We start from the raw sequence: 288358 nt of genomic DNA, 5'->3' as shown, positions 1-288358 counted from the left end.
TGATCTAAAGGAAATTGAAAATGAAATGCCATTCTACAACTCTATTAGGGAGAGACTTTTTAATAAGATAGATCCAAATCATGAATTTATATGGCTGGAGGACTTCGAGAAACTAAAACGACTATTTCAAAAGTATACCTTTTCATTTGCCTCATTCCTTGAAAAGGCCTGGTCAATGAGGAGGAGGGCCATTTACGTGTAAAATGGCCTTGTTTATTTGTTTTCATTTTTGTTCAAATACTGTACAAATATGTATTCATGTATTTAATAATGCATTTTGGAATATGAACAGGAAGGACTGTAATGTCAGTTGTTTTCAATGTACTTTGTTAAATGTGTCATATAATCCCATATGGGGTGGGCCAAAGTGGCATGACATGAAAATAAATATTTCATTAATTAATTCATTCATTATTTAAAAGTGAAATAAAATGTGTGTTCCAATGCTTAATCATTTTCCATAACTGTCTTAGACTCTTGGTTGATGGGGGCTGATTTTGGAATCATGCATGCATTACCGCCACCTACTAGACTGAGTGTGTGTGTGGGGGGGGGGGCTACCATTTGTAGGCTTTGTGTACCATTTCGCCTCTAGTGGCTCCATAGAGTATATATATAATAGAGACTGAACTGGCGCGAAGCTCCGCCCCCCCAGCTATTCATGTCAGTGGAAGTTGCTCAGTGGCGTTTTGAAGCACCCGGAAGACTGCCGGAAGTACCGTCTGAGAACGTCTACTTCCGCATTTGACCACCAAATTTTGGTGGTCAAATGCGGAAGTGCAACCGAGCGCTCAATGTTAAAGCCCAGCTGCACGGGGTTTCCCGGTCATGAATCCACGGGTCCGCCTGTAGTCCCTCCTCCTATCACTAGGGAGGAGAGCTTCAACGTTGGAAAGCCTGCCTGCCCCCTTGAGTGGCTCCAATGAAGTTGGCCCATCTTCATACGTAACATAAACCATCTTTGGTAACAGGAAGTATTAACACGAAGCTGTTAACAGGAAGTGCGTGACAGGAGGAAGTGCGTGACAGCTTCCTGCTGGTTTTCATAGTAACTCCGACCTGCAGTCGCAACAAGGCTGCATTCTGTCGCACGTGCCAAGCTGTCATTCTCTTGTATTATTTATACTAAAATATCTAAAAACACATATTACCCACATAAAAACCCTAGGAAAGTGTTTCTTGTCTCCCAAACATTAAAATAAGATCTGGTTGCAAAAGGGGTGAAGTGGCCCTTTAATGATTTATGGCTTTGAACGCCTATATGATATGTTGTCTGAGTATATACTCTAATTACTTGCAAGAGGGGTTTTTCATACTTTCATACTGGCGTTAATGCCTGGTCCTTCGAAATTACTGATATTGGGTTAATTAGATATCTATAATTAATTTTAAAGTTATCAGATGGCTAGCCACACTAAGAACTATAAGTAAGCGGTAACTATAATGATACGATAATGATCCATGTACGTGAGTGATGTCTTGAAAGTGACACCCGGTAAATTTGGTATGGATTTTGATTGGCTGCGAGTGTTTCTACCAATTCCTCTGAAAGTGAATGCAACATATTATAATTACAATTACAACTACAACTACCGTTGTAGTTGGGGGCGGCGTGGACTCAGCCATCCTCTTGAGTTAAATGACATATTTGGTGATTGTTCTTGGTGCGGACGGACCCTTTAAAGTAAAGGTGTGTGTGCAAATGAGAGAATAGGAAGATAGAGTTGATGGGAAAGAGAGAAGAGGGGATTAACGCCGTGGTAAACTCAATTCGCTCCCACGTCCTTCTCCTTCTCTCCCCTGGATGACCCCCGCTCCCCTTCGTCTGCGTTGGGAGAAAGGAAACGGACGAAGGATTTACTGTTGGGTCCTGACTTGTACACATTCCTGGTGTTGTTTTTCTCCCCTTGGCCCCTTGGCCATACCAAAGGCCTCTAAAACAACAGGCTGTCAGGTTGTGACAGCTGGCTTCAAACAGCTCCTACAGCAGCCCTGCGCCCAGGTTCCCAGCCTCAGCGAGGGGCTGTGTGTGTGTGTGTGTGTGTGTGTGTGTGTGTGTGTGTGTGTGTGTGTGTGTGTGTGTGTAAAATTGTATGTGTGGTATGTGTGTATGTGCGTGAATAATTGTTTATGTTTTGTATGTGTTTATATGTGTATATCTGAGAATGTGTGTGTGTGTGTGTGTGTGTGTGTGTGTGTGTGTGTGTGTGTGTGTGTGTGCGTGTGTGCGTGTGTGTGTGTGTGTGTGTGTGTGTGTGTGTGTGTGTGTGCTGTGGTGGGTGGCTAAGTGTTTGTTTGGTCTGAACCTATGGATGTATAGCTGCTTGTCCCACTGTCTGCATGTGTCTATCACTTGGAGATAAGTACGACTTCAGTCGCTGAGACTAAACACTTAAACCCTTTTGGTGTGTGTGTGTGTGTGTGTGTGTGTGTGTGTGTGTGTGTGTGTGTGTGTGTGTGTGTGTGTGTGTGTGTGTGTGTGTGTGTGTGTGTGTGTGTGTGTGTGTGTGTGTGTGTGTGTTGTGTGTCACATTCACACACCCCTCCCTTTTCCCGATGAGCCCAGGTGGCAGGGTGGCTTTGAAGCACGGCGAGCCTCCTTATGATTCCCTGGCTGTCCAGGTGTGTGTGGGCTGGCCCCGTCTGTCTCAGCGAGAGAAGGCCCTTTTTGTCTGAGCCTCGTCAACCAGGCGAACACCATTGATCCCCACAATTCCCCCCTTGCAACCTTTACAGTGCTACCACACCTCCCAGTTACTCCCCAGATTCAGACGTGGGACCTGAAAGAAACCAAAGCTGTGTATAGAGGGGGTAAAGGGGGGCTGAAGAAGGTGGAGGGTGGTAGGTGAGCAGGAGGCGGCCCCTCTTAGCACTAATGGGATAATTGTTTGCACTTCACAGGTGCCCGCCTTCCAAATGAGGTCACAGCTCAAGTGTGGCTCTTCAGAGGTGGGAGAAGATTGGATTTTGTTTCAGCCAGGGAGCCTACACAGAAACGTCCTAAGTAGTAGGCACTTTTGGACTTGCACGTGACCTCGTCCGCTGGAACGCGACTGCAGCCAGTGGGCAGAACAAAAGTGGATATGTCACAACATTCGTCGCCACATTCAGGTGCCCTCTAAAGTCCTCTAAAGATCGAGAACCAAATTGTTACATCTTTCATTAAGTCTGGTTTGTGTTCACACCGTCTGCGCCTCCCTCCAAGTAATTATGACAGCACAATCGCTCTTTAGATTTACTGGTCAGATTTATTCGACTCCAGTCCCAAACCATCCAAACCATGAGAATTCATTGGCTGCACTGAAAGAAGAGAGGATTTGAGCAGGATTTCGCTGTATTTTGCTGCTAAGAGTCTTCTTAGCAGACTTAAAGGAGAATTCCATGCTAGAAGGCTTTCTTACCTTTATTTGTAGTTGTTACGTCCCCACCAAAGAGGTCCAGGTGTTATTTTGTGTACAAGCTCATTATTGGCTATTTCCCCTACCATAAGCCCTCAATGAATTGAATTGAATTGCATTGAATTGAATGGGGCATTGGTGTGCTAATTTGCTTATTTCCATCGCTCAATTTTTTTTTGTTATATCCTCTCTTCATAATGTAAATTGTATCCCAAGCGGTATATACTTTACTACTTATTTCGCTGGAAATAAGCGAATTAGCACAAAAACCCAACCCCCATTGAGGGCTTATATTAGGGGAATTTTTTGCACAAAATAACACCTGGACCTCTTTGGTGGGGACGTAACAACTACAAATAAAGGTAAGAAAGCCTTCTAGCATGGAATTCTCCTTTAAGATTCTTACAAACTCTTGCAAACATTTAGAAACAACGTGAAAAAACAGAAGACTTTCTTCAGAGGTGCTTACATAATAAACACACGGTACAGGGATCTGAGATCAAAGGTTTAACTAATGATAGCTACACACCATGAAACGCACAGAAAGTAATAATGCCACCAAAATTAAAGGCTAACATAAACATAAACCATATGGGTCAGGAGCACAATACAACACAATCACCATCACTGGCTGTTTATCCAGATGTAGGCTACTCTAGCTAGGAGGACAAAGCAAGCCTTTAGTGAATGTTCTCTGTGACATAAAAGATGAGTGAGATGTATACTAGGATATACTACAATCAGCCATTGCATTGGAAACAACAACCCCTGAATTAATTATTGTCCCACCTGAATGAATCTGCTGGTGACAATGTCTATTCACATTAATATGCAAGCAACAACATAGGAACGCTACTCTACAACTTCCAATTGCAACAGTGGACCTATATAGCCTACTGTAGGCACATATTTAAAGGAGAATTTCAGACTAGAAGGCTTTCTTACCTTTATTTGTAGTTGTTACATCCCAACCAAATAGGTCCAGGTGTTATTTTGTGCAAAAGTGCATTATTGGCTATTTCCCCTACCAAGCCCTCATTGAATTGAATTGAATGGAATGGAATTATATATATCCTCTCTTCATAATGTAAATAGAATCCCAAGCGGCACACTTTACTACTTATTTCGATGGAAATAAGCGAATTAGCACAAAAACCCAACCCCCACTGAGGGCTTATGGTAGGGGAATTAGCCAATAATGCACTTTTGCACAAAATAACACCTGGACCTCTTTGGTGGGGACATAACAACTACAAATAAAGGTAAGAAAGCCTTCTAGTCCGAAATTCTCCATTAAAACCCATTTACCGCTACCATTATTTAATCCCTCCGTCGCGTCCTGCCAGGGTTTTATCGCGCGTGACACTTACTTTGAAGAGCCAAATATCCGTAATCGCATTTTACTATGAAACCATTCCGTGTGTGTTGACGAAGCTGGTGCTTGTTCTCTCGGTCGGTGGTGGAAAAAGTGGACCGCGAGTATCACAGCGCCTGCTACAGGCCGTTGAAAACGCTTGACTGGGACAAAGTGACCCCTGCAATGTCGCTTCTGTGAGATAAAGCCGTCTGAAAACAGAGCAGGCAATGTAAGTGGATGCGCGCGCATCTTCAAAATGGCCGCGGCCATTGGATCAGAAGCATAACAAAGCTAACGGACGGTAGATTTCGATACGATCGTATTAAAACATGCATTAATGTTGTTAAAGCTGTTAAAACGGCTTTTCCGTTTGTGACAGGCTACAAGATTCTACGTGTCTATATTCCTATGTTCCTGGCGGGCCTCGTGTTAAGTGCACAGATCCTTGGGTGAGAGAAAAGGTAGAGAAACCAGTGGCAGACCTTTTGAAATCATACTTTGTTCATTCATTTATATTCTTTCTCAGAGGCCAAGCAGACACAAGAAACAGCGCACGCGCGTGCGCGCGCACACGCACACGCACACGCACACGCACACGCACACGCACACACAAAACGCCCTGTCAATAAGTACATTTTCATATAAGGCAAACTCCCTTTGCTTGACTTTAGAGAAGGCAGCGTGTTCCAAGTAACTGGAGCCCAGGTACTAGGACTGTTGAATAGGAGCCACAGGTAAAAGCAATAAGGAGAAGCATTAGCAAAGAAAAGCCAAAACAAAAAACAAAATGAAAAGTGATATTTTTTTATTGTCTTTGATCTTGCTGTCAGTTGGATTGTTGGGGATTTAGGCTGCACTCTGTGCTGCACTCACAGCAGTGAGGCCTCTGGCTAAACTTTAGCCCAGATGAGAAATGGAGAAGAGAAGATTTCAGGCGATTACATGGAGATAAGCATTCTGGGGAGGAATGGCTCCGAGGAGCTAAAGCCTGAGTTATACTTAGTTGCATGCAGGTGTCGCACTTCAAAAATAGCCGATCTACAACCTCAGAACAACTCACGCTGTGACGTGTTGTGAGCTTGTAGATCTACTATTTTCGGTGCGTGACATGACAATCGAACGCAACTAAGTATAAGTAGGCTATGGCTTTATACAGCCGAGGCTGCCAAGCCTACCTCAAGTGCTACACGCACGCACACGCACACACGCGTGCGCGCAGGCAAGCTATTAAACCAGCACACATACACAGGCCACACACATGCACAGAGTGTTCATTTAACTCTTGTTACTCTAGTGTACAAATGGGTCCATTTGTACACATCCATTCACTCATACAGACGGAATGACAAACATGCATAAATACACAATTACTGTACAACCGCAACCCATGCACACAAAACAGACATGCAAATGTGCACACATAGATATCAAATTAAAACTACCTATGTACTCCCATACATACATATGCACATGTACTGTATGAGATACAGTACCCATACCGGTTGTCCTATTGTCATGTCCCTTTATGGTGGAGCCATGCAGGTATTTTTCATTCCATATTTCCTGTGCTTTTGAATGCACAATGACCTCTCTGTCCTACAGCGAGTCTAAGCACCTTGATGTCTCTTTCTGGCTTTGCCACAGGTATTTACATTCACAGCATACAAGCCGTTTCGTTCTGAAGGTATAGCTAGTAAAGATACAAAAGGGGTTGGGCACGGGTGGACAACCAACACTCAATCCCATAGGCTTCATAAAAGGATGAGAAATTGTGAGAAAAGTTGTCCCGCACTCTTTCACCATTTTCTACATTGGCATCCAACTGGATTGCAACCTCTGAGTGAGGAAATAGAAATACTAGAGGGTCAGGTGCAATATAGTATCGCATGCCCAGACTGTTACCTCGTGCAATTTTCAAATGCTTCCGTCAAACAGTCTGCAGAACGGAAGCTCTTATCATGAGCAAGCGATAAAACGAAAGTGGAGCCTCCTCCACACTTCCGTTTCGTCTTTACAGTCTCGAAAATTTCTCTTAACTAGAGCGGTGCCCCACTCAGTAATTAGTGTCTTTTTTATGCCCATATATGGAGTTCTTTGTCAGGCATGTCCAAATATGGAGTCAATGCAGATGTCAGAAGTTGAACAACATTGTGATGTCTCATGTCAGAACAGGCCAGTATCCATATATGGAGCCTGGGCAGGGGCCCTGTCCAGAGCCCAGGCCTTTTGTGGCAGTTCTGGACAACCGTGGGTCTGACCGACTCAAGGCCGGGCACTGCACTCCCTGTGGTGGTGTGGAACGTGTGTGTGTCGAATTTGAAGTCAGTGGGGCGAACGGTTCTTTTTATTTAACCTTTATTTAACCAGTAAAAACACATTGAGACTGAGTCTCTTTTGCAAATGGGAACTGGCCAAGAGGCAGAAACAAAATTACACTTCAATGCTACATCATACATTACACAACAGCCAAATAATACATCCATGACATACCTCAAGAAACCTATACAAAGTATACAACAAATCTCCTACAATGGTACACTAACAGTAACCGGGTGCAAGAAATTGTGCACAGAGCAAATACACAAACTACTGTACTTACACTGTCACACAGAGACTTGGAGCATTTATAGATAATAAGATATAGATATAGATAGACTAGAGCGGTGCCCGTTGGGCACTGGCCTACTTGGAACGATGCAAGTTGGAAATGCATGCCCCATATAGTTATTACTTGCGCAAGCAGAGCGCGCAAGTAATAGTTTTCGTCCATGTCGCCGTTTGATGCGTATGCGTCGTGCCAGCGTATGACGTAATGACTACTTGTGCTTGATATGGCAGTGGTGTCAGATTACATACATGTATACATACATGTATACATAGGGGCATTACCTTTAATCCTCCCGACACTAAAACATATCGTCATTACGTCACCATCGAAAACCAATTACACCCTGGCATTGGGTCCTTTAATCCACATCTTTATTACGTCATCATTGAGAGCTAGTTATACCAGTTAATACCTGACATCATATGCTGCTACGATACATACGCATCTGACAGGTAGTACCCCCCCCCCCCCCCAGAGAGGACGTATAGGGCCTTAGTCCTACTCCCAGCCAACAATCCCCACTGACAGGTAGTCCCCCCCCCCCCCCCCCCCCCAGAGAGGACGTATAGGGCCTTAGTCCTACTCCTCCTCCCAGCCAACACTCCCCACTGACAGGTAGTACCCCTCCCCCCCCCAGAGAGGACGTATAGGGCCTTAGTACTACTCCTCCTCCCAGCCAACACTCCCCACTGACAGGTAGTACCCCCCCCAGAGAGGACGTATAGGGCCTTAGTCCTACTCCTCCTCCCAGCCAACACTCCCCACTGACAGGTAGTCAGACGCACAATTCAACATTTTGGTTTTAAGATGTTTAAGATATTAATTTTGTATTCATCCTTAGGACCCCAAATCACACCATGGAAAGCATGAGTGTCTATTTCAAACAAAGTGTTTTTTGACTAGATGTTGATATTCATTCATCAGCCACATAGAGGCATTTCCTTTATTCCACCCGACACTGATCGACATATACGTCACCATCGAAAGCCGTCTCTTACCATACTTAACAATACTACTTTTTTACCTCCAAAAACTAGGTACGTAGAAAATAGCTAAACCTAATAATTCAATATTTCAAACGTTCTTTCACAGAGAAGCTGAGATTTGACAGTTTGTAGCGGTCAACAGTAGTTGCGCGCTCTGCTTGCGCACTAGTAGGCCGTTTATGGCCTACTTGTGTGCAACAAGCAAGTAGGCACTCGACAGAGTGTCTGTGTCCCTTTTATGCCCATACTGTCTATGGAGTTCTTTGTCAGGCATGCCCAAATATGGAGTCTATGCAGATGCCAGCTAGCTCCATATATGGAGGGGTGATCAGATCCAGAGCCCGGGCAGAGGCTTTTGTGCTAGTTCTGGACAACCGGCTATCCGACGGACTCGACAACGGGCACTGCAATCCCTGTGGGGGTGTGTCGAATTTGAAGTCGAACGGTTCTCGAGTTACGTAGATTACAGACGTACATACACACGAACGTACACACAGAGACTTGGTGCATATATAGATAGATTTAAATCAAAATCATCTAAGCATATAGGTTGCTGCTTAGCAGCAATGGAAATAAAAAAATAAAATGAATATAAAATATGAACCGAAATGGCAGCTTCCTTGCTCGGATTTCAGGAGGTGTAGTTCCAGACTCTATACAGCATTCTGAGAACTGAGAACAGTTGTCTGGCTACGAGAGACTAGGTGCAATATGGATGGCAGTTTCCTGTTTGCCCTTCCGCTGCCAATTAGCCAGTAGGATGAATGGGTTGCTTTGAGTAAAATTGGTAAAATTAAATGAATTAAAGTACCAGGCTAGGCTGGCTGGGAACGATGATTTAAATTTTGGAGTTTGAACTCCATCTCCATACCAAAATAATAAATCATGTCGACCACATGAACAACAGCCTGGCGGTCTTATGAGAATTAGAGAATGTAAAGTAAAATTGTTATTTTGATCAACGTTTGCATGTTGTCTCTCCTATGGTACCAACATCAATACAGCATGGAATTGTGGAGTCTTGGGTCTGAGAGGCTACATCTCGTCAAATGGTGGTCTGTGGCTCAAATGGCTCAAATAAATAGTATGATGATGATGATAATGATGATATTTTGGGGTGAAATGGAATTCTCCAGTCTGATGCCTTCTTATTGTGACCCCTCCAGACGCTGTGCCGGTCAGGCCTGCACCGACGCTTCACCTGCACCAGCCTAATATGCGCAGCAACGAGACACCCCTTTCTTTCGACATAATGGCAGTGCGCAGGGAAGCTGACGCTTCTCGTGTGTGCGACGACAGGACCCAGATGTGGGACTGGGATTTCATTGCAGCAGTTACACTTTTAAAGGTATGATAATACATCCTTTTGCATCTTTTGTTCAAACAAATGTACATATTTGTACCCTTTCTGCTATAAAGATAGATACTAGTAATTCAACAACTGCTGATGAGATAAAATTAAATTGAGTTTAGTAATGGATTGCTATTAAGTGGTACAAGATGAAGAACTCCTCTTCTTGGTGATGTACGTCACAGTGTGTTTAGAACGTTCAAGTGCACTGTGGAAAAATAAAACGGTATGGCAACAGTCCTTCTAACCTGTCTCTTGCTTTAAGGACCCTTTTGAGTTCTGTGCCACAGAACAGATTAAAGTCACAATGGGAGACATCACAGAGTCATGGCCTGTAAATGTTAGCTTTAGCTTCTTTTACATCAACAGTTTACCCATCGCTAATTGGAACATGCCTCCCTTTTTGTGTCAAATGCAAGTGTGCGCGCACACACATACACCCTTGTGTACGAGCAAAAACACACACAATAGTACACACACACACACACACACACACACACACACACACACACACACACACACACACACACACACACACACACACACACACACACACACACACACACACACACACACACACACACACACACACACACACACACCAGAATTATGAGAACATCTGGAGGAGCTCATCCAATGCACAGACAAACGTTTCCTGGAGAGCACCAGAGGAACCATCAGAGAGGCTTCAAACAGCCCGCCACCACTAACACACACGCACGCACGCGCACACACACACACACACACACACACACACACACACACACACACACACACACACACACACACACACACACACACACACACACACACACACACACACACACACACACACACACACACACACACACACACACACACACACACACACACACACACACACACACCTACCTCTTGGCTACTGAGGCAAAGGCCAGATCAGATGAGGGAAGAAAGACTGTCTCTTTGCACTCTGCGGTATTGCAGCACTTAAGGTTAACTCTCCTAACACAAAGACCTGACCCCTCCTTCTCTCTTCTACACATCCTTAAGGTTAACTCTCCTAACACAAAGACCTGACCCCTCCTTCTCTCTTCTACACATCCTTTAATATACAGCCCTGCCAGGGACTTAAGGTTAACTCTCCTAACACAAAGACCTGACCCCTCCTTCTCTCTTCTACACATCCTTTAATATACAGCCCTGCCAGGGATCCTAGCCCACCAGGACACCGAGAGCCAAGGGGCACGGTGAGCTCCTTATGAATCAATTTCAGTATGTCAGGGTCAGGCTGTCTGGCCTTTGACAAGCCTCTACAACACTTTTAGAGCTGTGCAAAGGGGAAAGGGGAGGCCAAGTCTAGAGCCTAATTTATGCTTCATTGTATATGACCATATTTCTCGCCGAAAATAGCAGATTTTCATTTACTGAAAAACGCACCGCAATTAGCCTTAGATCTACAGACTGAATGATTCCATGAAAGACAGGGAATCATTCAAGGTAAGAGTGCACAGACAGAGAAAAAAGATATATTGAGAGACGAGACAATAGAATTAAAGTCCAGTAGACGAGGCAACAGAGAAGATAAATTTGTACTGTGAAACTACTGAGGCATCAGTGCAATAAATGACATAAATGACAGATTTCATCAAAGCTGATGCAGAGTACAACTTTGTATATAACTGTAAATAATAAGAAAAATCACACCCGTGTGAAGTGAGGGGCGCTCTTATCATCGTATATCATCATGACGTAAAATAGACACTATAGGGGCTCCATCTTGCGCCACCCTTATCCCTTATCCCTAAACTTATTTGCCATTTTTTACTATTTTGAAAATCATTTTAAAATAGTTCAACTAGCCGATCTACATCTACACGTTGTGAGCTTGTAGATTAGCTATTTGAACTATTTTAAAAGGTTTTTTTAAAATAGTAAAAAATGGCAAATAAGTTTATGGATAAGGATTAAGGGGTGGTGCCAGATAGAGCACATGTCTATTTGCTCAGACACTATGACGTAAAATTGTCATTTCATTGTCAAATGGGAATTAAATGTTTGTGTAGGACAAAGTTTGTGCACACACACCAAAAGCTGGATATAGGACGTGCTAGCGCCCCTCAATAAGAATATTCAGACATCAGAATCATATGCCCGAGGAAAGCATCCCTGCTTCCTCCAATTGGCCTCGATCATGTCCCTGATATTACAACAAAATTGTTACTGTACTAACGGTGAAAAGGGAATATTGGAACAGGTAGGCAACATACAGCATGGACATTCTGGCTAGGAAAAAATCCTTTCCATCCCCGTCTCTCTCCTTTCTCCTTCTGCTGTCAGACACTGCAGAAAAACACAGTTTATCATTATCACCTCCTCTCACCTGAGACCTCACCTCTTGCCCCCCCTCTTGCTCCACTTCCTGACCCCCACCACCACCTCCTTCACACTGCCCCCCCTGCCATTACCCATCCCTTCACACATTCACTCCTCCCTTACCTCCCCCACTGCACCCCGCTACCACCTAGCGAGCACATTTCCTTGCTCCCTCCCTGCCAACAAAGAAAGAAAAAGCTTTTACTCATTAGTGGACGACCCTTGCCCCTAGGCCACATTTTAAGAGGCTCTACTTGACACCATGACATGGCCGTCAGCAATCAAAACATGTGCGTTCAGTGCAGACAGACCTGTAAAGGGTGTGTGTGTGTGTGTGTGTGTGTGGGGGGGGGGGGGTAGTTTGATATTGATGCAGGGCTGGATGTATGTGTGACAGCAGCAGACTGACAGGAGACAGACAGGTTCACTAACTACTGCTCAACCTCCACGGTCATTCTTGTCCTTAGGCTGGGCCCTGGCGATGGTTGCCCAGGTTAGAGGTGCCGGAGGTGGACAGGGTCTCACTCCTTGTGTGGGGCATTGCAGGAGCTCAGGAGTTCTCCATTAGCTGCCCCACCGCTGTGTGTGTTTACCTACTGGGAAAGGGGAAGGGGTTTTGGGTGTAGTGTGTCAGAGTTGGCGTAATGGTGTTGATGCTTATCTAATTGTTCACAGAAGTTGGATGTGGTAAGCTTGTTTTAGGTTAGATGTGTTTGTGTTGCTGATTTCACAGAGGCAAAATGTGAACATACACACACTGCTTTTATCTGCCCAACCACCACACTCACACACACACACACACACACACACACACACACACACACACACACACACACACACACACACACACACACACACACACACACACACACACACACACACACACACACACACACACACACACACACACACACACACACACAGACCATCCTCTTGCTATCAAAGTTGTGTGAACAACGGTGGTGGAGTCAACCTGTATGTTTGAACAAACCCCAGGCTCTCTCCTGCTCAGGTCAGTGCTTTTAATGAGGAAGCTGACAGAAGACACCCTAAGGCAGGGCACTGCTACTGTAGTAATAGTCCTTCATTGCTGACAGATTCATACACACTCTTCGTTTGATGTGGCTCTCTCCCTCCACTTCAACTTTGACTTCTCTGGCTTTGGAACGTCGTCTTCCAAGGAAAGGAAACTTTTCAAAGGAGAGCAACCAGGCAATTAAGGTGCTCTCTAACTGTTTCACACAGCTCCGGGTGCTTCTGTTGACACCATAAGAGATATGAATGCCCCTAATGTAATACGCCATTGCTATTGTCAAATTGTTATATTTTGCAAACCAGTAGAAGTAAGCAGCAAACTTTAATCTAAGTGAAACACAATGTGAACAACTACCATGTTTCACAAAAGCTCTCAAGTTTTAGCCACAAGAGCAATTACATATGACATAGTAAAGCTGGAAGCGAACTACTGTCACATAACCCAGATTGGCTGGAGCTGAAAGTTTGAAGCCAAGGCTGGGGTTCAGGGTCTAGGTTTGGCCCAAGAGCAACTGAGGCTGGAGGTTGTCATTGGGAGTCTGAGAGGGTCTGGTCTGGGGCCTGTCCTCACCACTCCACCACCCAGCCCCTGTGTTTGGACAGGGTTTATTTTCAGCCTCTCCGTGGATGTTTAGCATGAAACCCTACCCTGCAATAACCACGCACTGAGCAACAGAGGGGACATGTGGCCACCAGACTCCCTCAGCAGACCTATTTCTCCTGCCTCCTCCCTCTTGCTCTCCTCTGCTGCTTAGCTCTCTATCCCCCTGCGAGGCCGCATTGCCCCTGCTGTTCCTCTGAAAATACTGTCCCATGGCATGAGCAAACATGTTGGGCCGTCTTTCCTGTGAACCTGTAGAATGGCAAGACCCCCCTCTTTGCAAAGCCCATAAGACACTGCAAACCACCTTTCGATGTAATTCAGAACTGGTGAGACAACAAACTTTGCAGTTGGCTTTCTGTGACCTTTTAAAGGTATTTTAATGGCCCTATATCTCAGCTATTCAAATAGTTGGAGAAGCAGAATAATTCATTGTGGAGCAGCTAGCACACCTAAACCTGCTTGAATAGGCCGCCCTCTAGTGGGTGAATATAGACGCACTAAATAGGTCTGATCACACAGATTAATAGGTTAAAGTCATTGAGGCCTTTTACAGTGGAAGCCATGGTAGAGGTACACTGAAATGTATCCATATCCATTCTGTCTTATATCAAATCATATCCAAATAATATCATATCATATATCATACCATATCATATCATATGATATAGGCTAATATAATATGATACGATAGTAGATATAGGGCCATTAAAAAGATTGTTGGCTTGTTGTATGTAAGTCAATGCTTGCGCCCTCTGTCGTTTGGAAACTAATAATTTATTCAAGGTTGCAAAAACATGCATTTTGCATTCCATCCAGGCAACAAAAATCTATGATGTCTACAACTATCCGAGTTAACCATAAGCCGATAGCTGCTATATAATATACACTAGTAAGGCTGCAGATTAGTGATCTCCAGGTGAAGGATATAAGACGAGAGGAGGTGGCCCTCATAAGACCACTTACACACACCCATCTTACTTTTATCATAGCCAGGGGACCTAACTACACAGCGCCCCACTCACAGGTGCTCTTCATCTCCCTTTCATCTTTTGACTGTATAAACAACATTGTATGGAAGGTGACTGCTTTCCAAACACAGCTACTCACACAAATCCAAGATGTCTGGGTTGTGGGGACTGAGCAGCCATTGTCAAAGCAGTGTGCTTTTATTGAGTGGGCCCCTTTTCCCTGTCCGCCCGTGCTAGTGTAGACCGAGGTATGTTATGTATGATGTAGTCATTAATTTGAAGGGGTAAAGGTCAAACAGAGCATCAACATTACATGTACCTTACACTCTGTCAAGTTAAGACACTTTTAGTCCTGTGGGCCTGACCTGAGCAACTGCGAAACAACCAGAGAGCAAGAAAAATATAATAATGAGCATGTATGTTCAATATGAAAGGAATCAGCATTAGACAGTAAATAAGTATTAGACAGGCAATCATAGAGGTCATATGTGGATGAATGGAGCTCCACTAACAGCAGATGCCAATTTCACGTAAATAGATAGATTTGCATATTTGCTAAACAGACTTGTGTGTTGACTTTCAAATCCTTATATTAAAACTGGCTAATGGGAGGAACCGGCCTGCCAACCGGCGGGCGGACCACATCATCACGTCCCTAATTTGACTCAGTAGTTCTCTGTGTTGTCTAACCTCAAACTGATAGCATCCAGGCTAAACAGTCAGTTCTATACGGACACAAAAGGGGGCATGCCCATATATGGTGACATCAGGGGTCTCTATAATATAGAGACCCCTGATGTCACCATATATGGGCATGCCCCCTATATGTCCATATATTATATGGACATAAAAGGGACTGACAGATACAGAGATCTCCATATATGGGCATATCGGTCGGCGGTGTGACATTAGGTGTGAGGGCCACCTATGGTAATGTGACATAGGTGTGAGGATGTTTGTGTGTGAGTGTAATAGTGTGCACAAGTTCATTCGTTAGATTCAAATGTCTAGTGAGTGTTAACATGATATGACACTACTCGATATGAGGTCATCAAGGCGGAGAAAGCTTCAGAGAGAGCAGATCCACGTGACTCTGGAGTAATGATGCTTCATGTTTGCTTTGGTCACTCTCCCATGAATGGTGGATGGTTGTTTCACACCGTGCATAACAGGCCTCAACATTCAGACCAGGAGATGACAACATTACTGTAATTTATATTCCCTGAAGGGTTGTAGCCTTGGTGCATTGCATAGTATACAGGCCCTACAATCAGGGTGTGATTACAAACTTTTTCCACACTTGCATTTTTCCAACGGCTCATAGAAAACCGTGGGTTAAGGACTCAACACTTGTAAAAAGCCAAGGGTTAATGACCTTGCTTTTGTTGTAACCTTGTTTCACATCAGTGATACAGGTAATCTTTTACACCCTTAGAGTTTAAAGACTGTTACTATGTAAGAAGTCTAAGAAAGAACCCATCTTTCACCTGACTTCCAAACCAAGGTCTCTGAATTCTGGAATGAGCAGACTCCCATAAATGTGTGAGGTCTTTGTAAAGCTCTTCCATTTGTCTCACATGCCATTGATAGTGGAATACAGTAAATATTTGAGAGTTATTGCCAGGATTGGATTAATTACATGCAGACTTGAATTTCTGCATTGCATCCTTTGTTCCAAAGAAGTCACACAACATTAACAAGCTGTCAAGCTGTGAACTGACATGGTTTGTCTCTGTGACTGTGCCCGTGACTTGTTGTTGGTTGCTCTACCACTTTGTGTATGCGTGTGTGTGTGTGTGTGTGTGTGTGTGTGTGTGTGTGTGTGTGTGTAGGAGTGCTATGTGTGTGTGTGTGTGTGTGTGTGTGTGTGTGTGTGTGTAGGAGTGCTATGTGTGTGTGTGTGTGTGTGTGTGTGTGTGTGTGTGTGTGTGTGTGTGTGTGTGTGTGTGTGTGTGTGTGTGTGTAGGAGTGCTGTGTGTGTGTGTGTGTGTGTGTGTGTGTGTGTGTGTGTGTGTGTGTGTGTGTGTGTGTGTGCTGTGTGTGTGTGTGTGTGTGTGTGTGTGTGTGTGTGTGTGTGTGTGTGTGTGTGTGTGTGTGTGTGTGTGTGTGTGTGTGTGTGTGTGTGTGTGTGTGTGTGTGTGTGTGTTGGAGCCCTGCAGTTGGAACACTGAAACTGCACACCATGAAGCCCTGTGAATTTTCATCTGTCGGATGCTTAGTATGCATGTGTATGTGTTTGAGAAAGAGAAAGAGAGAGAGAGAGAGAGAGAGAGAGAGAGAGAGAGAGAGAGAGAGAGAGAGAGAGAGAGAGAGAAGGGGGTGGGGGCGTAATGGAGCTTGACTAAACCAAGCGCTTGTACATAAATTGACATGTGCAATTAGGGAGATGTACACAGTCCCCCTGGTCTGTTTAAGATCCGGAATAGTTTCCTAACAGCTTCAAGATGCCCTGTTCTGGCTTTGGTTCCAAATCTAAATCGGGTTTGACCTTGTTGAATAATGGTGCTGGTGAAGTTCCCTCTGCTCTCTTTGGCCAAATTCCAACAACACTCCATTCGCAATGTGCAATGTCCTCTTACAACAAACACAGAACAAGAACTGTTCTCACTGGGATGCTTTTTGAATGGTGAATGAAATACGGAAATGAACTTGGATTCCAATTCAACAGATTTTACAATGGGGTCATAAACATGTTTGGTTTAGGTTTCCTGTTTATATGGTGTGTATAGAGTCGGGGCATTAAAATTGGAAGAGTTAAGGATGCAGCTAGCACGCTCAGCCTGGAACCTCTCACACAGAAATGCTTAGGGCAGCTATCCCAGATTTGTCTTTCCCATCATTCTGTCCCTAGCTCCTCTGTCTGTTTTTCCATCTCTTGTCCTTTCTTTTCACTACAATCAGATGTCCCAGGTGTGTGCTACACAAATCAACAACTCTCAATTGTTAATAGAGGCATTCACGACAAAACAAATGCTACAGTATCAGTATGGCATCTAAATGGTTAAAGACAGCTGCCAACATCTGTATACTGTAGCTGTGGCTGGCTCTTAATTGTGAGGCCCTGCGAGTGAGCGAGCAGCATGGTGGAAAGGGGGCTGGCAGGCCGCATATTTCAGCCAAGTGTTCACAGAGCAGCTTTCCGGCCAGCCATGTGGACTCAATGATGGCGTCCAGGGGCGTGCTGCGTTCCTATGAAATATTAAATCTGCTTGGCCCCCAAGTGCGGACAGACCACCTGCAAGCAAGCGTGGCGTGCGGCGAGCAAAGGGATCAGATGTCCTTCAGCAGCACACATGCAAAAACACACGTGTAGGCATGAAAAAAAAGGGGAAAAAAGAACATTCACCAATGTCCCCACACAGGACAGCCCTGCAGTCCTGTACAGGCGTAACTTAATGGACATGGTGTATGTCAGTTTACCACATTTTCATTCATTATTTTGTTTCATATTAGTTTGCTGGGTTACTGTTGCTAATCAAGGGCCAGAGCAGCTAAACGTTGATCCATTATTGGAAGGGTTTAGTGGTTTGTACAACTTTGTAGTCACCAATGTGCCTCACACAGTCACAACAAGCAATGAACCATCCCTCTCTCCTTGAGACGTGTGCAGTACTTAGTTCAGAGTTCAGACTAGTCATTGGTCCGACAAACGACAACCTACCTCAAACCCTAACCTAACCATAACTGCAAGTACGGGAGCAGCGTATTTCCGACATGCGGGACGCATGGCATGTCGGACTAATGCTCCGTCGGAATTACTTGGGATCCCCCTTTGGACAGGGAAACTGCACAAAAGAGAAGAAGAACAGGGGAGTAAGAGAGACCCTGAAGAAAAAAATGCTGTTTGGAACTTTGAATCTGGCCAAGAGGACGACGGCCACTGCTTGACGATGGCCTTTCTGTTCGTTCAGCCTTGTCGTGTGGTCTGTCCTTGGCCTACCCTCGTTTTCCCTTGAGGCACCCCTGCCTGCACAGATGTGCAACTGTGGAACAGCCGGTGAGGCAAGCAGCCTGCACATGTGCAAAATAAACTCAAGGGGGTGCCATGGTCATGAAATATTGGGAAGATACTGCCCACTGTGATAGTCTTTTTGTAATTACTGGTTCAAGCTCAATAGGCCTTCCTTGTTTTCCAAAATAATTCTGTAAATTATCTCATGGCATAATAAATACCTAATGATAAAGATAGCGTAGTGTTGCTATGCTTATTTTAAATGTTAGGGTTTTCCTTAGTCAAGATAAAGCTGTATGCTCTACCCTGAAAATATTGTTACATGGTTCCAGGTGTTTCATCCATATCACCCATGGATTATCATGCAGAAGTGGATGCAAAAATAAACTCGACAGCAGGACGGAATATATAAAAAAATAACAGCTTGCAAAGCGCAAGGTCGGATCAGCGATTTGAGTACAACGGATATGCTACAAAGCAATTGGGATAACAATTGAGTATGCATCCATCTAAATAACATAAATCATCTCTTTAAATGAATACTTGAGTTGATTAACACCCCTAAATTACTTTTTTAATTTACTCACCCATATGTTGTGCCTTGAATTCATGGAGAATTTTCATACATTCCTCCACGGTGAATGAAGAATCTAAAAATGGAGAATATTTGATCCAAGTCAAGATCAGTCAGCAAGCCAGACAATCGCAGAGTCACACAGTCCCTGGATGACAGAGCAGAACTTTTGCCCCAAATGATTTACATGGGCCTGTTATAGCGCCACCAGTAGGCCGACCTTTGCAAATATATAATTTGACAGGTTTTGTCGTGACGTATTTATTGAATACTTTTTAACAATTTGCAAATGTGGTACACGATTATGGTGCTAAAAGCATAACACAACAAGCCCATAAGGGATTGTTTCCATTGGCCCCAATCCCATATGTGATGATTGATTGATTGAAAATGTTATTTCACAGTATGCATGGGTACATTCCAAACGAAAGTGCAGGTCAATACAAAAACTATTTGAGGATAGAACCAGAAAAAAGCACAAAGACTTGTCTTGTTTACATATGGGTTTACTCACGACGAGGGCACAGGTCTCCACCAGGCCAGGTCAGGTTCTGGCCTCTTGGTGGCCAATGTGAAAAGGGTGCCATTTATTCTAATGGCAATTGGATGATTTATTGATTTGTGGCATTTTGTTCTAAAAATGTGTTTTGCAAAAATGCACCTGTTGGTGGCGCTATAACAGGCCAATGTGAAAAGTGTGGGATTTGTTCCTCAGCCTAGTTGCACGCTGCGTTGCCTGCATCTGGTCTCTCTCAAGCAGAAACGATGAACCCGAAGCAGCGGGACAAAAATCTGATATCTCCATAATGCCTTGAATTCATGGAGAATTTTCATACATTCCTCCACGGTGAATGAAGAATCTAAAAATGGAGAATATTTGATCCAAGTCAAGATCAGTCAGCGAGCCAGACAATCACAGTCCCTGGATGACAGGGCAGAACTTTTGCCCCAAATGATTTACATGGGCCTGTTATAGCGCCACCAGTAGGCCGACCTTTGCAAATCACATTTTGTTGGGGCGCTAGCCCCTCCTATATACAGGTTTAATGTTTGTTTTTAGTTCAATGTTTGTTTTAAAAACACCATTGACAATGAAGGGAAACTTTACGTCATATTGTCCCTCATTACGTCATATTGTCTCTTTATTGTTAATGGCATTTAATGTTTATGTTGGCACCGTTTGTTTTACATCACAACTACATCACCTAATCAACATGAGTTAGACTTTAATATATTAGCGCCCCTCACTTCACACGGGTGTGATTTTTCATATTCCATCATCGTTTTGTAATTATATTTACAATTTACAATGTCTACAAAATGTCATTATTACAGCATAATAGAATACAATGGAGGCCAGTAGGCTATTTTACACTACTACAGTCATTTATTATTTTTAAAATATTCTTTCTGATTTACTTTCCTACTACCAACAATAGCTTCAATCATCATCATGGTCATGGAGTGGTCAATCAGTCAAAAATGTAAGAGTCCTGAGAAGGAAGTAAAGATCATGTCATCATTATAATAAACATTGGACGACATGTCTCTTTCCCACTTCTTCGATTGATTGAATGAATAGGGTACTTTGTTAACAGTTTGCAAAATAGTACAGGGTATATGATTATACAATGATGCATGCCAGAAGGATAACACAAAAAGCCCTGGCTGAGGGCTTGTTTTGAGTGTGGTCCCGCATTAATTAAATTAAATTTATCATGACATATTAACCATGGTTCACAACTTCACATGAGGCTCGTCCTTCACAAGTGTCACAGTTAAGTCATGTTTCAGGGCTATATGACATAAGCAGGGCTGCCAACCCCCCTGGATCTTGCAGGAGATATCCTGGCAGACTCCTGATTGTTCCTGGATTTGGTATCAAACTCCCCAAATTCACCACAACTGGGGTAGGAGAAATCAGTGCATGGCATGCAATCATACAGATATGTTCATTTAAATAATGAATGTTCGTTCGTTCGTAAAGATGGGTCTTAGATTGCAACAAATCAATTTCTGTAGGCCTAAATTTTGTTTCGTTTTAAATGGATGAAATTGTACTCATCATTTTAGTAAAGCAAGCCTGATAGTATCAATCTCCCAAAATTCACATGACATTACATCTACTCTGTTAAAATGTTTATGGGGAGGACCCCCAGACCCCACGCAAAAAAAAGAAAACACAGTCCAATCTTGGCAAGTTGGCAGCCCTAAAGGCCTTTTCAGACAGGGAGCACTGAAATGGTAAATGGTGCATTTATATAGCGCCTTTATCCAAGGCCTTTATCCCATTCACACACATTCATACACCGATGGCAGCGGAAACCATGCAAGGCACCAACCAGCACATCAGGAGCAATTAGGGGTTCAGTGTCTTGCTCAAGGACACTTCGACACTAACTCTGGGGGAACCTGGGTTTGAACTGGCAACCTTGCGGTTACCATCCAGCCACTCTACCCCTGAACCACCGCAGCCCCTGAAAAGGCCTTACAATAACATACAAGAAGTCATCAACAGTAACAATAGCAGCAATTTCTTAGTACTACAGACGAAAAACTGTTTAAGTCCACACTATTTATCCATACTGTATAAATGATGGATAATAATGGTAATTATCAAGACACATTAGATTGGCTGACTTAAACTTGCCTAAGAAATTGACATTTTCACCAGTTTCTTAATTCTTACGTTAGGTAATATAAGCCGGTTGTTGGAACTTGTTGCATCGATCCGAGCTGAGTGGATTGTGGAATAGCAAGAGAGTGGCGATACTCTATGGTGGCGACACGCTTTGATCTCGCCGCAAAACGGAACTTCGCATCCCGCTAAGATGCAAGGATAGTCTAAGAAGGATGAGACGCGAAGACCGTACGGGCGACGCCATGTTGCTTTGGAAGGAAAGAAACATGCGCAGTTGAGACCAAGGAAGCTGAACCAAGGATAGTCTAAGAAGGATAAGACGCGAAGACCGTACGGGCGACGCCATGTTGCTTTGGAAGGAAAGAAACATGCGCAGTTGAGACCAAGGAAGCTGAACGCGGAAGTGTTGGCTGCATATAGCCCATTGCGCATGTTTCTTTCCTTCCAAAGCAACATGGCGTCGCCCGTACGGTCTTCGCGTCTTATCCTTCTTAGACTATCCTTGAGCTGAACGCGGAAGTGTTGGCTGCATATAGCCCATTGCGCATGTTTCTTTCCTTCCAAAGCAACATGGCGTCGCCCGTACGGTCTTCGCGTCTCATCCTTCTTAGACTATCCTTGCTAAGATGCAATGAGCACTTCCGCATTCCATTGTTACAATGTAAGTCTACAGGGAGTGGAAACCACCTCCCTTTGATTACTATGAAATGATTACTATATTTACCCAGGGTATCTGGGCTAAGCTCAAGAACTTGTTTCCAGCCAGGCCCTGCTCATAGAACATTTCATCGTAGTGGTTCAATGCCTTGTTCAAGGGCACTTCAGCGGTGGTAATTTTAACGTGTCGGACCGCTGATTCGAACTGGCGACCTTCCGGTATCAAGACCGCTCCGCAATCCGTTCGGCCACCGCTGCCACCTTTAGAATGGTATGCCCCAGCAGCATTGGGGAAGATGTCATGTTTATTGTTTACATCCGTGCGCCAGTTCTAATACAGTCACACTAGAGTACATACTACAGTCTCGTGTCTCCATATTTATACATACACAAACAAGTGTCGCCACTCTCCTACTAGATTACTCTGATCCCGAGTCTCCTCCCCTTTCTTTCTCCTGAAACAGGAAGCAGGAAGTTCTCCAATATTGTATTATTATGACATTACTGGGAATCACCCTGGGCATTGGCAAAGCAACAGGGTTTTTTACTCTTTTCACGGCTGTCCTTGCATCAATTCTATATTATCTGGAAAATTCCGATCCGGTCTCTTTCACCAGGTAACGTAACGTTAGAATTTATAAGCAACAATGAAGCATAGCCATTACATTAGCCCGACATGCGAACGTTTCTGGGATCGAATGACAAGTGGATATGCAGCTAAATCGTACTCGCCCAAAGCCAAACTGAAGTAACAAAGTTCACTTCACGCCAGATGAAGGCAAAGGGGTTCAGGAATCACAGTTCAAACCGGCGTTACACCGAAATCGGTAACCATTTGTGTAGTTTGAAATTTAGGCAGAGTAAAGGATCACATCCCACTAATAAGATGTTTGTTGTATTATTTATAAATTAGGGAAACGCCAGCCAGTCAGTCTAGTCTATCCTCTCACCTCTCTGGATTAATATAATTTGACAGGTTTTGTCGTGACGTATTTATTGAATACTTTATTAACAATGTGCAAATGTGGTACACGATTATGGTGCTAAAAGCATAACACAACAAGCCCATAAGGGATTGTTTCCATTGGCCCCAATTCCATGTGATGATTGATTGATTGAAAATGTTATTTCACAGTATGCATGGGTACATTCCAAACGAAAGTGCAGGTCAATACAAAAACTATTTGAAGATAGAACCAGAAAAAAGCACAAAGACTTGTCTTGTTTACATATGGGTTTACTCACGACGAGGGCACAGGTCTCCACCAGGCCAGGTCAGGTTCTGGCCTCCTGGTGGCCAATGTGAAAAGGGTGCCATTTCTTCTAATGGCAATTGGATGATTTATTGATTTGTGGCATTTTGTTCTAAAAATGTGTTTTGCAAAAATGCACCTGTTGGTGGCGCTATAACAGGCCAATGTGAAAAGTGTGGGATTTGTTCCTCAGCCTAGTTGCACGCTGCGTTGCCTGCATCTGGTCTCTCTCAAGCAGAAACGATGAACCCGAAGCAGCGGGACAAAAATCTGATATCTCCATAATCGAGTTGTAGTCCTGTTAGGTTGTGTTTACATTTGCGCTGTGGCACAGCCAGCTACAATACGTCGCCAGTCTCGCGTTGATCCCGCCTCTAGAGGTCGCATATCGTTCTGATCAGCATTTGATCGGAGTGCATCGTCTCTGCCCGAGAGAGACCAGATGGGAGCAGTAGGAGGAACTCACTGCTGCCGCCATCTGGTGGAGTCAGGTTATCAAAACAGGCCAATCCTGCAAACTTTGGAAGCCAATGTTAGCCAATTAGGATTGAATATGAAATATCGGACAGATCCGTCTTGAGCACATGACTATAGACTATAGAGATACTGTGTAATGATTTGCAGGATTTTTGGACAGAATCTGGAGGAGTAATATAAAAACATGTGTTTTACAAAAGTCGGCTGCCTATAAAAGGCAGATGTGAAAAATGCGGGTCAAAGTTTTGTCCTTGGCCTATAGGAGTGCATTTCTCGCAGATTGGTGCAGTTATAGGCAAAAATGTGAAAATCTGCCTCATGGTAGCGCTATAACAGGCCGTTCTGGAAAATTTGGGGCAGAGGTTCGTCATTGGCATCCAGGGACAGGGAGTGGAGTCGTCCACAGTTTTTGTATTGAGTTGTGCTTGAAATGTACCTATTCTGCATACTGTAAATAAATACTTCAATCACTTTTGTTTTTGTTTTGCTACAAGCAGCATCATGGCAGAGGACATGAAGTCTCTGGAAGAAAATTTCCGGCAACAGAATAAAAGCTGTTTCATCCTCGGGGCTTCAGGGGAGACAGGGAAGTTGTTGCTCCAGGAGCTTGTGGAACGAAACCTCTTCTCCAAAATAACTCTCATTGGGAGAAGGCAGCTCACCTTCGAGGACAAAGCTTATGCTGAGCTGGTCAGTGGGCAAGTCTGTCAGTTTGGTTCTACTTGGGACATGTGGATGATTTACGGCCCCTTATAAGTTACCTGTAAGGCCTTGTATTACAAGCAGGGGTGTGCTCCTAGTGGAGCGGTGCTGAGCTCCACTAGCCGCATTTTGCAACTCTAGATTTTTGAGTGGTGTAAACCACTCCTACAACTGGCTTTTGTGTGCAGAAAAAAATGAGCATGGTTGCTATGTTCAAAATAATTTCTGACGTAATTAAATCACACCCGGGTGAACTGGATGACCGTAGCAACCATGCTCATTTTTTCTGCACAAAAAAAGCCAGTTGTGAAATCACATCCGGGTGTGATTTCATTACGTCAGATCAGAGCTGATCAGGCTATATAATACCTTACCTTATATAATACCTCACATCGGACAAAAACTCCAGCTGAATCAACTTCATGGTCACAAATCATCACATCAGAAGACGACCCTACCAGAATCAGACCTAAAGGCCATTCAGTCTTTGAGACCCTTGAAACCATGCTATATAAAACCTTACACCACTCAGTTCACACGGGTGTGATTTTTTTATAATGGGATGAATCTAGAGTTGCAATACCCTCCATTGACTCCCTACTCATCCAATTTGCGTTTGCGATCTGCTTGTATTAAACAACGTTAAACTCACCAACATTACAGCTCTAGGCCAAGCTTGAATTATCCTCTTTCAATCTGCCGAGCTTTTGTTTCAGAAAAATCCACCATAGACATGTTATGAGCTACTTTCTGTCAAGAAATTCTAAGCATGTGATTGTTTTTCTTTTTTGGAAGCACTCGTTTTTATTAACGGGTCGCGCTGCTGCCTCCTGCATTATGTGCAAATTCGAAACAGGTGGTACGCAGGGCCGTTCAGTGACTTACGACGAGTGCTTCCAAACTCCAGCACTTAGAAAAAGAAAACCTGCACAGAATTTCTTGACAGAAAGTAGCTCATATATGTCTACGGTGGATTTTTATGAAACAAAAGCTCGGCAGATTGAAAGAGGATAATTCAAGCTTGGCCTAGAGCTGCAATGTTGCAAAGTATAACGTTGTTTAATGCAAGCAGATCGCAAACGCAATTTGGATGAGTAGGGAGTCAATGGAGGGTATTGCAACTCTAGATTCATCCCGCAAATTGCGGCTAGAGCTCCACTAGTTCTGACTGCCTTATATCTCCAGAATTGTGCTATGAAATGTAAATATCTGTATTTATGTGTGTGTGGAAACAACAACAGGATCTGTCGAGGTGACTCTGTAACTGTGACAACGTAGCCTTAGCTTACTACAAATGGAACCAAAGGACCCTTTTATAACAATAAACTCTGAGACTGTACAAATGGACTTATGGGTCCATTTGGTTGTATTTGTACACTCTCCGGTAGCACATTCTCTGTAGTGTTGACATTGGCTTGGCAGGTATTAAAGAACATGTCTCATATGTGTCAAAAGCGTGGGTGTCCAGATCGGCGGGTCCAACGGGGGTGTCCGTGGAGGGCGGTGCGGGGGTCTGCGGTAGTCTGCTTGGGGGTCTGTGGTTACAGTGACTCGACTGAGACTCAAATGTGTTACTGTTACCCATTAAATCACGCAAATCTACGCATTGTTTTGCTGCGCTGCACTGTTATGCTGAAATTAGATAGCCTAATGAATTCTGAGGCATCATGGGGGCGCCGCTCACGCGACCGTTTAGACGATGGCAGTAAAAGTGTCTGGTTGCGTAGAGACGAGGCAGCCAATCAGAACTACTCGTCATACTAGCATGTTGATTTGTCGTCTAGTTTTCATGGGTTTTCATTGACCAGCAGCTCTACAAGCCGCTGGTAAAAATCCACAGCACACCACTGATTACGAGTGACAAAGAATGTGTCATTTCATTTATATGACAGTATCATAGGCAGTGTGTTAATACTAATACTAGCTTTCTGCTTCTATGGGCCGACGGCGGCGTGGAACAAACTCCCACGACACCTTCGACAGGCAGCCTCTGTAGACATCTTTAAAACACAGCTCAAGACATACTTCTACACTCTTGCTTTTAGTTGAGCTTTTAGAATCCTTAGTTATTCATGTCCTTACTGTATTGCATTACTGCAATTATTTTAATGTTTTATGCCTTTCTTTTCTTTTTTTCTTCACTGCTCTGTAAAACACTTTACAAATGCTATTATTATTATTATTATTACATAGCATTCCGTTCTCTCATCTCCCAGGTCCAGGAGGTGGTTGATTTTGAAAAGCTAGATGATTATGCTGCTGCATTCCAGGGTCATGATGTTGGCTACTGTTGCCTGGGAACGACGAAGGCTAAAGCAGGGACGGTGAGTTGAAATAAATTACTCTCTCAAATTAAGTCATGGGCGAATACCCTACGGCTATTCAACTTAGGATGGCTCAGGGGCCACTCAGCAAAATTCTAAAAGTCCAAGGCCCGCAAGTTAAACATTTCAGTATTATTTTTTTTAATCTTGTTCAAAACAATGAAAATAACTAATTGTTTTATTGGTATGACCATGACGGGCCACAGATACACGGGCCGCGGTTTGAGTAGCACTGCCCTATATAGCCACCATCACTGCCAACCTCTACTTGGTCTTTGGGAGGAAACCTCCTAGTTCTGCTCCCTGCTGGTGCCCCGACCAAGCTGAACACAGCCGTAGTCATCACAGAGGAACTTTACCCATACACTACCCGGATGCCCACTACAAACCCCTTTGTAACTATTTTTTCATTTTGAATAAGCTACAATTTACAATTTAGGCATTTAGCAGACGCTCTTAATCCAGAGCGATTTACAATAAGCAAAAAACAAAAAGCATGGCAATACATCACATAAATAAAAAGTTAGTTATCATGAAACATGCGTAAGCTAAGAGCGTAACAATGGAATATCTATATAATGAAACTATACATATAAACTATACATACTATACTATACATATATACTATAGTGTACAAGTGCTATGACTACATAAAATGCAAGTCTGTATAAGTCTGTATAAAGTGTCCTCCGTAAGGAGGAAGCCCAACAAACCCTGGGTGAGGCCTTTAGGAGGGCCACTCAAGCCGCAAGCGGAGCCTGCAGCACCACCTTGCTGCTCAGGTGGAGTCTGCGGAACCATTGCGGCTTAGGAATCCACCACTCCTGACTGAAGTGTCTGGTGCTGGGACTCTGGTACAACGCACAGGTCCCGGGCCTGGTGAGAGCAGGAGTGGACCTGGTGAGACGTAGGAGGGGCCTGGACAGGAGTCAACCCACAGAGCCTAGTCCTTCCATGTGCCAGAAGCGTACCTCCCAGCCCTGCAGAGTAGTTCTGGAGTAGTTCCAACGGATTGTGTGGCCTTGGTCTTTGCCTAATGGGACTGATTGAGGGTAGCTACTGGGACGTACGTCGGGACTTGATCACCCCGGCTGGGTCACCTGAGTGAGGGGTATGATGTTCGAGAGACCCGAAACCCAGATGACCTTGGGATACATCACTGAGGATACGTCCCAGGTGCATCCATGCAATGTTTTTTGTTATTACATTTATGAAAGGTAATTTATGACTGGTGCATAATCACTCTCTTTAAAAAAAAAACTAATGTCAAAATTCAAAAAGTAATCCAACAACATAATATGCCATGATAAAGGTAAATACTTTTTTTCCTGTTTTCCCCTGTTTCAGGAGGGATTCATCCGCGTTGATCACGACTATGTTCTTAAGTCAGCAGAGCTCGCCAAGGCAGGAAGCTGTTCACAGTTTCACCTAGAGTCTACCAAGGGCGCTGACAAAAACAGTGGCTTCCTCTACCTCAAAGTGAAGGTATTTCAGCTCATGTCTCTTACAGCAGGGGTCCCCAACATTTTACCAACATTCTACTCAGATATTAGTACCCATTTTTAGTTTTACCCAACATTCTATTCAGTCATCTGAGTAGAATCTTCCCCTGTTCAACTCCAACACCACTTCCTGTTTACCGTCCGGGCTGCTAAAACATGATGGAGGGGGATCACAGCGTTGGCTCTGGGCCGTGGAATAAACCCATGCCATCTGGGACAAGGAATAGGAGATACAGTCGATTGAAAGAAACAGATAAAATGGGTCTGTATGCGCACGGGAGTTTTTTTTTGCGGAGCCTGGGAGTCGATGGTCGCTGAGGGGGCACTTGTTTTACAGGTTAGGGTTAGGTTTCTGGTTTAAGGACTTCAGTGTTTTGTACCATACAATTGTTTGTATGTATGTACAGTATACAGTACATGTAAGTAAAGAACAAAGAATGTTTGCTTTCGCCATCTTTGTTGAAGAAGAGTCTGGGCAATTAATGTTTATTACCTTCGCCTATTTTCACGTACTAGGGCGTGACGTCACTGAAGCTAAAAGAATGGTGTGAGTCTGTGTGACTATTACACACAGCTGTGAATATTTATGCACCATTGTAGACATGGAAATGATTATGAATTTCAATTACCAGCTGTTCTATTTGCCACATTGGCAAAGTACAATTACATTGTACTTTGTAATTGTACTTAGTAATTACAATTCTATGAGCGACACACAGACGGAAAATATCCTGGGTTGGGATAATTGCATAACATTTAGCACCCCAGCCCCAGATGGTGGGGGAGGTTGACGACGGATGCACAATGTGTTGCAATGGTTTAAAAAAATAATTGAATACCCTCTTTTTTTTCTCCCCAATTTAGTCGTTATTTCCACATTTCACTGCTGTTGTATCCCACTGACTCACCCAGAAGCCCGCAGGCCGGCTTCCTTCACCTGAACACAGGCCAATTGTGTTTGCATAGACACCTGACAAAGCCGAATGCACCACGATGGATTCGAACCCACAACCTCTGTGGTGGTGGACAGGGACTTTATCACTGTGCCTCCCAAGCGCCCTCATGTGTTGCAATGATACCCAAAACAGTGAGATATTGTAGCAGCAAGAGATACACTGACACCACGGCGCGTAAACAGCGCCTCAAACTGACTCCGCCCATAACCGGGGGAAGTTGTGATTTGCGCTCGTTCACTGCAATGCAATTTGCGGCATTTTCAAAACAATATTGAGCAGAGTAGCGATTATCAAACGTATTTGCAATGCCATACGTTGAAAGATCTGTTGCCCGTGGACAAGGCACGCTACCTCCGCAAGTTAGATAGCATCGGCATAGATGTTTGTCCGTATGTGATTAAGGATTGGACCAAGTTGCATTGGCAGCCATAGAAAATTCTTACCCCAGGCTAAAACCGGATGTGACGTTTTTGGGGCGTTCCTGTCTAGCGTGGTGTCAGTGTATTGGAGTGAGTGTGGCTGTTCTACAGATTCATAATGGTCAGGATGGAATATTAAAATGAAAATAAATAAAACTAGTTTCTGTGCTAACTGGCGTCGGCGTGGACCACCAGTGAATTATCCGTGGACTACCAACATGTCTGGGGACCCCTGTCTTACAGGATTGCCTTGAAGTCGTACAGATTATTTGTGTAACAAAAAGCTGCCCTCAGTCTTGTTTAGTTTTTTTTCATCACCACCTTGTAGCCACACTTTAAGTAAGTAATCTCATAGAATAGTTTGGCATCACTTCAAGGCTAAACTAATAAACAATTGGATTCTTTTCCAGGGACAAGTGGAGGCAGATATTGAGGCTCTGGGTTTTGACAGATATTCCATCTACAGGCCTGCGTGAGTCTTCTGTTTTCTTAATCTTATTGATTAATTATCAATTACTATGTTTCGTAACATTCCTTAAACATGTTTAAAAATTCAGCAAAATGAGACATTGAGCTAAAAATACATTTATAACCATACTCTTTATCCATGTAATGGTCATGATGTAATGGTCATAATGGTGACATACAGTTGTCACCAATAGAGGCCAAAACATTGAACAAAATGTGCATGTGTATTTAATATCAAAAGTCCCCAAACTAAAATATAATGTGTCTTACATAAGCAGGCACTAACAAATATGAACCAAAACATGACATGACATGCACCTGTCAATGATATTACACAGACCTTATTTTGTTTGTTGCTTGCTTACTTATAGGGTGTTGTTGGTAGAGAGACAGGAGAGTCGGCCTGCTGAGTGGATAGCAAGGAAGTTCTTGGGTGTCTTTTCTGCCATAAGTCCAACAGCCATGTCCATCCCCATCCAAGCCGTGGCAAAGGCCATAGTGTCCAACACTCTACTCCAGCCTCAGAACAAGACAGAGATCCTGGAGAACAAAGCCATCTACACTTTGGGCACGGGTGGAGGACAATGAGATGGAAAGGAGTGTAAAAACTCTAGAGAAGACAGATTTGTCATTCAGCACTTGTGTCCATCATTTCTCACTATGCCTACAGCTTTAATTTCCACCTTCCACTTTGTAATCTATGACCACTAAAAGGATACCATATGAGCGTTTTCAGTGCAATTGGACTGAATCTGGGAAAGGTTTGAGAACCACTAAATTAGAAACTTTTTCAGATTAGCCTGGCCCAGCCAGCGTGATTTCTGGTATAGAGGGGCGGGTAGCGCATGGAGCAAGCTTTGGATAATATTGGTTCACCAATCTGAGTGCCCACCTATGTCCCCCACCCTGGTAGGAAACAGTGGAGAAAATTGACGTCACCATTATTTCGAGCGATGCCCCTCTGCACCTGTACTTCACTCCCACTCCTAGACCAGGAAATGTGTCTCGTTCCACCAGGCTTTCATTTTTGAGACGAATGCTTACAAAAATAAAAGCCTGGGTACCCGGGCTAGGTTCACATTGAATACTTAAAATGTTTTATAGCAAAGCAAGGTGTCTCTCCAGCAGTAATCTCTCAACAGCAGAATCTGTAAACACCACTGCCCTAAAACATTTATAGTGTTGTAGCAGTATTGTTATGGCACTGTAGGATGGACAGGCTTCTCATTCTGTTTAGTATGAGTTGAGGGAAAGGGATGGCCTGGAGCCTTTCAAAATTATTATCCTATGTCCAGTTTTGAGGGTGCGTGTAAACACAAACATCCTAACACAAACATTGAATACCATTGAAAATGAATGGCCATTTGAGTGTTTGTGTAAACACAAACATTGCGACAAAAGTAAGTGTGGACGCAAATTGTGATTGGCTGGAATAAGATGATGTATGATAAGTGCGCCCAGTCTAGGTCTGAGAAAGAACAGTTCTGTGTGAAAGATGCACATTCCTGCCTTGTAATCAATGCCAAAAATACATTTTATATGCTATTTAATAGGGAGTAGAAAATATGAATGCCTGATAAATGAATTGACTGTGCAAGATTTACTAAGGGAATATTGTATGTTAACTTTTTTTGCTGATACAAAGGGATTGTATTATCATTAAATGTTCTTGACATGAACTTAGTGTTTTTCCAATCTTGGGTATCGTGCTTGCCAGAGAAGATCTGTCTGACTCTGTTCCTGTATTTTCTCCATTTATGTGTTCACTGCATGTGGCCACAATTAAGATATTTTAACAGATATAGAATATTTCAAGTGAGTGAAATACTCCATTAAAACTTACTGTAAACTAAAAAATAGAGACCTGTCTGAAGTGAGGTACCTTGTTGGTACCATAAAAATACAGACAGGCATAGGGACAGACATTGCTGGTTGTAGGAGTGGTTGCACCACTAAGAAAAAGGTATAAATGGTACAAATGCAGTCAAGGTCCCACAATTGACTTTGTGCATCTGACTGTTGTATGAGTGTGTAGACTCCCAGAAGATTTTAGTTAATGTTCAATTAAACATTTGCAAAACAAAATCTTAGATTAAAAAACGATCTGCTATTTTTGAATAGCCTAAGAAAGCTAAAATGACAGCTGCTTTCCCAGTTTTATGGGTTAAGACAACACAACCTTGACTGAATAATATCAGCAGGCATAGAGAAGCCGTCCAAAATGTCCCCATTTTTAGGACAATTAATGTGCTGCAGTGTTAGCATAGATGTTACTGTAGCTGCTCTCCCTTGAGACTTCATACTGTAACATGTCATGCTGTAAGGTCTTCCTGGCATGGTGCCCACATGCTTGACCCCTTTGAGCAGTAACAATGTTTTACGTGGATTAAAATGGTCTCGTACCAATTAGTCTTTAACCATGTGTCACTAGATATTTTTCTAGAGGCAAGTACCAGTGACTCAGTCTGAACTGAAGGGATTGTTGAAGCTGAACTAAGGTTTTGTTGAAGCTCAGCTGGGCCTCAAAAAGGGAAAACACACAAAACCTTAACAAGTCAAAAGAAGGATAAACCAGACAAAAATGAACTGCTTATACCAATTGGGTGCATTTAATAAGTTCACACAATCACAGGAATGAATGCAAAACGGGAGCGGATCTCACATGACCCATTTCACCCCCCATCCCATTACTTCCGGCCAACAGCAAACCGGAAGACAAGAGCCTAGTAGTCCTCATCCTCGTCCGCCCCAACACTGTCAGCGCCCACCTCTTCGTAATCCTTCTCTAGGGCAGCCATGTCCTCTCTAGCCTCAGAGAACTCCCCCTCCTCCATCCCCTCGCCGGCATACATCAGGTCAAACTTGTGGTTAAGGCGTGCCCAGGCCTCAGCGATGGCTGTGGTGTTGCTGAGCATGCAGACAGCCCTCTGGACCTTGGCCAGGCCCAGGTCTCCTCCAGGAACCAATGTGGGAGCCTGGTAGTTGATGCCCACCTTGAAGCCTGTGGGGCACCAGTCCACAAACTGGATGCTGCGTCTGGTCTTGATTGCAGCAATGGCAGAGTTGACATCCTTTGGCACCACATCTCCACGGTACAGAAGACAGCAGGCCATGTATTTACCAAGACGGGGATCACACTTCACCATCTGATTGGCCGGCTCGAAGCAGGAGTTAGTGATCTGGGCGACCGACAGCTGTTCATGATACGCCTTCTCTGCAGAGTTGACTGGGGCATAGGTGGTCAGTGGGAAGTGAATGCGAGGGTAAGGCACCAAGTTGGTCTGGAACTCTTTCAGGTCAACATTCAGGGCACCATCAAAGCGAAGGGAGGCAGTGATTGAAGACACAATTTGGCTGATGAGCCTGTTGAGGTTAGTGTAAGACGGCCTCTCAACGTCCAGGTTCCTTTGGCAGATGTCAAAGATGGCCTCGTTGTCCACCATGAAGGCACAGTCTGAGTGTTCCAGGGTGGTGTGCGTGGTCAGGATGGAGTTGTAGGGCTCCACTACAGCTGTGGACACCTGGGGAGCCGGGTAGACGGCAAACTCAAGTTTGGACTTCTTTCCATAATCAACAGACAGCCTCTCCATCAGCAGGGAAGCAAAGCCAGAGCCTGTGCCACCACCAAAGCTGTGGAAGATGAGAAACCCTTGGAGGCCAGTGCACTGGTCAGACTAAAAAAAAGAAAGTGGGGGGAGATACATATTCACAACAGAAAAAACAAACCAATACATGGATCAAAAATACTATTTTCACAACAATCCAAACCGTTTACAAATTAAGGCAAAGGCCCTCACCAGCTTGCGAATTCTCTCCATGACCAGGTCAATGACCTCCTTGCCGATGGTGTAGTGTCCACGGGCGTAGTTGTTGGCTGCATCCTCCTTTCCTGTGATCAACTGTTCAGGGTGGAACAGCTGGCGCTACATTCCTGTACGCACTTCACCTATGAATAGGTTTACAGGAGACACTGTTGACAGTTAGTACTTTGACTTCTGTTCCAAGTTGTGACTAAAGTAGCAAGGGATTTGTTTAACTGTACCAATGACAGTGGGTTCCAGGTCAACAAAGACAGCTCTGGGGACATGCTTTCCTGCTCCAGTCTCGCTGAAGAAGGTGCTGAGGGAGTCATTGGCCTCAATGGTCTTATCACTGGGCATCTGTCCATCAGGCTGGATGCCATGCTCCAGGCAGTACAGCTCCCAGCAAGAGTTGCCGATCTGGACTCCAGCTTGGCCAACGTGAACGGAAATACACTGCATAAGAGAGGGGTTGGGGGGGGGGGATTTTCAAATAGCACTGAAGTGGCTAATGCCTGTTTTGTAATAATAAAAGCCTACAAAGTAGCCAACTAATGTTTTCAAATATTGCAGTGGAGTAAATAATATTTGCCTCAGATTGAAGATACTCAATAAAGTAGAAGTACAGTACTTGAGTAAATGTACTAGGCCTGAGGCCTAGTTCACACGTACCAAACACCGATCAAGCAATGTTTGGTTGTTTTTTTTGTACATTAGTTGTTCCAAAGTTGAACTTGTCTCTGACATTAATATTGTAATTTGACCTCAAACTAATTGCAAAAACCCCAAACTCAGCTGATTTTGTATCTTCAATATATCCTGAATAACAGAAAAATGTTGCCTGGAATTGTCTGAGGGGAAAGTGTTGAAAATGGATTGTACAGTATGGCCATAGACATCCTATATAAGGCAAATATTTTCTAGATTTCCTTTGGCCATAGCCACTTGCACAAATGTGCTGACATTTGTGATGACGGCTATGGCCGTTTTTAGCCCAATGAGTGTTTTTATGCAAAACTAATGCTTGGAATGGATTCAGCATCATGAAACCCCTCTAGTTTTTTTTAACATGTCACTTTTGGCAAATTTTCTTCTGTTATTTAGGATATATTGAAGATACAAAATCAGCTGAGTTTGGGTTTTTTGCAATTAGTTTGAGGTTGATCCTGTATTTTCCATAGGTTTCCTGTACTATAGGAGTCTACTGGCCCAACACAATCTCCAATGCCAACCTGTGGGACCTCACTACACAAGACACAATAGAAACACAGATCAGGAGGAGGAAATGGACATGGATAGGACATACATGCACTAACATGGAACCCGCAAGGCAAGAGGAAGAGAGGAATGCCTAGAGCCACCTGGAGAAGAACCACAGAGGAGATGAATTCACAAGGGCTGTCATGGCAACAACTGGATCGGAGGGCACAAGACCGAAGAGGATGGAGGAGCCTCATCAAAGGCCTATGTTCCTCAGAGAATTGAAAGGCCTATTAAAGTAAGTAAGTAAGTAAAGTTGTAAGTTGTATTTCTTAAGTTTTAAAAGTTAAATATAAAAGAAAACTATAAAACATTTCAAAGTGAAAAGCATATGTGTCCACATTAATCTGGATTTTTTAAATTTATTACAGCTTAAATGGATTTTCTAATTGAAAGTAGCCTATGTAGGAGTAGTTAGGCCGGCGCCAAACTTTTTAGGTGAATATAGTATAGAAAGTGTATAATATCTTCAGTATGCTCGCTGCTACTGCAGCTGTAGTGTACAGTAGGCTACAGGATGCATAACTTGACGCATAATCTTGACAGCAATATGCAGCAGTACACAGACTGTACAGTGATATTGCAGTCAGCACAGCTGACTAATAATAAAAATATAATAATAATAATAAAAACGTCTGGGTTTCCGAGGCTAGTCTCTCACTGACTCGCTGACTCACTGACTCGCTGACGTTAACGAAGTCCACACCCACAACACCAGAGGGAGTGCAACAAACCATGTACAACCCAGATTCGGCACAAACAAGGGACTAAATTATTTTCGCTCCTATGGCACCAAAATGTGGAACGCCCTACCAACAGTCATTAAGACATGTGTCCCTTGACTCCTTCAAAACCGCTCTCAAAGGGCACCTACGGACGGCTGCAATTCGAAACGGGCCCCCGTAAAATCTGAATCCCCCCCACCGCCCCCCCTTTTTTCCCCTCACTGTATATATTTCTTTTCCCTTTTTACCTCCTTTATGATGAATTCATGATCTGTTCTGTTCTTTGACTATATAGAAGTGTCTATTTGTACGTCTCTAAATGTTTTGATGAATTGAACATGGTGGACCCTATTGTAAACAAGTGTAATGCTTAATTGGGTCGTCCACTCACAGTTAACAGTCTTTGTATTGAGTTTGTGCTTGAAATGTACTGTAATTCTGCAAACTGTTAATAAATACAAACAGCCATCAATGTGTATTGATGCCAGATACATTTAGCTAATATTGCTCAAACTGAAATGCTGGAAACCGTTAACAGCTTTCTATAGACACTAGCGACACTGCGTGGCCATTTACTGTCACACCGTCATCTTTTTGATCCGATGTATCGTTCCATCCATATGTCTATGGTTCCATCCATCCTTGAGCTTGGGGGCGTGTCGTTGGAGAAGGATGGCGTCACACGCACTCACAGGAGTCAGACCGCGAATACCAAACAGCAAACAGAGAAGGAAGGACAAGAGGAAAAGGAATCATTCTTGAGACATCTAGCTGAGCTCAACTAGTGAAGATAGTTCTGAGGAGAGATATGTAATTGGAATGCGAGCTGTGTCCAAGACAAACGGCTTGTTTAGCGACCGACAACTCTCGTGGTGATCATAAAGTGCAGGAACAAACAGCAGATTCGAAACTGGCCCCCGTAAAATCTGAATCAATCAATCAATCAAAGATGAAGAAAGTGTTGATGTACAAGCGGTATGACGGGATCCGAGGTAACTTGTTTTCGGATGAGTGACAGACCTGTCAGTCACCGGCAGGCGGCGCGTTACCATGTCTATGCCCCGGACGCCAGCCACTCGGTCTAGTTAGTAGGTGGCGGTAATGCACCATTTAGGCTTGCCAACCGGCATAAAAATAGAAGAAGAAGAAGAAGCAGAAGGGGGTTGGGGGCTCTATGGTTGGGGGCGGCGCGATTCGACTACGTAATACGACACGGCAACATGGTGGACTCAAGAGAAAAAGGACTGCAAGATTACAGAAAGAAACTGCTTGAACACAAAGAAGTTGATGGACGTCTTAAAGAATGTATGTCTTTTAGACCGTTACGTTTCCCATTGCCATCAGCCTATACCTTTTTGTTTTGCAACATTTTCGCAATTTCGAGCATACAGCGGTGTAATAAGTAGGCTATGCTAGGCTAGGCTAGGAAACTGCTGCGTCAGTTTACCCAAACAAAATATTAAATGTATAAAGATAAAGCCATTGAAACTTTGCTTAAGCATTAAAAGTTAGATATTTAATGAGTACGTGCGTTATTGTACCGTTTGTAATCCACAGTACGAGAGCAGCTGAGAGAACAGACCAAACAGTATGAAAAGTCCGAAAATGACCTGAAAGCGCTTCAGAGTGTCGGCCAGGTAAAGGGATGCTTTCAGACATCATTATTCAAAATAAATACTGTTTTATTAATAGTAACGATACTTCCTCCTAGTCCTGAAACATGACTAGACCATTGTCATGTGAATCTGGCTCTGGTCCATAGCTCGGACCAGACTCGCTAATGTGAACCATGGATGGCTATCACTAACAATGTATTTATGTTCTTTAGATAGTTGGCGAGGTCCTCAAACAGCTAACAGATGAGAAATGTAAGTCTAGTAGGCCTACCAATCAAATTAATTCTAATTGTAATTTATTCATGGTCTGTATTTTAGATTAGATATATACCAGGAGCGTAATTCACTGCCTTTAACCTATGATATTACTATGATTCCTTTCAGTCATTGTCAAGGCTACAAATGGCCCAAGATATGTGGTTGGTTGCAGAAGACAGGTATGCGGTGGTCACAATATAAAACAATATCTGATAATTTAGTGTCATTGTCCCATATTATAATTTTTTAAAGCACATTTCTCTGTCTAATCATACCATGGAATAATTTCCATATGCAAACAGCAGGCTAATGTGAACTGTGACCTAATTTTGTGTTGCAGCTGGACAAAGCCATGCTTAAACCAGCTACTAGAGTGGCCTTGGATATGACAACGTTGACTATCATGAGGTGAGCAGAACTGCTGAATGTGTCAGCCATCTCATTCCTAGGAGTAGGAATGGTTATGATATTTACAATTTACGCTGATGTATTTAGCTGACGTAAGTCATCTAACTAGTGATAGATAACTCATATTTTGTCAAAGATTACAAAAAAGAATTAACTTATAAGAGAATACAAATACAAATGAACACTAAATAATAACCACAAGCCGTATACAAGATTGCTATTATATGTAAGTGTTCACCTATAATGATTGGACATATAAGCTGCATAATTGCAAGTTTCAATGTCATAAAAATAATAGAATAGACAGATGCATCGGCCATGCTCTGCCAGTAAGCGTTTACTCGAGATTATTGAACAAGGATTGAGCCTAAACAATGGTTTGTTGCACGGTTGTTGTGAATGTTGTGCAGCAAAGTATAAATTAGGCTTTACGTGCGTCACATTCAATAGATAATGCAATATAATTGTTCTTTTCTTCTGCAGATACCTGCCTAGAGAAGTAGATCCACTGGTATACAACATGTCACATGAAGACCCAGGCAGTGTGTCTTACTCAGAGATTGGAGGCTTGTCTGAACAGATCAGGGAGCTCCGAGAGGTACATTTCAGTTTGGCACTTGATGCAGGGGACCTCCCTGCATCATGTTCCTCAATTTTGTACACCTCCTTTGCAGTTCTAATAACATATATGATTAGCTGTGATTACTGTTACAGTGTTAGAGGATAGATTGTTTAATTTGATAGCAAATTGCAAGATACTTGTAAACCTCACGTTATGAGTTGGTTATCACATCAGTATGCGTCTCTGTTGTTTCAGGTGATTGAGCTGCCGCTCACCAACCCTGAACTGTTCCTGAGAGTAGGCATCATCCCACCCAAAGGATGTCTGCTGTACGGACCACCAGGTGAGAGGCCTATATATGTCAATACAGCTGCTAAACAATAAGTTATGCAAAAAGGAGTAGGCATGAAAATGAAAACCAGCACATCATTTGTGATAAGCTGTGGCCAGCTCTCAGTTTACGACTGACCGGCCAGATAGCAAAACAGATTTCATGCTCCCAAAAGTTTATTCAGCAAACGATTTGACATTAAGTGTGTGTGCTCAGGAGGTATAGGCCAGTCAATCCAAATAACATTAAAATTGTAAATTAAATAATTTGTGGATCATGGGTTCACAGGTTGAAAGTTGGGGTACCATTAACAAACTATATAAGGCAAAATTGTCACATTTTAATTATGCTTTAAGTGGCATGTGACGTTTCAAACTAGGGGGTTTTCATGATTCTGATTCCATTGCAAGCATTAGTTTTGCACAAAAAAACCACTCCTTGGGCTAAAACCCATCCATAGCCGTCATCACAAATGTGATGAGGCTTGTGTGTGCTGTTGACTAACAGTTCTTTTAATTTATTTTATTTCTGATTTTTATTGTGTTTAGGAACTGGAAAGACTCTTTTGGCTAGAGCAGTAGCCAGCCAGCTTGACTGTAATTTCCTAAAAGTGAGCTGATATTAAGTCACAGAATATTGTTAGTCATCACAACAGATATTTCTCACTACCTCGCAGTCTCTTTCATGCATTCTCTTTCTCTGTGACATGCTCAGGTGGTATCCAGTTCCATTGTGGACAAATACATTGGAGAGAGTGCCAGGTTGATCAGGGAGATGTTTAACTATGCCAGGGACCACCAGCCTTGTATCATCTTCATGGATGAAATTGATGCCATTGGTAAGTTGTCAATAAATATCTGTGCTTAAAATCATTTTTTTGTTATAAGTTAACTAAAATAAAACAAATCAGTAGGGGTCACTAATTTAGCATAGTTCCATGACAATGTCAATTACAACATGGACATGCAGGTCAATTTTATATAAAACTAATTTCTTCAAACCATGTTATAACCTGTCAATGTTTTAAGGTTTAGTGTTTTCCAGTTCAAGAATGTCTCTTTTAACTGACAGTAAGCCTAATGCTGCTCTGGTTGCAGCCCTAAATTACAGACCAAAGGGCAGGCAGTCTTTGCCAAACATGCTTGTGTAAAGTGTAAACTCTACATAACATTACATAAAATCATACTTTATGCAATGTAAATACAAGTTCTCCAAATTGAAGGCTATCCCATTGTGATGCTGTAAGAGTAGTCTTCAAATCTTACAACCTATTTTAATTTGTAGGTGGCCGTCGTTTCTCTGAGGGAACATCAGCAGACAGAGAGATTCAGAGAACTCTGATGGAAGTGAGTGTCACAGGCTTATTAAATTACCTAATCACAGCATGCTCTCTGAAAGCCTTTACACGGTTACAGATTTTAAACGGTCAGATTCAGCTGGGGGATCAAACAGAATGAAAGGGGCCTCCACACTCAAACCTGTGGAAGAATCCTTTTTTAATTTGTTAGCTTTTTTTGGCCAGATCTTCACGCCTTGAAGAGAGTCTCTGAACAAAAGCGCACAAATGGAAAAGATTCTTGCACAGATCTGAGTCTGCAGATGACTTTTTCATTTGATTGTTTAACAAATGGGTTATACATGTTTTCTGCATCAATGGATTGTATCACACACATATGTTTACGGTTCCACTTAAAGCTTGGATAATGAATGTATTTTTCATCATCCCTTTCCTATGTATTCTGTATTGTGCACTATGTCTGCAGCTGCTGAATCAAATGGATGGTTTTGACACCCTGCACAGAGTAAAGATGATAATGGCTACTAATCGGCCTGATACACTGGACCCTGCCTTACTGCGACCTGGGAGACTCGATCGTAAAATCCGTATGTTTACCATTTCACAGAAGGAATATTTAGTTCACCTTGTGTGAAATAAAATGTGTTCGTCTTAATGCTGTGTTAAAGCTACAATCATCAGATAATTATTCCAATGAATACTACATTATTAAAACCAACCTAACTATCACATCTGCAGTGGTTGGAGCCGGAGGTAGTCTCCTTACTCATCAGTTGAGAATTTCGACCAAGGGATCATTTGGACACCTAGTGGTTGACAATGTCATTCAAGTTATTTGAATTGAAACACTACAAGACACTAGAATGTTTAACAATCTTTATTTTATTACCTCTCTGTCAGGAAAGACATAACACTGTATGGCAGTGTGTAGCCATATTGGATAGTTTGTTCTTCAAGTTTAAATTTCAGAATGTTTTGTTTGCAGATATTGAGCTGCCCAATGAGCAGGCTCGTCTAGACATTCTGAAGATTCACGCTGGACCAATCACCAAACATGGAGAAATAGGTCAGTCTTTGAATGTGGTGGTTATCCTATAATAACCTGCAGCACTTGTATACAATATGGGGCCTTTAGGTTTAGCCGTCTCCTCTCACCAATATCAACAAAGTAGCTGACACCTATTATTGGTGATGTTGGTGATTGATGGTCATGTTATTTAATTTACTTCAAATTTGTGTGCATGATCAGTGTCCTCTCTTATGGTTCTTTTGATGATCTATTGTATTTTGTCATTGTTAGATTATGAGGCAATTGTGAAGCTCTCTGATGGATTCAATGGTGCTGATCTCAGGAATGTCTGCACAGAAGCAGGTATCTAAATTTTATTTTTTTAATCCGGTTGTAATCATATTAATAATATTGTGATTTGGTTGTATCTAAATTTTATTTTTTAAATCCGGTTGTAATCATATTAATCATATTGTGATTTCTCATTGACTGTTAACTCTGCTTCTTCCCCAGGCATGTTTGCCATCCGTACAGATCATGAGTATGTTACCCAAGAAGATTTCATGAAGGCTGTCCGAAAGGTTGCAGATTCCAAAAAGCTGGAGTCGAAGTTGGATTATAAACCACTGTAATTCGCCTGTTGCCACAAGGACTACTGGGGAACATCTGAGGATTTATATTACACCCTGTACTTTGTATCACAACACTATCTAAAAGAAATGTAGACACATATACATATTCAACAACCTAAATATCATTCCATAATGAATATTATTGGGTGTAAGGCAGGGCTGGACTGGGACAAAAATTCGGCCCGGGCATTTTCGCGTGAATTTGGCCCAGACCGGCCCACCACAACCAGCGCGCAGATAGCAGAAACTCTACCACCCACTCCGTCGAGGCACACACACAAACAAGCCCTAATACCACCACTTTTACAGAACAACATAAATGATACAAACAGTAGTGGCCCTAAGCAACATAATATTATGGCCCCACCCCTGCACTGCACCGCTGGGGGGGTCAGGGGGGGCGCTACCTGGTGGCCTGCCGCCTATTGGCCTGCCTGCCTGTCAAAAAAAAATATATATATATATATATATATTTTTTTTTTTTATCATGGCGGCCCCCTACGGTCGCGGCCCACCGGGAAAATGCCCGGTATGCCCTGTGGCCAGTCCAGCCCTGGTGTAAGGGTTACATTCTTCTTCCAATGATTGGTGGGGGAGGTTTTTGGAATGTTGTGGGTGTATTTGAGTCTTACAGTAATTTGTGAATCATGTTGGGTTCACAATGTAAGGTGTTGGTAACAACTGATATTAAATGTACAGCTTTTCTTATTAAGTATGTACTTTTTTTTTGTTTGTTTTGAAAATAAATAATTTACATCACCAGATCTTTCTAGAATTTAATCAAGGTTGAGTTTATGAATTGGAAAACTGTCTTGAATTTATAACATTTTGAGATAAACCTTCCCTTTTTATAATTCAGCTGTGACATTGAACCTTTTGTACAATATTAGTTATGAAATAATTGAAAATTACATGTTTGGGGTCTTAATTTACAATATATCATACTATGTTAACTGTTAATGTTGCATCAACATTTAAGGGGCAACACATGCTCTAGTGACTAGAGCATGTGTCTATAGACTAGAATCTAGTCTATATGTTAAAGAATAACCCTTCCACATTATCAAAGTATGTCAATTAGGTAAGCTAGTTTATTTCTAATGATTCATTGTATTGTCTGATTCATTAAATGGCATTCCACGTGTTGGCATATGAGATACAAAAGAGTAATTATGTGCCAATAATTAAAAGGCTTAGAAACACTTCAAGCACTGAGGGACTTTCACAAATATTTTAATTGTGACAATGGGAGGTGGACTGCGGAGGAAGGTTGCTTTGAATTACCACACAACGTTCCAAGTAACTCCGCCATTAGATGGTGGTAGAGTCACAAGTTGTGAAGTTGCACACGTACAATGTCAAGCTGTCCTCAGCACCTGCTTTCTCAATGCCAAATACTCGCTGCGTGCAAGGCAAAAACAGTTGGGCATTTATAAGGTGTGAAGATAGATAAGACAACTAACTGTTGCGAAGCTATGACAGCCAGATTTATTTATAAAACCCTTTTTTTTTAATACTTTATATTTTAATTTGTTGTGAACACCACGAGATGTATTTATAAAAACTAGACTAGAGTCTAAGATAATAACCGGCCTCAAATAAAAGAATGAACCGAGATTGCAAACTGCAGTCAGATTCATTTAAATGAACTAGAAGGCATTGGATATTTGGTATGGTACGAATACAAAGACACTGACGTGACTTGACCTTGGAAAACGTTATGAATGACACTCCCCCTCCCACCCCTCTCTGCCAAATACTCACGGATAAACGTCACGAAAAGTCTAATGGCGTATTTAGGGGGGGGGGGGGGGGGTCTTGATTCTTCATTCAATGGAAGCCAAGAAGACTATAATTGTGTTGCCTTAGCGACTATAAATCAACAGCATCACCGAGTATCTTCCACCATTCCCAATGAAATGTTTCGGTCCCTGCTGCCGTCATTGGGATACGAGACACCTGTCCTATGATTGGCTCGCAATGATAATAGCCCTGCCATTGAAGAATTCTGGCTCGTGAGAATGGGGTGTGTCTCTGGCAGCCAGAGGTACACGCCTCTTATATAAATGCTCAGTACAACCGTTCCGCAGAAGCAGACGGACGAAATTATTAAACTCTTTCATAGAGCGTCAATACGCACGCTGCAGTTGTTTCACTGCCTGCGCCAGCACACTGTCCACTTTCGATTTACTAGTAGGCTACACGCCGTGTTCCGTCTCGGGGAAATATAAGGCAGGTTGTGAAGATTCCCTAATCACCAGAATTTATAGCAGGTGTGAATTCATGTCTGTATATTCCACAAGGATCTACTGGTGAGTATGACTGTACCTTTGCGATTTTTTACTTTTGTGTATTTACTTTTAATGTTTTTTTGTCCCTGGGTGTTGCTTTGGAATGAGAATGATTTGTTTCTCCTCATTAATGGATTGATGTGTGTATGTATATGTATATGTATGTTCATGCACCTCAACTATGGGAGTTATCCCCTAAATGTCTCTGCTGATAACCTCCCTTATAGTGGTCATTTTTTATTCTTATCGTTTATCCTTATGTTTTCTTCAACTTCTGTGTGGCGCAGCCTCTGCATTTGAAAAGGTCACACCACAAACAAAAGTCACAGACTTCCTATTTATTATCAGTATTCAACTTGGTTATCCGTTTTGTAGTGCGTATGATAGGCTATATAGTGTTACACTTAACTCTACGATTTTATTTGTTTAAACTAAAGTCGCAGTAGGCCTACACATCAAGTTCCATCTAACAGCAAAATGGATCAGCCTAGGTCTACATCCTGTGTCTACATCATTGGCACAATGGCATTTGGTGTTGCTTTCGCTTTATTTGCCACAAATAGACATGCAGGTGCATTCAGCAGGCAATTTTGTGCAGGCAGGGTAGAAAAATGCTGTCTATTGGTTGCTGTACTTTGGTTTTCTGTACCATAACTATAGATTAGCCTACTTGATATAGACTTATTGACGTAGTATTGTTTTCCTGTCTGCAGACTAAATGTTGGAATAAACTTGGCAAGCCTCCTGTGTAAAATTCTGCAGGCCTCTATACCAGGAAGCTTTCACTTGAACTCTTTACTGTAACACACAGAGGCTCTGCTTGTATAGGTTTCGTAGGTATGCTATGTGGAAAGCCCAACTCTAGAAGAACTAGAACCCATGATGGCAGTTATCCCTGGCTTCTCAAAGTATAATATAGTACAAATGTGTAAACGGGAAGTATTGTTATTGCATGATTATGATAGAAGATGGCACTGGTTGTCATCAGGAGAGGACATTCCATTATCATCTTAGTTACAAACATTGTGTAAACTGTGGACAAATCTTCACCACCATGCATACGCACCACCTTCTAGTGTTGTGTAACTCAGCCAGCAGGCAGCTCAGCATTGGCACGGAACGTCGGCAGCCTTGCCTCGTCATCACTCCAGCAGAGATTTATGATATAGTAACATTTGGAGGTGGTACAAGGGGAAACGATGTTAATAATGCAAGATGTAATATCCCATCATGTGCAATGGGTCAGATTGCTGCTGAGATCACTTTGGTCCCCTGTCAGCACCACTGGGACAGACAGCAGACAGGCCTCTGGTGCTTACATGCATAATATTCAGGGACACTCAGCCCGTAGACCGGTAGACTAGTTTTGAATTATGCTTAAAAATATATATAATTTTAAGTAGCAGTTGTCCTAAAGACGTCTGTGCTGAGTACACAGGATTTGTTCATTTTAAATGATCACCCCACCCTGTTCCAATTTGTGGCCTCTTTATACTGAATATATAAATGCTGTATTATAGGGTTGGGGTTAAGGAGAAACATGCTCAATATAACTGTTGGGCTATCTAATCTATTCCTTTTTTATATTTTTAATCAAAAGCACAATTTCAATGGGATTGGAACACTGCAGTGCATATCTCTATTCTCTACTTTAGTGCTTACTGGGTCAGTTGTGCTCAAGAGCTAAGTGGCTTTTACCACAGAAACAAAACCAATGAAACGACAAATCCGGTCAATTGGCTGCCAATGCCATGTCAGTGGCATTAAGCCACTGGGGGGGTTGAAGTCATCTTATAGTGTCCTCACGGGTACAAAAAATAACTGGCGTTAAATACATGTCACAGTGCCTATTCAAGATACTGATGTCTATCTAATATTGAGATGTTATTGATTTGGTTGTTCTGAAATGGGGTTCATTCATGGATTGTGATGTGCCAGATGTACCAGAAATGTCCATCACAGCTCTGGGACTGGTCAGGCACTAGGAAGCGGGCAAGATATGGTGTGCATGATCTTCCACTAGAGCAAAGGTTAAGAGTTTTAATGAAACACTAGCATGTAGACGGGTACACCCAATCACCCAACCTGTCAACACAATGATTTGAGCCTAGAAGAGTTGGATACATGGCAGAGCTTAAGTCCACAATCCATGGTGCTATGTAGAACTTGTCTTCCTACAAAGTTTCTGGCTATGATTCTGAGCATTGCTGAATGGATATAGTTCATAGACATACTGCAGACTGTTAATGTTTTAGGCCATGATGTTCCCCTTGCTGTGAACCATGATGTCATGATTGTCATGCATTTTAATGTTCACTTGATTACAGAACACTTGCATGTACTTTCAATATAGAAAGTGTTCCACTTTGACAAAGGAATACAATTGTTAAACCTTGTCTGACACTTTAAAACAGTAATGCATCTGACTGATATGTATGTACATTCACTCCCTCCTGAGTTGAGATGTTATGTGTGCACCCCTACTTCCTTCTCATTGTGCCCCTTTATGTTTTATTAGGCCGCTGTTCTGTTATTCTTAGCAGGATGTTTATACGATCCCTGAGCAGAAATATGACTGGCAAGGCCTTAGTGTTTATCTTTATTCCCTCCCTCCCCTCTTTCTTCTGCTCAGGTCCTCACTGTCACCGTTCTGTGTTCATCCCTCTAACCGCTTCTCCCCTGCTCTGTGTCTGCCTCCTCCGCACCCCGTCCCCTCTCCAGGATGAAATGAGCCCAAGAGCTGCTTTGGCTGACATTGTTTCCATGCTAAACCATGCATATCCTTCAAGCTTACTTTTTTACTTTTAGATGTCCGGCCTTTGTTTATGCCTAGCATCTGACTGGTGCAGCAAAGGGTTCAGGTGGTTCAGCCAGTAACATTTCATTTGTCACATTTAAAGCCTGGCCACCTACTCTGCTGTGATGATGTTATTGTTAACTTGACAAGTGACAAAAGGGGCTTTGTATAAATTTAGGGATGGAAAAATAGATCGATGAAGTGCAGTTGATGTCGCTCCAGGGTGTAACGATGACCCAGTGTGTTATTGATCGATGTTACGCAATGCTCTCCACCTCGGTATAAACTCTTGCTTCTCAGATTCATAATGGTAAGACTAATATAAACTTAAAGAGGATTATTTATTATCCAATCCCAAAAGATATGTACCACAGCATACCGCATAGTATTGTTTATTTGTTTGAAATGATTCCGGAACGTTCTGGTGTGGGGGGCAGTTGGACAAGACAGCCAGAGGGGTTTGCGGAGACATGGGTATCTTCATGTAGGAGTTGGTAAATATATGGGTCACAGATGGAGACAGATAGATGCATCTGTATTTTGCTCAGTGCTTCTAATGGCTAAAAGGTTTTGTCCTGATGGCAGACTGTTCACAAACTGAAAGTGTGTTGCAGATTTTGCCATTGAAGGGGATTTACCAAACACACAATATGGGGTTGCTGAGGTTTTCTACCTGACAATAGACAAAATAAATTGAACTTGTCCTACAACATTGTCTCCAAATGATAAAACCTTTTATTATTTTTGTATTAAACTACTGTACTTTAGAAAGATTACTTTGTAGTATTCATTTAAAAAAAGTTATATCGCCCCCAAGAAATGTGTCATTCTTAGATTTATTTAAAACATTTCTGTGAATGTGTGACCTAGCAGCTCATGTTTTCTGTTGGTGACCACCATCACCACAGGCCAGTGGCCACTGACCACCATGGCACCAGCCTTTAAATAGAGAGCGTGAGAAGGCCACTCCATTTTGTCTCAAGAAAACACCCCTGTCTGGTCTGAGGGCAGCTTTTTCTTAACATACCATACCATGTCTTGCTCTACTACTGTAGCTCTACACTGAGTACAGTAAACATGGATAAACAACCAGCCGTTGCTTTAATCTAAAATGGAAAGTTTAGCCAAGCTTTGATGGAACTGAGAACACTGGTTTCCACCTAGTCAAATAACCACTGCATGTATACAGCATGCTGACACAATGCCTGTCTCCTCATTGTTGGTGCAAGACAAGTGCACATGAACTTGTATGATAGAGATGGCTCATGCAAGCAAACCACATCATTTAGGTGTTGCAGTGTGCAAAAGATGCTGCTTGGTGTTGTGGTCATGACTCGCTAAGTAAAGATTGTGCCTCAATGCAGTGAATTAAAAACTAATACTTGAAAAGAAGTGATGCTGTTGATATTTTGGGTCTTTATTATTTCCTTGATGGGAGATAAAGCCAGTGAAGACTAGGAGCATATTTTTCCCCATTTTGAGATCAGAGTTTAATTTGTCATTACTACAATAACAGAATTCTATTGCATAAGAAAATGAGAAGTACACCCTTCATATTAATCGAGGAGGATGCATGTTTAAGCTGTGCTTTAAAATGTCAAACTCTTCTGTGTGGACCTGCTCTTAATGTCATGTTTACACAAGAGAAACCTTCTGTTGACTGAATCGGGGCTGTATTTACTTTCAAGGATTTATTTTAGTCTCGCATTTCCATGCAAGGAGTACTCAAACATCCAACCATTTCCATTATATACGTGGTGTTAATTTTTCATTGAAAATACCCATAGCGGTCTGAGTATGAAATGGACCCATAGATTATCTTTATACATCATGAATTTGGCCCTAGTTCACCGTGTGATCCACGGAACCCCAGGGGTCCTTGAGGGGGTTCTAGGAGGTCCCCAGCTACTTGATTGAGGAACCAAATTGACCCTTTACAGGTCTGTAACTTGCATTTACGTGGACCCTTATGAGTCCATTTGTACATCGCTCTTATTAAATGTAGCTGAGGATTTTACTGTGACTGGGATCCCACAGGTAAAAATGGTATCAAATCCCCAATTCAGTGGAGTAAATGCATATCAAAGACTGGGGGTCCTTGAAATGAAAAGGTTATGAATTGCTGTCTTGTTTGATGTGTAACCTCCAGTTCCTCTCCTTCTCTGACCCTCTGCAGTCCAGTGTTTATGCCCAGCCGAGACATGACTGAGGTGATGATCAACAGCACCCCCATCGATGACATGAGGCTCACGCCCAGCAAGGACAGGCTCACCTTCCAGGTAAGGCGGATGTGCATCCATGTGTTTCATCCAATGACTCACCACTTCCATTCTAATCCCCTACCCTATGTGGTCTTGTCTATCTATACTTTTTCTTATTATTAAGCTATTCATGTTTTGGATTCATATCAGTTTGGACTGGCAGAAACGAAAACTTCATTTCTATGAGTCTAAGACGTAATATTCCACTACTCTGCGTTTAGAATGCTGTTGAGAAACCTGTCTAATTGGAGTGGCAGAGGCTGGGATTAGAATGAGACTGTTTGTTCCAGCACTGCACTTAAACTGGTAACGTTAACCGTACAAAATCCTGGGTCAGGCTACTTTGTGTTAATGGAACACGAAGACCTAATTTATTTTTAGATTCTTAATATGCAAGCAAGGATATTTGCTATTTTACACATATGTGTAATTACTAGATTATCAACTGCTGACAGACATGACTAGTAGCTATTACTCAATTCAACTGGAACACCCAGGTGCTGTTAAATATAGCTACACATTTTTTGTTTAATTCCTGTACTGCAGCAATGTTATGACTCAAAATAAAGCATGTTAGATTTATCCTGAGTACACTAACAGCCAAGGGGGCTTGGGAAGTCACAGTTCCAGGGTTTAAACATGCAGAAATAATCTAGACTCACAGAATTGACTTGTCTTGTAACATTGAAATATTGGTAACCATTGCAGGCAAAGTGAGATGGTAGTTATCAAGTTACTTTGATTAGCTTTTCCCACAAGATGTAATGAGCCTATATTATTCAGTTTTCAATTTGTTGGGTAACAAAGCTCAGATAATTCATGTTATGATTATGATAGACAAACGCATTATACATGCATGTAGATGTAATTGATAAAACCTAAGCTCATTATCAAACTTATTAACTTTACAGTACAGTTGGAAATGTAATTGCCCTGGCCTGTTCACACTATGATATATTAGGCAACTCCCCTTGAGAGGATGTAGAGTTGTAGACTGACCTTTGGGAAGAGATGGGCTTCCTTTCCTCACAATCCCCAGTTGTAAGTCTGTCTAAGAGGATGGAAAATTAGGATGCTGGGGGTGGAGACAGAGTGCCAATGTGCCACTTCAACTTCCCACCTAGCTTCCTATCTTGGCTGTCTGCCCAAGGTCCCTGCCAGTCCTTGGAGAGCTTGTATACTGTATGAAGTGATGATACTAGCATCAGTCATTTCCTCAACTCTGGACGTTGATGTCTGATTCAGATATTGTACTTCCCACACGCACATGCTCACACCATCCCCACTGCCCACCCTCCCTGTGAGAACCCAAAATAGCAAGAACTCTGTCTTGCTGACAATATGTTGCTGTTTCCTGCCGTTGGGAGTGAATACAAGCTATGACGTGTTGGCTAGGGGTCCACTGCATGGCAAGGTCATTCACTGCCTGACTCCTCTTAGTGCTGCTGATGCAGAGTGAGTACGCAGGCAAGCAAATGCAGAGGGTGAATCTGGCCAATACACATGGATGCAAGCAGCTGCAGACAAATTTGTCTCATTGTCACATCTATTGGTTACCGTCTACAAACTTAAACAAACATTAAATTCCCATGGAGAATTTTACGTCTGTCTGAGCAAATGGGCATAGTGTCTAGATTATGTCATGATGTACAATGATAAGAGTGCCCCTCACTTCACACAGAGGTGCTTTTTATTTTTTTGTATACTCACACATCATTGACATACTGTATAGTACAATATGTTCATACATAAAGCTGTATTTGGCACATGTGAAAGCTACAAAAGTCTGCCTACATGCTTTCACACCCTGACAAATTGTCACATTCACATAGCCGTTTACAGCACATTTAGTCTTTCTCCCCATTCCCTCTCCTATGGTGTTCATAAAGACTTGAACACAGCTGGACCCCCTCTCTCTTACCCTCCCTCTCTCTCTCCAGCCGCATCTAATGCTTTCTTTCCACTGGGCTCTTTGCCCAGACAGCGACATCGCTTTCCCCATCCAATGTCTCCAAGTGAAATATGCAGGTCTAAAAATATTCTTCCACTTTATCCAAACAGCAAAAATGCTGTTCTTGGATCAGGAGTGGCATGCTTTTCCCCCTGGGCCATTTCTCCAGTTCCTGAGAACTGAGAGTCTCGAGTTTGGTGTCCAATCTCTCCAGAACAGGGAACACATGTAATCTCAGTTTAGATCCACATAGCTATGTCAGCTCTCATAAACAAGTGTCTGTCTGGCTGGGCTTGCCTCATATTACCTGAGTCTTTGTTTTATTATTTAAATCCACACTGATGGCGGGTGCTGATTTCACGTTGAGGGGGAAACCGGCCAAAGGACACGCACATCCCAAAAATACTTGGCTGGGATCAAAAACTATAACTGTATATAATAAAAGATCCGCACACCAGTATTGCTGCTCCCAATTTTTCTCTGACCTGCTTCCTTGGACTTTCACACAATGTTTAGACAGACATTCTGATCACCACACCTGTGCTGATTTCACAACACATCTACCACACATTCTTGTGCTGTAAGTTAAGTTGCTTGACAAATGATGCATTTATGTGCTTAATTTTCTTCATACATTTTCACTTGACTGTTAATTCAGTACTGCAATATACCGTATTCTCTAATATAATCTTCCATTTGAGTGTTGAATAATCAGATAAGAGTTGCTTTGGTGCAAGAATGCCCTTTTCAAAGTATTTAGTGTGATTTATACAGTTTTTCTTTTTTTTTAATAGATGAGATTCAATGATTTGTCCTAATCTTGTCCCCTTACAGATATTCCCTGACCCCACAGACTTTGAGCGCTGCTGTAAACTGAAAGACCGGCTGCCATCCATTGTGGTTGAGCCCACAGAGGGCGAAGTGGAAAGCGGTGAGCTTCGCTGGCCTCCTGAGGAGTTCCTGGTCAGTGAAGAAGAGGAGGAAGATGAGGAGGAGAATAATGGCAATATCCAAAATGGACAGCCAATACAGAATTCTCAGCATTAGAAGCTGAGGTATCCCTTCTCTGGCCATCCTCTGTTCATCGCCCACCCTATACACACTGGCTGTACTGCACCTCAGATTTCCTGGCAAGGCACAAATTACCCAGTGATTCCCTTCATCTTCCTTAACACAAATCACTCCCAGAAGATGAACAAAACACAGAGATATCCTGCAATCCATCTTTCTGGATCTCACACATCCAGTCAAACTTGAAGAGCAAATACGTACACTTGATAATTAAAACTTTCTACCATGACTACCACCCTGTGTCTCAACCCAGAATGGTTGTCTCATTGGACAGTGGCAGATCAGTGCTCCATGGACAGCTCTTGCACTGCAGGAGGCTACTACTGCACCTGTTCTTTACTCTGAAATGGCTGGCGTTATGACCCCAGAGACTTGATACTCAATATACATAACTGCTGTGGTACCCGTAAGGCGCTTTGTCTGTTTCAGTTATTATTGGACATTGTTAATTGTCTACAGAGATGAGCCCATGCATAATCAAAGTGTGTATGTTGTGTAAAGATTCAGTGGATTGTTAATTTGTGGTTCATTTTGTGCAAGGTTGACTAAATGATGCACATTTATTGTGGGAATGCATCAGATTTTCATATAAATAGGAGAACCTGGAAGCTCTTTCACTGAAATTGAGTAATGTGCCCCACATGAACAATATGTTACATAAAGGCTGATTTATGCACTGAGGCGCACACATGCTTTAGGTTTAGTCCTCACCTTTGCCCTGCCTTAGGACAAACAGAATTTAGATGGTGATAATTTTGTCAAATTGACTGCTCTCATGACTAAATATGATGCAAGTTCGCTATAGCATTCAAATGAGGAGCGGGGAGGTTTTTAAAGATGGCAAAAGAAGATCAAGACTGATGGCGAGTCATACATTGATATACAAACCCGTTGAAGGATATGTAAATATTTGTACCATAGTCAACCCCTGAGGCCTTGTAGTGCTTTGCTTCTCTGTATTATAGCTTTGGTCTATTTAATTGTGTTCATGCTAGAAGTGAAAGTTGACTCCTGCCTAGTCTTCCTGTTCTTCTGAACTCGGCCATAGTGTTTGACACCATGACATAATGTAATGCACAATACAGGAGCAAATTCACCAATGTTAATGCAATATCTTGATTGTATTAAATCTGGACATCGCATTGTAAACTAGTCTCAGACCTTCCCAGAAGGACCGTAACAACAATGGCAAGGGGAACTGGATGACCTGTCGGTTCCTTTTTTATTCTCAAAACATTGCCAGGTGATGTCAGTTCTTTTGGCACAGGGTCATTGATCTAGGTAGCATCATATTAGTCATTGCTGTGGATAGTTATTTCTTTACATCCACCACTTATTCCCCATGGAATCAATTTAGAGTGTTTTTGGAGTGATGTCCTAACTTGTGTACACAATAATTTGTACTTGAGATTCTGTTTGAGCATGTTGAATGGAATAGGGCTGTGTATGTACAGAACATCTCTTTCAGCCATCTACCACATACAGGTCCCACATCATTTATGTAAAGCTCAGGGAGATTAGCCGCCATCTTTACTTTTGTTTTTTCTAGACCACTCTCTGTGACTAATAACAGAGGCTGTAAATAAACATTGGAATTTGCTATTCAACTGTTGTGTGGAAGACTGAAATATTTGCTGACACAAGAAAGTAATGAAGGTCTAACCCTCTTGTACAGTATCTTTGCAATGTCAAGATGTCTACCGGTACTTTCTGTTCTGTTTCCATTTTGAAAACTCCCTTTGGCCCCCTCACTTCACCTGCAGTGAGTAGAGATGGGAGTGTTACTTCCTGAGAAGACCATACTGAATCTCTGAATCGAGTAGCACGTGTACATGCTTACAAAATGTATATAAAAGTGAGACACCACATACTTCCTGTCTAACCTCCCCCAAACCTTACCGACTCCTAGACACAAAATCTCAAACGGCACGCTGTTTTGCTGTTCTTTGGTTTCCATATTGTTATCCTGCAAGGGCGGGGACATAGATGGATGCCTTTGGCCTGTGTGTGTTTGCCAGTCTGCCTAGTGTAAAATCAAGAAAACAACCAGAATATTTCTCTGCAAAGACCAAGGCTACAAACCACAACTAGAATGATGGATAGGTCTGTCAGATACCAGAATTTTGATGGTATCTGCAATTATGCAGCAAAAACAATTGCTTATAAGTTTAATGATTTTAAATGGAAACAATATATAGTGTGCAGGGCCTCTGTCTAGGAACAGTATTTGGTGACTATGTACAGTATATGCTTTGGACAAAAGCCCAAATGTTTGATTGTGCTTCTTCTTTCCATCTCACTATCATGATTTGTCTGTCTTTATTTAGAGCAGCCAGAAAACAGCACAAGCGCTGTCTGGAATATGTCACATTTGAGACAAATTACCAAGTTAAGATTGAGATAAATGTATATTCGGTGCCCTACTTTGGACCAGGAACATGATGGTATTCCTTTTGGGAATTGATAAATTAATTACCATTATCCAACACGACTACAATATTCTTTCAGTCATATGTTCCAGTCAGACCACTCTTAGAATTAATTTAGAATATTGAGCATAGATTGGCGTCAGGGCTCTGTCCCTATTCATTCCCTGTAACATTAACATTTTAGTTGAGTTATAAGCCAAATAGAATTACAGGGAATGAATTAAGACCATGCAGCGGGATCTAGAAACAGAGCCTACAGGTGGATGCTGGGTAGGTGGTGGGATTTGCAAAAGCTTCATGAGCAGCAGGGAGACAGCAGCAGCAACGACGCACAGCAGGAGAGAAGCCAGGAATGAGCAGGTAGGCAGAGAAGTTTAAATAGCTGCTCTGATCAGTTGTGTGGGAGACTGAAATATTTGCTGACACAAGAAAGTAATGAAGGTCTAACCCTCTTGTACAGTATCTTTGCAATGTCAAGATGTCTACCGGTACTTTCTGTTCTGTTTCCATTTTGAAAACTCCCTTTGGCCCCCTCACTTCACCTGCAGTGACTAGAGATGGGAGTGTTACTTCCTGAGAAGAACATACTGAATCTCTGTGAATCGAGTAGCACGTGTACATGCTTACAAAATGTATATAGAAGTGAGACACCACATACTTCCTGTCTAACCTCCCCCAAACCTTACCGACTCCTAGACACAAAATCTCAAACGGCACGCTGTTTTGCTGTTCTTTGGTTTCCATATTGTTATCCTGCAAGGGCGGGGACATAGATGGATGCCTTTGGCCTGTGTGTGTTTGCCAGTCTGCCTAGTGTAAAATCAAGAAAACAACCAGAATATTTCTCTGCAAAGACCAAGGCTACAAACTACAACTAGAATGATGGATAGGTCTGTCAGATACCAGAATTTTGATGGTATCTGCAATTATGCAGCAAAAACAATTGCTTATAATTTTAATGATTTTAAATAGAAACGATATATAGTGTGCAGGGCCTCTGTCTAGGAACAGTATTTGGTGACTATGTACAGTATATGCTTTGGACAAAAGCCCAAATGTTTGATTGTGCTTCTTCTTTCCATCTCACTATCATGATTTGTCTGTCTTTATTTAGAGCAGCCAGAAAACAGCACAAGCGCTGTCTGGAATATGTCACATTTGAGACAAATTACCAAGTTAAGATTGAGATAAATGTATATTCGGTGCCCTACTTTGGACCAGGAACATGATGGTATTCCTTTTGGGAATTGATAAATTAATTACCATTATCCAATGTCATGTTCCAGTCAGACCACTCTTAGAATTAATTTAGAATATTGAGCATAGATTGGCGTCAGGGCTCTGTCCCTATTCATTCCCTGTAACATTAACATTTTAGTTGAGTTATAAGCCAAATAGAATTACAGGGAATGAATTAAGACCATGCAGCGGGATCTAGAAACAGAGCCTACAGGTGGATGCTGGGTAGGCGGTGGGATTTGCAAAAGCTTCATGAGCAGCAGGGAGACAGCAGCAGCAACGACGCACATCTGCACAGCAGGAGAGAAGCCAGGAATGAGCAGGTAGGCAGAGAAGTTTAAATAGCTGCTCTGATCAGTTAAAGAGTGCATGAGACTAGTCACTTGATCAGGTAGGCGCGCTCACGAGTTGTCTGCCTGAACTGTTCAGTCAGACAACTCTTAGAGTGAATTTAGAATATATATTTATTGAGCATAGATATATGAAGCATAGATTGGCGTCAGGGCTCTGTCCCTATTCATTCCCTGTAACATTAACATTTTAGTTAAATTATAAGCCAAGTAGAATTACAGGGAATGAATAAGACCCCCATGCAGGGGATCTAGAAACAGAGCCTGTATACAGGTGGATGCTGGGGAGGCGGTGGGATTTGCAAAAACTTCATGAGCAGGAGGTTAGCAGCGAGCGAGGCAGGGAGACAGCAGCAGCAGCTGCGCACGACTGCACAGTGGGAGAGAAGCCAGGAAAGAGCAGGCAGATAGGTTTAAATAGCCGCTCTGATCAGGTAAAGAGTGCATGTAACTAGTCACCTGATCAGGTAGGCATGTTCACGAGTTGCCTGCATGAACTATAGCTCTGCAGGCTTCGCATCATATAATATGGCCCATAGCTTACCCAGTCCAGGGTAGACTGTTGAGCATTGCTTTGTCCTTAGGTTGATTGTGGGTGTGATGGTCTCGAAAATTAAGACGAACTGAAGAGGTGAAATACTCACACACCACAAAAAAGATTATGGTTGACTCCTTAGACAGAGACTAAAACTTTTTATTTTCTTGCGTGCATCGTCAGTGCACTTACGGTTACCCAAGAACATTTGTGGAAGCTTTGTCCATACCACCTGAAGACAAAGTAAGTAGACTAGATAGGAAATACAGGTAGACAGCCTTAAGCTTTATTTATATTTTGTCATACAATGGTGTCGTTTGTTAATGAAACTGAAAATGTTTCAATTTTCATTGTCTGACATTGTTGTACAACAAATAGTAAAACCTTCACCACAATGATATAACAAAAAGGAAAAGTTTTTTTTTTAAGTACTAATAAAGAACAGTAATTTGCTGCAATGTATTAGTGACCCATTCGGGTCACATTTATTTGCTGCAGTGTGTACCTGGAACTGTCCATCAAAGTTGCCAGGAGGAGGGCTTTTAGAGGGCCAAGGGCCTCATAGATTGGCCAGGGGGTACACTCAAGGTCTTAAGGTCACTTCCTGGAAAGAGAACAATGAGCTGACATTCTATCTCACTTCCTTCTTCCTGGAAAAAAACTGAGCATAAAGAGTTATTAATACATGCTGGCCGATAATGGTGGAGGGCTGCGGGCCTGCAGAGATCGCTGGGTGCAGCGAGTCGGTAACTTTACCACCACTTGCTTTGCCTTGTTGTCACCCCTGGCTCTTTGTCAGAGGTCTAAATCTAAAGAATTATAGCTAGGCCTCAGAAGACGACACAGGTCCAAATGTTGCTTATTTTGAGCAGTTAAGCTAATTTTCTGCAAGAATTAAAATGATTATATCATCTATCAAGCCAGTTCAAAGGTTAATCACCTTGGTTTTCAGCTGTTTATAGTGCAATAGTCCAACATCTTGCTTCCCTCTTTGGCTGTCATGTATAAGTAAGTAAAGTAGGTCAAAGAGGCTTATTGTTATTGTCAGTGACAGTATCAGACGAGAAAGCATGTATGAGTGTCTGTTCTTATACTGTAAATAAGCTTATTAACCTCCATGCCAGGGAGCAGAGGTGACAGCCTTCATTTGGCAAGTGCCTTGGCGAGAGAACCTCTGTTACATCGAAGGACGGATTATGTCTCGCACACCACTGTTGGCATGCAACGCTGCATGCCTGTGAACGCGTACACCCCGTACTGTGTGTGTGTGTGTGTGTGTGTGTGTGTGTGTGTGTGTGTGTGTGTGTGTGTGTGCGTGCGTGTGTGTGTGCGTGCGTGCGTGCGTGCGTGCGTGCGTGCGTGCATGCGTGGTTCTGTATTAAAACTGTTGTCAGAGTCCTCTGAGTGAAGCCACTGATAGCTCTTCTAGCTCATTCTCGGAATTCTTTCCAATGGAAACAATCCCGTCACTGATCCCAGTGTGTCAGCAGAGTCAGACCTCGCCAGCCTCTGACTCCTCTTTGACTCCCAACTAGTCCACACCAACACCTTACAAAAACACACTCACACCCAGGCCAGCACCTTCACCCACATCACAATCTATCTGTCTCACTCAAATCTGGGATCTCAGTGGGGGAACAAAAGGCTTATCCTATGAAGTCTTTTTCTGACCTCTTTCCATATTTTGTTTCCATTCTCCATTTTCAGTCTATGTTTTCATGTTCTTTTATTCTCTATTCTTCCTCTCCCAGACTTTCATCCTACTCTGTTGTTTCAGCAAGGTTCCCATACTTAGATGGCAACAGAAACATACCCTGCATTCCCACAGCAGAGGTTATGTAATAGAAGTTAACATGTCATTATAAACAGGGCCTCTGTTGTAACAGCACTATATGGTTTGGAGTAGGACAACTCTGTGTGTGTGTGTGTGTGTGTGTGTGTGTGTGTGTGTGTGTGTGTGTGTGTGTGTGTGTGTGTGTGTGTGTGTGTGTGTGTGTGTGTGTGTGTGTGTGTGTGTGTGTGTGTGTGTGTGTGCGTGCGTGTGTGTGTGTGTGTGCATGTATGTGTTTGTGTGTGTGCATGCGTGCGTGCGTGCGTGTGGCTTGCCAGTGGGTGCATATGCCTTGAGATTTTGTATATAACCATGTGCGTGTGCGTAAGGGAAAGATTATTTTCCCATGGTTCCTCAAGTGTGAGAAGAAAGTAGAGCTCTCAGGACATGAGGCAAAACCCCTGCTAGATATTTATAACCTGTCTGGAGACTGGACACCAAGCATAGACACATATCTGGCACTGCCAACAAGGGATGATATGCAGAGGGGCATACAGTTTACAGTACAACACGAGTGGGAGGATGAAAAGGTGAAGGAAAAAAAAGCATTGCAGTACAGGGCCAAATTAAATTTTTGGTTGGCCAAGTAATATAAGACTCGTGAGAAAAGACCAGATGAAAACACTACAAAAGTAATCTTGGAATCCATTACGGTATGTCCATAGAATTGAACCAGTGTGATTTAACAAAAGATAAAAAGCTTGGTCTTTTCTGCCATCATGTGTCTTTTCCCTAAAAACATTTGAGATCTAAAAATCCCATAGCCTCAAACAACACATCTATTGAGGATAAGGGAGAATGACGCAGTGATTGCTATTCAAAACAAAGCCTCAGTGACTTCATAATTAATCAAAGTCAAGCATGGTCAATACTCTGCCAAACAGTTCTGCACTCATGTTCTTCAAGAGACAAATCTTGCAGGGAAGACATAATGCAAGTGCTAAACAGTGGACCCACAATCACAAGTTCACAACACACACTATTTGGACAGATGACTCTCAGTGCCATGGGATTCATACACTGTTTAATAGGGTGATGTAAGAGTATTGCCTTCTTGTCCCCAAGCTTTCAAAGCTTTGATCAATGGAAGTCTATTGGGGTCCACTAACTTACGTATGTACTTTTGTATGTTAATGTGCTAAGCCACAGACTGCTGCCCTTCCATAGGCCTTATATAAATAGAACATTTTTGCCCCACCACTCTAACCCTCACTGCCTAGAGACCAGGGTAGAAAAAGGACAAAACAGGAGTGCATGTGCAAGACAAGAGACAGACACAGAAAGAAAGAGATACAGACTGAAACAGAGAGAGATGGAGGCGAGTACATGGCTGAAGCATAATTACGTGCTGTAGATTTAGTTGGAATTCCAAAACAGAATAATATGGAGAGATGCATTGCAAGGAGGAATGGAAGGGTGAAAAGGAAGAAGACTTAAAGACTTAAATCATCCATGTCCCTTCTTTGAACCCCTACAAACTCCTTTCTCCTCCTCCCTCCCTGCTATACGGAAAAGCACAAGAGGTCGTAAGAGGCAAGAATGTTTAAAAACAACAAACCAGATGAGGGTTTCTTTTTTAACAAAAACTTGTTTAAATGCTATCAATACACTGATTTCAAAATAAACCCCAAACATGGTATTCAGTGCCTGAAAAAAAAAAGTTATTCTTCTTCCCCCCACAGACTAGCATAAATGGAATGGCATGTCTAATGTAAGAATTTTGACCTCTACCTTTATTAATTCCCTTTTAACCTTCTCTTGTGAAAATAAGATTTTGATGTTTTAAGTCCCCTAGCGTCCATTCTCCTATGCACCACACCACAATTGTAAATTATGAGAGCACTCACATGAATCATCATGAATGACCAGTCCATAACACATGACAGTGGACTTGATCAAATAAAGCTTGGATTTATTAAAGTGAGTGGGTGATCACATTGTTCCTCGTAAATGGTCTTAGACCTGTTGATGCAATAATGAAGGAGACTTGTATAGAAATGTGCTCCCCTGTTGGAGGTGAGTTGCCACTAAAAGGGAACCCAGAGACCTTGTTTCAAAGCAACGCTTTCATACTCCCTCTGAAGTGATGCGTTGACCCTCTGGAAGTTTATACTGATAAAGCTATACAGTACACTCAGCCTCTCAGATAGAGTGCATGCCATAGGGAGCAAGTCATGGAAAAGTCTTGAGTTTGACTAAGTGCACTCTCTTTTACTCTCTATCTGTACCTCATTCACCTCACAGTGCACACACATGCACACGGAACACACATGCAAGCACACGCACACGCACGCACGCACGCACGCACGCACGCACGCACGCACGCACGCACGCACGCACGCACGCACACACACACACACACACACACACACACACACACACACTCTGACTACTGATGTAATTCTTAATACTAGAATAGCCCAACTGTGGGTAAAAGAAACAAATGACACGTAGGATTTACATTGCTTTAAAAGGTTATGCTAAAGGAATAGAATTCTGACATATCAACACACTGTGGTGGTAACCTACAGTCAATGAACGTAAAAATGTTGTCACTGGTGTGGTGTATTATGAATCATATAGCATATTCATAACTACATGGTTAGTCATAATTGTACATATAACTTTAACTCTGTATTCATCCCTGATCTCACTCCAGTGTCTCACCAAAGTGACCGACTAGAACTGAAGGTCTAAAGCAGGGGTGTCAAACTGGGGCCGCATGCGGCCCAGGTAGAGGTCCAATGCTGCCCTCAAGATGATTTTCAAAAAGGAAACGACGCTGCTACTCCCCCTCCCCCACCTGCCCCACAATGGCCCTGCTGTAGACGGCTTTGTCTCTGTCCAGGTGTCGAATGTTGTCACCGATGGGCTCGTTAACAGTCTATCGTTAACAGTCTAACTACTAGTTGAGTTGTGGTGGATACTCTCCTCACACTCTGATGCAGCAGGACATGGAGAGGCTAATCATAGTTGTTACAGCTCAGTAGAGTTTCATTTCAGTTACCAAGTGTAGTGAGGAATATAGTCTACTTACACACGATGATACAATAATAATTGCATTTTGAACTAGTCTATTATCTAATGGTTTATTGTTTTTTTCCCAACTCATACCAAATGTCTTCTAGCCTACAACTGTAATATAAATAAAGTCAATTCATGTCAATAAACAGTCTAGAAAACAAAGCCGAGTGACAACTGTGTAAGTCAACGCACGTGAGCTGCAACTGGTCGCGTCCCTCATCAAGTCACCTTGCGCGCAATGTGGCCCTCGCCCAAAAATGAGTTTGACACCCCTGGTTTAAAGGCTATCTGCAGGTTATCTCTAAAAGTTGCTATAGGCAGCTGTGTAAAAACATTGTGAGGGTTTATCACTCAGGAAGACCACCTGGGGCCATCCTGGTTGATCAGAGCCATTCTTTAGAGTAGGAGGCTACAGTTTGTCTCTATGCACTGTATTATAATACAGTGCCTGTCACAGTTGGGGGTCTTTGACTTAGCTGTTTCCCCTGACACACACACACACACACACACACACACACACACACACACACACACACACACACACACACACACACACACACACACACACACACACACACACACACACACACACACACACACACACACACACACACACACACACAAAGGGACAAAGGTGACACCCACTGCATGTTATAGATGTATAAAGAGATGGGACACAGTTAGAATCAAGGGTTAGAAATAATTGAGGGAGAAACTGGTAACCAGGCTCTCTGTCTGGAAGGGGATCGAAGGCCTCACAATGCTGTAACTGTATGGAATGGATGCTTGTACCTGATGTAACTATATGGAAGATGCCTTGTTTGAATAAATGATGGACTTCGCCTGGAATCGCAACTCATTTCGTGCTACATTAGGAAAATAAGGAAATAATCCACGGACCCCTGTAAGAAAAGAGACATCACTGGTAAGGGCCTTAGAGTACACTACTGACAAATGATGTTTCACCTACTACCAGTGTTCTAAATTTTGACATTATGATGGTATAAACAGCACCCCCTGTTGACACAAGGGCGAAAGGACAGGTGAGAGTTAGAAGTTGAGAGGTCGAGTCGGAGTGGTGTGGCGACTATTTTCCTGTTGCAGTCAAAACAAAAGTAATGCATGTGCCATTGCAATTGTGTTAGGGTTAGCTTACACATTCCTTGCTTTAATTTGCGACGCTAGTGATTGTGAATAGTTCCCATATTCGTATGGGATTGTTGTGTTTATAACTGCTAATATAGTTAGCTACATGCTAACTAAGTGATGCTAACATGCTATCTACTTAAATTATGTCGCAACCGAGTTGTTGACACGATGTGGTCTGGCCGTTGCACCTCTCGGAACTGATTGTGAAGAAAACCCAAAGACGAATTAAGGTGGGTGATGTGTGTTGTATGTCGTTTGTCATTATGTCTGGCTGGCTGGAGGAGTCATGTTCAGATAGTACCCAAAATTAGCAAGACAGTTTAAAGTGACATTAGCTTCGCAAGCTAACGTTGATTGGATTATCTTGTTGATTTCTGATTTCTAACGCTATAAAAACGAATTTAAGGTAGGTAGGTAGTCGCCTCTACACCTTAAACGTTATTTTGTTCAGCGACATAGTATTTTTGTGGCAGTGGTCCAGAAATGTAGCGCATTGCACCTTCAAACTACACCGATGTAATCCTGTGGTCAGATTGTCAAACTCATAAAAGAGCACAGTATAATGTGTGTGATATGTATGTGACATATAGTCATACACAGGTGAGTGGTGACAAAGGAAAAGATAACATCACGTGTTGGGCCATCCCGACAGAATGAATATAGTTTGTACCAGAGGAATAACATACATATAGATAGAACTAGAAGTGTATATTTGTATGTCATTACATTTTCTGATGAATTGAAAATGGAGGACCCTTATGTGCTTTTCCTGGTTCTATCCTCAAGTAGGAGTTTTGGTAGTGACCTGTAGGCTAAAATTGTGTTTTGAAGGTGGTGGGTATCTGGGGAGGGGGAGTCCTTGACTCCTTTATAAACGCAGATCCAAAAGTTGACTCTTGCCTGCGAACTGACAGGCTATTGACTGACTCCATCAAACCTTCAGTGACACACTACACCTGATTGATTGAAAATGTTATTCAGTTTGTAGAATGGGTATAGTTCAATGAAAGTACAGGTCGATACAAAATCTGCTACGAGGATAAAACCAGAAAAACTTCCTCCATTTTCAATTCATCAGAACATTTAAAAACAGAAAAAACGGGGGAAAACATGTACAGTATGGAAAAAAGAGGGGGGGCGACGACCAATTACATGTCCTTGTCCATATAATTGGTTGGTTCATGCACTGCATCCCTACTATAGTGATCCTCTGCTCAGTCTTATTACATCAGTCACCCGAGGAAGAGTTGCAGTCTTTGTGTGACTGTGACTGAACCTCGTGCTCTCTGTTCATTAGCCACTTTATTAGATCTTTTCGCTGTCATCTTGATCCAAAATCATGGTAATATGGGCATTTTTATACATGTAGATGCAGATACATTAATGATGTTTCTCCATCCGGTTTTACTCGGGTTGTCCTTTAATTTGACACCCATCTCTGTATCTAGCCTGTTCTATCAATTTGTTGAGGAGTGCAAGTAAGGTAACTTACTAAGTAGCCTGGCTTGGCCATACTAAATATCACACTGTGTCCGCAGATTTTTCTGGCCACTATGAGGCTACTTACTAGTTACTAAGTGATATTTTTTTAGTTAAAGTTCAGTGACCTAGCATGAGGTCCTGAGTCCCTGTCTCTCCAGCTTTTTAGTAAACAGAAAATACATTTTCAGGATGGGATACCAATTTCATCTGATAATCATGGGGGAGAGCCTCCTTCTTATGAAAATAATAATACTGTATGTGCTGCTTGTCATCCGGTGATTTGAGTGCTACAACAAGCCTTTTTATACTGATACTTCTTAATGTCACTTATTCATGGGGATTACCCAGAGCTGATTAATAAACCTAGGCCCTCTGTGTTCTGCCACAAACACAAATCTCTCCAGTGGAAATAGCCATTAGCAAATTGAACAGGTCCAACATATTCCACTCTTATTCGCATTCGGTTGAGGTCAATTCAAACAGACACGCACAGTATAGGAGTACATTTGGCTGATGTATGACAGTTATTTATTTATGTGAGCTTAAAAATGAGGACTGATGGATTTGGAAACATCTAAAGTAATTATCCTGGTCATGTACAGTAGGACTCATGGCAGTATATTTAATCCTTTGTAAAGGAAATTACAGACAGTTTGCTGATTTTATTGTTTTCCCGTTGAAATAAAATCTTTAACATTAATACATAATTTATACTTTGACTGGTGCTGGAAGTTGTACGATCAATCGATCATTAGTTTAGACTACTTAATTACGGTACTATGTGTGCCCTGGAACAAGGCCTCTATGTCCTGAAGTTTGGACAGCTTGTAGTCAAATCGGCAATGGCAAAAACTCACTTAAGAGATTTAGGGCTCCATTTTCGTCACCGCTAAACCCCTTATCCTTAAACTTCCTTGCCTTTTTTTTTTACTATTTTGAAAAACATTTTTGAATAGTTCAACTAGCCAATCTACATTGACATGTTGTGAGCTTGTAGACTGGCCATTTTAACTATTCAAAAATGTTTTGCAAAATAGTAAAAAAAAAAGGCAAGGAAGTTTAAGGATAAGGGGTTTAGCGGTGACGAAAATGGAGCCCTTAGTTTTCAACTCCAGCCTAAGGAACCCAAGAGTGTCGATGTCCTCCAGTCCAACCCAAGAGTGTTGATGTCCTCTTCTGTGTATCCACTGATTTGATCTAGTAAAGTCACGTCCAGTTTCTTCCTTTTATACAACCAGTAACTACTGTCAGTTGTGGCTCTATTTTTCTATAATTTGTAACACTAGTCCATACCCAGCTGTCGCCTCACAGCTAGAAGGTCCTGGGTTCGATTCCCGCTGGGGATGCTGTGGGTGCATTCTCTCCTCTGTGTCATCAGTGGGTATGCATGTTCTCCCCGTGTCCTCTAGGGTAGGTACCCTCACAAAAACATGCAGTAATCCTGGTCTCTAAACTACCTCCCCCTGGCCAGCCGAGGCGCCTGATGGAGGGGAAAGGAACTGGTCGGAATAACGTGTTCCTTCCACGCGCTACGTCCGGCTGGGTGAAACTCCCCCTTGTCAGGTGAAAAGAAGCAGCTTGGACTCCTCATGCATAGAATGAAGCATGAGGTCAGTCTGCTGCCCTCCCAGGTTGGCAGAGGAAGTGTAGCGCCCAGGATTACATTAGATAATTGACAAATGAGAAATCCACACAGCCCACCCATCTGACCCATCTCCTTTAAGATTTTCGAGTGATGCATAAAATGTTGAGAACCGCTGGTGTAGAGTATACAACCACATGCCTACTGATATTGCTTGTGCAATTCCCCATCAGGGAATCGGACCCTTCTTTTCACCTGACTGCGAGGAAGAGACATTGTCACCGGGACAACAGAATCTCTCCCAGTTCCCCCCCACGAGTCGCTGCTGAACGGGCGCCCTGTCCACCCATAGGACTTATTAGTGCAGCGAGAAAGACGCATTCCATAATTGATGGCTTACTACCTGCAAACACAGCCATTTGTGTTGGAGTTCCTGGAAGGGGCTGAAGTACCACTCCTGGAAAGCAAACCCTTTCTGTGGTGGTGGGCGAGTGTTTTCCCTCTATACACACTAAAATTTATTTTGCATCTTACGCACGCACGCACGCACACACACAGACAGACGCACACATACCGCTTTAGCTGAATGTTTAGCCTAGCCCCGGGTCACCTATTTATTCAGGGATGTCTGCTCTTGGAACTTAAGGGAAGGAATGCAGGATGATTGCCAGAGAATTCAGCTTGGATTTAGGAGCAGCATGCTGTGCATTGCATGTAGACATTGTTTAGGGAAGTGCTTTTGTGATGATTACTATGGTGATTGAATAAATGTTTAATCAACTCGGATGGTGAGACTAAATCAAATTCACAAATGTTACTGGCCCAGTGTATGGAAAAACAAAAGTAGGCAACAACAGCAGTCTTAACTAAGTACAGTACAGTAGACAGACCTTCCTGCTCTCCTGGATGGAAGGAAGAAAAACATGTTGTGTTAACTACGTATTGTGTTCATAATTCCATTTACGTTTCACATTTAAGTCTCTAGGTGTGTTCACGCCCCTTTGCTACATGTGTGAGAGAGAGCTTGTTCAGTGGACACTGGACAGACACCCAGGGGGGGTGTGTGTGCACTGGGGCATAATTGTGACAATTGTGCTGAGCCAGCTTGTTGTTCACCTCTCATGCCTCACATTTTCCGTTGTTAAAACCCACAACCCTTACTCCCGTATTGCTTGCGTACATGACACGTGCATACACACACACACCAACAGATTTAAATGCACCCTCAGTCATGTTGCATGCATGATACAGTGAGTGAACCTGCTGCGTCATGGTGCTTGGGGGTGGTGGTTAGGAGTCTACAGACTTAAAAAGGGCGGAAATAAAGGTTTGTGCAATGACTGCAGTATTTGGAGGTGGAAAGGTGTTATTAACCATAGTTCACACAAGGGACAAAAACACCTGCTGGATGAGTACTGCTGCACTGGGTTTTAATCAGATTAAACCCTTGTCTTTGTAATTTATATACAATTGGTGGGACATGTTTACCTAAAAGGTTGATGTGCCTGCCCTAGACCCAGACTGGTGTGGGACATGTTTACCTAAAAGGACGATGTGCCTGCCCTAGACCCAGACTGGTGTGTCGAAGGATGATGTGCCTGCCCTAGACCCAGACTGGTGTGTCTTAAAGGATGATGTGCCTGCCCTAGACCCAGACTGGTGTGTCTTAAAGGATGATGTGCCTGCCCTAGACCCAGACTGGTGTGTCTTAAAGGGTGATGTGCCTGCCCTAGACCCAGACTGGTGTGGGACATGTTTACCTAAAAGGATGATGTGCCTGCCCTAGACCCAGACTGGTGTGGGACATGTTTACCTAAAAGGATGAGGTGCCTGCCCTAGACCCAGACTGGTGTGGGACATGTTTACCTAAAAGGATGATGTGCCTGCCCTAGACCCAGACTGGTGTGGGACATGTTTACCTATAAGGATGATGTGCCTGCCCTAGACCCAGACTGGTGTGTCTTAGTCATGTTTACCTAAAAGGATGATGTGCCTGCCCTAGACCCAGACTGGTGTGGGACATGTTTACCTATAAGGATGATGTGCCTGCCCTAGACCCAGACTGGTGTGGGACATGTTTACCTATAAGGATGATGTGCCTGCCCTAGACCCAGACTGGTGTGTCTTAGTCATGTTTACCTAAAAGGATGATGTGCCTGCCCTAGACCCAGACTGGTGTGGAACATGTTTACCTATAAGGATGATGTGCCTGCCCTAGACCCAGACTGGTGTGTCTTAAAGGATGCTGTGCCTGCCCTAGACCTAGACCCAGACTGGTGTGTCTAAGGATGATGTGCCTGCCCTAGACCCAGACTGGTGTGGGACATGTTTACCTAAAAGGATGATGTGCCTGCCCTAGACCCAGACTGGTGTGGGACATGTTTACCTAAAAGGCTGATGTGCCTGCCCTAGACCCAGACTGGTGTGGGACATGTTTACCTAAAAGGCTGATGTGCCTGCCCTAGACCCAGACCGTTGTGTCTTAAAGGATGATGTGCCTGCCCTAGACCCAGACTGGTGTGTCTTAAAGGCTGATGTGCCTGCCCTAGACCCAGACTGGTGTGTCTTAAAGGATGATGTGCCTGCCCTAGACCCAGACTGGTGTGTCTTAAAGGATGATGTGCCTGCCCTAGACCCAGACTGGTGTGTCTTAAAGGGTGATGTGCCTGCCCTAGACCCAGACTCGTGTGTCTTAGTCATTGACATTTACTGTACAATGTCACTTTGAAAAGACATAATATTCTTTGTATTTGTTCATGAATTGATTTAGCATGTTTCTTAGTTTTTTCAGCTTGTTGAAACATGCCAGACGTTTTGTATTGGCCAGGAAGGTGCTCTCCAGTGACTCTTTGAACAGATGAGGGTGGGCTATAGACGAATCCAGAAACGGGTCTCATGGTCGCAGCTTACGTATTTCCTGTAGGCGGAGCTGACGTAGCCGCGGGGTAAACCCGCACGTCTTCTACTACATTGAATGGTAGAGTGACTGATGTTAGTCTGCTCAAACATTACTCCTTTACCTGCTTTTTACTAACACTAACATTACAAAGATGCCCAGAACATCGGGATGAACCTGTGTAGTTTATGGCTGCTCCAACAGTAGTGGACATTAAAAAAAAAACAATGTCAAAATATCCACCGCGGTGGCTGAGACCAGAGCCATAGAGTAATGGTTGAGACAAAGCAGTGAAAGGTCCTGAAAGATACATAACGTCAGTCTTACCCAATACCCAATCTTTCTGTTTTATGAACACAAGGCTGCTGTACTTTATACATGCGTACTTTAAATGCTTATGCTTATATTTTGACATTCCGTTTTTTTTTTAATATGTTGCTACTACTGTTGGAGCAGCCATAAACTACACAGGTTCATCCCGATGTTCTGGGCATCTTTGTAGTGTTAGTAAAAAAACGAACCGGGGCAATTTGAATGCAGTCACGCAACGCAACGCGGGCAGTGGAGCCACCCTTCATTGATTTAAAAAGGGAACATTCCCTGACGGTGACGGAGACGCGACGCTGACGCGCCCGGTGGAGCCCCAGTGTAACATCAGTCACTCTGCCGTTCACTATAGTAGAAGAGGTGCGCCTGCCTGGTGAGGGGTTAAACCCTGCAGCTATGTCGAGTCCGCCTACAGGAAATACGTAAGCTGCGACCATGAGACCCGTTTCTGGATTTGTCTATAGCTCTAGCTCCCTAGATGTCTACACAAGTCCCTTCTCTGAATTATCTTAACTTGAATTTGACTTGTCTTGGTTAGCAATAAAAGCTGAATAGCTCATAAGTTGGAATTGGAACTGCTCATAAATTGATTTGAGTGTCGGTAGGTTTACAAACTTCCTCTTACACTAGATAATATTCAAATGTAACTTTGGACATGCTTGGCCAGTGATTTGACCAAAATATCAGCATAACTGCTATAGAATATAGAGAAAGCAACCTTCAAATTGATGAACTAGATATATAGTATATGAGGTAGATACCGTAGTACTAGTCAAACATGATGTTTTTTTATTTCGATAAAATTCTTGTGAGAATGTCACAACATGAGTCACAGAACGCTACACAATACGGGCTAGGCCTTTTGGAAATCCAAATTAAGCCACTTTCTCCTTGAACTGTTGATTCACTGACAGTGCAGTGTGCACCCACAATGTATTGCCAGCAGTCAGAAATGTTCCCCTATTTACATTTCGCACTAGGAATGTCTGCCTCGGATTTTCCACTGTTTGTGCGAAAGTGTTTCGGAAGTACAACAGAACAGCAGGCGTTGCTATTGATGAGACCTTTGATAATTCCATGTGTCATGTGTCAACATGGACATTACACTTCACAGTAAAGAGGGGACCACATTAAGAATGAATTCCACTTGTCATGGTCTTTCCAATTCTACATCAGCCCCTGCTGTATTGCCTTTTATATCATGCCTTTGTAGAACTCTTATACAGTACAGCACCGATGCACCATGTCCAACATTTAGCTTGTGTCCCATCAATGACTTGTCCCTGCTTTTCCTCCCACAGATATGGCTGTGTCGGTGCGGGGCCTGTACTTTGTGATGACCCTGTTTTTGGGGAGTTTCTTTGGCAGCATCTTCATGCTGGGTCCATTTCTGCCCCTCATGCTGCTTGCTCCAGCCTGGTACCGATGGATCACTGACCGCATTGTTGCTACCTGGCTGACACTTCCTGTGGTAGGTACAGTACAAGCTATATGCTACGTACGTACTAGTTAGGTAGCATACTTTCGTTTATACACATTGAATTGCACTTCTGGCCTCCATAGTTTGATCCTATCATAATGCGATGCTTCACGTTATCTCCTGCTAGTTTTATGTTTGTGCCTTGCTTGTTTAGTTGGCAGAGTCTTATTTTCATTGGAAGTACAATTTGCTTATGCAAATTCCCGTTGGGCACAGACATGCAAATCTTGTATACAATGACCAAATTAATTCATGACATTGATTATTTTGTCTCCCCTTTATCTCACTCTTTCTCTTCCCTGAATCTGAAACTGTCTGTTCTCCCACACAATGTTCTCCCCTTCTACGTTCTTGCTACCCCCCCTTATCTCACTCTTTCTCTTCCCTGAATCTGAAACTGTCTGTTCTCCCACACAATGTTCTCCCCTTCTACGTTCTTGCTACCCCCCCTTATCTCACTCTTTCTCTTCCCTGAATCTGAAACTGCACCCCTCCCCCCCCACACACACACACCTACTCCATATGTCCATTGTCCATTTCATTCCTCCCCATCCTACCTCTTTGCCCAGGCTTTGCTGGAGCTGGTGTTTGGCGTTAAAGTGGTTATCACAGGTGATGGCTTCATTCCAGGGGAGCGCAGTGTGATAATCATGAACCATCGTACGCGTCTAGACTGGATGTTCTTGTGGTGCTGTCTACTCAGGTACAGCTATCTGCGCATGGAGAAGATCTGCCTCAAGGCCGGACTCAAGGCTGTGCCTGGCTTTGGTGGGTGCACAGTATATTCTGGATGCATGTACATTCAAATGTATGCTTACCTGAAGGCAAAATAAAGCCTCTGAACATCTTATCGATAAAACACTTTTTTTGGACTGCAGTCACTGCATATGAGACTGATCCTTCAGTTTGAATCTGTTAGAATACAGCTTTGAAATGCAGGCATTAATGTTCTATTGATTTAGATTTTGTTTGTTTTATTGTTTTTGTTTACACAACAGTTTTTGTATCGAACTGCTTGAAATGTACTGTAATTATGTTAATTAATAAATACTTCAATCAATCAAACAAGAGATAATATTCATAATACATGCATAGGGTTGACACTAAGGTCTCAGAGGCATTTGCCCGTCGGGGAAAGTACAGGTCATGTCTACTTGCCCTCAGGTCATAGCCACTTGCCCCCCAAAAATATTGTTAATTACCGTTCATTTTAACTTTTATAATATATTAGTGGGTTTTTTTTATTATAAAAGAAAAAATGAATAAAAACAGCACTATAACATAAGTATAGCCTTACAAATGCAGATGCATGGTAGGGAAACCTTTTCATGGCAAGGACCCTGAAATCTACACTTATTAGCCCACAGACCCCCATTTGAAAAGACCCCCAGTTTGACATGCACCACAGAAATTATGGACAGCCGCACAGGTGCTCCCAAATATATTTTTAAGTCGCACGGATTAAATTTCAGTTGCATTTGCGACCAAAATGGTCGCAATTTTGAGCCCTGGCTTGAGAAAACTCATGGCTTTTGCAACCTGGTGATATTATGAGCTTATAGTCTAGCTGTTTTCACCGAGCACGTGCTGTAGCCACTTCACGCTCAGTGTGTGTGTAGTGTGGGGTAGGGGGGTGGGAAGAGGGACTTGGTAGAGAGATAGGGAGAGACGCAGAGCGCTCTGACCACGTTAAAGACAGTTATATCTCGTGTTGTGTTTATAGCAAACTGAAGACGGAGTGGCATCCCCACTCATAATGTGCACCTGCCTGGTCGGGCAACCTGGTAGCAAACTTGACCTGCCCTACCATTTTATTTAGGTGTTGGTGTCAACCAGCATATTTCACAAGAAAGTAGAGCACATGTTTCATCTACTGCAACATGTATTTCATTGTATTTGGAAAACCAGGCATGTTCTTAATTTTAAACATTTCTGTGTCACCTTTATGGGCCTCTCCCTTCATCCTGTATTTGGATGGAAACGGCAGCATAGGCAATGTTTCAAATGGCTAACATTGTGTGTGTGTGTGTGTGTGTGTGTGTGTGTGTGTGTGTGTGTGTGTGTGCACACATACACACACATCTACTGTAATATGTACTTTTCTCTTTTATGGCATAATTGTACTGTAGAGTCAGCTTTGCAGCTCAAAATAGAGCACCAGAGTTTAAAATATTCCCTGGCTGGAGTGAAACGCTATAATGGTGACTGACCACTAGGTTGGTAGACTGGAGATGAAAACAAACACCAATCCAAGACATCTCAACATTAAGAAAATCTATATTTTATTTTTTAAATTAAGAAGTGGCAGAGAATGACAGCATCCATGGGAAAAAGTGGTTGGGTTAGGCCCTATATACTTATGAGGTTATCATACTCGTGGTGATGTCCTTAAGCATTGACCCCGCCTCCCCCCCATGCCTGCAAAACCAAGGGGACCGCCCACCCAACTTCTAGACCAGTCAGTGAACGAGGTGATAGCCCCAGAGTGAAAGGACTTGTCTGACAGTAAAACAAAACCTTTAGAAAACTACACCACGGTGATAAGCTATTGCCGCAAACTGGAGTATGAACATTGTCATCTATGGCATGCCCAAAGTTGCCCTAAGACAGGTTGAAATTGGATAAAGTACAAGACAAAATGTCTGGTAAAGATGTGGTTAACTTAATTTTATCATACAGGTCATCCCAAACTGCAAACTGATACACTGCAAAATGCAAGCCCATACCACTTACATTTTTGTTCACGTCAGACTACGTCCACTTTCAGACATGCACTGTATTATGGAGGTTTTCCAGAGTTCAAACGGAGGGACTGTATTTATGAACGCAACATTATGGATCAGTAGGATCGGATATGCAACATATTTTTTGCAGGTAGGATCCTTGACTTAAACACAATCCCCGCCAGGATTAATTAAAGAATGATTACTATATGCCAGGATATCTTCCCGTTAAAACATTTTGAAGATCCAAACCCCCGCGACCGGAACCGGATGTTGACTGAATGGTGTGTGTGTTGTCGGATCGGTTGTTGTTTCACTAGCTGATGAAGTACAGGCTGTCGCCATTACTGCGACTGCTAGGCTCCATGAAATAAGCGTTGTTTTGACCAGAAATGCCACCTGGGATGGGGATTTGGAGTCTAAAGTGACTGAAAGCGTGCATGCGTGCGCATGTGAGTGCATGCGCAATCTAGGTGGCGCAGTCCAGTCTTATGGCTAACAACATATAGCCACCCGAAGCTAAAGTTCCACTAGCCTTTCCACTAGATCGGATCAAAACATTTCATACAACTGAATTAATGTAGCCTACGTATTTTGTCGCTTGCCGACAATTAACGTAGGCTACGTTTTATGGCAGGGAAAGTGTTTAAGTAATATGAATGCACCCGGTGATAGTCATTTAATTGAGTGAATTGAGAGGTGAATTTACATTCAAGTGGACGTGTTGATGACGCTTCTATTGTCGACGAGTGCATTCTGAAAGTGGCTTATGAAATAAGACCATGCTCCTTCACTACAGACAGCTGTGTATATATGTAAAGTCGTGTTGTGTTGCATGTATGTTCCAGGCTGGGCGATGCAGGTGGCTTGCTTTGTATTCATTCACCGTCGCTGGGAGGAGGACAAGAGTCACATGGAGAACATGTTGGATTACTTCTGTGACATCAGGGAGCCGCTACAGTTACTGCTCTTCCCAGAGGGCACTGACCTCACCGGTAAGGACACACCTATGATGTACAACTCCAACATTTGGGAAAGGTTTCAATCCACAAAAAAATATATATACTTTTTATATATAAAATTTACTCCCACGGTTCGCAAGATTAGCTCAGTACACACACAGACCTCACGGACCAAATCATCATTTGGTACGCGTCACTGACTGATTTATAAACTGCTTCGAGTCCGTGTTACTTCTGTGTTGTGTAGCATAACGGTGACGCCACTGTCGAATCCTTGGTATCTTTACCGTTCACGTGTGTTCAGCGAGCAGCAGCGTAAAACAACAAGCTGTAGCCTAGTATTTTGTCACGCTCGCACTAATGAAGTGTGACTCCCCCCGCCCCCTGAAATGTCGGTCCGCGAACGTTTTATGAACTGTCAGCCGGTCCGTGATAATAGAAAGGTTGGGAACCCCTGCATTAAATTATGCAATAAAGATACACTGTTGTTCTGTGAAAGTCAGGCCTTTGGTCTAGGGCTAGGGGATGCTCATCTTCACCTGCAAACACAACTTCAAAGTGATGAGGCATAGACGGTCCTTAAAATTATCTCACTCGTCATTTTATACAAGAATGTTTGGATGTTCCTATCTGAGCAAGAAGGATACGACATTTAAAGCTATCTGAGATCACAAATAATCTAATCTCTAGCCAATGTCTCTGTGTGGTCTGACACCAGACGTGGCCAAGCAGGTTTCCTGGCACTGTCTCTCCTGGCATCCACCCATTCGTTCTCATACACATGCATGCACATGCCTCCATCTGTAGGGTTTAGACCAGGATGCACTTGAGCCCCTCAAGGATTTCCATGACCCCTTACAAATTGGTATAAAGTAAAAGGAGGGTTACAGGTCAGAGCTTTGTCCACCTTGATGCAGCAGATCACAATTGATGGAGGACTGAACAAAATGCTTGTTGCATAATATGACTAGAATTATTATATAGTGTTCTTACAACATCAGGACCTGAAGAATATTTTGGTGCATCTGTTTTGTGTTTATATCCTGCAGATACTGTATTTCAGATGAAGAGCACATCACATGCTAGGTGTATTTCATAAGTATAAAACCTTTCTACTGTAAGTACATTAGGGGTGTGAGAAAATATCGATACACTTGAGTGTCGTGTGAGATATGTTTTGTGATACTGTATCGATTCTCATGGATTTTGTATTCCTTTTTATATAGGGAAATATGAATTGCTTGCCCAGATTTTTACATTGGATGTGTAACCATTTTCTTCCTGTTTATATTTCTTGCAGAAAATACCAGAGCAAAGAGCGATGAGTATGCTGCCAAGAACGGCCTTCCTCAATTTGAGTATGTGCTGCATCCTCGCACCACTGGATTCACATTCATTGTGAACAAACTACGGAAAGGTCAGAAACTTTGTTTTACACATTGATAATCCTTTTTCTGATGTGGTTTGACCTTATTGATCGAAATGTACTCCGTTTTTGTGGTTTTCCGAGTGTTTCCTTAGTTTTAAACTAGTCGTGTAGTCGGTAAAAAACATTGTTCAAACGTCATTAAATGTATCGTGCTCATCCCAATATGACAATAATAAATAATAATTTCTAATATTTTTGTATTGTTTCGCTGTCAAAGAAAACACCTTACATGCTTACACCATGATTCCTGTTGTATCAGCAATGCTTGTAGTTCACCGTGGTGGAAAATGACACGCTATGACGATGATCTTCGTTGTTTCAGTCATGGCTTTATTTGCGGGGGATGATACCTGTTATTCCTCACAGTCCCAGACCACCGCTTCATCCTGCTGCCAGCCATTACAACACCCGGTGGCTTCTCATGTTTCCCTATGAGCTAATTCTGGCATCCCTCCAGAGGTCTTTAATACCACCTCTGGCCCTGATTCCCCCACCCATTTGAGTGCTGAGCATGGCACTAACTCTCCCAGCAGGTGCTGTGAATCAGTGATGTCAGCGGACTTAGCTAGTTCTCTGTTCCCTGGCCCTTGCCGTTGCTGACTGACAGACAGTGCAGGTGGTCTTTGTCTCCATATGCCCTGCCCTTCCCTGCTCTATTTATAGCAGAGCGGAGTTGAGCTCTATAGAAGTGGTAGCTGGCAGGTGTCATCCTACCAGCTTGATCTCACACTCTGCTTCTATTATGCACAGCAATGCCGGGATGCCAGACGTTTATGTAAGGCAGGCCTGCGATGATGATGATGATGTGAGGCTCAGGGTGGTTTAGAAGGAATGGATGATTCATGCAACACTAAGTCCCCGGTTCAATCAGATGCATGTGTAATGGAGCTAAGAGCTGGGATTTTGAATAGTGTATGACACATTTCCAATGACCAGTTTGGTCCAATGACCAGTTTGGTTATGGAAAAGGGATAATGTTACTGTATGACTACCTGTAATCTTATACTGTATCTGCCATCATATTGCAGATTATACTGTACAGTAAATGCAAAACTGATGTGTCCAAGTTTGTGCATCAGTAGATGTTTAATTTACTAAATCAGGCCTGATTTTGTCAGCCTACTTCACTATTTAATCAGTCTCTAGTCCTGAATTCATCGTTGCTAATGAAATCTCTACTTCAATTCATTTCCCAGGAGACAACTTGGATGCCGTCCATGACATCACAGTGGCGTACCCCCAAAACATTCCCCAGACAGAACGTCACCTCATCTTGGGGCATTTTCCCCGTGAGATCCACTTCCATGTTCGCCGCTATCCTGCCGCCTCCCTGCCTGCCTCCTCCTTTGACATGCAGGAATGGTGCCAGGAGCGCTGGGCCGAGAAGGAAGTCCGACTCCGGGACTTCTACTCTGGGCAGCCCAGGGCCTTCGATAGGGAGGGCGCAGCCCGCGTGCCACCGTGCAAAACAGAGCTGCGCGTGGCTCTGATCAAAGCTGCCTCGCTGCTCTACTGGAGCAGCTTCATTGCGCTGTGCTTTGTCGGCCTGTGGCTGTGGTCCGCAGTCAGACTCTATCTCCTGGTGATGGTCATTGTGTACTATGGCCAACTGAAGCTTTTTGGAGGGCTGGAGATTATGGAGATGGCCTGCCACCAGTATTGGAAATCTGTGCATGCCAGTGTGGACAAGAACAATAAAGTGCTGGATGCGAAGGTGCAATGAAGAAAGGAAGAACAAGGGGACAGCCTGGAAGTGTCCATGTGCACCCAGCAGGGATGTCCATGTGCACCCAGCAGGGGGCTAAGCCCAGAGGACTGGAGGTTCCTCTTTGGGGGCCATATCATCCTCTGCCTTTAGGGAAGAAAGAGTGCATTATGCATCGGTGAGGTCATCTTACCGTACTGTGGTAGGGGGCTAAGAAGCTATGTTCTATTATCTGCATAAAAGCTGTGCAGAGTTACAGTGATTCATCCGTGGTTACGTTGTGTTAGGTCCCTCTATTGTGCACAGTCACTATACATCCCTTGCTGTTAGTAGTCAAGTAATGCTGTTTATCTGTTTATGCAGACAGTAGTTTTATCTGTGGTTGTTTGCCCAGAACTTAAGTGTCCACGAATGTCTCACAAAAACTACACTTTGTTTTTAGCTACAGTTTTTAGTTATGGTACACATTAGCTTGCTTATGTTTTTTAATTTGTTTTATGTTATTTCCTTTGTTTTGTATCATGTGTTTGAAGGGAGTGAACATGCAGCCATAGTGCAGAGCACATACCATAATATGATCACTTGAATATTTATATCCAATATTCTAATAGTGTATTTATTTAGCCAACCTTGGCTAGTCTAGCCAAATGAATCACTGTTGCCATTAGCAATTTTAGCAAAGTAAATGTCATCTTAGAAGAGTTCCTAGTCCAGAAGAAGACATTCATTTTTAACACCCTTTGGCAGTATAATTTACGTTTTGTCCTTTTTACATTAGTTATATGATGTTTTCATGTTATTTAGCTCTGCAACAGAAAAGCTGTTTTTATGCATGCTCGCTCAAGTTGCTTTTGCACATAAAAGCCAAAGGTGAGAGAACCAGGTGTGAAAAAAAACAAAAGATTTTAACCAAACGGAATGTAATATGACCAGAACAGGGCAGATGGACGATGGTCAAAGCCAATCAGGCCAGATGAGGACAAGCCTCATGATCAAAGATATGGCTGAGATCTAATGTCTCGGTATCCTTAGAAGCAGCTGAGCTTTTCTGCCCTTTTCAGGAACAGAGAGATGCCTTGTAGAGGCAGAAGGTGGGTGGTACTGGGGTGGAAGAATGTCCTGTTGGGACAACATAACCCTCTGTGTACAGGGTGGCACTGAGGACCAGACTTGGAGTGGAAAACTGGCCCTGAACTCAACCTAATCCAAAAAGCCCCGTAATGCCCACCTCTCTCTGTGTCCATCTCTGTCTAGGGAACTGGCATCGATGCGCCTGCTAAACTCAATTAGCAAATGACAGCTGAGAAAGCTACTCCAATTGTGCCAAAAAAGAGGATAGAAAAAGCATTGGATTGGAGCAGCGCACACACACTCTTTCAGACACCGTCCTTTCTTTGCCATTGCTCTAGTACCACCTCAAACCTGGCTATATTCAGTGAGTTATGAAAGATATGTCTCCTGGACAATCTGCAAATGTTTTTATGACACAGTGCAATGTCTAATTTAACTGACCCACCTCAATTGCTGCAGGTCAGGTAATGTTGTTTTGTAGAAGGAAAGAGTCTTAAAACTTATCTTCCCAGGCAGCCACATAATGAAAAGCTGACTGAGGTGTCTTTGTTTATGTGAACCTGAAGGCCCTATGGTTAAAGTGTAACGGGACTGGTTTAAGTCACTGTGATGAGCTGTTAACAAATCTCTCATCAGCATGTCAATAGTTTACCAAATATACCACTGTTCTCTCTTTCCTTAATAGAACCTTGAGCTCTTTATGGGTACATACATATATACATGCTCTTTTTGCCACTTTTGTTGCCAATCAGTTGCTGATGCTGGACTTCTTTGCAGTCCGTCCTCAGGTAAATACACCGCTCATTGTTATCAGTCTTTTAAAGAAGTAAATATATTGAAATAAATATGCCATCACAACTCATTCAATTGCCCCTGACATGTTCATCATTTGCACGGGTTTGAAATGTTTGTCGACTGCCATTCACTTGAATTGTAACTCTTTGTCAAACAGTCCAGTGAGTGAGGGAGAAATTATTGCAGGTTTTGCTGGGCTCTTAACTATTTCCCGGACTGCCCCTTAAGATAGTGGGTATATAGTATAGTAACACCAGTGAATGAGTCAACATGACCCTGAATACTCATGTTGCACAACATCAAGCCATTGTGTGCTCGCTCTCCATTTGGCTCACACATATACACCCTTTCCAGTACACAGCAGAGACAGAGGTCGGGAGATTTGAAGGTGAAGTCGGGTTGCCGTAGCAACAAATGTTGACTCTCCCGTTGCCTAGCAACGGGATGTGGAGTGATGTCAATGGAAAGCATGCTATTTTTCTATCTCCTTATTATTAATTATGTCATTCTTTTATGTCAATGTGAGTGGTGGAAAGAGACATTCATTTCTCTATGCTATAGTTTTTTTTTCCCTCGTTCTTTTTTTTTTTACGTCACAAATTAATCCAGACTGGATAGAGGGGGTGTGATGCAGGAAAGTAGAAGGGCAAGCTTGGATAAACTTGAGGTTGATAGCAGCACTTTAAAAATAGCTTCCCAGGGACTATGAATCATCGGCCAATTATGTTGCCAGATCTTTTTATGTCTTTTTTTTTAAGCATCCCCCAATTCTGACTAGAACGTGAAATTCACCAGGACAAATTTTGAGTGGGTGGAATGTTCATTCCATAATTCTGTACAACACGCATCATCGATACATCACTAACCTGGCGCTCTTTTTCAACCTGTGCTTCGTTTTGTGATCGGGTGAATAGATGGGATTCCTCAGGGAGTCATTGGCACTATGTCTTGTAATCCTACAGTATGCGATTAGAATACATTTGCAAGAACATTCATGCTCAACACCAAAAAAAGACAATGAAAGAGAAATTGAGACAGTTTTTCCTTCCTTTCTTGTTCAACTATGTTAGGTTGTCTGCTACACTGGTGTGGTGCATCTTCAAGAATGGTTTATTCCACACAATCCACAGTGGTGACTGGTGACACAGATTGCCAGACATACAGTACCAACAAAGAAATCCTTCCAGCATCAGCTATAAATACCCATATGACTGGCACAGAAATATTAGTTGGTGGATTAGGAATTTTCAGTGAGTCTAATAAGCCATGATCCATGTCGGAGGACACCATTTTCAGCACTATTTCTAGAATGAATATCCAATAGTATTTCAATAATATGAATGAGTCTTTTGTCCCTCATTGAGAGGAAAAGCAAGTATTGCAACTGTGACAGAAGAGAAAGATAGCTTTTGTAACATTTGCCATCTTATTGTAGCTGTGACTGAAGAGATGGCTTTTGTAACAACTGCCATCTCACTTGAGTTCAGTCTTTGCTGTAAATTATCCATCGTGATATGGCAAATGCTACAAAATCTTTCTCTTCTGTCACAGTTGCAATACTTTTCTTCCCAATGATGAACAAAAGAGTCATTCATGCGGACTATATTATTGAAATACTGTTGATATTCATTGCGGTCATTCTGTCTTGTCTACTGCTGAAAATAGGTCCTGACATGGATTTCCAGACTGCAGTGAAGCAGAAAAGAAATACCATCTCAAGAGGGTAACCATCAGACAAAGGACAAAGCATAATGCCTCCCATCCTTCACATTCTTGGGAAATCCTAATTAGACGTGATACTGCCACCTAGTGGCACCAGGTACACATTAGTCAGAACCCTTTCTAAAGAGGTGCTTTCTTTCGCATACGACAGCCTGCCAGTGCCAGTCATGTGTCTTGAAAATAATTTATAGTTTGATTCTGAAAGACTAATTAACGCTGCCCTCGACACGTCAGATCTAAGTAATTATCATCATTAGCAGCAGACTCCTCACAAATGACAGGGAAGTGTTTGTCTTTAATTACAAGACCATAGATGTTTCGTTTTACAGCAGCACACAATTTGGGAAGATTGTTTTAATTCATGTTTAGTGTTCTAAGAAATTAATGGTAAGTACCTTTTTTTTTAATCCCCACTCTTAAGATTGGACATCCCTGCTACATTATGATCATTGTGTGAAACCTAAACAAAGCACTGCAATCAATTTGCGAATTAATGAGTAAACAAACCTTACAAATCCTGTTCTACCTCAGATGGTAATGTAGACTGAACTACAGACTAATGAATGGTAAACTGACAATCTAAAAGGACAATATCAACCACTCCAAAAACAAACCACACCAACATTATAATCAGCAAGACTACACCTTTATTCTGAAATTGTCAGTCATTTTTTCTAAAGCCAATAAAGGAGAAAAATAAACCACCCTTTCACTTTTTTTTAATACTCAAACATGTCATATAAGATACCGGTAACCAAAGTCAATAAAATATTCCTACAGAGTAATACAATAACAATTATCAATAAAATACAAATAAATGAAAATAGTCACATCCATCAGCACGCTGACTTGGGCATTGGGATGTTATCAATATCCTGCAGAAACCTTCCATTTCTAGTGTTACTTTGTTTCAGTTCAACACATTATTTTGTAAAATATGTGTCATTCAACACAAAATCCCAAACAAACTTAAAATACCATCATTGTAGAATTGAATGTCAAAATGACAGCCCACCGAATTTATTTCCATTCCTGAAATGTTGACATTTTTGGATATTTTGAATTTGGTTTATTTAATTGCAGGAAAATATTAAGATGGAGAGTGGAGACTATGATTTATTAATCATAGGAGAGACAGATTGTCTTTAAGAATAATACCGTAACAGTTGATTGGCTTGAGGTTTTGAGGAACGGTCAGTTCAGGGCCTAAAGCCAATGTGCCATAAGCCAGCAAATGAGCACATCTCCACATCAGGCTGAGACATATCCCCCTTACACAGAAAGACACGATCCTGACAAGTCAGTGAAGATGTCACTCTGTACACTACACACAGTCAGGCATAGCATCCATACAGAAGGATGGGGAAACCATACAACAGAATGCAAATGTGGTATGTGGGAGAATAATAACCTCCAAAGCCTGTATTTAAACAGAAATTATGTTATATTAAAGCTATTCTGTGAACATTAAAAAAAGTCATTTCAATCAAATGCAGATGGGAACTGAAAAAGAAAAACACAGATTACCAAATACAACTTGAATTTAACCATCTGGTATCATGTGAAAGTGAAATTATCTTAAATAAACTTACATTCCTTTACACTATCACACAAGAAAAAACAAAAGTTGTAGGCTGGAGCATTAATAGAATTCAATGTTTGTTCACCAAAGGCAAATACTCACTGAGACAAAACAACACAAGCCCACCAAAAGCCATATGTATTTTGTGAGCCGTGTTGTGTAGTGGACTAGCTGCTTTGCCCATGTCTTTAATCTTGATGAAAACACCTTTTCCCATACTAATGCCTCCGCTCCTTTGTTTATCTAACAATGGTGATAGGATTTCTAATGTAATTGACAATGTCTGCTCAGTGCTTACTAACAGGCAAGCATCGAAGTGCATATGAAGAACTAGGTGCATGCCTTGTGCAGCAGTGTTGAAGATTCTGTGTGAGCGTGCAGGCCATTGAACAAGTTAAATTTGACTCCTTATCTATGTCCTCAGCTTTTCAGGGGGGTTCCCTGTGAGGAATAAATCAGGATGTATGTATACAGAGGCAAAGCCTACCCAGTAAGAATAGATCCAACCAATTGATCCTCCAATTGGCAGAGCCAAGACGTCAATGACCACCAGCTCTGCAGATGGTGGTGTGCAGCGTAGACGCGAGGGGATAAGGAAGAGGGAAAGAGGGCATGGGAGTGAGCATACTAAGGGCGGTCTCACGAGTTGTCTGAGGGCACGTGTTCTTCGAAGCCCTCACTCTCCCTGACCAATGCCCTCTCCAGGATGACACGTCCCTCCTTGTACCGCTGGCTGTCCTCGGTAGCAAATTCATAGATCCAGCCCAGTTTGCTGTTACAGTTCTTGCAGCTCACATCTCTCACCATGTGCCTGCCAGTAAGCATCACTCTATCCTGCACCTCACTGTACTGAAGATTCACCACCTAAGTAGTTAAAAAAAAGAAAAAAACATTTAGAGAAAGTGGATGTTGAATGATCCTAACTTCATTTCCAGTTGTATCTCAGTTTCATAAGAATATAATGCCTGGACAAGAACTACTGCCAAAAATGTCTAACCAAATTACAGTTAGTACAAGGTTACATGTTGTCAAGCCTACCAGTTACTTCTGGTTACACTTTCAGCAGAAGTTCTTGTTCAGCCTAGAAGACAACAATATTGTCTTGTATGTGTAGCAACTTTGTTGCTTGTTTTTTCCAGAGTTGCACGAAACATGTGACGAGTCGCAAGTTGGGTTTTTTGGGCTTGTTTTAAAAATATGGTGGCTTCTTTTGCAAATCTAAACAAGCCAACATTTCTTTGATGTATATTATACTATAATTCCCCATAGGTTTGTGAAGTACTGTGAATCACATTGAGTGACAATCATTCTGGTGTGTCTACTTATTAAGCCCTGGATCAAGTATGTGTGTAATGTTATAATAAATATCGAAAATATAAATGATTGTAATTACCTACATAGTAATAATAATATGCATCTAATTTTTATTTGGAATATATGCCCATATTATTTGGCTTGTCTTTTTTTGGAGGTGGGTTCACTGGGTTGGCTTATTACTCTCACGACAAGAGTAGGCAATACTGTTGAACACATTATTCAAGCAAAGATTGCTTGCTACACTACACTTATTACTAAATAAGTAATAAGTAAATATTAAAATAATGCTGTTATGAGAATAAAAATGCTATTGGCAATAGCTTGTGTTGATGATTGCCATACCTTATTGAAAAGAAAGGCTCTTCCTGTGGCTCCAGTGAAGCGTGTGGAGATGAGCTCCGACCGGTTTGTAAGAATAGTGTCACAGTTGGCACAGGAGAAAAGACGTGTTCCACCAATATGGTCCAGGAAGATGCGCCCCATTGTTCAATGGTTTCTTTGGCACTTTTACTGATGCAGGGAAAAGGAGGATAAATCACAGATTAACTTAATGACATTTTGTGAAATTGATATACATTCCAAAATAGTAACAACCAGTCCAATGTTCCACCGAATCTATATTCAGCAAGTTACCTCATACCTGCCAACCCTCCTGCATTTTGCAGGACTTATTATATTTGACCATTTCTCCTGCACCTTCACCATAGACAGTTATATATAAGTGGATTTCACCCTTGTTTCGTGGTCAACCAGGTCAAACCTCTCTCTCAGAGTGGGAATGTTACTCTTTTACTCTCGCTGACTCGCTTTATGTATATTACTTAACTTCAGTCCCACAGTGTACATATACAGTCATGTCATGTATCTAAATTGTAATTGAATTATAAAGAGATAGTCACTTTTAAGTAAATAGTGATTATTAAAGATGGCTCTTTTATTCCTTCAGTCGTCAAATAAATTTCTGTAGGCCTACTGTACTTTTAGCTTTTAAATGGATTGAGGTTGGCAGGTATGAGTTACTTTCTCTAGTCATGATCTTTCGACAAATAAAATGGCAGCTGAGGTTTTTAACAGTGCTCATGAATGTCAATAACAAGTCACAATGACAACTAATCTACTCCTCCCTTACCGATAGTTTACTGACCACCGTTTCTGCGTTTCCTTCGAATTTAGATATGTTTTGCCGAGTTCTGATGTTTATACAATTCGGCCAACGGGCCAGGGGGTCCAGTTAGCTTTTCAGCTAACAAGGCTAATAATGTTATAAAGATAGTGGCTAGGAGACAACAACACATAGAACTTACTGCGTACGTCCGTGAAACGGTTTCCTAGCTTTTAGAATTATTTTTTTGGCAATAAATCTTCTCAGCTGTAACGATGTCACCGATATTTTCACTTGATCATGTGTGTTTGTGCGGATCGTCGTCGTCGTCGTCGTCGTCGCTTTGTTGTTCTTGTTCAGCTGTTCCTTCTCTGTGCTCACAGTCAGCCAGTATCAACATCCGGTCATGAAGTATGACGTAGCTGCTGCTGCTGCATGCATGGGGTGTCCATACTTTTACTGTTTACATTTCGGTCTAATAAAGTATTCAATTAATCAAACTCTGCCGTAGCAGCCCCTCATTGGGATACAGTCGAGTAGGGTAAGTGACATTGTTTGGTTAATAGAATTTTATTTTTCAAAGGTGTATTAGCTCAAGCTGTATGTTCTGATAGTACTCTGATAGTATTAGTAATAGACTAGTGTCTCTCCAGCTCTTTAATAAACATAAAAATACATTTCAGGAGGGTTGCAAATTACAGCCAATCAGGAAAGAGTGCGCATTTATCAGCTTGAATTTGATAATGTTCCAGTCTGCTCATTTGTCTGCTCATTTCTTTGTGTAATTTCCAGATCATTTCTCCCAATTGTACTTGTTTAATTGGTAGGCTACCATGTGTGAGTTCTCTCCCCATATTGGATACAATATTGCTATCCTAAAATGTATTTTATGCCCACTAAAGGAGCCGGAGAGAGAGGCTGAGACAGTTTTAGTTTTAGGCCTATCTCTTTGTAAGGTCACATCAAACTTCGGCTGTTCCATCCGCTATAGGCTATAGCCTACCAGTAAGACACCCTGAGTCCCTAAAGGGCGAGGTTGCGTGCACGCATCCGCCTGGGTGACTGCAGACTGCTGGGCGAGCGTTGGCATGGGGGTCAGATCAACATATGGAATGAATTCTGTACTGGCCATATATGGAGCGTGTCTTGAGTGTACAGGGTTTGATGAGGTCAGATCAACATATGGAATGTCAGAACAGGTCAGCTCCATATATGGAGATCTAAGGGTGGCAGCGGGGGCAGTGTCTTCAGTGTACAGGGTTTGTTGAGGGCCAAGGTAGGGCTGGGCCTGAATTTTCTGGCTTGTTGAGAACTCTAGTTTTCGCCAGCTGCCAGGCGCAGCTGCATTAATAACTTTGGGGCGGGCCCCTCTAGAGTTTGAATGGACAGGTATCAGTCAATTTACAATTTTACAATTTTAGGCATTTAGCAGACGCTCTTAATCAAGAGCGACTTACATTAAGCAAGAACAAAAAGCATGGGAATACATCACATATGTAAAATGCATTTATCGCGAAGTCAAAAGGGAGACATCGAAAAGGACAGATGGGGATGGATCAACATATGGAATGTCAGAACAGATCAGCTCCATATATGGAGATCTAAGGGGTTTGAAGTTTGAGGTCAGATGTAGAGTTGCTGGCCAATATTGATGACATCAGGGATCTCCATCCCAGATGATGTCATGACGTGATGTCATGAGGCATGACCTAATGCACGTTTTCATGGTTGCAGATCGCAATAAGTTTATGGTTTCATGATTCCATCACCTTTGAATTATCACATTTCCGATTTGATGATCTGTGAAAGGGTCTCCACGGAATGTTTTAAAATCCTTAAACTGGAAATCTATTGTAGCATTAAGGGCAACAACTGTTCTGTTGGAACAGCCTGTAGTCTGATTTTAGAGTCTGTTGTAGTTCCAGAATAGAGTCATAACATGAAAACGATGCATGGTGGGACAATACTATCCTATGTGAACGCCTCACCATACTGGCCCCACCCCGGCCCCAACATAATTCCCTCACATACTCTATACCCCCAACTCCCCCACCTCCATACGCCCACTCCCACAACTCCCCAAAATCCAGATCACCCCCTTCTCCCATAACTGTTACCCCACAACTCCCCTGCCTCCATAACCCCCACTCCTGGAAAGCATTGCATTCTCTCTCTTCTGATTCCAAGGGTCAGATCAGGGTATCTATAAAACCAATCTCAGTCCAAGTTCATAAAACATTTAACAATCTAATCATCTCATCTCATCATTGCCAAAACTGATCCCTGGTCGTTCAGTGCACGTCATCATAACACAGCCAATGAGCTAGTTAAGCTTGTACGGTAATGTGCTGTGACGTTAAAACAGCCTGACACATCACCTACAATTTAATGGGTGTTTTTGTTTTGTTGATTTAACAGAAAACTCGTAAAAAGTTCTTTATCGCTGGATGTTATCGTTATCGTTAAATTCACCATCACAGGTTAATTTTGTAAGGTGTGTTTTATTATCGTGCCCTATATAGGCCTATGGGACTATTTGGAGTAGGCCTATTCTACCATGCCCTATGAAAATATATATTTTTTAGAAACCTGTAGGAAATGGATATAAAGTGAAATAAATGTTAAACAAAATGGCTGCCAAACTTTCCCCATCACCTTCATGTGATCTCTCTCTCTCTCTCTCTCTCTCTCTCTCTCTGTCTGTCTCTCAATTTCTTCTATGCATTCCACTTTTAAAATGAGTGTGTGAGAAGCTACATTTATGGGCTCAACATTATGATTATTATATCTGTTTGAGTTTTTACACCTAAATGAGCTTTTCATAGCAGTAATGCTCTAATCAGCTATGAACCACAAAATGTATGTACATCTGTGGAGAATCACTCTGGTTACTATCGCTGTGTCCACAAAGTCAGTCTCCTGTGCCTTGTCAATGCAATAGTTCCAGAAAATGTTTCTTGATGACATCACATATTTTCTTTGACAGTCTTGTTCGTGACCACAAATATTAGGCTACTATACAATATTAGAAACCCTGCTTGTTAGCTATGTTGATTGATTGATTGATTTTTGTTTTGTAGAATTACAGTACATTTCAAGTACAACTCAATACAAGACTGTGGCCGACACCATAAAGCACAATAGGGTCCACCAAATATACACTTCTATATAGCCAAAAACAGGAAATCATCATAAAAACATTTTTATACAGTGATGGGAAAAGGGGGTGGGTGGGGGATTCAGATTTTACGGGGCCAGTTTCGAATTGCAGCTGTCCGTAGGTGCCCTTTGAGAGCGGTTTTGAAAGAGTCAAGGGATTCGCAAGGGCGTCCCACATTTTGGTGGCATAGGAGCGAAATTAATTTAGTCCCTTGTTTTTGCCGAATCTGGGTTGCTCATGGTTTGTTGAACTCCCTCTGTTAGTTAGGTTTAAAAGATAGTGAACATTTTCTAGCTTTTAGCATTTTGACCAATGCATACACCTTTTGATGAATTGAAAATGGTGGGCCCTATTGTAAACAAGTGTAATGCTTTATGGTGTCGTCCACTCACAGTTAACACCTTGGAAGCCCAGGTCGGAGTTCTCCGTCAAGTTTTTGTATTGAGTTGTACTTTAAATGTACTGTAATTCTGCAAACTGTTAATAAATAAATCAATCAATCAATCAATCAAACCTACAAGGTAATTAATTGACATATTAAGCTACAGTAGTCAACATTCCAGTCAAAATTTGACTGGAATTTGACAGGCAAAATATTTCTTTATGAAAACAAAGTGATATAAATTGTATGGAGCATAATTGTATTCTGTCTCTTTAATCCATCAAATATTTGTCTTTTTTCTTTTTTTTCCAAAATAACAATGAATGATGACATTTACTGTATATAAAGTTGACATAAATTGACATTTAAGTATGTCATTATGATGACATACAGTAGGGCCATAAATATGGCTCCACCTCTCTTACACCTTCCATAGTGCATTATTGACATCTGTTGCAAGACTGCAGGGATAGGTGACGGTGACACAGCTACAGTACAGACAAACCAATTAAGCAGACAGAGGGACAGTTAGGGCGAGGTACAGCCCTTGTGATTTGGTTGATTGATAGGCTGATAACGTGATAAAAAAGGTAGGACAGAGAATAAAACTCTGTGTCAGGCAGTCATTCTGTCTCTCATGCGGTGGAAGAGTAGGGAGGTACAATCCTTTAGTGAGTACAATAGGTCCTCAGATAACACCCCTCATCATGACTACCTTGGGACTCATGATTCTTGTTTCTCTTGTGGCCAACTTTCTGGGATCCTGTGCACATCTTTCAGGTAAAGTACACAGTAAAATCTGCAGAGACTGAAGAGAGAGTCAAAAAATACTTTTTGATTGATTTTACTCCGTTAGTCCAATATTTTTGTATTCAACTGAATTGTTGACCAGCCGGAAATGTGCTTGCTGAAATACAATTACAACATCCAACTAACACTATCGCTACTCTATACAAAGCCATTGTTTGCTGTCACAAAGGGAAGTCCAATGCGCTTCAGCCAAGTTGTGAGTAGTAAGTAAGGCTTCTGTGCTCAACAGTAAAGGACAATATAATATGAATGAAGTGTCACCTGTTCAAGTCAAAATAGACTACCTAAATAAATTACTGAAGCACTCAAATAAGTCTGCATGTTTTTTTGTTTTTTTTAAGATATTTTTTGGGGGCTTTTTCTGCCTTTATTGATAGGACGAAAGTAGTCTGACAGGAAATGGGGAGAGAGATGGGGGAAAGACACGCGGCAAAGGCCGTCGGGATCGGGAGTCGAACCCACGGCACGCCGTCAGGCTCAGCTCAGCAGCCTAGGTGCCCAGAAGGTCGAGCTAACCGCCCAGGCCAAGTCTGCATGTTTTACGTATTTTATTTCAGGGGTGACTGACTCTCTGGAATGATGTACCATAGGGTTAATTTGTTGCCAATTTGAACAGAATGAGGACTTTTTACACAGTTAGCTAAATATAAATAAAACTCCTCTGTACAGAAGGGACTTTGGCTGAAAATACAGGCTAAGTGTAAATAGGGTCAGTTGAGTTCATTGAACTCAGATTAATGGTAAAATGTCAAGGGAAGAGTAAATCCAAAGTAAGACATTAATTGGTCAACCTGTCAATTTAGTACCTGTTTGTTGTTTTACCTGCAATAAGGTTAGAAATAAGTTTAGGGTTAGGCATTGTACTGGGGTTAAGTTTAGGTATAGGGTTTTAGGCATAGTTTTACTGAGGTTAATAATTTACTTAAGTTACTTTAGGAATACCAGGCAGCGCAGTTCCGCCGGATGTATGCCCGGGGTGACTTGGTAAATGGGCGATTCGTCTGGTATTCCCTGTTTTTACCCTAACCTGTTCAGAATAATTATGGGTGTACAATATGTCTTTGTAAAAGTTGTCCCATATGGCAGCAAACTGTTTCATTGGTTTCTATGTCTCATTTAGATGCAGTCCACAATGAAATACATTCAAATCAGCTACAAACAGAAGAATCAGAGAATGTGAGTGGTATAGTGGTATACTTATGCTGTATGATTAGTTTTTGTATATGTTATTGATCATGTGGGTGTTCATACAATCTATTTCATTGATCATCTGTACATTCACTGCATCATTTATTTCTGTTACAGAGGGGAAGTTACATGCCATTCCTTTGTTCGCAACCTGCCCTCTCATCTAAATCACCCTCTGGTAGACCTTTATACTACATTCTAATATTAATGAAGCCTTATTTCGCAAAAGAGAATAGCTGATCTACAAGCTCACAACGTGTTAAAATGCAATGTGTTGTGCGCTTGTACAGTATATTTATACATTTAGAACGTTTTTCTTTCTTTTGTTTTTCTTTCCTTTTGTTTCTTTTTTTTTACAATAGGCCTATTATGAAGAAATGTGTGAAACTTTGCCAGATTAAGGATGCCAGGTTGAAAGTGATAAAAAAAAGGCATTTATTATATACTTTAATGTAACTTAGGTTAACAAAGGGTGTCCAATGGTTGTGTGATGCATACTTCATTCATTATTGTTTCTTCTCCATCAGTTGATACCCTCAGACCTGCTGATATCTCAGTGATCTCTGCCATGGGCCTACCGCTCTCTTATAGGTACACTAACACTATGAAGAAGTGCACCATCTGCCAATATACCGTATTTCCATCACCACTCTGAAGTGACAACATTACTGTTCACTGATAAGTGGAACACATTCTGTAGCAGTTTGTCTTGCACTGTCTCACAGCTAACACAACATTTTGTGTCTCCACCCACAGGACTGAGGCATTCCGCATTGTCAGTAGATTAGCAGGTGAGTCTGGATGTCCGTTGTATCAGTCGAAATCTTTCCTATCATAGTACAATTAGTACATATTTAATCATACACACCACTTTACTACTAAAGGGTATCATACTGGACTTAATATTCTTCATGATGTTGGTTTTAAACATTATGTGATCCCCTTGTCCTGGACATCAATTTTAAATGTGTGTCTTTTACTGATATGCTGAAAGAGTTTTTTAGCATTTGGTTTTCATTGAGAGTTTCCTTGAAATTCAACTTTCTATTTTTCCTTTGGAACGCATGCTCTAATCGCAGTTACTTCATAGTTATTTTAAACAGGCCCATTAGTTAAAGGATTCTTGCTTTCAGTTTCATCCAAAGTAGCTACAGTTGTTCTTATCAACAGTTATTCATCAACTTTGAATTGAAGTGGCCAACAATACCTTTTTTCAGGTGGTTTGGGGGATTTACTGATTATCTAGTTGAAAGCTAGTGGTCTCCAGAGACCTTCTTTGATCTAATCAACATTGTAATTTAGGGCTGTTGTAAAGAGAAATGGCTTTTGTCTCAACTGAAGTTCAGTCCAAGTTCAGAATCAGATGTTGTAAAGAGGAATGACTTTTGTCTCAACTGAAGTTCAATCCAAGTTCAGAGTTTGCTAAACACATTCACCAACACTTGTTGGACAGAAAGTTTTGTGCAGGTGCCAGAGAAAAAGGACAAATGCATGCATGTCGGATTAAAACATTTTCAATTAAAAAAATAAAATAAAAACGTAATATTACGTCCTTGCACAGGAGGGTTGTGCTGCTAAAACTGATTAAAACGTTTTGGGGAATTGGCGATATTGGGAAATTTTGTTCTTAAGAAAATATTCATTGAATTGTTCCAAAGATGCATTGGTCATATGTATCAGTCAGTTATCACAGTGCTCTCGTATCACCAGATAGAAAGACAAGTGGCTTTTCTGTATCAACTGTAGAGATAGCCTACTGTAAGTGGAATAGAGAATGGATATTTGACCTATAACTAGATCCACATCTATCAATACGGTACTAATTCTGGCCATGCAGATACAGTAATGAATGTAGCCTACACATAGTGATAGATTGTGCATGCCCACTAGTGTGTATATTTGTATTGTCTATTATGTCAGTATCACTATGGGTTCAGAGAATCAGATAGATACATTCATCAGGTTAGATATGTGCACATACTGCACAGGTATACTAATCCACAGATCCAGGCTGTGTTCAAAACGTCAGTTTCCTAAGACAATGTGTTTCAAAAGTCAGTGATAAAGGTGATCTGAAAAGTATCTTACTAAAGCGAACTTTTATCTTTGACGATAAGAGAGGGGGTCATAAACATAGGGCTTTGACCTCCATAGCTTATTCTGTAATGGGTAGTTTATTGTAATATGCTATATATATTTTATTATCCCCTTGGGGAAGCGCATCCTAAATACAGAGGAGCAGGGAACGGCCCAAAGTATACCACTTGTAAGTGCTATACACCAGCTGTAATGCCAGTACCTTGGTCAAGGGCAATGGCAGGACTATGTAACGATGTTGTCTTTTGGTGTAGGAGGAAACCGCATAGAGTACCTGTGAACAAGCATTGAGAGAACATGCAAACTCCACAAAGAAAGGCCCCAAACCTTATTATGTTATTATCTTATGCTATGTTATAATATCTGATAATTGATAACAACTGACAATATCTGAATATGAAAACAAACCTCCTTTTAGCAACAACAGTGAAAGTGACAGTAAAGGGCCGTCCACACCAACAATAAACATAGCATAACAATACATATATTGTTTTAGAAAAAAATGTTCTTCCACTGTTCAAATAGGGAAAGCCTTTCGATATGTCTGTATGTATATTGTGTAATGTATTGTATACTTTTGATTGTATACTTTTATGAATCTGTGCTCCAAACCATGTGATCATGGTCGTGAGTTAAATAAATGATGATGATGATGAGAAATTGTTCCAACGCAAGTGGATGACAGAGTCCACGCCACAACTACAGTATAACTAACAGTTATAACAGTGGTAAACCATATAGTTATATTGAGCTTGGTGTGGACGGCGCTTAACATTGAGCGGCTCCCATCTTGTCATTGTGTTGCTAATAGTTTTTTGTTGGTAAACAGAATATAAGCAACTTTGATTGCCTTGAAATATTCATGATTGCTCTCTCCTTCCATTTCAAACAGAACTGATGTCCAGGTTTAATCCTGACGTTATCGCTCTGCCATCATTGCAGCATAGGTACACCAATACACAGAAACACATGCTGACATGAATATACTGTAGACATGTTTAAAGGCAGTGGTGTGTTGTATTGTGTTGCAGGAGTCTGTTGGAACAGGCTGAGGAACTGTCCGTTTCCCTCTTCCATCATCAGGTGCTTTTTCAGTTCTATCCCTATTTCCCATACTGTATATCCATTGTTTAGAAATCCCTCTCCATAGAAATCTATAGTGTAGGGAAAATAATTACTATTTTCTGGTAATAAGAGATGGTGATTGGTAGCTAATGTTTGCCATTTAAAATGACCGATCCTAGATCACCTTTAGTAAATGAGAAATATTTTACCAAATGTATTTTATTTGAGGATGAAAACTTGGTGGCATTCTGCTCTAAATACATTATGCAACACTGACAAAGGTGGATTGTTTTCTCTCAGGCCAAATAATAGTAATTTACATTTGTCCTTGCAGGCCACAGGCAGAGACTGGAATCTGGTCCTGCTGTTTGTCCCAGTTGACTCTCTGTGTGTTTGCTCATCACAGGTAAGACTTGTAAATCCTTGTTGTAAAATAACTCAGTTTCAGAGACAGTTTCTTACAAAACTGCATTCTAGCAGGATATGATGATAGATACTACAGTACATAATCATGTACTCTATTCATGTCTATAGGCTGCTTTAAAAGTTGAAGCTATTGTGCAGGAGGTGGAGGCAGCTCTGCAGATATTACAGAAGGTTTGTTGTGTGTGAAATCCTGTCATCATGGAGTCCAATTGTATTACATTAAGGGTTCATAATAGAATGTGAAAAATAATGTGAAAAAATCATATGTGCTGTACTGTGTTATGTGCTACACAATCAATGTTGTTTTGGTATTTTCAGCTACATAAAACACTTATACATACAGTGGTTTGGAGTGTCCACCCTCAACTGGACAAGTGAGTGCTTAACCTTTGTAATACCACTTCATTCTTGTATAATGGCTATTGTATATTGTGTATTTTGATCTTGAGTATGTTTATACACAATCTAGAATTTCCTATTAACTGTAAAATTATAATCTGTTAGACTTGATTATGTTTTATTCCTTATTTTTTGCAGTCAATGTCAGTGTGTGCCAGATAACAGCAAGCGCCAGCAACTGCAGAGAGCCACGCTAATAAAAGAGCTTCAGGTATATACATATTAAGTGTGAGTGTCATTGAAAGCATGTGTGCATGAGGCTTTGTCTGAATACTTTATGCGTAGCAGCTGCTTACCTAATAGTTTTTTCACTTGCTCTGTGTATAGGACTCTCTCGATCATCTCTTGGCAGACCAGAAGTGGCACAGCCGAAGTGAAGACTTCTCAGTACTGCTGCAGGCTACACCGCTCATAACTGAGCTCATCTCAGACTCTGTAAATACTGAATAGGGAATAGACAGAAGCCATCTGTTATCAACCAATGATCTAGACATCTCAAGTTCAATAACAAATGTTACCATGAAAGATCATTGATGTGGCCAGAAGGCTAAAAATAGCAACCTTGTGTATGTGTGTCTCCTTAGAAAGAGACTACAGTGTCCGACTCGAACGAACTAGCTATTCAGCTATGGACAAACATGGTAGGTACTTATTTACACAACGTTGCTTGTTGTTGTACTTCATATTTCTTATGCTGTGTGCTAGCTCTGGTCCATAGCCTTACTGCTGCAGTAAGGCTCTGCTACTTTCGCTTTTAAATCTCACATGGAACTCAGACCAGCCTCTCCTCTTTAGTGGAAATCTCAACAACGTTTGACCTACTCACCAATACAAAGACGGGTTGTGTCATTAGAAAGCCTACTTTCCTTAGTGGACGCACTCTGAGCCCCCCACCACACGTATAAACGGTACTTTTTGGCCAGAAAGGGATTTTTTGTTTTCACTGGAGGAAAAATATTCTCTATGAGGCAATTCTCTGGGCAATATCGGTAGAGGGCGCATTGGAGTAACTAAAAGTATTTATTTTCCGGAGGAAACAAAATCCCTTTTTGGCCAAAAAGTACCGTTTATACGTGTGGTGGGGGGCTCAGAGTGCTCCCACTAAGGAAAGTAGGCTTTCTAATGACACAACCCGCCTTTGTTTTGGTGAGTAGCAAAAACGTTCTTTTTATTTACGCTAAAGAGGAGAGGCTGGTCTGAGTTCCATGTGAGATTTAAAAGCGAAAGTAGCAGAGCCTTACTGCAGAGCAGAATCATAGAAGCAGTAAGGCTATGGACCAGAGCTAGCTGTGTGCTATGGAAAACTGTCCAAGGTTTTTTAAATGTCCACTCTGTCAGTCAAATGGACCCAGTGTCTTGGTTGTAAAGTGAGTCAGCAGGGGACACTTGCCTGTCAAAGAATAGATGTTTGAGCACCATGGTGATATTCTAGAGAAGGGAGATTAGATAAGAGATGTAAAGATTATCTTGATCCTGATTATATATTGTATGATCTTCCTCATCCTTGTTTCTTTGCTGCACAGTGTATAATGTCATAACAATTGAATTATCTAATCATTGTCTGGATGCCTGTGACCCTGATGAACTGTCCCAAACATAAACTTGTTAACCAATCACATTATTTACAGCTCCAGCCATTGGCAGGTGAATCTGGAATCAAGGACAACAATATCCTCACTATTCCATGTCTTACTGAGGTGAGGTGATATGTAACAACTGCCAGTCAAACATAAACACATTATTACTATGTTTATATCAACGTACTGGGAAATATAACACAAAATCTGTATGTGAAAGAAAAAAAAACATTCTATAAACCCTATGATAGAAAAGGCTTGGTCAACAATTCCAAAATATCAAGTGAGAGCATATGGCCATAATTTGCATATGTTTTTCCTCAATCTCATGTTAGGAGCAACATTATCTACGGACACAGAGGAATTCCCCCATTAACAGACAGGAGACTGAGTTCTCTCCTCTGATGGACCCTGTGAGTGTCATCACTTACTTTTACTATTTCATCAAGACTCTTTCTTACTCTTACTCTTTCATCAGGAGGGGAAAGTAAGACTAGACAAATTGTTATACTGACATGTATTCTTTCAGGTAATGGGTACAGAGCTTCCGTGCACTGATCGCAATCCATCCCCCACTGTTCCCACTTCTGGTAAGGACTAGTTTGCTGTTATTGCGCTCTTAACCCATCCTAGGAAGTGTGACTAATGTGACTTTCTTTCTTTCACAGTTCATGAGCTAAGGCCCGGGGATATAAAAGTGGTAGCAGCAGTAGGAGACTCTCTGACAGTAAGTTTGTCCCTTTAACTGTGTAACAAGATGTTGCTTTCGTCTGCTCTCTTCTAAAGACTTGTATATATGTATGCTGTATGCCTAAAGAAAATCATTTAGCTGACAGTGACATGGGGAATTGATCATTTACCGTATGTGTGTGCTACTGGTGTGTGGTGGTGCGCCGTGCGTGTGTAGTCTCAGTGCTGGCTCTAAGACAGACTAGGCAAACCTTACTTCTTAATTTCCTCTGTACAGGCAGGAAATGGTGTGGGTGCGAAGACTGACAACCTTCTGTTGGTGATGAATGAATACAGGGGATTGTCATGGAGGTACAGTCTTCTACAGTACAATCTAAGTCTAATTTACACTTTGTCACATGACTATGACACTCAAACAGAAAATGACAAAACTAGAAGAACGTTTATGTGTCTGTGTGTCCATGGATAACTTACCACTTACCACTTACCACTGGACCGATAATATAATTAATTAATTAATGGTCCAGTGGAAGTAAAAGCCAAAAAGCGATTTACACAATAAAATATTATGTTTGTGAATAATTTTGTGAATGAATAATCTCCACCATTCCGCCATCCGTCCAAATTTGGGCAAGTCTGACGTCATCAATATGACGTTGTCGACATATCAGAGATCAACAGGGAAACCATGCCACGCCGTGCCATTATTAGACCCTGTTTTGTTTTCTAACATGTGACTGTGTGTATGTGTGTCTTAGTTGGTAGCAGCACGGTTACTGTGGTTACTGCATGGGCGTGTATGGATGTCTATTAGTCGGTTCATCAAGTGACTCGGTTGTCTGACAAAGTATACAGTAATTAGACCTTACAGCAAAATCTCAGATTTGACTCTGAAGAGTTCATGGATGTTTATGTGTTTAATTGTAACCTGTTTTGTATAAATCTTTCAGCATTGGTGGTGATGAGATCCTTGCCAATGTGACCACTCTGCCAAGTACGTTTCTCTCCAATGCTATTGATTAAGAAATAGTGTGTGTGTGTGTGTGTGTGTGTGTGTGTGTGTGTGTGTGTGTGTGTGTGTGTGTGTGTGTGTGTGTGTGTGTGTGCGTGTGCGTGTGCGTGTGTGTATATATTGCGATCTCACCCATGTGGACTTTTCTTTTTGCGTTTTCGGGCCGGGTAGGGCGTAAAATAGATTAATAGGAGTTAGCACGGAAGGCTAATCTATAAAAGTGCGTTTACATATATAATGATTGAGAAAATCTAAAAGAAAGTTCAGTTATTGTTTAAAAGAAAATAATTAATATGATGGTAATTTAATTATTCTTTAATTTTTATGTACCATTATTTGTTATCATCTTTAGCACTTATCTTATCTGCCTTATCTTTCCTATTAGTGTACTGGACAGTAGTACTGTATGGTCATTGATAACATTCTGTGATAAAGTTATAATAGCCCAATAAAGTTTTAGCTGTGATCTTATCTGGCAATGTACTGTAGCCTACCTGCTATCAGGTTTAGATGTTGACCATTTGTAATACACATAATACTGAGAATTGCTTTATGATAATCAATATTCACAAGCTTTTTTTGTGTGATTGTGGCAAACAGACATCCTGAGGGAATTTAACCAGAATTTAACTGGCTTCTCAAAGGGAATCGGTGGTGAGGAGACTGCTAAGGCCTTCCTCAACCAAGCCGTACCAGGAGCAAAGAGTGGGTAAGTCATATTACCTCTGTTTTTCTATTTACCCTATTCCTCATCCTTTGACTCCAGTCACATCATGTCTGTTTGTGATGATTTCTAGCGTACACACATGACACATGTACAGATACATAGCACTCCTACACACACACACACACACACACACACACACACACACACACACACACACACACACACACACACACACACACACACACACACACACACACACACACACACACACAAATATTTTCGGTTCAGTCCGTCAGGGTACCAGTGTTGTGTGTCCTAACCCCTCTCTCTGAAAACACAAAAACTGACAAAGTAGTATTTGTTTTTCAGTGACATGGTCAGCCAGGTTCAAATCATAGTGAACAAGATGAAGAATGATTCTGTAAGTCTATACTAGTAGACAAACATGAAGCCAGAGTTTTATTTTAGTAGTAACACTAATGCAGATTACACTAATTGACCTATGAAATAACATAACCCAATAAATTAACCTATTTCCTCACAGCGCATTGATTTTGAGAACGACTGGAAAGTTATCACCATGTTCATCGGAGGAAATGACTTGTGTGACTTTTGCACAGACAGTGTAAGCATTCTTATTGGATTTTAGTTTTGTACGGTGGCAACTTCTAAATTGGGGTTCAGCAATTTTATGTTAAAGCCAGTAATATGAAAAAAGTAATTGCTGCTTATCACTATTTATGTGCCTGACAAACAGCATTATTCTTTCCACAGATTATTTTCTCCGCTAGGAATGTGGTTGAACGGATCCGTGCAGCTCTAGATATCCTCCATAAAGAGGTATACTCACATATTTACATGACCATCTTTCAGTCCCAAAAAAATAAGAATAATAACAACAACAGTGTAGGTCTCTGCCAGGGCGGGTTGCCTACCCAGGGCAAGGACCCACAAACGTTCGATTTTATCCAACTGGCCAAAATGTGAAGTTAAACCTTTGGGGAAGAGGTTCTTCCTCCTTACTAGGAGAGTACAGTAGTTTCACACTGATTGGTCCAGTAGTGAAGGAAATTAGCTGGTCACAGGCACACAGACAGACTCATAGACGGAGATGGATGAAATCATAATCTCTGGCCTGCTGTCGACAGGTCTGGCGGAAATAACAATACTGATTAACAGGACAATCCAACACATTGCATTCAGTTATAAATGTAATAATTTTTGCATGTTGGGCCAGAAACAGTGACCAACAACAATATTTTAAACAATTACGTTTTAAACAATATCTGAACTATTTTTTTTATAAATTCATAAAACTATGTGCTATACCAAACTTACAAGATTTCATATCCTAAAGCAGTACACAGACAGACAGCTTTCCAATTCTGTGCCTTTATTGGTTTTGTACCTAACCAGGTACCTCGTGCCATTGTGAATCTTGTTGAGATGTTACACATTGTCCCCTTGCGTGAAGTGCACAGTGATGAGAGCCTTGGCTGTCCCACCTGGTTTGTAAAGTAAGTGTTGCCTGTTAGACCTTATTATTGGCAGACATTAAAGGAGTAGTTTACCCCCCAAAAATATTATCTTCTATCAATTACACACCCCATCCTAAGTCAATAATTCGATAACCGGCTGTGCAGAGGCTGTGCTTCCGGTAGGAGACACAAAAGAGACTCTCTGTGTCTCCATAGGGAACCTGCTGGTCATCAAATTATTAGGTTTAGGAATGCGACAAAAACAAAAGAATACCCATGAATTCAAGTCTCCATGGGAGATTTTCTTTTCTTCGGATGAACTATCTATCATTAGACATTTAACTATTTTTTTCTCTTTTCAGATTCATTTGCCCCTGCATACTGAAGCCTAAAGAGGGATCTGTTGAACTCCAGAGGGTCAAAGATTACAACAGAGCTTATCAGGTACATAAAGAACAAAATAACTGTTATTATTTCAAACCTCGCATTGAGAACATTCTAACGAGTCACCTGATATCCTCAATGCCGTGAAATAGCAGATCTACAAGTTCACAATGCGCCGTGCTAAACATGGTGAGCTCGTAGATCTGCTATTTTCACTGTGTGACACCTGCGTGCAACTACGTTTAACTCAGGCTTTATTTTTAGTATGTTTGTTTATTTACGGTATTACAGATTGCACTGTCTAATCCTACATAATGTCTCTCTTCACAGCATGCCATGCAACAGTTAATTGACTCAGGGCGGTATGACACTCATGACAATTTCACTGTGGTCCTGCAGCCTTTCCTCAGACAGATCTTTATTCCAAAACTGGAGGTGAGATCAGCTGCTGAGATTAGAAGTTATAAATTTGATGATGTGTCAAGTGTACACTGTTACTTTCGCCTTTCGGTGAGCGATTGTAAGATGAAATGTGAACTACTGTAGACTGTGTTCTTCAGGCATTGGGTTTCAAATTTTGTTTATACTAATAACACAACTTAATGTCTTTCTTTGTTCCTCTGAAGGATGGCCGGCCTGATCGCTCCTACTTTTCTCCTGACTGTTTCCATCTCAGCCAGAAAGCTAACAGCATCATGGCCCGTGCTCTTTGGAACAACATGGTCAGATGTGTCATAGCATAGAAGATATTACAACTTCAGTGATATTCTGGCATGCATGATTCTATATTAATCTTTTATTGATATTGACACAAAATTACTCACTTTTACAATGTCCCAGTTAGAGCCGGTGGGCAACAAGACGGTTACCCATGATTTCACAACTGTCATCGATTTAACGTGTCCTTCAGAGGTACCTTAACAAATGGCTAACTACACCATAATTAAACAATATCAAACATACATTTCTTTCAGTATAACTATACAGTAAATTTATTTTGTATTCTCTTTAATAGACTAGCCCGTTCTTCAGAACTGCTCACAACAGCAATTACACCTTCCCAGGTCCACCTCCAACCTCTCCACCTTTTACGGTAGGCAGGCTGTTTTATACTCGTAAGATAAGTGGCTGCCAGTCGTGTTGTATAGTTAATTTTTTAATCTATTTATTTATTTAGTTTGTTATTTTCAACTGAAAAAGGTGTCTGCGTCTTCACTTTAGTAACCAGTGACTCTGAATTATAGATTCAGTAGAAATAGATATAGATAGTATTTGACTTATATTCTGTGGGTCTGGGTTGACTCTGTAACCCTCTAAACAAAATCATGTCCTTCTCTGTCATTGTTTAGAACTGGGGCAGTGATTTCTTCTGTGTTGACACAGCTCCATCTAATACTGTCCCAACGTCAGGTGTGCATTCAATGTATTATTTGGGTATTATTAGAAGCAAAATAAGTTGTCGATTGTTAGATCTATTTATGTACATCTCCTCACAGTACACAGGCTGAGACCAGGAGACATCAATGTGGTGGCTGCACTCGGAGACTCTATAACAGTGAGTGCAGTGCACAAGCAAGGATGTTAATGGTGTGTGTGTGTGTGTGTGTGTGTGTGTGTGTGTGTGTGTGTGTGTGTGTGTGTGTGTGTGTGTGTGTGTGTGTGTGTGTGTGTGTGTGTGTGTGTGTGTGTGTGTGTGTGTGTGTGTGTGTGTGTGTGTGTGTGTGTGTGTGTGTGTGTGTGTGCGGCCGTGCACGTATGTGTGCAGTTATATTATCTATGGCTATAAATGTGAAAAGTATTTATTTAAAGACGTTTAAGACGTTCAACTCTTGTTGTGACAAATCATGACAATAAACACAATGTTTTGGGCAGATCAAATAATTAGTAAGAAGAAAAAAAGGCAGGGTAAAACACTTTTTGTTTTGTTTTTCTTCTTACTAATTATTTGATCGGCCCAAAACATTGTGTTTATTGTCATGTTTTGTCACAACAAGAGTTGGCTAAATACTTTTTGAAACGTCTATGGGGAAAATTATTGGGGAATTATTTCCTCATACCCTTGTTAGACATGTTATACATATACATACCAGTATTACTTTTCCTTCTATAGGCTGGATTTGGAGCTAAGGCAAAGAATCTTTTACAGTTAAGAACTGAGTCCAGAGGAGTGTCGTGGAGGTGAGAGTCGGTCTCAAAAGTATGACCTAATGTTTCTTGTAAACTGATTGCATTACTACATGTGAAGACTATTCTTACTTGAATAGTAAGAATACTTGAAACGCGACCAGTCACTTCTCGCCCTCAGGCGTCTTACTGGTATATATTTTGTTGACTTATCGTACGCATTGCATTGTGATAACATTTTGTGTCTTTGTTTGTTTTAGCATCGGAGGGGATGACCAACTTGAAACTGTCACAACATTACCCAGTAAGCACTTACCTTGGAGAGAAACACATTGTGTAATACATATTCTTGCCACTAGGTGACAGAGTTGACAAATTGACCAAGTTGATCACATTAATATTTTTTGTCTCTACTGAAGTAAAGTGTCTTGTTTTTGTAATCAGATATCCTCAAGAAGTTCAATCCTAGCATCACAGGAATGTCAATTGGTGAAGACAAAACACAGAATGGCTTCAACATGGCTGTATCAGGTGCTAAAATAGCGTGAGTGCTGAACTGTATTTTGAAAGCGCCTTCATAACATAATATGTATTGTTTGTATTGACATGTATTTGTTCATTGGTTACTGTTTCCAGGACCACTGTGTATTTATGTAATACTAATATTTGAAACCATATTCTAATGTTTTATACAGAGGAATCCCAGGGCAGGTCAGAAAACTAATTGATGCCATGAAAACCCACTCTGTGAGTTGATTTTACTTGATGATTTTACTTTTACTTGTGATTTTTCCATTGGCATAAATTATATAATATACTAGTTCTGCAACAGAAAGTAGCTAAAAAATAAGGCATGACATCCCATGTTATACCATCTCTCCTCATTCTCTGTTTCTCTGACTCTCTCTCGCCCTTTTACCTCTCTGTCCTTCTTGTGTATACAGGCTGTCAATTTTGAGAAAGACTGGAAGTTGGTGACCCTCTTCATCGGTGGCAATGACCTGTGTCAGTATTGTAATGATAGGGTGAGTTTCCATGAGCAGCCATCACTGGCCTCCGAGTTTTTGTCAGAGGTGCATTGCATAACCTGTATACAGAATAACTGGCTTAAGCCATAAAACAGCCATAGACAATCTCATGTCATAGCAAGGTGGCTACAACTCCTTCAGTGCATTGTGATGTCCTGTTTTTCGAGATGTCTCATAGTATCATCATCATGGTCCATGTGGAATAAGCACTGAGGCAGAATAATCAAGCATTGTGACCAAGCCTGCCCTAATTGATTTATTGTGTCACAGTGAGATGTGGGCAGACAAAGTTTCCTTTGAATGAGCACATTCTGTCACTCTCGCCCTCAAACACAAACCAACCCTCCCCCCACCCTGTCTCTCTGCCTCCCTCTGTATGAGACAAACACAGCATCAGCCCTTGTTCTCACATCAACAGGGGAGAAGTCAACTCTCTTCACCCTCTCTTCTTGCTCTTATCTTTCCTCTGTCCTCCTCTCTCTATCTCCTCTATCTTCTTTATTATCTATCTATCTTCCTTGCTTGTTTCCTTCTCTGGGGGGGGGGGGGGGGGGGGAGTAATGGAGAACAAAACAGAGAAAGAAACACGCAAGGAAGATTTAGATTTATTTTAATGTATTTTTTTTAATATTAAGTAATTATTATTATTATTATTATTATTACATGTTGAATGCCATTGCTTTCTTCAGTCGATATTTTCTTTGTAGATTGCTTTGAAGAATTTCCAATAATGCATTTATATTAGACTGGCCATGTACATATGCTGAGCAATGAATGTATTGGTGAATAACGTATGAGTCAACGACACCAGGGTTTATTTTATGTGTTGTTATAACAATGATATAACGTCTTAATGTCTATTAATGTACTTTCATTCCTCTCTCAACAACACAGGCCACATTGTCACCTCAGAACTATACTCATCACTTGATGACAAGTTTGGATATGCTCTACAAAGAGGCAAGATAGTGTTATATCTATTTAATTTAATCAGTAAATGGTTGCATATAAGCAGGGTGAAATTACACTGAAATTACGGTATAATTTATTTAACTAGACTGACCTCTAAATACAATGCAAATTCTACACCTTGCTGTAACCTAAATGTGCCGTTGTTTCCTTATGGCCTTAGGTCCCCAGGGTGATGGTAAATGTGTTGGAGATCCTAGAAATAGAAGGCCTTCGCAAAATCAAGAGAGACACTCTCGGGTGCAGCCTCTTACAAAAGTATGCTCATCAGTTCATTCACTGCACATCCATTCATGCATAACTCAAAATCACAAATTCCACCGCTGATTTGGCCCTTGGGAACAATTAGTCTTATCTTTGATATTCAATTTTCTATATAGTTAAGCAAAATAACAAATTCTACTCCTGCCAAAAGACTGACAGCTCTGAGTCAACAATCTGTCAGTTTTGTGTAAAAAAATAATCAGAGGTGAAAGAGTATAATAAACTATGTAATATAGACATCAAACAGTATTGCATTTTTATTTTCTAGTCTTTCTGCTTTCTTTCCCCCCAGATTTGTCTGTACGTGCTACATAGCACCTGGAGAAGATTCCCCAGAACTAGCTGAGATCAAACGGATCAATCGGGAAATTCAGGTTGGTGCACAGGAATGTTAATTGTTTTCTTTCCTGAATAGGTATGTAATGTAGAAATTAAGTAAGTATTTACTGACATTTGTGGTGTTTTTCTCACAGACTGAGACGGAGAGGCTGGTGTTTGGAGACCGCTATGACGGTAAAGACGACTTTACTGTGGTTCTGCAGCCGTTCTTCCGAAACACCATCGTCCCTTTGAATGCTGTAAATCCCCCATGCAAACACACACACACACACGCACGCATGCACGCACGCATGTGCGCACACACATAAATACATACTGTACATGTACTACTGTACATGCATGCTTGACAAACCACTGCCCTCAGAGAGCAATATTCATACAAACACTGGTGTTAATGTTATGCTCTTTATGCTTCAGGACGGGAAACCCGATGTCACCTATTTCTCTGTGGATTGTTTCCACTTCAGTGAACGGGGGCACGCAGACATGGCCGTGTCTCTGTGGAATAACATGGTGAGTCTATTAAGGATCACAGTTAAAGGCCTATCTGTGCTTTGGTTGCAGTCAATTTGAAATAATAATTGTTTTGAAAGTTGAGCAAAAGGTTTTCTGTTTTGCTTGTAGTTGGAGCCAGTGGGCTACAAACAGACATACAACACTTTTTCAAATGAGAGAAATCGCATCAAGTGTCCCACTACGGTAAGAAATATTATATGACACATTTTTGGGCCTACTGAATTGCAGATCTATAATGCTGTTCGCTTATGTCTTTCAGGAACACCCTTACATCTTCACAGTTGCGAACAGTTTTCCCAGTATAACCACCACGCTAGCACCCATAAGCCCAGCACCCACAATTCCAACCACAGCAACACCTTGTGACCCCAGCTCCTCAGATCAATATGTACCATTGTGGGCTGCTGCTGTGCTGGCTGTTGCAGGTCTTCTGATTGGCTGGGCTGTCACCTGGCTCCTCCTTTCTTGCAGAGAAAAAAGAAACAAGAAGAAGATGGAAACTGAGGTCGAGTTGAAGGGCACAGGCTTGTAGAACACAGTTCAAGTCAGTGCTGTACTTACTGTGGACTCTGTGACATAATACTGTATGTGGGGGCATCACTTAATTTGAACTACGCATAAAGCAGCTTTGCTGATCATTCAAAATGTAATGTAGAAGTCTGGGGGATTATGAACGACTAATACTTTTGTTTTTGTGATCAAGTTTTTATTTTGTTTTTTGTTAAAAAAGGCTTCCCACACCCCCCACCCCTCATGAACAACTAATACTGTACTAGGCTGCTTTCTTACAACACATGTTCAAGGCAGTGATTGTCATGCATGATACAGTACCTTTGGGATTCACACCAAATGTTTACGCTTAGATGATGTCAGGCTGAGTTGTCTTAATTATTGGCCTTTTCCCTTAAACAAGGATTTTCCAGTACAGTGTTTAAATGAAAATGGCAGCAACAAACTGCCACTTAAATTTCAACTTTTAGATAATTGTTTGTAAATATAGTTTTTAGATTTTTTTGGGGGGGGAATTTACATAAAATGTGTCAGTGATTGTAGAAATGTTTACAGCTATCAACAACCTGTTTTGTAATATTTGGAATAAAATTACAATTAAAATATGAACCATTTGCTGTATTCAAGTGGGAGTGAGAAACATTCACACAAATCAGTCAAACACAAGAGAATCACCAATAATATGAAGATCACAGTTGGTATAATTCAATTAGGATTCACATGAAACTTTATGAACATAATGTGTTGATCCAAGGAGCCTATTATTGACTGCTGTATTACTGGCATATCAACGCCCTCTGGCGTCTGTTGAGAGAATTGAACTGACGAACATTTTGAAACAGCAGTTTGAAGATGGCGGAGAGTGAATTGAACGTGGACAGCATCATCTCTCGGCTTTTGGAGGGTGCGTAAAATAAATTATCCGGAATTTAAGCAACCAGAACCAGCATTTTAATTTAGTTGAATCTGTCCTGTAGTTTGGCATGTGCATGTAGTGGTTATTCCAGGAGACAAAATTGCGTTTAATTGGAGAGCGTAAGCCATTAGCTAATGTTACGTGGTGGCTAATGTTAATAGCTACATTTATAGCCCATTTCGTCCCATGAACCCGTGTGTCGCTCGACAAAAATAACGTGTTTTCAACACAAAAAGCTTACGCATTTAAGATGAGAATTATGTAATATATGTCAAGTGACAGTTTCTGGGAAGGCTAGCGTGCGACGAAGTATAAAATGACCTGTCGTGTTTATAAACAATCTGTCAGCAGCAGCAGGGAACGCCTGCCTACTTTCTCTGTTCAGTGTTCACTCTGACACTCACTGTACTGTGTCGTTATCGACAGCAAACACACACCTATGTGTCTGTCTTACTTGAGAGCAAACAATTGAAGTTTCACATTTCATCGTTATCGTAGGTTTTGCTGTGCAGGGATATTGTAGTGGTTGGGAGACAATTGCACTATGAACCAGAGCCATCCACACGTCTGGCATTGACATGGCATTGTTGTCTTTGGATCAAATTGTTGAATGTCAGTGTTAAATTACCCTTTGCCCACCCTGTCCTGGCACGATTTAATTTATTTAAAAAAATACGTAGCTGAGCTTACCGTACATATTATCTGTAGGTAGCTGTGTGTTGGCCATCGGGACAGTAACACTACACTAGAACACAATAACTACAGTAAATACAATTAAAACAATTGACATTTCCCAACGATGTGATCATCGTAGCAACCACGTCTGTTGTGTAATGGTAGTGGCCTATCAGCTAGTTTGCATTTTGTGAAAGTATAATACCTTATCTGACTGACACACTTGGCTTGTAGGTGGACATCATCTTGCTGTGAGGCTGTAGCAGTACAGACAGACACATACAGACTATTACATAGCCTACCTATACAGGTCCATAGTCCATACCATGAAATTGGACAGTTACCAAATATAGCAATCACTGGTACAAAGGGACATCGATACTCTTGTGTAGCCAAATCTCACTTCATTCTAGTTCTGTGCCAACACAGGGGCCGGGGCTGGTTAAGAGTTGACTGTTTGCCAGCTTTGGATTGAAAGTTGAATTTGCTCTTCCCTGGTGAAGCATCTGAGACATGTAGCTCCAAAGCACCTTCAGGCCACCTTGGCACAGCAGCTTCCACAATACATTTGAACTGTTGAAAGGACATAAACAGAATCATCTGTATTGTTTACAGGTTTACAGGTGTAAAACAGTGGGTGTGTTTTTGTGCAAGCTCCATCGTTTTGATTGTTTCCAGAAAAGAGAGCGAACCAGCACCAGCATGTCTCATCACAACTAGGCTCCCATTAAGCTCTTCCACTATCTTAAGTTTGAATGTTAGAGTCTAATTCTGCCTCATAAAAGTTCTGTAAAGTCCTGGGTTCGATTCCCGCTGGGGACGCTGTGGGCGCTGGGGGCGTGTTACCTCCTCCGTGTCATCAGTGCCCATACCTGAGGCGGGGTTTGCGAAAGGGCCCTTCAGTGTGGAGTTTGCATGTTGTCCCCGTGTCCCCTAGGGTAGGTACCCTCACAAAAACATGCAGTAATCCTGGTCTCTAAACCACCTCCCCCTGTCCAGCCGGGGCGCCTGATGGAGGGGAAAGGAACTGGTCGGAATAACGTGTTCCTTCCACGCGCTACGTCTGGCCAGGGAAATTCCCCCCTGTCAGGTGAAAAGAAGCAGCTTGGACTCCTCATGCATAGAAGGAAACATGAGGTCAGTCCGCTGCACCCCAGGTTGGCAAAAATGGGTTGCAAAATCGTGGGATAAAAATTATATAAAAAAAATGTTTTAAATATATTTAAAATGTATTTTTAAATTTCTAATTTCTGTGAAGCTGAAGACTAATTTGATTCAGGAATTACTTATGCAACTGCAAAGGCAAAATGGGAGGTGGGACATCCACTTCATTTTCTGTGTATTTTCAGAGCATCTGATGTACAGACTGTTATACAGAATCATTTGAATATCAGTGTCTCGAGAGATTAGCTCACACACAGTATCTCTCCTTTGTATATAAACAGTTGTTTTAAAGTGCCTCTCTCGAAGAGAGTCATATTGGATAACCATATGACTCTCTTCTTCGAGTCACTTATACAACTGAGGTTACTGAAGTAACCCGAAGTTACTGATGGTTGATAAAAAAAAATCTTTACTCTTTAGAATCTCCATAATCACATGAACACTAGCATCCCTAGATTTGGTAGTTGTCTTATTGTGGGCTTATGCCAGTAGTTGAGTAGTATAAGATATTTACAGTAAGAAGAATATTTTGATCATTTGAATTTATTTGAAAGATCTTCTATTTATTTGAGCAGTATTACCGCCAATTTGCCATACATTGTTTATAGCTGTAGTACTGTGGTGACATGACCAGCTCCTAAAAGAAATTGAAGCAGTAGTTATGATGGAATAATTTGTGGAAATAATTGACTGTCCACTCCAAAGTAGTAGCATGACAAATGTTTAAGGAGCATTATGGTAGTTTGTTTGCACTGTCAGGAGTCCTGTGCTAGCAGGTTGCCACATGACAAAAGTAAAATATAGCTGCAAGCAGCGATAAGGCAGGACCAAGAAAGAAGGCAATTAGTCTTATAAACATGGAAGACTGAACTTGAGAAAAAGAAGACCATGTTATTGTGCCATGGTCAGTTTTTATTGTGGGGGGCAGGGTTCTTGAAGACTCATACACTGAGTTGTCGGTACCCGGATTTGAACCCATGACCTTGTGTTCTAAAGTGAAGCTCTACCTACTGAGCTATCAGGACACAATCAGTTGTTCCATTGATGACAGTAAAATCATTCAGTGTTTTTGATGACAAAGCATGGCATTCATTACTACAGTGTGTGCGCTGTTCATGTTTTCACGTACAAGATTCTTTTCAACTGGGATTTCAGATAATGGTCCATAGATTGTGTGTAGAACGTTAAACGCAACTCTCTCAAAGATCCAGGCAGAAAATCAAGTATAAGCATTTTCAAACTGCTCAAAATGGCGGAATATCTGAGGGCGGAGCTTACTGGTCAAAGTGACAGATGTGTTCCCCATGAGTCAAGGAACATGTGGAAACAAGTGCCATGACTTTTGGCCAAACAAGGCATGAGTTATGCCTGTTCAAAGGTTTCATTTTCAAAAAATTGCTACAGTATAGTGCCCCCCCTATGGCCTATTGCAGTAAGACTTGTTTCAGTGCTATTTGGCAGTGCCCTCTATCATACTCTAAAATTTCATAAGCATATGACGCTGCATGTTTGTATTATGGGCAGAAGAATTTTCACAAAAAAAAGCAATTTTCATTGGCTCATAAAACCTTAATTTCTTAACTTAAAAAAATGTACTACGATTTCTTTGTCCGTATAGGTCCAAAGTTCATGTGTAGAAGCTTTCGTGCATTTTGATTAAAGATCCTGGGAGGAGATAGATTGTAACTGTTTTTCATATAAATCAAAATGGCGGGTGTTCTAAAGGTCAGAGGTCAAAAGTCAGAGCACGAACGTTGTTCGGCATCAGGAGACACATGTGTATCAAAGTTTCATTGGCAACGGTCAAACGGTTCATGAGCTATGCACGTTCAAAGTTTGCATTTTCAATTGAGTGCTATAGCGCCACCCTTTGGTCAATGGTCATGGGCTTCACATAGTCACCGTTTGGCATGGGCCTCTACCATGTTGACGAGTTTCGCGAAAACCGACTGCACGGTTCAGCCAGAACTGCAACTTTTGGCGGGAGAAGGAGAAGAAAAAAAAGGCAAAAACAATAAGGGACCAAAGTCCCTTCGGGAATAATTGGTCCCTTAACTAGAAACGCACTCTCGAGATTCCAACTTGCGCCTTGCATGTATGGCCTACTTGTGCGAAAATTAAACTAAAGGTTTAAGAAATTACAATTAGGAGCTCAATGGCCATGTACAGCACACTCACACACACACACACACACACACACACACACATTTCGTTTTAGCTTTATGTTCTTATAGTATTAATCACTGCTTTATTGTGTTCAGTAACAGGATTCTTCCTGTCTCTCCAGCTCTTTAGTAAACAGAAAAAAAATTTTCAGATGGAGGTACCAAACAGGAGAGAGAGAACTCACTCAATAAACAAGTGAAATTGGAAGTGATGATGACACAGAAGTGAGAAGACAAAAACAGGAACTGGAACACTCTAACATTGAAGCTGATTATTGGGTACTCTTTCCTGATTGGATTGGATGAATTTTGCAACCCAGTGAACCCACCTCAGCATTCTGTTTATTTAAGAGCTGGAGAGATGGGGAGACTCCTGTTTATTAAATATATGTTGTATAGAATGATTACTAGTTACTACTATCATAATATAACGATTACTACTATCATAATATAAAGCTTTATATTTCTAATAAAAGCTTGTGTTTTAAAAAGGAAAAAAAGGTCTTAATAACCAAACGATTATATAAACACTACCTTTAAGAACCTAAAGTGCCAGCCTACAGAAATACCAAACAATATAATGTTAACACTGAGCCACAAACTTGCCTCACTCAGTCAGTAATAATGATTCAGCCTCGCTGTTGACTGCAGAGCCCTGCTTAATGCAATTTCATGCTTTGTGACATACACAGCTCTCAGATATTTGGCAGAGCAGATAGTCAAGATTGCTGATAAGGAAATTGATTGTGTGAAATTGATGTTGTGAAGCGCAAGTAACACCACTTTAGTGAGGTTGGTTGAGCTTTATAGCTGCTTGTTTTGTCACAGCATCACTGCAACAACATTGCTCTCGTTTACTTGCCTCTACTCTCTAGGATTTAGAGAGTTGGATTAAATGACTAATGAATGAGACTTTGAGAGAAGGCGTGTGTGCGGACTGCGGAGCCTCCGTGTACATATGCTTGTTTGTGCGCGCGTGCATGCATGAGTGTGCTAAGTGCTAACTAAGCCAAGGGACACTAAGCCACACCAATTAATCCATCTTAAACTGTTGCTTGTGGTACCAAAACAGAAAGATGGAGAGGAATAGGCTGTAGGGGAACTGACTGCCTACCACAATCTAATTTGGCATAGCTGTCCTAAATGGGAATCTGTGGGTACTGTAGCTTCAGCTTGAGGGCAAAAAAACCAAAATGACTAGTTATTGTATAAGTCAGTCAGTCAGTCATGAGCTGGTTTGCCACTTTCTTCTTAACGTTGAATACAAATCTTCCTACGATGCTTGGTTTAGTGTTAGAAACTGTGGCCATCCACTTGTGTTATTGAAACGAACAGTTGGCCACCATTTCCATTTTTTACTATTATTATAATTGTACTATTTAGCATGATATTACTTCATTTATGTCACATTCAATGAATGATTGTATTTATGCCAGATGAATGGCTGTTCATTAAGGAGGCTGGCCTGAGTGTAATAATGGAAACATATTGGCTTGCGACGAAGTATTGGCTTTCCGAAAGGTAGACCTGGCTACCCTAAATGTAGGCTATAACCTCAGTTCATCACTCGGCTCTCCCTCACGAAACTGAAGATGGAACTCAGATTTGCTCATAGTGTATCAGCCAATAGCTACCCTAATAAAAAAAAAAACTATTTTCATGTTCTCCTCTTGAGAGCTCAAAACAACCACTTGAACCACCACTCGCTAGCTAACACCAACACGTGCAATTTTCTTCTGTTTAGCATCTTTATATAAATCTGTACTCTGAACCACATGTCTGATGCCTAAGTAGGCTTAGGATCAGAGCCAATAAAAAACCCACACCATTTCTGAAAAAGCAAGAAGCTCTCATAGAATAAGCAACAGCTCTGTTATGTCAGGGGTTGACACTAAGGTCTAGATGCACTTGCCCATCGGGCAAGTACAGGTCATGTTCTACTTGCCCAAAGGTCATGCCCACTTGCCCGAACCGTAGGTCGGCCATTATAAAATGATAGGTCAAATTTGAATTACTGTTCAATTTAACACCGGGTTCTCATAATTACATTTTATGCCAAATACAAATCAGTTCACAGTTTACATTATTCACATATTTTTAATTGTAGCAACAAACGGCACATTATAGGTAAACCGTGCTCTGGCCAGTTATAAGCCGACAGATATCTCGTGTTGTGTTTATACAGTAGACAGTTGCGTCCCCTCTCAAACGAGCACTTGCCCGGTCGGTGGTCTGAAAGCAAACTCCACCTGCCTGAAGGTTTTATTTACTTGCCAGGGACATGTGAACAACACTTAGTGTCGACGCCTGTCTGTTATGTAGAATTTCTTAGTTTTCCCGAGCTGAGGCTCAACTCTATAAAGCTTTAGAAGCACTACGCACACTATTTGTTATGTTAATGCCAAGATATTGGTGTTCATACTGCTGTTATGCGAAAAATAATAATTGTGTGATGTGATATTTTTTGCTGGCCTGATTTGAATGCGGTTGACGGGCATTGGTGGTGATGGCAGTGCTGCAGCAGTGATTAATGATGCCAATGTCCTTGTCTCCTCTCCAGTGCGAGGATGTCGTCCGGGAAAGATAGTCCAGATGACCGAGGCAGAGGTGCGGGGGCTCTGCATCAAGTCCAGGGAGATCTTCCTCAGCCAGCCCATCCTCCTGGAGCTGGAAGCTCCCCTCAAGATATGTGGTCAGTACTTGTCCATACTGTTCTCAGTGTTGATACAGACAAAGCAACTTTTTAACTGCCACCTTCAGACTTGCATCAAACAATCAGAACAATCTTGCAATCCTCTTTCTTCTTGACATTATAATGTTTTTCACTCCCTTTTTTCATCTGCTCTTTCTTTAGCTTTATTTACTTCAATGTAGAATTGTCATCTCTTGCATCCCTTTCTCTGTACATTATACGCTGTATGATGATAAAACAATTTCTACGCACAAATGTGCTTCCAAATTGAGTTGGCACGGAAGAGAAATGTAGGTGGATGATCGGCGAATAATTCTTTGAGTGTTAAGTTGTGCACAACTTCACAAGCACCTTTTCCAAATGTATGGGTAATATGAATTTCATTTCAGGAATTCGTTTTGATTAATGAATGCACTATAGAATCCTGACTGCTTTCAGAGCATCCCTCCACATTATCTATGATTACAATTTAGGCATTTAGCAGACGCTCTTAATCCAGAGCGATTTACATTAAGCAATAACAAAAAGCATGGCAATACATCATATACATAAAAAGTTGTTATCATGAAACATGCGTAAACTAAGAACATAACAGTGGAGTATCTATATAATGAAACTATATATAGATATATATAGATAGATATAGATATAGATATCTATAGATATATATATTATATATATATATATATATATATATAACTAATACTATACATACTATACTATACATATGTGCTATGACTACATAAAATGCAATTCTAGGGCTGTCTATGTAACATGTCTACGATTAGTTATTCCTGCTGGGTTACCAGCATGCATTCTTTCAACTTCACAGTGACGTAGGCTAATAATTAGGGATGCACATTATCGGCCCGATTTCAGGAATTATGACTGGGTGCGCACGCTTATCCGACACACCATAGGGCCGACATGCGGAAACAACGACCGGATTAAGGTTGGCGAACATGTGTTAAGGTTGGCGACCGGATTAAGGTTCATATACATGCGCTGCTCCGTGCTTGCTGTTATGGTTGGGTTAGGGTTTGAGGTAGGTTGTCGAGTCGTACCAATAGTTTGACGGAACTAAAGCCTGTACCCATTATGACACCATATTATCGGTCCGATAACATTATTAATAGCTCAGATAATATATTGTATATTCTTTATTTTATATATTTTCATATGCTTGCAGTTCTGCTAAATTATTATTTGTTTCATCTGCTGATTGTTTGTATCTGCTGACAAAGCACCCAGCGTGTCAGGTATGATATACTGTACTTAAGTCAAAGCTATGTTTTTTTTATGTATGTGTCTATATATTTTTATATATTATATTATATATATATATATATATATTATATATTTTCATTATCGGTTGTTAGTATCGGTATCGGTCTTGAAAAGCATGAAGTTATCGGTATCGGTTTCAAAAAATCTATCCTGCATCCCTACTAATAATACTTGTACAAAAAGTATGTCTTAATAGTCAAACGTAGTCCTTGTATCCACCCTCACGCGCCATAAACAAGTCTATAGCCCTCTTCATTATGACTCATTTCCATTGACATAAACTTCCATAAAACAAGTGTTCCCATGCATTCTCCAGCCCAGACATGATGCAGTGGGCAGACAGCACACTGACAGTGATTTATATGGCTCGGTCTAGGAAAGCTGTGCTCTGATGAAGGGTCTGGTGGGCGGAGAGCATACTTGCGTTTGGTAGAGAATTGGCCACAAAGACTAATCCTCGGACAACAGAGAAACAAGCTATTGGTTTGAAGTCTGGATTTTTTATTTAATATTGTAGTAGTAGTACGTATGTAAACTGGCCCAGATAACACTGCCGCTGCCTAGGCCATATTTGTCACTGTTACTCCTTTGTGACTCCTCTGTCCCTATTTACTGTACATAAAGAAAGGCGTGTGCCACCCTGTTACATCATGCATCAACATAGATGGCTGCATTATATATCTTCACTCTATCCTTCCTTACATTAGAAATGACCAGCATTACCAAGTGTATGTGATAGTCTCCAGTACATCTCAGCACACTCCCACATGTTTTATCTCTCTCCAGCACAGCTTTGAAGCTGTACACAACTCTCCCTCTCTGAATCCCGTTAATTTATTCGCCAGTCCTTCAGTATTCAACACTGGCATTGAAATGCACAGGCCTAGTCCTGCACATTGTTAGTTTGTGGTACTCCATTCTGGGCGGGAACCCCTTTTGTTGTTCTAAATCTAACCCTTCTGGACGGGAACCCCTCTTGGGGTTCTGTACTGTATGTACAGTATTCACAAATGTATTTTTTTTTATGCTGCTATATAAATATTTGAAGTTTTTCAGAAAACTTAGGTCAGGATTTAGACTGGTTTTTAGAATCGGGCTCAGTCCAAAATGCCTCCAGATATCAGATGGTAGTAGACTACTTGATGCAGGTTTGTCATATGTTGAAGCATGGTTGGCATTGTCATTTGATAGCATGTCATTACAGTGGTCAACTTAATATCCCTTTTGCTATCGAGTTGCACAAACGTTTAGTAATTAGAGGGGTGCAATGTTATCTGGACCGTTCACATGAACAAGATCAAATCAACTGCCTTTGAATGGCCCTGCAGGCTACTTTCTCCTTGAAGGCCCTTTACTTGGTTCAATACCATAAATTACCCTTCCAAAATATGGTTGTTTATATCACTATGGAATGTTCCTCTTTTTTTTTTTGTTCCAATGCTGTTGTTGTGCAACTTGTAACCCCATATTGATTGCCTTGTCTTTAAGCCACATCTGATGATAGATGATAGCCTTTCAGAGGCCTGATGCCAACTCTGTACACACAAACAATGTTTGTATTCAATTATTCACAAAGTCCACTAGCATGAGGTTCTGCTTTTATTCTCTTTCACATGCTAACCCTAATGTCGCCATAGCACAATTTGTGCCCAAGACAGAAAATATATTTATAGCCTAAAAAGCCAAGGCCAGCATTACCATTTGGAATGTAGAAATATTCGTAAACTCGTTGGACCTGGTGGTTTATTTGTGTTATATATAGTTTTTGTTTCAAATTTCAACTAAAATGTCACTCCATTTCTCAATCTCCTTTGGTTGAAATATGCTTTTTGTCAAACATTTTTCATGCCAGTTTTGAATATGCAATTGCTCATTTAAAAAAAAACATTATAAGCTGGCAGAATTTGTTATTTTGCCATGTAAAATCTAGTAACTTTGGCAATGGGCATTGTCCACGTTCTTAGCTTGCTCTTCTTTTGTTGTCATTCCGAATTTCTGACTGATTTGATTTATTTGATTTTACACAGCAGAACATATATAGACAAAGACAATAGACATACACACATAACATACTAGTTCTTTCCCTAGGAAAGTCAACCGATAGATGTTGTGCCGGTAAGGTAAGCAACCCTAGAGGGGCTTCAATCGGAACTTCCTTTTCCCTCAAACCGGAAGAATAACAATAAAAGCTCTCGTAGCCTGTGGCTTTTATTTAGAAAAATCGGTTTGAGGGAAAAGGAAGTTCCGGAAGATTGATGACTACAAAACAATACTACAACATGACGTAGCGATATCATCCGCTCCCGACCGGATCATAAACCCGAAAAGGAATGCTGCCCAGGCTAGAACTACCCCACTTGGGTATTTCAGTTATTTATTAAACTTCTTGTATAGGTAGATGGAGAGGATGTGGTCATTAGATGGAAATGGGTGGTTATTCGCCTATTCCATAAGGAGACTTTCTATTTGATGGGGAACTGCCCCCTGGTGGTGTTATATAGTGGGACATGTAATTTATTTGCTTGTCTAGTAGGGTATTTGGCTGGGTATTTGGCTGGAAGTACTGTTGGTCTGGGAGACCAACAGTACTGTACTTTACTAAAGCCTAGTGCCCTGGTCAATGATACAGAACAGTGTGGTATTTTCCTCAGTTAGTCAAAAGGATGTTGTTAAATGGGACATCTAACTATAAATGCACCACGTCTCTGTCTGTCTGTGTGTATGTAAATTTGACACACGCGTTCCACACCACCACAGGGAGTGCAGTGCCCGGCCTCCGGAGTCGGTGGGATACACAGTTGTCCAGAAACACCACAAAAGGCTCTGGTCAGGCTCTGCCAGTGGACCTAATGAGCCTAAGTCCCCTCACCTGTACAATTCCCAGCCTCTGCCTCAGCCAATTGATTGCCATGACAACCCTACACCTGTCATTTGATTACTTACAGTCCACTTTTCACATTCAGTTTGCACTCTTCAGGCACAGGCAGATACAGAGATCTCCATATACAGTATGGGCACAAAAGGGACACAGACAGATAGTTAAAACCGGTGCTATGACAACGGGTATTAATAGGTTCCCAAGTTGCATCATTCCTAAGTAGGCCGGTGGCCGACGGGCACAGGTCTAGTAAATTAAATTGTGCCATTATGACGAATGACTCGACAACGCACAGCATCCTTATTATTCTGCCTGCATGCATGACGGGGTATAATCGACCATGGTGTTTGAAACAATAACTTGACAATGAAATAATTTGTATGAAACTTGGTTGGAATGATCAGTAGATTGCCCCGAAGAAACTATTTTCTTGGGTGTAAAAGGTCAAGGTCAAATTGACATAATGGGCCATATCTCAGGAGCAGAGTGAAGTAGAACAAGAGATGGTGGGGTGGGCAGTCGGGGCAGAGTAGGCACCCCCAGGTGGGCAGTCGGGGCAGAGTAGGCACCCCCAGGTGGGCAGTCGGGGCAGAGTAGGCACCCCAGGTGCATTTTTACTCTCTGTCACTTTAAGACAAGTCTCTAAAATTTACAGCTAGTGTTTTTCTCTTGGGATTTCTACCTCCCTGTTCTATAATAAACATTAAATCTCTGCTGCTGCTATTCCCAGACACCGCAGAGACGGACTGTAAATTATTCACCCTCACCTTACAATTCATTGTGAGAGGACAAGGCTGGGTGCTACCCCCCCAGAGAGCCAATCCTGACACAGCCAACCTCAAAACAACCTAGGCCACGTCCATCTAGGAGCTTTCAGTGTAGGGGAGTATTGTGATTCGTGAAGCTCGCACTTAAATGAGAAATGTAGCCACTGACCACCCTATACTTGGTTTGGATTCAGACCAGCATTGGCTAGCCAGGAGAAGGGAGGACGTGTTGTTCCTCGTGCTCTTGGAAATGTTCAAGAAAGTGTAAGGGTGTTTTTGTTAACGTCGAGCTGTTTAGTTACTTCTTGCATAACATGATGGGTCCATTGATTCTCCTTCCTGCTAGTGAGGCATTCTTAACCAGTTTTCCCACTGCCAGCACTGACTTCAAATGCTAAACTAAGACCATTAGGCTTGGAGTGACTGGATGATGCTGATTGATTGTAGTTTATTTACGGGTATTCATTTATGTTTCTCCTTTTCGAGGGGCATCAGCCCTTCCAACGTCTGGCTTTTGTGTGTGATGTCATGTGGCAGCCAAGTCTATCACTGCGCAAAAAACATGGGATACGGTTGTATATATGACAGGAAACTCCAGATAAACTTAACAACAAACTCAGGTAAACGCCCATAATGGACCATCACCCCTGTGTGTGTGTGTGTGTGTGTGTGTGTGTGTGTGTGTGTGTGTGTGTGTGTGTGTGTGTGTGTGTGTGTGTGTGTGTGTGTGTGTGTGTGTGTGTGTGTGTGTGTGTGTGTGTGTGTGTGTGTGTGTGTGTGTGTGTGTGTGTGTGTGTGTGTGTGTGTGTGTGTGTGTGTGTGTGTGTGTGTGTGTGTGTGTGTGTGTGTGTGTGTGTGTGTGTGTGTGTGTGTGTGTGTGTGTGTGTGTGTGTGTGTGTGTGTGTGTGTGTGTGTGTGTGTGTGTGTGTGTGTGGTAGTGGTAAAGACAATATCTAAATGCAACTTTTACTTGTAACTTGCTTCCAGTCTGTATTCTCCTCAGGGCCAAAGTGTCAGACATTTAATCAGACCTATTGTTTGATTATGATTTGTATTTAGTGCCACCTTTACCTTATAATGTAGTATTGCTGTCAAAAAGGAATTGTATACACAACTCCCTTCCATCTATGACTAACTAACTATGATAAACGCCTAGTATTGTTGTCTGAAGGTATTTCTTTTAGAGTGGCTCTCTCCAACCCTCTCTGTCTGGAGCACTTAGCCAAAAATAGAGCAGCTCTTTTAGTTGGTGCAAGAGGATATAAAAGGAAGCAGGTCTTTGCTGGGTTGTGAAGAGAAGGCCCCCTGCAGTGTCCCTGTGCTTCGGTAACAGTGCATAGGGTTCAGATACTGACTTGGCTGATATTGAGGCTTGCAAGCCTTGCTGGTGGCCTAGGGGCCACTTGAACCACTGAAGGAAAGGTGTGTGAATGTGCGTGTGCATGCACCGTACGCATGCTTGCATACGTGTGTTAGCCTGTGTGGGTATGATTAACCTGGAATGTCATTGTCAAATAGTCTCTTCCTCATTTCCCATGGGCCCTGGCCCTGATCTGGTCGCAGCAGCAATGGCTCATTCTGCCTACATGCATGTCCTTGAGCTTGCAGAATTATACACAGGCATTTATCCCTACCATTCTGCATGCCCATGCATGGCCATGAGTGAGTGATGGGAAGTCAAGGAGTGGTTAAAACTGATTGACCAATAAAACATTGCATCTGACTGTATGCAAGGGCCTTTAGATGGGAGATGAGAAGTTGGCCAATTTAGAGTTGAGAGAGAGGGCAGTAGAGAGTAGACAGAGATGCACATCAATAATAACTATAATAGCAGTCCGCAGCCATCGTCCATGGAAACCCTTGATCCATAGCTAGAGGGGCCATAATCACGATCCATCAAAGCCATGGATTTTGAAGAAGAAAAGGAGGGGAGTGGATGTGAAGGTCATGTGGACAGACATAGACACTGCATCCACTGCAGAAATTCACGTCGAAGATTCTTTCTCATTGCTCCCCCCATCCAAAGAAACTGCGGGCATCAAAATTAGTTTGATAAAATAATATTTATTATTATGCCTCATCCCAGCCACTCAATGTATGGTAATTTTGGAGTATGTATGCAAGAGGTCATAGAGAAGTGTGTTGTTCATTGTAAAATGTTTCTTTTTTTTGTGTGCAAACTGGAGTAAATGTACTGTTTTCACCTAGGTGATATCCATGGCCAGTACACAGACCTGCTGAGGCTGTTTGAGTATGGTGGCTTCCCTCCAGAGGCCAACTACCTTTTCCTGGGGGACTACGTTGACAGAGGCAAACAGTCCCTGGAGACCATCTGCCTGCTGTTGGCCTACAAAATCAAATACCCAGAGAACTTCTTCCTGCTCAGGGGGAACCACGAGTGTGCCTCCATCAACCGCATCTATGGCTTCTATGATGAGTGTAAGTTGAGTTTGCATAAAATACTCAGTCAGTCAGACAAAACATAGATTTGATCTAATTTTGATGGTGTATTTGGTTTTGTATACTTTGCTAGGTAAGCGCAGGTTCAACATCAAATTATGGAAAACCTTCACAGACTGTTTCAACTGCCTCCCCATTGCTGCCATCATTGATGAGAAGATCTTCTGCTGCCATGGAGGTAAGTCAGCTACTGAACCAACCTTATGGTCTCTTAGTTCCCCACAAGCTGTTACTTACAGGTATATCCTAGCTTTCAGCCAGTCAGTAAAAAAAGTGTCGTGACGTGTTAAAAGAAAGAAAAACTATGCGTTTTCACCTGAGGATTTGACACATGCCAAATAATTGTGTTATTTTACAGTGTTTTAGTGTTTCACAAGACACTAAGGTTTACAACATACTGTGCCAACACAGCTTGGACTGAACATAAAGTCGGCTCTTAATTTCCTTTTTGCAGGTCTGTCACCTGATTTACAGTCCATGGAACAGATCCGCAGGATCATGAGGCCAACAGATGTTCCTGATACAGGTGTGTGTGCGCGTCTGTGCGTGTCTGTGCGTGTGTGTGTGCGTGATAATTTGAGAACAAGTTTTCTCTCTTTCATGTAACGTCTCCGTATTCCCCATCCTGCTTTTTGAGGGACGCTGATGTTGGAGGGGCCCCTCCAACGTCTGACTTTCGGAAATTACGCCATCGGCCAGTTTTGAGTGTTTGTGCAAACACAAACATTGAATGCTATTGACAATGAATGGCCAGCTTTGAGTGTTTGTGTAAACACAAACATTGCGTAAACAAAAACATTGAAGACAAGGGTGAGGACGCAAATTGTGATTGGCCGGAATGAGATGATGTATGATGATAAGAGCGCCCCTCACTTCACACATGTGTTTTTTTTTTAAATTTTTAACACTCGACCCCAAAACGCTTCGGAACCCGTCAGAAGATTTAACCCCGAAGGTTGCCATGCCTCGATGGAGCGGGCGGTATAGTTTCTGATATCTGCGCGCTGGTTGTGCTGGGCTGGTCTGGGCCAAATTCGCGTGAAGATGACCGGGCCGAATTTTTGTCCCAGTCCAGCCCTGTATCAATTCCAAGCAGCCGAAGCTCCACACTAACCTTCGTGCTGCCCAGGCTGGTAGACAGCGCCTAAGTTCTTCCCATCATGAGGATCAATGCGCGTGCCTCCCATAAGGATCCACTCATTGTCGTTTCTTTGCTGCTTGTTTTCTCAGAAAAATACTCAAGTTTTTGTCCAATCCGCACAACGTTCAGATTTTTTGATCGCATCGCGCCCGCCATATTACCGCTTGTGGTGAAATCTAAGACATGTCGGCTGCTGCTTGTACAACTTTTTGCTCCTCCTCTCGCTGTATTGGGCTGTGTGCTCTGGAAGTATTTGACACAAATTCACAGATATTGCCTGGCTGCCTGCGGTCATTTCACATGAACACCAGGGGGCGCTGAAAGTGTTAATAAGAAACTATTACACCAGCAGATCCTCCTTTTTGTAATATCTTTCACTGAAGTCCTTATCCCCCACATGCATGTTTTTGTTCTCCTTTCATGTTTGTTCATCTACCGCCTACATATCCTTGTGTCCGCGCTTCTCTCAGGCCTGCTGTGTGACCTGCTGTGGTCTGATCCAGACAAGGATGTGCAAGGCTGGGGGGAAAATGACCGCGGCGTGTCTTTCACCTTCGGGGCCGACGTGGTCAGCAAGTTCCTCAACCGCCACGACCTGGACCTGATCTGCCGAGCCCACCAGGTAGGTAGTGGCTGTAGGAAGAGATATCCTGTCGATAGATTGTTGAGACCCAGTCACAGAATGCATAGCTCAAATCCATCAGAAGATTTAATGAGAAATTGGATGGTACGGTACATTTGATTTAATAACTTGGTCTTGCAATGTTAAACGTGTATTGAAAGAATTGTCTGTGACTTCGTTAATTACACATGTCCTTGAAGTTGTGGTTCTTTTGCATGAGTAATGACTGCAGCTATTGAAAGGACACACACATTAACAACACACACATTAACAACAGTACACCATTAATCCCCACCTACCCATGCTACTTTCTGCCATCACTCAATTCTCCATATTCAGACCGCAGCCATCTTACCAGCAAGGTGATACCTAGGTGACACTTCCCATAGAGAGTCCATTCATCCAATCCTCTTTCAATCTGTAAAGTTTTTGTTTAATAAAAATCCACTGTAGACATTTTATGAGCTACTTCCTGTCAAGAAATTCCTTGCAGATGATTATTTTCTAAGTACCAGAGTATGGAAGCGCTCGTTATCAGTAAAGCAACCTCCAGCTGCCTCCTGCATTATGTGCACATTCAAAACAGGTGGTACGCATGGGCCATTGAGTGATGGTCAACGAACATTCCAAACTCCAGCACTTTTATCTTCAAGGAATTTCTTGACAGGAAGTAACAAGAAACAAACGCTTTACAGATTGAAAGAGGATAATTCAAGCTTTCCCTACAGCTGCAATGTTGGTGATTTTGATGTTGTTTAATATAATTAGAGAACTTTTCTGTTTGGATGAATGGGCTGTCTATGGGAAGTATCACCTAAGTATCACCTTGCTGGCAAGATGGCTGTGGTCTGAATATGGAGAATGCTCTGCTCAGACACAGCAGAGCCCTTGGAACTGTGAACTATGTTTGAAAATCATCCAGGAAAAAGCGCAGGGTCATGGACACACCAACAATTAAAATGTGTCATAATAACATCTGTTATACGATAACTACTTCCTTTAGATATCAGTCCGATAGGGGTTTTGTAGTGGATGTTTGATACTGATCCAGACTGTGGATGTTTTGGTAATGTTTGCTATCGTAGGCAGGTATGTTCTATGAAGATCTGTTTTAATCCTGATACTTTGTCAAGGTCTGTGTCTTAGTATTGACATTAGCAGATTGATTTATATAGTCGCATGTCCTCCACTAACAGGTCGTGGAGGATGGCTATGAGTTCTTTGCCAAACGCCAACTGGTCACGCTTTTCTCTGCTCCAAATTACTGTGGAGAGTTCGACAATGCCGGCGGCATGATGAGCGTTGATGAATCCCTCATGTGTTCTTTCCAGGTAAACACGCGCGCACACACACACACACACACAAGTTGCAAACCTTTGATATTCATTAGTAATTATACTGACACACACAGACACATCTCTTATCCCTTTTCTCTATTTCTTTTCAGATCCTGAAGCCCTCAGAGAAAAAGGCCAAGTACCAGTATGGGGGGGTCAATTCTGGTCGGCCTGTCACGCCACCCCGTACTGCCCAGGCCCCCAAGAAGAGGTGAACATTCAGCCTCACCTATCCCTCTCTTTCCCCCTACACTTTCCCAATCGTTCCACCACTGCAACCCCATTAAATCCCCTGTATAGGGAATATACAGGGCTTATCCATCGCCCCGATAATTCTCCTCTTTCCTTTCTTCCTCCAGACCCACTGACAGCTCTTTTCTTAATATGTATGTGTACATAAATTTGCTGTGACCAATCGATGTATTATTTCCTGCCTGTTTGTTGGTATTTTTGATATTATTAACAAATGTACTATTTGTGGTTTTACTTGCAATGCCATTTGAGCCCCATCTTCTCTGAGGTTCTATGTTGTGTAAGGAAACAAACCCTCTGTTCAGAATGGGGAAAGCGAATGCTCTAAGAGGAATTCCTTTTGGATCTCTTAATTGAAAAAAAGAAAAGAAAAAAAAAAAGATGTTGAACATTGTTTTGCCTTGATTTCTCCAGAAAAATCAGTGAAAAGCATCCAGATGAATATGATTGCAGCCTAGATGCTGTGTGATGCTCATCACAACCACTTTTATCAGTTACAGCATCATGCGTGTGTGTGCGTGTGTGCAGTGTGCACATATGAAGTTGCGTGTATGAATGCTTGTATGCGTGCTATGCACACTCACATTTGATATTCAACCATTTTGGAGGTTGGGGAATCCATGTTCATACATAGGAGAAACGATGAATGGACTGGAATGAACTACACAGGCTTAAACTAATGCTGCTAGCATTGTACACTCACTCACTGTACAAACACTCCCCCACTCTCTTATATAGTACATCCCTGTGCCTGGCTGCCACACCCACACAAGCACGTCACTTCTCTTATACAGTAGAGGCGGTTAACGCCACAGGTGTACTTACTGTTAACCTTAGGTAATACTCCCTGACATTAAATACTTTAAATTTGCTGTGTGCGGAAAGACACTAACACATCTTATAATTGATAACGTCTTAGTTGTGAGCCACTTTCATGCTTGGGTCTTTTCCCTAGGTTTGAGACATTCATTATTCATGGTAGATATTTGTGTGCCATGGAACCAGAGGAAATTGAATGCATTCTAATGATAATGCTTTGCTAGTCAGGACCTTGTATGTAGATGCTCTTAATGGTGGGGAATACCTAACGGCATGTTCTGCAAAATGTGTAGCTTACCTAACTCCTCAAGGGGTAAAATCGCAGAAATAGTATTCAGCGAACATCTGTCTTTAGCACTGCATGCACAGGATACAGTCAGCAATACTTACAGGTGCAGTGGGTGAATAGTCTGATATCTTGATAGTAATCATCAGTGGTGGAAAAAGTACTCAAATGTTTTACTTAAGTAAAAGTATCAATACTGCAATGTAGAAATACTCTGTTACAAGTAAAAGTCCGGAATTCAAAATGTACTTGAGTGAAAGTACAATAGTATTGACATCAAAATGTACCAAAAGTAGTAATTGTGCAGAATGTCCGATTTCAAGTTTTCAAATGTGACCCATTGTGAGCTTGTAGATCGGCTATTTTCAAATGGCTGAAATGTGTATAGGGCTGAAGTGGTAAAAGTATGCTTCGTAATAATCAAAATCTACAAATTAACTAGTAACTAAAGTTTTCAAATATTTTCTGCGGGAATATTCAAGTAAAGTACAAATACCTCAAAATTGTACTTAGTTACTTTCCACCACTGGTAATCATTGCTGTAGTTTGTGTTCAGTACAAAAGATCTCCCTGTCTCCCAAGCTCTTTAGAAAACAGAAAAAGCATATTCATTTTATTAAAGAGCTGGAGAGGCAGGGAGACCCATGTTACTGAACAAACACTATATAGCAATGCAAACTATCAGAATATAGATTATATAGCTTTAACTTAAACATTTTTGTTTTAACTAAGAAATATCACTTAGCCTACCTTTTAATTAAAATGGATTACTAACAAAGAGCAGTCATTAGTTATTTTCAAGGGACAGTCTTGATCAGCTCTCCTCAACATCACCCTGTATGTTCAGGCACAAAATAAGAACTAGCAAGTCAGGAGTGATTGATAAATCACATTGATTTTAAATTACTTTGTGATAGTGGCGCCACCTGGTGTAGAGAATCTTATTTTTCCAAATTCAGAGTACACTGCAAGGGTGAGTACAGGTATTTGATGTTACCAGGGTAAGATGCTGTATCACTAATATCAGGAGGTACTTTGTCTTAGCTCTCTTCTACTGTCCTACAATTTGCCTGGTTGGCAGTTAAACTTCAGTCTACTTCACACGTTTGCAGCAGAGTTTTTGTGAAACAGTTGCCTCATTTTCTTTTTGCTCTGTTGTATTTTTTTCAGTTTTTCGATGTACTATATTCACATTGTTTACTTTATATTCACTTAATTTATTTCCTAATCATAATAATAAGGAAACTAAAAACCTGAGGTGTTACCAAAAGCTGTTTTGCAATTTGTACAAGTTGGTTTCAAAGTCTATGAATTCAATAAAATGGATGACATTAACAGTTACTCCCTCCTTTTATTGCAGCTTTTTGTAGATTATGTTGTGTGTAATATTATTTATTTTGAAGTGAAATATATCTGTGCACCTAGTTATTCCCCACTTCATTCTACAAACATTTGTACACTTTTTTTTTATTTGGATGAAGCATTTAAGCCCCACAGAAGGGGTCTGACCTTTGATATGATCAATTTCAACTGTCAAAATTAAAATTAATCAATTCAAAATATATATTTATTGTGATGAGACAGCATTCCGTTATACAACAGCATTGAAAAAGAAATGCACTTCTCTGACATTGAAAAACAAACCTTTTTAGTTTTCATTCAGGCAAAAATGAAAATGGAACATATTGGCAATTGAAACAATTATTTTTCATGAATGCACTTTCAACAAAAAAACATCTGCTGCTGGGTCACTTGTGTGTTGCCCCGTGGGTAGCAGGTTTCTTCTTCCTCTGCATTTTCTTCCATGCCCACTCAAGGCCTTTTTGCAGTGGCCCATTATACAGCTGTTTTACCAGCACCACAAGGAAACCGGCGATGCCGGGCCAACCCAGAGTGAGGTGTCCCATCCAGATCAGGAAAATCCACATCACTATCTTCGCCAGCAGGAGGACAGAGAACGTCAGGCCGCTGTGCGAGCTGAGCCACTCTTTAAGCCGAATTATTCTCTGCCCATGGTCAGCCTAGGAATAGAGAGGTGTGTGTCAGTAGAGATGGATGGGTATAAAATTAGGTTATGCATGTAAGTAATTCTTGGAGAGCTGCCCCAGCTAAATGATTGATAGTTGGGAACCAAATGGACCCAAAGGTCTGTAACTCTCAGAGTGCATATGGAACCAAATGGACCATTTGGTTCCATTTGTACACTCAGGGTAAAATGAACACTGAGGCAGGGCCATCTAATAGAAGAGTTAGGATATTGAGTGGGCAGAAACCGAGCGCTCGAGCGCTGTTCATGGAGCCTGAACTGAGACAAGCTGGAGTTGGAAATACATTGTTTTCAACGAGGGCGGCGCAAATAAGAGCTATTTTAAGCATGTGTGCAACATGACAACTGTTTTAAAGTATTGTACAGTAACAATTAAAGTTGTACTGAAAACAATCTAAAATAAAGGGATTTAAGATCATTAAAGCTGGGCTGTTGCCTGAGTCCAATGCATTACTGCCTACTTCCGGTCCAGGACTTGTCCCAGTTGGTTGTCCCCATTCTCAATAGAAGTCTATGTAGGAGAGCCGCCATTGGACTGGCCCCATGAAGTGAACGCAGTTTGCGTAACTCTGTCTATATCTAAGGCTCTGCACTGAGGATATTAAAGTGTACATTGGTGTCCCTTAATGTAAACAAGTCTTAAGGTCCCCACACACGGAGCGTTTTTCGGATTTTTAGCGGCGTTTCTCCATCGGTTTTCCGAAAAACGCGTCCAGTGTCCTCAGCAGATTTTGCATTGACCTGTACTTTAGTTGAATTGTACCCATTCTATAAACTGTTAAAAACAATTTTCAATCAATCAACCAACCAACCCGAGATTACAATAAAATCACACCCGTGTGAAGTGAGTGGTGCAACTCCATGTGGGGATCCCCGGAAGTTCCAGACCCACAGGACCACGGCCAGGGTGCCGGCCCGGTTCCGGCAAGCCGCCCTACGTCCGAAACGGTAGAGAAATGAGAGTTACCATGTGAGGGTCTCCGGGGGGTCCCCGGAACATCCAGACCCCAGGAACGTGCCTAGGGGGCCAGGCCGAATCCGGCGAGCCGCCCCACGTCCGAAACGGTTGAGAAATGACAGTTACCGTGTGGGGGTCCCTCTACTGTACCCTCTACTGTACTGTCACTGTACTGTACTTGCACACCCGAAATCATCATATATACAGTTAATATGTGCGTGTGTTTGTGTGTGTTAGGTTGCGCACAGGTGGTGGAGCACCACTCAAAAAATATCAAATAGGGGTCCATGGCTCCTAACCTCTTCATGAACTTCAGGTGTGTTAGGGTTGGGGGGGCTCTGGGTCTGGTCTGCAACCTCTGCTGCACTGGTACTAACTGGTACTGGTCCGAGAACAGAGGCGACCGGTTTGGCACTGATCCTTATCCTTCCAGCTAGTCGTCTGTTTTCAACCTTTTGTTTCGGTTTCTTCTTGGCCTCCATCATCGTTTGTCACTAGAACAGAGCAGAGGTCATATTCCATTATGTGAATATGTTCTGAATAATCTAACATAGCATACATTGCAAAGCCGTTGAAAGAAAAATATTTGGCAATATTAAAGAAAGAAATATTGCTAGCCACCTCTTGGTGTCGTGTCACAAATTTGACTATAATAACTTCAATAATCAATAGAAAGGTTGAAATTAAAATAAACTCCCTGTTGGGGAAAAAGTAGCTATTAAAGTGACGATTGACTTAAAGTAGCTAAGTTAAAGTGATAACTTACGTTATATTTCCCGTCGTGCAAACGTCGAAGTGAAGGTGCCAAATACGCAGTCAAAATATGCAATTAAAGTAGGTTTTTCCAAAACTTTAACGGGTTTTACTTAATAATTAGTTTTCACAACACCCTATGGATTCTTATTTTGGTGGTGTATTGATTCAGGTGGTTTCTTATGAATGCGTTATTAATGGTGTGCACTGTGCTACTGTACTGTGTTGTGTGCGTACGGTAAAATAACGTTTACATGAAGTTTTGAAGCTTCGACCAGTGTTGACTTGCACTGCAGGCTTAATGTACCCTCCTGAACGAATGGGGGCGATATGGTTTCGTTACTGACTAGTTATGGGCAGCACCTCTGGGACAGCACAACTACTACAGATCTGTATTATGTAATAAATGATGTTACAAGCAGCCGCAGGTAGCGGTAACTGCTTAGAGATCTGTGATATACAACTGCGCACTGATTTTAGCGCAGGTCTGAACGCAGCCGTAACGTGACGTCACACGCCCGGTCCCTCTGGCCCGGCCGGAAATAGCGGATCTACAAGCTCACGACGCCCCGCGATGCGACGCGCTGTGATCTTGTAGATCTGCCATTTTGTGCGCGCGACACCGTCGGTAGTGGAAGCTCTTTCCAGCTGTCAGAATGGTACACAACTGTGGTCGAACATCCCATGCAGTGAAAATATTACACTAAATTAAGAGGACTTTATATTACTCGATATTAATACACTGGCTGTTTAATTTAACAAACGGCCTTTTACGGGACTATTCTTAAAGCTAGCCACGCTATGCTACAAATAGCTTAGCAATAGCATGAATCAGTGTCGAGTGGAAAATCAATATAACCTGCAGATTTTGCTGAGCTGTTGTTGACAGGTCTAAGTTCGTCCTTCAGCCAGACCAAGTATGCAGGTATAATTTTATTTGAGTAACATTATTTCACGTGTTTTCTGTTTTGTATGTGTGGGTAATTGTTGGGAATGTGAGGGGTTTAGACTTATCTTGTTTTTTCAAACTTCCGCATATTCGATAAGGATACTCGCATAGTGAATGCTCAGTCACTTGTCACAAGTTGGCAGGTGTTTTTTCTTCTAAATGAAAATAGGGTGTATTCTATTGATAATGGCAATTAAAGTAACTGTAAATGCACCTGACGAAATTACTGGCTATGCACTTTGCCATAATTTGTGTAGCTAATCAGGTAATGTTTATGCTACAATGTATTTGTTGTATATTCTGTTAACAAAGGGGGTTTATTCATTTAATCGTGCATATAGAGGGTATGCGCGTGACATCATCATCAAACCAGGAAGTTATGCAGGAAGGCCTACTGAGTGGCCAAAAACTACTTTCTGGCCTTGACAGCCCATACATCCACACAGAAAAGTCATATCTGATTGCATTAAACAATGTTAAACTCACTTTGCATGTTGCTTTGCCACTCGATTTGCCACTCGATGGGCCATTCACTTTAAGCATGTGCATACCCTCTATTGCATATGGGGATATCCTAGCCGCAATTTGCAACTCTAGATTTTTTTAATAATGGGATGAATCTAGAGTTGCAATACCCTCCATTGACTCCCCACTCATCCAATTTGCGTTTGCGATCTGCTTGTCTTAAACAACGTTAAACTCACCAACATTGCATCTGTAGTCCAAGCTTGAATTATCCTCTTTCAATCTGCCGAGCTTGTTTTTCATAAAAATCCACCGTAGACATGTTATGAGCTACTTTCTGTCAAGACATCCTCTGCAGGTGATTCTTTTTCTAAGTGTTGCAGTTTAGAAGCACTCGTTTTTATTAACGGGTCGCGCTGCTGCCTCCTGCATTATGTGCAAATTCGAAACGGGTGGTAGGCAGGGCCGTTCAGTGACTTACGACGAGTGCTTCCAAACTCCAGAATCACCTGCACAGAATTTCTTGACAGAAAGTAGCTCATAACATGTATACGGGGGATTTTTATGAAAAACAAGCTCGGCAGATTGAAAGAGGATAATTCAAGCTTGGACTACAGCTGCAATGTTGGTGAGTTTAACGTCGTTTAAGACAAGCAGATCGCAAACGCAAATTGGATGAGTGGGGAGTCAATGGAGGGTATTGCAACTCTAGATTCATCCCATTATAAAAATCTAGAGTTGCAAATTGCGGCTAGGGATATCCCTACTTTTGTTTATTTTGGCCAGCTCCGTAGTCAATTTTGCATCCATGAAACTTGTCCATATCTTGTGCTTACAGTTTTCAACCAACTTTCTCTCTCTTTCTCTACAACCTACATTTTGTTTAATATCCCTAGGCCAAGCAAAGATCCAGCTGCCAAGTTCCAGTGGAACTGTGTCTGTCCAAAAGCCCCTTTCTGTTCCCATGACAGTGCATTGTGGAAAACCTCATGTGCCAACTGAAGAATGGCAAGGTTGAGGCGCAAATCTTGCATCACATTAATTGGTTTGGTGCTGCTCACATTCATAGTAACAGTGGTCTTAAAGTCCTTTGCACTGCAGGATTCACCTTTTGGCAACTCTGACAGTCTTGAACCCTTCCCAGAAATCAGAGGAGTTGTAAAGAATGAGATTCAAGTTAAGAGAGAAAACAAGGCCGTTCATCGGACCAAAATCACAGACACTGCTCACTCAGAGAATACGGGTGCAGAGCTGGAAGCTACACTTAGAAGGTTCTCTCCTCCCAACTACAACCTCCATGTCTTCTACTATACCTGGTATGGTAACCCACAGTTTGATGGCAAATACATTCACTGGGATCACCCACAGCTGCCTCACTGGGACTCCAAAGTGGCCCAGGGATATCCACAAGGGAGACACAGCCCACCTGATGATATTGGGGCCAACTTCTATCCAGCCTTGGGGGCTTATAGCTCCAAAGACCCCTCCGTTATAGAGGCTCACATGCAGCAGCTGCGAACAGCAGCAATTGGTAAGGCAGCAAGATAATGTGTGTGGTGTACCTTGGCTTCCTCCAGTCAATACCTCATTGATTGATTGATTGAATACTTGTATTAGCCAGAAATGTAAACAGCATGAGGTACAGTCAAATATTATGGCTAAAAGATTAACTAGGATAACAACATACTTCATAGTTATGTTATTGTACTTTACTTTGTACCAAAATGAGTTTCCATGCTGATGGAAAGTTTTTGATACATGCGGTACACGCTGAAATCAAGTATGGTTCCCTGATGAGTAGTCACTGACCATCTCCTTTGAATGTTTTTTATTATACCGCTTACATTTTAGAACGGGCATCCTCACTGTCTGCATGTGCTAATGCTCAATGGCCGTTTGCAAGTTGGGATCAATTGGTCAACGTACTGAGGAGAACCATGCAGGACAGAGTGTGATGGACAAAGGTTTCCTTATTTATAAGTAGTTTTTAAGTCTGTCATTTCTCAACCAGAGCCGCAGGGAGGTATTTACAGTAGGAGGTGCTGAACGTTTAGGAGGGGGCAAAATGCGCGTGCACACACCTCGTGCACGCACATTTGTGCATTTTCACACGGAAAAGTGGCTTTTACTTTCCTATATATACTATAATAACCATCTGCCTCCCGTGCCGCAGTGAACTAACGCTACGCTTGATTTTTGTCACGGACATACAAAATAAATGGTCAATAATTATACCAGAAACCCAAATAGCTAGCCCTAAATGTATACAAATGGCCTCATAATGTGCCATAGTGACTATGCCTGTGTGCTACACATTTTAAAGGGGGGCTAATTCAAGAAGGGCCCAACAGTCTCATTGTGGGCATGACATCTATTTAGCCCTTGCCTTTTCATCTTATTATAGACCACTAATTCAAATGTGTAGGCTATAATTATGAAAAAAAATCTAACAATAATAAAAACATTATTTATGATTAACATACTGATGATTGCACCTGACTTGATAAGGCAAAATGGTTGAAATTCTTCCATGTACACAAATACATATGGCTGAGATTCAGTTCTTTATTTCTTGTTCTCAGTTCTCTGTTTGCTGGAAAGTTCTAGTCAAATGATTTGTGGTTTGTCCGCAAACGTCTTTCCAAGTTCTCTTTCTTCACCATCACTGTTCAGTTCTTGCTGATGAGACAAATAATTACAGTAGAATAATGATGAGAGAGCTCTATCCAGTTCCATGTATGGTACACAAATACATATGGCTGAGATTTCAGTTCTTTATTTCTTGTTCTCAGTTCTCTGTTTGCTGGAAAGTTCTAGTCAAATGATTTGTGGTTTGCCACCAAGTTCCCTTTATTCACTATCACTGCATATAGTTGTACAATATGTCTTTTGTGTCATGCCGTCTGTTCCCAAACTCATTTAACTGATGTCTTGTCTCATTAGTAGTAGCTAATAATAAACAGGTCAATCCTGTGTTAATTCACTCTATCCCACTCATTTGTTAGTTTCAAGAGTAGTAGTGGTTTCCGTTAAGGTGAACAAGTATTCAATGTTGATGAGAAAGTCTTAGAACATGCGCACCGGTAGGTGGTGTGATGTAAGGAATTATGCCAGTGGAACAATGAAAGGGCAACAATGAAAGGCAGCTATTAGCAAACATTACTTCTAGCTGTCTGTCTTGTCTTGCATCCTCACCTGACATTAATGAGCATGTCATCCCGACACTTCACCAGTCACCAAAATAATTCAAACTAATTATTTAAATATGTTGATATATTGTAGACATTATAACCAACATAAAAAAATGTCACAGACATGGACAAGTCTTGCCAGTCTTGTACGGACATGTTGATGACCCCTGGAACAAACAGACACATGCAATTAACCAGAATTAGGCGCCGATACTGTGATACATACAGCATACTTATTAGGCATAGTAACAAATTTGTTTTGAACATATACATAAAATGATTTTTTTCTAAGATTATTCATCTTCCCCTCCTGTCCGATGGTGGGAGGGGGGGGGGGGCTGTGCCTGGGGGGAGGAGGTGCTCCAGCCCCTCCAGCACCCCTACTTCCCTCAGCCATGTTCTCAACCGTTATTTTTTTATTTCTTATGTTTAATGATAATTAAATTGAGACTGCCAACTACTCTTTTAGGTGTTCTTGCCGTTTCCTGGTACCCTCCTGGTAGGAAGGACGACAATGGTGAGCCTACAGATGATATTGTGCCGTTGTTGCTGGATGTGGCACTTAAATACTATATAAAGGTGTGTGGGTCATGTTTGTTGGCTGTCGGCTTCGACGTACATCTGATGAAATCTGGAAACATGAACATAAATTAATACGTATAAACATACCATACCATGAAACAAACATTCATAATAATGGGCAAGATTCTTGTCACTGTTGATAATTTGTTTAAGTACAGGTGGCTTTTCACATCGAACCATACCAAGGGAGAGATGAGGCCACAATGTTGGCTAACATCAAGTACATCATTGATAAGTGAGTAATAGTGTGTTGTCACATTAAAATCAAGTACCATTTGGTTCCAAACAGTCAGATTTATTTATTCTGATATAAAGCAGTGATGATGATGTTATCTCCATAAGCCTATCTGTTCCCATGACTCATCCTGTTTCAAATTATTTTATGATCTTTATTTGTATCTCTTCCCTCAGTTATGGAAAACACCCTGCCTTCTACAGACACAGGACAAACACTGGGAAGCTTTTGCCTTTGTTCTATGTGTATGACTCCTACTTGCTGAACTCTGAACAGTGGGCCATACTGCTAAAGCACACAGGGAGCCGCAGCATCAGGGATACCCCGTATGATGCCATCTTCATTGCCCTGCTGGTCGAGGAGAAACACAAGAGGGACATCTTGACCGCTGGCTTTGATGGACTCTATACATACTTTGCCACCAATGGGTTCTCCTATGGGTCCACGCATCGAAATTGGGAGTCCATGAAAACATTCTGCGAGGTCAACGATCTGATATTTGTCCCTAGCGTAGGCCCTGGGTACGTTGACACGAGTATTAGACCCTGGAACTTCCAAAACACCCGAAATCGCATTAATGGGAAGTACTATGAAACGGCACTGAGTGCTGCCTTGAAAGCCAAGCCTGATATCATCTCAATAACATCTTTTAATGAATGGCATGAAGGGACTCAAATAGAAACGGCAGTTCCAAAAACAAGTCAGACTGTGTATCTAGACTACTCGCCGAACAAGCCATCAGTTTATCTGGAGATGACTCACAAATGGGCAGCAATATTTAGTGGCGAGCGCAGGAGATGGCAAGAATGATAGAATGACAGGTAGGGGGGAAAAGCATGAACATAGTTGTAATGAAGATCATTTCAGAAGACAGAATTATGTGCAATTATGTTTTGCTCTTGAAGTCACCATTTAAAGTATCACGCCTATTTTTTTAATTTTACATCACAATGCATCTCTAAGCCATGCAGAGGTAATGCTTAGGTTTCATCATCACTGATATATATATATATATTTCCTTCATCAACAACAAGCATAAATTGTGCATGGACATTTCTGACTACATCTAACCTGAGGTCATCAATAAACTTTTCCCTACATATAAGAAAATACACAAATATCTGTTTTTTCCTTCTGTTTATTTTCTTTCTTTAGTTGACAGGGCTGTGCAAAGACTTTTGGTACCCCTTTCACAATTTTGGGCATCATGTGCATACTATGTGATAGATAAGCTAGCCATGTAAACCAGACTTTATATTCACCTCAAAGTTTGAGGAAGGTCTAGGGCTTTTGGCCATTAGTGAAAGTGTTACATTATTTGCAAATACCGATGACTTAATTTGCTTTCATGTGCCTTTTGGTTGGCAGTGGCATCCATGATCCATCTGAAGATATTGGCTATTTAAGTTGAGCGCACCAGTCCCTTTTCCTGCTGAAATCAGTTTTATTAGAAAGTGTTATGAATTGTCCATGTACATCTAAGTAAGTCTGTGTACTTGAACTTGAGATACAGTGTTTATGTACTTGATATGTGATAGTACGGCCTGCATTGTACTTTATAGAGGCATCAAATCAGAGAGAGAGAAGATTTGAAAGCAAAGGAGGCATTTTCTATATAATATTCATGTGCATATCTAGGAAAGTGGCAGGTGCTTGGCCACTGTTTGGCTCCTATCTGCATGTGCCTGTCAGTTGACATTTGATTTGAAGTGTTGTATTAATATACACGAGGATTGTCCCACACCCCAGTATCTATTCTGTACATAATCTTGTAAAATCCTCTTAAATTGTGTAAGCATATACAGTAGATATGCGTTTCTGACACCAGGTGCTCTCCGGATACAGGATGCCACATTGGCACTGTTGAACCGTCCAATGCAATTAGAACATCATGTTTTCTATAGTTGTCCCTATTCCCAATTTTGGCTCTATATCCCACCTGCTTCATCTATACTTTTCTATTATGACAGATCCGGTCACGTGTGGCTTGTGCAAAGGTATATACCCTAAGATTATACCGGTAATACTATAATATTGTTTTATGTGTTTAATACTAGCTAAACCTAAGAACGTGTGACACTGCAGTGCTGTCATCTTGTTCTCAGAGCTCGTCGCTTGCTTGAAGAAGCACCACTACAGTATGGTAGAGTATAGGATCACAACCTTAAGCAAGGCCGTCTTCTTATGATTCATCAAGGACTGTCCACAAACAACATCTTCTGTGATGCGAACAGCCACGTCTGCGGGACAGCCCAGGACAAATGTCAGGCTGTCCAAATAGGCTGCTTCATCAATCATGTCCAGAGCCACAGCCACTGTCAGAACATACATGTCCATCAAAGAGACAACAAACTAAATGTCGTTTGGCCGAGAGAGAGAGCATTTTAACGTGATGCTCTAATAAAATGCGCCAGCGTGTAAATAATTTGAGTCCTTTTTAGATGGGGATCTCGTAAACCCATCATGAATAACGTCTGACATTAAATCATTAATACATTAATACGCGCGCCTGACGCGAAATCACAGCATCCTACACACCGAGGCTGAGCTCCAGCCTGCAGCTGCATTGTCGGTAAACAGCAAAGGTAGCGCATGGGCAGCCAGTAGGGAATTATTCCACATCGCATCACATCCCTGAGCATACATGGCGCCCTCACACACCACGATTAATTTGTTCTTCAGGGCAGGAGGAGTGTATTAGATAGCCATCAGTTGTGCATCTATTTAGAATTCTAATTTCTAACCATTATTCTTTGCAATAGACTCATAGAGGACACATGGACAGTGGAGAAACGCATACTCTCATGGCAAGGTAGCGGCTTCTGGATCAGGACGATGGATCTGGGCTCATCTGAATCTATTCCAACGAATTCGGCCACCGGCATAAACATTTTGTTCGATCCTGATTCCGCATACCTTCGGTATGTTGCAAGGTGTCTTTGAATGAGAGAACGGCTCTGTGAGGAAACGAGACGAAATGCCTTTTATATTCACGTCTGTCGAGATGGTGAGTGCTATTTTCCGCTGCACTCCATGGCACAATATTCAGTACCTATGTTTTGCAACCAAAACCATCGTATGTTATTTAGAAATTATAGCTAGATTTATTTTTATTTTAGTATTATTATTTGCATTGCAATTCATAGACTTTAGCTTATTTTCAGTTATAGCCTAGGCTACTATTAAGGGTTTTTTTCCTACTGGCTATTTGGGCTGGGGATCTGGCACATTACTAGCTATGGGATCATTAAAAGCTTCCATGCATCGATTGTGTCACTCTTCGTTGTATATAGATAACGTTGCTGCGATAGTGGTTTAATCGCAAATACTTTTGTCACAGCTGTCCTATTATTTATATTGTGCGCGTCTTGGGTGCGCAAAGGGCGTTTTTATAGGTAACATGCAGTCACTGCCAGACATTCTTATTGTCATCAACTTAAATGCCATATACCGACAATGACACCCATTTTAAGTATGCGCCTTGGTTACCACCATGCCTTTTGAAATGACCTTCAGCGCTATAGTGCCCGAAAATTATTCTCACCTTGGATGGGATGCCCTTTTGAAAGCCTTGCTTTTGGCCTTCCTTTAAGAATAAAATAGAAACCTGAAATGAAATAATTTCTTATACCCTGCGTAAATGAGTACATATGATATTCCAATCATGACATTGTATGTGTAGGCTAAATTAGGCTATTAAAACCACCTCAAGCAATCACCCGTGCGTGCCCCCCTTCGTGATTGACGCTACCTAATTGTATTTTTCAGTTTTCTCGGTCAGTTCAACGTAGCCCTGCAGACTACAGTAGCCTACTCACTCACCCATGCGGTGTCCCAAATACCTCACAATGCATTTGCCAGAACCCAGGCAGTTTGTTCAAAATCTGAATGAAGGCAGGGGCTTCACACGTGTCTTATTCTAGTGTCAGTGTTGTTAGTTGATATACAGTTCAGACATAATTATACGGAAAGGGGAGAGCTACAGTGAACACCCTATGCCTCTGACCTCACTCACTGCATACTTGCCAAAAACACACCAGAAAACATTGCCTTATGTGCAGATTTTGTCATGACTTTGGCCACTACTATATAGCCTTTTCACAATAGTATTTCATTTCTCCTTTGTTATGTGCAAGCATACTGTACATAGGCTACTATACACATCATGTAGTGCCACATTCTATGCAAAGCACTGAGGTTATTGCTGCTTATACAGAAAGTCATGTTCAACGTGTAAGAGGATTTGTAGGCCTACCTATATTATGAAAATATATTGATACCATAAGAGATTAAAGGGAGTTAATAGATTCATCTGACCCTGGTTGACAGCATCAACATGGAACTCTGTTGCTAATTCACAGCTCCTTGTACACTATAGTGTGTGAGAATGGCATTCTAACAGGACTGTCAGAAATAGGTCCAATTGCTCTATGTGAACCATTTTGTAGGTCTAATTAGAACAGATGAGTTATAGAGACTCTGCAGTTGTAATTTATAGCTTTTTCAAAGAGGTATAGAGTGAAATGGGGTCTATCGAGGTCTCTTCTAGACTTGGCATCTCTGTTTGCTTGTATGGCCTCTTTATGCAACATGCAGGTGTGTTGAGCCCCAGAGACTTGGTAGAGTCATTGAGCTTTTCTACTCTCTCCAGCCTTAAGATGGCAGTATTTAGTCTACTTGAAATTTCATGAACCCAGAAATGGTGATTAGTATAAACTTGTATGATAGAAATGTTATCTATAGGCCTAATGGATGAAATTCAGCTTGGTTGCTAAAAGTTGCACGTTGAGCAATTTGAGTAATTAGCATAATATGTGACCATACCATTAACAACCCGTATAAGGCAAAAAAATAAAAATAAGTAGCTATAAGTATAAGTAGCATGTAAGTAGCATGTGACGTGTCAAACTAGGGGGTTTTCATGATTCTGAATCCATTCCAAGCATTAGTTAGCCAAATGTGCTGACCTCATCACATTTGTGATGACAGCTATGGCTGTTTTTAGCCCAAGGAGTGTTTTTTGTGCAAATCTAATGGTTGGAATGGATTCGGAATCATGAAAACACCCTAGTTTGACATGTCACATGATACTTAACGAATTTCAAATGAAATTTAGATTATTTTGCCTTATACAGGATGTACCATAAAAGTTTATACTAACCAAGATTTCTGTGTCTAACATGGGACCTATGGGGGGCTTCCACTAGACTAATTCTCTGTGTCTGTCAAAAAACAACTAGTAAAAATAAGAAAAGGCCGCACACACGTAGCCACGATGCTGTATATTTATTGAGAAGAAACCAACGTTTCGACCTTTCGGCCTTCTTCAGGGCAACTTACTTGCCGACCCCGGCAGTATATGTTTTAGACTGCTGGTTTTGGTCAATGTCACACATTTCTAGCATAATTGATTCCCTTTATTTCTCTCTCACACTCCTCACTTAAAAGAGGCATGAAACCAGACAGCAAAAATGAGTTGATTAAGCATCCTTAATTATTATTATTCTGCATAATATACGGTTGTGATCTCTTATAACAGCTGTGACCGGCAACATTTCCCGCAAACATTGTATCACTGAGAAGAGTGAGCTCAACGTCGACCCAATGTAGGACCCATGACCCCGATCTCCACAACTTCTCTAGCTTGGATTTCAGCACAAAGTCAAATCCACCAGGTCTGTATCATGAACATATAAACGCATATTCAGTTTGACAGCTGAGTTTAGTGACAAATTAACAATGGCATCTTACAGTGCATAGTGCCTCCAAGGCGCTGACAGAGTAAACATCATACTAGACTATTGCTTTATATAATGTATTATTACTTTATATATTGATAACACAAATCATATTTGATGTTGAATGAAAAGTATGATGTGATTTGACATAGGCCTACATACCTTACATTTTTAACAGCCATTCTTGTTTTTTCCTTTGCAGGACAGATTATGCCATCTGCACCTTTCCACAGAATTCTACGACCCCTTTTGCTTGGCACTTTTTTACTGGGATGCTTTGTGACTCTGTTTTTGATGTACTTTAAACCCTCTACCAGCTGGCTATCAGGTCCCATAGAGTCCACAACATCCACAGATGGGGTGAAAACCCTCTTCTCCACCAAGAGTGACAAGAACCTGACCACAGTGCTGGTTTGGCTGTGGCCCTTCGGACAGACCTATGATCTCAGCGTCTGTAGCTCTCTGTTCAACATCGACGGCTGTGTCATCACAGCAGACAGGAACCTATACAACAAGTCGGATGGGGTTGTCATCCATCACCGAGACATCTGCACTGACCTGTCCAACTTGCCACCACCACAGCGACCATCCTTCCAGAAGTGGATATGGATGAACCTGGAGTCACCCTCTCACTCATCCCAGCTGCCTGGGATCGAAAACTTATTCAACCTGACTCTCAATTACCGACAGGATGCTGACATTGAAGTGCCTTACGGGTCTATTGTGGCAGCGGATGGCGATGACGACTTTGTTCCACCCAGCAAAAGCAAGCTGATCTGTTGGATAGTGAGCAACTGGAACCCGGACCATGTGCGGGTGAAGTATTACAATGAGCTCTACAAACACATTGAGGTCCATGCGTATGGACAAGCCTTTGGGGAATACATTTCTGACCAAGACTACTTCCCCACCATTGCCAGCTGTAAATTCTATCTGGCATTTGAGAACTCCATTCACAAGGACTACATCACTGAGAAACTGTACAACCCCCTATCTGTAGGGGCCGTGCCTGTGGTGCTCGGCCCACCCAGGCAGAACTATGAGAACTTTGTCCAGGGGGACGCCTTTATCCATGTGGACGATTTCACTTCGCCCAAGGAGCTGGCCGACTACCTGCTGCTCTTGGACAAAAATGAGGAACTGTACCTGAGGTACTTTGAGTGGCGACGGCACTTTAAAGTGAAGAAGGCCTATTTCTGGGCAGAGCATACATGCCTGGCTTGTGATTACCTGAGAAGGCACAAGGAGTACAAGGCATTCAATAACCTTGACAAATGGTATTGGGGTGGATAATACATCAAAGGGCTGTGCAGTGCTTGCTTTGTGGTTGTGGGCAGTGCTTTTTGAGGTTTTTATCCTTCATGTCCTCATGAAGGTTCATCTTCGACAGTGATCCTGAATGATGATTTTTCTATTGGTTCAGAGGCCCAAATGAGACATTCTTTTTGTAATTTTGTTTCTTTTTGCAAGTCTTTCTAAGCCTTACTTTATTTTGCTGTTTTGCATATTGTTATTAATTTATGGTTCCTATTTATTTTTTATCGTTCCAATTCATGTTTTTGTTATGCTGTTTGGGATCGTATTTTGCACTTCATCTGTACACATGACTACATTTGCTGCTATTTTCTTTTTGTATCATTAGTGTGTGTGCTCGACTGGATGTATACCTGTAGAATAGGTTACATACATGTTGCATTCTTTGCCATTTTGTAAACATCACACGTCGTGTCATGAAATTATACAAAATGGACATTGAAATAGTGTTTGCTTGAAGGTGGGAATGACATAATTGTCTGATTGAAAATATTTATGTAATATTTATTGAAGTGAGGCATTATTATGATAAACACTATGTCATCTGTAATAGTGATGCATTAACCTATGCAGTGTTTACTGAACCCACTTGTGAAAGTAGTTCAATGGTGTCATCTTACTGTAAAATGTACATATTGTATATTTTTGGAATTATCAAGCTTTCTTTTTCATATTTGTAATGGCATTTGCACTGCAAAACTGCAAACAAGTGTTACCTACTGGTATCTTTACACAATAAGACAGACTGGGACATAATCTGTAAGGCAAATTATTATTCCAGTAGTTTGTGACACCAGAACAGATGTGGTTAAAGAGAGATTGCTAATGTATTTATTTATTTATGTTACGACAGAGTTATAATACCATCATTCTGCAGTGTAAAGGTCCTCCGCTTCTTCATAATAATATTTTGCACTCTGATTATGATCTGCAAATGTCTCATAGATTCTAAAATAACAATGAGAGCACAATATAAACAGACATAATAATGAAACCTGTGACCACACAGTCTCTGTGTGGGATTGTTACAGTATGTTCTCCATTCCCATCTCACAACAAATCGTGAATATTTATGTACGTATTTTCAAGCATTGGAAGAAAATATTATCATATGGGCGTTGTGAGCATGAATTAAGAAATGTGTCAAGCTGAGATCTACCCACATGTTGGGAAACTCTTTTCAGAAAATGTGAATGTGAATTTTGGCAGTGATAATCACTATGGGATTACACGCACACACACACACACGCATACGCACGCACCCACTAGGGCTGCTAAAATAATATTCGATTTTAGAATATTCCTCGAATATGGGGATTCTTTTAAAATTATAGAATAAATAAAAATAATAGAATATAAAAAATAATATTCTATATATCTTTTATGATTATTTGACATGGACAATCCAGAAAACAATGTATCAACTTATGAAGTTATTTTTTTATTGGATCCGAGCAGCATGCGTGCTGTCCCACTTCCACTGGTACCCATCCTGTTTTTACAATAACAAGTCATTTTCTATGGGGGACATTTTTTCATAATAATTATAATAATAATAATATTTGAATATATTCGAATATTTTTAAGACCAATATTCAAATTGAATTTTTGAGGAATGTTAACAGCCCTAGCACCCACACCCACACACACACACACACACACACACACACACTCCTTGAGTCTTCATACCATCCTGTTCTTTGGCAAGGCAGAGAAGCTGAGAGGGGCGAAGATTACTTTTAAACTTTCCTGTTTATTTTCCTGTGGCTTTCTGCAGCTAGCTTACACTACTTACATCACAATGTGAAAGGAAATCTCATTGTGTACAGAAACCACATAATTCTTCTAGTTACAGGCTATCCACTGGAACCGTGAATCTTTACTCAGCTCAACTATACACTTCACACAAAGGTTGAGTCTTACAGCAAGAACTGCAAAACATTTTATGCAAGATGAGTCAGAGTGGCTTTGCGGTCAAACTACTCAAAACATGTTTCAGGTTATTTACATGTTGACATTTCTTTACAGTCAATGGGACCATTGATGCTAATTGGTTGATTGACTGACTGATTGATTGATTGTTAAAAAACAAACTAGCCCACTAACATAGGTCATTCCTCTGTATGCAGCAGATATGGGGAACTATAACCTTTCATTGGGGAAACACCCACAGGTTTTCCATTGATGGAAAACAAGTGTGTTGTATATATTTTAATGTTAAAATCTCTTTCTAACATGGAGGTATCGGGCATTGTACATGGTTTCACTGTACCGATGTTGAGTGATGTTGGTGCTTCAAAATAGCTATGAATGAAAGGAACAGAAGATACATTTTAAAATGGATGGCCAGTGCTGGAGACAACAGTTTCATTGTTGTGAGATGGACATTTTCCTCAAGTGAGGCAATTTTACAGCACAGAAGAATACAGACAGTTTTTTGGATTAGGCGGTAATCCTGTTTTCATGACCTAATTGCAGAATCTTGACTGAAATGCAGCAACAATATTCAGTAGCACTTTTATTCATGTGGAAATGTGTGACTCACTGTGCTGGTGGATTTTCTCAGATGGAGCTATTGTGAGTTTAGAAAATGGCATCTTAGGCCTTCCCAGAGTATAACTATGAAACTGTGGTATGGTTTCACATTGTACAGTCTAAACTCATGTATGAAAAAACAAAGGTTTGTTGTTAAACGTGATTGGTGACTTAGCGCAAACAACATATTTGCTTTTGTGTTGACGGTGCGCACTCTATTCCTCTTTTCCCAATGTCGTCTTTTTTGCACAAAGTCAAGCAAGATGATGTTCCCCACTGTGAGTGTGTTACAGTAATAGAGAGTGAATCAGAGGTCTTTGGATATGTAGGACCTGTGAGACAATGCCGATGTCCAAAACAGGACCAGAATGGATTAAATTCTTCATGTATTGCTGAACATGAGCAATGTTGAGCATTTCTCGAACGATGCCTATTTTCTGTCAGTTGACTTGAAAGATTTGTGAATCAATCAGTGCAAGTTTTTTGCCAAATCATTGTATTTTGCCAAATGTTGTGTAGATGTCTGATACTGTCAAAGAAAATAAAGATATGGACAAATTAGCTGTTGAAGAAGTCACTCCTTGTTGAATATGTGATGTAAAATTATTTCTACCTTTTTATATGGACCATAATGCCTTTTGGCAGTGGTGTTACAGTTTAGCATCCATGATCTATGGTGCCTTTGGAATCAATGGCAAATAGCATAATGGGGGATATTGAATTTCAACATTATTTGTAGGTAAAAAAATCACACCCGTGTGAACTGAGTGGTGTAAGGTATAGCCTGTCTGACGTAATGAAATCATTACGTCAGACATAGTCAAGGCCTAGGGGTGGGCCATATGGAAAAAATATAGTATCAATGCCTAGGGGTGGGCCATATGGAAAAAATATAGTCAAGGCCTAGGGGTGGGCGATATGGAAGAAATATAGTCAAGGCCTAGGGGTGGGCCATATGGAAAAAAAAAAGCAGCCGTCTCGTCTATTGGCCTTGTCTGATTCTGATAGGGTCGTCTTCGGGTCTGGTCAGGAGGGTCTGTCCCGGCAAAGAGCAGCCGTCTCGTCTACTGGGCTTCCCACCGTCTTTAAAGATCGGGTCTGGTCAGGAGGGTCTGTCTCGGCAATATCTTTGGCTAGGTAGACTCGTCTTCTGATGTGATGATTTGTGACCATGAAGTTGATTCACCTGGAGTTTTTGTCCGATGTGAGGTATTATATAAGGTAAGGTATTATATACCCTGATCAGCTCTGATCTGACGTAATGAAATCACACCTGGATGTGATTTCACAACTGGCTTTTTTTGTGCAGAGAAAATGACCACGGTTGCTACGGTCATCCAGTTCACCCGGGTGTGATTTAATTACGTCAGAAATTATTTTGAACATAGCAACCATGGTCATTTTTTTATGCACACAAAAGCCAGTTGTAGGAGTGGTTTACACCACTCAAAAACAACAACAACAAACCAACCATAAATTGGTAACCGACAGCTATATGGCAACACTGTTCCCCTTCCATGAGAAAAGACTGAATAGGGGATCAAATTGGAAGGTAGGCTAGAGCAGCAGAAGACCACTCCAGGTGTCACTTCTGCCAGCTAAGAACAGGAAATTGAGGCAAAATATAATTCACACAGGCTCACCAAAACTGGAAAAATGTTGGTCTGATGAGTCTCGATTTCTGCTGTGACATCAGATGTCTCTATGTCCCTCTGTGTCCCTGTCTCTCTCCATACATGTGTACATAAGGAATCTCCATATATGGGTATGTGATGGACTGATGGCAGACATCACATAACAGAAACAGTAGCTTACAATTCTGATTCACATGCTCGTCCCCAGTCTCAGACAGACAGAGTGCATGCATGCCTGCACGCGTGCACGCGCTCACACACACACACACACACACACACACACACACACACACACACACACACACACACACACACACACACACACACACACACACACACACACACACACACACACACACACACACACACACACACACACACACACTTATATATCCCTTATCTGCTCTGAAGAATTTGGCCATGAAGATGCCAGAACAAAGCACAAACAGTCTACAGTCAGAAGTCGTTACTAAATAACAAATGCAATACAAAACTAGAAAAAGTGCCCCTCGGGGCACAGGTCTCTACCAGGCCAGGTCAGGTTGTGGCCTCCTGGTGGCGCTATAATAGGCCAATGTGAAAAGGGTGCCGTTTGTTCTTACACCATTGATGGCAATTGGATGATTTGAGGCATTTTGTTCCAAAAATGTGTTTTGCAAAAATCCACCTGTTGGTGGCGCTATAACAGGCCAATGTGAAAAGGGTGGGATATATTCCTCAGCCTATTAGGAAAGTATGTGAAAGATTTCACGTAAATTGCACGTTGTGTTCACGATTTGAGGCTTTTTGTTTCAAAAGGGCCAATCCTGCAAACTTTGAAAGCCAATGTTAGCCAATTAGGATGGAATATGAAATATCGGACATATCCATCTTGAACACATGACTATAGAGATAGTGTGTTTTGCAGGATTTCTGGACAGAATCTGGAGGAGTAATATCCAAAAATGTGTTGCCTCCTGGTGGCGCTATAACAGGCTGTTCTGGAACTTTTGGAGCAGAGGTTCATCGTTGACATCCAGGGAGTGTATGTGCACAATTTGGCATCGACCGGGTTAACGGTGCCAGAGATTAGCTGTTCACAGACAGACGGACAGACAGAGTGCAAAACATACTCTCTCCCCATGCTTTCGGCCTGGTGGAGACAATAATGGGTGTAGTGCAGGCCTACAGTACAGCATTGTGCTAAGGTAGGTAGATAATGTGTTTCTGATAGTGGTGGAAAGTAACTAAGTACATTTACTTAAGTACTGTATTTAAGTACAATTTTGAGGTATTTGTACTATTATAAAATAGCTCAAGGCTGTATTGCTGATTACTTAGCTTAGGACCCCCGCAGTGGTGTCCGGTTAGAACTTAAACCAGGATGCTTTGACTTCTGCCTTCTCCCTGAAGCCGACCCTCTATATATTCTCCGACCAGGCTTGTCACGATGACTAAGCCAGTTAGATCTATCCATATATGGTTCTATCCATATATGGTTCTACCATATCTATCGATATCAGCACTAGGTCGGCTCGGGCCCAAATATAGGGGTTGTCATACTAAACATGTCATATATCATATAGCCCAACGTCCTAGTCAGAGTCTTCGTTACAGCCACCCCAGATTTCACGTTGAAATCTATACCGCATCCAGAAGACTCAGACAATTGTCCTTTCTTTCGGCTAGGTTCTAACAGGCCAGGCCTGGTAGTTATCCAGCAAGGGAGGCTCTCGAAGATGTTAATCTCTCTCCATTAGTCTGCTGACGATCTGTGTATGCTCACAATCCAAGCTATTTGGCGATCAATGCTCCCTCAATATTATTGACTTGGTTTGGCTGTACGGCAGGAGATACCTCGGAAGATACAGCCACCCCGTGCAAAACTTGAAGATCTCTCATGATTCTGATACGCAACTCTTCAGGTTGACCCTTCAATCCGACCTGCTTGGCAACTGTGTGTAACAAAATGGTTCGCCCTGAACCATCATCCAGAACTGCATATACTTCCATTACTTTGCCACAATTGCAAATTAGAACTTTGCACACCTTTAACATGACATTTCTCCCTTTAGGCGGTGGATAGCCCACATGCAAGGACTCTCCTGCTATAGTCAAGATTGCTGGCTGCGGTAATTCCTCTTGTAAATCCTGTCCCGTCTCGATCTTAGGTGTCCTAGGGTTCCGCAAAGGTTCATCTGCTCTCCGGTTCAACCGGGTCCGGCTCCTATTAATACTGTGAAGAGCCAGAGGGTGCCTTCCACCACATTTCACTCCTAGTCTGTAGTTTACAGTTTCTTGCCTGCATGACGACGTCCATTGCTGATAACACAGCTTCATCTGTCATATCAAATCTCGTTTCACCATTAAACTCAGTCGTTTGAACCTGCCGCATACCCCAAGATGGTGTGTGCCGCTATTACAGTACTGACATACGGCTTCTTGCCGTCTTGCTGGTTACTTGGTGTACGATCGGCAGAATTGGGTGCTACTACCGTACCATGCATGATGACTGTTCGTCTCCGGTTATGCTCATGGTCATTTCTGCAAGAGTGACCGTCCAGCCTCCTTGCTGGACTACTTCGGTCCCTATGAACCTGGACTTCTGGTCTGTCAGCTTGCACTTTCATCTCGATATCCTATCGGTGAACGAAGCCTCTGCCGTCCTCCGACTGCTCCAACATCTATGGGAGGGTTGATATAGCTCCGATGCCCTTGCATCATCATGCTGTCCAGACAATGCTCTCATGATATCCACCAGAAGCTCTAGGTGAAAGCCTTCGTTACACGATGACACATGAAGCTCTAGGTGAAAGCCTTCATTCATTGCCACCCCCAGATTTCCCATGGAAATCTGTACCATATCAAGAAGGCTTGAACAGTAGACCCCTCAGGCCACCCCAATACAAGCATACTGAGGCTTGAACAGCAAACGTCAGCCATTCAAGCCACCCCATTGAGGGCGTCCAAGCTTCGCGCTTTCTTCCTTTGATGTTACGGTGGGTCATAAAAACCTCAAGATCAAATCACATGCCACCCATTAAGGGCGTTCCCTGTCAATGGTTGCTCTCTCTCCTGTACATCACCAGTGCTCTGCACATCACCAGTGCTCTCTCTTTCCTGCACATCACCAGTGCTCTGCACATCACCAGTGCTCTCTCTTACCTGCACATCACCAGTGCTCTCTCTTTCCTGCACATCACCAGTGCTCTCTGACTCTAAGGGCCGGGGAGGTCCGAGATTCTGGCATCCAGATTCTGGTAAACGGGTGGGTCTCACAGCTTCGAGACGCTGCTGCTCACCTACGGAGCAGCCAGGACCGACAGAGCGTTCATGCTCTGACGGCGACAACTGGGTGGGTCTCACAGCTTCGAGACGCTGCTGCTCACCTAAGGAGCAGCCAGGACCGCCAGAGCGCGGCAACAGAGTGGATCTCACAGCTTCGAGACGCTGCTGCTCACCTAAGGAGCAGCCAGGACCGACAGAGCGTTCATGCTCTGGCGGCAACAGAGTGGATCTCACAACTTCGAGATACTGCTGCTCACCTGCGGAGCAGCCAGGACTGCCAGAGTGTTCAGACTCTGGCAGCAACTGGGTTACCATCTGGTTAGAATCTTGCCACTGAGTCAGGGGTTGGCTACTCAAGGTATATGGGTTGTAAAGCCAGATACCTTGGTTCGTATGTGTCTGGAAGACTTCAGCATCCCGTTACTGCGGTAAGCCCTAATCCGTGCTCAGAAGGACCATATAAAATAGCTCAAGGCTGTATTGCTGATTACTTAGCTTAGGACCCCCGCAGTGGTGTCCGGTTAGAACTTAAACCAGGATGCTTTGACTTCTGCCTTCTCCCTGAAGCCGACCCTCTATATATTCTCCGACCAGGCTTGTCACGATGACTAAGCCAGTTAGATCTATCCATATATGGTTCTATCCATATATGGTTCTACCATATCTATCGATATCAGCACTAGGTCGGCTCGGGCCCAAATATAGGGGTTGTCATACTAAACATGTCATATATCATATAGCCCAACGTCCTAGTCAGAGTCTTCGTTACAACTATACTTGAGTATTTCTAATTTCCAATACTTTTACTTAGGTAAATATTGTACTTCAACTCCACTACATTAATTTGAAAAGTTTAGTTACTAGTTACTTTTTTTTTACTTTTATTTTTTTATATATAATATAATAATGTGACTTTCTGGCCACGGTCACATATACATTTGAAAACTTGAAATGGGATCTTCTGCATAATGACTACTTTCTACTATTGGTACTTGATACACTTTGAAGTCAATACTTTTGTACTTTTACTCAAGTACATTTTGAACTTGTAATGGAGTAGTTCTACATTGCAGTATTGAGTACTTTTTCCACCACTGGTTTCTGATATGGTCTGATTCAGAACAAGCCATGGTTCACATGAGGTCATAATTATTCATGACAGTCATGTTCCAGGGCTATTATTCAGAACATAACTTTCACAACTTTGTTTCATCTTTAAACATTTGTCTGCATGGAATCATTAATGAGATTGATTGCTCCCAACAGAGATCAATTGTCTTTTTGGATGTCATATTATTTCAGATTTGAAACAAGAATATTTGTACTGTTGTGTTAGCACAGTCATTGCAGAATATGTCCTACCAGCATTCCTGGCTCTGCTTATGAACATTGAATGAATGACTGACAAATAAACCCCTCTTGATTCTTGCACTGAACTGACTTTGCGCTCTCTAGCTCTCTCTCACTCTCTCTCTCCCTCTCTCTCTCTCTCTCATTCACACATTATTGGTCTAACCTGTCACCAATTAAATGTCAAGAGAGAGACACACAAACAGACAGCCACAGCAGCAGTGCTGAGGATTCTTTCTCCTCTTTTGTTTTCCTTTCCTTTCTCCCAATTGTTTTACTCAACATACTCCGGAATGTTGAGTTTTGTTGTATTAGTTTTGGGTGAGACCGTGAGAGATATTGGTAGTCTAGTTTTCAGGTTTTGTTTGGTATAGATTATTGCTAACAGAAATTACCATGTGTTGAGGCAAACTGAGTTGGAGACACTTTAATCTTCTATTATTATACTATAATTCACGGAATCTCCGCGTCACGTCACCGGCGTGTGTTTGTCTGAGTGTCCCACAAAATGTGTCCCTGGCATAACTCTGTGTAGTCACGGATTTTTGTATCCTTTATTTCAGATAGGATATTGTAGAGAGACAGGAAACCAAGGGCAGACAGAGACAGACTAGGGCTAGAGACAGACATGCAAGAAAAGAATTGGCCAGATTATTTTCAAATTTTAATTTTTTAATGAATAAATGTTTAGGTAACACGTAGTGTACATGAAATGTTTGGACCATCAGATAAGACCCAGGGTGTGGATCATGTAAAATGTAACGTATGTTGCCTATTATAACATTCTTGCATTTAGAGCAGATATCATTTCCACAGTTGCTGCCTGCTGTATTACACAGTGCCATGCAATGTAGTAATGCAGCAGAGGTATAAATAGGGCCTAAAAGCTATGATACGTGATGGATGGGAGCCTGGAGAGCATTTCATGATGTTTACGACTCGATCCTCTGGCTGTTGTTAGTTACCCCGTATCCTTGCTAACATGCTGGTATTTGGAGACATATCCAACACAGCGTTGACAAAGCTCAATTTCCTCTACTGCAAAAGAGATGGCCAAATCCTTACTTGAAATAAATGAAACATAAACACTGAAATAATCCACTGATGCCAGCATGGGGATTAACATGAAAGTTCAGGTTCAAAATTCATGGCAGGATTTGTCCCTCTAACTAGGAGCTCTCAAGAAAGTGTCACAGGAGAGTTCACTGCCTTCATTAGCATTAGTTTCATATTGACCTAGTTACATAATAAAACAAATTTATGAATTCTTAATTCTCTCTGGCCGCCTTGAATTCCTCATTCACTTTAGAGTTGTATAGTTGTAGATGTCCTTGTAAATGTTAAGACATAATTCTCAGGCAAAACTATACAGTATGTCTCAGCAGTGATGTAATGCTATTTTAAAATAGTTAACTCTACCCTATTTACTGTAAATGCTACTCCCTCAATCCTCCTGGAATCCAATTCAGTAGTGTGAGCCATCATCCAGATCAAATTCCTGCTATAGCTATTAATGCTACTGCATGGAGCTTAATCGAGGTCATTGCTTTTGCCAGAATCAGAATGTGGAAAAGGAAACTTGTGGAGTTGTGTATTTGTGCTGCAGTGTTAGTGTTGGGGGAGTGAAGTTAGTATTCCTGGGAAAATATTTCTGCTGTCATCACAGCTGATGCTCAAAGCTACAGGAAAAGAGGAGGTTGGTCAAGGCACTCAAGTTCATCTTTGCGTTTTGCAGTTGCCTGAGGCTCAACAAAGATTCTGCATTCTTCTAATAGGTAAGTTTACGTTTGGTCATTTCTAACAATTTAGAATATGGCAAATGACTACTTTTGTCTATTTACTGTCCCAAATACTGAAAGAAATCAGTTGGATTGTCACGGATTGATGAAAGCTCTTTAATAGCTTCTACATTCTGAATAGTATACAACATTCTCGTCTCCTTAGCACCACACATCTTCTATACTGTATCTGATTTCTTACAGGTCTTGTCAACCACTCCCACCATGACTCAAATGGCGAGATTGGTGGTGGGAGTGGGCATTACCCTGGCACTTACAGTGCCTCCCTGAAGGGGTGTAAGGTTTTGCTAGATCATAGAATTTGTGATTGTACCTCCTTGTCCCCTGGCATCCCCCAGTGTGGCTATCTTGTTCTGTCTGAATGCTTTGCTGAGAGCAGGCTCTCCATGTCAGAGAAGAGTTTTGAGCCTGGCTCAGGAACAGGTCTGTGTGACTCCTCCTCATTAACTACCAGAGCTTCCCCCTCGTCTGAACCTAATGGGTCCCACTTATACTGTCATCACCATGCTGACTAAATGTCAACTCCAGTTCGGCAAGGCTTTTGTCCTTCAGAGAGAAATGCCTGTATAGCGTTGATCCCTCTAGTCTACCAGTCACCACCTCAAAGGAGTCACAGAAAATGCATCCGTTCTTCTCTGAGATCATTTGATTAAGTGAAGGGGGAAGGGGACAGCCACACTGACACCTCACTCTAAAGATGAAATGCGTTAGAAATAAGAGGACATCGGAGTCCAGGTCAGATAAAGGCCTTTCTATTTGGGCTAGACAGCGAGCATACGAAATCTGTTGGCAGCTTCCCCCTGGTTGACTTCAGAGGATTAAACGGGGCAAAGGAATATGCAAGATCAGCAAGCTTTTTGCTCTGCAGAGCTGAAACAGTCTGGCATCTATCTAAAAAGTTAATAATCTAAGAGACAAAGACAGCCTCTGGTCCTGTGATCTGCCAGAGATTGTGTGAATTGGAGAGGGCATTTATTGTATAGTTGAGCAAATTCACGAATGTGCATGTGTGCACACGCACGCACCGCACACATTATTAATATTTAAATTGTACAAGAAAAATCCCTTTATTACCCTACACAAAAATAAAATAATTCAGGAGTCAGGACTATTTCATGAAGTTGACCGACTGTGAGAAAATGGTGGTTTTGTTGGAGCCATTAGTGGTTTTGTTTTTTGCTGATGAAAATAGGTCAGACCCACAGTGACGTGGTGCCACAGGACAGACATACAGTAGCCTACCAACTCATGCAACAAAGACAGGACACATGTGAGTGGCTCAAACAGCTATAACTGAAGTGAGGGTTTATTCAAGGTCTGGCTTTTTTAATTTGCATCTGCTGATGTGGACTCAGACGGCAACTGATACACTGCCATCATAATCCAGAGGTTGAAAACTGTAATCCAATGTATCCTCCTATTTACAAAGAATTTAGCTAGGCCTAGGACAATGTCATTTTAAAAGAAGCCATTTCCCATTCCCAGAACTATTTCCTGACCCCTAAATCCACAACCTGGTAATTTTCAACTGTAAGCCAGCCTTGTAAAATGCGGGGATACAGTATGTCCAAATGACAGCTGAATGCAGGTCAACAATAACTTGGGTCTACAGTATCTCCCCCTGGCCCATAGAGGGTTTGTAGACATCACTCTCCAACACAGCACATTGGAAAACAAACCCAGTTGTCTGGCAACCAGTTCAACAAATTTGCATGGTGTGCCTATTCCGAGGTGGAGACCCATATGGAATAACTGCATTGCCATTACAAGACTGAATTGCCTTACGTGTAAGGGAATTGTATCCCAGCTATGTGTCTGGACTAAAGAGAGAAGATGTTGAGGAAGTGTGTTCATCTAATCAGAGTTGCATTACTCTCTCAGGCATATTCCACTCACACTGACCTTCCTGTGTGGGTGTATGAAGGATTAGACCTCTGTGCTGGGCCCGTGGTCTTCTAAGCCTATTTTTATAGACCTCTGCATCCTGATCCTCCTGAAAAATGATATGACCACATGGTCAGAGATTCAAACGTAATTACTTGTCTGTCAGTCAGAGATAATCAAGCACAAGGATTTTTAATGAGGTGGCAAAGTGGCGGTTGGTATGCATGGTGTTTGAGTACATGCTGTCTGACATTATGTATTTTTCTTCCATTTCACTTAATGCCATTTGTTTAGTTGATACAGCCAAACAGTTCCATATCAACTAGTTCTTATGTAATATTCAGGACACTGTGGCGAGATATTTTCCCATTTTAGAGACAGGGCCCATTAAACACAGTGAATCACAATGGATGTGATTTTCAAACAAAATTCCCCAGTACAATCAAGCAGCCATTTCTAGTCTGTTGATCACAAGTATAGTAACCTATTATATCCACTGTCAGTGTTTTCTTCTATTCGATCTTCAATCTAGGTGATGGCCACTCTTCCATGGCTTTACTGAAGCCTTGAATCTTCACAGAGTCAAAGCTGCCAAACATTCTAAAGCTACTGTCATAAGCCATTGACAGTGCCAGGCAATATTCAGTGCCTGGCATCTACTTGGCTGTTGGCAACTCCCCACCGTACAGTAAGTCATCTACTGTACTACTGCTTGTGTGGAGCAGGCATAGGCCAGGCCCATAAATGTGTTCAGGCATGACATCGACATGCCATACAAATAGAATATATTCTACTGCGCTGTGGTTTTGAGGCAAAATCTTAAAATTAGCCTGTAAGTAACAGCGTTACTGTGTTCAGCAGTTTTATGAGTGTAGTATTCTTCAGATGATGTGAAACTGATGCCAAACAAATTTACTTGATTTAAGAATATAACAGGAACTTCAGGAAGAGTCAGCTGTGGTGTTTAAACACAGATTTATCATTTTAGCAATGTTTGAATTCCTTTATATATTTTGTTCATCATAGAGGAATCAACATGTTATCAAAATTTTCTAAAGGGATATTAATCTAAAAATATTGAATTATACCCTAAAATTGGCTTAGAGGACCGGCCAGTGGGCCAGCCGACGGATGGGCGTCGGGCGGGTGGACGGACGTCATACTCATGTCACGGGTGAACCTCTGACGTCATACATGACTCAGCCATAACCATATCATAACCATAATAGGGGTTCCCAATGCAACTATACCCAAATATGGAGTGTGTTTTCTAACCTCTGTGTCGTCATGGCATCAGCTAACAAATCAATCAACTCCATATATTAAAAATGTTTCTTTGTCAATGTTTGCTGCATGCATTTCCCTCTGGATAACATCCTCGCTTCCCCACATTTCTATGACTAAAGCATAATAAATTAATTGGCACTTGGTGCTTGGTGGCATGTACACCATCAACTCCCTTAAAAGGTGGAGAATGATACAGTGGAGCATGTACAGTCTCCCCAGAGATTATCGCTAATAAGAGGGCCAGTATTTATAGATGAGCCCCCCAATGTATCCCCTTAATCCTGCCTCACCCCTTTCCATGCCCACTCCACTGCCAGCATTGCTCTGTGCAGACCCAAGCTCAGCCCTGTCCTCTGCCCCACATCAACTGAGGTAGAGACTTACTTCAACAGAAGGTCACTCGATCTTCACCATTTGCCAGTGCTTTTGGACAGGAATGAAAAATTGCTTTTCCGATGACAACAGGAAGATATTGCTCAGGCTCTGATTGTATGAAGGAGCATCTGTTACTGGAATTTTGATTTCTCCTTTTCCCCCCTATATTCAGTTCTCTACTCTTTCACTCTTTGACCTGCAGCTATAGGAAGAGAATCGAGTGACCATGTCCATGAGTGAGCGTTTCGACTGCCATTACTGCAAAGACTCCCTGCTGGGGAAGAAGTACATAATGAAAGAGGACACGCATTACTGCACTAAGTGCTATGAGAACCTGTTCGCTAATTGCTGCGAGGGCTGCTCTCTACCAATTGGCTGCAACTGCAAGGTAAGTGCGAGCCAACACTGACCTGAAAATAAAGGCTTCTACGTCAGAGATGAAGGAAGTAGCTAGGAAAGGAACAATTTAAGTGCTGAGCTTCTTAAAGTAGGCCTACTTGAAGGAAAAGGTTCCGCATATAAACAATGTTAACCACATGATTATTATGGTCAACCCAAGGACACGCCAACACAGTATCTGCAACAGACTATAGTTATTGTCACACTTTAGTAACCTACCTAACTTCCGCTGTGATTGGCCGAGCTTTGCATAACGTTTGTAGTAGCTAATTGGCTGTTGTTGGTTACGTAACCAATCTATGTTTATAAAGACATGAATTCCCTTGCAGGGGCAGAAGACCAAACTATTCAAGCGTTATAGAAATGTTCAAATTAGGGAGGGGCCTATGTAAGCGACTGCGGCAACCACACTTCGCAATTTTTCGAAATTGCGACTTTTCTAGTTATTATTATTATTATTATTATTATGGGATGTTTATATATATTCAGAATTTCAGATAAATAGTGGAGAGACAGGAAAGCAATTAAGGACAGAGATGAGGGGATGGCATGCATCACATCTCCCTGGTCAAATTGAACCGGAGACCGACAGGCTTATAAGGTTGCTCAGTATTTTATGAAGCCTTTTTGTTTATATTGTGTGTGTGTGTGTGTGTGTGTGTGTGTGTGTGTGTGTGTGTGTGTGTGTGTGTGTGTGTGTGTGTGTGTGTGTGTGTGTGCACGCATGTGCGTATACTGTATATATATATATATATATATATATAAAATATGTACAGTGTTAAGTACAGTAAATACTGTTTTTGAACTTTGTAGGACCTGTCTTATAAGGATCGCCATTGGCACGAGCAATGCTTTAAGTGTGTCAAATGCAGCCGCTCTCTGGTGGAGAAGGCCTTTGCTAGCAAGGATGACCTCCTGATGTGCACAGAGTGCTACTCCCAAGAGTACTCCTCCAAGTGTAACACCTGCAAGAAAACCGTCATGCCAGGTATGGCACACTTTACCTCTCAGAGTTAGAAATGGATACATATGAACATTAAGGATTTCATTTCATTTACATTTTCTGTGTATAGCACATTTCAACAACAAGGCAATTCAATGTGCTTTACACAGAACATCAAGCAAAGGAAACACAATAATACAATTATAAAATCACATTAGGATGCATGAAACAAAAGAAGCCAAATGTAATAGATACATTTACAGTGCAGACGAAAAAAGAAAAGATAAAAGTAAAAATAACTAAATCAAAGGCAGAGGCAAACAGAAAGGTCTGTAGTTGTGTTTTAAAAGGCAGATATACATGTCGGATACAGCAAAATGTAGGCCTACATGTATATATGTTTATTCATTGCTGCATCAATACAAAATAAAAATAAGGCAGATATTAGGCCTGGGCCGTGGCTCAGCGGTCCAGGCACCTTGGCCGGTAGCCCGAGTCTGGCAAATGGGGTTTAATCCGATTTCCCGAAATTTATTTTTCTCTTTATACCGTTTCGTAGAGACGGCCTACACGCACACACATTTGTAAAAGCTTGCATATGAAAGCTTGCATTTCGATGATCACACAGCACTTTAAAATGTTGAAAATCAGCGAGAGGGGCGAGTGCAGCACAAGTGAGACTTCAAGGCAAGCAACTCATCATTTATGATGAATTCCTGTCCTCTTTGACTATACTGTATAGAAGTGTCTATTTGTACGTCTCTAAATGTTTTGATGAATTGAACATGGTGGACCCTCTTGTAAACAAGTGTAATGCTTAATTGGGTCGTCCACTCACAGTTAACAGTCTTTGTATTGAGTTTGTGCTTGAAATGTACTGTAATTCTGCAAACTGTTAAGGTACTATACTGTAAGGCTATGAAGCAATAGCACTGGACATAACGGCAACGGATAAGGGATCTCTTAAAGGCAATGGCATGTGGCACAGTGATTGGTTTAATTATTGTAACGCCCAAACCACACCTATGCATAATGTAACGGGTAACAGAGGTGTTTTAGGGATTTGGACAGGTAACCAAAATACCAATTTTAGTGGGGGAACACCCCTTCCCCACTGCTAAATCCCCAAATACTGTAGTTGGAAAGCTTGAACGAAAATGGAGCCCTATGTTTTGTCCGTCCTCCGTCTGTCTGTGATCTGCGCTGAGAGGAGCATACATTTCTTGCTTAATTTGATCATTTATAATATTAGATGAATGACAAAATATTCCAAATTCCAAAGCAACTCCAAATCCAACGTTAATAATGGATATATTAATATATTAATGATAATATTAATATGTTTTATGAAATATAATAATTCTCTTTCCGATCATTTGAAGCAAAATTACATCAGACCTTTAGTTCATTGCAACGATTACCTCATCTTCGTCCCATACTAGATTATTTGGATTACATTGTCCTGCCTAACCCTACAGGTATAGAGGTGGTCTATTTATGGTCAGAATGTGTTACTGCCACTGAGGTACCATATGCTGACTAAGCTGCTCCTTTCTCCCCTGTGCCAGGTTCCCGCAAAATGGAATACAAGGGGAACAGCTGGCATGAGACCTGCTTCCTGTGCCACCGCTGCCAGCAGCCAATAGGAACAAAGTCCTTCATCCCCAAAGACAGCAGCTTCTTTTGTGTGCCCTGTTTCGAGAAGCAGTTTGCCTACCAGTGCTGTGCCTGTAAGAAAGTAAGTTTATGGCCCATTGTTGTATTTATTTTGACTGCTGCTATAAATCTCCCACGCTGTCCGTTGCTTACAGTACTGTGTCTGAATACTAAGGGCGTGGCTAAAGCCTCTGCGTGTGTGTATGTGTATACGTGCATTTACGTGTGTACACAGTAAAATCCTCTGTGTTAATTAATCAATTTCTACACTCTCAGCTTAAAGAGTTGCTTGCTCTTCGCCTTTCTTTTTTATCTCCCTCAGGCCATAACAACAGGTGGGGTGACCTACCAAGACAAGCCCTGGCACCGTGACTGTTTTCTCTGCATTGGTTGCAAGAAGCAGCTGTCAGGACTGCGCTTCACCTCTAGAGAGAACTACCCTTACTGCCTGGACTGTTTCAGCAACCTCTACGCCAAGAAGTGCGTGGGTTGCACCAAGCCCATCACCAGTGAGTCACAGACTGTGCTAATGCTTTCATTCATTTTGACACCTCTCACGGAACTCCACAGCTTAGATTTAGAGCCTCTATTTACAGATAGGGGGGGGGGGGGGGGGCTATCAACTACACAAGGTGAAGATCCTAAATTAACTTGCTTGTGACTTGTGCGCAGGCATATACTGTACAAACAGATGGCTGTGCATCTGTGTGTATGTGTGTGGGTGTCTGTGTGTGTGGCTATGTGCCCATGTTGCACACATGCGTGCACGTGCAGGCAGACATTTGTACGTTATGCATGCATGTGTGTGTGTGTTGCATTTTTTCATACATATCTGATTATATCTGTCTCTGTTTTAATGTGTAACAGGTCTGGCGGGGGCCAAGTATATTTCGTTCGAGGAGCGGCAGTGGCATAGTGAGTGCTTTACCTGCATGCACTGCTCTGTCTCTCTTGTGGGACGCGGCTTCCTCACCCAGCGAGACGACCTCCTGTGCACCGACTGTGGCAGAGAGAAGTGATCCTCCTTCCGTGGGGTCTCTCTCCCTCATGGAATCAGAACATGGTGTAATTATAATGCTTACTAAGGGTCACAGAATATTTCCTCTGGCTGTTGCATTAGCAAAGCCAACAACCAAGCTGGTGAATTATGCACATTATAATAAATGTCACTGCATATCCCGGTACAATGTAAAATTCAGAGTGTCAATTTGACTGTCAAGAGAATATAAAAATGGCCCATAAGGGTCCATGCACACTTTTGACCCTTGGAATTTGACAGTGTATGACAACCATGGAAACACCATGTGCTGTTTTACGTGTTCTAAATACCTTAATAGAATAACAATTTAAAGGAATGTAATGTGGCATTCTCAATAAATGTTCATAATGAAAGAGACTTCCATGTTTCTTTGCTCATATACAAGTAGTATAGAGGACGTCTATGTTGACAACCAATGATTGCTTTACATATGGTTTGTGTCTGAAATCCAGTCATTCTTATTTGCCACTACGTACTGTATGCCACAGCATGGGATTTGCATTGGTTCCCATTGTTTGAACAAACAATCATAGTTCTGCATGTAAATGCTGTCTTTGCTCATCCATGATAATCTAATACCTTGTGTAAATCATGTTAAACGTATTACCTAGATGTAGTTGACATGTTACTTAAATGACAAGTATTACTATTGTTATTTGTTTGTGTTCCTGATGGCTATATGTCGCAAAAGCAATTTCATTTCATTTTATTCTAAAAGATTCCTTCAATTTGTCAACAAACAATTAAGGAAAATATAATGTGCCCATGTGAGATATGCATGTGATTCATGCCAATTTAAAATCCTCCAGTCCTTTCATCTCCCCGTCTTTATTCCTATTCCAAATGGCAATTTAAAGTGTTCCCAATGACGGATGTTGTCATCTGTTCCATAATCTGGGAACCCATCAAATGGGAAAAAAAGAAAAGAAAAACACCCGCGTCCGTCATCCGTGTGTAGAAACCGGATGTCGGCCCGTTCACTCTCCTTCAGCCCACCTCTTCTGGTGGTGTGTCTTTCTTTACATTCGTACTAACAACAAACTACACGTTGTAACAGGAATTGCAGACAGATACTCATACTAGCCTCGCATTAGCCTGGCTAATAAGCCAGACCGAATCAGCCGTTGGCAAAAAATAATTGCCTGCCGGCGGATTACGGTCTGGAGAGTCTCAATTGTACGCCCATTTCCTACACCAGAGAACTGGTGTGGCCAATCGGGACACGGTATGCAATATGGGCTGGCTTTGGTACAGTGACGTTCAATGCTTGAGACCTTATTAGCCAGGCTAGCCTCGCATAGCCACTAGCCAGCCTTCATCTGCCTTTGCAATGCATATTGCCTCAGGCAGATTAAGTCTGGCCCCTCTCAATTGTGGGAGGACTTCACGGCCGAAGATCCACACAGTGATATTAGTATCGCTAGGGCTTGTAGGCAAGGGGCTATACAGCTGCGGAGCTCTGAATCTGTATTGAGAGATGACCTGTTCCACTACTCAGGTCATCTATATCTGCGGAACCATTGCCCACCACTCCTGAATGAAGTGTCTGGTGCTGGGACTCTGGGGCTCTGTGGAGTCAACCACAGAGCCTAGTCCTTCCATGCGCCAGAAGCGTACCTCCCAGCCCTGGCATAGTTGTTCTGGAGTAGTTCCAACGGATTGTGTGGCCCTGGTTTTGCCCTAGTGGGACTGATTGAGGGTAGCTACTGGGACGTAAGTCGGGACTTGATCACCCCGGCTGGGTCGCCTGAGTGAGGGGTATGATGTTCGAGAGACCCGAAACCCTGATGACCTTGGGATACATCACTGAGGATACGTCCCAGGTGCATCCATGCAATGTTTTTTGTTACATATGATCACTTGTCCTTGCCTATACTGGCAAACATCACATGTCATAAAACAATGGATATTAAGGTAACTTAATGGATGGAATGGTAGATGGCAGTGGCAATTCATTTCAATGACAATAAACACATACCGTATCTGCCCTTAATTTATGTAGCATTTAGAGTGGCAGCAACAACAACATATTTGGCTATAACAAAGAATGGCTTTCTAGATCTTTACCTTGTAAGCCTTGTGACCAATGGATCTCAATGACAAATTGTCTTTAAATGTAATTGCGACTGTAGGTCGCAGATTACTATGAAAACCTGCAAAACCTGTCAGTCAGTGCAGTCAGTCCGTCCATCCGTCACGCCACCATATATGGCCGTCAGTCTGTCATGCCTAGTGACTTGTCACCCCACCAAATATGGCCGTCAGTCCGTCACGCCTCGTGACATGCTCCACTTACGTCTCCATATATGAAGATCACGACACTGACCTCATCAAACGCTGGATAGCCATACATGGAGAAGACTGGATCATCACCTAGATTTGCATATATGGAGCCGGCCAGCAACTCTACATCTGACCTCAAACCCTTGGGAAAGGATGCTTCCCTGTTTTTCTAACCCAGTTTTGCACCAGTGAGGGATGGGAGGGTCAGGGGAGCAAGGTGACGGCGCTAGTTACTAATGAATTACATTGTTTCATACTGAGGTGTTTAAACTTTTAGCATTCCTACTTTCTCTAGTGTTAACGCTAAACAACTATCCTCTCTCTCTCTCAATTCAATGCAATTTAAATGAAGGTGAAGTAAAACTAAAATGCACTAAATCTTGGCGAGTTGGTAAACTGGCGAGTTCTCCGGATACCGTGTGGATCAGAGTCAAGCTGGCTCTTTGAAGTCTCAGTTCAAGACTGTAGTGAATTCTATTAACATCACGATTGTGTAGGCTATATCTCCATGACTACATTTGTAAGTAACCTCACAAGAACTGCAATGGTTTTAAATATGTTATTTATTTATTGGAGAAGGAAATTGATTGCTAGTCACCTGTCTCCTCTGCAGTGCTGGCCATATATGGCCTCTGTAGATTGGAGGGTGACAACTGTGCTGTATAGGACTAGGAGGAGGGGTGTTTTGGTCATGTTCAATGGCAATAGCAATCTGATTTTATAATATAAAACAACCCTATATTATTGGGGTTTTATGTATGGACGCCCAGAAGGTCATGCATCTCTCCATTTATTTGTGTTGTACTTGTACAACCTGTACCTACAGTGCAGTATGTGATTGTTTAGCTTATTCATAAGAGGGAATGTATGGAAGAGCTAATTTATAGCTCTGTGCCTTGTGGTAGACTCAGGGCTGTTTTTCTTAGTTTTGCTGTATGGGACTGTTGGAGAGATTTCGCTACTGGTTGTCCCTGCATAAAATATATAAATACTATTGTCTGCATACCATTATACTTGAATAGTTCCCTACTGTAGGCAGACTGTTTCGGCTCCCCACTGTGTTCAATGTGTCTAGTGTAAGATTAACATAACATTTTGTTGCAATGATGCCATCCAGAGAAAAAGCCTATACATTTCAGATTATTTGAATGTCTCAGCAGGTATAATACAGTATGCAGAAGAGTACTTGCAGTTACAGGTACCATTCTGGGATTGACTTGTTTTTGGACAATACTGTTCCATTCCTATAAGCACTTACATAATTATACAAATAAATAAATCATCTCTGTTCTGTTTTCACGGCCACGTATTGAGGTCAGGTCACCACACCAAGTCATCAGTAAAAAAGTGAAAGGTTTAATGGTTTCAATTGTAAAATGATGAATAACACAACATAGCTGACCACACTTTATGATTGACAAATTGCTCACATTGTAAACATATGTTTACTTGGGCTCTAAACTTTAACATCATCCATTGACCACAGGATCATTTTTGGTCCAGGCCAAGGCCAGAACTACAAGTCACTGTGAACTCTGTGGGCACCTCAAAATATCTATGTTGACCATAACCATTGTTTTGATCCTTGTGAAAGAATTTTATTGGTCAAAGGGTTGGAGGGATTGTGTAATTGTCCTTGCAGACAGGGGTGTGTGGTGTAAACTGCTGACACAGACTTCCTGTCAGGGTAGAGTCACATGAGGAGGTCAAGCAGCCGCTCACTTTACAATGTAGCTGAGATCACAAACATTCAGAGAAGAGCAGGGATCTTCAGAGAGGTATGGGTTTCATTTGAACTAAAAATACAAAGACATTTTCTTAATACGTTGTGAATCTCTTTTTGTGCTTCCTTGCTATTGTAAAGATTTTACCCATGCAATGACATAATTGATGGTCTGTATTCCTGCTGCTCATTTCCTGATTTCTGCTAAATCATTTGAAAACCTCTATATTGAAAACCATTGGGTTCTGCTTTTGCTTTCCGGAATTAAAACAGAGAATCATCTCGGCCCACAATGACTTTTAGGCCTTTCACGCAAGTGTGTGTCTATGAAAAGCAAGCAGCCCCAAAAGAGAAGGACAAATGCAGCATCCAGTGCCTTGAGTGCTGTGAGCGGAATCTCTACATAGGAACGAAAGACTCAACGGTGCAACATCTGATCCTTCCCATCAGCACAAATGGAGACCTGGACCTCAGCCAGAACAGAACCAGGGAAGGCAGGGGGAGAAAACTAGGCTCGAGCAGCGTTCCAGTGACCAGGTTGAGAACGGTACCAGTTTTGAACCACCTGCTGGTTCTGTGGGACCGGTCGGTCAGCGCCCTCAACATGTTCTCCTTAGAGCCCGTTTCCAACCTGAAGAAGATCCAACACGTGTCATTATTTGAGGTGTGCAGGTCGTCGCCCTCGGCCCACCGCTCGGTGTGTGTGGAGATGGTGACCACGTCCAGCAGGAGAAAAGTGGCCAGGATTCACGTGGTGGGGGTGGACAGGTGGGATGTGGTGAAGGAGGTTCAGCTCCTCCAGGACCCGGTGGCCCTGGCTGTGGACGGCACTAGTCTGTGCCTTGCAACAAACGACAGGTACCTGCTCCATGATTATGAGACTGAAAGCAGCACGGAGCTCTTCCCCCACAATCATAATAGGCAGAATGTCATCGTTGTCGTGGCGGAGAGGGGAGAATTCCTGCTGAATGGGCCTGGATCCTTAGGTAAGAGCTGTCAGAATGTTTACAGCACATTCTGCTGTGCTGTAGGGCTGTAGGCAACTCGTTCCCAAAGTGTTTCTCTGTAAACACTTAAGCCCTATTTCATTTTTCTGCTACTTTCAAAAAGTTTGACAAATGTTGACAAATCTTCACATATAGGGGCAGACAATCTTTTCAAATCGAAGTCCGTGGCCAAACACATACATTTGGGGGTCCTTGACGTGAAAATATTTGTGAACGACTACTTAAGGCCGTGCATCATTACCCTGTCCTAGCTCTGGTCCATAGCCCTATGCCCTTTGCTGCCGTTGCATTAAGGCTGTGGGACTATTGTCTTCCTGCCCTTGCATGAAATGTTGCAAAAATATGAAGAACGTTTTACCTACTCACCAATACAAAGGCAGCTTGTGTTATTAGAAAGCCTACTTTCCTTAGTGGACACACTCTGTGCCCCCCACCACACGTATAAAATGCACTTTTTGGCCAGAAAGGGGTTTTCTTTTCACCGGAAGAAAAATACTTTTAGTTACTCCACTGCGCCCTCTACCGATATTGCCAAGAGAAAATCTCATTGACCTTATGCACATGGCTGCCATCTTGCCAGCAAGGTGCTAACTAGGTGCAACTTCCCATTGACAGCTCATTCATCCAAACAGAAAAGTCTTATCTAATTGTATTAAACAACGTCAAACTCACTAACATTGCATCTGTACGAAAAGCTTGAATTATCCTCTTTCTATCTGCAAAGTGTTTGTTTCATAAAAATTCACCGTAGACATGTTATGAGCTACTTCCTGTCAAGAAATACCTTGCAGGTGATTTATTATATTATAGTTTGGAAGCGCTCGTTATCAGTAAAGCAACCTCCTGCTGCCTCCTGCATTATGTGCAAATTCAAAACAGGTGGTGCGCATGGGCCATTGAGTGATATACAACGAGCACTTCCAAACTCCAACACTTTGAAAATAAATCTATCCAAAAAGTGCATTTTATACATGTGGTGGGGGGCTCAGAGTGCGTCCACTAAGGAAAGTAGGCTTTCTAATAACACAAGCCGCCTTTGTATTGGTGAGTAGGTAAAACATTCTATATATTTTCGCTACAGAGGACTGGTTGCATTTCATGCGAGCACAGTAAGAGAAGAGTAACATAATCTAATCTAATGAAGGCATTAGAGCTATGGACAAGAGCTAACTCATTTTTGATGTATTGTGAATTACACCTCATAACATCACATACTGTATATCCATCTGGCTAGGGGGTATTAGTTTTGTAGATATATCATTCCTCTGTCCTCTTCCCTCAGGGATGTTTGTGATGGAGACGGGGATATGCCAGCGCCCTCCCCTACCGTGGCCCGAGGAGGTACTGGCAGCGGGAGTGTGTTTTCCTTACATCCTGGCCTTGCAGCCCCAAGCTCTGTCTGTCTACAGCGTGTTGGATCAGCAGCTCAAACAGACTGTGTGCGTGAATGGGGCCACGGGCCTATGCACTACGTCAGGTACACTGGCACTGCTGCCACCTGATAGGACTGGTGGAAGGGCCTAATATACTGCCTAATATATTCTTATCTGTCACACGACAATGTTGCTTGCCAAAAATAACAATTCTTCGTATAACCCATTAAGGCCTGAGGCAGGTGCTAAATCAGTAGTTCTCACACTTTCAAGATCTTTCAATTAAAATAAATAGCAGATGTACAAGCTCTGTGAGCTTGTACAGTATATCTGCTATTTTTGAGTAGCCTACACAAAAATCTAAATTAACACGGATGCTTTTTCAGTTAAGTATAGCCATTTTGCACCTACAGTACACACTAATGGACTTATCAAGGACTTTGTCAAGGAGTTTGGAATCTTATACAGTATATTACATAATCATGGCAGACTGCAAAACCAACCAACTGCCAAATTTGTATTTATTAATGCATTTTGTTTGTTTCCTTAATTAAGCAGGTTTTGTTTATTTCCAAAATATCTTATCTCCCTTTCTGTCTCAGATGGTGTGTTGGTGTTCACAGACAGGGCCATATTCAACCTGTCTCTAGTGCCCTTAGAGGAGCAGATACAGGTTCTGGTAAAACATGAGAGGGTGGAGGAGGCCTTGGTGTTGCTGGATGGAGTTCAAAACCATCTTCTACCAGACTCATACAAGGTAGAATGCAGTCCATCTGCTGGGGTCTTTCATTGAATCATTGCATAATGCTGTCTAAAAACGTAGTGTCTCAATTTACTACGTAGTACATATACCTCATATAAATAAATGAAAAGATGCACAGCAGGGAGTAAATGTGAAAACTAGGTCTCAAACAAAGTACAAACATTCATTTTAATGTACTTCCTCCCAGGGGTTGTTAAAATAAAATTCTAAGGGGAAACTAGATGAAGCACATGTATTAATCTCCCATTTCCCCTGCCTGCCTCAACAGAAAATAGGGACACTCACCCATGCACGCACGCACGCACGCACGCACGCGCGCACGCACGCACACACACGCACACACACACACACACACACACACACACACTATGCACCTATCAGATGCTGCTATAGTTGCACCAGCTCAGACGTGTGCGCTTTAGTGTGACCGTAAGCTCTGATGTGTTGATGATATGCACATTTGACAAAAACATTGCTTTGCAACGTACATAATATCATGTTACATTCCATCTCTGTGGGATACAATTATATATGATGAGCAGGTGGAATACGGTATATGCTGTTGTGAGTTTGGTAGGTGTATTATTCTCTGATATGGCGAGTACATCTGAGAACAACAGATGGTGTTTGAGATTTGCAGCAATCCGTGAGGTGGTAAAGGTTACGGGTCAGAGGTTGAGCTGAGGACACTTGAATTAAAATACTCATGACTCATTATTCATTCATTATGCTTTGTCTGCGCAGTAAAAGCTTTTTTGGTGTAGCATTTGGATTGCCAGGATCAGAAGTATTGCCCTTGAGATTTAAACGCAACCACAAACGCTTGTGTCCTCTCAATTTGGGTTAAAATATTCATGCTTTAAAATATATATATATAATCTACTTTTTCTAAATGTGTCCATTCAGAGAATTTTTTTTCACTTGGCAGGAGCTACATAAGATGATCACTTGCATGGCTGGATTTGCTCAGTTTTACCAGGAGGCTTTCTCAGAAGCCAGGGATCTATTCATGTAAGAGTACAATCCTTGTGCATGTCATTCTGTAATATCTGTTTCACATTCAACATGAGTCCCCAAACCCACTGTGGTTTAGTCATTTTCTTTTACGGAATGACAGTTCATACAAATAACCATCTTGAATACTGTATCAATGCCAAGTATTAACACAGATGAAAAAAACAAATTGCATTTTGTGCAGTAAAGGTGAGCTGGACCCCAGAGAAATCATTAGCCTCTACCCAGGCATGGAGTCAAGTCTTTGTGAAGCATTTCAGTCCCAGCTGGTCCAATGGAGCAAAGCCAGGGACCTCCACATGCTAAGACAAGAGGACAGTACCACATTTCATCATTACCTGGGTTTCCTTGGTGATTTTCTCAAGGCGGTTAGAGGGACAGAGCAGGGCCTACTGTGCAGAGAGGAGGTGGATTGCGCCCTCGTGTGGCTATACACAGAGCACGGAGACAATGAGAACCTGGGGGAATTTGTGGCATTGCCCAATGCTTGTAGGCTGGACTACTGCATTCCTGTTCTAGAACAGCATAAGAGGTCAGAATAAATTCACAATTGTTGTATTGCTTATTTGTAATACTGAGCTTTAAATGCGCTTCTCAAGGGACAGAGAGATTTTCTTTCAATGAAGAGGTTCCTTTTAATTTAATCATAAATAAGATTTATCCAGCAAAAGTTGTGTGTATGATTCCAGTCATCATTTGTGTGACTTTTGATGGAACTATTTTCTCATTTCCAGATTTTTTGTACTAGGCTTACTCTATCAGAGCCACAGGCAGCAAGCCAATGCAATCAAGGTAACTTCCTAGTCAAGATTATTTTTCTAGCGTTCTTTGACTCTAAGAACATAACAAATGTACTGTATATTTAAAACGTAAAATACTGTATGTTGTGTTGTGTTGTGTAGTTAATAGATCTCTGCTATATTCCTACAGACTTGGGCAAAGATTGCAGATGGCCTCTATGATGACAACACATGTGCACATGTATATGAGCACATAGTGTATACTCTCAGTCAAATCAAAGACAGAGATGTGGTGTGGATGTTTGCAGAATGGGCATTGCAGAGAAACCAAGAGGTGGTTCAGTTGATTTTGAGTTTTTGAGTTTGACTGCAGGGGGCAGAGTTTCACAATATAACTTGATGGACAATTACTGTAAACCTGAATCTAAGAACTGAATGAAATCTACCTCACTTTATCAATCAGATGTGGAAAAACTAAACACGAATTATAGTTTAATTTGTCAGTCAGTTATGTATTGTTAAACATTACCTGATGTAGATTTTCCTTTAACAAAAAAAGCTAGGAGCTCAGATTTTCACCAGGCGTCATCCAGATGATCAAGACACATTTGAGAGAGAAGACATCCTCACGTTCCTGGAGGCCTACCCACTGTCAATGATGCTGTATCTGGAGTTCTTGATTCATGACTTGAACAGTCAGGTTAGTAACGTACAGCTCCATTCACTATGGGCTCATATGAATCTCTTGCCAAAATTGACTTATCATCAATACAGTACGCTGACGAACGTACAAATGACTGTATACCCTGATCTGCCCCAAGGAGGAAAGACATCACAACATTCTGGCCCTGGCATATGTCACCCAGATATCTCAAGTCATCCATAAGGAAGATTCAGATTCTGGGGCAACCAGAGAGAAACTACAGCAGCTGCTATGGAACTCATTATTCTATGATGTTTCTACTATATATGGTTTGTGAACATAGTACCAAATTATTGCTCCTCTTGCTGTCACATACCACTGCACGTTGGTATGCACCTCTTTGCCACCTCCACCTGGAGGCTCTGTTTCCCTTGTTCTTGAATTAATGATACTTAACAGTATGGAAGATGGGAACACAGCATTTTGGTAATTGAGCCCTTCATATCGTCTCTCTCATCACAGAGCAAATAGAACCAACAGCTCTTCACATGGAGAAAGCCATCCTTCTGGGTAAGGCAGGTGAACATTCACTGGCTCTCCAGATCCTAGTTGATCAGGAGAGAGACCCCCAGGCTGCAGAGGTCTACTGCCACAGGGTTGCCCAGGGCCAGAGTACAGAATGCAGACAGACCCTGCTGCTCACCCTGCTCAACATTTACCTGAGTGCCGTGGACATGGCCTCTGCGGCTGTAGACCTGCTGAACAACAACGCTCAGGTCTTTGCCCCAGAGACGGTCATCCAGTTCCTGCCTGACTCCTGGTCAGTCCAGCTGGTCTCACAGTTCCTTCTGGGGTCCCTCAGGGAGACCGTCCACAGGAGAAGGATGGGAGGAGTGCAGAGGGGTTTGGCCCAAGTCGAGCTTCTCAGATACAAAGCCATTTGGGTACGTTTTTATTATTTCCCCCCACTTCTCCTGCTGTATTGTTGTTCCCTGTTTCTGAACACGTTGTCACTTCCCATCTCCCCTTCAGACTCAGGCCTCAAAAACGATGGTGAGAGTGGACAAGGGTCATGTGTGTACGGTGTGTCAGAAGCACATCATGGAACCACAGTTTGTCTGTAGCCTGAAGGGAGAGCTGATCCACAAAAATTGCAGTGGCTGCACAAAGTCATAGAGACTGAAGGACCAACGACTGATTGTACGTGTGTGTGTGTGTGTGTGTGTGTGTGTGTGTGTGTGTGTGTGTGTGTGTGTGTGTGTGTGTGTGTGTGTGTGTGTGTGTGTGTGTGTGTGTGTGTGTGTGTGTGTGTGTGTGTGTGTGTGTGTGTGTGTGTGTGTGTGTGTGTGTGTCAACGTCATTGAACATTGTGAGTCATGTCTATATTTGGCCAGATAAGTGCTACTTAACCAATAATTATACCACATTAAAGCACATCATCCATGCACATGCAGTACAAAGACTCAATTCACAGGCTGTGGACTAGACACGTTCCTTAATTGGAAAAAGAAAATATATTGTGTAAATAACTGGTTTCGAAAAACAGAAAAGCAAGCGATGCACTTTTTTCAGGGCGGCATGTCTGAGCCATTTCCTTGAGCACTGTACAGAGACAGCAGTGGCTATAAAGTGAACATGTGTGGGGGACACTCGGGGGCAACGATGAGCCGTGGGTTTTTATATGGAAACCACCACTGGTCAACCTGCGGACCAGAGGGAATTTGACCATCCTCCCTCGCTGTATATGCACCCCTACCATCATGGTTTCCACCGACTATGTATATTTGTACGCATGGGGATGAAAATAGAACATCAGTGTCAACAACCAAGTACACGTGAGCGACTTGTATTCAGGCACCGCTTGATGTATTAATATAAATGTACGACTTAAAATAAATCACAATTACAGGCTTAAATGAAGAGTAAATTTGTTGATGAAGTGCAAATTATTACAAGAGTTTCATGCGCCACCATGGTTTAGTTCATTTCTCTTATAAATTGATTTTTTTGTCTTCTAAATCACACAAAATAACATGTCTGTATGTGTATATGGATTCCTCTGACATGTCACCCACATTTTTCCTTATCATTATGGAACCTCACAGAAGTGTACAGCAAATAATAACACACCACCCCAGTCGATTCAGAAGTACTGTATGGAAATGCTGTTGTAAATAAACTTAAACACATGTAATTAGGTCAGATGTAGGGACACCAGACACAAGATGTATTTGTCTATTTCTGTTTCAATTCAGTCATTAAGGCTAACCATAACTGCACGCAATTCTTTATGCTGATACTTTTTTGGAAGAGTTAAGGAGACGCCTTGGGAACTGGAACAGTAGACTGAGTTGTGTATCAGGCCTGTCTATGAGTGCAAGTGTTTTTGGCCTGGAGTGAGTGAATTATTGTGCTCTAGACATGCAGTGAATTATAGCCAACCTGTTGCTCACCTGACCTTACTTGTGTATGCATGAGCCTGGTCAGAAGATTTATTTTCAGACTTGGATATGGATATAAGTGCTATACAAAGCATTGCGAGAATATCAAATTGTTTATAGTAGATATTCAGGTAAAACAACACAATAAAGACTACTGTGTAGCTTGTAACCTTGTAACGTGACTTTGTACAATTATTCTGAAAGTGAGCTCTTCATATGGTTATACTTGGAAACAATGTCTGTGACAGAGAGAAAAATACAGTACACTGCGCTCACCTTTCTTCTGTATCATTTTATACTTTCTACTTTGAATGAGTTCCCTCAGGGTCTGCCATCACACCAAAATCCTGACTATTAACACTGAGGATCTTACTGTGTGTGCTGACCTGTGATGGCTTGGAGCTCTGTGAGTGGCTAAATGCTGGGCCGTGCCTGATGACCATTGACCACTGGGTGGACCCGACATTGGGTAGAATCACATCCACACTGCCCTCCCCTAGCAGATGTCCCCATGGCAGGCTAATGTTGTTTTGAACACTTGTGGCCTTAACAGCCCCCAAAAATGTTTTCTTCTCATCTTTGATGTTGACCAGCCGCAAACAGAAACTCAAATAGAAACAAAACACGTGCCGATGGTTCCTCATGGTCAAATGTGGAAGCAGCTACTGTAATGTACAGTAACTACCATCTTTGACATAATTTGATCAAGATATTTACTTAATTCAAAATTTAGGAAATCCTAAATTGAATTTGTCACTGAGCCAGGTTCATGACAATATGCACAGGATAAACACAGACTCAGACATTCGCTATGGATCAGTTTTTCCTAATTTTGTATAGACATGTACTGCCTATGAAGTAGAAATCTGCAGCAGAAAAAGCCATCAGGTTCTGCACATTATGAGAATGTCATGCTCTTGCAATCTGGTGTTCTGTGAGTGGGTAGGCTTGGTCCAGGCTGGCGAACAGCTTCCCTGGAGCCTTAGATCTCTGTAGGACTCTAGCCAGATGGCCATTTCACACATGAGGGAATGGGATGGATGCAAAAATCAACAGCTATGGAAGAAAGTATGGTGGGTATCCAGACATTGGTCTCCCATTATAAATATCCGCACCACCACAGGCTCAGCGGAAGAACATTTTCTTCTTGCACTTGTCTAAATTTAAAATGAAGTCGGCTGTCTGGATTGCAGAATGTTACTGTTTACATGTGAATGCTATAACAGTTTTAGAGTAGCAAGTGAAGACTTCTTGAGACAGTTGCACAGAGCTTGGCTGTTTTCAGCTGAGACAAGTCCTTGTGTTGTTTTTTTGTTAAAAGTCACCTGTTTTATACTGTGAAAAGAACATAATCACTTAAACCCATATACATCATTGACCGACGTGATAATATGAGTCCCCCAGCGGTCTATCCAAGACCTAGCCCGTTTCGGTACCCTCGGTTAAGCGCCGCGCCGCTTGAGTGTTGGTGAGATGTTTCAAAGATGCATAACGCGGCTATAGGAGACAACGGAAACGTGGGAGAAACTACATTAACCACCGATGCCGTTAAGTATTTTTTATCTTTTTTTGAAGAGAGGAAGTGAGAGGAGAGAGAATTTCAGAGAAGCCAAAACTTTTAAAAAAGATTAAAAATACTTAACGGCATCGGCAGTTAATGCAGTTTCTCCCACGTTTCCGTTGTCTCCTATAGCCGCGTTATGCATCTTTGAAACATCTCACCAACACTCAAGCGGCGCGCCGCTCTCAGTGAACGGAGGGTATGTACATCTGCATCCCACGGAGAGTGGAATAACCGATTAGGGACCCTAGGGTAAGCGACGTCCAAACTTCAGAAAACCTTAACCGAGGGTTCCGAAAGGGGCTATCCTAGACCACATACATTTCCCCCTCTACATCAAATCAGTTCACTGCTTGCAGATCTGCTATATCAGGGATGGGCAACTTTGGCGATGGAGAAGGCCACTATATTTCCACACTCACTCCAGAGGGCCACATTGCATATTACTGTCGTAGGAAAAATAGCCAATCTAACAAGCTCAAAACTGTCAATAATAATATATCAGTATTCTGATATTAACCTGAGGGCCACATTAAGTGATGGTGGGGGCCGCATGTGGCCCCCGGGCCGCTAGTTGACCATGTACTGTATGTGCTACATCACCTAATGTTCACCCCAGAATAAGGACGCCAAGTTTCATGTGGTTAATCTCTCATGTGTTATAGGTTAAAACTAAAAGTCCACCCCTGGGCCATGGCTCAGTGGTCCAGGCACCTTGGCTGGTAATCCAGTCTGGCAGTGTGCCGCAGGTTCGACTCCCGATCCCGACGGCCTTTACTGCATGTCTTCCCCTCATCTCTCTCCCCATTTCCTGTCAGCCTACTGTCTACTCTGTCCCTCCCTAAAAATAAAGGCAAAAGCCACAAAAAAAACCCATAAAAGTCCATATAGCAAAATGTGCTAAAAACAATGTCACCACTGTACAGTAATAGTGCGTTCACACGGGCAGATGTAAAAGATGCAGTCTACCATTATTGTCAATTGAAGCGACATGAAGCGACATGGCGATTCACAGCCACTTGTAGCCGCTCAAAATTGACAACGATTGGTAGACTGCATCTTTGCGTCTGCCTGTGTGAAGGCAACATAAGTGCTGTAATTCTGCAACATACAAGCTGTCACAGCATGATTTTCTTATTCCTGTAAATTGTATGCACTGAATGGTATGTTACTGAAAGGGACAAATGAATGTTCTGACCACAGAATCTGAAATCAGCAGGTAGCTTGATGAGTAAAGCCCATGGAAAAAATAAATGCACAATGCTCTGCTGTGCATTGCCGATATTTATAGAGTCACAGCCACAAATTACTGCATCATGTCCCCTATGACGCATTTTTCAGTCTCTTAGTGGTTGCTGAGAGACAAGGGGAATCTCAATTTGCAGCCCTTTTTGGTAGCAATAATGGTAAGGTAGCGGAAAACCTAAAACGATTGAACTTTCTTTAATTTCTACTTTCCCTGGCAAAGCTAATGCTATAGCTGTAACAGAACATGTATGGGAATAAATAGCAGAAGAGGATGATCAAAACGTATCTATTTTTGACACTCATTTTCATGGCTTTCTAAAGTGCCACTGGGGGAAATGCGTAGGTGGACCCACTGGAGACACTACGGGATGACTAGTGACCACATACTGTAGTGTACACTCACCCAGTGATCTGGCACCAAGACATATGGCATAAAGTCAGAATACAATGTCTAGAGGGCTGATACTGTGCAGCTCATTGAGATCTATTTTATCCCCCTCTGTCCGTATGCCCAGGATCTGGGTGTTTTGATCTGGGTACTTAAGATAGATTTAATACATTGGCTCCTGACATTTGGGAAAATATTCTTAATTTGCCTCCAAATGATTGGCATGCTAAGGAGGTAGAGCTGACGTTGTCTGGGAATCCGAAGGTTCTCATTTAAATCTCTGCTCTCCCTGACAGAAGTGCCTGTGAGCAAGACAAAGAGCAGGTTGACACCCTGCATGGCTACGTTTGTGTGTGTGTGTGTGTGTGTGTGTGTGTGTGTGTGTGTGTGTGTGTGTGTGTGTGTGTGTGTGTGTGTGTGTGTGTGTGTGTGTGTGTGTGTGTGTGTGTGTGTGTGTGTGTGTGTGTGTGTGTGAGAGAGAATGTCAGGCATACACTGTAAATGGCTAGAAAAGTAGTAGGCCTATATACAGTAATGTCCATTATATTATCTGTGCAGTGCACATTTTGAAACAAATACACCTGACTGTCCTGATCCGTGTCATTGTCTCCCTGCAGTCTGCTTGTGTTCCTTCTTTCTCAGTTATAGTGTTTTACTATACTTATGTGTATATACCCTTATATTATTTGTAGTAATGTTCTAGTGTCTCCTAGTTTCCTCTGTTGTTGCTGCTGTTGTCTGACCAATCCTGATTTGCCAATGTTTTGTTCCTGTATCCTATAGTTGTATTCCTGTGTTGATTGTCAGTTTAGTTCACCTGTGTCTAGTTAGTCCTTGTCTATTTATACTCCCTATGTTTTCAATTCTTGGCCAGTTTGTTGAATGTAGTCACTGTGTTCAGTCTGGTTGTCCTTGTGGTTTCCTTCTATCTTTTTCTAAAGCTTGAGTTCCCAGTGGTAGTTTCCTAGTTATTACTTTGATTTTCTGTAAATAAATCCCCTTGCGTCTGTCCTGTCCCATCCTGCCTCTGCTTCACTGTCTGCGCTTGGGTCCTTCACTCCTGCCTTAATTGCACCATGACACTGAAGGTCAGTGTCCCACTATCTTTTGAATCCATTTTCTTGTGTATCTCACTGAAATAACTAAAACAATGTAACATACATAATGTACAGTTGGGTGCCACCGATATTGTCCCTTATTATTTGACCCATTTAGGCCTGACCTCAACATTTTAAAAAATCCTCCAGTTTTCTGAAATAAATATTTTCACGATTTTTCAAAAATAGCAGACCTACAAGCTCGTAGCGCGCCACTCGGTGGCGCGCTATGAGCTTGTAGATCTGCTATTTTTCAATAGCTAAATTATAACATAATGTTTAAACCACCAAAAGGGGTTCCCGCCCAAAATGGGTTAACTGTCCTTTTGCGCAGATCACACAAACCTCAGCAAAAAGAAAAGGACAATATCGATGGCCTCCAACTGTACACAGAAACTTTCAGTGACCTGAAATCGGAACAAAGAGTAGGCAAGGAGGACACACCAATAGTAAGGAGGTGCTGACCACAGGGGATAAACCTGGACAGAGAAAGAGGTCGCACAGCTCGTAGTCACAATGCAAATATACTTTATTTTAGTGTTCTTTGTCGTGACTATGAGCTGTGACTCTTCTCTGCCCAAGTGACCTGAAATCACATAATAAATATTCCTCAGCTACTTAAGTGACATTAGCTTAATGATCTGTAGTCCACCTGGCTAATGGCACCATTTTAGATGAAGAATGAGTGTTCCGTTTATAGAAAATGGAAAAATAAGCTGGCGAATGGCCACCAACATGTTTTTGGCAGAAGCTTCAGTGATTACTTTTATCAGATCGAGAGCCTTACCATGCTCATAACAGGCAAACTTCAGGTGGAGAGTAATGTACCTTTCCCAGAGGGTTCATTTGTGGTTCTCCATCTGGGTCCTAGATCTGGAGACATATTTGATTTTCAAGTCCATCATCTATATATGAATCTGTGGTTCATTTGAAATTCTGGAAGTAGATACAAACACTGCTGCTGACTAATGGAAAGCTGGGAAGATATTTGGTCTTAGTAAAGAATGTATCTCACAGCTGACCTTATATGCCAGCCTGTATAACTCCATGAGATTGATTGATCTCAGCATTTACATAATGCAGCAGTTCTCAACCTATGGGCTGAATGTAGTCACTATTGCAAGTGGGCCCGACAAATAGCTGACAAAATGCTATGATTCTAATGATTATAACATTCATATTTAAAATATGAAATGATGTTTCTTTAAAACATTCATTGAGTTATCATTGTGATCCTAAACAAAAAGTGGGCCCTGATCCAGAAAAGGTTGAGTTTGATTGATTGATTGAAATATTTATTAACAGTTTGCAGAATTACAGTACATTTCAAGCACAAACTCAATACAAAGGCTGTTAACTGTGACAAGAGGGTCCACCATGTTCAATTCATCAAAACATTTAGAGACGTACAAATAGACACTTCTATATAGACAAAGAACAGAACAGGAATTCATCATAATGGAGGTAAAAAGGGAAAAGAAACAGTGAGGGAAAAGGGGGGGGGGGGGATTCAGATTTTACGGGGGACTGTTTCGAATTGCAGCCATCCGTAGGTGCCCTTTGAGAGCGGTTTTGAAGGAGTCAAGGGATTCGCATGTCTTAATGACTGTTGGTAGGGCGTTCCACATTTTGGTGGCATAGGAGCGAAAATAATTTAGTCCCTTGTTTGAGAACCACTGGCATAATGCATCTCCGATTGTTCTCCCCAATCACACATTGCACCAAATGGAACAGAAAGTGAGCCTGTTCAACAAGCTGATCCATGTTGGTTTTAATATAGTGTAAATGAGATCTGTTTGATAGTTAAACCAACACTCCTCCATGTTCGTTAATGATAGGACATCAATTCTGTTAATTCACCCTGCTTTCTAGGATTTCTATATGGCACATCTTCATTTTCTGCATTTTGTGGCTGACAATAAGAGATGAGAATTCATCAACTCCCGCAGACCATACTGCCACAGAAAATGATTTTACAGTGAGTCCCGTGTGAAAGTAGCATAATTAAAGCTCTGTCACCAGGAGGGACGTGTGTTACCACCAGCTGGTGTACCACCAGATCTTGGCTCAACTCTAAGCTTTATCTCTGAAACCGTGCCTCATATGGTGTTTGACATCACTGATTACAGAGCAAGCGCCGCCTTAAGTTACTGTTACTGTACCCTGAGAAAGTCAAGAACGTTCTGTAGGATCACACATAATTAGACATTTAGCGCCAATTGTAACCAAAGACGAACACACCCATCGCCACAATAGAGAGGCCGGGAGTTAAAAATGTCCCAAAGCCCCCTGATATCAACCACTGGGGTTTTAAAACACACCCTGCCTCCGCTATCTAGGAGTCAACCTGCAGTAACCCATACTGAAGGCAGCAGGGGGCCAATAAGTCCGACCAACACACATTTCACATGGCTTCACTCAGTCTCGCAAGAAATGCAAACATCTATGTACACGGTACTTCATGGCCAAAAAGTCCCCTGACCTATCATAAAGTTTTATATAGTGATCAAAGCCCTAAGCAAGTCTTCAAACTACAGGCAAATTAGAGGTATATTGTATTTCAAGTATAGAATTACAATGCTATTTCTATAGATCGGATCGAGTATCTCTGAAAGGACATGTCAACGGCATTGAAAACATAACTATCATGGAGGGCGAAAGAATAGACGCATTCTCATCTGATGTGAGGCTGCACGACAACGCTGCACTTTGTGGTTTTACGCCCCTACACATACCCATACTTGAGAGTATTTCAGGAGTGTTCGGGCATAATGCTGCATCTAAAACGCTGCAAGGAACAATTCGTTAGACCAGCTGTTCTCAACCTTTGGGCCGGAGCCCACTGGCGGTTTGTAAGGATATTGCACAAATACTTGACAAAACACTAAGATTTTAATGATAATATAACATTAATATTATAAATCACATGGTATTTTCTTCTTTGTAACTTTAAAACTAAAAATCCCACCCGTGTGAAGTGAGTGGTGTAACTCCGTGTGGCGGACCCCCAGACCCCCACGTTCCAGACCCACAGGAACGCACCCAGGGTGCCGGCCCGATTCCGACGAGCCGCCCCACGTTAGAAACGGTTGAGAAATGACAGAGTTACCGTGTGGGAGTCCCTCTACTGTACCCTCTACTGTACTGTACTGTCACTGTACTGTAGTGGCACACCTGAAATCACCATATATACAGTTAATATGTGCGTGTGTGTTTGTGAAACCATGCTGTTTTCGTGCTCAGACTCACCCAGCCACCCAGCCACCCACCCACACACATAGCTCCATAAGGGAGTGGTTGCACCACTCAAAAAGCTGCCGAAAACAATCGATTGATTGATCATTAAAATAAACATGCTTTTATTGACCACTTAAAGTGGTCAGATGGGTGCAGGGCACATTCCTCACGGCACAGAAGTGGACCCCTGCCCACAGGTTGGGCATCAGATGGGTGGGCTGTGAATGCTTTTCAGATTTTCAAGTGGGCTCTGATCTAAAAAAGGTCAGACAAACTACAGTAGATTGGCTAGGCTGAAAACCAAAGAACAACTTGGTCCGCTCCTTTTTTTTTGACTCCTACAACTGGCTTTGTTAGTGCAGAAAAAATTATGTTCACCCTGTTCACCCGGGTGTGATTTCTGTAAACCACTCCTACAACTGGCTTTGTTAGTGCAGAAAAAATGACCATGGTTGCTATGTTCACCCTGTTCACCCGGGTGTGATTTCATTACGTCAGACATGATTTCATTACGTCAGACAGGCTATATTACACCACTCAGTTCACACGGGTGTGATTTTTATTTTCCACATATCCAATAAACAAGAGCTTGTAGATCTGCTATTTTGGCTGAATGTTCGGTTAAACTTCCTAAACGGGTGATGCTGAGGCTCTAGTCTTCATAGTTCATAGTTTGATTTTCATCAAACTCTCATCAGCATCCCATTGGTGATTAATTTGCTCTGGCATGCTACTAAAAGTATGATTGATTGTTTGCTGAATGAGATATTCATTACATTTTCAACATTATAGAATAGACCTTGTGAGACCAAAGCGGGGTTTAAAATCAATGAGGATTTTGCACAATAAAATCCTCAGTGTTCGGGGTCCATTTTGTTACATTTGTGCTCTCACTCTGGATTCCTTGTAGTCAAGGGAGAATACAGTGAACCACATTGCTCTAAATAAAGCATCTATGCTTTCCATTATCTAATCACCAAAACCACCGAGCTCTACTAATGTGATTTGGTGCCACTTTAACATGTTACTTAACTTAACACAGCAACAAAACCATGGAAACAGTCACTATGCTGAATGTGTAAGCCTGTGTAGACATGCTCTTCAACACCATAAAAAACCTTGTGAAAATAAAATTCTAAGACATTATGTGCAGGTTATGTTCCAAACCTGGGGCAAGAAGTAAATAAAATATCTTGAAAGGTCACTCTCCCAAATATGATCTCTTTTAACAATTAAACTTACATAGTAGATTGTTTTTGCTCCACTGTTTCCAGATTTCAAATACTACTCAAATGATTTTCTATGAATAAAACATGTAGGCTACAGGGTTGAGTATATGAATAATAATATGAATTACATATTACGCTATAATGTGCTGCATTCATAGTAAATTGAAAGTACTTGCACGCTAAAGTAGGCTACATTTTTTATTTGTGGTTACCAACCTTACTCTGCATTGTTGCATGAGCATTCGAAGTGGGTGGCGCTTGTCTGTTCAATGCTCTCAGGTGATTATTGCCATTTAAAGTTCATTATAATTCAGCAGAGCCCAGTGATTGTAAAACATGTATTGTACACCTTGCCTCTTCTACCTAATGGTCTTGAATGAAGGTTAATTTGCACAAGCTAAAGCATTATGCTAAAGCTGTGCAGCTGATCTCACATTGAGGCTGACTGACTAGCTGGAGCGATTGGATTTTCTACTCCACAAAGCTACCAGCTCATAATGTCAGGCCTTGGCACATTTCCGACCTTTAATTTGGAGAGGGTGTTTCAGAGAAGTCACGGAACCTTAGAAAGATAATGGTGGGTAAAAGTATAGCTTACAGTGACTGCAAGTGTGCAGGCGTGGAATATAATTAGCTTAATTTCAATGGAGCAAGCCACTTGTCTGTGAGGTATAGGATCAAATTCTGCAGTCAACAGGGAGGCTCCACAATGTGTGGAAATAAAAATCGACAGGATCTCAAACAGTAAAACAAAGCTAATATTAAAATCAACTTTTTTTGAAAACATTGTTTTAGGCCTGCTTAAAAGGATGTGTGTATTAGAAGAAGGCCTCGATCCCCCCCCCCCCACCCCCACCCCCCCCCCCCCCACACACACACACACACACACATACTGTACAAACAGAAATGTTATGCCTCATGCCTGCAATCATTTAGCATCCATCGAAAAACAATTTAAAATAATTTGCTGTATGTAAATGATTGTTCGGCTATAAAGAATTCTTACATTGTAGTATTATAAATTAATTTGATTTTCTGCATTAGGGCCAGGTGGCTGGCACTGTGATGCAAATTAATTTTATAGCCTCATCAGAATGTAATTACCTGGATTCCTAGCCTGGTCTCCCATGCAGGAATACCACATTTACTGCTCATCAAAGCAGCATCTCGTCTTATCAATGGAGATTTTAAGCCTTATGTACTTCAGGCAGAGCGACTCTGCTACAATAGCACAATAACACCAGCAAGACGCCCGGGGGCGAGAAGCGGCCGAGGTCGCGTGCACACATCCGCCTAGGTGACAGCAGACTGCTGGGCGAGCGCTGGCGCTTTGGCATGGGGGGGTCAGGTCAGATCAACATATGGAATTAATTCTGTACTGGCCATATATGGAGCGTGTCTTGAGTGTACTGTACAGGGTTTGATGTGGTCAGATCAACATATGGAATGTCAGAAAGGTCAGCTCCATATATGGAGATCTAAGGGTGGCAGTGGGGGCAGTGTCTTGAGTGTACAGGGTTTGATGAGGGCCCAGGTAGGGCCGGGCCTTCATTTTCAGGCCTGTTGAGAACTCTAGTTTTTGCCGGCTGCCGGGCACGGCTGCACTAATAACTTTGGAGCAGGCCCGTCTAGAGTTTAAATGGACAGGTATATCGAAGAGGAAGGATGGAAGGGGAAGGATCAACATATGGAATGTCAGAACAGGTCAGCTCCATATATGGAGATCTAAGGGTTTGAGGTCAGATGTAGAGTTGCTGGCCAATATTGATGACATCAGGGATCTCCATTCCTGATGGGATCTCCATCCCTGATGATGTCACGTGATGTCACGAGGCATGACCATATATGGTCCTGCCTGGGGTGACCAACCAACCAACCAACCAACCAACCAACTGACTGACTGACGGGAAATGCACGATTTCATAGTAAATGCGACCTGCAGTCGCAATAAGGAAGTGATGTGTACAAATAAAATCCAGTAAAATCCAGTTTTGCTGGACCAAATTATGCTTTATGGCAGGCCTATTAAAAGTTTAGTTACAGTATGTGCTTGTGTGAGGTGTGATCTTCTCAGAGCCACAAGGCCCTAAACACCCTTTAAACACACTTTAACACCAAAAACGTGGGATTGACATGTGATAGTGCTTCCACTCAGACCACATGGGTACGTATTATCAGGTCATGTGATAGTGCTTCCACTCAGACCACATGGGTACGTATTATCAGGTCATCAACGTTGACACTATGGTTAAAAACAAAATGTAGTGCAGAATTAGACACATACATTCTCAATGTTCCTTTCAGAACTCATACTGTATAGTAGAAATAAACTGGTTAAATATCAAGTTAAACAACTGAAACCTAAACTACTTGAACCTACTGTAGTTGACAGGGGTCCCTCAGGGCTCTCTATACTAGATAGATACATTAGTTTTTCATTAAAACTGCCTAAAAGTGCTGATCTACAAGCTTGTACTTCTGCTATTTTCTTGAGAGTAAAGCTTACATGTTAATAATGCAGTTAAATCATGATTGATTGGCAGAGCTGTTGTATTATTGCTGCTCTGCTCAGCTTGACGGTGCATGCAAGAGGTTTACCCACTTGAAAACACATGGTTTAACCTTCCCTTTTAAGAATTTGACGTCAGTGGTGAGTCCGTTTATCATATTATTAGTGTGCGTGTGCAGGTTGATGTCCTGAGTTGTTGACGTGGCTTTGGTAGTATACTTACATGATGCCACTCTCAGCCATCCTCATCATGGCTCTGTCTGTCTGTTGGGTGCATGCCTGAGCCAGTTGGTGTGGCCACCAACATTTTTATGCTAAAATAGCCACTGATTATAATTAAAATTATTGTAATTATGGAAGCTTTATTTAGTGTCTTTTTTAGTCTTTTTGGCTGTTATGAAAGCTAACTCCGCCTTGGTGTGGCCTTGTGACTACTGTTTATCCTCTCACACCACAGGGAAGCATTACTTGTGGTAAGACTGTACTGCCAAAATAAAACTTAATCAGTGATATATTCATTGGAAGCCAAAGTACACAATCAAGCTCTTAATCAATTATGACTGAAAAACTAAATAAAAAGGGGAAAAAATATACAGTAAGGGGAAAAGGGGTGGGGGGGGGGACTCAGATTATACGGGGGTCAGTTTCGAATGGCAGCCAGTCCGTAGGTGCCCTTTGAGAGCGGTTTTGAAGGAGTCAAGGGATTCACATGTCTTAATGGGCGAAGTGAATTCAGTCCCTTGTTTGCGCCGAATCTGGGTTGCACATGTTTTGTTGAACTCCCTCTGGTGTTGTGGGTGTGGACTTCGTTGACATTAAGGAAGTATTTAGACAGGTACATGGGTATCTTGGTGGTGTAGTGAATCTTGTGGACCAGAGTCACCGACCCATTGTGCTGAATGCTGAATGTAATCAATGTAGAAAATGGAACACTTGACGAATGATTCTGAGATGATAAAAATACAACATGATTAATGGAACTAGTTGTACTGGTTCTAAGAAACAAGGGCTTTGCTCATTGCCACAACCTAAACAGTTGAAGGCTCTTGGAAATGGCTGGTTTGGCTTATTTAAAGAGATGTGCACAGCTGCACTCTTTGTTGGTGAAGACTGCTGCCATCTTGGGAATATTTGATCCAATTTTCTGCCCTTTTATTTGACAGCCAATTCAGAAAGCTAACGCCATTTAAATGCTCCTGCATTTCCAGACACCAGTGTCCACCTGTCTGGTACAAGATTGGATTCAAGCAATGGCTACTGCCACAATTTTATTCAACCACTAGCTGTTGCAATTTGACCAAAATGTGATGACCAATGTAAATACTCTAGGGGAAAAGAGCAGCTTAGCTATGCCAATATTAGTACGGTAATTCTCTCTTCCTTTACCACAAGACCTCAGACTGCTAAATTTGGAGATTTTGTTTGAAATAGTGCTTTGCAAACAGCCAAGAAAAATGTCAACTGGATACCCCCCCCCCCCTTAAAGTCTTGCACTTTTAAAAATGTGAATTTGTAAGGGCTTGAACTGTAGATAAAAGACCAAGCTGTAAAACATCTGAGTTGATGGGGGGTGGATATGTTCAAGGAATTAAAGGAGAAATTGACAGAGGCTCTTTGTCGGGAAGGAGGGTTATGGGGACCCAAAATAAGCATCAGGCATGTCCTAGAAAGGTCTTCCAGTAATCTGTCATTGTAGTTAAACCTATACATACTGTCACTGAGGGAAAGCGCCTTGGGAAGTGATGCTATAATTATTATGTTAAAAGGAAGGAAAGTCTTACATGTGGACTACACAGGTCTTCAGTGGTGGTCAGTTAAAACAGCTGCTGTGCACTGAAATTACAGAGCACGCTGACTCATTCTCCTCACTCTCTCTGTTCGAGACCACTTGGCTTGTTTTAGGATGGGACAAGCCTTCACAAAGAAGCAGGCCTTCCACAGAAATTCTGTTGGCTCATCAAAATAACAAACAACTCTTTGTCTCTTGCCTTCTGTAATGCTGGCCCTTCCAGACCACCCGCAAAGATGTATTATTTCTGTCCTTGTATAGTGATGGACTCTTATGGCAAAGTTTGAGCTATTCAGACAGAAAATGACTGCACATTCTTTTGGATTCAACTCTATCCAAAATAATTTCCCAGACCTCCAACTGGCAATAAAAAAATACTATTGTAATTTTCATTTGTTAAATAGCATTTCCGTAGCTTTAATCTATAGAGTAGAGTATCTTTCGGTCTCTTATACATGACCGTAGCTTTAATCTATAGAGTAGATGCTTTCGGTCTCTTATACATGATTTATCATAACCCAGGATTTGTCCCATTAGCTGCTCTGGTCTTTTTCAAGCATGTGCATGTAATGTCAAAAGCCAGGCACTAACCGTATGTATTTGAAGTACTCCATTCTTCAGATTGGAGTTAAAAATAGGGGTTTCAACAGCTCATTTCATTCAAATGCAGGCCTAATCGCCGCTTTTGAAACATTGCCTACTGAGCCATGACTTTACATTGTGAAAAAGGCTTAAATAACTTGCCATTATCCAACATCCTGCAAAGTTGAGATGGAAACATAAAAATTCACTTATGTGGTTTTATGTTGCATTTCTGTGTAAATGTCCACCTCCTAAGATCGGAGGGCCTCAGACACATGGCCTTTTCAGAGGACTTCTGATTTGTTGTGTCTGAATGGTAGAGACAGTCTCGTTCACAAAGATGACCAGTGGCTAAGACAACTTTAACATTCTGTGGTTTCTTCACAGTGGCTGTTCAGAAAAACACGCTGGTGGAGACATGCTCCGTCGGGCAACGCCACAATCAGAGGACACGTGAGGCACTTTAAAAACTGCAGCACATGACTGTTTTTGCTCTCAAGGGCCACCTTTAGTACCGCTTTCCAAAATATCCTACAAATCTGAAGAGTTTGGTTCACTAAAACCCCCAAAACAAACACACTGAAAAGCCAACATCCAACATGTGGAATAAATCTTTCCATTTGTGTAATTTCATGATTTATACTGGTGTTTTTCTGTGTGCGCATGACCAACAGTAGATTTGAAAACATCTGTACAAGCCACTTGTTTGAACAATTATAGAGGTGTTTTTTTCTTTCAGATCTCATGTACACTTTATTGCTGCACTTTTTTTTCCACATTGAAGAGACACTTGAAAATGACACTTACTGTAACAATAGAGACAGTCAAAAATGTCTGTCGAGATAAAGTTCCAACATACTGTATAATGTAGTCAGTGCAACATTATGTATTTATCATTCTGGCCAAGTCATAATAGTTGACCATTCAGCGAAAATAGCATATATAAATGCTCAGGTAGATGAGCTGTTTTAGGCAATGTGATTTGATACAGGTCAGTACAGACGCATGTGAGACCCCGGTCAGTGAAGTATATAGGGTTTATGTCTTTACAAAAAGAAAAAGAAAAAAGAAATCAACAGACACTGGAATGACCAAGTGAGCATCTACATTATATGCCCTTCTTACTGTGGTGTTATTACTATGTTGTTACTAAAAAAGAACCCACATCCTCTGGTGGATACCATTATATAACTCATTCTATTTTAGAAATTGTCACTAAGGACTGCTGTTTCTGGCACCAGTCAGGGTGTCAACTCCCACACAATTTCTAAAAGTCAGCCAACATGGCCGCCAAACCACACTCGAGTCAGCCTTGAACTCAGTATTGTTTAAGAGTCAAGACATACGTTATGAGACCATGCATGTCTCTATATGTACAGTACAGTTTGAAGGGAGATATGTGAATTGTGTGGACTCTGGTTAGCATTTTATTTTGGGGCAGACATGGCTGGATCCAAATATACAGGAACAACACTGGTCTTGTCTCTCCCGAAGTCATTATGGTACTGTGGTAAGTATGTACTCTGACGAGTGAGGTGACTGTGTTTTGTAAACTTCCTGTCTAGGTCGTCACTCATGTTTCGAGGCACAGAAACTGCTGTTTCCCCCTCACATTCCAACTCTGTGCTAAACTGCTGTTTCCCCCTCACATTCCATCTCTGTGCTAAACTATGAATTGACATTGAGGTAAAGCTGATAATGACTGTAGGTATAAAGTACTCTGACAAAGGCTTTTCTACACACTGACAGGATTTTCAAGTTAGGCCTATGTTGTGAAATGGCTGACATTGCCTGATTCAGACAGTGAAGCCTACAATTTTCACAGGCTTGATGTCTCAGATTAGTTATTATCCTTAAATACAGGACTCCACCACCAACACTTAAGTGCTGAAAATCCCATTAAGGTGGCTTTATTTAACTTTGATATCCTTAAATGATGCCACAATAAGCACAGACCTCTGGCACCCTTTGCGTCATTTAGGCAGTCTTCTATTTGATTGGGATTTTTTAGACAATAAAAAAGGCCGGAGAATCCAAAGAACACTTATAATGGCATTTTTATTTTACAACATAATGAATGACAAGGCTGGATTATAAAAAAAATACATTCCATACAAATTGCACTCAAGCACAGAACAAGAGCACAAAGAAAATCTAAGTCCAAAAACCTTTTTACTTCTGTAGTGTAGTGTGCACTAAAGTGCTGTTCCTGAAACACCTCGTAAAGCGTTTTCCTGCCCGAGTGCAATGGCTTCAATTTTGGTAATTTCAGGAAGAGAAAGGCTGTATTTTGTATTTGCTTGGAATCCCCACCCCAATGATGTCATTGTTGGTAGGCAGGTTTGAGGTTTCTGAACTGTCCATAGAGAAAAAATGGAAGTCGCCTCACACTGTCTTCAGTTACACCGCAGTAGTTTATTAGGCTACAACTTTTCGGTCTATTACGACCTTCATCAGGTATTATACCTGATGAACTGTACTGAACACGCCACTGAACCACTATACTGGACACCTCCACTACCTCGTGTCACGCAGCCCATCACGCAGCGTGATGGGTTGGCGTGGTACCTCCACCTCCCAGTTATTTCTCTCCTGCTATACTGGGGATTTTAACCTGGAGAAAAAGACCTTGCAACAGGAGTTGCAAGGTCTTTTCTCTAATCCTAAGGCTGCCCTCACCCTGCTTATGAGTGCTGTTCCACTTCCGGCTCTATTTGGGCCATGCTTGTTTTCAGGACCCTGTAATTTCCCCATCAATCAGTCACAAGGGCCCCCGTCAAGCCTGCCATTCATAAAGCTCAAAGTAGCTCTTAGTGGTGCGTGGAGTTTATTGAAACATTAAATTCGTATCCCAGGCATGATGGTGTATCTTTAGCTGTTGCTTAACTCACGTGCTTGGTTAGGTCTCCCTTACATCAACCGCCAATTATCTTCTCCTCTTGGGTGTGGGTTGAGGCCCGGTCAGCAAGGGGGAAACCAGAAACATCAATTCCTGGGCACTAGCAAGCAAAAACAGACAAAATGGGAAAGCCTTTCTTCAGAAGCTGTTATCATTGTACTATGGTGTACATTACAAGCACAGACATGATCAACACTACTGGTGGTGCTGTCCAGTAGTGCTCTCCAAGGACCTTGTAGTGGTCCTGAAAATCTTGGTTTGCTGTTAGAGACATGGGAAGGCCAGAATAAGCAGCAACATCATATGGCACTGGGTTCAGAGCTCTGTGCTAGGGTCATAAGGAAAACTTGTCCAGTCATGACTTCCCACGCTTCTTAACACCACTCTGTTTTAATCTTCTAGTCTGACTTATCCTCTGAAAGTTTGTGTTTCATGTAAGAGTTTAAACAAACAAACACACACACACACACACACACACACACACACACACACACACACACACACACACACACACACACACACACACACACACACACACACACACACACACACACACACACACACACACACACACACACACACACACACACACACACACACACACACACACACATCTGTGTAAATTAAGTGAGAGAACCTGTGGCTTTAACATGCCCTCAGTGACTTTGGGTGTGTTATACCTAATTAACAATTCTCTGAATTTTCTGAATTCAGTAAAATAAAGTGTCATATATCAAGTCTATGAAGTGATTGAATGCATGTGTATTTTACAGTGAACTGCCTTAAACAATACAAGTACGTCTGCGTCATCGACTTTCAATTATAGGCCATTTAGCTTAATCCCTAATGTTTATTACAATGAGGCACAGTGACCACATCAAGCTACTGGGGGGTGGTAATGAGTTGTGCAGAGAAGAGGGAAGAAAATGCCATGAACAGAGCCTTCAAATTACCAACAAACATTTGGTCCCTCTCAGATGAATGCAGTGGTGTGTTGAGAAAATAAAGAAAATATATGCTGTGGCGATATAAACAACATCCAAATGGCCCTGTTAATTTGTACCTACCCCATGCCAAGGTACACTGTTGTTCCAGGGGCACAACATGAACCGTGCTGCTGCCACACGGGTTCATATGCCAATGCAGGTTGTTGATGTTTCTCTTAGATGCAGAGATGAATCGTTGTCCTCCGAAAATGTAACTGAAAACAGAAAATGTATTTTCAGTGGTTTTGCCCCGTTTAAAAAACACAAATAAACTAAAATGATCTGAATGTAGAAACTTATAAAATTCCTGACCCCACCCTCTGCTGCTCTGTCATTTCAGCTAGATCTAACTAAAGCTGCCATGGCGGGGACTGTTTTTGGGGGTCATAAACACAAACAGAGCTTGTAAATAATATACTGTGACTAAAATATATATCAAAATAGGTGGCATAAGATAAGAAACACATGGTGTATCAAATACAGCAGCACCACAGCACAGCGCCACAGTACAGCTTCAAAATACTGCAAATGTTGGAACAATCATGATTTTGTTCCACTGATGACAAGAGTGAACTTGTATGATCAAAATGTAAAACATGCCTGGCATTTATGATGGTCGCCTCTATGTGTTTCTGCTCTTATCTTAACTGCATGCATCTTAGTTGTACGTGAAATCTGACATTTCTTTTTACATTACATTTACATTTTTAAGCCAGCCTGTGCTTAGTCATGGAGCGCATTGCAAACATCGGGAAGTGGGAAAACCAAATTAATTTGTGTCTTCTTTGATTGGCATCATGTACAAACAATGCATGTCAAACCATGATTAACTACTGTAAGCTCTGCCAGGTAGCACTTTGGAAAATTACAGATAATTTGGTCTAATTTAAAAAAAAAAAGAAAAAAAAAAGGTTCAAACAAATTCCACCCAGTAGAATCTTTAATTATACCTGTGGTGAAACAGCTTCTACTGTACAGTATGTGTCACTTATGATACAGGCGCTTTCACAGAAACTTGCTGAACCCCTTTATCATCTGCCCCAGCACTATCCTTTATACAAATACATACAAATTCAAACACCATTCAACAGCATTCAGTATATGTTATGAGAACACAGGAAGGAGATATCCATAAATGGTCCTATAGTATTTTCTAAAAGGATTAGGATGGAATAGAGAGTACCCTACACATTGCTTATGGCTACTCGTGTGTTGTAGAACATGTGATTATTTGGGTGTATGCATTTCCTATGTGGCTGGGGTAAAATTGAGAAATTACAGCTGGAGGATCCCAAAGTAAGCAGGGCAAGGTGGAGGGTGAGGGAGGATAATACTGGAGGATAGAGTTGATTGAGGAAATACAACATCATGAGAGACACCAGCTGTAATTGTAGGAATAGGCCCGAAAGCCTCTGATGATGTATATGTGCTGTGGGGGCCAAAAATAACAACAAGTGACCACAGGGGCATGGCCTCTCCTCAGCAGCAGCATCATCCCACTCTGGTGAGGTACTGTGCTATACACTGTACAGCAGCAGTAAAACCTGCCCTCCGGTGTCCAAACAAGGATACTGCATCCATGTACACGGCACCACACACTGCCCTGCATTCACGGCCAAGACAGAAACAAGGTCCAAATGTCTTTTCCAGCAGTCTTTTTATATAGCTTTATTAGTTGTTTGGAGGGTGAAGCACTTAAAAAATACACAACTAAAGGACTATAAATTGTTCCCCCTGAAATAGCGACTGAAATCCAAAGCTTCTCTGTCCTGATCAACCACAAACACAAGCACACCAACTATCACCTGCAGCGAGTAGTAATAGGATAAAAACAACTGTTAAATATGATTAATGTGTTTACCTTCCAGTAGATATCCACGGTTAGATATAATAATGATGAAAAATTATCATGATTAAAACTTGATATAGATTTACACACAGTCTCCTGTGAGGGGAAGAGAACTACTACACTACTGTCTGACCATAACCAGCTTTTGCCTCTACAGTTCCCTTGTTTACCTTATCATGGCAGGGGGGAAGTAGGTGTCCAGACAGTCAGGAAAGGTTAAGTCCAGGTCTACGCCAGCAGGCTAAAAGGAGATTTGGAGATGAGTCTATTCCTGTACATCCTCAATGGCAGCTTTGTAAAGCACTATAGGTGCCCCCAGAAAATCTGTGTTATTTATTTAGACCTGTTTTCTGTATATTGTTGCCATTGATATATGGGTACATGGAGCAGTTGAATAAATATTCATATATGCATGTTAAATAAATGAAAAAGTAAATATATGACCAAATATATTAAGAGTAATGTATTTTTGAAGGGAAATATTGAGCTTATGCTCCTCCGCTAAACAGTGTTGCCGTTTTTATTTTTGTTACCTATTTTGGTGTGAAATTGACGTTATAATTTATTTTGTACAGAAGAAGACTGAAATAAGTGCTAATCATGTGTCTGGATATTCGAGGCATGGAGGCACCCTGATGTGACATGCCTGCATTGGGCAGATCTGTCTGCTAATTACAGCCTACTGGAGCTCTTGAGGAGGGAGGTACTTGTGTGGTGGGGGCTTTTTTTAATGATGCGAGAGGAAGATATAGTATAAATACCCAGATTATTGTACCAAGAGGCAGCACATCCCAAGTATTGCTCCTACCCTAAGGATATACAGAAGCACCAGGAGCTCACTGGTGTTAGAAGACATTTTTTTCCCCTCCCTTGGATGCTGGTATGTTTGCCTTTTCTCTTCGTTTCTACCATCTCCATCTCTGGGGGAATATAGACAACATTCAGGCTCTTGTCTAGGCCTTGATTGGGGCTCCTGTTCCATGGGAGAGCGTCCAGGCCACGGTTCTGGGGATGATCTTGACTTGTTCTAACTCAAGAGCTATACAGTTCCTCTAACTGAGCAGCATATGTGATGCTGGGAGAGGTTGAAGTGGCTGTAGACTCTAGAGGCACTTCAGCCTCTCCCAGCATCCAGTATAGGATCCAGGATGCTCCAACAGAAAAATAACATTGAAATTGAAATCCTGCTACACTAGCTCAGCTGGGTCTTCTTGTACATGTATACTGTACATGCAAAAAAACAAAACAATGATGTATTTGCACATTCCATAGTGATGTATGCATTTGTAGCAGAGTTGGTTTTATTTGTATGTTGATAAACGTTTCTAGCTTGGAACAGAATGTACTATGGCTTTAAAGAACTGGAAAACAACAGCACTGTAGATCTGTGTTCGGAAGTAGAACAATTAAAACAAACTTTTCCCATGTCTCATTCTAAGCCACTGGTTATTCTGAATGTCTTCAAAACTCTTTTTTTGTTGTTTTTGCAGATTTGACTTTTCAAAATGGACGTACGTGTTGCAAGCATCCTCCTCCTCTTGGTGGCCTTGACTACAGCTCATGGAGACAGATATGTGGTGAAGAAGGTTATGACTAAGGCCGCCCCCCAGTACCAGGCCAAGGCCGCCCCCCAGTACCAGCCCTACTCTGTCAAGAGCCACGGTAAGAATTACTTTCTTTCTGAGCATTCTAAGCATTTCATTCACTCGCTTTCTCAATCTTGCCTCTTACCTTTGGATCTTCAGTTGAGTGTTTAAGCATCCCTATTCTGGCGTTTAGGAACACTGCAGACAGACAGACAGATTGAGGCAGGTCACTGCAATGGCCCTACTACTCTGAAACTTGAGCTCTTAATTGATCCTGAACCATCCAGTGATCTGATTGGCTAAAGGGGTGTGGCTACTTGTCCAATTACACAGTGCTTTAGGCAAACAGTGTTGCAGTGTAGGGAACCCTTATTTAATATAGAGGATGCAACCTTGGTTACCTTGCAGTCATTTCTTTCTTAGCCTCGCATTCGGCTCATTTCTTTCTTTAAAACTAAATATTTGGATCTACTGCACATTCACTATTTTCAGTCTGGGATCGTGAAATGAATATTATATGATTATATATATCATATAATATTATATTATATATAATATAGATCCGTTTTTAATTTAACTGTTTTTGAGTTTATTATTTTGAGGATTGTACAATATGCTTATCATCCACTTCTCATTGAGTCACAATGAGAAGTAGCTTATTTTCATATTGCTACTGTAGGGTGTACTTTTTTAAATGTAAGTAGGCTACATATTATGACTTTGACTTTTAAAAAGGCATGATCCATTTGCATTCTCATATAGCTATCTATTATGTAATATAATAGATGCAATGCAATACAATATAGATGGCATCCTATAATAACATTGAAATAAAGACTATCTGTTAAAGCACAATAGTGTTGCATGTGTTGTTGTAGAATTCAACAACACATGCTTTACTTTCCTAAATAGATATTGTATTTTTCAGTGTAGGGATACATGCATGCAGTACCAATTGTGCATGCCTTGCTTTCATGCACTTGTAGAGTTGTAGGCCTAGTTAATGTCATTTTGTATTTGAAAAGAAAGTTTAAAATACACAGTATTCATTCATCCATTTGTAATCCAGAACGTGTACACATGGAACCAAATGGAAAGGTGGTTGCCCACTGGACGCGTTTTTCTGATTTTCAGCTGCGTTTTTCCGTCGGTTTTCCGAAATATGTGTCCAGTGTGCAACCACCTTTATGGATCCATTTACTTCCATTTGTACACTCTTGTTAAATGAACACTCAGGATTTCACAGTGTGTGATGTACCTCTCGCTGAACTATTTTTAGTGTGATACTGACAATTACAGGTCAGTCACCCAAGAAGTGTGGTTGGTTTGGGTGTGCCTGCCTCACTCACTCTGAAGTAGAAACATCTGTTTGGCTGTATCTAAACTAGGCTTTGGTTGGCCAAGGAGTGCCTTTTTACACTCTGAGGCGTATGACCACATTAAGGCAGCAAATAAAAGAAGTCTCCCTCTCATTTGGACTGCATTTTACAAACAAGTACCCTGGATGTTTCCTTCAACCAACATTGACCACCATATTATAAAATAAATAATCAAATGAAATATAATACTAGTTAACACACAGCAGATATAATTACACATTTAAACATTTTGAAGCAGTTGAAATGTCAGTAACAGGATAACTTTGATCAAGTACTCAACCATTTATCTGACTTTAATGCAAAACCTATTCAACTTTAATTAATTATTATAACAGAGCTAGTTTAGTCTTTCCAGTAACAACTCAGCATACATCATCCTGCTTTACACACACATACATACCCCCCCCCACACACACACACACACACACACACACACACACACACAAACAAACACATGCATACACACACACACACACACACACACACACACACACACACACACACACACACACACACACACACACACACACACACACACACACACACACATACACACACACACACACACACACACACACACACACACACACACAGTCAGATTTTTAATTGTGAGTGTTTGTACACACTGTGTATGTACTTACTTTACTTACTGTACTTATTTTTAATTGCACAGTTTACAAATATTTCACTGGTTGTCAAACAAGAGTCTATTATACATTAAAGATGGAAATATGTACTTAGATCATCTGTTCAACTCTGTTATTATGCAAATACGACAAAACATTACTTTACATTACTATTATCCAATACTATTACAATGTACTGTCATGAGATTAGCTCAGATTACAGCTTTGTAGTAATTATTGTAGTTTAGTTTAGTTTAACTCTGCTACTGTACTATGCAATTAACAGACAGATACTTTACTGAATTGTCATTTAATACAATTTAATACTTACTTACCTTCACAAAAATGCAATTAAACAGCTTTAGGCTCCTTTTCTATTAATAATTTTCAGTATTCTGAAATGTAGGATGTTTTTGAGGTATACTGATGAAGCTTCTTGCTTTATCCTTCACAGTGGTTTCAGTTGCTGGTGAGCCTGGTGCCCCAGGTGAGCCTGGCCCCGAGGGTCCCCCTGGCCCTCCTGGTGCCCCAGGTGAGGATGCTGTCGGACTTCCTGGATCCCAGGGCCCTGCCGGACCACCAGGATCTCCTGGCCACTCTATTGCTGGCAAGCCCGGAACCCCAGGTGGACCTGGCAAATCCGGCATTCCCGGAGCTCACGGTGACAAGGGCGACACTGGCGCCTCTGGCCCCCAGGGACCCAGGGGAATGCCCGGATCTAATGGAAGCCCCGGACCTGCTGGCCTCTCTGCAACTGGCAAGCCTGGAGCTGGTGGTCTGCCTGGAGCAATGGGACCCAGGGGTGAGAGTGGTCTGAAGGGACATCCAGGTGTGCCTGGCCTGCCAGGGGCTAAGGGTGATAGAGGGGTGGGATTTCCCGGACCTCAGGGGGCAACAGGACCCGTTGGACCCATGGGCTCCACTGGAGCCCCAGGTCAGTCTGGAGTAGGAAAGCCAGGAAAGGCAGGTATGCCAGGTGAGCCAGGAAAGTCAGGAAGCTCAGGTAGGGATGGTGCCAGTGGCCCCATGGGACCACAGGGGCTCAAGGGTCACACTGGTGCCCCAGGTGTAGGTATGTCAGGCAAGCCAGGTGAGAATGGAGCCCCAGGTCTGCCAGGTCCCTCTGGCCCTAAGGGCCACCAGGGACCAACTGGTGCCACCGGTGCCCCTGGAGTCCCTGGATATGGCAAGCCAGGTGCAAATGGAGAGAAGGGAGATAGAGGTTTTACAGGTGCCCCAGGGGCCACAGGTGCTAAGGGAGAGCAAGGTGCAACAGGACACACTGGCGCCACTGGTGCCACTGGTCCCGGTGGTCCCAGTGGTCCTCAGGGCCCTAGAGGTTTCACAGGTGCGACTGGCGCTGCTGGAGATAAGGGTGACACAGGTGCCACTGGATCTCAGGGACATAAGGGATACAAGGGAGATCAGGGAGCTCAGGGATTCCCAGGAAAGCAGGGTTATTCAGGTGCAGCTGGCCCCTCTGGCCCCAGAGGAGCCACTGGCGCTACAGGCAACAAAGGTGATTCTGGTGCTCCAGGGATCACCGGTGCCTCAGGAATCCCCGGCCCTGCTGGGCCTAAGGGACTTTCCGGCCGTGCAGGTGAGCCCGGCACTTCTGGCTCTGATGGCGCACCTGGACCCAGAGGACCCAGTGGTCCTTCTGGCTCCGCCGGTACTCCTGGCCTGAAGGGACACCCAGGTCTTCCTGGAAGTCCCGGACCTGCCGGTTTCACTGCCAAGGGCATCCCTGGACCTCAGGGCCCCCCTGGTCTGCCTGGTGACAATGGCAATGATGGAGCCCACGGCCCAGTCGGTCCCCCAGGACCACCCGGCCCCCCAGGTGAGGTCATTTTTGAGAAGAGCATGGGAGTTGGTGAGATCATGGTCAAATCACCAATGTCTGCTTTCACCGTCTCCCTGGCCACCCCCTACCCTGCTGCTGGTTCTCCCATTAAGTTCGACCAGGTTGTGTACAACGCTGAGAATCATTATGATACTGAGTCCGGCCTGTTCACTTGCCAGGTTCCTGGAGTCTATTACTTTGCATACAGCATCCACGTAAATGGAGCTCACGCTCTGGTGGCTCTGTACAAGAACGGCCACGCCGTTATGTTCAGCTATGATGAGTACAATAAGGGCTTCCTGGACCAGATGTCCGGTAGCGCTGTCCTTCAGCTTGATGAGCAGGACACAGTCTACCTCCAGATCCCAGATGAGGAGGCCAATGGCGTCTTCGCTGCCGAGAATGTCCACTGCTCTTTCTCTGGCTTCCTTATTGCCTCAACGTGATAGGAAAACCTAAAACCCACATAACAAAATTTGCCATCTATTTCTCAAACGACAGTAAACTCCCTGTTAGTTTTTCCTCAGCCAAATACAGACAGGCAGTTCACTATCTTCTTTGAGAAATGATAGCATCTCGACTTGAAAAATACAAGAAATGGGTGCTTAGAGGAAGGAAATCTAATTTATGAAAACAGGTTATCAGGGATGGGAAAGCAATCCACAAAGTTACCAGTAATGGAGACAGCATGTGAAATTTGAGGTGTTATAACTGTGTTGTGTCCGGAAAAAATATTTTCCACTCTTTTTTTTACTGATTTCAACTGGTGATTCTTATTTTGTTTGTTTGTCTGTTTTTTGTACAACCTTTTATTTTGGTGACCAATAATCTTATTAAAAGTACACAAATACTTTCTGTGCAACATGTTGTGACTTGAATATTGTGAAACAGTAATGGTCAAATTGACCATTTTAAGGATACAAGGCACCAACAATACTGTTATGCCAATACAAACTGTTTACCATCATTGTTATACCCTAACTATGCATTATGTCATGTAAAGTATAATGACCAAAATAAAACATGTCCAACCAAATGTTTATTTTTGTCTGAGTTTTCCCTAAGATTACTGTATTAGTCCTGAAATTATTCATTATTTTTGACAAATCACTTCAAAATTATCTTGAATCTTGTATTCAAAAAGTGCATGACTTTGTCAACACATTTATCTGATTCCAGTGACAGGAGAAAACAAAGTATTTTGTGTGGCGTACAGCACAAGCCACATTTCAATTCAAAGTTGTAGCATTCCCTGGACCATACCAGATAACATCCTCTCTTGGGCACAGTTTGCCAAACAGTGGGCCCATTTGTGTGGGTTGCAGATCTATTTTCAAGGGTTGAGAGTGAATATCCCTTTATTTTTTATTTCCTACATTTTGTCATAAATTATTATTATTTAAAAGATTTCCACAAAGATAAACACAATGAGTTGAAAACAAATTAAAACTTTTTTCAAAAAGAATTTCATCGATCAAATAAAAATGAATGTTCAAGAATTAGTGAAATAGCAGCTCTCTGCTATCTCCAATAGTTTTGTTCCCGGGCAAACGTCTAATTTCTCTTTTGGGTCTTGAGCTAAAAACGAATTGGGAACCACATCCTAAGGAATAAGGAAATGACTTGACTTTCAAGACCATGTTATAAGTGCTCCTAAATACAATAAAACATGAAATTCTTTAATAATCACTTAGCATCATGTAGAGCATGCAGTAGGCTACTTCGCCTACGTAGGCCTATAGTATAGTACAATATATCAACTCCATTTTACTATTAGCCTGTTCTCTATCATACAACCTAATGGTGAGCTTCCAAAGACCAAATCCATTCCCACATGACAGCTGCTGCCTGCCTCTCTCCAGTCTCCAGTAGTTATTTTCCCCCAGCGAGACTGAAGGTGTATTCTGAATATAGCTAACGGGATGAGGAACAGGGAGGATCCAGTGGCACAGCTAGAAGCTGTTTTTTCTTCTCTTCCAGAGCAGTGGTAGGTGAGAGCTGTATGACAGAACAGAGTGCAAGCTGGTTGGGGGGGAAAGCTACTGGGGATTTACAGCCACAAGCCACAGTGGCACAAGTTTAGGGGACAGCCTTTCAGAGACGGGCCTGTGGTTTGGGGTAAGAGGTGGAGCGGAGGTGGGGTAGACAGGAAGAAAGGGCAGTTCCCATAGTGTGGTGGTGGATAGTGGTTAAGGCACCCTGACCATGGCAACACCCTCTTAAATATTCTGTAGGATTAGGAGTATTTTACTTAAATATGACATTTTTATTTTTCAAATACACACCTGGTGAGAGGTTCATTCAATCCAAGTAGGTCATTCATTCAGCATTATGTGGCCTCTGTCCCCTGTATTTACTTTTCATTTGACAATTTAAATAGATGATATATAACAGTAGCAAGTGGCATTGGCAATTACACAGTGCATCCACGTGAGAAACATAGACTTGGTCAGTGGTGGTCAGACTTTAACCTCAAAATTCTGTCCATAAAGGACATGAAGTCTAGAGAGCAGGGACCAAAAATATTATGCGTAAAACACACCCTTCTTGCGGTGGCTGGTGTTGCAGTGCAGAGGGTTAATCTGGGAGGAAAGCAAATAGATGGTTTAAAATAGGCTCTGGTGTGGGAGTCTAAAAACACCCCAAAGAAGAAGAGTAGCTGCCATCTTTTATGCCTAAAGAGACTTTGGTGTTTTTCTGATGGTTTTGGGGATATCCTAGGATTCCCAAAGTGTCAATGGCAAGCACAACCGTCAATTAAGATCAGTGCCTGCAGTTGTTTTGCTGTAGATGAAATGATAGCAGTTCATGGCATCGTAAAAATTACATTTTGAGCACTGCTATTTGCAGGGTAAATGCTGGAGCACTGTGAATAAAACAAACAACTCAAGGTTGTACGGCATAATTATGTAGTGGTTGTCACTCAAATTCCAAGCTACTTGCAGAAGAATAATGTGCAATTTTAAGTGCCACAAGTTCCTTGCTTTGTCCCCGCTTGTGGAGTGCAGTGACAGATAATCACAGCTAAATCTTACAGCCATTAACATAGATTGGATTGAACATGGATTTTCACCTCAGATGTGTTACTTATAGATTTGTTTGTGATTATTTGTTTTGTATCCATTACTTCAACATACTTCAATGATAGAGCTTGGTTTTTAGCAGCATATTAACTTTACTAAGAGACCAACTATTTAATCCCAACATTTGACACCAACCCCACCCACCTTACAAGTGACCACAAGAGGGTGCTATAAAGGCATTTACTATTTACTTCTAAATGGATACAGATCACAATCATAAGGCAACTATACCATCTAACACCTGAGTTACAGAATGAAAATAGGCCAACACGCCTTAATAAATGAGCAGAGTGCCAATTCAAACGTTATTTCTTTATTTCACAGTGCTCACGGGAAAAGCTGAACACCAGAGAAAAATCCTCTACCGTCTGTAGGCAAAGTTACATTCCTTCTCAAATAGGGTGAAGCTTCATTACACACAGAAAAGCAAAGATGATTTCTAAGATTGCACTGGCCTTTTGCCTACAGTTTCCCAGTGCCTTTCATAGTCTAAATCAAAACCATGAGTTCATTTTGTAGTCAGCACAGCTTGATGCAAATTTTGCTTAAAACATCTCCCAATTTTATTCAATCTTACAAATGGTGAAAAACAAGAAAACTTCATTTACAATGGGTAATCTGTTAAAAACATCAGTCATTTAGGTACATCTCAGTCATAAAACCAGTAATATCAAAGTCTATACAACGTGCATTACTACAGAATCTTGAAATGGTGGAAACTAATGAGTGATGAGCACCTTTTTTTTTTTTTTTTGACAATTAGCTAAATCTAGTTCAGGAATGGTAGTGTGTCCACAGGAGCATCTTGAGTTGTAAACAACTGCACTGCAAAAGACAACATTAAGACTTTGTTTAGGACTTCCCTTTAAATATCACAATGTGTCAAATCTTGCAGACACAGCTTTAGCTGCTACATCCAATTGCCCAGCACCAAATACTTCATTTAAATAGTCAAATTCGGCAACCTGTCAATACAGTTAGTAATGGTTTCATGTATAAAACATACTCACTCTTGCGCGCGCACAGACACACACACACACACACACACACACACACACACACACACACACACACACACACACACACACACACACACACACACACACACACACACACACACACACACACACACACAGATGCAAACACCGATGGATCAGTGACGAAGCAGGTCACCCTCTGTAACGCCTCCACAGATCTGTCCATCACTACCAAGGACATTGCAGCCATTATGAATGAAATGGTTGTAGAACAGTAAACCAACATCAACAAAAAACAACCAAAAAAAATCCCTGGTTTTAGACAAGTCCTCACATCCTCAGACAGGTTCTTTGACTTCTCCTCGTCCTCTGTTCTGCATCTTGTTCCAAGATTACTCAGCAGCAGCAGGGGCCTCTGGACTAGCTGCAGTCTCTGGCTCCGCAGGTGAAGCTTCAGCCGGCTTCTCTTCTACCTTCACTTCCTCAGGTTTGGGCTCCTCAGCTGGGGCCTCCTTGGCTGTCTCCTCGGCTGCGTCGGTTGGTTTGGCCTGTTCTTCAGCAGCTGCAGCAGCAGGAGCCTCCTCTTCAGAAGCGGCCTTCTCTCCTTCAGCAGGGGCTGCCGCTTCCTCGTCGGCCCCCTCCTCAGATTCCTTCTTGGTCTTCCTGAAGGAGAAGCCGCTCAGCTTGAAATTAGGTTTCTTGAAAGAAAAGCGCTTTTTCTTCTGTTTGCCATCCTCACTGGTGGTGAGAGTGCACTCCTCTTCTGGCTTGGCGGAGGCCTCTCCATTTGTGGCGGCTGGTTCCTTGTCTCCATTGGCATCTGCAACTTCTACCTTCTCCACTGCCTCTTTGGGTGCCTCATCACCAGGAGTGCCGCCGTTGGCCTGGTTGGCTTCCTCAGCAGCCGGAGAGGCATCTCCATTGGACTTAGCATGGCCGTTCTCCTATTAGGGGAAAGGGCAGGCCATTTCAATACTACACCCATGCATAAATATCAATCTGAAATAGACATAGGTGTATACCATCTGTAATCATGATGCCACCGTGAGGCCCTTTATGAAGAAGTTTACACAAGATATAGCCCCCTGCGAAATCTGGTATACTGTGCACCTTTATTCAAATTAGTAGAGTGGTAGCCAATCAGAAAATAGTCCTAAAACTGCAGCAACATCTGTTACTAGGAGAGTGACGACAGATCCCTGGCTTCCAGCAGACCAGCAGTAGGCTAGTCAGACTTCACCATTTACCAGAATCCACCAGGCGGCGTTCTGGCATAATGTGAAAGAAGGACGCAGGAATTTGGGGAATTTTGACTGGCCCTTATTGTCAAAACATCAAATTATATTTCACATTTATAATATTTATTTATCTTCTCAATCTACATGCTGCTGGAAACGGACCCCTCTCAGAGTCAGAACTCTGAACATATTGCTTTTCTTCAACCTGGCAACAAAGGCGTGGTATCGTGATTAAAATGGCCATGCCAGTGAGCTGCTCCAAACCTTCCCTTCATCACTCAATACAAAAGAAAAATAATTTTATTAACTCATAGATTCACAAATCCAACAGCACAACAGAAATGTAATTAGTGACACAAAATTGGAGCTAGAATTATACTATTTTTGCGGGATTACTTGCACAAAAAACAAATGTTTAAATCAAATCATTCGAGGGTCCTCAATGAATCAAGCTACTAAATCCATGTTTCGTTCCCAAATATTTCAGATTCGGACTGCAAAAGTGGCTAGTGAAAAACTGAAAATGGATGCATGTGGCCACTTTCACTGAATGCCGGTGAGCGTGGGGATGCGCTAAATTGAACATGGAGCACGCCATGATTGACGCAACACATCGCAAAATTGAAACAATTTGATATTTTACAACATTTTAGTATATATATATATATACACACATATTGCCAAGCGATTTACCTGTCCGTTTGACTTCGCTGCAACAGCTGCGCCTTCTGCAGCAACTTCTTCTTTCCCAGCGGTTTTGGAGATTGCCTGTCCTCCCATGCTTTTGGTTCAACAAAGGAACCCAACCGATGAAATGAATGAACAAAGACCGCAAGCTTCCTTCCAAATTTCTACTCAAACGCGGACACTTCCTTCTCAAATTGGCCAAGGAATCGACTTGAAAACAAATGTGCCACAGCGAACCGACAAAAGCTTGCAAAAATCCCGCAAGATGTAATTGAAGGAACGCAAATTCTTTCAATTTTTTTTCTCGGACAGAATTTGTAAATGGAGAAATTGCCCCCGCCGCAAATGAGATGCGGAGTACAACGCCCAAGTCCACTGATGAATGGGCATTCCAAGCTATGACGACACAGCAATCCTGTCTCCACCAATCACAAGTCTCACTAAAAGAAATGGGGGCGGGGGGTTAAGCCTAACCTCGTCGTATAGCGGTGTCGTTCGCCGAAAATGGCAGATATACAAGCTTCCAACGCGTCACTATGCGGCGCACTGTGAGCTTGTAGATCGACTGTTTTCGTGAACAGGAGAGGGTGCTATGGACAATAGGACAGAAACAACATGGGATCAACTTGTTTTTATAGTCACCCTCAAAACTCAAGAAACTTGATATTATAATGAATGATAGCATATAAGATGTAGATAGAGATGTTTTGAATGTCAGCATTTTTCAGGTGTAGGGTATATAATAGCAGCAATTAATACGGGCTCATCCAAAAGGTGCTTAATTTGTTTAAAAAAATGTGTGTGCGAGAATGAGACAAACAACACCAACATAGTCAGCAAAACGTATAGCCCAAATAATTGTTCATAGGAAGGCTATGTGTAGGCCCACAGAAAAGAGAAAACAAACCATTCATTATCTAGACAGCTGACAGAGGGATCAGCCGGGCCAATTGTGGTGGTTGTGCCATGCCTCCCAACATATGTGCCACCCAGAAAAACAAAAGTCTGCACAAGCCCCCCCAAAGAAGTTCCCTAGCTGCCTGTTATCCTGTCTTGCACAGACTGTGAGACTGTCTGCCTTGTTGCTAGTGAAGCATCCCAGTGACCTATATCGAAGTTTACAGCATTGCTGGTGGCTGTTCCAGCCTGCAGTACTCTTATTCCACCAGCAGCCACAAGTCTACACACTCTCACTCACATCACATGACCCACATCGCCATGGTTACCGTTCCAAAATGGCTTTAAGATACATCACTGGCCTTTAATGTCGACATTGGTCATTATTGTCTCCACCAGGCCGAAGTATGGGGAGAGAGTATGTTTTGCACTCCGTCCGTCCGTGTGTGTATTGTGTGTGTGTGTGTGTGTGTGTGTGTGTGTGTGTGTGTGTCTGTCCGTCTGTTACCAGCTAATCTCCGGCACCGTTAACCTGGTCGATGCCAAATTTTGCACGCACACTCCCTGGATGCCAACGATGAACCTCTGCCCCAAATTTTCCAGAACGGTCTGTTATAGTGCCACCAGGGGGTCGACTTTTGTAAAACATTTTTTTTTGCTGTTACTCCTCCAGATTCTGTCCAAGAATCCCACAAATCGTTACACAGTATCTCTATAGCGTGTCGCAGTCCCGCCCCCTACCAGGGCCCAGGAAATGATTCCCCGATTCCTCCTATAGACATTTCAAAAAGTATTTATTTAAAGACCTTTTAAGCCAACTCGAGTTGTGAGAAATCATGACAACAAATAATTAGAAAGAAGAAGAAAACGGCAGGTTACAACACTTCTTTTCTTGTTTTTCTTCTTTGTAATTATTTGTTTGGTCCAAAATATTGTGTTTATTGTCATGATTTGTCACGACCCGAGTTGGCTTTGTACGACGCTTAAAAGGTCTTTAAATAAATACTTTTTGAAATGTCTATGGGAAAGGGAATTCTTTCCTGGGCCTGGCGTCGTCATGAAAGGAGGCAGGACTGCAAGGCTTTATAGTCATGTGTTCAAGACGGATCTGTCCGATATTTCATATTCCATCCTAATTGGCTAACATTGGCTTTCAAAGTTTGCAGGATTGTCCCATTTTGAACAAAAAGCCTCAAGTGAACGCAGCGTGCAATTTACTTGAAATCTTTCACAGACCTTCCTACTAGGCTGAGAAATATATCCCACCCTTTTCACATTGGCCTGTTATAGCGCCACCAACAGGTGGATTTTTGCAAAACACATTTTTGGAACAAAATGCCTCAAGGCATAAGAAGAAATGGCACCCTTTTCATATTGGCCTATTATAGCGCCACCAGGAGACGTGTCCCGAGGGGCACTTTTTCTAGTTACTCCTGTGATGTAAAAATAATATTTTTGCTGCTGGTGATCTCTAACAGTTTGACTAGTGACCTTTTCCCCATTAAAAGAAGAAGAAGAAGAAGAGGAAGAGGAAGAAGAAGAAGAAGAAGAAGAAGAATTTGCTCAGACATCGAGATATCAGTAAAACACCAGTATAAATATGATTCAACATCTGATTATTTTGGATACTGTAGTGACTACAGTGTAGTCTATAATTATGTGTAGCCTATTATCATGTAGCTAATTATCTTGGAGGAGGAGGCACAAGTCAAAATATGAATTGGAATGATAATATAAGGCACAAATTCTACAGTGTAGGCTATTTACTTAACCGCTTCTTTGTCAGGAGTAGCTGGAATCAAAATTAAAAGTAAACCAAATCACTATACACACAGGACAGTATGGCGATGAATATAGGCTACTATAGCCTACTAAACCTGCACTCAACTCATGATATGAAGGCTATTTGATACAATTTAACCGAATTCACGATTATTATGTTCCAAGTGGGATTTAGTTACATATTGCAATAGTTTTTATGGTTGTTAACTTGTTCTATCCATCCATCCATCTTCAACCACTTATCCGTAGTCGGGTCGCGGGGGCAACAGCTCCACCAGAGTGCTCCAGTCCAGACTTCCTTCCCCAGAGCAACATTAGTGACATCCTCCTGGGGGATCCCGAGACGTTCCAAGGCCAGTGAGTCGATGTGTTTCCTCCAACTGCGCCTTAGTCTGCCACGCGTATATCTTCTACGTCCGAGCATAGACATGGTAACGCCCCGCCTGCCTCTGATTGGCCTACCGACACTGCCCAGTCTGCCGCTCTTGCCTGTCCTCCGAGATGCAAGGGCACTCCGTGGTGGGAAATGAATGGCAAAATGCGACAGTAACTTGCTTTGATTGAATAATTGATTGTACTATGATTTGATTTGGCTGTGTTCTAAATTAAAGTGTTAGTGTTGATTATCGTGTATTCATCTAATTATAGTAAACTAATACTATTATATTAAAAAAGATAAAGATCAAGGTATTAATCTAATTATAGTAAACTAATACTGTTATACTAAAAAAGATAAAGATCAAGGGAAAAGAGACCTTTTTACAGTACAATAATGTTTCAAGTTTACACATAAACAGGCCAACGGCATAAACAATATTAGTTTGCCTCTTCTACAAAAATAAAAGTTACTGTCGCGCGTGCGTATTCTCTTGTATTATATATCGTACTGCCACGGGGTCTCCTCCCAGTGAGTGGGACGTGCCTTGAGGACCTCCCTAGGCCCTAGGGAGGTTCAGGCATCTGGTTAGGATGCCTCTCGGATGTCTCCCTAGGTAGGGAGACATCCGAGAGGCATCCTAACCAGATGCCTGAACCACCTAAGATGGCTCCTTTCTAGGCAAAGATGAGCAATGCTATTTAAGATAGATTTAAAATAATATTCCCTTTAAACTCAATGTCTCTGCTCCCTGCATGGCCTGTGTGTAATGATAGGGCCACTTGGGCCTGTCCTAAGGCGTTCAAGGCGATGGATGATCCGAAACTTAAGTATAATATAAATAACAATAATTTGAACAATTCTCTAATAGGCTACATTCAATCGACTAGCCCATAAATCAGAGAATTAGACCTCAGAGAAAGATGTAGACGTCAGAAACCAAGCCTGCTGTGTTATATTGCCAGGGAATGGGTGCAGCCCATACTCTATGGTGCAGCCGGGCCTGTTGTGTTTTTCAGACTCCAAGAAGAGGATGTGACCGCTGAACATTGTAACATCTGATTGGCCGAAACTGGTGCCAATCAATGCTCCGTTCTGTGCGAATCCGCATCAGCTCTACGCCATCATCATCTGTACGCACGGCGACACGGGCTCGTGAATCGCGAGTAGGACTGGTATGCCACTGTTATTTTCTCAATGTAAGAACAACAAATACCAAAAGAAAGTAGAACAATAACGGTGCGTTTCCTGCGTCAGTCCCCTGGGAAATCCGATGGATTAGTCAGATTTATCCATGGTAAGCACGTTTTTTGTATTGAATTTCGTTGGTGCACCCGCCTCGTCCCTTGCGCTGTAGACTGCGAGATTAATTCATTTCGGGAAAGGTGATAAATAACAGTTTATGTGGCGCTGCGCTCTAGCCAGCGGCTTCTTCACATGCACTATTAGATGCTCGCTAGTTTATTTCAGGGAACACATGCCTTGGCCAGTGGAGTAGTAGTATAGAAGAAAAGAAAGGAACTCGTAATTCTGGGTGATGTTTTGCAATGCTGTGATTGGAAGCTCCTCTGTTGCAGCACCAGGGATCTAGGCTCTGCAGAATAGCTTTCCAGTGTGTTGTGCTGCTATGCACACAACTGAACGCTGCGATGGCCTAGGAGGCTACAATGCTTGCTATTGATTCGTTAAAAAATAAGTGTGATATGCCCCCTTAGCTATTGCACTTTCTGCAACAGTCAGATCAATATTCATTATCTAATTGAAGTTGCAGTAGTCCGTTAATGTGTCTGGATAATGTACGTGAGCATCCATCTTGTAAAAAAAGAAAAGAAAAACCCCACAGTAGGCTATTTGTTATGTTGCAGCATCCTGTAGGTTCGTAGGTTTTTTCTTAATCTATTCAGTGATAATTGCTGTGTAAGTCTGTACTATAAAGTTTAGACTTATTTGCCAATATGCCACATTATCCTCCAAGCTCATATAGTTCCATTCTGCTCACGGTAGGCTGTAGGCTGTGAATGACAGCACATTTACAGTAATGTGCGTGATATATATCATGTTTGGATGAATGGAGTGGAGTTCATTGCATATTATGCTCCATGAACCATGGAACCATATTCCCCAGATACTCTCATCTTGGGCCTCTAGACTTAAACCTTCTTGAGAGACATAGGAGACTTGCATGTGGACAAGGATATAAAATATGTTTTGATAACAGTTGCATATTTGTCTTAGTAAGGGTTTAGTTGATATTTGTATGCCCGTAACTTAAGCCCATATTTGTTTTGTAATCAACTATAGTCACATAATTAGTTTTGTAGTTTGAAATTATGTCAGCTTGTTATTGTTTCAGATTACAAATGGCCATGCCACACTAACCAAATCTGGTGCAGAGCTCTAGCACTTATTCATCATTTATGATGCCTCTGTTTACACTTTTCCATCAACCTAAGCATTATTCTTTGTTTTCACCAAAAACTCTCCAGACTCGCATACTGTAGGCCTAGCACATCATAATTTCCAGTGGATTCTTACTTTGACCATTACCCTGCACTGGCAAGAGATCTGGAAAGAACAATCTCACCCCACTGTTGAGTGTCGTCGACTAACAACCAGAATCATCACTAATAAGGAACTGATCTGCTACTGTACTGTAGAAGTTTGGAACGAACAAGTTAGTCCATCTTGTTTTGAAATGTCTTTCTCCCTTTTTAACAATGTTCAGCTCCTGGTCACAAGCCACATAGAACAGACTTAGGCTAATACCATAGAATGGATTTAGTGATTTAACAGCTAACATGACTCAACTCACTTAATAGGGAACAGTGTGACACTGCAACACAGTTAGACTAAACCTGCACTTAAACCTGAGGCCCAGCTGCAGGATTTCTAACTACCCCTTCATTCACTACTCAGAGAATGCTTTGAAAGTCTAACACTACATGTCATTGTTAGATAATGTTGTGGCCCAGTGAAATGTGGTTATTGTCTTGTTGTTGATACACTGAATGAACTCAGTTGTTGAAGACAAGCAAATATTGTATCTATCTAGAGAATGGGACACAAGGAACAGTTTGTCTGTCAGGCTGTACAGAAACTATAGTAAGTAGGCTTTCACTGTCATTTAAAGGGCACACAGCTGAAAACAACCCTTTATTGGCAAGTTTAACCACTTATGCCATATACATTTTTTAAATGCAACAAAATATATAATTGATCTACAAGTTCCCAATGCATCACGATGCAAAGCATGATTGAAGATCTCGTATTTGTGACCTTTCTTTTCTTTTTCTCTTGCCTAATAATGACATGCTGAAATCGGGGTTCATTTTGAAATTCTTTGCATCACCAATGTTAAGTAGGAGGACTGTAGGAGTTTTGACCTTGGTTTACAATGCCAACGAATTAATGCAGCTTCAGTTTAATAGGTTGTAGATCGTAGAATCAACAAGATGTATATATTCTGGAAAGATTAGAAGTTCAGTTGACCATATTCATATGGTGGCCAGTGTGCTCCTACGTTATACTTGTGTGTGACACTGCATGACCCTGACATGTTTGTCCTTTTAATTCAACATATTGATCTCCTGATTGCGCTATGGGGGGTTATCTCATTATGGCTCCCTGGACGATTTAAGGCATATGCTGTTCTAGCATTACGATAAAGCCTTCCATTTCTTGAAATTAATTTGCCATTGTGCTCACTGTGACTGATGTGGATCTAAACCCATCCAATTACTTTAGGAGAGTATTATTAGTTCAGTGGTTTACTTTAAATCTTCTAACTTCCTGCAATAACTTCCACCATCAAGGGATCTAAGAAGTTTTGCTCAAGGGACTTAACCAAGTCAGTGAAAGAGTTTCAAAAATCATCTGTGGGGATTGAATTTGAGTATGATTTTTGTGTCAACCTGTTTAAGGCAAAGCCTGTTTGCCTAATTATGTGTGAGTGTGAAATTCAAGTGCTTCTCTGTCTCTCTGTCTCTGTCTCTCTCTCTCTCTCTCTCCTCTCACGGCCTCATGCTATTAACTTTTACACCACATTATGTAGTTACAATAGTGTCCCCATTGGACAGTTCATCACGCCAGCTTGGTCCTCTGACTCCTCTCACAGGCAAGCTGTTCATTTGTGTCTGAAAATAGCATGACAAGTGTTCTTGTAGGCCGAGGTGGTCGTCATGCGATACCCAGACTGCCACTGAAGAGTCTCTCCCCCACTGGCTCTGATGCCATCATCTTTTTTGGGAAAGCCTTGGGTCAAGCACTGAGCCACTGAGCACGACAACGACAATATGTCTGTCAATGTCAGTACTTTATGTCGACTGGTCCTTCTTCTACTCCTTATTTGTCTGTCTTGGCAGGAAAAGAACTGCTTTAAATCTATCATGCAACTGTGTTCTCTTGGTAGCCGATTATAACAGATTTTCAGATAATCAGTTATAAAATTAATATAGAATTAAATAGAACAGAAAACAATAATCTTTGTCCTGCTTTGCCAGAGATAATTAGCCACAAGGCTCTTAACTACTTGAACCCTAGCATCACTTTCTGGGGGGAACATTTGGTGAAGATAGCAGCTATACAAGCTCACAATGCATCACAATGCGTCACATTGAAAATCTGCTATTTTTGGCTATGGATTTTGTGTAGAGGAGGGAAAAAAGTATTAGTTTACTAAGTATAGAGGTTTTAAGTGGTTAAGTTGCCTGTCTTTTTAATTGCGACCGTAGTTCAAACCCTTAGATCTCCATATATGGAGCTGACCTGTTCTGACATTCCATATGTTGATCCTACCCCACCCGTCCTTCCTGTTTTGACATTTTAGTACAGAATTCATTCCATATGTTGATCTGACTCGGCCATGCCAAAGCACCAGCGCTCGCCCAGCAGTCTGCCATCTGCCACCCGTCACCCAGGCGGATGCGTGCACTTCTCGCCCTCAGGGTGTCTTAAGGCCTATTCATAGTCTGGATTTTCGGTGGTGAGGTGACCACCACGCTGAAATAACGTTGAGCGGTGGTGAGTAAAAACAGAGAGAAGGGCTGGAGCGGTGGCGGTGGTTTGCTCTTCACCGCGGCTCGTGACGTCATGTTGTAGTTCGGTGGTCACCCCACCACCGAAAATCCAGACTATGTATGAGCCTTTACTGGTAATATATACTGTAACTACATCTCCAGGGGTTGGAAGTGCTCCCTTCCATTGAGAATTGTATGCCATGTTTGAATCTCGGGTAGGACATAAAAGTTATTGATTGCAGTTTGAATTCTTGAGTATATGAGAGTATATGGAATTGAGCTTTAACTCTTGAGTGTATATGAGATAATATGGACTGGACTGCATTTTATATAGTGTAGCGCTTTTCTCAAAAGCGTTTTACATTACAATGTACTTCACATTCACCCATTCACACACCGATGGCGGAGGAAATCATAGGACACTTCAACACTTAGCCAGGAGGTGCTGGGAATCAAACCTGTTACCTTCGGAATGTTCTGATTCCAAGATGGCCGATCACTCCATCCCTGTGTTATGGAATTGAGCTTTAACTCTTGAGTGTATATGAGAGTGTATAGAGTTGAGCTTTAACGTCAACGCAGCTTTAATACTGCGTTCACACGGGCAGATACAAAGCTACACAGCGTATTTGTAGCTTTGTATCTGAAGTTGAAACCAGGCCAGCTCAATGTTTTTGTAGCTTTTGCACAGTTTCACGTCGATCGGGCCAACTGTGCCTGAGATTAGCTGTAAACACAGACGGACAGACAGAAAGACACGCATACACTCACACACACGTGGACGGACAAGGGCGAAAGCATAGTCTCAACCACGCCTTCTGCCTGGAGGACACAATGACTAAAACAAAAAGAGACATGATTCATATGCAAATATATTTTTAGCTAATACCCTGCGCCAACACAACAATACCACAATGGGTACATGTAGTAAACACTAAACAGTGCCTACATGCCCCAGATTCTATGCAGCAAAAAGGCTATGGGTATAATTCTAAGCTTCATCAGTACCAGGCCATGTTACTTTAGAGCAGAAAGCTTTTCATAATCCCCACAGGCAACATGGTGATGTCACAGCTCCAGTAATTTAGTCTCTATTTCCTCTAGGAATAGCCCTAGATGCAGTGCAATTTCCGATACTATCCACCATAAAATTAATTCACCAATGTTATTTATTTTGGGATCGTAGACAGTTGAAATCTGTGAATGATTAGAAAACAGCTTCATCAGGAACCACAGCACCGTAACATCCTCAGTGTTCATGTATTAATTTGTAATTCTGAGAGAGTACAAATGAGAATATACAAATGTAACCAAATGGATTTGGTTACATTTACTGTGTGTAATCATCATTGATTACAATGTGGCTCTTGAAATCTGTAATGGCTCGTACACACTGCATGATATTTTCCCCGATTATGCTGTCGGGATCATTTTTGGCGCTTGCCGACAAAACTCCCAATCTGACGCAAGATCGGGCTTTGATCGCAGAGGTTTTGCTCGCTGTGTGTGAAAGGGGCTGCGAGAAGATCCAGTGCCGATAAAAGCGTTCGCCGACGCCTTCCCGACCGATTCTGAATATCTAGCAGATTTGATATTTGGCTCTCTCGCCAACTGGACATCATACAGTATGAACTGGGTTGCGACCACGTCCTGAGAAATCCTGTATTACAGCCAATGAGAGCACAACTTCACAACCACTATCTGTCTGTCAGTCTGTCTGTCTGTCGACTTTAGGCTATATAATCGGATCATGATAATATATAACCTTTATTCCTTGGGTAAATGTGTGTGTGTGTGTGTGTGTGTGTGTGTGTGTGTGTGTGTGTGTGTGTGTGTGTGTGTGTGTGTGTGTGTGTGTGTGTGTGTGTGTGTGTGTGTGTGTGTGTGTGTGTGTGTGTGTGTGTGTGTGTGTGTGTGTGTGTGTGTGTGTGTGTGTGTGTGTGTGTGTGGAATTATTTAATGAAAATCAAGATTTAACATCCTGCCTCGCTATAGCGCAAACATTTCGCCCTTATGCCCTGTGTGTGTGTGTGTGTGCGCATGCAGAGAGAGAGAGAGAGGCAAGCGTCCTGTGTCGGTCTCGGGTCTCGCGCTTGTATGGCACCCTGCACGTACAATGTCAAAATGAATTGGAATAAAAAACAAAGGATGTATCATGTAGCCTATATGTATCGGGTCTGGATCGCATCTTGGTGAACTCTTGCAGTGTGTGTGATGCCGAAGTCGGCTATCAATCGGTTAGAGTGAAAGCTACCCAGATATGACAGTCGATTTAAAAAAAAGACTCCTGTAGTGAAATACACAACGATCTGATGACTCGCCGACAACTTTAAAACTCCTACAGTGTGTAGGGGCCATAACTCCTATATTATGCTACTATTTCAACACCAGTTGCCAGTTTTGTCTTTCTCGATGCTACTTAGACCAGATAATCAATTGAATGAGTATCTACCCCAAAACACTGTTACACAGAACATAAAGTCAGTATCTTGTTCATCGTTCTTTCTGGCTACTGGCTACTGGCCAGCTGTACTGGGCAAATCATTATCTGACCACAACATTGTCCATTTGATCACATCCTACAGACAGAGTAAAACTGTCAAAGCCTGTGGTGAAGTCGTACAGAACATGGAACAGCGTGGCTAAGGAGAGAACCAGTGCCTGGTTGGAGCGGGCTGGCTGCGGGCTGGCTGCGACAAGGGGTATGTGGAGTGGGCGGGGGCTGAGGCTGGAAACAACTTGGATGCGTACACTGACACCGTATTGTCATTCGTCAGCTATTGTGAGGAAGTTTGTGTTCCAACTCGGACCAGGGTCAGTTACAACAATGATAAACCCTGGTTCACCGCCTAGCTCAGAAGGCTGACGTTGGAGAAGGAGGATGCCCGGCGGAGGGGAGACAAGAGCAGGTTTAGATAGGCCAGGTACAAGTTTGAGGCAGCTATTAAGAAGGAAAAACATTGTTACTCTGAGAAACTGAAACAACTCTCAGATGGAAACGCTGCCTCTGTCTGGAAGGGCCTTAAACAAATAACACACTATAAACCGAAACCCCCTCAGACCACGGATAACACTCTCTTTGCCAATGAGCTGAACAAGTTTTACTGCAGATTTGAAAAACAGTCTGCCCCCTCTGCTACTGCACCCACCTCCCAGCCCACTCCCCCTCCTACCCCTGTCCAACCACACTCATCCTCCCCCTCTCCACCACCCCCCCCTCTTCCTCTGCCCGCCCATAACTCTCCGTCTCAGAGAGAGAGGTGAACCGCCTGTTTAAGAGACCGGACCGGACGCTGTCTCTCCCTCCATCCTGAAGATCTGTGCTGACCAGCTGTCCCCCGTGTTCAGTAACATCTTCAACACCTCACTGGAGCGCTGTCAGGTACCAGCCTGTTTCAAAGCCTCCACCATCATCCCTGTCCCAAAGAAGACCAGGATCACAGGCCTAAATTACTACAGACTCGTCGCCCTGACCTCTGTAGTTATGAAGGTCTTTGAACGCCTCGTCCTTGCCCACCTGAAGGCCATCACAGACCCTCTCCTAGACCCTCTGCAGTTCGCATATAACAGGTCCGTGGACGACGCGGTCAACATGGCTCTACACTACGTCCTGGAACATCTGGACACTGCGGGGACCTATGCCAGGAGGGGGGATGAGTCTGCCTACAGGAGCGAGATCGACTTGCTGCTGACCTGGTGCACCCAGAACAACTTAGAGCTAAATGCTCTCAAGACGGTGGAGCTGATTGTGGACTTCAGGAGGACCCCGGCCCCTCCCCCTCCCATCATATTGGGAGGCACTCCAGTCGCCACAGTGGAGTCATGCCGATTCTTCGGGGTGATGGTCTCTCGGGACCGGAAGTGGGGGTCCAACATCGACACCCTAAAATAAAAGGCCCAGAAGAGACTTTTTTCTGAGACAGCTGAGGAAATTCCACCTTCCAAGGACCATGCTGGTTAATTTCTACACTGCCATCATAGAGTCCATCATCACCCTCGCCATCACTGCTTGGTTCCCCGCTGCAGCGGCCAAGGACAAGGTCAAGCTGCAGCGGGTCATACGATCAGCAGAGAGGGTGATTGACTGCCCTTTGCCCCCCCTTGAGGCCCTGTTTAGGAGTAGGGCTTTGAGGAGGGCCAGGAAGATCATGGCTGACCCTGCACACCCAGGCCACAGTCTTTTTGCCCTGCTTCCCTCAGGCAGTCACTAAAGACTATGAAGGCCTGACATTCAAACAGCTTTTTGCCCACATCTATCCGGCTCCTCAATTCTGCTGGTGTCCCCCCTGACCCCCTCCTATCCTCCCTCCACCCCCAGACTGACTTGTGCTCTGAACTGACCACTTTATATTTATTCACTATTCATTGCATGTTGTTTTTGCACTGTCTTGTCCTGTTGTCCAAATGTTGAAACTGCACTCTGCTGTCCACCAAACCAAATTCCTAACATGTTTACATGTCATGGCAATAAAGTCTTCTGATTCTGATTCTACATAAAGTGTCACTTAAAGACCTCATAGATCAGCTGTGTCCAAAGTGCGGCCTGCAGGCCAAATGCGGCCCTGGGGGGAAATTTTATACGGCCCGCATACCTGAATTACATTATGAACGGCCCTCCCAACATTATGGGATATTTTTACATTAATGTTTTTTAACCTGGGCATTTCCCAGAGTATACTTTGTCAGTGTTCCTTGTTCCTTGTATTTATTGTTGTTTTTTTTTACCTTGTTTGCTTGGTTATTTGGTAATGTGACATAAGGCTGAAAAAAGGCTGAAATACACTTTTTGTTCACAGCACACAACTGACAAAAGACCATTGATATTAAATATGGATGATGATAATTAAATAGAATCGTTTAAATCTGAAGATACATTATGTAGTATGTAGTAGCTAATATGGCCCCCTTTGAAAAAAGACACCCCATTCATAGATGCAGTGTCTTGGCTTCTGTTTCGCCTTGTACATTTTGGGAGAGACTAATACACAATACATAGTGTACAAATGTATCCATTCAGTGTACATTCATTAATTTGTACTCTCTGAGTTATACATGGAATGAACACTGAATATCAGTTGACTAATCCAAGATTATAGAAAGAGCATGTTCTATGTATTATAAAAGTGAATTCATAGTGTGGCTTATTTGCTTTTGGGGTGTAACATTTAATTAAAGTAATGGATTTAATAGATATATAAAAGAAAAATGGCAAAGATCTTCAAAATAGATCTACAAACTCAACTTTGCAATGTGATGCATTGTGAGCTTGTAGATTGGCTATTTTTGATATTGTGTGACACTGTCGTACAATCATGAAGTATAAAATACGGCTCATGGGTTATCAATTTAGTTGATTGCAAAATAAATAAATGTTGGAATATTTTTTGCATCAATTAGCACACACACACACACACACACACACACACACACACACACCGATATACTGTACGTACATATCACGCTTCTTGATTATTCGATTAATCCCAAAGAAAACTAGAAAAAGTGCCCTTCTGGGCACAGGTCTCCACCAGGAGGATAGGAGTGTGTGTGATGTTTGGCAAAATGTTTAGGAGTAATATAAACTTGTTTTTTTGTTTGTTTTGTTTCTTGCAACAATTTTCTTCATTTTGTTGAGGAAATGCAGAGCCAGATCACTCATAGCATCTCTGAGGATAGAATTCTGGATGAGCAGGACATGTGCAGCATTTTGTACAAAACGGGCTACTCCTGAAAACGTTGGAAGGCAATCTTAGCTAATCAGTGTAGAATCTGAGAAATCCAACAGGCTCGTCTTGATCACATGACTACAGAAATCAAGTGTACCGATTTGCGTGAGATTTGGATGAATTTGTGTGACTAACATAAACAATGTGTTTTGCAGAAATCGGCCTCATGGTGGCGCTATAACCGGCAGATGTGGAGGGATGCAGGGAAAATGTTTTTCCATGGCCTCTAGGGAGTGTGCAACTGTGCATACATAAGTTGTTGATGCAGTTACAGTATAGGTAAAAACAGGAATTGGCCTGTTATAGCGCCACCGTGAGGCTGATTTGGGGAAAAAATAGTGGCATGTCGTCCTCGGCCTAGTGGAAATGTGCGTGTATAATTTCATGGAAATTGGACACTGTGTTTGTGATTTGTGGCATTTTGTTCGAAATAGACCAATCATGTGAGCTTTGGAAGCCAATCTTAGCCAATCAGGATGGAAGATGGGAAATTGTGCAGATCTGTGTTGATCACATGACTATGGAGATAGTGTATACCGAATTGTGTGATGTATGGATAAAATGTGTACGAGTTATCTACAGAAATGTGTTTTGCCTTCGGCCTGGTGGAGACAATCATCAATAGTCATTACACTACCTGCTATTATGGTTCAGCAAATGCCAGTGCATTATTTGATCACTTAACATATGGATTGCCAGCGAAGTAGCCTTTTATCTCATATTTCTATCTGTGCTTTGGTATAAGCTTAGACAGTAGGCTAATGCTATCACTGGTTCATTTAATCTTGTGAATGTATGTATAATGAATTACATTATCTTCTTTCCCTCCACAGTGGCACCATTGCACTGTTTGCAAAGCAATGTGGAACAAATAAAGATCTGGAATCACCAAATCCACAGCAAACAGTAGGTGAGTACTACATCAGCCCTGAGCTGTTGATTGAACCATGTGCAAACATTCAGAGAAAATAGATTAATCTATAAGCTCACAACGTGTTGGGGGGACTCATGTTATAGTTTGTTGATTGCTTAACATGTAAATGTTGCTAAAGCTAACTTTGTGACCGGCTGACAAAACAGAGGTAGGCCTATTTAGATCTGGTTCACCAAAACCAGCGAAATTCTTTTCGCTCCTATGCCACCAAAATGTGGAACGCCCTACCAACAGTCATTAAGACATGCGAATCCCTTGACTCCTTCAAAACCGCTCTCAAAGGGCACCTACGGATGGCTGCAATTCGAAACTGGCCCCCGTAAAATCTGAATCCCCCTCCCACCGCCCCCCCCCCCCCCTTTTTCCCCTCACTGTATATGTTTCTTTTCCCTTTTTACCTCCATTATGATGAATTCCTGTACTGTTCTTTGTCTATATAGAAGTGTCTATTTGTACGTCTCTAAATGTTTTGATGAATTGAACATGGTGGACCCTGTTGTAAACAAGTGTAATGCTTAATTGGGTCGTCCACTCACAGTTAACAGCCTTTGTATTGAGTTTGTGCTTGAAATGTACTGTAATTCTGCAAACTGTTAATACAATTTTCAATCAATCAATCAAAAAAACATGCATGGTTTTGATGGAAAACTGCCTGCAGTGCTGGCTCCTCTGTATCTATTCTGTTCTGAAGAGGAGACATTTAAGTTCATTGAGGCTTTGTCATTGGTCCATAAATTGAGCTATTAGTAAAAAAGAAAATAAGAAAAAATATATTAATTTAATTTCAATGCTGTTTTCTGCCACTGAGCTGGGTTGGTCAGTTACTCAAGAGAAGGCAGTCAATAAGAGTAAATGGACACAAAAAATTACAAATGTGACGCAAGCCAACTTTTTATCCACAGTGACAATAAGCTAATCTTGATCAGCAATTTCCTTTTGCAAGATGGCCTTTAGTGATGTTTAGGCCAACTAGTACTACATATTGCTTGTCCCCTGTTGTGTAAGTAAGCCACTGTACGTACTATGTAGCAAATGACACATCTGTTTGCACTCTTCTGTGTGGGCGTTTTGAGTTCCTTGCTAGTAAATGAAATACAGAGAGCAGACCTGAAGGAATTCAGGCATATACCGTCCCTTCTCTCCACTGAGATTCAGCAGCATTATGGAATGGATCTCATTTTGAAAAGATAAAAATAGAAACAGGAATATTCCTCGTATTGTGTTCAGAAGCATATTATATATATTTTTATCATAGGCCTATATGCTTTCCCTCACACTTTGTCTCTTTCTGTGAAGCTGAAGGTATCAAAGTAATATATTCTCAATAAGTAAGATAATGGTCAGATTTAACGAGACTAGAGATTTTCTGAGATTATGTGCATGATGCTGAAACAGTTTAATTCTAGATTATCACCTCACATATAAAACAGCTTTGACACAGATGTGCCACCAGCACAGACAAGCCAACCTAGACTCATGGCTCTCACTGGCTCTCTGAAACCTTATTTATACTTGGCTGTACGAAAATAACAGATTTTCAACTGAAAACCCGACACATCGTGTAGCAGGGGTCAAGAACAGTGTGATGATTTCCCTCCGGGTTGATCTAATCTACAACGATGCCAGAGTTTGCCCTCAGTGGTGGCTGTCTGCAGTCTACAGTCACAGTGTAAACAAGTGTGTTTTCAATTACCAGTCTCAAAATTCTGTTGGCTGCTAATGCTGATTAAAGACAACAGTGCCATGAGCCGCCTTTTCCTAATAGCCATGTTACCCGGCTACACTGGCTTCCAGGCCTTAAAGAGCTGTGAGCTGGAATGTGCACTAATCTAACTGGGTCTTTAAAATGGTAAGGCTCTTTTAATTGGCCAACCCGATTGCCTCGGTCATTATAGAAAGCATTTTTGATCAAATGCACACATAGTCCTCCCTCATGAGATTAAGCACAAAACCAGGGAGTGGTGTGTTGTTATGGGACTCTCTGTGCATTTTAATTTAGGGCCTGTGTTGTTAATGTATAGACGGGTGTGTGGCTCCTTGTAAAATAAACAAAAATAAAGTGAATGCCAGCTCATAAACAAAACTACTGTGTGTAACTTGTTAAAGGGTTATGAGTAGGAGAGGGTAGTGGGATGGATGCGAATTTGGAGATGCTGCATTATGCTTGTTGGCATTAAACCTTGCATATTTTATTTATATATTAGTATATGTTAGGATGGACAATGTTTACATATATTTCCCTTTTTTAGTTTTGTGGATCCCAGTTAGAGTAACTGCCATGTGTGCCAACAGCTAATGGGGATTAGATCTAAATGAACAATACATAAAACAAACAAAATAAATCAGATAACTTCCAACACAAGCCCACAAGGCATTACGTTACATATGGTTCAGCAAACATATGGATCAGCGCTATTGCTATGGCCACACCGCAGCAGTACCCGAGCAAAGATCTAAAGTAATTTAGATCTCAGGAGACATGAATATACCAAGTGACAACTCATTACTCTGCAGCGGTCATTCTATTTTATAAAGTGTTCTCTGTATAGTTAGCAATAGTTTAATAACATGCCATATTTTAATTAATTCTAATTGATATAATTTTTTAGAGGCTCACCAGAAGTCTCAAAGGAAATTCAGCAATAATGGAATTTTGACTCGGGTTAGGCTTTGAAGCTACAGTACCAACTCATTCCATATTCTCTCTCTCTCTGTCTCTCTGCTCTTGCTTCTTGCCCACAGACAGTAGAGAATGGGCTGTGTCCAATGTAAGGATAAAGAAGCAGCGAAACTCACTGATGAACGAGAGACCAGCCTTACACAAAACACGGGGACGGGGTACCGCTATGGCGCTGATCCCACGCCGCAGCAGTACCCGAGCTTTGGAGTCACCGCCATCCCCAACTACAACAACTTCCACAGCGCGGCCACACAGGGGGTGACTGTGTTTGGGGGAGTCCACACATCGTCGCAGTCTGGGACTCTTCGATCCCGGGGAGGAACAGGTTTGTGCTTCTTTGTGGTTGTGAATGGATTTATGATATACACAGTAAAGTCAGTGTTAATTTAACTCTGAGAGCCGGAAGCCGGAAGGGTAATTTTTGGTTCCATCTGTACACTCAGAGTTACAAATGGATCAAGTAACAGTAACACTCAGGATCTTACTGCGTGGTTGTCATTGATACCTAAAAGCCTTATTTTCGTTTCAATTATTATGAAACATGGGTGTTTATATTTATATCTTCTCTTGTGTGAGATAAGTGTGGTGGTCTAGCTCTAGGAGCTAAACAGGATGAATGTCCACTAGCTGCAAGTTAATGGAAAACAGAGTGACCTAGATTATTGTCTGTCTTCAGCAAGCCACATCTGACGACCAGAAGGATCAGGCAGGTTGTTTCGTTTTTTGTTCCCTACTCAGATTTCAAAGATACGATATGCAGAATTAATGTAAACTATGCCTTTTTGGAAGGTAGCATATATGCATACTTGCGTCTCATGTGTGGAGTCCGTATTCAGCTTGGATGAATAACATACTGTACTGTATAGCCTAACTCCAGGCCAACATTTTTGTTTCCACCGGGAAAAAAATACTTTTTGTTACTCCACTGCGCCTTCTACCGATATTGCCCAGAGAATTGCCTCATAGAGAATATTTTTCCTCCGGTGAAAAAAAATCCCTTTCTGGCCAAAAAGTACAGTTTATATGTGTGGTGGGGGGCTCAGAGTGTGTCCACTAAGGAAAGTAGGCTTTCTAATGACACAACCCACCTTTGTTTTGGTGAGTAGCAAAAACGTTATTTTTATTTACGCTAAAGAGGAGAGGCTGGTCTGCATTCATGCAAGCGGTGGAAGTTGAGAGTAACATAGCTCTAAATGCAACGCATTAGAGCTATGGACCAGAGCTAGTCTACGGTGGATTTTTATGACGATAATTCAAGCTTGGCCTAGAGCTGCAATGTTGGTGAGTTTAACGTTATCTATTATACAATTGAAAAGGTGTGCCCAAAAAGCTGTGCGCAACCCAGGAACAACCCAGGAACAAAAGGCACCAGCTACTACGTCACTCACACACTGCAACACACTGCAACAACCCACTAAACACACTAACACGTCACAGACTTACCCTCCGCGTCGATCCATGGCTATCTCCTCATGTCGCGCACCACGCCCACACTCAACACCACCCGCGTAAAAATTGTCATTGTACTGCCACTAAAGCCGCCTCCCGTCCAGACTCACAAACAATATCAATATCAATAATAAACACAAACACGCCACAAGCACCGACACCCCCGCCTAATTTGTTGCCAGGTCTATGAAAACAAGCCCAGAAAAAATGCCATTCAACACGCTACTTACAACTCGCTTACAATTCGCGGACCTGGCAACACTGCATCCTGTTTTCCCATTGGCTACGGTTGCTACAACACGCATTTGCACTGCATGTTGGGAGCAACACAGCTTAATGTAGGGGTCACCGATTGCTGTGCTACATCCCCCTCATGTTCTCACCACCCCGTTCGGCTACACCACACACACTAACCTACACAATTCTCCACATGCAACACAGGGCCCTTATTGGCTAGCCCCCTCACATGGCGATCCCCACGCAGCAAAACAAATATCGCACTGAGCGCACTGTGCAAATGCAATGCAAACTAATAGGCGAGTGTGCTTCGGTGCGGTATTTCCGAACGCGCCCATCTCATCGCCACAACGCGCGCAGTCGGATGCCAAGCTCTTCCGCGCATTATTCCTTTCCCAGTCTCACCACACCACGGACTCATTGTAACCTCGCATCAGTGTCACTGCAGACACGTAATCACACTGTGGAGGATTTGTGACTGAGTGACTGTGTGTGTGTGTGTGTGTGTGTGTGTGTGTGTGTGTGTGTGTGTGTGTGTGTGTGTGTGTGTAGTTTGATTTCAGCATGTTTTACACTGCACAGTTGCGCAGTGCACACCATGGGACAAATCGCCTTTTCACCCCCTGCCACTGTGCCCACAAACGCATGTACAAGAGGAAAACAATCTAAACATTATATACTAACGTCAGCATCGGGCAGATTAACACACACAAGCGTTATTAGTTGAGTTTTCTTATTGAAGTGCCTCTGAATTGTAACTGTGCGTTTATGTCAGTCAGCGATGCGATCCGTTGTTATTCAGCCACCAGCAGCACCATACGCACGGACTGGAGAGAGGCGACGTGTTTCTCTCCCTTCGGCTCATGTAGCCCTCATTGTAACTACAAATATTGTTCCCGAAGAAACAATGTGGGGTCACTGCAATCCAAAAGATTGTAGGCCTACTATAATGCAGTCAAGGTCCCCACAAAAATATACTACAGTATGTTCTGCTCCATTCTCAACATCTTTTGGTTTCCAAAAACAGTAACTTATTGTAAGTAAACAAAAACGGTAAAAAGCAGTTTCATGTGTGCTCATTTTAATTTAATTTCATTTGCTTTGATGTGAAAATAAAATACAACAAATAATAATAATACCCATCCGTTACTACATGTGAAGGGCACAATACTGGGTTTAAAAACACAGCTGAAACATGAAGTGGAGTCTGTCAAATCTCGCAATTTCCTTCTTCCCATTGCGCTGCAACGGAACTAGGATGAGCCGCCCGAAGGCGAAATTCTAGTTTAATACAAGCAGATCGCAAACGCAATTTGGATGAGTAGGGAGTCAATGGAGGGTATTGCAACTCTAGATTCATCCCATTATAAAAAAATCTATAGTTGCAAATTGCGGCTAAGAGCTTATCAGCCATTTGTAATTTGCATCCTGCAGGGGTGACTCTGTTTGTGGCTCTGTACGACTATGAAGCCAGGACTGAAGATGACCTCAGCTTCAGAAAGGGGGAGAAGTTCCAGATCCTTAATAGCACGTAAGTATGAAAGCATCTGTATGACAACATGAAGGGTGGGGGCTTTTTTCTTCTTCTCTCTCTCTCTCTCTCTCTCTCTCTCTCTCTCTCTCCTCTCCTTTTTTTTCTTCTTTTTTTTTTTTTACTTTAAATGTTTCATGAATGTTAAGGGAGCTGCATTTAGAATGACTTTGACTTCACAGAAATAACAAATGAGGGTTTGGATCCGTTGGTTATACTAGACCCCAGGCAGATCTGTCACGTCACAGTTCTCAGTAATATTGGTTGACCGGTTTCATTTTGCCAACACGAACAGAGGTGGAGGTAGTCTTAATCACTTCCACCAAATCTGTATGCCAAAAATCTCAAGTTGGGAGCTTGTAGATCTGCTATTTTTGGTGGATGTTCCACCCGGAATAGGCATGTGGGGTTCAAGTGGTTAAGATTCGGGTGCTTTGACAAATGAGATGTTCCCAGGATGCATGCCTTTTTTTGTGCTCTGTGTTCACAGTAGGAGCGACAATTCCAACAAAGCAACAGGCTATGTAATGTTCCCTGTAGAGTGCGCGGCTGCACGCTCACGCATCATGCACAACTAAAATCCATAGCACAATAAACATGTTTGTGTATTGTAGTTGGCCTGGCGTGGCCAGACACATATCACTGCTGAGGGCTATTTTTCTTTTTTTTGCACTGGCACATTTGTCGACTATATTGTAGTTACTGCCAAGTAATAAACAAAAAAGCCCACAGCTGTCGTCGCAGCCATTTGCAGCAGCTCTTTTAACTCACTAAAGAGTTAGTTACTTTTACGGTAACTTTTCACATGTTTGTTTAGCAGCCCATGCCCTATACACATACACATTTCACTACACCTTTAAGAGCAATATTTTAGTGGTCTGAATATAATGTGGAGTGAGAAATGTAACTTATATTAGGTTGTACAACATCCTTTAAAGGTTAGGTTAGTCATAGGATATGAGAATGTATAGCTGCAGGGTTAATGACTGATTGATTGATTGATTTCATGCCATGTGGTAGGATCCACTCCCTATAAGAGGGAGACTGCAGGGGCACTTATTCAGTTATTTGGGCTTGGAGCAACAAGCTGTAAGTTCCTAGGTTGTTTTCGTTAGTTTAGTTGGCTGTCAAGTTTAAGTTTCATTTTTGATATTTTGATAAAGTCTTTGACATTTGATTTGTTATTTAAAGCCTTCACTATTTATACTGCACTGCAATTGTTGTTGGAGGATTCGTTTGGGGAAAAATAAAACTCCCCAAACTTTGCAGTTTGCATCTCTGGACTTTTTTGGATTTTTGGAGACTTGACCAATCGGCCAACTTCACAGCAGGCATACGGTTTTAAGCTGTAAAGTGGTGGCTGCCTTACAGGTACAGTTTGGGGAAAGATATTGCCTGCCCTTACACACCAGCATGCAGAATGGAGTAGGAATTTCCGCTGGAGTAGAATCGTAGAATACACATCCATTCAGTGAAGTTAACCACTTTTCCCAGTCTGAATTTAATGCCAGAAAGCCAATTATCTAATTGTTTGAATGAACTCATTTTGCTGAATCAACAGCTGATTTCTTTCCTTTTTTGCCTTTATTGATAGTATACAGTAAAAATAGGATGGGAAACGGGGTGAGAGAGACAGGCAGTGACACATGGCAAGGGTCTTCGAGATCAGGATTCGAACGCACCACACGCTATCTGAGCCTATACTGTATTTATAAGTGCCTGGACCGCTAGGCCAGCCCCCCGCCCCCCAACAGCTGATTTCTAAAGGCAGCTCCAGACAGCACGGTCGGCGAGTCGGACAGTTTGAAAGTGTCTGAAAGAGTCTCCTGCCGACATGCTCCCGTCGCTTGCCATCGATATCGCCTTCCCGTCGCGTCGGAACCCGTTAATGAAGAACTGAGCATGTTTTGGTCGGTTGCCGACCTCGGGAGCCGTCGCTATCTATGTTTCTACTGTAGAGTGGACCTCTAGTCTGCTCGTCATGTTTCAGGGCTGACTACTGGTAGTGTGAATTTGATACCATATTCTCAATCTCAACTCTCAATTCCTATACCAATCGAACAACTCCAAAGCAAAGCTAGCGAACAAATGCTACCAGTTGTTTTGTTTTCGTTGCGGGATGCAGAGGTTGCCAGATTCTGTGAGCGAAACAAGTGGCCAGGTCTATGAAAACAAGCCCAAAAGAAGCAACTACACTTCAGAAACAAGCCCAATAAGGCAAAGTGCAACTAAGCTATTTTACAGGAAAACTAGCCCAAAGTCGCTTATAATAAGCATAACTGGCAACACTGCAAACCAGCGCTGCATAATGCTTCATCGGCCGATTGGTTTGTGTGATTAAAAATGCTAGTCTGTTGCAATCTGACAGTTTTAAGTAGTCTTTGACTAGTCAGTACTCAGTACAAGACTGTTTGGTGTGGAAGGGCCTTAATTAAGAGTGGTTTATAGTGAATTTAGTGCTGGTCATGTTCAAGGTTCTTCATTGTTGGGTCTTGTGTACAGGTACATATATACAGTAAGAGTAAAACATACTTAGAAATATGATAACAATAATGGTTGTTTGTACTTCTACAAGCATAATCTAAAAGCAGTAAGGCTCCAACGCGTTGCAAGCTTGTGGAGGATCTGTGAGCAGAATTGTTAACCATTCACAAAATTGTTATTTAAACTGAAAGGCTTCTGTAATCCATGATCTTTATGTGCCAACAGTTGTCACTCTCGGGGTGTTAGCTCAACCATTGAAAAAAATAGCTGAAAGTCATTTTTAATGGAAGCCAACAACATGAAGTGGTGTGATGTCCTATACAAAAAAAATCCGATCTAGCAAGTGTCAATCAAGAATGCTTTTGTTTTACCATTTCTCACCCTTCTCACCCTTCCTGCTCCATCTATCAACAAATGCACCAAGTCTGCGTGCGTGCGTGCGTGCGTGCGTGCGTGCGTACGTCTGTAATCCATGTAACTCGAGAACCATTCGCCCCACCGACTTCAAATTCGACACATGCGTGCGTTCCACACCCCCACAGAGAGTGCATTGCCATTGCCTGGTGTCGAGTCGGTTGGACCCACGGTTGTCCAGAACCGCCACAAAATGCCTCTGCCCTGGCTCTGGACATGATCACCCCTTATATCTCCATATACAGTATAGAGCTGGCCTGTTCTAACTTCTGACATCACAACACAAATATTTGGGCGTGCCTGACACAGAACTCCATATATAGGAATATAGGCACACAAAGAGACAGATACAGAAATCTCCATATATGGGAATAAAAGGGACTGAGTGGAACAGGTATTCTGACAACGGGTATTGCATAGCCGGGTGCGGGTGGGGCATGGATCTCCAACTTCCATCGTTACCGACTCGTCGGTGCTCTACAGCCGGGCACCAGTCTAGTTCTGTAAAAGGAAGAATAACTCATTATTGTGTTAACCATTTTCCTGTGCTATTTAACCCTACCCTTTTCATTTACACAATGTGGCTTGAGCAAAACTTCAGTGGCAACTCAGTAGCTTGTCGCTCTTGCGGACGCAGCATGTCTTGTATCTACATTCGATAATGCCCGTTCTCAATCTTATTCTGCAGAGGTCATCCATTGAATTTGTCCTCTATCTGTACTATGTGTGCATATTTATGCCTGTCTGTAAAATGTGTGTTATTTATTTATTTATTTATTCCCCCCCCCCCCCCCCCCCGCCTCGTTCTATTTCGCCTCAAACAGTGAGGGTGACTGGTGGGAAGCTCGTTCTCTCACTACGGGAGGAACTGGTTATATTCCCAGTAATTACGTGGCTCCAGTGGACTCTATCCAAGCCGAGGAGTGAGTAAAAGTAATTTAGTATTAGGTGTGTGTGTGTCTGTGTGTGTGTGTGTGTGTGTGTGTGTACTGTGTACACACACCTAATCGTCTAGCTTTAGTAATTTCAACATGCTCTATGCTCTCAAGATCACTGGGAAAAATGTCATCGCTTCTAATGTTTGAGAAGCCGTCATGTAGCCTCTTGTAAAATGTGGCACAATATTAAAGAGCAACATTTTCCAAAACACTAAACAACAATGTTTGATTATTCCCATCCCTTCCTGCAGCTGGTATTTTGGTAAACTAGGCCGAAAGGATGCGGAGAGGCAACTCCTCTCCAATGGGAACCCCAGAGGCACGTTCCTCATTCGTGAGAGTGAAACAACCAAAGGTACTCAGACACAATAGTGTCTTAACACACTGACAAAACAATAAAAATTTTTAAAACAATAATTGGGGCGTTTATTTTCCTCTCAGTGTAATTCTGTGTCTCTTTGATGTGTTAGGGGCCTTCTCCCTGTCCATCCAGGACTGGGATGATGTCAAAGGTGACCACGTGAAACACTACAAGATTCGCAAATTAGACAGCGGAGGCTATTACATCACTACCCGAGCTCAGTTTGAGACATTACAGCAGCTGGTACAGCACTACTCCGGTGAGATTCCACAGCAATTGTAAGGATTGCTCAATAATTTTCTGCCTGAAAGGTTTTTATTTGCAGTTCTGTTACTTATGCTGAAACATGTACAGATAGATTTTGTTTAGTTCAAAGAGATAATCCATTTTAGAAGCTGAAATCCAGAACATGTTAGTGAATAAAATATTATTTTGACCAATCTGTATGGTAGAGTATACAATAAAACACATCTGCAGTGGTTGGAGGTGGTCTTCCTGCTCTTCTATTTAGAAATGTAGACTAGTAGTATGAGCTTCAGCTCAAATCACAATATCTCCTCTGCCCAAAAGGGCATCAGTCGTAGCTTAGTTTAGTGGTAGAAACTGGGACTCAGAGTTCGGATCCTGCGATGGACATAAATCAAGGTTTGCAGCTTTAACAAGTACTATTTTGTGACACTTGCGTCATACTACAAGTTATCGTCCTTGTCTCAGCAAACAACATATTCCAATTCAAGTTGATCCAAACCTTGTGTTCCAATTTAGCCAGGGCTGCAGGACTGTGTTGCAGGCTGATAGTCCCATGCCACAAAGGCATGCCACGTCTGGCTGACCTGTCTGTCAAAACCAAAGACGTTTGGGAGATCCCACGAGAGTCGCTGCAGCTTATCAAGCGTCTGGGCAATGGGCAGTTTGGAGAGGTCTGGATGGGTATGTATCAGTAGTGCTTTGGAATGGACAGTTGTGAGCAATGTTGGAAAACAAATGTTCTGGAAGAATCAGAACCTTCTTCCAAGTCTTAAGCTGGCCCCATACTAGATTTTGGGTCCGATTTGCGTATCTGGAGAATCGTAAATCGAGTAAATATTTGCTTATTTTGACCAGATAAAGATTTTACAACTGGTAGAACCCTTCTGATGGGCACATACTGTAGGTCTCAAATGTTGGACCTGTCATGACAGTCGATATGTGTTGAACAACGTACGAATAGTTTCTCTGTACCACAGCTTCATAATTCAATTCAGAAACATTTGAATTAAAACAGCTTTTCATAATTCAGTTAAGTTTCCGATATGTGGAGAGTTTAATCATTTCTGGTCTGCTGTGACATAAAACTTTTAAGGGCCAGTTTATTGGATATATTTACTTTTCCATGTGATTTCAAGTTGTGTTAAGTAAAGTTGTGGTTCACATGTCTGTGAATTCAGCCAAAATACGTTTAAATAAACTTTGCAATAATATGGTGAAGGAACATTTGTCCCTAAATATTCCTGCCATGTTGTGGTGTTTTCAGGCACATGGAATGGCACCACCAAGGTAGCAGTGAAGACTCTGAAACCAGGTACCATGTCTCCTGAGTCCTTCCTGGAGGAGGCCCAGATTATGAAGAAACTTCGACATGATAAACTGGTCCAGCTATACGCTGTGGTGTCAGAGGAACCCATCTATATCGTCACTGAGTATATGAACAAAGGTAGAGCGCATTGGAAGCATATTGCATGTTCTACAGTATGTGTGTAGCTTACACACACACACACACACACACACACACACACATACACATACACACACACTCTCTCATTCCAAGTATTATGCATAATGTAGTCTCGCAAGCCAGCCTCTATTTCACTAATGTGCAATACAGCAATGTAGCTATGGATGCAACCAGAGTATACACACTGCATTTTGCATTACATTGTGGGGCTCATTCCCACTTTCTCCATGACTAATGGTAACACAATTCATTATGCAGTCATTCACACCCACATAGTGTGGTCAAGACAGAAGTCATCTATCTTAAACATATGGTAGAGTTACCACAGCAATAACTCAAAAATAAATATCTGGGATAAATATTATGTAATTGTTGGCAATTGGCATCCCAGAATTGATGTCATGTTTGCTACAAGATAGTTGCTGCATGGATGTATTAGAGTTGCTGTCAGTTTTGCTGTAAATCAGAGTTAACATCTGGCAGTGGAAGAGGACATTGACCATCTGGTTGCGTAAACCCTGTCTCATTTTCTCCGTTTCCTTTCTTAGGAAGTTTGCTTGATTTCCTGAAGGACGGAGAAGGACGGGGTCTTAAGCTTCCAAATCTAGTGGACATGGCAGCTCAGGTACATTGAAGTTGAACATCATCCTTAACACACTGAAAATGTATGTCCAGTGTCTCTAAAGAGCCCGCCATTTTTAGTTCAGTGATGCATATCTACAGCCGTTTTCAAACTATTTTTACTAGTATGTGAATTATGTATGTGAATTATACTGAAATGATACCAACTCCATTATCTAGGTAGCAGCAGGCATGGCATACATTGAGAGGATGAACTACATCCACAGAGACCTGCGTTCTGCCAACATCCTTGTAGGAGACAGTCTGGTGTGTAAAATTGCTGACTTTGGTCTGGCCAGGCTGATAGAGGACAACGAATACACAGCAAGACAAGGTAATGGACTAGTTGCATTTTATTGTTGAGCTGGATCATAGATTTCATTGCACTCCGCTGGCTTTGTTTTGTGATCACGTGATCGCCAGATTTCCTCTGCCATTCGCTTCCTGTTTATTTTCCTGGGGAAAGTGGCTGTATGTCCTCTCCTGGCAATTTTCGACCATAACTAAAGAGCGGATGGTTGCTTTGACAAAAACCACAGCGAAAGCCGCCGTCTTAGCAACAACCGTGGGATCGATCGAATGGCAGATACATTTTCTGTGACTACTTGAAGGACCACTTCACCACTTTTCAACCTATCTTCATATAATTGGTCCTCACTAATGATCATAATAAAATAGCAAAACATGTTTCTACTCAGTCTGTCTCATAGGCGGGCTGTGGGCAGTTCAGAAACCCGTCCACCAGTGACATCATCAATGGAGAATCCAAGCTAATAGAAACTGCAGGCTTTCTATTCCTGAAAAGTTGCAATGCGAAAATGGAAGCCATTGTTTTCATAATAATATAATACAAATCTGCCTAACGATGATGTCACTGGTGGATGGGTTTTAGAGAGAGAGAGAGAGACGCACAATGAAATCATCTTGTAGGGTGGAAGGTGATTGGACTGGTCCTCCCAGTATGTCAGTGAGCTGGGATTCGGGACTTGGGAGTACACCAGAGAACGTCCAGACTCTGTTATTCTGTCAACATGTTGAGTCACTCTTTTGTTTGAAATGTTTACTGCTTTGCCCTGGTCTGAGTCCAAACTGAGAGGGAGGAAAAGATAATGTAATTGTTTCTTTTTCCCCCATGGGTTGTTATTATTTCCTTATGTCAGTGGGCTGATGAAATTGCTGATGTCAAAGAAACATAGGACACAGTGGAGACTGACCTACTTATCCTTCCTTAAAAGAGGCAATTATTTGACTTCTTTCTGTTTTGGGCCTGGATAAACATTTCAAACTCGCTGCTGTCAATTCTTAAACCTGATATGCTTACAAGGTCATGTGATTATTCTAAATGTGTTCTCAGGTGCAAAGTTTCCCATTAAATGGACTGCCCCTGAGGCAGCGCTGTATGGGAAGTTCACCATCAAGTCTGATGTGTGGTCATTTGGTATCCTTCTGACAGAGCTGGTGACCAAGGGCAGAGTGCCCTACCCAGGTAAGAAGGGTTTATTTCTGAAAATTATAACTACTACACATTATGGAAGTACATTGTGTGTTTATTTTTTCTTGTTACACTTGGCTTTATGCATCTGTTAGGGTTAGACCAGTTATGGCTAAGGTTAGGGTGAGGAGATAGATGGATAGAATACTTTATTGGCAGTTTAAAAAAAGTAAAATCAGGAAAAGCCAATGCGGACTACACAAAAAACCCTTAGCTTGTTTCCATTGTGGTCCACCTTGTGACATAGAATGATACACAACATATTGCACAAACAAGCATGAAACAAATAAATACTAATCCTTATCTATAAAGCTGGAAGCAATAGATATAGGACAAGGAGGTAGTGGGTACCCTAAGAGAAGAATCCAGAGCATGGGTTAGTTCTGGGGTAGGGATCTAACTATGACCAGTTAGTGTTAAGATGGAGCAATGATTTAAGTTCATTCTTAAGTCTTGCAAGATCATTTAGGGATTTCAAGGCTGAAGGGAGGGCATTTCACAGAGTAGTGGCTGCATGATAAAACACATTTTCCCCCTTAAGTGTCCTGAAACTGGGTGGAACTAGATCATATAAACTTCCCCAGGTTGTGTACCTGTGAGCAGATCCCTCACTCTGGGCAGGTAATCAAGCAAGTATTTGGGAACAGAAGCATCTAGCATCTTGAAGACCACCAGACACTCTTAGCCATCCCAGGCTACTGAAGTGGGCTGATGTAAGATGAGACCTTCTCATTTTGTCTTCAGTGACTTAGAGATACCTCTGTACCACAAGGTACATGCATATAGTCAAAGTGACATTGAATGAGAGCACCGGCCAAGGTCCTATATTGAATAAATATAAATCAAAGCAATGTCCCCAAAATGTTGCAAAGTCAATATGTTTGTGTTCAAGGGTGTGTCCACTGCACAAGACACAACAGTCTTAACATGTTTTAATTAAAATTCTGTTTCAGAACAACCTGTGAAACAATAATGTGTGCATTTATTATACATTGTGAGGAGAAATCATTTATGTTTGCTTTTGCTCTGTAATTTGCCTTCCATCTTACTGCTTCATGTCTGTGTTAACCTGGACAGGAATGAACAACCGTGAAGTGCTGGAGCAGGTGGAGCGAGGATACAGGATGCCCTGCCCTCAGGACTGCCCTATTTCCCTGCATGAGCTGATGGTACAGTGCTGGAAGAAAGACCCAGAGGAGAGGCCCACATTTGAATACCTGCAGGCCTTCTTAGAAGACTACTTCACTGCCACAGAGCCTCAGTACCAGCCAGGCGACAATCTCTGAGCGCTGCTGGCATCTCCTATGATTATTAGTTATTGTTATTCATATGCAGGCCACCAGAGGGGGCCATACATCACAAATTCAGTGTCATCCTGCATTGGTCAGATGATTCAAAGACTGATTGACTTGCCATGCTTTGTATGGGGGTACGGTGGTGATGATGAAGAAGACAGACTCTTGTCATTTTCCACACTTCCAGTTCTCCTTTGGGATGTTTTTTTCCCCAGTTTACTTAAACGGTTAGGGTGATTTTTCAGAGGTGCAGACTACTTCATCGGTACCATCTTGATGATTTCCATTGATTGAATTCAAAGGATGGTTCTGTGTAAGGAGGTGAGGGTGGGGGAGCCCTGTTATAATTTGTTGCATGCTGGTGTTTGTGCAGAAAAAAGCTGATCTACAAGCTCACAACCTGTCAGTGTCACAGCGTGTCATGAGTGCTTGTAGATCTGCTTTTTTCAGTGTTCAACCCCAGCGCACAAAGAAGTATAAATCAGGCTTTAATGATGACAGAGACATTGAAAATGACTGCTGTGGATGAAAGAGTTGAAATGTGTTGTGTAAACTGTACTTAGTGTAAATACAAATTGCTTGTTTATTTATCCCTGTTTGTTGTTTTTTTTGTTTTTTTTATATTACTTTTGATATTTTGGAAATGTGTGGATTTTTTTTAATCCAAGGTCAAGATTATTTGAGAATGAAGGCTTGTAGAAAGATCACAGTTGGTAACAAACCGTGACAATTGTAGGAATGGTAATAGTTAGAAATTGTGGACCAGAATATCTCAGACATTTCTCTGGGAATCCACTGACCTTTTTTACAAGGTTAATATAATGATATTGCTATCCTCAAGGAACCTAGCTGTATTATAGCACCCGTTCTTGCCTTTTTATGTAATATTCTTATAATGTAAAGGAATGCCTTCATGCTTTCTATACACTTAACTAAACGCCTACTGCATCATGGATTCCTCACCACACTTGTATGGCATCTGCACTGATAACCAAGTGCATTCATTGTATTCATGCTTCAGCCAATGGTTTTATTTAAATCAGCTTAAAGTATAACTTTTAGTTCATTATGGCTTCTTGAAGTTGTAAAGAGGGATGAACAAGCCCCGCTAAACAGCAACTGTTGTTTGGCGGACTGCTTATTATAATATGTTAATATGTATGTTACATTATTGTATGGCAGCAGGCTGTGTAAGAATTATGCTTTGAACATACATGTCATCTTTTTACTTCTAAGGCCAAACAAACTGCCATTTTCACAACTGGAATAAAGGATGCATACCTGTATTTCTCCCTCCATAATTTGTTTTTGAAAATAACATGTTAAAATGAGACCAAACATGTTCATTTCACAATATTTATTTGCTCAACATTCTCTGCCATGCTTATATGTTGTTTAACATACAGTACATGATGGCTTTTCCAGGGAACTGTGTGGCTCTCAACCCCTTATTATCCTGAAGTACTGAACATTTCCTCTCTGGATGAGATGGTACATTCCAGGACAGGATTCAGTATTTGTTTTGTTTTTGTCTGTGTTACTTGTTGAGGAAAGAAAGTGAAAGAATTATGTTTTGTATCAATTTGTTTAACTTCATTCGGTACATACAGGAAATGTATTTGTTTTATTTTCTGGTCTCTACATTATTTATTGTCTGTCTGTTAATTGTACACAACTGGTTTTGAAATAAAATAAACAATCTTAGTATCATATTTTTGTGACCCAACCTGTTTACGTGAATTAGGTGGAGAAGGTGTGGTTCATGGTTGTCACAGTTTACTCTCAATTTGAATCTGTCATGAAGTCAATCTCAGACTCCCGATTTTAGTCAATGGAGGGGGAAAAACGGAAAGGAAACTATTAACTTTGTAACACTTTTTGACATTGGCCCAATGTATGGTCGGGGGGACAGTGTAGTGTAACCATAGACTGTAGTAACATGTCCTCCATCATCTGTCCTCTCGCAGATGTTCGCTCCCCTCATTGATGTGCTATCAAAACCAATTGCTTTAAGCTTATTAATCAGGAGTGGTTTACAGTGTCGAAAGCCTTTTCGATAAATTGATTGCTAATGCCTACACCTGGCCGCCTACTATACAGGGCAATGCTCTACTGCAGGCGGCTAGCAGTTGCGGTAGAAGCCAGCTGGGCAATGAGGGCATGGAAGGATAGATAGATGCACAGAGTGTCCACAACTGGAACTGAATGTATACATTCAGTCATTCATGTCCAATGTAGGCCTACCATTGGACATTATGCATTGGAACAATATTTGCACAGCAATTTCTGGATCTGACGTCAGTAGTAAACATAGCCTACAGCGCAGTTTGCACTTTGCAGATGACATGTGGTGCACTTTAAAGGTAAGACGTATGAACAACAGAACAACAATACGCTCGTTAACTATCTGTAGCCCAACGTTGGCTTAAAATGTCAACAACGTACAGTAGGTAACTTAGCTACTAGCTGTTCATACTCAACTAACTCAAGTAGCTTTTGGTTGCATGGTAGGGCCTATCCTCCTAGCCATGGTTCACATGACGCTCTAGCCCCATATGTGCCCTCTCCCTACGCTCATTCTGTAGCTCCGAGATGAGGTCACAGACAGAAACCCCTCCCACCCCGTTCAGAAACGGCGCATGTTTCCACAATTCCCCATTGCTTACCCTTTTCTTAACAATGCACCAAAACCTTGAAGTGACGTTCCGGGTTTACACTAATTTACCGTCAACAACGCCAAAGAAAATCCAACTAGCGATTTGAACCGAGCCTTTACGAAGCGAATTTTGTCAGTCGCTTCCGTGTTTATCAAGGGATTGGTGCGTGTGCGCGGGCATGTCGAGTGAACTGAAGTCAGTTGGACATTTTCGACCAGGGGAGGCGCCGAGGAGGCGCTAAAGCTTTTCAACTTCCTTGAAAAACATGCTAAACAACCGCTGTAACGCTCGTGTAACCGTTTAAAGTTGGATTTTCTTTGGCGTTGTTGACGGTAAATTAGTGTAAACCCGGAACGTCACTTCAAGGTTTTGGTGCATTGTTAAGAAAAGGGTAAGCAATGGGGAATTGTGGAAACATGCGCCGTTTCTGAACGGGGTGGGAGGGGTTTCTGTCTGTGACCTCATCTCGGAGCTACAGAATGAGCGTAGGGAGAGGGCACATATGGGGCTAATGACGCTCGTACTTAATCATGACACTCATGTTTCAGGGCTAGGCCTATCCTAGCTCTGCCTATCCGATTGTTTGTTTTTTGTCAGAATGGCTGGAGCACTTCATTACTTGGAGCTTTATATTATTTCCATAGACCTCTGATTTGGGGCTTCACACACACACACACACACACACACACACACACACACAGCACACACTTGAAAATAGCACAAGATGTGTTGTGAGCTTGTATTTTCAAATGAAAATCATAAAAAAGTTAAACATTTTGAATCTTTTTTGTAACACAAATCTGATATGGGGGTCTGTAGTACCAAATATTTGTAGGGGGGGGCAATGCATATTCATTTGGGGGTCCTTGACTCCTTGGCATGATACAGTCTAGAGCCCCATTTAGCCCCTTTCGGGACCCTCGGTTACCTTTTCTGAATTTTGGTCGGCGGTACCCTAGGGTCCCTCGTAGCTTATTCCACCCTCCATAGGACGCAGATTTACCCACTGTCTGTTCACGGAGACCTGCTTGGTCGCTTGAGTGTTGGTGAGATGTTTCAAAGATGCATACAACAGCTTTAGGAGACCGCCGCAATTTGTGCGAAGAAACGGCATTAACCGAAGTGTGTCCTTCGACTAATACGAGCTGTGATTGTCAAGGTGCAGCCAGGAGACATGGCCTGGCTTTGCTTTACCTTGTCTGAGTGTTTCAGGAAATCCAGGAGCTGTTCCTCCTTCATCCACCAACATGAATTTCTGCTTATTTGCAAATCAGGAAATGGTGACATGACATTTGGAACTATGAAAAAGTGCTCCTCTGAGCACAGGTGGGCCGTGGCCTCTCGGTGGCACTATAATAGGCCAAAGTGAAAAGGTTGCCATTTCTTCATTTTCACTGTAATCTGAAATAGTCATCAATAGTCAATGATTAGAGGCATTTTGTTTTAAAAATCAGACCCGTCTGAAGTGAATGGAACTGTACTGTACTGTACTGTACTGTACTGTACTGTACAAGCCCTTCTCCCTGGCCTGTATGTGTCTGTGTGTTAGGCTGTGCAACAGTGACACTGTGAACAAACGCTATTTTCATGCTAGGACGGACAGGCCCAGGGACCCAGGGACACGCATAGCTGTCTATAGAAGTGGTTGCACCACTCAAAAAATAGAAGTGTTATGCAAAACATGTGCTGCTGGAGCTATAACAGGCCAATGTGCATGTAAAAAGTCACGGAAATTGCATGCTGCATTCATGATTTGAAGTTTCACCTCTTCTGAAGTATCAAACCCCAGCTCCTTACCTCTTCCACTGGTCAAAGAACAATCCAACACTTTAAAACTGAAACCACTAACACATGACAGGTTTGTTGCCTTGGGTGCAGAAACCACCAAACCAATCTCTTCTGCCATCTCTTTAGTGGCAGCGGTGGCCGAACGGATAGCGGAGCGGTCTTGATACCGGAAGGTCGCCAGTTCGAATCAGCGGTCCGAAACGTTAAAATTACCACCGCTGAAGTGCCCTTGAACAAGGCATTGAACCACTACGATGAAATGTGTTCTATGAGCAGGGCCTGGCTGGAAACAAGTTCTTGAGCTTAGCCCAGATACCCTGGGTAAATATAGTAATCATTTCATTTCTCAGCCAAATTGGCACAGTAACTTTATTGCTCACTGCTTAAGTGCATGCCAGCTTGCAGACCTCAACATGGCCGAAGTAGATATCAGAAGCATGGATCAGATAGCCAGAAGTCAGCCAGCAGCTTTCCTGTTTCCATGCTGGCACTGCTAATTGACATGATTGATTGAAACTTTGTTTTGTGCTCTACTGACTACTCTGAGCATTACCCCACGTTATTCCAAATTAATCTACCTGTGAACTCACTCAGATCAAAATACACCTTCATTGCCAAATGTCTGCCTGATTGTGAGTGACTGTGGGGGATATACTCAATTACACCAGGTCTGGGTTTATGCGCTGCACCCCAAGTGAGTGTGACACGTGGGAAACCCTTTCCCACTTTCTTTAATGTCCTCAATAGAGATTGTTTTGTTGTTGATGCTAATATTGTAGGCAGCGATCACGTGTTGTAAACTGGCAACAAAGCTCTCCCTTTACAGTTTTAAATTTAAAGACAATCTAATAGCATAGAAGTAGCTTTTTTACTGTACGTTTTGATATGAACAATTCAGGTGGAATTCTGGGGGATTACAGGTGACGTGTAGTGATGATTATTACTTGCGCGAGCAGACCGTGCAGTACTGTTTCCGGCTGCGTATGTCGGTGGCGTCACTCGGCCAATCAGGGATTGTGTATTTTTGGTATTTTTATGTCGGTGGTGTCGCTCGGCCAATCAGGGATTGTGTATTTTGGGAATTTTTGATGACGTAACTATGGTACGTTTCATTGGCTGCGTGATCGACTATGCATGCATGCATGTTGGGGTAAGAACGGTGGTCCCTGATTGGCCGAGAAACAACACCGACATACGTGGTGACGTAACCACTAACCAATCTATGTTTCAAAGTTATAGGAAACTTAAAACATTTAGAACCCACTATAGTGGATATAGATTGCAAGAACCTATTCATTCTTTAAAGTATTTTTTAGACGGTTGTAGGAAAGGTATTTTGTTTTCTATTGGTGTTTTATTTTAAATGTTGCAAAGTGCAAGTTAGCTCGACATTTCTAGTTATTATTGATTGCAGGGTGTGCCACATTAGCTTGCTTGAATTGCTTGAATTTTGGGACTATAGATGTGCACAAATAGGCCTTAAACCTCCTGGATGGATGTACTTATTGAACAGATGATTTATTTAAGGATTTAAACTAGCTATACCTGGAGACATGAGGACTAAACCCTCTCATCTCAATTTAATGATTTATATGGCTTATTCACAAAATAACCAAATGGATTTCCTCTGACCCAAAACAGAAAATTATGATACGGATTTTGCTGAACAATGGGAAGAAAGATATGAGTAGTGTCACAACCAGCCCCGTTCTCTGTGCTAAATGGAATTACATAAACATAAATAAATCCTTGATTGTTATTTCATGGACAGTGTAACTGTAAATCCATCTGTGTTTATGATAATTCAAGGGTGGAACCAGTCCCTGAGGTTGTTGTTGCCTCAGGCTAAAACTTGACATAAAGAAGAAAGCATGACCGAACACAGGATACATGCAAATCACTTCCGTACAAAGGATATATGCAAATCATTCACTTGTGCGTGGAATGATGATTGATTACAATTCAACTTTGACACACATACTGACAGCAGGCAGTGTCAGAAACTGTAAGCTATGTGATTAACCTTTTTAAGCTTTAGGTCTGCTCTACAAAAACACAATGGAACACTGCTTAGGAACTGGTTGGAATAACGTGTTCCTTCCACGCGCTACGTCCAACCGGGGAAACTCCCCCCCTCAAGTGAAAAGAAGCGGCTTGGTGTAGCGCCCAGGATTACATTAAACAATTGACACTGGGTGAAAAAAGTGGGTTACAAAAAATAAATCATACCTGTGTGAAAGGACCACTTCACCACTTTTCAACATCTCTTCATATAATTGGTCCCTATTAATGTTCATGATAAAACACCACCATTTTTTCCTACTCAGTCTGTGTCTCATAGGAGGGCTTTGGGCAGTTCGGACACCCGTCCACCAGTGACATCATCTTTAGGCAAGATTTGTTTTAAAATATATTTAGATTTTTATTATCGTGAGAACGATGGCTTCAACTTTTGCATTGCAACTTTTCAGGAAAAGAAAGCCTGCCGTTTCTATTAGCTTGGATTCACCATTGATGTCACTGGTGGACGGGTTTCTGAACTGCCCACAGCCTTCCTATGAGACACAGACTGAGTAGAAAAAAATGGTGGTATTTTATCATGAACATTAGTTAGGACCAATTATAGGAAGAGAAGTTGAAAAGTGGTGAAGTGGTCCTTTAAGTGAGGGGCGCTCTTATCATCGTACATCATCATGACGTAAAATAGACACTATGGGCTCCATCTTGCACCACCCTTATCCCTACACGTATTTGCCATTTTTTACTATTTTGAAAAACATTTTAAAATAGTTCAACTCGCCGATCTACATCGAGACATTGTGAGCTTGTAGATCGGCTATTTCAACTATTTTATAAAGTTTTTTAAAATGGCAAATTAGTTTAGGGATTTTAAGGGTTAAGGGGTGGTGCAAGATATAGCCCTAAATTTGCTCAGACACTATGACGTAAAAGTCTCCATTCATTGTCAATGGGAATTGAATGTTTGTAGGACAAAGTTTGTGAACATACACTAAAAGTTGGATATAGGAGGGGCTAGCGCCCCTCAAAAAAAGGAACACTGGTTCCACATTATAGCCTATGTTTTGTAGCGATAGTGCATGTATGACCTTGACTGGCACTAGTCTACAAAACCTCCTGGAAAGGACTGTGCTCTCGTCACTGATTGGATGCCTAGAACCAGTGGAGAATTTGCATACAGCGGGTTGTAACATAAGCAAGCCTATGCACCCACATCACTTCAGAAGAATTCAACACGGAACAACAGGTAGGTTATTGTTACTATTAATATGTTTATTTACAGTCAGTAATGGTGTGTTATTTCTTGTGACTGTTGCAAATACCTCATGTGAAATGTTTGTAAATCCATCATTTTCAAGAGAAAACTAATCTATTGCATTGTTGTTTTATGTCTTGCACAAACTGGGTTACATAATGTACAAACAAAAGATGTCAAAGGCAAGTTAAGAAATCAAAATTAAACTACATATCTAGAGAATACACTTGTGTTCCAGATAAGCATGCTGAATATTGTATTTACAGTATATAAAATGTGTGTGTGTGTGTGTGTGTGTGTGTGTGTGTGTGTGTGTGTGTGTGTGTGTGTGTGTGTGTGTGTGTGTGTGTGTGTGTGTGTGTGTGTGTGTGTGTGTGTGTGTGTGTGTGTGTGTGTGTGTCACACACATGCATGTATTGTTTGTATTATTTCTTTATACAAAGGTGCCTGGCCTGAGGAAGTAACTTGACTGGAATGGAGGAATCTCTTATAGCACCAGAACTGGACATTTGTTACAACATAAACAAGCCTTATAATGGTGTCCCACCTGTAGTCCTTGGAATGACAGTAAATCAAATCTCACCAGCTAGTCTTTGTAATAATGCAGCAGTACCAAGCCAGTGCAGAGATGTTGAAGACCTTTCTCAAAGCAGAAATAAAGGTGAACATGCTCCGCATGGGCCACATATTGAGACAGGACTTCATAATCATAATAACCCGTTCACTCATGCTCCGTGGCATGCAGACCTAGCAGCACAGCACAGAAACCCCACACCAGGAGGAATGAGTCCTAACTCAATACACTTTCAACTACACCCCACTAAAGACCATCGTGATTTTGCTGCTGCCAGGCCACGAGAGCAGGGTACGAGAGGACCTTGCAGCTGTGGTGATTGTGAACCAAACCAGTGTATTCCAAGAGAGCTGGCGAGGAGAGACACAACTAGGTGCAGTAAATGAGCAGAATAAGCTGGATACTTTATTTCAGAGGAATTAAACAGATACAATATAGGAGTATATTTTTTTTATTTGAAAGATATTGTATACAAATCTATCCATTTCTTAATACTTAGGCTTGAGAGAGAGGTAGAGGAACTGGAGGCACCCTTGCCATTGAGATCTGATATGGGATGGCAACAATACAGCCCCACTCCTCCCCACCACCACTACATGCACCCATACAGTAAGGAAAATAGCTTTTGTGTTTGATTATTTAGAGATGGCAAATGAGTAATGAGTGTTGAACTGAGGTAGAAGAAAATGTCAGAAACCATCAGAAACTATATATATTTGAGTTTTTTTGGGACTTGACTGGGGCACTAGACAATATACTCGCACAGCTTCTCATTGCAAACGTGAAACTGTAGTGCAACAGTTAGAGATTAGAATACTCATTAATCGCTTAAAACCCTATATACTTCGTTTACCGGGGTACCCCCTAAGGCTACATTATTTGGGCTTATTCCAGAGAAGAGATTTTACAAGCATTGGAAAGGTATAGTTCCAGATATGTTCTTTTGACGTGTTAAATATTTATATAGAGTTCTATACACACACTGTACGTCTAGCGTCATCACGTCAACCATCACAACTTGTCGTAATTCCCTAGGCAACCAGGGTTGTGACATTTTAAGCAGAGGCTTTTCCAAGGTTAACCTGCTATCTAATATTGTTTACATACGAGAACGAGCTCAACCGATGAAAAACATGACCAACGCTGTCTGTGAACCACAATCACTTTAACCATAGACCAGGGCTTGACTATTAACTTAACTTTTTGAGGCACTTGTCCTGTGGACAAGTACATTTCGCATTCACTTGTCCGGGCACAAAAGTCACTTGTCCGGAGCACGAGCACACACAAATACATTTTAAATTAACTAACTAAGTTGGTTTTCGTGAATACATATTAGTTGATTATTCTCAGTTTACAAGTTAATAGCCCTAGAATGTCTGTGATCTAACATACATTTCATGTATTCCAAATACACAGCCATAGATCGTTTCTTTCCGCGCACGGGCAGACTGACCTTGTCGGCATTTAAACGTGTAGCACTGCATGTGCACTCACCCAAAAATGAAGGCTTGGAGTCGTTTGGGGACTAGTTTCATATTCATTTGAAAGTTCTGGCATAAAACTTATTTTAATATTTAGTAAAATATCTACTTTTCCACAAGCTGCACACGGACGACATTCTCTCCAGTGAGTGGCCCAGAATGAGCGCAGGACCAGTATTGCCAACTCAGCTAGTGCCTCTTTGAAAAGTCTCTAGAAGTTGCTAGGGGTGGGATATGCGCGTGCGTAGCGACTTTTTGCCGTCCCTAGCGACTTTTAGGCACCCCTAGCAACGAAAATATCCGAGTTCATGAATTTGCTGCTGGTTTATACGAAGTGTAATATAACAAAACCATAGCTCAATTTAAACTTTAGAAAGCTATTTTGTTCCGATCCATATACAGGAGTACTTAGAAGGTTGCTTTATGCATTTGAGTATGTACAATTTTTTTACTAGCAGTGTGAGTAAATGCCGACATGGTCAGTCTGCTAAACGTGCATGGATAGGACCAATCTATTGCTGTGTATTCATGGATAGGACCATGGATAGGACCATGGATAGGACCAATCTATTGCTGTGTATTCATGGATAGGACCATGGATAGGACCAATCTATTGCTGTGTATTTATGGATAGGACCATGGATAGGACCATGGATAGGACCAATCTATTGCTGTGTATTCATGGATAGGACCAATCTATTGCTGTCTATTGCTGTGTATTTGGAATAAATGAAATCAATGTAAGATCACAGACATTCTAGGGCTATTACCAATATTGGAAAGGTGATTATTAGGAAAGCCAGACAATAATGGCAGACAATATTGTTGGCTGCTAGGAGCATCACAGAATAAGTGAAACCAAGAATCACATCAAATTTTGATGCACTTGTCCGGAAAGATTTATTACTTGTCCTAAAATAGCCCAGGATGTCATCATAACTAAATTATCCATAACTAATCAATATATATTGATTTCATCACGCGTCAACAGAGAGAATAGTTAGTCAATAGCACTTCACTCACTTACCATGAAATGACTATGCACACATATATTCTTACACTGTTTCCACAGACTATCTTCACGCCAGGGATGTCAGATTTTACCACTCTGCAGGGAAGGGTCAGTGCAGAGATGGTATGTGCTACGTTAATCAAGCCTATGGGAGTCCACCCTATTCATATCACTTCTCTAATGCCGGTCAAGATGCTAGGCCATGGCCGTACTTGGAAAATTGGTAAACACACTGGAAAATAAACAACACAAGCCATATTTGCCGAATTATTTCTACTTACTGTACTGAACTCAAAAGGAATACCTTGGTTGATTCTTCCATTTCATATTTTTCAATATTGTCTCTCTTCCAGGGATCCACCTCTTAACAAGTTGATGAATGAAGTCTTGCCTAGAGCCAACTACTCAAGCCAACTTTTCAACGTTACCGTTAATGAGCCACAGTTCTCCATAGTCCCTATAGAGGGTGTGTCTCAGCTTAGTGTGAAGACCCTGTGTATGCAAGGTATGACCGGCCCACCAGAAGCAGGGGCTAATTCAGATGAAAAGAGGAAAACTATCAGTCTACCTGATGAATGCAGTGAGTTGCCTTTTCTTATCACTTATTTCCCAACCACTGGTGATACTTGAGCCCCCCTCTGGTGGTACACAGAGGACTCAGGAGTCGCCCAAAAAAGGACAAAAAGGACAAAAGTGGAATGAAATATTTATATTACTACAGGTAGTTCTTCTGACGAAGCGATTGGTTGAAATAGACTATCCAGCCGTGCTGAAATGAGCATGACAGCACACCTAGCCGTTAACAGAAGATTTGAGAACGGATTAATCACATTAGAAATATCAGCAGTTGTGCTGATTAGTGATTAGACAGAGTTTTGTCAGAGCAGCAGCATTATTGGCTTAGGTTTGGAAGAAAAAGGGCGGGTATACGCTCCTGTATTTTAACATTGGTTATTATGGTGGTACTTGGAGAGCCAAATATCTTCTGAGGTAGTACGTAAGTAATGCTGTAGCCTACTTGATTGACCAGGCTCCCTCAGGTCTCTATACTAGTAAAATGTAGCTCTACATTAAATATCTTCGCTGGAAATAGTTGCTCTACATAGTAGCTTAAGCTTGTAAATATGCTATTTTCCATAAAGGTTTTCCGCAGAATACAGATGCTAGGGTTTGTGGTTAAAATTATTATATTGTTTTAATATCACAGCTATAAATCTATGTACAATAATTTACCCCAAATCATCATTTCATATCAGGTCCCCTGAAATTGTGGCCTAATGAAGTAATGTAATGAAGTACGAGGTCTTATTACTTAACTTAAGACCATTTGGCTATTCTGAGTGGCCAAAGAGCATTGACCACGCCTCCAGGTCTTAAATTAAGTAATAAGACCTGGTACTTAAGACACGCAAAATACTGCCCCCAATCTCAAGTGACTGCTTAATCTGTGTCTAGGAGTGCATTTAGAGAAAATCTAAATATTGGATTCATTCTTTATGCTATTTATTTTAGGAAACATATTTGTGACCTATTCTACGGAAATAGTCTCAGAAATGGTCCCTTTTGCAGAATTCCTTTCAAAGCAAGGTTTTCGACCAGCAGTGAGTTATTACAACATACTACAAATATTTATTCATTGACATTTTAAGATGAGCAGTAAGAGTCTACTTAAGCCCCTGGGCCTGTCTATGTCCACAGATTGACATATTCAATAACGCCATTAGACGTATGGATGTCAACAAATGGATGGACGGCTATCTAAAAGATGCAAGTATACTGTACAGATCGGCCTGGTTGAGTGATGTTTTCCACAGATCACCCATTTGGCATTTATTATTTCTTAATCTTTGTCAGCAGTTTTGTTAAAGTAGACCTCTACAGTATGTAATGTAGAGTGGTTCAGTCAAACAAGATTGATTGTGTACAAATATCTCGTTAATAAATAATACATAAAACACCTAACAATCACTATAAAATAATTTCAGATTATGTTTTCCTTTGTTTATTTTGACAGCAATGTTAAATATTCTGTGGTGTGTGTGATTCTGATGTTTTGTTACAGCAATCTGTCCTGATTATCATTGCCATCAGTCCCCAGTATAAGCTGGACATTGAAGGATCTGGACAGGACAAACATGGTCTACACACCAAATACATCTACTCAATGGTAAGAAACAAGACAGATTTGGTGACAGTTAATATGTGCTTTGGAATATAAAACACACAGTAAAATCCTCAGTCCTAATTGATCCATTTAATATTAACATCAAGGATTTTACGGTGCATTTTGGCCAGATGCAGAATGAGTTCATTCAACAAGGGAGCTTGAACTTCAGATTTGTTCCTGTTCTCTTCCTCAATGCAACTCAGGTGAGAGAAGCCAAAAATGGTGCAGTGCCAGAAAATGGTCTCCCTGTCTACTGCACCACCAACATAGTCTCATTTAATCTTCTTATTACCTGGCTACATTCCCTCCTTCTCACATTCACCCCTTGCAGAGGCACGTTCCAGGCTGGCTCCAGAACACGCGTGTGTACCGCTGGCCCCAGGACAGGGAGGATCTGTTACTCAGGCTACTGGGAGAGGAGAGATACATCGCTCCACCTGTACCCATGGAGCTCACCCTCATTATCAGACCTGTGGCCTCTAATGCTGCAAATACACTGTAAAATGCTCTCTGTTGTTTATTTTGAGTATTGATAAATCACCATCAGTTTACTTACATTTTTGGCCCTATCTACAAAGTTTGGAAGGCAATTAAAGTGAATCAGAATGGAATTTTAAAATGTTTAATGATACATGTTTATCACATTACTCCAAAGATAATGTGTACCGATTTGTGTGGGTCTTGGACAAAAGCTGTAGGAGTAGTAGCCTGGGGTCCACCTATGCTTTCTATGGCATAGGCAGCGCCCGGCAGGATCCGCCAGGAGAAACTAGATGCAGCTGCGCGACATGAGACTAATTAATTAGAGCGACAGGGAGAGAGAGAGAGAGAGAGAGAGTGTGTGTGTGTGTGTGTGTGTGTGTGTGTGTGTGTGTGTGTGTGTGTGTGTGTGTGTGTGTGTGTGTGTGTGTGTGTGTGTGTGTGTGTGTGTGTGTGTGTGTGTGTGTGTGTGTGTGTGTGTGTGTGTGTGTGTGTGTGTGTGTGTGTGTGTGTGTGTGTCAATTTAACAAAGGTGCAGACGATCAGAAATCAGCAGAGAGTGATCGACGTTTGCGCTACTGTATGCCATATTGAAGTGGAGTCGGCCCCAGACTTTTTTTTTCTCCCTAGAAATAAAAACGTCTGGGTTTCCGAGGCTATATGAGTAGTAGCAACAAGCGGTATAGCTTGAGGCTGATTGAAGTTGGGGGTGTGGTGTGTCTTCCTTGATGAATTGAACATGGACCCTCTTGTAAACAAGTGTAATGCTTAATTGGGTCGTCCACTCACAGTTAACAGTCTTTGTATTGAGTTTGTGCTTGAAATGTACTGTAATTCTGCAAACTGTTAATACATATTTCAATCAATCAATCAATGGCCTATGCAGAGTAATATAGTAAGAGCATTGACTCCCATTGTAACAATGGAATGCGGAAGTGCTCATTCTATCTCAATGGGATAGTTCCAGCCATAGGAGCAATGTTTGGAACTATAGCCCATAGGCACCCGCTTTGCGGCGAGATCAAAGCGTGTCGCTACTCTCCTACTCTACACTCTGGGCCTATGGTAGTGTGTATGAAACGTTTGACGTTGATTAATAATCTCCGCCCAAACCGGTATACATTTTTGAGGGCCCCTCCTATGCCCAGCTGTGAGTGTTTTGTAAACACAAACATTGAAGACAAGTGAGGACGCAAATTGTGATTAGCCGGAATGAGATCATGTTTGATGATGATAAGAGCGCCCCTCACTTCACACAGGTGTGATTTTTTTAAATAATTATTATAAGCAATGAAATTAGTAGAGGCTGTCAAAGGGAAATAAAAAGCTGTGCTTATAGACTAAAGGGGAACACATGCATACTACAAAGCTGCTTCCAATTAACATCAAGCCGGCTTCAAAGTGTTTGTTTATGGATTTTAGTGTTGCATGCTGTTCATCATCCTATGTTTTATCATAATGTGTACTTGACGATGCATTTCTTTTTATTGAAAAGTAACTGTAGGGAGATCCTGCTCTGTTAGATTGGAAGTACCAAATACTGTAGACTAGAGCAGTGGTTCTCAACCTTTTCAGGCAGGGACCCCCAAAATAATCACATTTGAACTGGAGACCCCCAACTTGAGAAGCACTTGGAATTAGTAGGAGTTGAGGTATTACATTTAGTTTGATAAATATTGTGAAAACAGCAGATCTACAAGCTCACAACGCCTCGCAATGTGAGGCGTTGTGAGCTTGTACATCGGCTATTTTCACATTTTTTCCCCTTCTCTTTCTTATAATATTTGACAATTTGACCAATGTTTCACCAGTTTGTATAGTATACATTGTTGATTACTTTTGATGCAGTCATTCTTTTTTTTTATCCTTTCTTTTTTTGAGGTATTAAGTTAAAAAAATCTGGGGACCCCCAAAAATCATGTGGGGAGTGGTTGAGAACCACTGGACTAGAGGAGGAGGGGTGCTCTGTTTCATGTTAGACCTGAGGCCGACTCTAAAAACGCATCCTAAAACCTAACCTAAGGTTTTCTGAAAACCTTCAAATTCAGGCCTGTGATACAGAGGGCACAAAATGAAAAACAATTTAGGTTACACTAGTTCTAAATGGGTTAATAATACATGTATAATTAATATTCCCAATAAAGAATTTCCATATATAAATATATTACTTTATGGTATGTTTTTTTTTTTTTAGATCATTTTCTTTTTATATGAGTAAGTTAAGTGGGTATAAGTTCTCAATGTGGGGTACAGGAATTGTACAGTACATACAGTAGACCAGGGGTGCCCACACGTTTTTGAGGGCCTCCTATATACAGCTTTTGTCCTCACACGTCTCATATTTGCCATTGACAACGAAAGGAGAAATTAGGTCAAATGTCCGCCAAATATGATGTAAATTTAACTAACCAATCACATAAATTCAGTTGTTCATGAAATGATATACGATGATGTATAATGATAAGAGCGCCCCTCACTTTACACGGGTGTGATTTTGGACTTTAGAGCTACTTTCAAAATGACCAGCTCAACAAGATCTAACTACCGAAAACATTATAATACCATTGCTGAAAATGGCTTTGGAATAGCGGCACTGGCATTACATATAAGACAAATGCACTTGGAATGGGAAATGGAGGGGGAGAAATGGAATAGGTAGAGATTTTGTATTTAATTTGTAATTCTACCGACATTTGTGTGCAGCAACACTCTTGAAAACAAAGTATTGCATTATGGGTTTGAGCTGACAGGCCCTTTTTTATCAATCAAATCAACTTCATTCAAGTGGCAGATGCCAAAAATAGTTTTTATATCTAAATTGATCTACCTTTTGGGCACCCCTGCAGTAGACGGTAATGGAATTCTGCACCAAATGACACACCTTTGGACGAGAAGGTAAGCCACTGTGGACGGAATAGGTTGTCAGACATGAACCAAAACTAGCACTATATATCTGAAGCTCATGGTCTATTTGGTCTTCTCTTGACCTGCTTAATTGACCCATTCCTGTTGTTTCTTTCTTGTTACTCCTAGCCTCCTTCAGTTGGATTTCTATCATATGGCCTTCCTCTACAGAGGATCTGACTGCTATACTTGGGTCCAGGTGTAAGTATTGTATTTACATTTGAAAGAAAATATCATCATACTAATTAATTACATTTTACTTACCGTATCTATGTTGTGATAAAACATTGCGATGCCTGTATAGTTACAGTGTAGTACAATGCATGTCTGTAGTATGGGCATGATTTATGGGCACTGTTAAATCTGTAGTTAACTACACTCCCAAGACACACACACACACACACACACACACACACACACACACACACACACACACACACTGTTATTAAGTCATTCTGGTGCCTTAATATAACTGAATTTAATTGTAGCTGAACAGACATCTTGTGACATCATATGAAACCAAATGGACCAAGCTATTGATGGGTACTAGGGAGAGAACAAGAATGCAATGTTTCAGGGTATGCACCTCAATGTACCTCGCTTCTTCCCCCAATGTGAAGCTGGCTCAACTCTGTGGCGACGTTATTTATAGTTTTAGAAGGCGTGTTTATTTTGAAGCTGTCATGTGAACCCACCAATTAGAAGAACACATTCTCACATTTAATTAAAGAGAAACAGTTGTTTCCACATCAGACTCTTGAAAAGTGCAAAATAGCAAGTCATGTCACATAGTTTGCATCTGTCAAAGTGACCTTTAGTGTTTACATTAAAACATTGTTCAAAAAACCTATTGATTTCAGTGGATAAGCCTAACGGGAGGAAACATTGTCTTTTCTCTATCATGGGGGGCCTTTACATAATAGCCCACCTTCAATAATGAGACTAATCAGACTATACAGTGGACCACCATAGGGGGTCATCATTCAGCCAAGTGATCTCAAAACACCCACTCTCAACCGCCAAAAAAGGGCCTGACAGAGTGGCTGGTGTGCAGAATCCCAGCTAAGAATAACCTAGAGGTTCTGGAGGATAAGGTTACCTTGAAGCCTCCCTGCGCATGGCTCTGACCTATACCCATGTGAGGCACCAAAAACACTGTGTGGAATCAGCTTGGTCTATCCCCCCTCTGCCATACCCAGCTCTAGCTTCGCTTGGCCTTTTCCCCTGCTATTTTTCTCTTCGTTGCCCCACCATTCCCAGACCCCCGCCTGCAATGCCGCAACAGCAGCTCCAAATTACCCGCCCCCTATGAACACAGAATCTTGGTTTTATTTCCCAATTTCTACATTTGCTGGGAGAAGTTCAACCTGTGGATTATATGGGTCGGGAAAGCAGACAATTCACTGCATTCACCAAGAAGAATTGGAATAATTTATTGACCAGGTGCTGTTAGTAAGTAGCGGATGCTGATTGGATTTCCAAAGGCTTTGTATATTTCCTACAGTAACCTCTGTATGTTGCGGCATTGCTTCCAAGCATAAGGATTATTCCTGACATAAAGTCTTCATACCATCATGGCTGAAGGTAGGACATTCACACCAGTATATTTGCTCACTTTGTATGAGATTAACAGCAGTTATTGCTTGATATTATAACTACTAATACTAATATACCAATATAAACTATTGAATGAATTCCAATACATAATTGTCCATGTTGTTTGAGATACCCTCCCTTTGTGAAAGGTGGTGAAAGTTGGTTGCTATAAATACAGGATATCATGTAGCCAGAGCATTAGCATTGGTCTCTTGTAACCTGATTGCCACTGGGAGAGATCACTGGGCTCTACAAGCACTCAAAAACATTCCATGGCATTTAAAACTCCTTCTGGGTTATTATGTAATATGTAAACAATCCAAAACACATCAGTTTTATGATTCAGAATTAATTAATTAATTTAACAGAGCCACAAGGCATAAAATAATAATTCAATATATTGTGTAACTGAAACATTTGCCTTGCAGTGACAGCACACATTATGGTAAAAGAGTGACACCATCTGTGGAATGTCTGCCTTTTTATCATCTATGGTTTGTTTGTGAGGACACGCAGGAACACCCAAAACTGATTTGCAGGTGTCACCAACTCCTCCTTATTGGCACCATACACTACTTCACTCCTAGCCTCACCACAACATAGTTGATGATGGCAAGAGCGTCACTAAATGCCATGACCAGCATTTTCCAGTGTAATAAATAAACAAGAATCATGCGCATACAGTATGTGATTGGGTTACTTGTGTCTTTAGGATGGTCCTGAGAGAAGATGCCTGCAATTCTGTTATATCTTTTGGTGTTTACCTAATGTAATCAAATATTGCCCGGTGACGTTTCATATTAATATAAATTAGCATTTTTACAGATTATTATTCAGTCTTGACAATGATTCTAGAAATCACTTGACATCAAGGAAATTAATCTATCACAGCGAGGGAATGTATGAAGTGTGAATGGTATCCTATATAAGCCCACAATGGTCTGATTTACAGGATGATATAACTATTTTCCACACATGACCATAATTGTACCTTCCTGACCTATGACTTGACTATACTTTCATAATCATAACTACAGTATGCTGTTCACTGAAAATCTAAACTAAAGCAGGAAGATGTTGGTGAAAACTTATGAACTACAGTTATGTAGAATGTATTCCTATATTTATACACCTCAGGTTTCAAGTGTATCCATAATGGTGATAAGAACTACTGGTCTGGGGGTAATGAGGCATAACTGGGGGGAACGGTTGGATATCATTTCTTCCAGATAGATTTGATAAAATCAGCAGCGTGTGTGTGTGTGTGTGTGTGTGTGTGTGTGTGTGTGTGTGTGTGTGTGTGTGTGTGTGTGTGTGTGTGTGTGTGTGTGTGTGTGTGTGTGTGTGTGTGTGTGTGTGTGTGTGTGTGTGTGTGTGTGTGTGTGTGTTAGCCAATCAACAAGCTCAGAATGACGTTGCGAAAAATCTTGAGAGACGTGAAAAATTGTGATTGTGACAAATCCTGTAATCCAGCACAAGATCATTTTGGATGGAAAAAGTTTGGGAACCACTGTAGTAGAGTATATAGCAGCATGCTATTACACAATAAGTACATTTACATTATATTCTTTTGCAGCATGACATTTTTGCTATAGGCTCAACATAGACATGTGGACCAGTCTGGTCGTGTTTGTACTGTTACTTAGCCATTTCTGTCCAATTTTCTAGGGATAGGGGTGAAAGCCCCTTCCTCTTCTGCACCCAGTAGGATCAATGGAGCAGCAGCACCTTCGTCTCACAGTTTGGGGCTGCTCAGCAAGTTGAAACTCTCTGTAGAGCTGATGGTAGCACTGGCTGCTCTCTTGTCCTGGGTCATTGTAGGTGTATGGATGTTTGATTTTGTAGAACACAAAGGGGTCCCAGGTGGGTCTTCTCATTTTTGTCTCTTCTTGTTGAATCAGCTTCTCTTTCTTTATTTTCTATTTTTGTGTTTTTTGTTAAGGTCTACATAGTTATTTTAATATGTTATTCTGCCCTCAGATATCCAGGAAATCATTTTGGATCCGGTCCAAGCTCTAAATGATGTTGTTGATGATGTAACTGAACTGTACCAAAAGTTTCAAGGTCTAAGTGACCCGATGGCTGCAGCCACTTACGCAGCTGATGAAATAAAACACGTACGAGATGGATTGGTCGACTACTATTCAGATGAAGAAGGTATAGTAGGGCTGCAATTTGTTTGCAATTGATCTATCAATTACTTTTTTGATTATTTAAATTGAAAAAATCACACTCATGTGAAGTGAGGGCCGCCTTTTTTTGCTTTTGTATGTCACGGAGGGTCCATAGACTTGGCTGCAGCATGACGAAGTAGCAGAAAAGTTCATAATTCCTCTAGTCCACCACTCCAACAGAACTCAATTTGAGAATAAAGTAGGCTACTCTATCATTCTGATAGATTAGTCCTCTGATATATACTTTTTCTTTTTATGTTTCTTTCCTTTATCCACCCTGGTTTGTTTCTTGTATGAAACACAATTTGTTACAAGATTTATATCGGCCACATGACGTCAGTTAGTGCCCTAAAACATTAAAGTCCATAGACTTGGCTGGTAAGATTTATGCTATAAGTGCCCTAAACAACAGTCCATAGACTTGGCTGGTAAGATTTATGCTATAAGTGCCCTAAACAACAGTCCATAGACTTGGCTGGTAAGATTTATGCTATAAGTGCCCTAAACAACAGTCCATAGACTTGGCTGGTAAGATTTATGCTATAAGTGCCCTAAACAACAGTCCATAGACTTGGCTGGCAAACAATTTACGTCATAAAAATCCCATAGACTTGGCTGCCATATGACGTAATCTTCAAAAACGATGTATTGGAGGGGCTAGTGCCCCTCAAAATTATATAATTGATCAACTAAATCAATTACTTTGATTAACCACTTAACCTGTTTTATAACCCGTTTCGTTATACAATGGTTCCACATAAAAATAGCTGATCCACTGTGTATTGTGATGCATTTTGAGCTAGCAGACCTGCTATTTTACCAGTTTTTGCTAATGCAACCATAATTTCATACTATTTTGTTTTTGTCAGGAAACTTCTTTTTCAGCTACGTGGACCCCGTAGTCCTAGGCAGAAGACTCTTCCATTCCACCGATGACTTCATCACTGACTTGTTAGGCTCTTTCAGGGACCAGCTTTGTGCTATATCTGATACAATATTGGATACGATCTTGGACATAAGAAAAGGTATCTACCAAGTACCAACCTTTAGTAATAACTATTTACCTGATTACTCCTGGTAAATGGCTCTTCTCTTGATCCATTTATTTAATCCACAATTAAGTGGTAAAAGGTTTTGTGGTCTGATAACAGCAAGCATACACATTACATTAAATAAATACTTTCTAGATTAACCACTTAAACCCTGTATGCTCCGTTGACTGGGGTCCCCTAGGGGTCTGTACTTGTTCCCCTCCTTTTTTCCCTCTACACAAAATCTCTTCATTGAAAATCTACAAGCTCACAATGTGTTGCGTTGCAATGTGTTGTGAGCTTGTAGATTAATGAATTCATGTGGTTAATAAAATATACAATAATCCATTAATTTACATTTTGATATCCTAAGAATGTCTTTGTTTTTCCCAGGAAAAATCGACCTTTCCTTCCTTGACCCTGTGGTCAATGGCAGATGTGTCTTTAATGTTGTTAATGACTTGGTAGGTTCAGTGGGGGGCTACGTCCAGGGTGTGCTTTGTGCCATCTTGGATACCATTCTGAGTGTTACTACAGGTATTTACTCCCATGATCCATCTTAATTACTCTCACTCCATTTTAATAGACACATGATGTGTCTATTTAATGAATCTGCCTCACTTACATTAAATTACACCATGCTGTTATGTATTATCTGATAATACCATTTGAATTACATACATAATCAGAACAGAAGAACCGAGAATCTATTACTGTCGGCGCTTAAAACAAACGTAACTGCATCCCTAATCTGGGCACGTCATAGTGAACATTTGGCAAAAATAGCAATTCTACAAGCTCACACGACAACTTCAACAGCTTGGGCTTTGTAGATCCGCTATTTTTAGGAGATGTGGTGTAGAGGGGAAGGATAGAGTCAAGGATAGAGTCCTGGGGTAAACAAAGTATATAATTATAATGGTTTAAGTGGTTAAATTCTGTCAAGAAAAAATGCATAATGTAAACGGATTATTTATTCTGTAAAAACAAGTTTGACCAATTAAGCCCTGTTTATACTTCTTGCTTTATTTATTGTTTATTATTATTTATTCTGCTATTGTATTGTTTATTATTATTTATTCTGCTATTGTATTGTTTATTATTATTTATTCTGCTATTGTATTTTCACTAATGTGAAAATTCAGAAAATCTTTGAATTTTAGCCTAGTGACATTTTGAGTAAAATACAACATACACAGCACAGTAGTCAATATTATCGTAATTTGTGTTTGGCTGTAATATATCATATGACATACAATTACATGTGTTCACTTAAATAGATTAAATAGATTTGTATTTTGCCCTAAATCATCTACTCTTCTTAGGAACCACTGACATAAGCTTCATGGACCCTGTGGTCATTGGCAGGAGTGGCTTTAATAAAGCAAATGACTGTGTGAATGGAATGGTGAGCTCCATCCAAGATGTTCTGTGTTCCATCATGGATACTATACTGGATGTAGAAAAAGGTATCAACACTAAAAATACAACTACAAATCTTTTTCTAATGTAACAATCTATTTCTGTTCAATTCTATTAATAACTATTGGGTGAGAAAGGGGGGTGAACTACCTTGCAAACAAAATATAACAGATTCATTTTCTCATTAGTATGAATGCTGAACAAAAGCTATATTGCTTCATAAGAAGTTGACTTTGAAAAGGATTGAAATTGATTGGCATAAATGTATGCAATAACGATGACAGTGACTAATACTAATGTATTATGTAAATCTCATATTTTGTTATAGTAGTCACTAATGAAGGCTATTTCCATTATGGGTCATGTTGTCTGATTTAATGTGTAACATGATGTGTCTAATTAATTAAACACTTATACTATAGATTTTTTACTAAATCTATTTGATTCTCTCAGGAACCACTGACATTAGCTTCATGGACCCTGTGGTCATAGGCAGAAGTATCTTCAGTGTTACTAATGACAATGTGGGTGCAATAGTTGGCTACATCCGGGATGTGATCTGTGTTATCTTGGACACAGTACTGGATACATTAAAAGGTATATGCACATAGCTTTAACATGATCTTAGCTCTTGTTGTAACATGCTACATTATCTGTTTAATACTATATAAATTAACATTTGTCACAGGCTATAGTAGGCTTACGTACATAATCAAGTAGCATTAACCAAGAATGAACTTTAAGCTCTTATGCTTGCTTTTTAAAATGAGCAAAGCTGAATGCTCACACAGCATAAATCTGTCATTTTGTGAGGCAAGATTATAGTACATGTACCTTGACACAACATTTCTAAATACCATCCTGAAACGGCAAGGTTTAAATTAGCAGTGCATATATCATTTATCACGTTTACATAGAAACCCAACATACCACTAACAACCACTGGTTTCGAGGTTCCAAACCCCATGCTCCTTTTCTAGAATGAATATACAGTAGTAGGTATATCGAGCTCTGCCTGGCCGGGTCACAACCATGACTACCCAATATTGAAACGAAGCAGCACATTAGTTCATGCAGCAGTCAGGACACACATGGTCACATGGAAGTCACACACCCCAGCTCTAATCAGATGACAGCCCACTGACAACAAGGCGGTCCATTTAAATATGGCTCCCTCCTATAATCTCCCCTGCTACACCAAAGCTGCCACACATGCTGCTGCTGCTCGCAAAGCTTTGCCTCCACCATTCTAGTTCAGTCTCGCATGGCTCAAAATGTGACCACTTAGTTGACCGGAGTCCCCTAGGGCTCTATACTAGGCCCCGTTCTGTTGAAATATCTTTGCCGAAAAAAGCTCATCTAAAAGTTCACAATGCATCGTGTTGTGACGCCGTGTGAGCTTGTAGATCAGCTGTATTTGCTGTTTGTCCCAGAATAGGTATGCTAGGTTTGGTTAAACTGAAATGCCATGTCTTGCTTTTGGCCTGCTCTTGTATGACCATGGGGGATTCTACATCACGCTCCTTGTTTTAGCTGCAACTGCTTTGCTAATTCAGGGAGCATCTTATGAGTTGAGCCATCAGTGCCAGTACTGTAATTTGTTGCAATAAATGCTTAAAAAATCTATGATTAGATAAATTATGATGTGTTTCTGAGTGAACAGTATGAGCTGATGATGTCCTCCTTGTGTTGATCAGGTATTCAGTACGCTTTGGGATTCTATCCTATGGGTGTTCTCAGTAGAGTTATCGAAATCATCACTGAACAGATCAACATGCTTGTGGGCTACTTCTCCGATTTGCTGTTTGATGAAGAAGGTACTGTACCCTTCTTTTACCATGGCAGCTAGCTCTGAATCTTTCCAAATAGAGTTTTATTTGTTTACTATGCCTGAAGTAATGAAAACATTATTTATTTATTTTTTCTATTCCAGAAGTTACAGTTGACGTTGACCCCATGAAAATTGTCACAGATGCTGTAGTTGAGATGACGGACAAGAAGGAAGTGTTATATGCTTATATGTCAGGCATGCTCATCGGTGATCAAGGTTTGTTTATCATAACTGGTGTGCTAACTAAAGTATCCATTGCACTTCAATATTCGTGTATTCATGGTTTTGGTTTCCTTCAAAGGAAAATGTTACGGTATGAATTAAAACAAAAATGTTTAACGTTTTTTTCTCTTCTCTTTGCTTAGATGAAGCTGCAGCTCCATCAGCAGACCTAAACCTGGTGAGAAGGGAAGGTACGCATCTCTGTATTCTTTTACATTAATTCAAAAATGAAAACAATCGCAAGGTAATATATTTGTATTTGTGTGTGAAAGGATATTGATTGTCATATTTTATTGACTTTTAGGAGAATTCTTGCCACCCATAGAAAAACGTAAGTATGCTACAATATCGCTGACCAGCATTAGTGTGCATTGACTTGTTGATTACACTCACAGATTCACAGTTTATCACACACTGACTGTAACTTCTGACCTTTCATGCATGTCTCAGCACTCATTTTCTGTGTTCTAGTTTGATTATAAGATGGGCTTGTTTCATGTGGAATGTTAACCTTTAAATATTGTATGCCAAACCTTAAATAAATGTAATTTGAATGACTTCACATTTGCACTTATTTACAGTAATAAAAAAAACTATAGATAAGTTGCATGATCAGTAATGTGTCATTGATGCTTCATATTTTCTATACAATAAGTCTATGCCAGGGGTTTTCAAAGTGGGTCCTGGGACCCCCAGAGATCCCTGTGGGGTCTTCCAGGGGGTCCACAGCCAAATGAGTAGTTATATTTTAATATAATTAAATTAAATGCACTTGAAATAACAAACAATAAAAAAATGTCAAAATTGTACATGAGAAATGCATATTTCTCATGTACAATTTTGACTTTTTTTTAAAATTTAAACCCAAAACGTACTTATCGATGCCTAGCACAGAACCATTTCAAATGGTCTACTGAAAGCAAATGTGTGGGTCCATGAAATTAAGAAAATTAGGAAAACATTCTATGCAACCACATGCATATGGTTTGGGTGATTGTTTTGATCAGAATGGAATTTCAGAACTAGACGGTATGTTTTCATGGTTTCACTTATTACCTGTTATTCATGTCCAGGTTTCTTTTGATGTTTTTGGGCATGAATAATCTACCTTTTATGTGGGTGCATTCCTTCCTTTCCGAAGTCATTGTCATCCCCTCCTGCATTGTCCAAGCATCTTATGTATGAGTAATATGACTGACTGTGACTGAACTTCAACTCTGCTGTATATATATATATATATTTATAATTTAGTTTTGTTTTAACTGAATGTATTGTATGTATTGTGTTTGCCTTCATTTGTCTTTGCATGGAATCAAATGTGTTTACACCTCAGGTTTCAAGTGTATCCATAATGGTGATAAGAACTACTGGGGTCTGGGGGCAATGTAATGAGGCATAACTGGGGGGAACGGTTGGATATAATTTCTTTCAGACAGATTTGATAAGATCACCAGCAGCTGTTAATCCAGCGAAGAGTGTGTGTGTGTGTGTGTGTGTGTGTGTGTGTGTGTGTGTGTGTGTGTGTGTGTGTGTGTGTGTGTGTGTGTGTGTGTGTGTGTGTGTGTGTGTGTGTGTGTGTGTGTGTGTGTGTGTGTGTGTGTGTGTGTGTGTGTGTGTGTGTGTGTGTGTGTGCGCGCGCGTGCGCACACGTCCTTAACCCAAACCGCCTTAAACTCTTATAACTGCAACTCTGTGTCAAATGCTGAAAAAACCTAGTAAAAGAAGTGACTTGGCTTGATAATGCAGTTGCAGAGATCATAAATGCTGCCAAAGAGGAAGCCGCCACTGCTCCCGAGCCTAGTGTCATCCCAGACACAAAGGAGGAGGAGGGTGATCTGCCCATCAAGGCCACTGTGAAAGAGTCAGAAGAAGGTATTTGAAAAACTGATTTTGACATGATTTGTTCCTATGTGATGATTGTCATTAATCAGCTAGATCACTAGAAACGATGCAGGCTCTAAATGTGTCGCTGTCATCACATCACTAGCGACACGCACCATCATTGAAGAAACCAAACGTGAAGCATTGCTGGACCATTCCGATGAGGAGAATGAAGAGGACGAAGAACCACCACAACAGGAAGAGGAGGACCATGAACCGAAAAAGAACGAACCACCACACGAGGAGGAGGGCCAGGAGCAGAAAGAGGTGGAGGAGGAGGAGAGAGTGGAGGTTAAAAAACAGATCATGGCAGAAGAGGAGAAGGAGGAAGAGGTTGAAGAAGAGGAGAGCGTTGAAGAGGGGGGGGAGGAAGAGTTGATGAAACCAGAAGATATGGCTGAACAGGGTGAAAAGGTGTCTGTAGAGGAGGTGGATGAGGAAGGGGGGGTGAAAAAGGACATGGCTACCACAGAAGAAGAGCAGGAAGGGGAGAGGGATGAAGATGACCTTTCTAGCAAACATGCTGAAGCCATTGATGGAGATCATACTGACGGAGGAAAACATGCTAATGATGAAGAGGAGGAGGCCGAGCATGTTATTGGAGGTGACGGTGATGAGAAGGACAAGCACAGTGATCTTGAGGTCAAGGAAACAGAATCTGATGCTGTCACTGCCATCAAAGAAGATGTCATGGTCAGAGATTATGACGATCAACATCTTGATAGTGATGCTGAAGAGAAAGATGAGGACAAGGTTGATGGCGCTGATCTAGAAGCTCAAATTGCAGAAATGGAAAAAGATCAGGCTCTGGTAGTAGAGAAGGAAGAAGAAGAAAAAGAGAAGATAGAGGAGGCTATGAAGGAAGAAGAGAAGCCAGAGGAGAATTTGGAGAAGTACAAGGAGGATGGCCTCAAAAGGCAGAACAGAGTCGAGCAAACAGATCTTGAAATCCTGACGACTGAAAAGCTTGACCATGTTGATTTCAACTCTGAAACTGATGAGGATGAACTAACGACCTTACCGCATGTTTCTGATGAAGATGAATACTCTGAAACCTTTGACGATGATGATGATGAAAACAACAATAACAACGAGAGCCGCAGAACTGAACCACAGCGACGGAGGAAGGTTCGGATACCCTATGAGAAGCTCAGGAGAATGGGAACTAGGGCCAGCCTCAAAGAGGAAGATCTCCTCATGACCAAAGATGACCAAGACATTCAGCTAGAGAAAGGTATATAATTGACAGTCGATATTCCATGTTTCATCATTTTTTCAATTGTCATATTGAATGACGTGTGTTGATAATCTAAGAAAGCATGCATTTGTTTATCATCCATTGTTAACATTGTTTTTTAAGGATCTGTGGCCTGCTTTTCAAGTAGCCCTGTATCATGCATTTGACACTACATATTGGATATAGCATGCTGAATATATATTTTACCAACAATGATGTGTAACAAAAAATAATGTGAGTAGCCTAATCAAATGTCTTAACATAATTTACTTTGATTAAAACAAACTGAATATACACATAATCTGCGTATATTCATTTATATACTGTATATTTTACAGTATATGCAATTCATTTAACTGGTTACTTGATGATGATCTTGAAATACATTAATTTGACACCACATAGATTTTGCACTAAATTTAAGATTGAATAAAGAAATTAGATCTCAGCACAAATGCATGAAGGGCACTGTCACCCTAAATGCAATCTTCTTAAGAGAGATTTACTGTATTTATGTATGTATATATATATTAATTATTATTATTATTTTTTAATTGTTGTTAATTGGAAGAACAGTACAGACCAGTATAAAACACACATTTCTTAAAGCAGACTAGATTTTAACGTTCCAGTAAAGACTTGCTTTGCTGGCATCCAAATAGGGGCTTCACTTCAACTATTGCAGCTATTGCACTTGGCAAAATACATGGGCCATTTGTGCAGAGGGCAGCTGGATAAAGCTGTCGCAGTGCCAGCAGGACTTGTATAGTGGCATAGAAATGCCACTATGAAGGATTTTGTAATCAACATGTATACATACAACTGTACCTTTGAGGCCTTCACAGTGAAAAATAACAAAAGATGTTTGTGCTTTATTAAAAAAAGGTTTCACAGTTTTTTAGTATAATATTAATGTATACAGTCTATTTATGGTATGTTTCTATTTGTCTGTAATGCTTATGCATGCAGTTCCTACAATATGTGGTATGTACATACTGTGTGTTGTGTGTGTGTATTGTGGAATCCTCAAACTATCTATCTGCCATATGTAGTTCTCAAAGACGTAAAGGAGAATCAAGTACAACAGCAAGAAGTTAAAGATTCCCTTATTAAAGGTATTCTTTAATAACTCTCTCCTGTTTGACACTTATAATTATAATATTTCCATAATTTCAAATTGTCATTTATTTGTTTTGGTGTATTCAACTATAGCTGAGGATTTATTTTCTTTATCGTTTATTACAGACATCAAGGCCACAGAAGGCAAAAAAGAGAAAAAGGAAGACAAGCCGAAATCTGAGAAAACAGCAGAGAAAATAATTAAGCAGGAGCAGGAGAAGCCAGAACCCAAAGGTAATGCTTGGTTATCAAATGAATGCATGACATTACATTCAAAATGTGAAAATATCACTGCCATTACATGTTTCACATTTCTTTGACAACATGAATGTCAAGACATGCCATGACAGAATGTGAAGTTACTGTAATTACTCTTCCATTACTGTTAACTTCATGACTGTCTATGGCCCAATACCATTCATATGCAGTATGTATGTATGTGACTTCCAGTGCTTGTGTCAGTAAAGATGGATTGTTACACTGATACGATTGCCTCTAACTGGATTATTGTGCTTACAAACAGTAACCTCACACATCATTCAGAATTAAATGGCTATTATAAATGCATACATTGTGATAGTAAATGTAATAGTAAATTATTCATCTACTTAGAACATATCTTTCAATATTTTATCTTATATATAATCTATTGTATGAGTTGTTTTATATCCCTCTAGCATTTTGGTGCAATTTTCAAATTAGACAAAAATAAAGGTTTTGATTACTATTATGACACCAAAACCTGTATTATATTGGTAGCTTTTAGAAAACACTGAAAGACATCAAAATAAATCAAAGATATATTTTCAGGTACAAAGAATTGCTAATTTGTGATTGTATTTAGAAGAACAAAAGCCATCCAAAGATGATAAAGAGCCAACAAAGCCTCCTAAAGAGGAACCGGTGAAGCCATCTTCTGGAGAGGAGAATTTGAAGACACCAGCCAAAGAAGAGAAAGGGCCTCTAAACAAACCTTCTGTTGAGGACAAAGAGGCAGGGAAGCCTCAACATGATGAAGTATCATCAAAGCCATCAAAAGCAGAAAAGGAATCAAAGAAGCCTACTATTGAAGGAAAGGAACCAACAAAGGAAGAAGATAAAGATGCAATGAAACCTCAGAAAGTAGAGAAGGAACCATCAAAACCACCTAAAGAGAAAGAAGTGAAAAAGCCTCCAAAGGAAGAGAGAGAACCATCCAAGCCATCTAAAGTAGTAGAAAAAGGACCAGTGACCACTCCTACAATAGGCAAAGAGCCAACAAAGCCCCAAAAAGAAGATGCAAAACCAACCAAGCCTCACAAAGAAGAGAAAGAACCAGAAGAGCTTCCAAAACAAGTGAAAGAACCAACTAAATCACTTAAAGAGGAAGAAAAAGTCAAAACTTCTCCAAAAGAAGAAAAAGAAACAATAAAGCCTATTGAAAAAGAGAAAGAGGTGAAGAAGCCTCTGAAAGAAAAGAAGGAACCATTAAAGCCTCTTAAAGAAGAGAAAGAACTGAAGAAGCCTCCTAAAGAAGAGAAGGAACCAGTCAAACCACCTCAAGAGAAGGAAGAAGTCAAAAAGCCCCAGAAAGAAGAAGAAAAAGAACCATTAAAGCCTTCTAAAGAGAAAGAACCAACAAAGCCATTAAAGCCTATTAAAGAGGAGAAAGAACCAACAAAGCCTCTAAAAGAAGAGAAAGAACCAGCAAAACCACCTAATGCAAAAGAAGGGCTCAAAAAGCTTCCTAAAGTAGAAAAAGAACCATTAAAGCCATCTAAAGAGAAAGAAGAAACACAGCCCATTGGAGAAGATGAAGCCAAAAAGCCTCCCAAAGAAGAGAAGAAACTTTCAAAGCCTCTTAAAGAGGAGAAGGAACCAACAAAGCTGCCAAAGGAAGAGAGAGAACCAGCAAAACCACCTAAAGAAAAGGGAGAACTCAAAAAGCCTCCTCAAGAAGAAAAAGAACCTAAAGAGAAAGAACCAACAATGTCTCTTAAAGAAGAGAAAGAAGTAAAGAAGCCGTCCAAAGAGGAGAAGGAACCATTAAAGCCTCTTAAAAAGGAGAAGGAACCAACAAAGCCTCCAAAGGAAAAGAAAGAGGAAGACCCAGCAAACCTACCTAAAGACAAAGAAGAAGTCAAAAAGCCTCCAAAAGACAAAAAAGAACCACTAAAACCTTCTAAAGAGAAAAAAGAACCAACAAAGCATCTTAAAGAAGGGAAAGAATTGAAGAAGCCTCCCAAAGAAGAGAAGGAACCATCAAAGCCTCTTAAAGAGGAAACGGAACCAACAAAGCCTCTAAAAGAAGAGAAGGAACTAGCAAAACCACCTAAAGAGAAGGAAGAGGTCAAAAAGCCTCCCAAAATAGAAAAAGATCCATTACAGCCTTCTAAAGGGAAAGAACAAACAAAGGCTTTTAAAGAAGAGAAAGACGAGAAGAAGCCTCCCAAGGAAGAGAAGGAACCATCAAAACCTTCTAAAGTAAAGGAACCAACAGAGCTTCTTAAAGAGAAAGAGGTGAGGAAGCCTCTTAAGGATGAGGAACCACCAAAGCCACCTAAAGAGAAGGAACCAGAAAAACTCCCAAAACAAGACAAAGAACCAATAAAGCCTTCAAAAGAAGAGAAAGAACCAAAGAGGCCCTCTGAGGAGGAAGAAATGAAGGAACCACCCAAAGAAGAGAGGGAACCAACAAAGCCACATAAACCCTCTAAAAAAGAAAAGGAGGGAGAACCATTAGAGAAAGAACTGAAGGAAAAGGCTGACAAGCTGAAGAAGGAAGACACCGTTGACATAAAACAAAAAGGTTTCCTGCTAGAAAAATAACGTGCTGAGCTCCCCCAGCAGTGCATCCATATGTTGTATGTCAGCACTGTGAAGGGTTTCATTCCAAAATGCTGCCCAAAATATAATGTGAAATGCAAATTTCTATATTTCATAATTTGAGGCCATAGTTTCCTTAAACATTGTGCAACAATTAGTAGAGGTTCTGGCATTGGTACTGGTAGTAGCCACAAGCATGAGGGCTGGGTGCTGTTGATCAGCACCCCAGTGTCAGCAGCATCATTTTATAAGGAGAATTGGAGGCATTCTCATTTTGGAACAAATCTCTTCATTTCCAAGCAATGTAGTGCCATGTATGCAACTTTTTTTCCCCAATAACCTTGGAAGTGAAACATTGACTATACATGCTTGTAATATTGTAAAAAGGATAAACTATTAAATGCAGTGACAATGCATTCTAGAGCATCAAAACAAGTTTTCATAAACAACAAACATTTAATAAAATTATTGAACTATTTTTCACATTTATGTTGTTTTTGAATGCTCTATAAAGCATCTATACTATTAATGCTTCATTAAAAGCTTTAGTTTATACTTGCCCTACTGTAAAGCCTTGCCATAACACACTGATCTCACTGAACAATTGCATTGCAATGTGTTGATTCTGATGTTATTTCAAGTTATACACAAATTGCTAGTGTTGCTTGCTTTGATATGTTTCTTACATTTTTCTAGAAGAACCCAAAAAGGAGCCTAAAGAGGAGAAACAGGGAGAGAAAGAAGTTAAACCTCAACAGAAAAAACACATGACAAAAATAGGTAAAATATCACATTGGATTTCTCATTATTGTACAAGAAAAAGAAAAAACCATAAGCACATGCTATATCATTGTGTTTAGCAGAGGAACCCAAAAAGGAGAGAGATCTTAAGACGCTTCCCAAGGAGGAGAAAGAGCCCACAAAGGCTGAAGAGGCTAAAAAGATAGGTATGTACTACGTAGGACAGTCACAGTCGTATCGAGCAGAAACAAGTTAAATCCAAAATGTAAACCATTTCAGGAAACAAACAAAATATTTAGTAAAACCACATAATTTTAAAACAAGGCAATACTGTCTCATGTTGGTATTGTGACTATATATAGTCAGATACTTGCATTGTCATTATCACCACTTTACCCAAATCCAAAAAGAAAATATCCATGGAATTCAAGTCTCCATGGGGTGAGTAATCAAAAGAGAAAAATGTCATTTCCATTTTAAGTGATTGTGTTTTCATGTTTGTCATTTGAAGGATAATGAGAAATGTAAATTTAGTAATAATAGTAGTAGATATAATATTCTATTCTCTTATCCTTTAAAGCTGAGGAGGAACCCAAAAAGAAGATGGTCAAAAAGGATGAAGCAAAGAAGCAAAAACCACTAAAGAGAGCTGAAATTGTGAAGAAAACAGGTAAAATCTATTTCATTTAATATTTATTTGAAGATTTTCTCATTGCACAAAAAAGTTTGGAATTATTATACTGGTAATTTTGAAACAGATGACCGAAAAAATTAAATCCACTGTTATAACTAAAAGAACAGTTTAATAATTACATTTATTTTATTTCAGATGATGTACCAAAGAAGCCTGACACGGTTAAAGTTGAAGTTGTTTCTGCTCTGAAAAAGCCTCATCCTAATGTTACAAAAGCAGGTTAGATAACCCAGGAAATGGTTGTCAAATCACAATGCCAGCTGCAGTTTATTTTTGTATCTATTATTTAGGTAAAATATCACATTGGATTTCTTATTATTGTACAAGAAAAAGAAAAAACCATAAGCACATGCTATATCATTGTGTTTAGCAGAGGAACCCAAAAAGGAGAGAGATCTTAAGACGCTTCCCAAGGAGGAGAAAGAGCCCACAAAGGCTGAAGAGGCTAAAAAGATAGGTACGTACTACGTAGGACAGTCACAGTCGTATCGAGCAGAAACCAGTTAAATCCAAAATGTAAACCATTTCAGGAAACAAACAAAATATTTAGTAAAACCACATAATTTTAAAATAAGGCAATACTGTCTCATGTTGGTATTGTGACTATATATAGTCAGATACTTGCATTGTCATTATCACCACTTTACCCAAATCCAAAAAGAAAATATCCATGGAATTCAAGTCTCCATGGGGTGAGTAATCAAAAGAGAAAAATGTCATTTCCATTTTAAGTGATTGTGTTTTCATGTTTGTCATTTGAAGGATAATGAGAAATGTAAATTTAGTAATAATAGTAGTAGATATAATATTCTATTCTCTTATCCTTTAAAGCTGAGGAGGAACCCAAAAAGAAGATGGTCAAAAAGGATGAAGCAAAGAAGCAAAAACCACTAAAGAGAGCTGAAATTGTGAAGAAACCAGGTAAAATCTATTTCATTTAATATTTATTTGAAGATTTTCTCATTGCACAAAAAAGTTTGGAATTATTATACTGGTAATTTTGAAACAGATGACCGAAAAAATTTAATCCACTGTTATAACTAAAAGAACAGTTTAATAATTAAATTTATTTTATTTCAGATGATGTACCAAAGAAGCCTGACACGGTTAAAGTTGAAGTTGTTTCTGCTCTGAAAAAGCCTCATCTTAATGTTACAAAAGCAGGTTAGATAACCCAGGAAATGGTTGTCAAATCACAATGCCAGCTGCAGTTTATTTTTGTATCTATTATTTTGAATGAATTGTTTTCTTTTTGCTTCAAATACGATATTGTGTATTCTTGAGTAAACCTACATACATCATTGTTTATTAATATAATACTTAATTTATTTATTTAACCTGAACAGATGCAAATAAAAATGCATACTGTAGTGAAATATCACACAACAAACTACTCAGATGTGACTGCTGGTTTGCCATTTGGAAAATGTCATGGAACTATATGACAGTCTTTAATTCTGTTTGTCTTTACAGTGGAAGCCGAGAAGAAACATGTGGAAGAGGTGAAGAAAGAAAAGAAAATTGAGGTTCATGAGAAAAAAACAACCATCAAAACAGCAGGTCAGGGTAACTTAGAAATGTAAAGTCCTCTGACATAATGCAAGCAAAGACTTTGGCTTCTGTTTCCTTGGCAAGGGAATTAATTAACAATGCTGTATTTTGGTTTTAGAGCCTCTCAAGGAGGTGAAGGCTGTACAGAAAGAAGCTATTGCTGTCCTGAAAAAGACACATCTTAACATTACAAAAACAGGTAAAGAAAACTATACATTTACAGTAGGGCATTTACAAAAAGCCTATCAAAACCAACATGTAGAACCAATAACTTGACTTAAGCTTGCACATGTAGCGTAACCAAATCTGTTTTAATATATTTCAAATACAATCTTGTATATCAACGATCCACATGAAAAGGTTCTAATGGATTTTTATAATTGAGTAAATAAAAAGCAAGGCTTTTGCACACCTACGGGCGACAGGTGCGTAGGAGAGGGTACGGTGCCCAACAATGAAAAAGGAACAAACACCCGCACACTGTCTTCAAATGCAGACCAACTTTTAATAGGGAAACAGCAACGTTTCGGCCTGTGCGGCCTTCATCAGGCTATCTTTGTAAAGATAGCCTGATGAAGGCCGAAACGTTGCTGTTTCCCTATTAAAAGTTGGTCTGCATTTGAAGACAGTGTGTGGGTGTTTGTTCCTTTTTCATAATTGAGTAAATGGATTAATATTTATTTGTTTTGTTTTGTGTTTTTCTTTAGATGAAAAGCCTATAGAGGACAAACCTTACAAACAAGAAAAAGAGGTAAAGAAGCCTTCAAAAGAAAAGAAAGAACCAACAAAGCCTTCTAAAGACGAGAAAGAACCAAAGAAACCTTCCAAGGTTGAAAAAGAAGTGAAGCCTTCAAAGGAAGAAAAAGAAGTGAAGAAACCTTCCAAAGAATTGAAAGAACCAACAAAGCCTTCGAAGGAAGTTAAAGAACCAATGGAACCTCCCGAAGAAGAGAAGAAACTAGAGAAGCCTTCCAAGGTAGAACAAGAAGATAAGAAGCCTTCTAAAAAAGAGGAAGTGAAGAAACATCCCAAAGAAGATAAGGAGCCAGGAAAGCCGCCTAAACAGGAGAAAGAAGCTAAAAAGCCTCCAAAAGATGAAAAACCAGCAAAGCCTTCAAGGATTGAAATTGAAGAAAAGAAGCCAACAAAGCTGTCTAAGGGTGAAAAAGAACCAAAGCCATCTCCTGAAGAAGTGAAAGAACCAGAGAAGCTTGTTGTAAAAGAAGTAACAAAGCTTTCCAAAGAGAAAGAAGTTAAAAAACCTTCCAAAGAAGAGAAGGAACCTACAAAGATGACTAAGGAACCCCAAGAACCAAAGCCATCTCCTGAAGAAGTGAAAGAACCAGAGAAGCTGGTTGTAAAAGAAGTAACAAAGCTTTCCAAAGAGAAAGAAGTTAAAAAACCTTCCAAAGAAGAGAAGGAACCTACAAAGATGACTAAGGAACCCCAAGAACCAAAGCCATCTCCTGAAGAAGTGAAAGAACCAGAGAAGCTGGTTGTAAAAGAAGTAACAAAGCTTTCTAAAGAGAAAGAAGTGAAAAAACCTTCCAAAGTAGAGAAGGAACCTACAAAGGTGACTAAGGAACCCCAAGAACCAAAGGAATCTCTTAAAGAAGGGAAAGAACCAGCGAAGCCTTCCACAAAGGGTGACATAGATGCAAAGAAGCCTTCTAAAGAGGAGAACGAAGTAAAGAAACAATTGAAGGTAGAGAAGGAACCAATGAAGCCTTCTAAGGAAGAGAGAAAACTAAAGGCAACTCCTAAAGAAGAGAAGGAACCAGATAAGACTTCCAAGGTTGAAAAAGAAGCAACAAAGCCTTCTAAAGATAAAGAAGTAAAGAAACCTGTGAAGGAAGAGATGGAACCAACAATGCCATCCAAAGAAAAGAAACGACCAACAAAGCCTTCTAAGGAAGATACAGAACCAAAGAAACTTCCGAAGGAAGAGAAAGAGCAAGAGAAACCCTCCAAGGTTGTCAAAGACATAACAAAGACTCCTAAAGAGAAAGAATTGAAGGAACAACCCAAAGAAGAGAAGGAACCAACAGAGCCACCTAAGGAAGCGAAAGAAGTGAAAAAGCCTGAAAAAGAAGTGAAAGAACCAAAGAAGCCCTCTAAAGAGAAGAAAGAGCCAACAAATTCTCCCAAAGCAGTGGAGAAAGAGCTAGAGAAGCCTTCCAAGGTTGAAAAAGAAGTGAAAAAGGAAGATGAACCTCTAATGAGGAAAGAAGAGAGAGAACCAAAAACTGAACCACTGAAGAAGAAAGATACCAACACAGGTATTCCGACATAATTTAATACGTTAACAATTAGTAAATTAGTAAATTATTTAGAATTACATTTCATGAATAGAATAAAATAGAATGCAGGCTGCCATGCACAGCGACATTGGCAGGGGTTTCCACAGCTATACCCCACAACACAGCAGCACTGTCTGAGCAGAAGCTCTCAATGTTTTAACCATAATACTAAATGTACAATAACTAAACATAAATCTCACTTGAATTGGATTGCAATACTTTACAATTTCAAATCATTAAAAAAAAGGGGCCCCCACTGTCGGGGTAAGTCCGCCTCTGATGAAAATGGAAGGCATGTAAATTTGCACATTCTCAAACAAGCAATGGTTTATCACTGAGTTTTGAATTAGTTAGCAGGGATGTCTTTTCAGTTAATCACTCTTCCATTTTAATTGTTAACTGCTGTTTTAATGCCACTTTCTTTAAGTAATTGTGTTTGTGTCATTTGAAGGAAATTGATAAATGTAAACCTAGTAGTCTTATTGGAATATTCTATTCTATTCTATGATGTTGCGAGACACGAAACCCCGATGACCTTGGGATACATCACTGAGGATACGTCCCAGGTGCATCCATGCAATGTTATTTTTGTTCTTATCCTTAAAAGCTGAGGAGGAACCCAAAAAGGAGATGGTCAAAAAGGATGAAGCAAAGAAGCAAAAACCACTAAAGAAGGCTGAAATCGTGAAGAAAACAGGTAAAATGAAACAAAATAAATTTGAATTATTATACTGGTAATTTTTAAACAGATAACCGAAAACATAAAATCCACTGTTATAACTAAAATAACCGTTTAATATTTTCCCAATTTCAGACAATGTACCAAAGAAGCCTGACACGGTGGTTAAAGTTGAAGTTGTTTCTGTCCTGAAAAAAACACATCTAAATGTTACAAAAGCAGGTTAGATAACGCTGGAAATATTGATCTAATCACAATGCCAACTGCAGTTAATTTATTCATATTCATTTTATTTATTCATCTATTATTTTTAATCAATTGCCCCCCCCCCCCTCCACGCACGCACGCACGCACGCACGCACGCACGCACGCACGCACGCACGCACGCACGCACGCACGCACACACACACACACACACACACACACACACACACACACACACACACACACACACACACACACACACACACACAAACAAACAAGATGATAATGGTGTGTATTACTGAGTAAATATTTAAGTTACACACCTCAGTGGTATTTATTTAAACTTTAGAGATGATAATAATAAAAAGGCATATATTAGTAAATATCACTTAAACATCAAACTACTCAGACGGTCATTGTAGGTTTTCCATTTGGGAAATGTCAATATGACAGTAATTCAAATCTGGCCAATCGGTTTGCCTTTACAGTGGAGGCCAAAAAGAAACCTGTGGAAGAGGTGAAGAAAGAAAAGAAGATTGAGCTTCCTGAGAAAAGAACAACCATCAAAAAAGCAGGTCAGGCTAACTTGAAATGTAACGAAAAATGGAGCCTAGTAGCCTACCATGTAATTTCATATTACATGTGTTGAGGATTTATGTTTTCTCACCAGAAGCAGCAGAGGCTCCAAAGGTACCTAAGGAGAAAGCTAAACCAGAAACGGCTAGAAAAGGTATTTCCTTGTCTGAACAGGTTTTACATTTTAGGTTTTGATTTATTTCAAGTTGCTCTTCATCAACTTTGTTCATATGTTAGTTTGAACCAAATCATTAAAAAAGAAAACCTTAGACTGCCACATACCCTTTTATTACAATTTATTGTCATTAAGCCTGGATATTACATGAATGTTATACACCAGGACCTGTGAGGTACAGTAGTAGTAGTACTACAACAGTATGAATATTATTCGATACTGAAGGTTGTATAGTTGCGAGAAAAACGTTTTCATGCTGGTTTTTCAGCAGTAGCAGCTCCCAAGGAGGCCAAAGAACCCAAGGAGAAAGCTAAACCTGAGCCTGAAAAGAAAGGTACAGTACTACCACTACAGTACTGCAGGGCGAGCGCTGGCGCTTTGGCATGGGGGTCAGATCAACATATCCATGGAATGAATTATGTACTGACCATATATGGAGCGTGACTTGAGTGTACAGGGTTTGATGAGGTCAGATCAACATATGGAATGTCAGAACAGGTCAGCTCCATATATGGAGATCTAAGGGTGGCAGCAGGGGCAGCGGGGGAAGTGTCTTGAGTGTACAAGGTGTACAGTTTCTAAAGAGAAAGAAGAGAGAACCAAAAACTGAACCACTGAAGAAGAAAGACACCAAGACAGGTATTCCGACATCATATAATACACAATACAATATATCATTGAGAATACTTTAACAATATTCAACAAATGCTAAGTAAATTATTTAGAATGACATTTTTATGAATAGAATAAAATAGAAATATAAACCTTTCTGGCCATATATGGAGGGTTTGATGAGGTCAGATCAACATATGGAATGTCAGAACAGGTCAGCTCCATATATGGAGCTGGCAGCAGGGGCAGTATCTTGAGTGTACAGGGTTTGATGAGGGCCCAGGTAGGGCCAGGGCTTAATTTTCGGCCTGTTGAGAACTCTAGTTTTTCGCCGGCTGCCGGCACTAATAACTGAATAAATTAGCTGTAAGCATTAAAGATGTACAATTCTCCACATCTCCACACCCAACGACACCCGCTGGAAGTCTTATTAGTGAAGTACATAATATTAGCTATGTATTACTTTACAATTGTTTTACCAGTCTTTTTTTCGGCAGACACTGATGCACTGAAGGAAAAGACCAAACCAACTCCAAAGAAAGGTATGCTTATTAAACACATTTTCTGAATATCTTTCAAACTGTTAGATAATAAGCATAAGCAACACATTATATTATTTTCCCCTTTAGAAACTGAAGTGTCAAAAGAAAAGGAAAAACCTGCACCTGTTAAGAAAGGTAGTACAGCCATTATGATTGTAATATCATACAAAAGAAAGATGCGTTGCAACTTGCATATGACAATTATTATTATAGTTATTTTTGTCAAACGTTTTATTATGGTTACCAATTTCCACCAATAACACAACAAAGCAGCTTTATGCTCATGAGGGACTTTTGTCAACTGCCATGTTAATTCTTATTGTAGATGCAGAGGCTTCCAAAGACAAAACCAAACCAGCTCCTGCTAAGAAAGGTAAGGATGTTTGCCTCTGTAATGTTTTGGTTGTGTTCCTGAAGACTGCTTGTGTTCAACATCTCAAAAAAAGAAATGATGACAGTCATATTTGTCAAGGTGAAACAAGTGCTGTCTCCGTTGTGCATCTGTCTGCCATCTTTTTTCCAGTTCCTAGCTGTACGTCTCAGTCAGTTTAAGTGATCTTCAAAAACATAGTCTTTGTGCATAATTGTTTTAAGGACTTCTACAGTACTTTTACATTCAGACAAAACAAAGGTCATTGGCCTTGAACCTACTTCCACACAAATTTGATTGGTGACCCCGACCATTGTGTCAAACTGGTGACTAATTGGGACGGATTGACCATGCGTCAGACTTTTGATTCTCTGCCTATCGGTATTCAACGTGAACAGCGCCGAGTTGGACTTGAGCCCTGTGAGGCACCCTGGAGTGATAGGCGAGCAAGTGGTTGTGTCCAGAAGTACGCACCACTCGGCACGGCATTACAGGCCTCGTGGGGCTCAAGTCTGCTTCTGAAAATGCTGCTGCCTTGTTTTAAGTATTCTTAGCAGACTCATCAACCTATTACGAATTGGGAGTGAGAACAGTATAAAACAGGTAGGTTGTGCACATAATCCAGTCCCTTGCTGGAGCTGGAGTAAACCTAGTAACATGATGAGAAATCTGCACCTGATGAAGGCCAACCATGGCTGAAACCTTGTGAGCCTGTGTCTTTATAATGAAGCTAAACGGTGTAGGAGCAGAGCTGTGTACAGACTTCTCTTTTTTTTTTACAGTGAGAACACAACAGTATAGCCTACTAGAATTGTAAAGTGACACAACGGGAGATCCCGTCTTCTAAGACGGGTGATGCATGGTTAGATGTTGTCCAAACTTGTCAATTACAACATAAGAGTGAGAATGTGTAGAATAACACCTTCATGATGTAACATGCATGGAAGGACAAGCCTGTGGCAATGGAATCATATTTTTAATCGTCTCTTAAAACTAATTCTTTATCATAAAGATCCTTTCATAACTTAATTTAATAATTATTCTTGCTGCATTGTAATTGTAATGTATGGCTTATCCGTTTTGTTTTTCTTCAATCATTTAGTTAGTTTTCTTCCTATATTGTGCAGTTAAAGTGCTTAAATTATTAAACGGAGGCCATTGTTAAAGAAAAGACCCAATCAGTCACTTTGAAAACAGTGTAAATTATCTAACAATAATAAATTCACAGGCCATTATTGATTTAATTAACATCAATACGAGCAATATTTAAATAAAACATGACATTATGTACATAGTAAATATAGCTCAGTATGCTGAATACTACATAGATGCGGTACTACATACCTTTGATTTAATTTTTCAATTTACGCTCATAGAACAAGAGGGGACTCACAAAAATGCCACCTTGGTGAAAGAGAAGATCAAAGAAGTGCCTGTGAAGGGTATTCCTTTAAAACTTTATATAATTACATCCACAATTATACAGTATAAAACGGAAGTATAAATGTGGCCAAATTTGACTGAGGGGCTGCCATTGGATTTTTTTGAATTATGTTTTTTTTCATGTCATGTGAAAGCAGGGAATCATAGCTTCAAATTGACATTGGTTGTTCAGTTTGACCCACTAGTTTTAGAGTAATGTCTTGCAGAGAAACAGCGAGTTGAGAAAACAGGCTTGAAAGGTTCACTTCTGTGGACTCTTAACATTACACCTAGCTACATGTTTAAGCATTTATTTCATATTTACATGTCAATTTCAGCTCTGACACTTATTTCAGACATGCTCTAGTATGTGAAGAGTCTGCCTGTGCTATTAACTCATTTTGGTTAAAAAATATATATATTTTTTTTCCTCGGATGGCATGCTCTCAGTCAAATCTTGTCACAAATTCATCTTAAGAGTAAATTTCGCATATCTACCTAGTCCTTTCAACAACATACACCAGTATGTTAATATTTAATTCTCAATTGAATATTTTGTTGTTTTAGTAACTGTAGCTCCAAAAGAGAAAGCAGTCCCTGTGAAGAAAGGTAGAACTTTTGTATTCAATTTGTATTGATATGATTTATTTCGGTCCTTGTTTACAGTGTATTCATTTTTCAAGGACCAAAAATATTTTCAGAGTTTTAACATTGAGATTGAGGTAATCATAATGTATTTTTGATCTAGAACCTGAAGTCACAAAAGAGAAGCTCAAACCAACTCCAGCAAAGAAAGGTAATTAATCTATTCAACCTCAAGGAAAGTACTGTACCAGGTTATGATTTATAGTGTGCAATAATAAAATTTAAATCTAATTATCTAGTGGTACCAGTGGTGAAGACAAAACCAAGCCCAGTCATAAAAGGTAAGGGCAACTAAATCCAGTAATTTAAGTCCTTGTTTTGCTGAGCATCAAGGGATAATTAATAACATGACAAGAGATAATTGATATCTCGATCATTTTATCTCTTTGTTTTTTCACAGAGGCTGAAGTCCCACCGAAAAATGCTAGTCTAACAAAGGAGAGGGTCAAAGTTGGACCACTGAAAACAGGTATAGCCCTTGTATGATAGTACTACTGTTTTTACAGTAGTTTACCACCCCGCATGTAACAGGATAGGTGGGTACCAAGGAAGAGTGCGCACATCTGTGATAAATGGGCAATTCTTTCTAAACTGTTAAAAAATTCAATATTTGGAAAATGTATATGTTTAGAACATTGACAATTAATTAAGGTATATCCAGTCATTTTGAGGAAACTCATAAGAAGTTGAAGGATAAAATTAAGTCTGATATGATGCACCATGGTGTGCATGTTTACATCATGTATACATTACATTACTTAAAAAATACTTAATATTTTTTGGTTTTTAATTTTGGACAAAATAGACAATTTTACATCGAGCTGCCCAGATGTCTACCTTCTAGCGTAGGCTTAATTTTATCGGTCTGTCAAAGATGACAATCCTACATGATACAGTTTGACCATAATTGCAGTTAGTATGATTCTCAATAGGCGGCAAATGGCAAGCTACTGTATGAAAATCACAATTATTGCCATGGTCTGTAATATATTTACATTTTGTGTAGTGATCTATGAAGATAAACTGTTCCTACCTAATAACTTATCTGGTATACAGTACAATGAGTATGGCATGATTCCTAATACATATTGTGTGTATGTACAGTATGCTGTTGAGTTTAATTTGTTGTACTTACTTTAAATTAATTCTTGTTTGTTATTTACACTAAAATCTTTAAATTGTTTGAAATTATTTATATATAGTTATTTACACTGTGATTATTTTTGTTCCAGTGCCTGTTTCTCCAAAAGAGAAGGCCAAACCAGCACCTGCCGTAAAAGGTCAATACTAAAACATAAACCTGTTAAATGCATACATTTTGTCATAATTTGTCATATGTCAGACTGAGACATTATAAATATAAAAAAGTGTGCGCGTGCACGCGTGTGCCTGTGTGTGTGTGTCTGTCTGTCTGTCTGTCTGTCTGTCTGTCTGTCTGTCTGTCTGTCTGTCTGTCTGTCTGTCTGTCTATCTAAAACCAATACAAGAGTGAGTGAACACATCTCTGGTGCTTGAAATTATTGTGAAAAGCTTGTATTGTATGCCATTCATAATAACAAAACATTAAGATTGTTACAGCAAATGGACTGACAGCTAGTTGTTTTCTTGTCTTTAGAGCCTGAGGTTGCTAAGGAGAAGGTCACTCCAGCAAAAGGTTTGTTTCTGCATGATGTTATTGATTCTTACACATTTTACACGTTTCTCTCTTTTTTAGTTCACTGCATGAGTTACAATCTTTAATATTCTTCTAGCACCTGTGGTTTCCAAGGAAAAGCCTAAAGCAGCTGTTGAAAAGCAGAAAGGTATATGAGACGACGTGTGATATTTATAACGCTAATTTGTCAAATTTGTGACTGTCAACTAACCTGTTTTCTAACAAGTAGCTTATGCTAATCCAACTGTAAAGTTGGTAAACGCCACAGTAAAACCTACACAGTGAATGTAAAGATTTAATATAATCTATCTGTGATGCTTCAAATTATTCAAACTTTAATTGTTTTCAACCTTCCTGCAAAGATTCTATGTTGTAAAATTATGGTGAACTATATTAATGCTAAACAGTCATGTTAACTGATCAAAATGACTTGGCTTACTGTTGCATCAAATGAGCTCGGCATTTGTTGATTTTATTACTTTAGAACCTGAAGTTCCTAAGGAGACGTCCAAACCTGTGACTCCAGCAAAAGGTTGGTTTGTGGAGGATGTTGCTTATTCTATTATTGTTTGTTTTTCCTTTTATTGTTAATCAGGTGTTTCTTTCCCCACCTTTGATGGTAATATGTGACATCATTACTTCACTGTATGCATTTGAGTTTACACAATCATTCATATACTATTCTAGCACCTGTGGTTTCCAAGGAAAAGCCTAAAGCAGCTGTTGAAACGAAGAAAGGTATATGGCACAATATAATTTATATATATTGTCCACAAAATTGTGTATATTCATAGTTTTAACCTTGAGCAGAGGTAAACATAATTGCATGTTTGTTTTAGAACCTGAAGTCACAAAAGAGAAGCTCAAGGCAACTCCAGCAAAGAAAGGTAATTGATCGATTCAGCTTCAAGAATTCACTGTATCAGGCTATGATTTATCATGTGCAATAATATTGAAATTCAATTATCTAGTGGCACCAGTGGTGAAGACAAAACCAACCCCAGTGATTAAAGGTACAGGCACATTTTTCCAGTAACTTTTAGGCCTTTTTTTAATTGTATTTTTTGCAAGTGCACAATAGGTAATTGTATCCATTTTTGCAGAGGTTGAAGTCCCACCGAAAAATGTTAGTCTAACAAAGGAGAGGGTTAAAGTTGTGCCACTGAAAAAAGGTATGTGTAGCTCTTGTGTGATAGTGACACCAAATTCAGTGTTCACATGCACAGACACACCAATGGAGTAGTATTCCGCCTCTGATTTAGCTCACGTAAGCATATTTCGTAATTAAACCAGATTATTGAATTTGCTGTTGATTTGATGTCTTTAGAGCCTGAGGTTCCTAAGGAGAAGGTCAAACCAGTGACACCAGCAAAAGGTTTGTTTGAGCACAATGTTGATTCTTACAAATATTTTTACTTTTCCTTGTTAATCAGTTGTATATCATTACTTCACTGTATGCAATCAGGTTGACACATTCATTATATTCTAGCACCTGTGGTTTCCAAGGAAAAGCCTAAAGCAGAAAAGAAGGGTAAAGTATACAACACGTGTGATATGTAGTGCTAATTTGGAAAATGTACAAAAAATGTAAAAAAGAATGTACACTATATGCAGTAATACACAAACAAAAGAACGCTCCATTCCCATCTAAATGCATTGGCAGAATCCACCCTCATAGGTAGAATAAAAGTGCCCTTAAAAAAACAAAACCCTGCACATTGAGGAGTGATGCATCAAAGCATCAATGCTTGATTCATTATTGTGGAAAAAAACTTTTTTTTTGCAGACATATATCAAATGTTGAATACTGGTATATACAGTTCATGTCTTTCATACTGTATTATGCAATGACTAGGAGGATTGTTGTCAAATTAACTGACGATTTGTTGATTTTATGCCTTTAGAGCCTGAGCTTAAGGAGAAGGTCAAACCAGTGACTCCAACACAAGGTTTGTTTCTGTTGGATGTTACTGATTCTTACAATTGTTTCTCTTTTATTGTTCATTTATTGTCCTTATGTTGAGTTAAACAATTATCAATGTAATACTGTAGCACCTGTGGTTTCCAAGGAAAAGCCTAAAGCAGCTGTTGAAAAGAAAAAAGGTATATGACACAACAAGTGTGATATTGCTCATTTGCAATATTGTATAAATGCACTACAGGATGGTGACACAAATCGGCCATGCAAAGTGTGATAACATTAGTAAGAAAGCATATCTTATGTAGTAACTAACTTGTTTAACTAGAGATAAAGCAATGCATCTCAGTGCTCTGTAGAATTACATGGATGGGGGCAGAGCCATAGAGTAAGACAGAGTTACGACATTGAGGGGCAGAAAACAGCCTGGTCACGTCGTTCAAGTACTCACGAACCCATAGACTCCAATGCATTCCGTAACTTCCGGTTGTCCCCATTTGAAACCAATAGAAGTCTATCTAGAAGAGCCACCATTGGACTGGCCCCATGACGTGAACAGAGTTGTCCTAACTCTGTCTTACTCTATGGCTCTGGATGGGGACAGTAATCAGTGGAGGTGGCCTCACTTGCCATCACCAATGCAAGACATTTGTTGAAAATGTTCTCCTTTACTCATGTGATTATTTCAGAACCTAAGCTTATAGATAACAGACATCCAAATTTACATCATTTTTGCACATGATTATGTGATTGTGAAGTGAAGTGAATGGCTCAATGCATTCTATTTGCTACTGTGTTTGAGTAGCTGAGAGAGCAAAGAGAAGGACAAACCTGTGGTTTTGAAAAAGCTATACAGTTTAGAATAGCATGTTTCACATAATAATTCGGTTATTACTTGCGCAAGCAGAGCGCGCAAGTAATAGTTTTCGTCTTCGTATGTCGCCATGTGATGTGTATGCGCTGTGCCAGCGTATGACGTAATGACTACTTGTGCTTGATATGGCAGTGGTGTCAGATTACATACATGTATACATAGGGGCATTACCTTTAATCCTCCCGACACTAAAACATATCGCCATTACGTCACCATCGAAAACCAATTACACCCTGGCATTGGGTCCTTTAATCCACATCTTTATTACGTCATAATTGAGAGCTAGTTGTACCAGTTATACCCTGACGTCATATGCTGCTACGATACATACGCATCAAACGGGGCATACGCAAAGTAACCACAGTATACCGCTAATCAACTTACAAATTACATATACATATACATAGAGGCATTTCCTTTAATCCACCCGACACTGATCGACATATACGTCACCATCGAAAGCCGTCACTCATCCGTATTAATTACAACATTACGTAATTGATTGTTGGTCGACAGTACTTGCGCGCTCTGCTTGCGCACTAGTAGGCCATTTATGGCCTACTTGTGTGCAACAAGAAGGTAGGCACTCGACAGAGTGCAGTTCTAGTTTTTATTTATGACTATGAGTATGCAATATTTTATATTTTTCTTTCATCATTTAGAGCCAGAAGCTTCAAAAGAGGCTAAGCCATCTGCCGAGAAGAAAGGTACATTTCTCTTGCTGTTAATCATAGAGATAGATGTTCAAAGCCTGTTTGGTAAATGTAAAAGAATTGGCTTCATACATCCATGATGTATTTGTACAGAAGCTGAAAAGCCAAAAACGAAGCCAATTGTGAAATCACCGGAAAGAAAAAAGATGAAAGGTACAAAAGTAATGAAATACTGCACATCTATTATTCAGTATTCTGCTTCTTATTTACAAAATATCAGTTGGGTATTTTTTAATTTGCATTAATGATGCAAAGGATAAATTACAAATGATCTCAATCTAGATGAACAGAATGCTAATATGTGCAGTTGTTGTAGTAATCCGCACTATTTCTTGCACAGACCCCTTTAAAGACTTGCCCAAACCAGTGACTCTGAGAGGTACAGATGTGTTTTGCCACTGTGAAAGAGTGCTGATTAACTGGTTTTTAGCTCTATGCTTTTTGTCCTGCAAGCTACTTTAGACTTAAAATAAATAATCATAGTCACTCTTGGCCCAAATTGTGCATTGCTTATTTGAAAGCAGATCATTGCTATCATGATGTTTCTGAGCTGTGGAGCTGCAAATCCATTGCCAAAGGCGAGCTATTAACCGGTGGTGGTTGGTGGCCTTTATTAACAATTGAAAACCATCCATATGCCATTTTTTATACTACCATGATTGCAATATATGTATACTCACCAGTGAAAACACTAAGCTATGGTTTTTCATCTAAGTTGTTGTTTGTGCTCTTGGGCCATGTTTGACCACTTTTTGTCTTTCAGAAATAGAGCCTCTAAAAGAGAAGGCCAAACCTGCCACAGTGAAGAAAGGTAAACTACCATTCAGTTTATAGTACATTTAATCAACTCGTGTTTTTTCATGCATTATCTCTATGTGTTGAAGGGATTTTTTACCACTGTTAATAATGGATTTTAATATTATATTTATTGTTATTATCAACTAAACTGTGTAAGCAATAATACCTGTGCAAAGCAGTGATCTTCATGAATACCTTGAATGGCATGCCATGAATACCTTGCCCTAAAGCTTGCGTGCACGCATCCGCCTCGTTGACGGCGAGCGCTGGCGCTTTGGCAAGGGGGGTCAGATCAACATATATGGAATGAATTCTGTATGGGCCATATATGGAGAGTGTCTTCAGTGTACAGGGTTTGATGAGGTCAGATCAACATATGGAATGTCAGAACAGGTCAGCTCCATATATGGAGATCAAAGGGTGCCAGCGGGGGCAGTGTCTTGAGTGTACATGGTTTGATGAGGTCTGGCCATATATGGATCATGTCTTGAGTGTACAGGTTTGATGAGGTCAGATCAACATATGGAATGTCAGAACAGGTCAGCTCCATATATGGAGATCTAAGGGTGGCAGCGGGGGCAGTGTCTTTGATGAGGGCCCAGGTAGGTTCGGCGTTCGGGCCTTAATTTCCGGGCCTGTTGAGAACTCTACTAATAACTTTGGGCCGTCTAATGTTTGAATGGACAGGTATCAGTCAAAAAGGAGACATCGAAGAGGAAGGACGGGTGGGGACAGGATCAACATATGGAATGTCAGAACAGGTCAGCTCCATATATGGAGATCTAAGGGCTTGAGGTTTTGAGGTCAGATGTAGAGTTGCTGGCCGGCTCCATATACAGTATGCAGAATGATCTAGGTGATGATCCAGCCTTCTCCATGATTGGCTATCCAGGGTTTGATGAGGTCAGTGTTGTGATCTTCATATATGGGGACGGCCATTATGGTGGTGTGATGTGTCACGAGGCATGACCATATATGGAGATGTGATGTCACGAGGCGTGACCATATATGGAGGCGTGACTGACGGGAGATTCAGGTTTTCATAGTAAACTGTGACCTTCAGGCGCAATAACTGACTTTGCAAAAGAGAAAGTCAAAACAACTGGTGCCATAGGGTTTTTTCTGTCATGCCAATCATGTTTTAAGGACTAAGTTTTTGTCAAGGCCACATTAATTATCACCATTGAAGATCATTCACATTCACATCGTTCATCATTCTCTGTCATTATTCCCAGCATAATACATCATGTTGTCTTGTCAGATTTTATAGCTGCTAAATGTGTCTCAACATGCAACTACTAATACCTGAGGCATGTGTTTTGCATAATGTAAAAAGATTAGCCCAAAGTCAAATCCAATGTTCATTCATCATGTAAGAAAAAGTAAAACGGAAGGTTGCATTCAGATTTGAAGTGAGAAATGGCGATTTGTTTTGAAAAATAACTTATTGTTAATATTAAGAGGAGTGATTGTCTCAAAGAGAAACAAGTGTCTGAGAAAAGGTACCTGTCGTTGAATAATAAGAAACTGAATTAATTAGTAATATCTGCAATATGTGCATATTGGATTTATAAAATATCTAGGCCTGGAGGCCTAGACCAACATACATTTTTATTTATTTAAATCGTTATGTTTGTTACAGAAAAAGCTGTTGCGAAGAAAACAACTAAAGAAGAGAAACTAGAAGGTAAGAAAGTAATTACCCTTTCTTTGAAAGATCCCCAATTACAATGTGCCACATTAATCGTTAATCTTTGTTTATTTTAACAACAGTACCTCCACCAGACCCCTATATCATGGAAGGTGCGTTTCTTTTGATCATGGAAAATATTTACACAGAAATCTGCAAAGTCTCATTACCAGCACACACATTTCTGTCAATGTCTAACAAGGAAAACAATGTCTATATAATGTATATAAACGGGCTCTTTCCACAGATGACATGCCCTATTTCCAGTGCTTCTTCGTGGACGAGGATGATGGCCAGTTTCCCTTCTACTCTTTCTCACCGCAGTGAGGCAACACAAGAACACAGTCTGGAGGAACCACAGGACAAGTTGGGACAAAACCTTTAGTGTTGAGTCTGATTATTACTGTCAACAAGGCCTAGTTATGACGTCTGCTGCTGAAGTGCAGCCTGCTGTCCCACAGTAGTCTCAGTCCCGGATGACAGAGTATGACAGGTGACCTTGGTTGGCAGTCACGTTATTGATTTTTCCAACATTGGTTGAGCTCTCGTAGCTAAAACAGACAGCCAGTGTCATTCCTTTCCATTTTCCTTTTTTTTGTTTTATTTTTTGTTGTGAATCTTGTGAAAAGTGTATATGCATGCTATGCAGGCATATCAGTATTTGAATGGAACAATTTATATTTTGTCCGTGTCTCTTTCTTTTCTTCATTTATTTATGGGGATCTATGTACTTGCATATAATACGGTAATTCAATTCAGAATTCATTCATCTTCTTAATATCTCAACATAATTTCAACCAACAAACAGAATAGCATCCATTATTTTGTACATACATATATGATTCACCACAAAGGTTGGTAGAGGATGGGAAATCTCCAACTTTTGAAAATACTTGAAAGGCGGTTTAGAGTGTTACCTTTGTGTCTTTATACTTTACTGAGACTTGAATCACACTACCTACAGTATGCTTTCATACATGCTTTCAATGGCCTTCAGTTAAAATTGAGCATTCATATTGATAACTGATAATTCCATTGTTACTAATGTTATTTTGTTCATTTCTATGAATTTTAATTCATTTATTTGTCTTTGTCTGCATTTGTAAATATAGGGAATTAGAGCTGTTGGTCAAAGGAAAACTCATTGTCATTTTACAAAGTTGTTCCTCTTCTTACAGTACCAACTTTTTCTTTATTTTTTATTTTTTTTTACAAGTTGAAAGGAATGACCTAGCACTGTCTATTAGAGCTCCCAAACAACACAAGACCAGTACTACCTGACTACCTCACACTGTGTGAGAGATTCAGAGATGGTGTGTTGAAGTCTTATGAGTCTGTACCATTTCTTCAAGTGTACAGCACCAGCTCCTCATTTTGGTAAGTGTGCTAATTTTAAGCATTATGGTGTCTGATCTCTCAGAATGAGGTATGAGATCAACTTTATTATTATCTTTTTGTGGGAAACTTCAAGCATCAAATTAATTTCGTATTGCAAACTTGTTTTAAATGGTTTCCTATAACCTGTGCCAATTGCTTTACAGAACTTATTTGAATTTGATGTAACCCATTTTGATCATGTCATGTACACTGTACAGCATGTGACACATGGAGTCCTTTTTTTGCACTGTATTATGATTATGTAATCAACAGTGTTTTAGGAACTGAAACATGCAAAGTAATATGAAATATTGTCAATCAAAAGGGATATTTGCTGTGGATAACAGCTATTCATTGATAGACCAAAGATGTTTTCGTCAAGGACATTAGCCATGCCATGGGCTATTTGTCTATGTGCACAATGCAAAAACTAATCTGCACATTTACGGATACTTTTCTATAAGAGAATAGAACATTATAATGGAACAGAACAGCACACCTGTAGATTAACAGATGCGTTGAAGACCATGGGTCGACTATCGTAGAATAAAATGAAATATTTATTGGGGACAATTCGGTACACATAATCTCACCAACCTGATGAAGGTCTGTGTATCAAAATGTTTCCAATTTTGTCCCGATCGGATCGGGTAATCGGACTCCGATCACATGATTTTCAAAAGATCGGCATCGGGGAGAGAAGATCGGATTTTTAATTGTCTAATGTAAATCTCAAAGAAAGATGTATAAGCAATGAGATTTTGTAAAAACAGTTGTGTTTATGCTAGTTGTTTTCCTTCTGGTCCCAGTCAGAGATCATCAAACAAAGACTAGTCACACTCAGAGGCGTGAAAGACCCCTATGATGAAAACGAAGGAAATGCAACCCCCGCTATGCATGATGGCATAGGTGTCTGTAGTACTCTCTCTGAATGAGAAAGATACTCTTTAAGAGTTTTAACTTAATTGACTTCAGTTCTATATTTACCAATACATCATTATTTTGCTATGATTCCATGCTTTCATAGAAAGAAAAAAAAAACACTGACAGTCATTCTAATAAAAGTATAGTCACATTTTGCAACAGACTAGACTAGAGTGACATACATTAGGATATTTGCTATTGTGATATGGCATAAGTGTTATATCAAAATATAAAGATCGAATCGGGAAAGATCGGTATGTCTCAAAATCAAATGATCGGGATCGGAAAGCAAAAACACGTGATCGGGACATCCCTATTTCCAATACATATTTCTCAATTATAGTGAAGACGGAAGACCTTTTTCTAGACTACCTACTACTATAATGAAGCAATTTGTTAACCTTGTCTCCTTCCTTGTCTATTCAAGGAATATTCAAGGAAAAATATGTGTATAATATAAGTGTATAATACTTCATCTATTTAGTAAAATATATCTTGTATATATTATAAGTTATAACTATACAAATAAAGTATAGTTATACTAATAATTATGGAACTAAAGTCAAAATACTGAAAAGGTGGGAAAGTCGTTTCAAATTTGTGGATACTGTGATAGTTCAGAATACTGTGATAGTGATAGTGATATGCGGACAGTGGTCAACTTGTCAATGTTTATTTGATAAATTGAATATTGATGTCGAAGCACAATGATTGTTGAAACATTTACACAACATTGTAAAGTTCTCTGCATGTAATTTAATCATGAATAGCCGAACAGGTGACTTCATCAGAGTACAAATCTGGGATGCATTAATATTTCTCAATGAGTCTGTACCAGCTGTTGTTTACATGGCTCTTTACAATTTGCTCCATATGCTGTGTAGAGGGCAGTTATAACAGCTTGTAGCATTTAATAGATATATTGAGTGAAATGGGTGAACAATGCCTATATTCCTCAATAACCAACCTGTATAGTGCATTGATTTTTAAATGGATCTGTGGCAGCAGTCACAATGATTTTTTTTTTTTTTTCATTATGGACTGCTACTGGATGTCTGTGGATAATGATTGTTAATGTTCCTGTGTCCCTGATCTATAGTTATTTAAAAGTGGTGGTCCCAAAATATGTATAATCGTAACATCTGTATTTAAATATTGATTATGTGATGTATGTGTGTAACAAAAGACAATTTGTGTTCATGTGGCTGAATTATGAGTTTGGACAAATTCACTGAACTACAGAGTAACCTTAACGGGGAAAGCGCATACAGAAAAAACCTTTTTAGATCATTTTTATGGTCATAGCTCTGTATGTCTGTCTGACCTCTGATTGACCTTGAAACTACTATGCATGATGTGTGTTCTTGTTTTCTGTCATCAAACATTGTGATGTCAGGGATATATTTTGTTTTCCATCTGAAGCTCAAACATGTTGACACCAGAAGTCTGAGCATGACTATTAATTGTACAAGAAAACAATATTCGTGGTATACAAGGTGCTACTGATGAATATAATTATAATTATAAGTGTAAAAATATCCATAGCATAAACTTACACTTATCATAGCAACTGTGTAAATAGTAAAATGGATGCAAAAATTGCTAATACAATACAGAATAATGGCTGTAATATTTATTTTTTTATCCCTGAACAAATACCAATGAAATAGTGGTTAACTATAATCTAATCAAATTCCCACTATATATGTACCATACTCTCTTTTGACTAGTGTTTTTTGTCTATGAATAGTGCTTTGACATTAATAAACATGAATGCAAGTGATGCTTCTCTATTCTTCTCATCAGTTACATGTATGTTTTAATCTATGAAATAGACCGGAAGGAACGTGTAGTACAGCTATGCTCTCAGCTGGTGGCAATATTGAGTAACAATACGGTATTCACATCCTCACCCTGACAGGCATCTCATTGTTAGAGGTGTGTACTGTTACAATTTTTCAGATTCTGCTACAGAAACACACATAACTGGCCGCAGGAGAGTATCCTTGTTTTTATCTTTATTCCATTTAAAAATAAGAACAAGGATACACTCTAAAGCCCAAACCACACCAAAGGGTCGGGTCAGGACAAAACTGTTTTTAATGTAAACCACACCAATGCAACTGGAGTTGCCAGGAGTTGCATCGGTGTGTTTGATCTTAAAAAACGGTTTGTCCCGACTCAACCCTTTGATTAAATGTTAAGTTGTTATAACATGAATAAGAAATGAAAATGTAAGATTTACCTTGTTTGAATACGTAGCTTATATGGTGTCTGTTGGTCTGTTGGTCTGTTGTACTCCCTCTTGTGAAATGAATAACAAATGAGAACATTTTGTGATTTACATTGTTTGAATACTTAAAGGTAGGGAACGTGATTTTTTTTAGGCCAGGTTAAAATAAGTGTACTGTTCTGTACTCATTGCTATAGTATAGAGTGTTCACTCAATTCATTCAATAAGCCTGTGCAGATAATATGTATCCTATGTATATATACCCCATTCAAACCTATTTAGGTTCATCTTGCGGTGGACATGTTGAAATGTTTCATAGTTTTAGAAATATAGTGCTTTAAATTTGAGAAATGTATAATGGCAGACAGTGGCACGTCAACAAATCACTTTCACCTAGAAACTCCATTCACACTTTTTATAATTCAGCTTACTGTGGAGACACATGCTGGAACTTTTTACTTTGAAATGTTTTGTAGTTTCTGAGTTATTTAACTTTAACGCCCAATGCATTCTCAATGGCAATAGCACAAACTTTGGCATGCTACTAGTCCTACATACTTACACCTAGAAACCCCATTCAAGCCTACTTAGGTACATCTTACGGTGGACATGTTTTCCTGAAAAGGAATCTTTGAAATGTTTCATAGTTTTAGAAATATAGTGCTTTCAAATCTGAGAATTTTACAATGGGGCTCAATGGCAGATATTGGCACGTCAAAAAAGCACTTTCACCTAGAAACTCCATTCA

General features: G+C 41.2%; 17 protein-coding genes and 1 pseudogene across 27 annotated transcripts; 14 read left to right on the top strand and 4 right to left on the bottom strand.

Moving 5' to 3' along the window:
• Positions 1–22949: 22949 nt before the first annotated feature.
• Positions 22950–32266, top strand: LOC306942268 (oxidoreductase HTATIP2-like). Its single transcript, XM_079528073.1, has 6 exons — positions 22950–23103; positions 24714–24906; positions 27135–27242; positions 28590–28727; positions 30530–30591; positions 30959–32266. The coding sequence occupies exons 1-6, from the start codon at positions 22982–22984 to the stop codon at positions 31173–31175; spliced, it is 840 nt and encodes a 279-aa protein (XP_079384199.1). The 5' UTR covers positions 22950–22981; the 3' UTR covers positions 31176–32266.
• Positions 32267–33310: 1044 nt separating this feature from the next.
• On the bottom strand, positions 33311–34839 carry LOC306941729 (tubulin alpha chain-like; annotated as a pseudogene). The gene is made up of 3 exons (XR_013792577.1): positions 34630–34839; positions 34385–34533; positions 33311–34261 (listed from the first exon to the last, which is right to left on the bottom strand). The product of XR_013792577.1 is annotated as a tubulin alpha chain-like (transcript).
• A 2679-nt stretch (positions 34840–37518) lies between these two features.
• LOC306942359 (26S proteasome regulatory subunit 10B) lies at positions 37519–43249 on the top strand. Its single transcript, XM_079528208.1, has 15 exons — positions 37519–37677; positions 37930–38009; positions 38201–38240; positions 38373–38425; positions 38587–38654; positions 39138–39252; positions 39472–39559; positions 40096–40157; positions 40262–40385; positions 40832–40893; positions 41311–41431; positions 41830–41910; positions 42145–42216; positions 42367–42638; positions 43049–43249. Exons 1-14 carry the CDS (start codon positions 37593–37595, stop codon positions 42483–42485), a joined length of 1170 nt encoding a protein of 389 aa, XP_079384334.1. The 5' UTR covers positions 37519–37592; the 3' UTR covers positions 42486–42638; positions 43049–43249.
• A 1310-nt stretch (positions 43250–44559) lies between these two features.
• Positions 44560–54463, top strand: lbh (LBH regulator of WNT signaling pathway). The gene is made up of 3 exons (XM_079527263.1): positions 44560–44797; positions 49750–49852; positions 52620–54463. Exons 1-3 carry the CDS (start codon positions 44769–44771, stop codon positions 52830–52832), a joined length of 345 nt encoding a protein of 114 aa, XP_079383389.1. The 5' UTR covers positions 44560–44768; the 3' UTR covers positions 52833–54463.
• An 8850-nt stretch (positions 54464–63313) lies between these two features.
• lclat1 (lysocardiolipin acyltransferase 1) lies at positions 63314–79932 on the top strand. The gene is made up of 6 exons (XM_079528324.1): positions 63314–63643; positions 71002–71171; positions 71750–71948; positions 74752–74898; positions 76166–76282; positions 77491–79932. The coding sequence occupies exons 2-6, from the start codon at positions 71004–71006 to the stop codon at positions 78015–78017; spliced, it is 1158 nt and encodes a 385-aa protein (XP_079384450.1). The 5' UTR covers positions 63314–63643; positions 71002–71003; the 3' UTR covers positions 78018–79932.
• Positions 79933–82289: 2357 nt separating this feature from the next.
• Positions 82290–85954, bottom strand: ypel5 (yippee-like 5). The gene is made up of 3 exons (XM_079527706.1): positions 85791–85954; positions 84829–84996; positions 82290–84033 (listed from the first exon to the last, which is right to left on the bottom strand). The coding sequence occupies exons 2-3, from the start codon at positions 84967–84969 to the stop codon at positions 83809–83811; spliced, it is 366 nt and encodes a 121-aa protein (XP_079383832.1). The 5' UTR covers positions 84970–84996; positions 85791–85954; the 3' UTR covers positions 82290–83808.
• Positions 85955–86003: 49 nt separating this feature from the next.
• On the top strand, positions 86004–107222 carry plb1 (phospholipase B1). Of its 2 annotated transcripts, XM_079527704.1 has the most exons (43): positions 86004–86129; positions 91061–91116; positions 91246–91306; positions 91656–91719; positions 91885–91919; positions 94118–94172; positions 94257–94308; positions 94625–94696; positions 94825–94887; positions 95035–95090; positions 95254–95326; positions 95443–95550; positions 95700–95756; positions 96744–96812; positions 97028–97105; positions 97222–97282; positions 97361–97419; positions 97660–97733; positions 98333–98376; positions 98995–99103; positions 99431–99482; positions 99606–99686; positions 99836–99901; positions 100478–100578; positions 100902–100983; positions 101254–101358; positions 101550–101645; positions 101764–101835; positions 101939–102016; positions 102273–102333; positions 102420–102478; positions 103034–103101; positions 103308–103351; positions 103492–103591; positions 103743–103794; positions 103992–104072; positions 104970–105035; positions 105208–105302; positions 105601–105682; positions 105782–105886; positions 106065–106160; positions 106272–106346; positions 106423–107222. In XM_079527704.1, exons 3-43 carry the CDS (start codon positions 91258–91260, stop codon positions 106693–106695), a joined length of 3168 nt encoding a protein of 1055 aa, XP_079383830.1. In that variant the 5' UTR covers positions 86004–86129; positions 91061–91116; positions 91246–91257; the 3' UTR covers positions 106696–107222. The 2 variants fall into 2 exon arrangements, with proteins under 2 accessions (XP_079383830.1, XP_079383831.1); XM_079527705.1 differs by lacking the exon at positions 91246–91306 and having other exon boundaries at positions 91669–91719.
• A 222-nt stretch (positions 107223–107444) lies between these two features.
• Positions 107445–127469, top strand: LOC306942819 (serine/threonine-protein phosphatase PP1-beta catalytic subunit-like). The gene is made up of 8 exons (XM_079528933.1): positions 107445–107577; positions 114154–114285; positions 121426–121656; positions 121751–121855; positions 122132–122203; positions 123289–123440; positions 124637–124771; positions 124888–127469. Exons 1-8 carry the CDS (start codon positions 107526–107528, stop codon positions 124990–124992), a joined length of 984 nt encoding a protein of 327 aa, XP_079385059.1. The 5' UTR covers positions 107445–107525; the 3' UTR covers positions 124993–127469.
• Positions 127470–127800: 331 nt separating this feature from the next.
• LOC306941974 (uncharacterized protein) lies at positions 127801–190241 on the bottom strand. 2 transcript variants are annotated; one of them, XM_079527617.1, is made up of 4 exons: positions 190128–190241; positions 189053–189160; positions 129439–129633; positions 127801–128155 (listed from the first exon to the last, which is right to left on the bottom strand). In XM_079527617.1, the coding sequence occupies exons 3-4, from the start codon at positions 129622–129624 to the stop codon at positions 127883–127885; spliced, it is 459 nt and encodes a 152-aa protein (XP_079383743.1). In that variant the 5' UTR covers positions 129625–129633; positions 189053–189160; positions 190128–190241; the 3' UTR covers positions 127801–127882. The 2 variants fall into 2 exon arrangements, with proteins under 2 accessions (XP_079383743.1, XP_079383744.1); XM_079527618.1 differs by lacking the exons at positions 189053–189160; positions 190128–190241 and adding an exon at positions 129906–130047.
• manea (mannosidase, endo-alpha) lies at positions 130475–136442 on the top strand. 3 transcript variants are annotated; one of them, XM_079527990.1, is made up of 5 exons: positions 130475–130809; positions 132203–132837; positions 134967–135076; positions 135238–135314; positions 135491–136442. In XM_079527990.1, the coding sequence occupies exons 2-5, from the start codon at positions 132312–132314 to the stop codon at positions 136122–136124; spliced, it is 1347 nt and encodes a 448-aa protein (XP_079384116.1). In that variant the 5' UTR covers positions 130475–130809; positions 132203–132311; the 3' UTR covers positions 136125–136442. The 3 variants fall into 3 exon arrangements, with proteins under 3 accessions (XP_079384116.1, XP_079384117.1, XP_079384115.1); XM_079527991.1 differs by having other exon boundaries at positions 130475–130817; positions 134967–135014; positions 135233–135314; XM_079527989.1 differs by having other exon boundaries at positions 130475–130817.
• On the top strand, positions 141263–142345 carry fut9a (fucosyltransferase 9a; the record flags this gene model as incomplete). Its single annotated transcript, XM_079528570.1, has 1 exon — positions 141263–142345. One exon carries the CDS (start codon positions 141263–141265, stop codon positions 142343–142345), a length of 1083 nt encoding a protein of 360 aa, XP_079384696.1.
• Positions 156410–160848, top strand: fhl5 (four and a half LIM domains 5). Of its 2 annotated transcripts, XM_079527735.1 has the most exons (6): positions 156410–156494; positions 156670–156885; positions 157710–157884; positions 159408–159577; positions 159818–160004; positions 160363–160848. In XM_079527735.1, the coding sequence occupies exons 2-6, from the start codon at positions 156724–156726 to the stop codon at positions 160512–160514; spliced, it is 846 nt and encodes a 281-aa protein (XP_079383861.1). In that variant the 5' UTR covers positions 156410–156494; positions 156670–156723; the 3' UTR covers positions 160515–160848. The 2 variants fall into 2 exon arrangements, with proteins under 2 accessions (XP_079383861.1, XP_079383860.1); XM_079527734.1 differs by lacking the exon at positions 156410–156494 and having other exon boundaries at positions 156608–156885.
• LOC306942064 (transforming growth factor-beta receptor-associated protein 1) lies at positions 164833–171285 on the top strand (the record flags this gene model as incomplete). The annotated part of the gene is made up of 11 exons (XM_079527765.1): positions 164833–165526; positions 166830–167024; positions 167523–167677; positions 168612–168694; positions 168882–169229; positions 169432–169489; positions 169628–169771; positions 169997–170137; positions 170259–170409; positions 170603–171024; positions 171113–171285. 11 exons carry the CDS (start codon positions 164833–164835, stop codon positions 171254–171256), a joined length of 2535 nt encoding a protein of 844 aa, XP_079383891.1. The 3' UTR covers positions 171257–171285.
• A 2438-nt stretch (positions 190242–192679) lies between the features above and the next one.
• col10a1a (collagen, type X, alpha 1a) lies at positions 192680–198366 on the top strand. Its single transcript, XM_079527586.1, has 3 exons — positions 192680–192775; positions 193386–193557; positions 195941–198366. The coding sequence occupies exons 2-3, from the start codon at positions 193401–193403 to the stop codon at positions 197773–197775; spliced, it is 1992 nt and encodes a 663-aa protein (XP_079383712.1). The 5' UTR covers positions 192680–192775; positions 193386–193400; the 3' UTR covers positions 197776–198366.
• Positions 198367–200705: 2339 nt separating this feature from the next.
• Positions 200706–203697, bottom strand: marcksb (myristoylated alanine-rich protein kinase C substrate b). Its single transcript, XM_079529045.1, has 2 exons — positions 203321–203697; positions 200706–202333 (listed from the first exon to the last, which is right to left on the bottom strand). The coding sequence occupies exons 1-2, from the start codon at positions 203405–203407 to the stop codon at positions 201782–201784; spliced, it is 639 nt and encodes a 212-aa protein (XP_079385171.1). The 5' UTR covers positions 203408–203697; the 3' UTR covers positions 200706–201781.
• Positions 203698–207405: 3708 nt separating this feature from the next.
• fyna (FYN proto-oncogene, Src family tyrosine kinase a) lies at positions 207406–234797 on the top strand. Of its 5 annotated transcripts, none has more exons than XM_079528718.1 (13): positions 207406–207666; positions 217944–218016; positions 220787–221049; positions 223845–223941; positions 227664–227762; positions 228029–228132; positions 228248–228397; positions 228904–229068; positions 229652–229831; positions 230401–230477; positions 230654–230807; positions 231828–231959; positions 233043–234797. In XM_079528718.1, exons 3-13 carry the CDS (start codon positions 220797–220799, stop codon positions 233249–233251), a joined length of 1620 nt encoding a protein of 539 aa, XP_079384844.1. In that variant the 5' UTR covers positions 207406–207666; positions 217944–218016; positions 220787–220796; the 3' UTR covers positions 233252–234797. The 5 variants fall into 5 exon arrangements, with proteins under 5 accessions (XP_079384844.1, XP_079384841.1, XP_079384842.1 ...); XM_079528715.1 differs by having other exon boundaries at positions 217944–218020; XM_079528716.1 differs by having other exon boundaries at positions 207436–207544; positions 217944–218020.
• Positions 234798–240946: 6149 nt separating this feature from the next.
• Positions 240947–246814, top strand: LOC306941831 (uncharacterized protein). Its single transcript, XM_079527470.1, has 10 exons — positions 240947–240970; positions 241423–241926; positions 242053–242162; positions 244110–244272; positions 244403–244629; positions 245562–245650; positions 245748–245816; positions 246112–246216; positions 246345–246419; positions 246548–246814. Exons 2-10 carry the CDS (start codon positions 241454–241456, stop codon positions 246716–246718), a joined length of 1482 nt encoding a protein of 493 aa, XP_079383596.1. The 5' UTR covers positions 240947–240970; positions 241423–241453; the 3' UTR covers positions 246719–246814.
• A 3956-nt stretch (positions 246815–250770) lies between these two features.
• LOC306941730 (uncharacterized protein) lies at positions 250771–285665 on the top strand. Its single transcript, XM_079527365.1, has 51 exons — positions 250771–251184; positions 252865–253059; positions 253177–253353; positions 254240–254395; positions 255727–255870; positions 256277–256420; positions 257521–257640; positions 257757–257870; positions 258020–258067; positions 258181–258207; positions 262047–262109; positions 262240–262347; positions 262958–264901; positions 265615–265698; positions 265779–265865; positions 266240–266329; positions 266489–266572; positions 266724–266810; positions 267185–267274; positions 267434–267517; positions 267827–267913; positions 268023–268103; positions 271758–271817; positions 272107–272172; positions 272948–272992; positions 273080–273127; positions 273318–273365; positions 274739–274804; positions 275352–275393; positions 275533–275580; positions 275669–275710; positions 275830–275898; positions 276662–276709; positions 277045–277083; positions 277181–277231; positions 277568–277615; positions 277771–277821; positions 277923–277970; positions 278055–278096; positions 278187–278255; positions 278411–278458; positions 278573–278614; positions 278988–279032; positions 279136–279186; positions 280538–280582; positions 280682–280741; positions 280929–280967; positions 281352–281399; positions 283029–283073; positions 283160–283189; positions 283324–285665. Exons 1-51 carry the CDS (start codon positions 251175–251177, stop codon positions 283401–283403), a joined length of 5487 nt encoding a protein of 1828 aa, XP_079383491.1. The 5' UTR covers positions 250771–251174; the 3' UTR covers positions 283404–285665.
• Positions 285666–288358: the final 2693 nt, after the last annotated feature.

The sequence above is a fragment of the Electrona antarctica genome (assembly GCF_951216825.1).
Source record: "Electrona antarctica genome assembly, chromosome: 18".
NCBI lineage: Eukaryota > Metazoa > Chordata > Actinopteri > Myctophiformes > Myctophidae > Electrona > Electrona antarctica.
Note: the sequence above shows the minus strand (reverse complement) of the source record. Positions and strands in the feature narration are given on the sequence as shown.

Coding starts and splice junctions, on each gene's coding strand:
- LOC306942268 (XM_079528073.1), top strand. CDS start 22,982: ATGACATTACTGGGAATCACCCTGGGCATTGGCAAAGCAACAGGGTTT. Junction 24,907..27,134: donor ACAAAGCTTATGCTGAGCTG/GTCAGTGGGCAA, acceptor CTCATCTCCCAG/GTCCAGGAGGTGGTTGATTT. Junction 28,728..30,529: donor TCCTCTACCTCAAAGTGAAG/GTATTTCAGCTC, acceptor ATTCTTTTCCAG/GGACAAGTGGAGGCAGATAT.
- LOC306942359 (XM_079528208.1), top strand. CDS start 37,593: ATGGTGGACTCAAGAGAAAAAGGACTGCAAGATTACAGAAAGAAACTG. Junction 38,655..39,137: donor ACAACGTTGACTATCATGAG/GTGAGCAGAACT, acceptor TTTCTTCTGCAG/ATACCTGCCTAGAGAAGTAG. Junction 41,432..41,829: donor GAGACTCGATCGTAAAATCC/GTATGTTTACCA, acceptor TTTTGTTTGCAG/ATATTGAGCTGCCCAATGAG.
- lbh (XM_079527263.1), top strand. CDS start 44,769: ATGTCTGTATATTCCACAAGGATCTACTG. Junction 44,798..49,749: donor TATTCCACAAGGATCTACTG/GTGAGTATGACT, acceptor GACCCTCTGCAG/TCCAGTGTTTATGCCCAGCC. Junction 49,853..52,619: donor AGGACAGGCTCACCTTCCAG/GTAAGGCGGATG, acceptor GTCCCCTTACAG/ATATTCCCTGACCCCACAGA.
- lclat1 (XM_079528324.1), top strand. CDS start 71,004: ATGGCTGTGTCGGTGCGGGGCCTGTACTTTGTGATGACCCTGTTTTTG. Junction 74,899..76,165: donor AGAGGGCACTGACCTCACCG/GTAAGGACACAC, acceptor TATTTCTTGCAG/AAAATACCAGAGCAAAGAGC. Junction 76,283..77,490: donor TGTGAACAAACTACGGAAAG/GTCAGAAACTTT, acceptor TTCATTTCCCAG/GAGACAACTTGGATGCCGTC.
- ypel5 (XM_079527706.1), bottom strand. CDS start 84,969: ATGGGGCGCATCTTCCTGGACCATATTGGTGGAACACGTCTTTTCTCC. Junction 84,034..84,828: donor GAGCCTTTCTTTTCAATAAG/GTATGGCAATCA, acceptor TTAACTACTTAG/GTGGTGAATCTTCAGTACAG.
- plb1 (XM_079527704.1), top strand. CDS start 91,258: ATGCCATTCCTTTGTTCGCAACCTGCCCTCTCATCTAAATCACCCTCT. Junction 97,734..98,332: donor TACAGGGGATTGTCATGGAG/GTACAGTCTTCT, acceptor TAAATCTTTCAG/CATTGGTGGTGATGAGATCC. Junction 99,483..99,605: donor ACAAGATGAAGAATGATTCT/GTAAGTCTATAC, acceptor ATTTCCTCACAG/CGCATTGATTTTGAGAACGA.
- LOC306942819 (XM_079528933.1), top strand. CDS start 107,526: ATGGCGGAGAGTGAATTGAACGTGGACAGCATCATCTCTCGGCTTTTG. Junction 121,856..122,131: donor GATCTTCTGCTGCCATGGAG/GTAAGTCAGCTA, acceptor TCCTTTTTGCAG/GTCTGTCACCTGATTTACAG. Junction 124,772..124,887: donor CCCTCATGTGTTCTTTCCAG/GTAAACACGCGC, acceptor ATTTCTTTTCAG/ATCCTGAAGCCCTCAGAGAA.
- LOC306941974 (XM_079527617.1), bottom strand. CDS start 129,624: ATGATGGAGGCCAAGAAGAAACCGAAACAAAAGGTTGAAAACAGACGA. Junction 128,156..129,438: donor CACCTGAAGTTCATGAAGAG/GTTAGGAGCCAT, acceptor CTCTATTCCTAG/GCTGACCATGGGCAGAGAAT.
- manea (XM_079527990.1), top strand. CDS start 132,312: ATGGCAAGGTTGAGGCGCAAATCTTGCATCACATTAATTGGTTTGGTG. Junction 132,838..134,966: donor GCTGCGAACAGCAGCAATTG/GTAAGGCAGCAA, acceptor CTACTCTTTTAG/GTGTTCTTGCCGTTTCCTGG. Junction 135,315..135,490: donor ATCAAGTACATCATTGATAA/GTGAGTAATAGT, acceptor CTCTTCCCTCAG/TTATGGAAAACACCCTGCCT.
- fhl5 (XM_079527735.1), top strand. CDS start 156,724: ATGTCCATGAGTGAGCGTTTCGACTGCCATTACTGCAAAGACTCCCTG. Junction 157,885..159,407: donor CAAGAAAACCGTCATGCCAG/GTATGGCACACT, acceptor CCCCTGTGCCAG/GTTCCCGCAAAATGGAATAC. Junction 159,578..159,817: donor AGTGCTGTGCCTGTAAGAAA/GTAAGTTTATGG, acceptor TATCTCCCTCAG/GCCATAACAACAGGTGGGGT.
- col10a1a (XM_079527586.1), top strand. CDS start 193,401: ATGGACGTACGTGTTGCAAGCATCCTCCTCCTCTTGGTGGCCTTGACT. Junction 193,558..195,940: donor CTACTCTGTCAAGAGCCACG/GTAAGAATTACT, acceptor TATCCTTCACAG/TGGTTTCAGTTGCTGGTGAG.
- marcksb (XM_079529045.1), bottom strand. CDS start 203,407: ATGGGAGGACAGGCAATCTCCAAAACCGCTGGGAAAGAAGAAGTTGCT. Junction 202,334..203,320: donor CAGCGAAGTCAAACGGACAG/GTAAATCGCTTG, acceptor TTCCCCTAATAG/GAGAACGGCCATGCTAAGTC.
- fyna (XM_079528718.1), top strand. CDS start 220,797: ATGGGCTGTGTCCAATGTAAGGATAAAGAAGCAGCGAAACTCACTGAT. Junction 223,942..227,663: donor TTCCAGATCCTTAATAGCAC/GTAAGTATGAAA, acceptor CGCCTCAAACAG/TGAGGGTGACTGGTGGGAAG. Junction 229,832..230,400: donor CACTGAGTATATGAACAAAG/GTAGAGCGCATT, acceptor TTCCTTTCTTAG/GAAGTTTGCTTGATTTCCTG.
- LOC306941831 (XM_079527470.1), top strand. CDS start 241,454: ATGGAGGAATCTCTTATAGCACCAGAACTGGACATTTGTTACAACATA. Junction 244,630..245,561: donor CAGTCTACCTGATGAATGCA/GTGAGTTGCCTT, acceptor TATTTATTTTAG/GAAACATATTTGTGACCTAT. Junction 246,217..246,344: donor CCAAATACATCTACTCAATG/GTAAGAAACAAG, acceptor CATTTTGGCCAG/ATGCAGAATGAGTTCATTCA.
- LOC306941730 (XM_079527365.1), top strand. Junction 258,068..258,180: donor AAACCTGGTGAGAAGGGAAG/GTACGCATCTCT, acceptor ATTGACTTTTAG/GAGAATTCTTGCCACCCATA. Junction 264,902..265,614: donor CGTTGACATAAAACAAAAAG/GTTTCCTGCTAG, acceptor ACATTTTTCTAG/AAGAACCCAAAAAGGAGCCT.